Source organism: Diaporthe amygdali, assembly GCF_026229845.1.
Source record: "Diaporthe amygdali strain CAA958 chromosome Unknown NODE_3_length_2959817_cov_65_330692, whole genome shotgun sequence".
NCBI classification, from domain to species: domain Eukaryota; kingdom Fungi; phylum Ascomycota; class Sordariomycetes; order Diaporthales; family Diaporthaceae; genus Diaporthe; species Diaporthe amygdali.
In genome coordinates this window covers 2,739,203-2,959,817 of record NW_026517023.1, presented here as the reverse complement: position 1 = coordinate 2,959,817, position 220,615 = coordinate 2,739,203, and the positions used below count along the sequence as shown (strand labels likewise).

The window sequence follows — 220,615 nt, the reverse complement described above, 5'->3', positions numbered from 1 at the left end:
AAGCTTTAAAAGTAATATTTATATAAAAATCCTTTATAATTATTATATTTTTAAATTTAAAATTTTTAATTTATAGCTTTATTTTTTTATTAAATATATTTTTAAATATTTTTTTTTGTTTTTTAATTATTAAAAATAAAGTTATTTTTATATTTATATATTTAGCTTTAATAAATTTAATAAAAAAGTTTAATTTTAATAATTAAATATTATTAATTAAATATATTATATTATAATTATTAAAAACTATTAAGTTTATAAGTATATAGTACTTTAAATATAATATTAAAAATACTTTTAAATTTTTATTTTTTTAAATATATATTTAATTATAAAATATTTTTAAAAGTATTAAATTAATAATTAATAAATTTATATATAAAAAGTTATAAAAAAAAAAAGTATTAAGTATTTATAGCTTAAGCTATTTTATAAAAAATACTTTAATATATTTACTAAATACTATATTAAATTAACTATATATTATATTAAACTTATATATTTATTATTAATATATTATACTTAATTATTATACTTATAATTATTATTTAAATATATATTTTAAATTATTATTATAAATTATTAATTATAAAAAAGCTAGTATTTTAAAAAAAATTATTTTAAATAAAATATATTATAAAAAAAATATTATAAAATTAAATTTTAAAAATAAATTTTAAAGTTTTTATATAAAGTAAAAAAGTATATTAAGCTTTTTATATATTAAAAAACTTTATTATTAAAATAATATAAAAAATAAAAAATAAAGAATAAAAAATATAAAAAAAATAAAAATAAAAAAGTATAAGGATTTTATAAACCTTTAAATAGCTAATATTTAACTTAATTAAAATATATTTATTAAAATATTTACTTTTTAATAAATTTTAAATATTATATATTAAAATTTTTTTATAATAATTAGCTAGCTTATACTTTAATAAATAATAATTAAACTAATTTAATTTAATTTAATATTAACTACTTTTTATTTTTTAATTTAATAATAAGTTAAGTATTATAATTTATACTTAACCTTTATATAATTATATATTTTATATATTTACTTAGTAATTAAAATATTAGCTAATTTAACTTTTTTTTAATATAATAATATTTTAAAAAGTTATACTATTTTAATACTTAATTATATAATATTTTTTATATTTTTAAATAAAAATATTATTATAATTTATAAATTTATTATACTTATTCTTTTAATTTTTATATTTATAATATTATAATTTATAATTTTTATTATTTAAATATAATAAAAATATTTAAAAATTCTATAACTATAAAAATTTAATTATATATTAAAAAGCTTATAAATACTTTTTTATACTTTTTAAATATTAAATTTAATAATTTAAAAACCTTATTTTATATAATTTCTTAAATTTTAGCTTTAAATTATATTAAAATAAAATAATATTTAATTATATAAAAAAAGTTTTTAATAATAATTATACTTTTAATATTTAAAATTTTAAAAGCTTATTTATTAAAAAAAAGCTTATATTAAACTTAATATTAATTTTTAAATTATATTATATAGCTTTTTACTTTTATAAAATATATTTAATAATTTTTAATTATAATATTTTATAATATATAATAATTTAATATTATATTAATTTAAATATTATAAAGTATTTATTATATTAAAAAAACCTATTTTTAAATATTAAATTTAAAAAGTTATATAAAGTTAAATTTAAAAATTAATTTATTTATACTTTTTTAAATTTATAACTAAATTTTATTAACTATTTTATTTATTTTATTATTATTTATTTTTTTAATAACTATACTTTTTAAATAAAAATTATAATACTTTATAACTTTATTAATAATAAATTTTTTAAATTTAATAGGTTTTTTTAATATATATATTAATAAAAGTATTAAAATAAATTTAAAAGTATTATTTTCTAGCTTATTAATAATTTAGCTTATTTATTATATATTAAGCTTTATTTAATATTTAATATTTTATTTTCTAAAATACTTAATATACTATTTTTTAAAAAAAAGCACTATATTTTATAAACTTAATTATAGCTTATTATTAAATATATTTAAGTTTATATACTTTTAATACCCTTTTAATTTATAATATAATTTTAAAAATATATACTAACTAAATTATAAATATAAATTATTTATAAACTATTTTAAAAAGCTATTAAAAAATATATTAATTTCTACTATTAATATAATTAAATTAAACTTATAATAAAAAAAAAAAGTTTATTAAAAATAGTATAATATATTAAATAATATATATAAAAAAAGTAATTAAAAGCTTATTAAATAAATTTTTTACTTTATAAATTTTTAATACTTTTAATTAAAAAAAAAATAAGTTAGTAAACTAAGCTTATAACTATAAAATATTATAAATTATATAGTAAGTAATAAAGTATTAATAAAAGTATTATTATTTTAGCTAAGTTTATTTTAGCAGAAGGTAAGCCTTTAGAGTATAATTTATAGGTACTTTAATAGGTGCGCACTTTTCTGTAATAACTTCCAGCAGCTCGTATGTACACTAAATTTGCAACATTAAGAAATTTTATCATGATAACAAATACGCTTTCAGGCTTGACAAGCACTGTACAAGTTTGTAGTCGGTGGGGAGAACTAGAAACTGGCAAGTTAATTTTCAGACTTAACGATACTGCTATACACATGCCATTATCTCGACATACCGTGCAAGATCGAGCAGCACAGGATTTATCTTCACTTGTATGGCGAAGCTAGCTATAGCGAAAGAGAGAGGGGGTGCCAGATAAAAGCTAAAGAGAAGACAACACAAATAAGAAAGATTCTGCTTATGATATCAACCGCTTTGTTCACTCGTTATTATCGACCTTCAACACAGTATCCTCGACTTGAGGAGCGTCTATCTGTTCATGATCAGCCATTTCTTAACTAGTTCATGCATGCATCACGGTCTGCTTTGAAAGAGACCCAGGCTCGATTTGTAAATTGTGATACCAATTCAGAGGGCACCTCTTACGAGCGGTGTACCAGATGAAAACAGGTATCGGATCGAAAGACACCTTGCCACGCAAGGTAATATTGATTTATCCCTCGTCCAGAGATGAGCATGTCAACTTCTTGGTATCGGCCTCATCACTGAGCCTTTGCATGGCAAGGTCACTGAGTGGCGCACTTCCTAGTGCACTCTCGGCTGCCTATTCTCTCTTGCATGCCCTAGCATAGCTGGACGCGCAAACATGAGCCCTTCTCGGCTTCATTCCGACTAGGCAATCGTCACCAGCCCACCTACTCCTCTCTTGGTCGTCAGCTAAACCGCGGCCTGACATCTCGCATACCAAACCAAGCCCAGGACCCGGTTGCATACTTTTTTTTTTCCCAAAAAAAGAAAAGAAGACCCATAGTGTCTTGGTGGTCAGCACACGCGTCTCAGTCACCTTAGTCGGCAAAGCGTCGTCGTCAGCTTGATCGACATTGCCCCGTTGCCTACATGACGCTGTCGTAGGACTAGCACAATGCTGATCCAGGTGGCTTTCAAGGTCTTCGCTAGGGGCAAACCCACAACCGTCTATGATTCTCAATTTGTAACAGGTGCCCTGAGCTTCGAGCTTCAGCTATCGGGATGGTGTCGAGCTATCTAGGTGCATGGCTGTTTAACTAGGCCGGTCATCGCCCGACGACGGGATGTGATCAACAGATGCCCGTCCACGCGAAGACGGGCAACCCGACCTGGGTCTAGACCCCACCACTGAATCATCTTGGGTTGTAGCCATCTCATTGTGACCTTGCTGGGGGGCCCCTCTTCGAGATTAAGGCTGGGCAATATGGGTGCTGACAAAAACGGTACGTTGGCAGCCATGTCAGGATGCCAAAATAAGACTATATTGCTCATGAGGCACACAAATGCAGCGTCATGTGCCAGATAGAAGTGATTGCAATTTCGTGACTTTCCATCCTGTACGACGGCGATATTTAGTCCGAGGGATCAAAAGCCTCTTCTCGAGCCGTTACGCGTCGTAATGTTTCGAAGGTTTTAGACATGACAATAGGAAAGTATAATGTGGTCGCCAAGTGTGTCCATAATTACCTGTAAACCTTGAGAGGGCAGTGCAGAATTAACCGGACTTCTGTGCGCGGCACGTGCCGAGTTATGCATACGAAACTAAACACTCATTCCGCGCCGTCTAGTTTCACTCAGTGCTGCATATCCGTACAAGAGAACCGCATGATTGCCAACCCGCCAGAGTATATGCTGGGCAGCAATGTTTGCCACGCCTTACACTCGACAGTACGTGGTCATGATATGCCTATAATCTTGCCGTAGGACAACTTGGAACCAAACGCCCCATCATCACACTAGTTTGTTTCCATCCCGACAGTCACGGTCCGTGTCCGAGAAACCCGTTTCATCCCGCCTGGACTGGACATCAAACAGGAAGGAGTACGTACACAGGGAGAAAGAGAGAGGAGTACGCAAACAGGCAAACCACTCCCGAGTCAGCAATAGATCAGTCGGGCGTCGTCTCCCACATGCCGCGTCGCGCGTGGCGGCACGGTAGCGTCAGCAAGAGAAAGCAAGTATTCCCCTTCCCATGTGGCACCACATGCACATACTCTGCCGACTATTTGACGGCGAGAATTTCCCGCCAGCCTTCCCTGCTTGGCGGGCTACGACGACAGCGACGCCGGCGGGTGACGTTCCCACTTCTCATGGCCGCCCAGCCTGCCAGCCAACCCCGGGCCCACATGTTCGAGGGACACGCTGTCGCCATGGCGATTCCCTTTTCGAGCCGGCTCATTTCTTATCCCCCCATTCCTGGCCTTTCATGGCATGACATTATCGATGGGTACCTGGGCGTCCGCGGCCCTGACTGTGTGTGTGCAACGCGACAAGGGCATCTTTTTGGGAAAGGTTCATACGCACTCTTTTTCAATTATGGAAGAACCATGAGAAATTGGCAGGTCCGCGCAGTCTGCTCACCTTCAAGGATCAGCCCTGGTCGCCCCAGGACTTTGAGTTATCCCGTAGTGGAGACTTTTGCTTACATGGGACGGGTTGAGGGCGCAGAGACGCGCGTCAACCACGCTGCTCTGAGATGAGGGACCCGGTAACGTGGGCAGCCTTTTCCGTCACTCTGGGCAGACGATCAAGTTTTCTCGTTCAGCAGGGAGCGAAAACGAAAATCTTTGCGGTATTTTGAGACTGGGTGGGCCACAATGTCTAATACACACGTGGCTTACTGATATCTATTGGTTCTGGCGTATAGTCAGTCATGGTCTGAGATTCTGTGTAATACTGTGACCATGAATTCGATATTGTGACCTTCTAATTATGAGATTGAATCCTTCGACAGGGCTGGAGGCCGTGTACTTGCGCAACGAGTATGCCAGTAGCTCCAATGTAGTCATGAGACTATTGCCGTGTTCCAACAAAGTATCAAAAAATATATGACGGAAAGGCAGAGGACAGAGAGGCTACCGGCCGCTGACTCGGATCCGAAGGCTGGTGGTCCGGACTTCGGCATCCACCTTGGTTGGTTTATCTAAGCGTAGATCCAGGCATCCTGGTCTCGATCGGTAGCCGGCAACTACTCCATGAATATGGAACAAGTAGAAAAGGGGGACAGGCTGCTAGGAGGACCGGACGTTTGCGCGGCTGTCACACGGGAAATTAGGGTAGACGAAAGCCATGTATTGAGGTCAGGGACGTCGTCACTTCGTGATCATGGTGAGGACCCTGCACCCCGGAGGATGACACCCTCGCCGACCGGCAGCTAGCAATGTGGACCCATGAGACGGGACGGTCTATTGCGCAAGGCGTTCGCATTGGGATAGTACACAGTACTACTATCTGGAATCTGGTGACATCGAAGCCTCGAGACCTGTACGAGCGCGCGTATACCTAAGCAGATGTCCCGATGTCTTGTGGGAGCCGTCAACGTGACAGCCGCGCTTCCACCTCGACGGGACTCTTCAGATATAGTGCCGAGTTGCTTTGTGCAATCTATATTCGTGGACAGTCGACGACCAGATAGCCGATCCTTACTCAGCATCTGTGGATGGTGACCAGTGGTGGAATGTGGGATTGCACTTCGGAAATCCTAACAGGTTAGAACGGACCCCAAAGGATTGCGCACTCCTGGATCACTTGTTCCTCTCAGGTGGCACCAGCCCAGTGGTCGAGGTTCGCATCGTCTGTCGATGTGATTGAAAGATGACCAGATCTACTGGCGCGGCAAGCCGCATCTGCATCCTGATGCTTGAATATCAATCTAACATCCTAGAAGGTCCGGCTTCGAATATCGATAGAACAGAATCTTGGGAACCGAAAAACCCCCCTGCACAACTTGGCAAGACTTTGGCCCGGCTTACCCAGAGGACTGGTTGAGAAGCGCACGGGCCTGACGGGCCAGTGATCTGCTGTGTGGGGTGGCGACCCGCGACCTGGGCTGGAGTTTAAGGACCACACCAAGCCAAGCAGGCCGCGCAAGCTCTCCCTGACGCTACAGTGCGAGGTCGATCACCACGCACAGAGTGGTTTCCCTCTTCTGGCAATGCCTGGGGGCGCTGAGGCTGAAGCTTGGAGCAGCATGGGACCTGTGGTGAGGCTTCGTCAAAACCTTGATGGCAATCTGCGTAGGGCGCAGCACATCAGAGTTTCGACAATGCCGCGATTTGGAATCGAGAAACCCTGTTGCCAAGGCCCAAGAGACTCTTGCCCCCTACTCCGTACTGTTCATTCACAGGGCTGGTTTGGCATCGAGGTAGATTATTAGGCTCCGCCGCTTGTTTTGTGTGTCTACGGTGGATTGAAGTAATGTTTCTTGCTGGACAGAGGGTCACGACATGCCGCGTGGGCATCGTTGTAAGTAGTCTGGCGCGTCGTGTTGGACAAGCCGGCGGGCGGTCTTACGCCGGACAAATGAGCCGCGAATCGAAATGCTCCAGTGTGCATGGCAGCATTAGCAATCGCGGGTTAGTGCCAGGCGGGAGTGGACGTCGTCATCTATCCTGCCTGGGGTAAACTGTGTCGCCTCACACGTGGAGGCTGCGAGGAGGGACACGCCGACTGACGACGACCCAAAAACCCGGCCAAGTCAACAATGACAGCACACCGCTGGGTGTGTTCGGCGGCGGCGGTGCTGTCCGAGTCGGTCAACATCCATTTTTCTGGGCCGAGCAGGTCGGGCCACGTCAAGGTGGGAAGGGGTGCACGGGAGTGGGCGAGTATCTGGCGGAAGCGAAACGATGAGTACGTGGATTGTTGCAGTTTCGCGAAGTTGACAAATTGTTGATCTGCGAGATCGACTCTGGCAGTCTGAAAGAGACGCGAGACTGGAGCACGGAAATGGGGAACGAGGAGGTGGTGGACGATCATCCCATCTTTCTCGCGACCATGAGGAGTGACAGGGCGTGTCCTGACTATGGGATTAAGCATCTTTTTTGCAAATCTGAATCTGAAGCATCGAGCCGTCCGGGTCAGGGTGTGCCGAATGCAGTGGTCGTCATCGCACAGTCCGCAGTGGTTTGAAGTGCGACACTGTGGAGAAGGGGGGCCGAGTGAGATGAGGTAAGGGAGGGGGGTAGGCAGAAACAAGGCTGATGAGGCGAGGAGACAGGAACACCTGGGTCGGCGCTGATTACATAACACATGTTTCTCAACACCAGAAACGTTTCAAGAGTCAGAGGTTGTCGATCCGCATTACTGCCCCGGTGCTGTCTGGACCGGTTCACGCGCGTGTCCCGTCAGTCTGTGCTGTGTAGAGTTCATCCAGGCCAGGCTGTCGAGCGCATCCATCTCCATCTCCATTCAGGTATCCTCATGAAGACGAGGCCTCATCAGCCAGGGCCAGGTTCTGACTCGGGCCGGCAGGCGATGCTCAAGACTAGATGGATTGGACACACTCTAATCTTCTGGCTGACAGGTAGGCTCAGGAGTCAGCCTGGCTGCTGCAACAGTAGGGTCCAACGGCGGCAGTGATGGAGTGGAAGAATTCTGTCGTGTTGCACAGTCAAGCCACGCGGAGGGGGGAGGCCTGGGGCAACCTGGGGCTAGGACTGCACTGCGCGGCGATGCCAAGACCTGAGCCTCGTCATCCTCTGCAAAGGGCAGAAACACATTACTGTACTGTTACCTACCGCATCGGAGATTAACGTGATGTGCACGAGAAGGAGAGGGGGCCTGGGACCACGGCCATTCCATTCAGCAACAGCCGATAATCTCGTCTGTCTTTCTATTTCCATTTCCTCGCCATCAAAATAAAGCACAATTCTATCTGTTCAAGACAACCTTATCCTCCTTGGTAGATAGCAGGCAAGAAAAGAGGGACAGACATCAGCAGAGTTCACCGCGTACAGCGCCGTCGTTAATTATAGATGGCGTGTGTGCCAGAGTTATTCTGAGTTCCGAGGAGCGTGCAGCGTGGAGCGTGCAGCGCCAGAAGCAAGAGGCGAGCAGCAGAGAAGGGCAGGGAAAACCAGATACGGTGGTACAAAGGTGCCTGGGTACATCAGGACGTGTACCGACCCGCTGCGGACGGGCCATACACTTTCGAAATGATGGGGCGTGATTGGGTGGCCGTGGCTTGTTGAACGCGCGTCCAGCTGTCGACGAGCCCGGGGTTCCTCTTCTTTTTTTCGTCAGTGAGGGCAGGTGGGGCCAAACCGAGGGTAGCAGGAGCGAGTGAGAGTGTGAGAGAGTGTGAGAAACAGAGGGAAAGAGGCGCCCAGGCCCCACACCGTCCGTCCCCATTCCCCATCGGTCATCGGCTCAGTGCGCCTACCCGTCCGTCCGCCTACCATACTGCCTTAGTACCTAGGCTGGGCAGGTACTTTGCTCGTACTGTACTGTGCCGTGCTGTGCTGTGGGCGGGCTTTCCACGTGCATGTGAGGAAGGAACTGTTACGACGTGCGCCTGTCCCTGCGCCGGCGTGTCCTGGCCTGTGCCTTCTAAGGTTGGGTTGGCTTATTGTTCTGGACTGTCTGTGTTCTTTCGCTTGCTCACGAGTCTGTCTGTCTATCTGTCCCTCTATCTGTCATGCAGTGAGGCAGTACCTGCATGGCTCTATTCGATTGAAGGGCCAGCTTGTCGTTTTGGACTGTTGGACTAGCAGACTAGGTTGGCTTGGTTGTAAAGGTACGTACTTGGTAGTAGCCAGCCAGTCTGCTGCCCCGTGTGTGTAAATCAGTCGTCGCAGGCAGGACAGGGCAGGGCAGGGCAGGGCAGTACATGCGCAGGGCAGTACATGTGCAGGGCTATGGATGGCAGGGTACAGTATGGCAGGGTTCCCAAGGTTGGGCATGGCAGCATGGGCAGCCCGCCAGCATCAAATGAGGTGGACGTCCACGCAACACGCAATTGCACACTAATCCCTTGCCCCCAGTCGCCAGTCGCCAGTCGCCAGTCGCCAGTCACCCAGTCGCAGTCGCCCAGTCCACTCTCGGCTCTTACCCTGACCTCCCCACTGCCGCACCGTACGTACCACGCACTCTCTCTGACCGGACCACTCCCTCTTGCGACTCCCCTGTACGCAAGCGTCCCACGTATCCATCCGCTGTTCCCATCTCCCTGTCACTGTCTCCTCCCCTCAAGCCTCAAGGGTCCGCTTGTTTGGCCTTGCTGCTCCCGATTACGACTCTTTTTGCTGCCGTCTCTCTCCAGCCCGATCGTGTTCTTGTCCCTCCTGCACCATTATTCCCTTCTTTTCCTCTTCATACCCACTCCACCTTGCCGCCGCCCATTAACACTCGCCGTCCTCTTTATTACTTCCTATCCCGCCCTCCGCTTCAATCCTTGCCTCCGCGTCTATTCCTCCCTCCCTCTCGCCGCCGCATCATTCAACCTATACACTCTTTTGTCCAGGCAGCGCGGATGGTGTTCTTGTTCATCACCAAGGGATCAAGGAACGTGGTATAGATCGAGCCGAGGTCACCCATTATTGCATCACGCCTACCACTGCGACTGCGACGGCCGTGACCGCGATTAACTTTACCCTCCGACTAAACACTACCAGCACAACCACCAGATTGAAGGGGGCCCTTTGCCAGGTGGCGATCTAGGTTGCAACGCCTATTCCGCAAGCGCTTACGACGACGAGTCGCGCCACGCATATATCCTCCCCCGTGGACCTTCACACAACACCCGCATTCTGGATCGAGAGAACATCACTCTAGAACCGACTCGACTCGAAAGATGGACCCGAACCGAGGCAATGTGCCTGATGGCCAATATGATGAGGCCTGGGCACACGATCTTCGGATCCAGTTTGAGCAACTCTTAAGGGACAGGCGATTAAACGAGCTCAGCAGCCGATCTCGCCAGGGCACACCACAGCCTCGAGAGTCGGCCTCGTCTGCGAACCTGCGAGCCTCCGCCGCCCCAGCCTCACCCGGACGCCCATCAACATCGCACACTGCTACTCCCCCCGCGTATGCCTCACTGCGTAACATCCCAAAGGTACCCACAGCGCCGGCAGCAAATGACAGGGAATCTCAGAAGTTTAGAAACCTTCTGGTCACTCTCTCACAGACGCCAACGAAATTTGAGAACCCCGGGCTCCTCGACGAGGCACTCCAGGTCATCCCGTTGGATCGCGTCTATGGAGAAGCCGAGGAGGAGGCACAGGTCTTGCAGGCACAGGCTGAGAGTATGGGTGATGGCCGGAAACCCGATTGGGGCTACCAAGATTGTGTAGTCCGAGCACTGCTCAGGTATGTCTCTGCACGACCCCTCTGACCACCTTGACGCGAACTATCAAGTTTCTGACTCGAGTCATCAGATGGTTCAAACGATCCTTTTTCACCTGGGTGAACAATCCGGCATGCCCAGCGTGCCTGTCACCAACAGTAGCCCAAGGCAAGACCGCACCGACACCTGAAGAGAATGCTTGTGGTGCCCTCATTGTCGAATTGTACCGATGCTCGAACTCTGCCTGCGGGGCTTACGAACGCTTTCCCCGATACAGCGACGTCTGGCGACTACTTCAAACACGAAGGGGCCGATGCGGAGAGTGGGCAAACTGCTTCAGCATGCTCTGCCGTGCCGTAGGTAGCCGCGTCCGCTGGGTATGGAATGCCGAAGACCACGTGTGGACAGAAGTCTACTCGGAGCATCAGAAAAGATGGGTGCATGTCGATGCCTGCGAGGAGGCATGGGATAACCCGCGACTCTACTCGGAAGGATGGGGCAAGAAGATGTCATACTGCATTGCATTCTCTATCGACGGCGCCACTGATGTCACCCGGCGATATGTACGGAAGAGCGAATATTCCCTCGAGCGGACCCGATGTCCTGAAGAAGTCCTGCTATACATCTTGCAAGAGATCAAGAACATCCGAAGATCGAACATGGGCAAGGATGAGCGATTCCGTCTTGAAAAGGAGGACGCGCGAGAGGACCGCGAATTGCGCAGCTATGTCATCTCTTCCATCACCCAGGCCGTCACCCAACTCGTGCCTGGCTCCACACCAGTTGGTCCCAGTGCTCCACCACAACCCGCCCGACGAGCACCCTCATCATCCGACGACACGAAGACACCCGCCGAAATGCCCGGGCGACGGAGTGGAAACGCCGAATGGGTCGCTGCACGCGGCGAAAATGGAAGGAGATCACAGTTCCAGCCTCCCCAAGACCCCTCGCGCCGACCTCCTTTCCCTTGAACGATCTGAAACACGAGCTTCGAAAGACCCGGTTCAACGACACTCCACTGGCGAGGCATCAGCCACATCTCGCCCAAACGCCACAACATGGCAGTACAGCCGTCATCTAGTACGGCGAGCCTCTCATCATTCACATGGGGGGACAGTGCTTGGCTTTGGGATGACTGCCCCGTCGACCCATCAACGGATGGAAAATCGCCCACCGACAGACAATAATTCCCTATATCTCTAATATCTACTCTTCTATTCCTGTGGCCCGGAATTCGAGCATGGCAGACATACCATTGCTTGGCGCCGACGGAAATCGATTCTCGGGGGCATCTCGCCTCAACATCTTTTCAACTCTCATCTGTATCTACTTTCCTACCGACGACTTATCTGCATTTTTCATTTGTAACAATTCATCCGCGTTGGCACCGTTTGTCAGCGCCGGCGCAACGGGGCTATAGCCATGCTTTTGGTGTTTCCGTGGGTTTGAGACGCTGGAAGCAACCGACTTCGCGTCAAGGCGTTTGGGGAAGGCAAGATTTCATTGCACTTGCATACAAATCAAACAAACACCGGGGTTTGAGATTTCGATATACAAGGGGTGGCAATTCTGGAGGTGGGCAACTCATGTACAAAGTGCACCACGAGGCACATGACGATTTCTGTTGTCTTCTAAGACGGCGCGGGACTGGCCTCGTTGGAATTGGGCAGGACGAGGTCTTCAGGGTTTACACTTTCTCTAGGGGCCTGGTAGAGAGAAGGAAGGCTCGAAAAAGTCTGATACCAAATACCACATGTTTAGCCGTCCTCACTGGAGGGGCTCAAAACCACATTGAGAGACAAACCGTGACATCGACCTACCGTGAGAATATGCTGACGTATCACAACACGACTTCAAGTCCCACAAGGATCATGGAGTGCTACGGAAGCTGTAGAGAAGCCGCGGTTTGCTATTCGGAAGCGATTGGTCGTCTTGATGTCAGCTCTAGCTCTTGTGGAATGAGACGTGTCGGATGTCACTTTCGTAAGGTCCCCGAATCGGCCATCCTTCTGGCTAAGAGCGATGGCTGGACAATGTTGTCCACACCCAGCGAGGGAAACAAGTGTGGAAGAGCCGTTGAGGCCATCACCATTCAATGACACGCCTCGGAAATAGGCCTGGAATCGTCGGATTACCAAACGGAAATATTCAAGGGTGTGTATATCTGTGTCCACTTTCCACCTCCCACTCCGGGGAGATCACTTGGCCGGCCGACGGGCCGAAAATGTCCCAAGGCACTAACAGTTTCCCGGCAGATTGAACGTGAATGCGTGTTAGTGACCCTCCAAGGGCTGGGGTGGCCTCCCTCATTTCTCATTTCGCTATCAACCAACTTTAGCCCTGGTTGTGCGTATGCCTGTGCAAAAGCCCAGCCCCAGCCAGGCAGCAGGCAGCCAGAGAGCCTCATCACATCATCTCGTCGGCCTGCGGGCAGGGGGCGGCTGTGTGTGTGCAGAAGTGCCCCCCGCCCCCACAACCCGAATTCAACCACATCCGGGAGGATGCGCGAGCCATCGCCAGTTGTCGTCAGCTGTGCGATGTCCGCCGGTAAGAGATCGGGCCAGTAGTAAACCTTGGCTGTGCCCTCACACTCTCTCTCCTCTCCCTGGGCTGAGATGGACGTACCCTTACCACACCAACGGACTCGGCTCTACGGCGAATCACCCACCTCGTGAGCGTGAGCAGCAATAGGACTAAGTGGCATCTCGGAGGGCCGAGGGCACAGGGCGTGCCGTGGGTCGCCCTCATCTCCGAGGTGAGACATGGGCACAGAATTTTTCGATGGGTGAACAGGCTATTCTCCTGCACGCCCGGCTGCTTTGGTTGGCTCGCCGCAGATAAGAATCGGGACCCCCCCCCCTAACCATGTCCCTCTGCCCTGCAAGGCGCGAGCGCGCGCCCCTGTGGGGAGGGCCTTGAAGTATGGCGGGCATGGGCAGTGACAGGTCGAAATTTAAAGGCTTCACACTGCCGGCAGGAATGGTGAGTGGCAGTGTATTGGGTGGAATGCCGAAGTTGGCCATGGGCATCACCACGGTTCTGGGCCTGGCCACGATGAAGAGAGGAAACCTGGTCAAGAGAGGCAGCCGCGGACTGCTCCGGGCCGAGACAGCACAGAATCCTTACGCCTGGGCTGATAGTCGATTCCGCCCGTCAGCATCTCATGGCGGACAGGAGTGCCATCGAGCAGGCCTTTTCTGCTCTGCCACCGGAACATGTTGTGGCTGAAGAGACTGGCAGGGCGCCTCGTCGTACCACAGCCGTCAGTTCGTCAACACTTCACGGTGAACGAAACGAGTGTCCGACCTGGTTTCCTCGAGTTGTCAGATCTGCCCGAGCTTGACTGACTGTGGCCGCCGATTGGATTCGACTCTACCGCTTTTTGGACCCAAATCTTCGTCAAGTGTAAAGCGATGGCTTAGTGTGAGAGTTTTGTGTATATGTGAGGTCCGCTTGAGAGAAAACATGGCTGCTTACGTCTTCATATTTCTTCACCACTTTGTTGGGCGACCAAGAGGGTCAATTATCATACCAGCGTATGGCGAAGGCCTGCTCTACGGGTGTTGAATCTCTTCGTTTTTCTCTTTCAATCATCACCGCAGCCGTCACTTAAGCCTTTGCTATTGGACTCGATTCTCAAATCATTAATTGTCGCGTGACTACGTTCTATAGCTGATGCTTCACGATGGCGGAGAAGCAGGATCTTGTCGTCAACTTGAGGCCTGGGGCACAAATAGCCATCAAGACCCCTATTTTTGGAACCATTATAATTGAAGCTGTTTGACTACAATTTCACTAATTCTTTTGGATTTTGAGCTAGTTTTCCATCACTCGTCTACAGCGCGTGTGTCTTAGACTTCGCCATATCACACGCGTGCGCTGAATCGACAGCATTCCTCTCCGCCCCAAGAACAACACCAATTACTCGATACTGGCTTATAAGGAGGACGCATGCTCTGTATCTCGTGAATAATGCTCGCGTCAACTCTCACTCGCGTTTCCGCTGTCACTGGCAAGCCACCCAAGTGGGTCTCTCTGCAGCCATGGCGTCCATTCATTCAATAGTCATTCTTGTGTCTTTCTATGTTGCCCAGGTGTGGGCGCAGTTCAACATCAACGCAAAAGTTAATAATGTCGTCTACTGGGTAAGTCTATCCCTGCAGAGAGCAGTGAGAGCGCTTGGGCTGATCCGATATCCAGGGCCAAGGACCCGACCAGCAACGGTTGCTGTACTACTGCCAGCAGCCCGACATCGACGCGATTGCCCTCTCCTTCGTCAACCTCTTCCCAGCCCAAGCAAATGGCTTCCCAGGAACAAACTTCGGAAATCAATGCAGCGGCGCCGTGTATGCTGGCCCAGGATACAACGGTGTGGTGGATCCTACCAAGGACGCACTGCAATCCGACTGCCCGCTCATCGCGTCTGACATAGCGGCGTGCCAGAGGACGTACGGCAAGAAGATCCTCCTAGCTCTTGGAGGAGACTCGGGCGAATACCAACTTGACGGCGCAACGGACGGTGTGAAGTTTGCGAATGAGCTCTGGGGTCTATTTGGGCCGAGGAACAAGATCTGGGTCAAGGCGGGTTTGCCCAGGCCGTTCGACGTCGCTGGTGACGCTACGGGCTCGGCGGTCGATGGCTTCACGATGGACATCGAGAACGTTCCCGATGGTAAGCAGCAAGCACCCAGCATTAATTTAATGGGTCAAGATGCAGCAAACTGACAAAAACGTCCGTATAGACGGATCAGCTGGATATATAGCCTTCGCCAACCAACTCCGCACACTATATCCCGCATCCCCCCAGACGGGCCTCCTCCTCACCGCCGCACCCCAATGCACCGTACCAGACGCCAGCTTGGGCCAGGTGATAGCCTCCGTCGCCTTCGACGCGCTCTTCATCCAGTTCTACAACACGGCAGCCTGCTCCGCGAGGGCGTGGGTCAACGCCAACCCGAACTTCGTGTCGGGCACGCATACGTTCCCATCTGGCGGCTTCACCTACGACACCTGGTCGACCGCCATCGCCGGCGGCGCGAGCGCGGCCGCGAAGCTGTACATCGGCCTCCCCGGCAGCACGGACGCCGTCGACGACCCGACCTTCTACCTCAATCAGAACGAGACCGCGAACATCGTAGACGCGTACTTCTGCAACCGCAACTTTGGCGGCGTGGCAATCTATGATGCCACGTACGCGGACGAGAACTTGTACCTGGGCCAGACGTTCACGCAGTGGACCAAGGGCGTGCTGAACAATGCGCTTGCGGACCCATCGGTGAGGAGATGTTCTGGGACACCGGCAGGGGAATCGACCCCTGGAATGGTGTAATTCTCTTGAGGTTTCTTTTATACGGTTTTAGGCCCAGCACTTTGCATATTCATGGACTGATGTGCTGGGGCACATTGCGCATAAGTGCCGGCCCAGATATTGTCGGGCCATATCTGGTCACCTGCTCTAGACTATAGAGTAGAAAATGTTTCGGCCCTTGATGACATAAATGCAATATAATAGGCCATCCATGGCGAATTATGGCCACCACATCCTTTGAGAGTTCTTGAGCCGGCTGACCATGCGACGTGTTAACCTTCGTCCGGGCAAATACTCCCCGTAGCTGCTATTCATGCCTCCGGCCCATCCGCCAACGCGGTCGTATATCAATCTTGCGGGGTGTGAGAACTGAAGACTGGAATGCATGTCCCTTTCCTCTGGGGCTTACAGAGCCGCCATATAATTGATCATGTAGTCAAGACCTTATGAAGCGCGTTTTGCACAGTCGACCATTTGCCCGGGTGGCTCATACACGCAACTAACCCAGGAGTTTCTAACTGCGCATAATTCATGGAGATATTTAAGGTCACTAGAATTGCAGTATTAATGAATTTTGCTTGAAGCTTCCTCAATCTATTATCCTGTGCAAATTCGCGATACTGCCCTCTATCTCCCGGTTCGTCCTGTCTCCCAAGTGAAGGCTCTCTGGGCTCCCAAGCTGTCTTGACCAATCCCGTCAGACAACCAAGCGAGAACGGTGAGTTTTGTGAGCTTCATCTATTCCGACCCGGAGATCCTGAAGTCGCAAGCGATCAGAGACTCGTTCCCAACCTCAGCTGCGGACATGACACGAGTGTCTTTCCGTCTTAAGTCACGATACCACGTTAGACCATCACATGCGACCATATCTACAAGAAAATATGGGATCCCGTCCGCTCTCCCTTAATCAAGCTTGTAAGAGCTGGAGTAGTAGTTGGGTCGGTGACGACCAGCGAATGCCCGGTGCTGCATGTTCCTTTTTGTGTCTTTTTTTCCCACTTTTGTGTATGTCGTGGTCGACCCACAGGTGGAGACCTGGCGAATCGTGAATGACGACGGCATAGGGATGTCCCAGGTGTTTTTGATTCGGGCTCTTTCTTTGAGTCACGTGCGAGAATAAAGTGAGAATCGAGAGAAGAAAATACTCTGATCAAAAGTCATCAATAGACGGCATCTGTTGCTGAAGTATGGACAGACAGTAGTCATAGCTGATGCGGGTAGCCTTGCCGGCTGGTATTTCCCCAAGTTGAATTCATTAGCTATCCAAACTTGGCGATGTAATTCTCTTGTTATAAAGTGGTGCTGGAGTCTTCAGGTCATAGAGTGCCTGGTCAATGATCATGTTTAGGTAGCAGGAATGTTTAGTTCTTGGGCCGGACTTAGCCTATTCTGTTGCGAGTTGAGAGTTGTAATACTACTCTTGCATATCGCATATTTAGACCTTGGAAACTCTCGTGTTCGATTGAAATTGTTCTTGTATTGTACATACCCGACCATTTGTCGCTGATGTTCAGTGGCTTGGGTAACAGCCGATTTGAGGCTGCGCTGGAGGATAGGAGATTCCAAAGAAGTAGACGACTTGCACGCCTTTAATTGTAGTAAGACTATTATGAATGGCACAATACAAAATGAATTCCGGATTAGTGGCTTACAGATCGTTTATCTTATATATGGTTAAGGTGTCTATTGAGACGATGTACATGATATTGGTTGGGTTCATCTCATTACGATTAGAATTCAGATGACAAAGCTATTGCATTAATCGACAACAGCACAGCTTCTTTGAAAATTTGGAATGATTCGTGGACATCGTCTTGATCTGAATCCAAACCCTTGAATATCCACAGTCGCGTGAGAGATCGTGCTCAAGAGCAGGAAACACTGCACCCAGACAGCCACGGGCAGATGCCAAGATGTAACGAAAAGAAACATATCAGAGGATGTCATAACTCCTAATACATTACTCTTTGAACCATAATAGCAATGAGTTAAGCTCAGATGCAGCAGCGTGTTAAACCTATGTATTATGCGGTATGCGGTGGAGCACACAATTACCCAGAATGTCTAGTTTCTTATAGGAGACGCTTCATATAGATACCTTCAGTCTTTTGAAAGTGACCGTCGAAATCTTCATAGTGTGCAATTCAAGATATTCAGTCTCTACTTCACCGGCGAAGAGTTTGAAGACTGGGGAAGCATCGGCGTCTGCTAAACATCTCCTGCAAGCAAGGCGGGGTTTCTTTCTTTCGGTACACATTCGAACGCCTAAGGGAGAGCGAGTCTACATGTTGGACAAACCAAGAGTGCATAATTAATGCCCAGCAGCGGAAGAGCTGATGGGACTGGACTATGGGTGACTGATATTAGGTTGATACTACGGGGCCCGTTGCCTTTTATCGGTACCAAGGCAGTCTCTAAGTGAAAAGCAGTAACTTATATGTGGGAATCAGTTCTAGTTCAATAATTTGAACGATTGTTAGTGTCAAGAATGACTTAAGGACCTCAGGCTATCTGTGTCGCAACGTAGCTACTTAGGTACTTACCTATCCACAACATGTAAATGAGTACGGACTCCTTTAGCCAGCAGCAAGACATCCACCAACCTCGCACAGAGGACTAGCAAAGCTGCTAGAACATTGTAACCTTGGGATACGATCGTTTCCCACAGGTTTGGTGGTCTACGCATACTGTCACTACTGCGTATTTCAACGTAGACTCGATCTGTTTTTGGGATTAGGGGGCAGAGTTCCAGCCCTTCGAATCCGTTCTCGCTCATGGATGATCCAGAATGGAAAGGAGGAGGAGCCATCGCCAAAGGAGCACACTGGGACAAACAGTGCGAATTTATGTATAGGTAATAAAACCTTTATACAGGGATGTTACCAAAAGCCTGGCATGTGATGGTGAAATAGGAAGAGGAATCAACGTCGACTTTGAATCGAGTCCCACAAGGCCAGCAAACATAGATATCTGTCATATGTCCTAACAGACAGGTAAAGCAACTGTCCTTCCTTTTCATATTTCTGTATCATCGTTTTTCAAATCAAAATCATTTCTTCAACTAGGGTAACAAATATTGTGGAAGGATACATGCGTATTCCATGTGAAGATACGTATGCCGGGTTGGCCTCGAGCTCATTTCTTCTGTTCACCTCGAGATGCTGAGATCGTAATCCTAAGATTCTGCACCTGAGAAACATTTTGAGATCTAAGGTATGGGAAGGGCCACCTGCCGAGGCAAATGTTGAGCGAGAGAAGACAAGTGGCGTCTCTTCGTCGGGCATACACCATAGGAAAGCTTGGGCACCTATACTTCAACAATAGGGAGCTCACCGTAGCCAGAAGCTGTGAGAACTGTGCCAACCTATCTGCCTCACCGACACAGAGTGCAACGCATCGCACCGGCGGAATGGTGCCTCGGTGCCCCGAGGTCGCACTACGCCGCCCCAGGTGGATCGTCTGCGCGGAGGAGGACCTTCATCCATCCGACGTTTCTCCGCCATCGACGTCAACGGGCCGGGGCCGACGGGCAGTCAAGGGCACTAGATGACGCAAAATAAACGGGGCTCGTGATGGAGTGGCCGACCGACCAGCCAGACCTAAGCCATAAACAGTACCGTAGATGCTACAGTACAGCAAAACATCGCCCCAGGGCTCGTGTTCCCTCCCACGGTGCCTCCCTCAGCGGTCGCTCCCCCAACGAGAGATCATCGAGACCAACCCACAGGGCCAAGGGGGCCGGGACAGGCTCCTCAAATTACGGAAAGGAGATCACTCCCCCATAGCGCCTGGGGCAAATGCACAGTAGATTGACCCTTCTCTTGCAGACATGCATTGGGCAAAGCAAATCTGCGGCGGCGGCCTCTCAGCAGTCAGCGATCAACCCACTCTCTACTCAGCCCCGGACGGGCCGGGGGGGTTTTGCTCTGCAAAATTGCTAGTTCGGAAATTCGATTCCCTCCAAAGTGCTTGCAGCCGGCTAGCCAGCCAGCCCCAGCCCCAGCCCATGGGCGTTGGGCGGCCGCGCAGCTCGCCAGGGGGGGGGGGGAGGCGTTGTGGCCGGGTAGTCGGCTCGTGTGGCTTGAACCAGCTCGGCCTGGGCTGGGGCTGACTGGAGCCGTTTCCTGCGGGTGAGATGGCCCGCTATTGATGCAATAACGTTCCTGGGTAAAGGCGGGATTTTTGATGAATTTCCACAGGCTTCATCTGGTACCTATTGGGGTTGCGACGTCAAAATCAATCAAATCAATGAAGCAGGCCTCGCTAATTGCGTTTGGGGATTTGGAGCAACATATTGTCTCGAAGGGGGCCAAGAAAAGCAACAGGATCGCCCCCATCAGTCGAGGAGAAATACGTCACGGAGACTTTCAGGCCGCTGAACAAGCATTAGGTTCCTTTGTGAGTGAATTTGGTCTGATTGGATTGGATTGAATTCAATTCAATCGAATGAAAGACAGCATAAACCAAATTGTTGGTGGCTCTGCTGCTGTCTCCTGACACTGCTGACCTGAACTGGTGCGCTGACAACAGTGGACCAGAGCCCACCAGACCTGACGGAATTAAAGGGCTGAGTCGTACTCGCCTCCCTGCTCCAGCGCTCCTGTCCCATCGTCCCACGCCAGACTCTTCTCTCTCTCCCACTTGCACGCCTCTGGATAAAGAGCATGCAGCATATAGCATTGATTGAATAGGACGATTCCAGCATGAAGTATTCTAGTTCCGACCCAGAAAACCCCCCTACCCGTCCAGAACAGAAATGCATGCTTCTAGTGCGTCGTTCCCGCATTGACATTAAGAGCAACGGCGCCCATTCCAGTTAGGGAGGCCCAAGGCCCAAGGCTCCTGCCCCCCGGTCTGGTCTAAATCCGTCCACTGCCTTATTGGTTCTATGGGCTGGGATCCGGGAAGAACCGACCGACTAAGTGGGGGCATTGACCAATGAAACGGTCGGGATGGGGAGGGTCACTTCCTGAACGGGCAGGAGGACGGATCGGGGGTGGGAAGGGACCCAAGGGGCCCAAGGGGTAAGTAACACGCTGGTGCGAACCGCTGCGACTCTCAATTTCCAGCCTGCCCGGGGCCTGTCAGGCGAAGGCTTCAAACTTCAACTTCACGAGACCCAAATCTCCGCCCTTTCTCCTGCCCCCACCCAATTCTGAGATCTGGCGAGCTCAATCGGGAGATCACACCAGGGGTCCAGAGATGCCCCCCAGGCGGACCACGAGGGTGGCTGGGACTGCTCGATTTACACCGTGATATTCACTGGGCACAGGAGAGGACACACAAGTTCACAGAGCAGATCGGAGCAGGCAGTTTGATAGACAAGAGTCTTTTTTTCTTTTTCGATTCTGTTCATCTAATGAAGAGAATAGAATACAGCTAAGCTATAGCAGCCATCCCTCACTTCTCCCTAATAAAGATTACCGCTATAGCACACTGGCCACGGTGGATATGATGATGGATGCGGATGGTGATATGTATCGGTGTTTTTTTTGTCGCGGTGCTGGTTTGGGTGCGTCGTCGAATGAGCGCCAAAAGTATTCCAATATCCTCCCACTCCATCGCGCGGGTTCCTGCGATGCCAATGTCCCTTTCACAAACCCTCTTCCCGCCGTTTGTACACATAGGAAATAAATGAAACCCTTTTTTTTTCTTCGTCCAAGGAGCAGCCGCAGCCATCTGTCCCTGTTTGTCCATCCCTTGCCTGTCCCCTAGGCAACCCAAGGTGCTCACTATTGTTGAGCGCCCACTTCACCCCGATCCTTCCGAGGCTAGGCTGAAACTGAAGCTGCCGGACCGACCAGGTACGGTTGATCGTCCCACTATTCCAGACTTCGCTTGCCCGTTGACGCGCTTGGTGTTTCCACCAAGTGTCAATCTGCTTGCTCTCAAACAGGTACGCCGGTGATACTCGGTTCTGGGCTCGGAGAGGGAACTTTTTGAGAATTGAATCTATTTCCAGCCTCGAAATGACCTGCTCGTCGTCTCGTCTTCCAGGAAAACAATTCTTCCAACTCGTCCTTTGGTCAGAAGCAGAGCCAGCCAGCCCTATCTTTGGTAGGTGGGTAATATTAGGTGCACAACTTCGCGAGTATGTGCTCGGGTGCAGGGTGAGACAATTGATCTTTTTTGAAACCGGTTTGGGGGATATTGGGTATAACAGCCCTCCTGACAAGAACCCCGATGCGAGGCGGGCTGGGAGTGATGAGAAAAATAGAAGGTGTGGACATGCCGAATCGAAGTAAAAGTCTTTTGAGACGAGAAGGTAAACATGTGCGTGTGAATATCAAACTCGCTAAATGCCAATGACGCTGGTATCCAAATCCAGATGCAGTCTTATTTTAGTTCCGTCTCCATGAATAATCAATACACTTTGTATGCCCAACAACGAAGATATGAATTACCCTTGTCCAGTGGTCCAGGTGAACGAGGACAAGGTACGATGGAAAGATTTCGCAAGCCCGTGAGGGCCGCATCGCGGCTCGTCTTCTAGTGAGCCGCGGCATTTGGCTGTCCATCGAAGTATGTCACGTTGTATTGTGATGATGCTTGTGGAGGTCGTGGGAACCCGTTCACTTGGCTGCTTGGTGGGGTGGGAGTGACTGGACATCGAGGTGGGAGCTGGTTGTAGCCCTCAACCTGGCCGTTAACACCAAATGAGGCCCCATCAGGGGTGATAGGTGGCGTCATGTAGCCATCAGCAACACCCGGTGCGGAGCCGTGGCCCTTGAGGGGAGTGCTGTAGATGTCGGCGGTCTGGGACGCTGTGCCGCACTCTGCGGGAGGTGTCGCGGGACCATTGACCTGTGGTCGTTGGATTGCAGCTTGTTGCGCCAGGAAATCGGCGAGCTTGGTGGAAACGCGAGAGTAGTGGTTGGACGAGTACTTGCGGGAGAGCGTGACTGAAGGCTGGTGAAGATGTTGAGACAGCGTCAGGAGCGTGTCGCGGCAGTCACGGTCCCACTCGCCGTCGTTGACCTCGGGTCTGTTGAGGATCGCTCGTGCCAATGCGTGAGATGCACGTGCCATGATCGATGGCTTTGTGGAAACGAAATCACGGTGGTAGAGGGCAATCTCGCACAGGTAGGCGGTCATGTCCCTGACCTCACGGTCGTCTTGCTCGTCAGCCCAGATGATGGACTGGAAGAAGTCGACAGTTGGGTGGCCGATGTTCCACTCCAGCGTGTTGAGGACGTGCATCTCCATCTGGGTGAACATGCCGGCGTCGTACAGACCACAGCACATGTTGTTGAGCTCGTTGATCTGGGGGACCCGGTCCTTCTTGTCACCGTACTTGGCGGCAATCAGGAGTGCTGCACAGCCGACAAGCTGGTAGTGCTGCTTGTAGACTACCCGCTTGGAGCAGTACCTGTCAAGCAGGTTGATGGTCAGGAACAGGGTTTCCCGGAGAAGTGAAAAAGCGGCATGTGCCTCGATCAAGAAGTCGATCAGGTAAGGCCTCATGAACCACTGGATCTCACGCTGCATGTCGATGAGGTTGGCATCGGGCAATGTCTCGTCCTGTTACAAAGTCAGTGTGTGTCCACTCGTAAAAGACTCGGAGTGTTCGATGATTGAAAAGGGATAGGACCTACCTCCATGTGCCTCGCATGTTGCATGATGTCCTCGAGATATTCATCGCTGGCTAGCCTCGAGAGCTCATGAGCAATTGTGATCTGCCTGTCAACCTTGGCGTCCCATCTCCTGGCGTGGACCAGGCTCGCGGCTCGCTCGGCGGAAAACGGATGTACCCTTGGGTAGTCGGACTCGAACACCTCCTCAACTGGTTGAGAGTGGGGAGCCATTTTACTGGACTGTATTTGAAAATTGGACCGGAACGGATGATCGTTGATGATGGCTTCGGCAGTTCGAAATGTACACACAAGTTCCCCAGGAAGCTTGTTTAGTTGGTTGTTGTCGACAGGGTGCTCAAGACTCGAAATTGGAAACAAATCGGTTCGGCGGCTGTCGAGATGGTGAAGGAATGAATGCGGTGTCAGAAAAGACTATTAAATGATCTGGTCGAGAGTCGACTATTATTAGTATTATTAATGAGTGTGTTGTTGATTGTTGTAATGAATGAATGGCAGCTTGGTTGGATAATGAGTGACTGTGGCTGATGCCGAAAAGGAGGAAGTTGAAGAGTCGAGAGCCACGTTGAATTGTGGTTGAAATGGAGATGGGATGGAAGAGTGGCCGGGAGCACAGGCCGTTTTAAAAGTGGGTTTGGCGACTGTGCTGCAGCAAATGCAATGCACGGCTCTATAGCACCGACAAGGATTCTGATCAGCCTCGAGTTCGATTCTCATCTTTCAGGGGTGAATCAAGACAAGATCTCAACGAAGAAATTCAAGACAGCCCACAATGTGGTTTCCACCATTCTCCGTCAGGAAAGGAAGGGAAGGGAGTCTCTTTTTTCTCATTCTTTCGGGCTTTCTCTTCTGATTCGCTCGATCTCACACACATCAGACCAGGCACCGTGCAGCAATCTGACGTGCGGAGAATTTCACACAAACGTATTGTGCGCCCGTCGAGTTGCCTCGAATGGGTTATTCTGGCAGACGAAGAATGGCTTCGATGCTTATTCTCAACCACCGGGCAAACCTGAATGGGAGACTCGAGAAACAGGTCTGGGAAGACAGCTGCACCAGCAGATTCTCTCACAGATGCCCGTTTCTCGAGTCTTCATCCAAATCTCACAGCCACGCGACCCCAGCGCGTTGGCGCGATTCAAGACAAGAAACAGGGACAAAAGGGGAAAGAGATCGTTGCTCAGAGGAGGGTATAGACAGGAGAATCCCTTACCACTACGGTCGATTGCCTGGCAAGACAGACAAAATGACACAATTCCTGAGGTCGGGTAGGAGCGACGAATTAACGTTTCCCACGAGACGCGATTACCTCAGTTGAGGATGGAAAGCTTGTCAAGGTTGGCTGTGATGGGTTGGCCTGTAGGCATGTACCTGTAAAGGGAGCGAGCCACGGTTAGGATCATTAAACACCCTGGGGAAATACCACGGGGCCGACACCCGTGACGCAACAACTCTGGGATTCACGTAAAGTGAGACCGTGCCAGAGCTTGATGCAGGTACGAGGCCAATCCAGCCATTCCCCAAAAACGGGGAAGGACAAGAATGGAAAGGCACGTCGGCTGGCCCGGGGGAAGTCATTCAGACATACCTCTCGCTCTCAACACCTTGCAAAGCTACGAAGCTCCACCGTTGACGGGATCATGTAGTGCAACAATGATGCCGTATACTCAAATGATGTTGCTGTCCTTCTCTTTTTGATAACCGAGTAAGCTGTGTGAACAGTTGCTCGGCTCCGGTACTCTGCTGGTAGGACGGCGGAGAGTCTGCTACCAGTTCGGTGGACAACTCGATTCCGTAGACCGTTGACCTCTCAAGGACTGAGGGGTCGATCGATTGGTAGGGAGTCGGGCGGAATGGTTGGACGAAGGGATCGGGGCGGGGGAGATTGAGATTCCCTCGAAGTCGAGCCGAAGAATTCCAGTCGGATCGAGTACAATGCAGAATGGGGATTGAGTCTAGATGGCACTTGGGGAAAGGTATGACAAGAGGGGGATACTAAATCCTCTCTCGTGCTCCTGGAACCCAAGATATATATCTCGACTCGTTCTGCAAGGCTCTCTGGGGTTGAGCTTGCTTGTCCTGGCGGTCCGGTCCTTGGTGGTGGAACTCGGGGCTAAGGACTAGAGCGGCAGCTGGGTGCGGATGTCGATGCAGCCCAGTGGATAGTATTCTCCTTCCCTCCGTTTCTGAGCGTTGTCAAGAAAGGGAGATGGCGGTTTGGAAGGACTGGTTCGGGAGAGAGGAAGGATGAATGAATGGCGGATGGCGAGTGGAGGGAGAGGAGGAGGAGAGGAGAGGAGAGGCAGATATTTGCATGCAAGGAGAGAGCAAGGTGTAGGTGTAGGAGGTGGGACGCCGACAAGGAGAGGGATTGGACAGGAGGTCCCCATCAGCATTTTCCTCGCAGCAAGGACCCAGCCCAGGGGGGTGATCGTTGCTGCAAGACGGACACAGTGCTGCACCCAAGCTAGCAGGCGTGCCAGGCAGGGGTGGGATCCAGGGACCAGGATCGCTCTCACCTCCAAAGTGCTCTTGCGCTGCAGGCAGAGGTGGTGGTACCTACAACCCAGCTCGGCAGGTAGCGCTGTACTGTACCTGGGGACGGGTACCGATGGCTGCAGCTCCCAAGAAGCACACCCACACCCACACACGCGCACACACACACCGCGCGAGACAGAGTGGTCTGTTCGACGTACCTGCCCACGACACACGACACGCAGGTTTCTCAATTGATAGCAGCTACATACTCGCCTAGAATACCTCTCCCAAGTACCTGTCTTTCTCCAGGTACGCCGACCCCAGACTACGTGACTACGCGAGTGAGCATGTGCGTGCGTGCGTGCGCTTCCTGTCCTCTCCTTTCCCTTCCTTCTTTGCGCTATACTGCTGCTACTGCTGCTACTGCTACTACTGCAACTGTCGTGCAAGAACAGGGCACTGGGGCCAAGAGAAAGAAACAGCCAAGCAGGGCACAGGCGACCCATGCCAATTGCCAATTCAACTGTGAACCACACCCCGGCCCACTCCCAATCACCCACCCCCAAGCACAGCAAGCAAGAGACGGGGACGGGGCTGGACGGATGGAGCGGGTGCAGCACTGCGAGACGGTATCATAATTCAGTGTACCTACAGTACATCCATCCATACATACATACACCTAGTCTGCGTACGTACCCAGGACCTAGGAACCACAGAGCACAGTGGCTTTTTTGCCTCGAAAAGCAAGCAAGCAAGCAAGCCGTGTGCGTGTGTGCATATGTGTGTGCACCGGCCCCCAAACTGTGGCATCTTTGACTTTGACACCCACCCATCAGGTGCTCAAAGTTGGCCGTGTCCTTGTCAGAGAGCTGCTCAAACAGGCTGTGTGTGTCTGCTTCATTGTTGCTGTCCTGGTTGCTGTCATTGTCAGGAGACTCTGGGCGAGGAACGGGCAAGCTGAGCGAGAGGGACAGGAGACTCAGAACTGACCGCAATGTGTACCTTGCGGTCAGTAGATGGATGCGTGATCACTGCTGGGGACGGGGTTGGGGAGGATGGGCGGTATGCGTGCAGATGCAGCTTGTCTGAGCTCCATTTTCAGAATCCATCCGGACCGCCGAATTTGCTTGCTGCGGGTCGCCACTGTGTGGCATCTCTGGATTCCCATCCGTTGTTGGTGCTCCTGCGCAGTGTACTGTATACTCTACTAAGCACACAGATTCTCTCGAGACTACTCAGACTATTGTATGTATTTGTTGCGCCCATATGTTGTGCTTCCCCACGCAAGCTACATCCTGAGATAAGCCTATCCAGGCCGTGACTGAGACCTGTCCATCTGCGGAAAGCGCATCGCCGTCCACGAAAGCTGAAGCACCGTCCGTGGCCAAACACAAACAGGGATCGCATAGCTAAGCTTAAACACGCGCCATGCCACAGGGCCTTCCATCGTCCGGCCCGCCAAGAGGCGTGTGAGGAGGGTCAAGTCTACGCCCAGCGACAGGCCACGACTGGACGAGCGAGAGCGCTGGGATTAGCGGCACAGATAGCCTCTTCCCCCCCTACTGCTATGTACTACACACCACCCCAGGTACAGCACTGTATGCTCGCAACAACAAAGTTGGGCCTACCTTGAAACGCCATATCCTTCGTCTGGGAATCCCCAGCCTCGGCCCAATGTCGCCACTGGAAGCTATAATCACCGCAGGGACCGTCCAACGTTGCTGCAGTGTGCGTTCCAAGTGAGCAGGCGAGAGCACGATAGCACCAGTGTGCCCTGGTCGCCGTCCAATTGCACGTGTGTCCGAGCCTTGCCTTGCCTTTCACACATCGAACCTCTAACCTTGGGTTGACACGAGGCACGATGCACGAGGCACGAGGCACCCAGGCACTCGCGTCAAGTGGTGTCGTGTCTGCATCTCGTTGCGTGTCGCGGTCGGTGTCAAAGAGCTTCCCCGCAGCTTCCTACTTGGGACTCTAGAGGGATTGTGTAGGATTGTGGGCCATTTGGCCAGGTCGCAACAAAGTCACAGTAGCCACTCAGTGGCTGATAGAGCCTCGTGTACCTCCGGGCTGGGGTTTCGCCCTCCAACCGCCTGTTACTGTGCCAGTTATACCTGCCTGTATTAAGGAGCTCGGTAGCAGCCTGAGGCGGTGGGTGAAGATCCTCCCACAACCTCCTGACTGGTGTATCTCCGGGCTGGCTTCCGATATGTTTCGAACATGCTACCTGTGCCATGACCCAAGGACCTGTATGGGTTGTTCATAGAGTCCGATGTTTTTCGGTCTGAGCCGTCATCAAGAATGTGTTTGTCCAGTGCATTGCATCAATGGAGGTATCTCGACCGCTTGCTGATAAGCAGGCCTTTGTCACCGAGCTCCACGGCACGATGTCGGTTCCGCCCAAGCACGGCTTGATGCGCTCCACGGGGACGCTTGCAGACAGCAAAGGCAATGCCGTGGCTTGTGATACGGAAATATACCTGAGCTGTGCGCGTCCCGGTGGAGACCGCACATGCTCGATGATGAGTGATTGACGAGCTGTACAGCCGGGAAGGTTGCTCCTCAGGGGAACCCACGCCCCCAGCTTGGACAACGAATTTCCAAGATCGGTCTTAAATCACATCAACTAATCCCCAGTGCCCAGGAATACGTACTGTGTAATAATAGAGTCATCACAAGCTTGGACATTAGTTTGACGGACGTTTTTTAACCCCTTCTCTTTTCCAACGGTCGATCTCTGGGTCCAGCATCTTCCTAGCTACGGCTTGCATCAATCTCCTTGAGATTCGGAACCGACTACTGAAGGATGGAGATTCTATAGATTGCCCATCAATCGATAATGCGATTCGTATTTTGATATTCAATAATGTCATGCCAGGGAGTACGGCCATGGGCTAGCTGTTTGCCTCCTGTTGCACCTCAGCTAGATGCTATTACTGTATGGAGATGGTCGTAGTGCTGCTTCTCCCAACCTCGGTACAGCCACACTTGGGCGAGCCTGGCATCCTTCCACCCCAACAGCTCAGGAGGAGGTTGGCGATCGACTCAAGATTCACCCATCGACCCAGCAAAGCAGCAGACAGACCAGCTGACAAGCAAGCTCGGGAGCCATGCCGGAATCGTGGATCCACAGACGATTGTCGACAGGCCACCACCAGAAGCCCATGGGGTACCACACGCCCGGACGCCCCACGCGTAAAGTAGGGTGGGCTCCCAGGCTTCTCACGAGAATCAAGGTTCTCCATCCTCAGATCCTCAACAGTCCACTTGCCCCGTTCTGGCTCAATTGGTTACCGAACAGGCTGGACAAGATCGTACGTACGTACCCTGCCTCAGCTTGTCCAAGAAAAAAAGCTGGCAGTACTACGCAGCAGAGGGCCGGTCAAGATGCAACTGGCTCGGTGGCAGCGCCAATGCGAAGGGGGCGGGAGGCTTGGGTGGGAGGGGCCACATCCCGAGCCAGCCTTAGGACCCAGCCAGCCCAATCACGGGCCTTAGACGCGAGCCTGCACGACACCAGGTTCGACGGACCGTAAGATCTAATGCGTGTCATGGTAAATATTATAGACTGAACAGCAGACATGCGACTGATGTTCAAAACATGGCTGTTTGCGGCAACCACACACGGTTGATGGCCGGCCAGCTGGCCCAGGTGGTCCCGGTCTGACCAGCCCCGTGCCCCCGCGAAGGTCGCTGTCGTGGGCCCCCCTTTCATGGCATTGAGATTCACCTTTCGCGCATTGAAGAGGCCGTCTTGACAGACCCGCAAGCGACCAAAGAAAACACGCGGCCAAGCACCACATGCGACGCGACTCACTATCGCCAAACCCTGGGGGAAGGGGGGGGAGCACTTGCCGGAGATGATTTGACGCTGGTGGCGCGGGCTTGCTCACCAAGCCACACCGTCCAGCCGCCGTCTGTCTAGGTGCTTTGTCTCTCCGCCGCTGGCCCCTGCTAATGACCGTTACCGAAATACACTGCGAGATTGCGTGCAATGCTTGGTATCAGTCCGGCCTGGGGTTTGCTTCCCGGCCCAAGGCCCGTCTTGGGACAGAGGACGGACGGCTTTTTCATGCGGTGCGACCCAGCAAGTTGGGACCGTCGACGTCTGAATGGCTGGCCAGGTAATCGCTCTCATGTTGTGAGACTGTTTTGACATGTTGCTAGACTAGCTGCTAGCTGCCAGATCTGTCTGCCAATCTGCCCAAGCATTCTGGGTCTGAGCAATCAAGCCGAGGCGGGCGCAACGCTCGTCACCCCATACTGGTAGTTACAAGGACATTGGCGTGAGACGCCCACCCCCACAATCTGCCGCCCTTCTCATCTTGCAATACGGCTTCGCAGGTTTCAAATCGATTGACAGAGGAGAAGTAAGCTCAAAATCGTACAGTCAGGAGTCAGGCTGATGGCATGCAGTGCACTGACAATGCATTCGTGCCAGTGCAGTGCAGGTCTTACGCAGCAGAGATGCTGATCTGCGGCACACAATATCCGAGCTTCAGGGGCTTTCCTCTCACAGCTCCAGGGTCTTCCTGTACCTGTGCCCCAAGAGAGCGCTTTCGTCTGAGGTCGGTACCGTATGATGGCCGACGTCCTTCGAACTGACCCCCGGATTCCGTGACCACATGTCTAGATTCAGTAAGTTTTTAGAGTTTTGGATTGCCCCATATCCGCCGCAGGGCCAGCATCCTCAGTCGACTTTCATAACCTAAGTCTGATCCTTCGTTGTTGAACCGTTTCAACTCCCCTTCTGGAGGCGGACAGCCGGCTCCCATAGCAAACCTCGGCAGTCAACGAGGGCCTCGTTCTACCAGCCGGTTTTATCCAACTGCATTGGTTCTGAAGGCCAAGGTGCCAATAACGAGTCCGAACAGACGCTAGTTTGACCCTGTCTCGAACCCCCGCGCGGCTCAATGAGGAATTCGATATCAGCTAGGCATGCGATATGGTAGCAGCAGGCCTCAACACTCCGAGGCCATTTTCAGACTGTTCCTTGATTGCCACGCGCTTTAGGCATACGATCAGACCTACTGAACCAAACATTCAGGCCCTTTCCGTTAGCTTGAACCATTACTTGCGGATCATTATACCAAACAACAGGACCATTGGCTCCGAATCTGCCTTGCTGCACAGTCACAGTCACGGTCTGGCGTTGATCTCGAATCCGCTGCTCCAATGAGAGGGACAAGAGTCAGACCCTGAAACTTTTGCTAGCCATCCTAGTTTATTGTATCCTTTGCCAACTCATCGCCTCAGCCTTGGACCTCAGGCGTGCCCCAGATTTTGCTGGCGGCAGATAGAATGATCGCCCATCCACATGGGAGAAACATTTCATGATTCCTGGCAGAGCGATGACACGACAGGTGGCACTATCAGTCGGTCCATTGCGCGATATCTGCTTTTCCTGGTGCAGGCCCGCCCGCTGCAGCGCAGGAAATAATTCATATCAGTGAGACAGCCGACCGTGAGCCGACTCAAGCCACAGGCGCGCTGGCAGCAGAGCTGTTCGTCATAGTCCCCAATAGGCCTTGCGCCTTCTAGAAAGATCGCTAGTCTGGACCTCGCGGAAGCGTGCCGTCGGGAGGTAAACTAGCGGTCACGAAAAGCAACACTATTCTTGGTCTCAGACTTCCTCCACAGCCACGGACACCGAGCCCGCAGGAAGCTATCCGCCCTTGCGTGGGCTTGGCCTGCCAGCCTGCCCTGCCTGCCTCCATACTATGGGCCCTAGGCGTCGTGACTGTCGTGCGAAGCTTTCTGCGTAACGGCATTGCGCAGCAGCAGGATTTCGACTGGCAGTCAGGCGGTGGCCGGAGCTTCGCTACTGCACGTGAAGAGCTGCCAGCGCACCTTTGATGCCTCTGCACCCCAGTTTCCTGCAGGAAAGGAGTTCCCACGGGCAGGCCAAGGATGATGCGCATACGTCGACGACATCCAATCCATCCGTCCAGTGTGGGGTAGCCATCTGTCGGTAAGAAGAGACACCATCCCTGTTTGGCCCTAACCCAGCGCGCTAGCCTCACACCCCCTCCCCCCGACCAGCCGACGAGTTGCATGTTCGACGAACCACTTTCGAAGCTTCGTCCCCTTTCTATTCCAGGAAGTTTGTTTACATGGGGCTTTTGGAATATCGTGAGGTTGGGAAACCAAGTCTTCCCCTCACTTCACGCGTGGTCGGTTGACGCGTTGCTCACCACGTTGTTTCCAAAACTTCACGATAGCCGCTGCTCAACGCAAAACCCCGGGAAAAGTCTGTCGGCGGTGAGACCCTCACCCCCGCCTACCCGCCCGAAGCGTTGGACGGAAGGTCGCCGCTTCACCACTGACAGTGAAATATCTGAATTTTTCTGCAGACAACAGGAAGACCAGCATATGCTGCCTTGTGGGAGATTGAGAAGTGTTATGGAGAAGCCAGCCGAGGTTTTATCGGTGCAGACCTCGAGAGGACTTTAGTAATAGTCGGCACTGTACCAAATGCCATGGGCACTAGACTACGTAGGCACGGTGGATGCACCCACCCGGCCTGCCTACGTCATTCATCCTTTATCCGATATTGCTGAGAGGCACGATATGGCCAAAGAATACCTATGTTTTGGGTGCCTTAAACCAGAGAATTGGGAGCTTATATCTTGTTGTAAGCAATTGTCGAGAAACCACACCAATGGCATTTTTCTCGCCGTAACGGAGATCTTGAACGGATCGTCCGACGGCTGGCCTGGGCAGGCATTGAAAGAGACTGCCCCCAGAAAAGGCAAGCGCAGGTGCTCATCCGAAAATTTTCTAGCACCTGGAGCCAACGTGGGTCTCGCTCGTTGACGGAGCAATAATGGAGACCAGCAAAAGTCGGGGAACACTGTCATCCAGCAGCATCAATCGCAACCGCAATCAACGACAACAAAGATAGCATCCATCAACGAAATCAATTGAAAGTCCTTGGGGGACACAATTGAACTAGGCAGGGGATCGGATAAGGCTCGATAAGACACAATTTCCCCATGTTGCTCGACATGGGAAAGTGACCTTGGTACCTCGCCTCGTGTTACGACCGTGGGACCCGCTTTATTCTGCAGGTGCCTCCCCCTCGGAGGCAGGTTCCTTCGAGAACCCTGGGGTTCAGGGTTTGCGATTTATATTGCAAGATTGGAAGTGCGAGGCACGGACACTTGCCGGTAACCGCGCACACAGTAGACGCCGTCGACGGGGCTCTCTTACGTCCTCGCGGGTTATTTTTGTCGCCAGCTACGTGACGTGTCTTGGCCGGCGAAAGAGCCTGAATGGCTCAATTCTGCCTCTCTTTGACTCTTTTTCATCACACTGTACCATGCATAGCCTCTGGTCCTCGGAGCTTTTCGCAACGCACATGCGTGATGATCCACGCGATCCTGACCCTCCTGACCTGGTTACGAGTCGAGCACAGCTGCGGAAGAACCAGCGCCCTGGCAGTCCGGAGCTCCACGGCTAATGAGAGAGCTCCCTTTCCACCGGCACGGCAGGGCATCGCGGCGGTCCCTTGGGTTGTTGGGCCTGGACGAGACGCGGCTCAAGATTTGCCCTCAAGCTTAATTGGCGCCTCTAATAAGCACAGACTGTCTCGCCATGCCCCAATTGACCAATTGAACCGTCCCGGGGCAGCTTCCAACTGGCGAGGCCGGCTCTGCAACTTGGGTTTGATTCAGCGACCGGAAAAAGTGACTTTTGTGGAGCCTCGTCACCGCCCACAGACGGGCGCGTGGTACTGACTGAGAACAGATCCTGAACTCTGTCGCTGCGAGCCTGACACTGGACAGCCTTGCCTCGATCAGTGGAGCCGGACGCGTACAGTGCTTGTGAAGCCCGCATGCTGGATCGTAGAATCCCCCTGCCCGCTGCAGCTGCTCCAAGCTGGGGCACACTGTGGCCTGTGAACCTTGGAAACGATGGGGTTGCCTTTTCGAAGATTTCTCGAAACAAGCGAGCCAAGCCCAGTGCTATTGCGGCGATTGCAACTGGCTGCTGGCCAAGTAGGGGGACCCATTCCGATGGAGTCAGGAATGCGGCACAGAAAACTCAATCAGTCCACTCGCTAGCAATCATTGTCGGTGTATCAACGAGCGGTCTCATACCGCCTCTCGCTGCTATTATTACTGTGCACTGCCGCAACAAGTCTGCTGTCAATCCCAGGCCATGTTGAAGCAATCGAACATGTCACGGAAGAAACATTCGGGCTTTTGTCGTGGAAAGGAGACCACCAAGACAAGGTCCGTCACTTTGCCATGATTCGGCTTCGGCAACGACGAGCTGTCCTTCCTCCGTTTATCAGCCTCGCGCACTGCTTGGCGAATCCGAGCACCACACCATCTCCTTTTCGAACGACGGTGCCATGTCGGTGCCATGTTTTCCAAGAAGTCTTTGCGAAACAGGGCCTTGTCCATGCCTTGGCACTGTCCGCCCTCCCCGCGCCCACGTTGCCGAAATCACTCCTCCGGCCCGCAGGAGAGAATTTCTTTGGGCTCCGGCTTGCGAGTCCGGCGTCTTCTTGTTCAGGCCGTACATGTCATCATGACTAAAGTGCAGGCCCGGTGATCCCGCCCTCCTTTGAGCTTCCGCGCCTACGCACACTGCTGTTTCAGTATAGAGTGACTGACATCGGACAGCCTTGCTGCGTGCTGCGTGCCGCGAAGACGCACACGCACGGCGTTGCACTGCAGATACAAAGCCCAACGTCGGGCGCCTGTACCGATACTCTGGCACGGACTCAGCAGATTTCACTCTTGCCACCAGGGTTGCCTGGTTGGATTAGTTCAGTTGATTTTTAACCCGGCCGGACCCAACTTTAAATACTTGCTTTCATCCTCAGACTCGCTGTCTCCTTCCGGGAGAAAGCCGTCGCAAGGGCCTCGGCCTCTCGGTCGGCCTCTCGGTATCAATCGGAGCCCCCCGATGCTATTTGTCGTGGTGGTTTCTGCCCTCTGTCTACCGGATGAATTGCGATGGCATCTGGATTTGTAAAGAATATGGCCATGCAGGCTCTACACACGAGCTTACCAGACTTACAATGATGAGCCTTCACCACGACGATCAATCCTTCACCCAGGCGGCGCAGTTTCACCCTGTCTTGACAGGCATTTTGCTACAGCATCAGCACTGTTTCTGCATTCGGAAGGCGTCTCGTCAAATGCACGCTTGGAGGTGCCACTGCCTCCAAATTGCCAAGATCCGAAAACGAGCTCGGCGATCAGATGGGATTGGGTTCTTGAGTCGGGGGTTTTAAGACCTCGACCGGGGTGGCGCGCCAGACGCGTCTTGGAGACGCGTTCTTCCGCAGGCGACCCTATCACCTTAAGCCTGGCTTTTAGTGCATGCGTGCGCGGGAGCTGACCGGAAGCAGGGATACTAGCCAAGCTGCAGCTCCAAGCTGTGACTGCAGAAGGCTGCCGATGGGCTGATTCCTGACTGAGCGACACCCACTGCTACACAAAGTCCGGGCCGAAATGGACGGTGGACAAGCCCTTCACTGAAAGGAACCAACGAGAGCATGGCAATTTTTTTTTTCGACGCCCGTCGACGAAGCTCACGTCACGCGCAAGACGCGAGCTCACGCCCCGCCCGTGTCTACCTCGAACCGGATCTGCGGTAACCTAACCCCAAATCCTCGGACGGCATTGCCACTCGGGCTCAGTCCAGCATTTGATGAGCATCAGACGCCGTCTCAGGACCCTGTGCGATCTTGAGCCGAGCCACTTCCCGCCTGGCCCCCGTCATACCCGAGGACTCGACACCATGTCCTGAGGCTCGAGGAGCGTTTGCTTTGCTTTGCCTACCGGCCGTGCTCTGACGTCAAATTTCTCATATGCGCGCCAGAGCCGTATGTGAATTGCTTGCTGCTATTCGTCAACGGCCTCTCCTTGGGACGCGGTAGTGCCGACCAATGATATCTGACGATCACTTGTCCTTTTTTTTTTCTTGGTCGCAAACTCTGAGCTCACTTCGAAGTCGATAGCCTTGGGTTAGATGATGCCCAAGCATGTCATCTCTTGGGTTTCTGTCTGCAATTGTACTGGTCTTCTCTCTCAAGTGAGGGGATTAGACCCCTGGCTTAGTGTCGGCATCAAAAAAGGAACACGAGATCAGTCAAGTTCTGTCTTCACTGGACAGATCGTCGTACAGTGTCCGCCACGACCACCAGAATAGGCCCGACGTGGTGAGATGGTTCCCCGCGGCGCGATGATTAAGAGACGCTGGCCATCGAAACAGGTTCCCAAGCCTGGGGACACACAATGAAGTATGTCAAAGGGTGCGATAAGCGGGATACACGACCTGCAGAGCCATCCTCTATTCCTGGGCTCCTGATGCAAGGGATTATTTGACCGGATCACCAATTAACTAGCTATCCACACAAGCTTGGCCCTATTTATGGTGTATAATTACGTTACCGAAAATTCAGGCGCAGGATTCCTTACGTACGAGATGCTATGCAGTCATTCTGCGTGATGATGTCGTTCTGTCAAGGCACAGCAAATACCGGGCAAGTTTGCAGCCTTGCAAACCCCTGCCTTTGCATTGTTGGCACACGGCCAGTGCAGCCAGCAACCGAGTCTGGGCTAGACGGGTTCCCGAACGGGAAATCCGTCAGACGAGCGGCCGAGCACTGGGGCGCAAACATGTTGGCGATCCTGTTCCTGGCGTCGCGGACAAATCGTAACCGCGGACTAGAGCTGCATGTGAGAAATTGGAATCACATCGTCCGCGCAGTTGGGAGTAGCTCGAAAGGCAAAACATCAGATGCGCGACGTATTCCACCAGTCCAAGACGGTGTCATAACCAATCATCCCGCCGTGCCCGCTGTGAACCCCTCATCGAGAGTCGCAGCTTGCCTGGTAGCCCGACAAGGGTAGTAAGGCTCAAATTCACAATCGAGGCGTTCCTCTCTGCTGGTCGGGTGCTACCATTTACCGTCCAGTTGGTCGCCTTTCGAAACAAACTCAGGAACAGCCACAGGAAAATTTTGCTTTCCCAGGTAGCCAGGGCGGGCACAACATCACACCAATTCTTCCGCGCCGAGCGTCGCAGTGAGAGGGGAGCGGGCAGCAACGTCTGTTCGCCGGCTGTTGAATCCGGCCAGGTCATTGGAGAATGGCCGTAGCGTCTAGCTATTCGCGCTCGCCACTGTCACAAGCTGTTTTGTTCGCGTATTTTTATTTTCATTTAATTGTTACGCGTGTCTAGCCTCTCAGCTGGAAGAATAGCAATTGGCAGATAGCGTGTGAAGACACTATCGAAACAAAACATGCCTTTGGAACCACTTGAACACAACCTGACAACGCACCTGTCCAGCATGTTCAGCTCCAGGCGGGCTGCCGCTAATTCGAATCGAGCTTTACACGCTTTCTGCAAAACCACTTTACGCGTTGAGCCACGTCCTCCAAGCAGGCTAATTAACCCCCACGAGCTACGGCAATCTCCCGTCAGCTGGGATGCTCGATCTCTAAGGCGGCGCTGTATGCATCCGCCTCGACCAACCAGGCCTTCTCACTCGCTCCCGCCACGCTCCCGCTGCCCGCGACTCCAGAAGAGCTCATTTCCCGGCCGCGCAGGACCAACCGGCTGAGAGGGCCTCGAAGACGGATGGCATTTTGGCGGATCGGCTAGCAGCAACCATTATCTCGGCGGCGCACGCCCGGTCCCTGACGCAAGTGCGCTGGGCGGGCTCTCGTCCCTGGCCCGGGCATGAACCTTCATCTCGTAGGCGCGATGTCGAAATAGATCTCTCGCCTGCGATAGGAGCGTGCGTGAGCTGTGAGGAAGCTTGGATCCCGGGATGGCCCCTCCCGCTCCTACGGGACCGTCTCTTTACGTGCAGGACGGGTCAAAATTCGCATCATGCGGCGCCAAACCCATCTATCAGTCTCTGCCCCCAGGCCCAATGCTCCTCGCCGCGATGCAACGTCCCGCGCTTGGGACAACCCTGTGGCATCTTCCCGTTGGAGACAGTTGGCGGCCCCTTGATGGTAGCTTCGTCGCCGGGTTCAATGCTAGGCTCATTGGCAAAGGGTTCGTCTTGCATATGCCGGGTTGATCGTCGTCGAGCTGATCCAGATGATCGACTTTGCAGAGCGCCAGTGGGAGGGCTGTTCCTGGCCATCTGTGAAGCCTGAATGCTGCTTGTTCGGATCCATGGATCTTGGTAGTATGCCACCGCCGCCGTGGCGTTGGGCTGAGCCCTTTTTGTGCTTAATGATGTTGTCCTATACGTGGAATCTTTGTCTGCTTCTCGATGGACAATCCTTCTTCAGCGCTATGCCTGGGAGATCATAGTGTTCTGACCCGGTCCTAGCCCAGTGGTTTCTCTCATGTTCAGATGAGTGAGCTCATCAGCCAGGGTGCCGCTCAGCTCGATGACCCTGACGTACGTAACTGGTGTTGAGATAGAGATCTCTGGCATCGTTCGCGCAATTAGACGGTAGCGTCCCAGTATCCGTTCATGCGAAGGGCACGTTGTCTTAGAGGAGGGCTCTCTACCACTGCCGTGAGACATGCCTCGGTCATCACCGCCGGTTTGGCACATGTCGCCCAGCGTCTGTTCGTCCACACCTGCTTCATGTCGATGAGTTTGTCTTGGAGCGAGGCTGCAGTTCGCATTTGAAGAGGCAATGCCGTGCTGGTCAAGTATCAATCGCATAATATATATCTAGGGCAGCCCTTGAAAGAGTGTGACAAGGCTATTCACACAATATGGCATCAAAGATCAGTTCCGACAGACCAAATGCAGCCTGGCGAGTGCCAGCGCTGGGACAGTTCTTACCTGTCATCTTTTGAAGGCGGGGCTTCCGAGGGTGTGTTTTCCCAGCGGAATGGGTGTCCAGATCAATTTGCTCTGGATGTCTCACACACACCAGGCCGAACCACGCGGCGTTGGCGGATAAGACGAGAAGACACCCACACAGACGGGGTGACGATGCCGTCCACACATGCCCGAGACATATCATTTAAGATGTGTCGGATGCGAGGGGCATTTGACTGAGACAGCCCTCACGCGAACCAGAATTCTGAGGGTCTTAAAGAGGGTGTGCCGGCTGGCTGGATCCTGCAAGGTTCCCGCAGACCACTAACTTTTGCGTGCCAACACCCGAGCCGTCTCGTCGGCCACCTGCGCATCCTTTTAGACATCGCCAAGGCACGTATGGAATGGGTGGTGAGTCTTTGCATGGCTATCAAGCACAGCTGGGGGCTTTCGTTGGACTGGTAGTGGACGTGAGTCAGACAAACAGACAGACCGATGACCCCTTGAAGCTCTTGGGTTGGCCAGCTCACGTATGCCTTGAACAAGATAGAGCAGTGAGGCTGAGGCGCTCAAATATAAGTCTTCAGGCCATTCGTTCAAGCTACAAAGCATTCCCTTGTTGAGCTCCTCTGACATATGCAGCCAGGGGGAGCAACGCACGACGAACATGGAAACGACATATGAGCTGTGGCTCGAATCGATGATACCAAGTCAAAGCAGGTCGAAGTCTGAGTTCTTGACCAACAAGTGTTGGGAGACACTTGCTCTCAAAGGCGATGGATTTGATTCTTGTTTGGACATAGGGAAGCTTACGAGGATACCATTCGGCATCTGTGCTCAGCCCGGAGCTGGATGCTCCCTTGAAAATGGCATGCAAGGACGGCTCTCTTGTTCATTCGACATACTCTATTAGCTTCCGCCTCCTTCTATCATGATGGTTCTCTATCTTGCAAGTCTCTATAATCGTTCCATCAGGGCGGAATAAAGTGACTCTTGAAGTGCCTCGCGCTCCGTCGGAATCAACTTCTTCCTCAATCAATTTCCGCCCTCCAATCCGCATCTGATGCTCAAAAACGATCTTGCTTGGGTTCTTGGCCTGGAGCCTCTTGAACAGCGTCTCCCTAGGCTCGCCCAACTGAGGTTTCATGAACGGGTCATACCTCAGCCCACCTGGGATCCGCTGCATGCCCAGGATGTCGCCTCTCTCATCACCCATACAGGCCCTGTCCATCCCCGGCGCAAAGGACATGTAGTATGCCAGGAAAGGAAACAGACCAGACAACCTCTCGCCGCTGTACCCGGACGGCGGTTTGAGCTTCCAGTCGAGCTTGACGACACATGTTGGAAAGAGATCTTGATTGTGAGGGTCGTCTTTGTCGAGCTGGACTCCTGCCAGGAGTTCAAAGATCTTCAGCTTCGACGTCCGCCCGTTGGCACCGTGAATGGTTGCCACAGTGGCCGCGTTCATGTCGGCAGTCCTGAATCCTAGGGACACGAGGTCCTCATGGTACAGAATGGGAGTCTCGCAGCCACTGTCGAGCAACATCTCGAAGAAGTGCGTCTGTCCAGCAGTAGCCTCAGCACGCACTCGCGCCGTACTTGCGTTCTTGGAGAAGAGCTCTGGCCCAAGTTCGGCCTTGCTAAGAATAGCTCCTTTGGCTGCCTTTTCGTTGCGCGATGAAGGCAATGACCTTGAATCATATGCATCACCAACTTGGTCCCTGGCTTTCTTCAACAGCTCGATATCGCTCTCACCATCATCAACCAGCACCCACTTTCTTTTCATCGCGCTCGGCTTTTTGGTATTGCCCTGCCCTGCATTCGAAAAATGTGCTCGAATTTCGTCCATCCGACAAGTCAGGGCGCTGTCCTTCCGAAAACACATGGGCACACGGAAATGACACTGGTCATCTCGGAATTGTACATCGGGGTCATTGTGTCTCGTGACATCAAGAAAAAGTGCCTTCTTCGCGTTCAGATTGTCCCTTCCGCTGGCCAGCGGCGGCTCCCACCAGAGGAAACCGGGGCCATGCTGCTCGAAATACCGGTCCAGGCGATCCTTCCGGTCAACCGTGAACTCGGCCCATGTCCGACAGGCTGTGTCGACTATGTGACCCGCGAAGATCAGTGTATAGGTGGAGGAACACTCGATGGTTCCCTCCTGATATCCCCGGATTGCAGCCGAGATGTTGGCTCTCATAGGTTCGCATTCGGGTTCTGTACTCTGAGCGAGTGTCTCGTGAAGAACGGCAAGGCGGGATTGCACACGCTCTTTTTTGAAAGCCTGGGTCTCGTTTCGGGGGACATCGTCTTCCGGGTCAGCCCTGGCACAACTGTCCTCGTACTCCCTCCTTGCATCCATGCGTCGCTCATCGAGTACTTCTAACTGGAAGTCTTTCGATGTTTGCTTCCGGTGGTGTTGATAAATGTGTTCCCACTGCAGCATGTTCCTGCGCGCGACTTCCTTCATACTTGGGTTGCCGGCATCGATAGACGAGGATCCTATCACCAATGAAGGCTGCCACCCGACGTCCTTTTTGACGTCTGAAGTAGGTCCGGCGTGGCCACGAGACGATATTGTGGTAAAATCCTCAACATCTGACGGTGCGTCTTCTTGCTCAGAGGCCTCTACTACTGGTTCCTTCCCCCTTACTTTCGACTTGACAGAGGACTGACCTTGCCGCCCCAGGGACTCTGCTATGGTAGGATACTTGCCGGGTTGGTACGCCTTGACAGACTCCGTGGCTGGACGGCCATCTTCGTCTGGCCTGTCATGGGGTGGCCGGACAATTTGAAGCCGAGATCGGAGCTGTTGCACGCGTTCTTCCAGTCTTTTTTGATGTTTCCCATGAGGATCTCTGCGATCCATGTTCGCCAAAATTGATCAAGACCGATTCACCACAATGTCTCCTTCATACGGGGGACATGACAGACGGGGACATGCTAATACCCCATATCTGATGGCCTGCTTTCCATGGAGTTCTGTACTGCATTCGATCACAGCCGCGCCATCGAGGTGTATTTCGGAACAAAGACTCGACGCTTCCAGCACATGCCATATTAGCAGCACCTTTCAATCGCAACAGTGTTACAGCTCGGGACCACCATGTTGGTTTTGTTCGAGGCCATCCGAAAGCGTCGATTGCAGCCTTCTCGCTTTTTTCTGCCAAGGTTCTTTATTGTTGTGCTCCTTTTGGCCGAGAATGGGAATACCACCTCGGTATCTGCAGCGCGGCTGGAATGAAGCCCAAGTCGACGTTCCGCCGCCACTTCCTGGACGTCCTCTAAGAGACCGGATTCAATGTCCATCTGCCTAGGCAGAGAATACAACATGATCATTGTTCTCGCAATGCATGCAAGCGTTCAAAGTGCGCAACCAGATAATATGTCTATTGGAAGGGTTGTCCCAACTCGTGAGAGATTGTTTCCTACCTTTCTCCTGCTTTTCTTTCTTTTTGCCCGCGCAAGTGGGCAGGCCACAGTTTCCCGCCTGGCTGCCTCATCCTTTTGAGACCACGACGGCGCACCCCAGATCGTGCATGACTCTTGGATGATTAGCGCCTCTGCCTGAAACTATCAGTCGTGTATTGAGTAGCCAGATCTCTGGCCGTCGCCCAAGATGTCGTCGATGGTACTCGTTCCACTTGACGATGCATTCGTGGCGCGTCTTCGGCACCGCATCCAAAATGAATCTCACCTCTTGTCTGACACGGCATTGAATTACTGGCGAGACCTCCTGCAACACTTCAATGGCAGATCAGACTATGAAATCAGGGCATACATCGCGGAGAACTTCAGGCAAAACCGCTGGAGAGGCGACGAGCAATGGTTCCTCGACCAGTACATTCAAGGGCTGTTTAGAGGGTATGACCGAGCTGCATTTGATGCGTCGAACATACCTGCGCTTGACATCCAAGCTCGAGATGCCTACAACCCCAGCAATACGGTTCGTGAATAATTACTTGTCTCATATTCTGTGGACAAGGGCCCTGCAGGGTGGAAATTGCTGCCTTGTTGGTCATGGTGTGCTCTTTCACAATCTTAAAATGTGTACTGACAATGCACTTTCCTCACAGTTTGGGCGCGGCCCCTTGTTCCCTTCACAGCCTACTGCCAACGCGGGCCAGGCAGAGCTCAACCACCAACAATTCATAGCATTGCCTCCTGAGCAGCGGCAGCATTATCAACTCACCAGCGTCTTCGGCGGTAATCGATACCAACGTGTACCAAATACAAACACGATACCTACGGGAGGCCCCTCAGGACAACAGATTGGTACCGCACAGCAAACTCAGCCTACTTTACCCCCGCCACGATACGACGACACCATTGCTGCCGACGCGCTCATCGATGACGGACCCGGTGACCAGGGCATACCAGTCGACTCATCGTCAGGACCAGGCCAAAACCCACAGGCGAGTACACCAGCAAACCAATCTCAGCGGAATCCCACCACGCCATTCTCAACAGTGCCAACTAGTGGAACCCAGCCAGGAGGCCTGGGAGGCGGCGGAATCGTGGACTACCCGGCACTGCCAACGTCGAGCCCCCAAATTCCATCAACAGGCAGCGGAGATGGCACCGTCAGGTACCCCGACTTGCCATCATTGAGCCCTCAAATCCCAACAGCGGGCGGAACGCCGCCAGCAACAGGCTCTGGAATCCCAGCAACGGGCTCGACGCCACTAGGAACTGTTCCTGGAACTACATTAGCAGGCCCGACACCGCCAACAACAGGCAGCGGAGATGGCACCGTCAGATACCCCGACTTGCCATCATTGAGCACTCAAATCCCAGCAGCGGGCGGAACGTCACCAGGAACTGTTCCTGGAACTACATTAGCAGGCCCGACGCCGCCAACAACGGGCCAGAGAATTCCAACAACAAGCCCAGCGTTACCAGGAACTGTTCCTGGAACTACAACGGCAGGCCAAACACCACCAAGAACAGGCCCCAGAATTCCGACGGGCCTGACGCCACCCATGACAGTTCCTGGAACTACGGCAGCAGGCCCAACGCCGCCAGCAACAGGCCTTGGAATTTCAGGATTGGGCTCGATCCTGCCAGGTACAGGCCCTGGACTCCCAACAGCGGGTTCGACGCCGCCGGGGACAGGCCCCGTATTCCCACCAGTTGGCCCCGTGGTTCCACCAGACGGTCCCGTACTCCCACCAGGACCGGACGCCGACAACCATCATGATTTCCGTAACCAGAGGCAACCGTCCATCGCCGTGCGCCTCAGGCATGCGATCAACTACCTCAACGATGCGGACATCGACCGGGACATGCATTTTGAGCGGCGCATCAATGAGCTGGAGCTGTATTTCAATTACCTACTGAACGACTATCAACCTGCCATAAGCCCAGAGACGCGGGAACTGGTCCATCAGGGGCTCGAGAAATTACAGGCGCACCAGCTCTATAATAAGACCAAATACGGGCCGCAAACCCCCAACACGGTTATCACCGCGGACATGATCCCTGGGCGCCAGCCCAGGCTCAAGTACGACGGCAAGCTGCCCCTAATCCTTGGTCGGGACCGCAACGACAATCAGAACCTGCTGCCGCATGACTTCCCCACCCACCCGCGGGCGGAGACGATCGTCAATGACACATGGCTCACGGATGTCGAGCAGCGAGCCGGGCTTGACGGGCCAAGGCGGGATGACGGAGTGACGGCACTTGCGCAGGACGAAGACGCGTGGTGGCAGCTTGGTCCAAACCAGGTTCCTGGCCCGGGCAACACGTCGTACACGCAGAACCAGACATTTGAGGACTGTATCGCCAGTGATGGCATCGGCTTCGACGGGTGGGTGGACACCCAGCTCCAAGCTGATGGGGTCTCTCTCACCAGGTCGCTCTGGAACGGCGAGGTGCTTGGGAACGACAGGGAGTCCTACGCAAAGGAGAGGGCGGTCCGCCGCGCCGGTCTCCAGGCTGCGCTGCGGCAGTTCAGCAACGTCGAGAACCGGGTTGCCAATACCCCGTGGCGCCGTGTACGCCTGCCCCTCTCGGCGGCGGAGATCGACATCATGCGCAAGAACACCGGCGCCGGGCCGACACGCAAGTACGAACTTCCAAAGGTAGCCGACCACCAGCTCCAGAGGACGGACGGCAAGGACGACCCTCAGGGGTTCACAGTGAACATGGCGCAGTTCTGGAGGAAACAGAATAGGCATATGGCGCAAGCGCGCGACAATATCCTCAGCCGCATGGGCTACGGTCTTCCCGGAGCGGGTGACGGTACTATAGAGGTGCCGGATGTGATGCCGCCCAGGTCGATTTGGGGCGCATATGTCGAAAATGGGCTTGGCCATCAGGACCAGTACCATCGGGAGATGCTGAGTCAAATGAGAACTACGAAGAAGCTGTTTGACCGGGAATTGAGAATTGCTCCCCGGAACCTCCTCAGGCACATGAAGATCCTGTACGAACAGGGCTTCAGGGACGAGGATGACGTCTTCACCGATGTCGTTACGGGTGCGCGAAGGACGCCCCAGGCTAATGCACAGAGAGACGTAGGCCTAGAGGACGGTAGGTCTGTGCCGAGGGACCTTGACAAGATGGAAATCTACTGGATCCGGTTTCTACTCACCCAATCCATCACGCCGCAGATGACAGAACAGCTGCAGCCTCGCGCATCACTGTTTATATTGTTCGCCGACAAGCTGGCAAGCATCTTCAACGACGTCTCGGACCCGCTGTTCCCATGCAACGGGACCAAGGTCAGCGTCGAGGACCTCCTGGAACACATCCACAAGAAGAGAGACGGCCCGGTCGACAGGATCAAGTTCTATGTCCACGACGTGCAAATGTGGTTGGAGCGACTGCACAGCCAGGGCCGCTGCCGTTACCAGGAGGACTGGCGGTGTTATGGCTGGGTAATGCGTCCCGTTCCCACCTGCCATCCAGAGCAGCTCATCAGATGGACGGTGCCTAACAATGTCCAACTTCTTCGCCCCGACTTGGTGGATGAAGACATGTCCATTGCACCTCGGTTCCGCCACCTGCGGAATTGGCATTCGCTTGTCGGAAGGGGCCTGCAAGATAGTCCGCTGCACCCGGAAGTCGAAAACTACTTCCTCTGCCTCGCCTATCGCTGGGGCTCCTACATGCTGAAGCTGACAGGCGAAGGCGGCCTGGAGCAGCAGTGGAAGGCACGGCCGGCCAGGGCGAGTTGGGATATGAGGCAAGCCATTGGTAGCTTGAAGACAGAATTCGAAAGGGTTAGCCGGTGGGGTCTGTATTGGGACGGCATCGGTGGGGAGGATGTCTTTAGCAGTCCCTTCCTGACGATCGTCAGCCAAACCGCACCGGGCCGGACGGAACGAGACCCACGGACTCAGGACGAGGCACTTCAGATCATCCGCGACCAAATCATCAAGGAGGCCGTGCAGAACGACAGCATGCTCTGGCCCGGGCGCAATGCGAACGACTTCACAGACAACGCCGACGAGAAGGTGCGGCCGCCCATCTGGAGCTGGGCCAGGACGGCGGTCCGCGGCAATGTCAAGAGGTTCTTCAGCATCAACCGGTGGCCGCTGCAGTTACAGACGTCGGCGAGGCAGAGAATATTGACGGACGACGCGGACATCAACGTGGACTTCATCTGGAAGCCCGAGCTTGAGGACCCGACGCCGGCCAAGTACTACCGGCCCAAGGCCAGGCCGTACGTCGACGAAAAGGTCCGCTTCAAGCCAGGCCACAGGAACTTCCTGATCGGTGACACGCCTCATCAGAAGCAGGTAGTGATAGACCGGATGTTTGCACAAATGGGTAGAGGTAAGATATCCCCCCAACCCCCTACTTCGTCCTCGACCCCTAGTCCCCTAATGAATTTGTGGATGAGGAGCAAGCTTTTGAATGTGATGTGCTGACCTTGAAATCTCGTTGTAGCCATGGGCCTTGTCAGAGATCCAGATGCAGCGCAAGGGGCAGCAGCACAAGGGGGAGCAGCACAGGGGTCACTATGGCAGCCACCTGGCTTCGTTGAGAGGTGGTCAAATTATCTGCTAAGCCGTTTTGATGAGGAAGACCCCAGGCGCTTCCAGGCGCCAGGATCGAAGCTGCGCAAGTTCAACCGACGGGACATCCCCAAGAGTTACGACCCTCGTAAGAGAAAGGCGGAACAGGATGCTCGGGACCAGGCTGCCAATCAGGTGCGAAGAGGCGAAGGGGCAGCAGACGTGGGCGCGGCGCGGCAGAGACAAGATGGAGGGGGGGCGCCTGCAGCACCGGCCGACGGTGATCGTCCAACATGGTTGGATTATGCAGCGATGGCAACCGCCATTTGATAGGTCTGGTCATTGGTAGACCTGGTTGTTGATAGACAAGTCGTGCGGCGCATAAGAGGAGCTCTGATCCGGAGGGCTGTCTGTTTCCGTCGGAATGAGCTGGTTTTCGGTTGTCTGTAGCAATGTTCTGCCTCTTAATGTTGATATTGCATCAATTTAATGTTGTTGTTGCCAAAGCTGGTGGCTTGAGAACATGGATCCCGAGAGCGTGTGACCTCCGGGTGTTGATGTCTCGATTTCAATGAAGGGGCCAGGTTATTATCTGATAAGTAAGAGGCCAGCATTGGTCCTTGACAAATGAGTACTGAGTCCAGCTGCACTGTGGATGTTGACATTGATGATGGTCTGGGAGGAGACGAGTCGAGGTTGGGGCAGCGCGGCGCGGCGTACACTCAGTAAGAGAAGCGTAGTACTCTGCTGACGTTGCCCAGGCCAGTTGGCACGAGTCAGTGTTAGTATTGAACCTTCCAACGGCAGGGCAGTTTGGGACCCTGCAACGAACGCTTCTCCCCTGCCGAAGCAGCCAAACTGTTACTTGAGTGCATTTCTAACCGGCAGTCGCCCGGCAAAGCTCAGAGGTCTCTCCATCTCCATCTCCATCTCCATCTCATCTCCATCTCCACCTCATATTCGTCTCCAACATCGCTGCCTCAATCAAGAACCATTCCGTGCCATACAGCCAGTCCCAATAATGACGCTGATGCTGTCTCTTTCTTTGCCCCCATGGAGGTGCCTTACTTACCCCGCAGACACCCCATGTCCGCCCCCAAACCCAATCATGCCCTGCCCGAGGCAACACATTTTCCTTGCGATTCAATCAATTCAAGATCGTTGTATTGTTTTTATGTTCATGGAATGATTATGGTCCACGCAGGCATGGGTAGACTAAATGGGTTTGTATCAATAAATACGTATTCTCCTGATAAGCCACCGTACCACCCATCGCCCGACTTCCGGGGACAATCCAAGATAAACATAGGCTCGCCCCATCCTTCTTCAATTAATCATGCGGGAGGGATGTGCGATCTGCCGGCGCGATAAGAAGCCTTGTATGCTCCGATCCCTTCCTCCGACTAACCCCCATGGTGATGTTGTGTGACGCGCCAATAAATAAATACATTCCCCGAAACCTACCGTCTTACACTCCCCATGACTGCTCCCCTCCCCTCTCTTTCAATCAACACCTCCATGGTCCCGACAGCACTCCGCCATGTCTGACATCGAGAAGTCTCCCGAAAAGGACATCGCCACGTCCGGCAACGACGAGAAGGCCGGCGCCATCCTCAAGCACGCCGACCGCAACGATGCCGACGAGGCTCTCAAGGTCCTGCAGGGCGAGAATGGCGAGGTCATCGAGCTCACCCCCGAGGACGAGCGCAGGCTGCTGAGGAAGATCGACTGGAACCTCATGCCCCTGCTGTGCTTGGTCTACGGCCTCAATTATCTCGACAAGACCACCGTGTCGTACGCCTCCATCATGGGCCTGAAACAGGACATCGGCCTGTCCGGTCACCAGTACAGCTGGATTGGTTCCATGTTTTATTTCGGCTATCTGTTCTGGGAATATCCTACCAACCGCCTGTTGCAGCGGCTTCCCCTCGGAAAATGGAGCGGCTTCAACGTGATCATGTGGGGCTTGGTTCTCTGCTGCATGGCTGCCACTAAGAACTTCGCGGGTGCCATGACTGTGCGATTCTTCCTCGGTGTTTTTGAAGCCGCCGTCACCCGTATGTATCGCATTTCTCCTAAAATGACTCTTTATTGTTCAGTTCCAGGAACTTCCACGACTTTGTCATCTTGGGCTTTGTTGCAGTTTACTAACAACAAGTAGCTGGCTTTGCACTCTTCACGTCGCAGTGGTATACTACTAAAGAGCAAGGGGCTAGGACCGGTATTTGGTTCTCTTTCAACGGCTGGGGCCAGATCCTCGGCGGATTCGTCGCCTACGGAATTGCAGTTGGAACAGCCAAGCACCCCGTTGCCATTGACTCGTGGCAGCTTCTATTCCTAGTCATCGGGCTGTTCACTGCTTTCATCGGCGTCATTTTCCTGTTTGTAATGCCTGACAATCAGATGAATGCCCGCTTCCTCACAGAGAAGGAGAAGGTCCTTGCTATTGAACGCATCAGGGTAAATCAGCAAGGCGTAGGCAACAAGCACTTTAAGCTCTATCAGTTCAAGGAAGCCTTGACTGATCCAATGGTCTGGGCTTTTGTGTTTTACAGTTTGGTTGCTGATATCCCTAATGGCGGGATAAGTAACTTTTTCAGCCAGCTCATTGTGTCATTCGGCTTCACGAACGAGCAGTCACTACTGCTGGGAACTCCTGGTGGAGCGGTTGAGGTAGGTCTTTTGTCCATGTTTCCTAGCGTCTCAGCCCAGCCAAGAAGCCAAGCTTTTCGAAGCCCACACAAGCTTTTCCAATTCTCCGGGTGGCTTGCTGATATCTCTTGGCAGGTCATTGCCCTCGTCGTCTGCGGTATACTAGGCGACCGCCTCGGCAACCGACTCCTGGTATGCACTTCGGGTATGGTCCTCGCCATCCTAGGCATGCTGCTCATCACCTGTCTCGACAACAATCACAGCATCGGCCGACTCATCGGGTACTACCTCACACAGGCCAGCCCCACGCCCTTTGTCGCCATACTGTCACTCATCTCAACCAACATCGCCGGCTGGACAAAGAAGACCACAGTGGCTGCCATGTTCCTGATCGGATACTGCGTTGGTAACATCATCGGGCCGCAGGTGTTCCAAGAGAAGGACGCTCCGCAGTACAGGCCCGCGGAGATCACCATCGTGGTGTGCTACGTGGTGAGTCTGTTGGATGTCGGCTTCATCTACTGGTGGTGCCGGTACCAGAACAAGAAGAAGGCAGAGGTCAGGGCGCAGCACGGTTACGTCAAGATCGAGGGACAGGAGTTCTACGACCTGACGGATAGGGAGAACCCTGAGTTCATTTACTCTCTGTAAGACCAATACAAGTCACCACAAGGGCACAAGCATACCAAAATTGTCAATGTCTAGTCATTGATTGGTTCTATTACCTGGTTTATTTGACCTGAAATTGAAGGTACCACATTTGACATGCGCCTATCTCAGCCCCGTTCACAGTTGCGGGTGATACAAGATTTTCGTCGTAATTACCACCCTTTAAAAGTCTCAATCATTGCCATTTCTTAGATATTTGTCAGATGGACGGTAAGAATGCTTTGATACTACGCGTACAGATGATCAGTGACCCTAGAATGTCGAGTGCTCTCGAAATTTAAACTCTTTAGGGGTTATGTATAAACGCTCATGGGACACATGGACTTGCTGGGTTTGTCAGTGGATCCTTTTAATTTTTATTTTAGCCCTCCTCTTTATTTTTATTTTATTCAACATTCTGGATAATGACTGAAAGCACGTACATTGCCTAGTGTGACGGCGCTGCGGGCAGGCTCAGTGACTGCAGGTGGGCCATAGCGCACAGACCACCAGCAGCCCCAAGGCTCTCTGATTTTAAGGCCTGACTGCAATCGGAGGCAACCTTGACTCCTGTGACGGCACAGCTATATATAAGATTGAATTGTATTCCAGAAGGTGTTCTGGAACTCTGACCTTTTGTATAAGGAAACAGCCCTAGCCATAGTGCAGCGGTCAAGGCTCTGTCTCTATCCGGAACGACATTACAATGTATAGGAGTTAGTACATAACGACAGCTGTCTAACAACAGCAAGCCCCCTCGGCGATAATCATTTCTCTGTCTAGGTCCAATTGGTCTCTTCTATTTCTCCAATCAATATGTACCTCCAGATATCTATCCGTGTTTAGGGGTGATCCAGCCCTGCAAGTCTTGGTCGCTGGCCTCCTTGACAGAAGTGTTGGTTGGCACATTCACATCCAGGTCGATGAAGAATGGTCGCCGGAACTTAGCTACATAATCCAGTGTACCATTGCCCCCCGTGTCACCAACTTCATACCCAGCAAACGTCAGTACCCAGCTATCGCCGGCACCGATTTTTGCAACAGTTGGTACGCCCGGGGCACGAACTTGATTTCCAACGTAGTGCCACCCGTCATGCTGCGCGTCTGCCTGCAAGAGGTAGTAGACTTCTTTCTGCTTCTCGGATCCCCAGAGTTCATCTGGATTTTCCTTCATGACTTTGCGATATTGCCCGTCATTCTCAGGCAGGAACGTATCAGAGTAGGCCACAGCTAACTTGTACGTTGGGCGATTATAAGCCCCGACCGAATAAGCCATTAGGAACTTTCCATTGATAGCCCTAATATTTCCCGTCTCAATAAGTTTGAAATTATTATCGCTGTGGTTGTGGTAGTTTTCCGAGTTCAATCCTTCGTCAGGAGCGAGTAGGACTGTGGCATTCTGGTTGGGAGTGGCTGGCGTCGTGGGGTCTTTCATAGGCCAAGCGACCACGCCATCACGCTTCAACGGTTTCTTGTGCAGATTCTGCTGATAAACTAGGAACAATTTCCCTTCTGGTGTTCGAAAGTATTTCCCGTCGTAGTTGGCATCGACATTATCAGAGAATGATCCAACAAGAACTTTGTCCCCGGTCCATGCATGCGGTGGTGTGTCAACTGTCGAGCCCGCTGGGGTTGCGTGGACGATGACGCTCCAGCCCTTGAGACCATGACATTCCGTGGAATTTTCCTGAACGTGAAGCGTCACTGCTGCGTCCCACGACTTTTTGTTGTCCGAAACAGTCTGGAAAGGATGAATGCCCGCGACGCCGCAGACTTGAACCTTGGCTTTGTCCAACTCTTGCTGCAGCTCTGTTGTAACGTTCCACTGGATGTTCTGGATGTTTTTGAGTGTAGCACATTTGGGGGTCAATTCTCCATCGCATTCCAGATATTTGTGGGTGGTGCCTGAGATATAGACACGGGTCTCGTTCTTATATGGGACATGATAGGGATCTGAGAAGTATCCTGTATGCTCCTGTTCGTTGACATTGGTCAATGGTTGGATTGTGATATTGGCCTGAGCACGTATATTAAGTGCAAAGGCCAGGAGAATTGTGAATTGAAATAGTATCATTTTGAGATAATTGCGAGATTCTAACTGGTGACAAGTAGGGTGTAAATTTCAGGCAGTCTGTTGTAGAGAGTAGCGTCAAAACTGAAGTTGACTCTCAATTGTTCAAAGAGACTGACCTTGAGTTCAAGCTGCTTAAATATCAAAATGATAGCTGCTGTATTGACATTGGTCAACCGTAGCATTGTCCTGTTCTAGAATTGATCAACGCACGCGTCAAAGATCAACACACTCGCCAGAGGCAAAGTATGGCGGTGTATAGAAAACCGCATCGTGCACTATTCTGTGTAACAGCACTTGCCCGAGATGATGGTCTTCATTGGTTGTGTCTCATTAGGAACCAAAGCTGAAATCCTCGGACTCGACCCACAGCTGTCCACGGGATCTCCAAGGCGAATTGCGGCCATTCATCTTGGTAGTCAGCACGCCAAGCCATGCCACAAGCCGCTCTGACATAATATTCCTACGGAGTTCATGATTAAAGACGCTGTACAAGCATTGCACTAGCGCAATGTCGAGTATTGCCACGCTACTTGTAGCTTGCTAATGATCAGATATTAATAGACATAGATAATGAAATCAGGGATGTACAAAAATTGCCCTCCTACTCATTTTGATGAATTTCCAGTCGAATAAGCAACCAATCACCAGCTCACTGCCACAGTTGAGAAGTTAAGTTGAGATCATTCCATGACCGAAAGTCTGATCGGTGTAACAGAGGTCTGAGAAGTTCTGTCGAGGCGCACCATAATGCATCTATTGGCTAGTCCGAAGTAGGCGCAGCACCGAGGTTCCAAGAGGTAACCTAGGGACATCTAGATACATCGAGCTGATTTAAATTTTATCTATCATCTACCTATCATCACGTCTTTAAAGTGCTGGTCTCTTGTTGTACCTATGAAATGTACAGTGCTGGTGTGATCAAGGTATATCGGCACCAGACGCGCGTCAAGGATTGTATCTTCCGTGTCGTAAACGGCCCGAGGTCATCTCTCCTGTGCGATGTGACAGATTTAGAATCTGTTCTGAAATTTGCTTTGAATAGGCACTTTTTTCTAGCTGTTGAAAATTACTAGATGAGTGTCTATTTTTGAATATTGGGATTAACACTATGGATATGCTCTAAAAAAGAATTCTTAGCCGCGCACAAATCGGAGCGACTTCTAAGTCCCTGTACGGATGTGTCCCACTGGTGCAACCTCCAGAGCAGCACGATCCACATCCTCGAACTGCTGCACAACCCTTCGCATCCGTCTTGTCCCTCCCAAGGACAGCGAGGTCGTGGCTGAGCCCATCCGGTAGAAACTCGTGAAAATGCCAAGCAAATATTTCAGCTTCGAAGAGCTGATCGATCTCTTCCAGGTCTCGGCCCTGTTCCTCTATCAGCTCATGCTACACTCAAAGCAGTTCCTTCACGAGCTTAAGCATCCAGGTTCAACGGTGACTGGCACGTGAAAGAATTGACTTGGGGATTTTCAAATGCGTCGATCATGCCTAGTCCAAAGGTTAGCGTGACAATGACAAAAAAGCCTACAAACTCGGCTACGACGTACCTTCAATCGCAGCGTAGAGGCCGAGCCCAGCTGTGGCCCAGGCCCCGATGGCATATAGCACGTGCAAGATATTTAGATACCATCTACCCCGGAAGAATCCTCTCACCCAGCGCCTGATGCCATAGTCTTTGCGCACCACGACCCCAGTCGCCGGATCGAAGCCCTCTCCATCGGTCATGGCATTCAAGTGGATGTCGTACGCTAGAGCAATCATGGGAGGAAAGCAGTAAGTGAACTCGAGGAGGGTAGCCGACGCGATGACGGAGACGAAACCGAAGTAGTCCGGGATGGCGGCCGCGATGATGTAGGCGATGGACCACCAGATAGGCACGATGATGGCGTAGACGATTTTCCCCGACTTGGTGGTTAGGGGTGGTGCCGAGAAGAGATCCATCAGGACGTTATTGTAAAGAACCTTGATGCCGATGTTTCCGTATAGCGCAGCGGCGATGAGGCCACTGACAAAGGCGATCATGTTGCCCGCGGTCTGCAGGCCGTAGATGGATACGCCTTGGTAGGAGATCTGGTAAGAGTACTGTCCTTGCCAGTAGTAGACGTAGCAGCCGTAGATCACTAGTAGTAACGGATGTTAGTCTCGTATGTTAGTTCAGAAGAAGTGGGCTTGTCTCTTGGCGAGAACTTGGCGAACTTGGCAAAAAATAAGGTTCTCACTATAAACACTGTAAATAAAGAATTGCGCCCCCCACATGGCTTTTAAAAAGTCATAGGGCCTGCGCATCTCGGCCATGAACTCGACAAACAGCTGAGCTCCACCATAGGCCAAGACACCCGACATGAGACCATTCAGAGATCCTACCAGGCTGCCAGCATCTGGCAAGTAGCTGTAGTGCTTGACCGGCGGGTAGTTCCCATTACCATCCGGTGTAATCGAGTCCGGATCAACAAGCGCACCAGCCGAGCCCAGCACGGAGATGGCAAAGTTAGGCGGGCTATGCGCCATGGTGCCCATCGTGATGAAGATGACAAGCAGATTCAGCCAAATCGCCAGGTTGGCGATCAGCCCGAACCGCCGTAGGGTGCGGACCTGACCGAGGGCAAAGCCCGCCGCGATGAAGATGATGGGACATGCGGCGTAGCAGATACGAAACTTGGACACCTGCGACAGCGCCTGGCCATTCTGGATCGTCACCTGGCCGAGGATGAGCAGCAGAGCCAGCGCCTGCAGAACGTTGAGGATGTGTCGCGACCAGGGGCCAAAGAGACGAAACCCGAGGTCGCCGTAGTTGCGCACCGGGAACTGGTGCGAGTCCAGGCCCAGGAACGTGTACCAGATCAGGTACCCGCTATACCCGGCCATGAACCCGAAGACGCTGTACAGGATAATGCCTGGCATCCAGCCCAGCGTCCCCATTGCGAACCCGACGCCATAGGGCCCCAGGATGTCCGTCGTGATGAGGTAGAAGCACGCGCCCGCCGACGCCGTCCGGAACGCCCGCGACGCGTTGGACCACTCCTCGTCGGTGATCTCGGCGCGGTTGGCGCGGTTGGCAAAGTTGACGTTGTTGCCCGTGATGTCGCCCACGGCAACATCGCTGGGGTCGATTTGCGCCTCGGGCTTCTTACGCAAGATGACCTCGCGCCATATCGATGTCTTCGGCTTGGGCATGGCGCGCTCCTCCTCGCGGGTTTGCAGCGCGTAGTAGTGGTATTCCTCGAAAGTGACGTCCGGGTCGTGCAGCTTGCGCGCTTGCGGTCTGATGTAGCCAGGACCAGGACCGATGGGGCTCGCTAGCCCACTTGTTTTGTTTGGCGAGTCGAGCGGCGGCGGCCGCTTCTCTTCGTCCGAGGCCATGTTGCTGATGTGAACAGTTAGAACGGCAGCTGCCCAGGTGGTGGACCGCAATGTTTCCGCTTCGTGGAGATCGTGAGCGGGAGAACCGGGGGCAAAGAGCCGGGGGAAAAGGACCGGGGGAAAAAGAACAGTACGTGAGTGACAGTGATCCAAGTATCAGACCGTACCCTAGGGTATTAATGGAGAATGCTCTCAACTGCAGAGCCCGGATAGGTCGGCACACGTCAAGTGAACGTAACATCGTGTTTGCGGGTAGTGCTGACGGGAGAAAGCCATCCTGAATCTACTGAAGTGATGAGGTCCGCTAATAAGTCATCAACTGCAGCCCTGCTGGAAGAGTTGTCAACGCTGTTCTGGCCTTGCGTGTGTGTGCTCAAGTGCGGAGAACAATGACAGCTGGACTGTCATCGGCTCAATAGATGCCCGCGAAGGTACCGTATTACACCCGACGCCTATGTGTATCGAGCTGCTCCAGGCATTTGCATGATTTCAACATTCACGGATCTAGGTATATCAGCAAGCATCAAACCCCCATTTGAAGTAAATTTGCATGGCATTCTGTTTGCAGTTGAACACTTATTCAACCACAATACCAACTACTTTCCAAATTAGGATCCGACGATCCACCGACGAAGATTGCCCTCTTTGGCCACGCACAAATCGGCCTTTGGCGAAGAACCTCTCCGGAGGTATACAGCGTTCCGTTGCCTCGTTTCCACATTGTGGCCACGACGCTGTCGACCGCGACATCCTGCTCCACCCAATTCATCAGAGCAACAAATGCGTCGTACCGAGAATTGTTCTCAAAGCCAGGCACCGACCAACCGTTGCCAAAGCTGAAGTCCTGGACATATCCTGCCTGTCCTCCCCCGGCAAACATCCAGGGCGCGTCGACGGTAGTTTTACTTGGCGTAAAGGCCAGAGGTGATGGCGTGTCCCACTGCGCCACTGTCAATCTCGGCATCTCGACGGTCGGGAGAGGAGGGTTACTCACACAATGCTGCATCCCAGGGACGGCGAAGAAGCGAAAGAAATCCGTAACGTTCACCCCAGACATGGCGCTCTGAGTGCGGTTGTAATACAGCTCCGAGGACTTGAAGGGGATGACACCATCCGCCATCCCGTGATACAGGAAGATCTTGGGATACAAACCCTTGCTGTTGGTTCTCAGCTCAAACCTATCTGCAGTCGCAACGTTGTTCTCTCGTGCCCGTGAGTCCAGTACAGTCGACGAGTTGTAGCTTGTGGTCTGCCAGTCCTGCCCATAATTCAAAAAGTACCGCTCGTAGTCCCCATCGAAGCCGGTCGTGCTCGACCCCGTGAGAAAAGTCGACCACTGGTCTTCGGAGCTGACCTCGAAGCCGTTGTGGACAAAGTCAGCTCCCCCGTCGATGTAGTAGTCGCCGTAGACGAGCTGCGCGATTTCGACTTGCCCACTGCTGAGACACGGGCTCGGGTTGCTCGATGACCCGCACTCAATGTCGTCCCAGTTGATGTGGCAAGTCTCAGGTGAGCTGACGATGCCATCATCGACGCCGTCTTGAGCATCGCACTGGGCTTGCACGAAAGCCGCCAGGGTGCCAAAGTCGGAATCGTTCAGCCTGGTCGCGTTGCTCGCCCGGTTCCAGACGCCGATCTGCGTCACCCAAGGCATGTAGTTCTTGGTGTTCCACGCAGGGGCGCCTATCATGAGACCATCGAAACTGTCAGGGTACTCCTGGATCTCCTTGAGCCCCTGCCTCCCACCCGTGGAGCAGCCGCTGTAGTAAGACCCAGTAACATTCGAGCCATAGAACGCCTCGGTGAGGATCTTGCCGTACGTCACGGCGCCGTGCATTGATACCGAGCCCCACTCCGCCCGCAGCCCCGGGTCAGCAGCCCATGACTGGTTCGCAGCCGCGGAGAGGTGGCCCGTGTCGGTCGTGACCGTTGCCATGCCGTACCATGGCCCCGGGCTCATGTCATGCCAATTGATGCCACCTGCGAAAGAATAGCCGCCCACCACCAGGAATTTCCCGCCCCATTGGTTCGGCAGGAACAGGCCAAGGTTGTAGGACGAGTTGCCCGCGACCACGTTGGCGATGACGGCGCAGAGTGCGGGGAAGTTCCAGGCAAAGGCCGGGTTGTAGCCTGGGTCGTCTGCGGCTGACTGCCCGTAGAGGTTTGTTGCCAAAGACAAGGGAAACAGCGTGGTGTTTGAAATCGATACGCCTGCTGGGAGTGAGCCGAAGCCTTCAGGGGAACAGGACCCCGCGCTGGTCTGCGAGGCTAGGTTCCATGACGCCCACAGGACTGACTGTAAACGCATGATTTGGCCGTAGTTCCATGATGGAAAGGAAAAGACGGTGGTTTTCCGACGTCAGCGATGGTAATCGCTTAAAGAATACAGGCTCTTGGACCCCGCGGCTCTTGAATTCCGCCGTCCCCCTTCCATTACCGGATTGGGAAGTAAATTTTTCTTGGCGGATAATTAGGCTCAACTCTATCCCTTCTTTCTCCCCTCCCCTCCCCTCCCTTTCGCGTCCGAGCACGATTGGACTATTCCGAGTAGATAGGGGGGCGTGAGACGGAGATAATTCGCGGGTGCGTAATACCCGCGAACTGTTTTCGTTGAAGGCCCCCCCGGGGGGGGGAGGGGCTAAGGTCCTTTTTTGAAACGATTAATTCCATTATATTCAATAATCATAGCAATATACGCATATTCATTATAGAATTAGCTAGGACTTACGCAAGCATTGCGTGTAAATCGTAAGCCAAATATATGCACGTGGGAACAGTACACAGCCTCTGGTGGGTAAGGTATAAGTCCAAATTCACTGAGAACGACCACAATCTCCCTCATGGACGCGTGAGGACTTTGATGGGACGCAAGTGAGGGGAAGTTGCTAGACATATCACAAGTCTAGATTCTGAACATACTCTCGCGTCATTAACCTGTCATCAATACGACAAGCTGTGAGCCATTGTGCCTTGAAGCGTTGTCTAGTTCTCGCCTCTTACTGATTTCGGTAGCACTGCCTACCAGTGCCATTGCATGAAGTTATCAAACAGAACACACCCCTCACCTCTGTGAAATCGGAAGAATAAGGCAGAGCAGATATAGTGTTACGAATGCAGACAAAGGAGACCAATAGCCTATCTATGAAACAATTTATCGATAGTCCTCCTCGAGACACCACTTGGTGAGTGAAACCCTTGTACAAGAAACCTTGGAGCACATTATACTCCTTGTTACTCATCCCGCTGATCGGATCAGATCGGCATGCCCAACTCCCTTTGCCTTTGACGTATCGCCTTCCTGAGCCCATCCAGCTGACCTGATAAAGGAACCCTTCCCAACCCCGCAGGCAACTCCAGATAAGAGACTTCATCCTCAATATAGCAGTATATATGTTCCTCAAAGCATCTTTCCAGCCAAATAGGGTATAAAGCCTCGGATTTCAAAATCGTATCGGGCAGGGATCGTTGACCTCGCAGGGTTTCTGCCACTGCCAGGTCCATTCCATCCTCAAGCCGTGCCGTTACAACTTGGAGTATCTCATAGGGTAGCGTTGGGTTGGTTCCAAGTAACCTCACTGCCTCTTCTCTGATGTACCAATCTTCGTCTTCCATCCATGGTACCACGGCTGTGAGAAACGTTTTGGACAAGCCCGGTTGCTTCCGTAATATTTCCATGACGTCCGATCTGACATTCGAATCTGGATTCGTGCGGCAAGCCAACAAAGCTTCCTGGATCCCTCTAGTCAATTCCGTTTGGGAGCGCAGTGCGTTAATTGCCGCCATTCTGACATTAACATCTCTATCCTCAAGCTGTGCTGTCACGACCAAAAGAATATCCTCAGATAATCTCTTTTGACTCGCGAGCGCCTTGGCTGCGTATAGCCTAACAATAGCCCTATCATTTTGACGAAGCTCTGCTGCTATGCGACTAAGGGTATCTTGATCCAAGCTTGGTCGTCCCTCGAGTATTTCCAAAGCGGAACATCTAACCTGCCAACTGTCATTCTCAAGCCGTGTCACCAGCGTAGCTTGCGGGATGTTTTCCGATGATTCCGCTTGATCTGGGAGGAGTTGAAGCGCGAGTCCTCTGATATACGGGTCTTGATCCTTGAGCCGTGCTGCTACAGCCTTAAGGACATCTTCAGGGAAAACCTGCCGACTTCCAAGTGTCTGAAGCGCCTCCAGTGCTGCGCATACGATTTTGTTGTCTTTCTCCTCAAGCTGTGCTGCTATAGCCCGTATAGTATCATTAGGAAGCGGCTGTTGACTCCCAAACTTTCTTAAAGCATCCATCGCCACTTCTCGAATAGCGCCGTCTTGATCATTGAGTTGCGCCTCAACAGCCTTTCGCACGTCGTCGGGAACGGCCCGTTGACGCCAAAGCTCTCCAAGCATCTTCAGCGCCGCTTCTCTAATAGTTCCGTCTTCATCCTCGAGTTGTGCTGCCACAGCCTTGAGGACACCCTCAGGTAATGTACGTTTAGAGCTGAGCGCCTCTAACGCCATCTGTCTGGTAGCTCTGTCTTCCCCAAGCCATGATACCATGACTTGAAAGACATCATCAGAGAATTCTGTCTCAGAAAGCTGTTTATTTCCACATTTGAGCGCTCGTATCGCCTTCTGTCGAATGTTACTGTCCTGAGTTTTGAGCCGTAGCGTTACGGCTTGAAGGATGTTGTCAGGAAGTTGGTCTCTGTGACTGGGAAGTCTGTATTCAGCCATATCATCATCTTGTTCGTGAAGCCGAGCCATCATATCATCGAGTATGGCTCTTGGAAGCTTTGGCTGGTCTTGAAGAACTTCAAAAATCACCAGTCGAATGAATTCATCCTGATCCCTGAGCTGTGCCGCTATTGCCTCAATAACACATTCAGGCAATTTTGACTGGTGGAGGAGCACTTTGAATGCTCCAAACCTGGTAGATGGATCACGATCTTCAAGCCATAAGGCTATAGTCCGAATGATGTCTTTAGGCAGCGTCGACTGGCCCTGGAGCGCTTCCGCTGCTCTTTGTTTGATGTCCGCATCTTGGCTCTCGGCCCGTGCCATCACGTCTCTGAGCACGTCTTCAGGCCAATTGTTTTGAGACCGAAGTGTCCACGCCGCGTACTGTTTCGTCCCCCGATCCTTATCATCCATCCACGGTATCACAGCGTTGAGTGTCGGGCTTGGTAGACGTTCGCGTGAGCCCGAAAGCATTTTCAGAGCAGCATGTCGCAACTGTTGCGAAACGATCCCCTCCAGCCAGCTAGTGACCAACTCTATCGTTTCCAGTGGCAGACTTTGTCGTTTGCTGAGTGAGTCCAGAATTGTCATCTTTACCTCCTCAGAAGCTCGTTCTAAGACAAGGTTCAAGGCTTGTGCTGGAAGTTCCGTTTCGCTGATTAAGCGTGATGTGCTTCGGAAGTTGCATTCGAACTCCACCCATTGTGATAACTGTTCTGCCAGTTCTGTTCGGAGGTCAACCGACTGCACCACTTCGGCCACACAGTGCATGACTAGCCGCTGGTGTGTGGGTCCTAGAAGGTCGACCGGCTCGCTCTCGATTGCCTCAAAGAAGCTAGTGATTTGTGGTATCCCTTCAGCGTCAAGTAGTCCAGCAACGAAGCGCCACATGATGTTGTATCGTGGAGTATACTTGTGTTTCTGAAGGAACTCACGAGGTCTCTGAGGTAAGAAGGGACTTCGACTTTCGATCTTCCCATCGTCTAGTTCTGTATATCGGAGTTCCTGGTCATCTTTCCACGCCTTCACGAAGTGCTTCGCCGAAAAGTACTCTTGGAAAGTCAGGTGTATGAAATGGAAGCTCTGGCGAGAGGAGTTCATTGATGGGTCTGATGTCCGTAGAAAGGAGAGACGCGCAAATGTCTCATCAAGCGACAAGCTCGTCTTATCCTTTTTCACTTGCCGATACAATGCGTTTCGGTGGTACGGTTGGAACTCGATCACGTTGCTGCACAAACCGCTAAAGGCCAAGTATCCAAGATCGTTGTATTCATTCGAGTCGAAAGGATTTGTTTCAGCTGGACATGAATTTCCAATGGTCGGAAACCCATCTTTCTCGAGTCGCTCGTTGTCCTTCTTCCATAACTCCCTTGTCATAGCTTCATAGACGGCAGTCATTGTTTCTGGGATAGCCGTCGAGCTGTTGTTCCATATCGAGCTTGCCTGCCATGTAAAGCAAAGTGCATCCAGCTGAATGGGAATCTGAACAAGGTTTTGCATGATCCGATTCTTTTGCAGGTATGCCTGAATGGCATCCGAGTCCTTGTCATTTGTCATCACCGCTTTGATATACCTCTGGACTTGATCTGGACTGAATCCGATCGTATCCAAGTCGAGATCAAGCGGCTGGAAGCCACGAGGGAACGCAGCATGAGGCCGAGTCGTGATTATAACATTGGGTCTGTTCAACAGTCCTTTTAGAAGTTCGTGCCCTAGATGAGGCGGTCTTTGTCCAGGCTCCATGATGATATGGGTGACTTCATCCAGACCGTCCAACAGAAAAACAGTATCCTGCGCTTTCGTGCCCTCTATGTGGTTCCACATCTGATGACCGAGAGACTTCCCGTTCTCATGTTGCCGGAAAAAGATGTGTTCGAGCATCCCACCAAGGTTGTATCCATTATTGGACAAATATTTCAAGTCCCGCAATCGTACCCACACCACACGCTTGAACAAATCTTGCCACATACCTTTATGAACGAAGTCATGAGCAATCTTTTTGCACAGAGTGGTCTTCCCGACCCCAGCGTGACCTCGTATCAGTATTCTTCTTGGCTTATTCGTGTCCCTATTAGGCATTTTGCGTGGCTGAAAGAGATTCGGTAGCTCTACCCGGAGGCTCTCATGCGGAGTTTCCAGCTTCAGTCGTTCGCTTAAGGAGAATGGTGACAACTGAAGCACTGCCTCTTTGGGAATATCCGCCTGCTTCGTTTCCACGAGCGCTAGGTTGATATAGCACTGGTCCATCTCCAGAGGATCTCCAGAAAGCCGTTCAATCATGAGCCTCTGCTTATCGTAATGTTTGTTACGTATCCAGGCGTCTGCTTGCGCTAGAGGTGTTCCGGTCTGAATCTCGGTGAGGAGTCTCTGGATAGTGTGCACAACTTTCTCATAGTTTGGATCACTCGGTCCCGAAAACTTGTTCATTAGGACGTGGGGCAGGTCGAGTGAGTATCGGTCTGTTGTTGGGACACAGTCCAGTGTCGCAGAATCCATTTCGACGAGCTGCCAAATATGAGTTAGTGAATCAAATGTCCGCGGAATCCAGATTATAGGCCTCCTACCAGTTTCTTCGACAGGGGCAATAACCACGAAACGAATGGAACTTTTCTGCGGAAGAATGTGTACCGTGTCTCATAAAAAGTGTGAACTATGAAAGCCTCCGATTTCTGGTCATTGCGAAGCTTGGTGAACTCGCTCACTAGATGGACAAGATCAAATGTCGGCGAATTCACCCAGCCAAGCAACTTGGTCACTTGTTGGCCCTGGATCGATGCCCAGGCTTTCAGACCCGGCTGCGCCCACCTGGAGATGTCTTTGAAAAAAGTGCCTCGGAACGGTGTCGCTAGAAAGATGATCCCGCGAGTGGCTTCCCGAATAGCAGCATGTGCGCCTTTCGCCTCGACAAGGGCCTTCATCAAGATGACACCTCCGAGGCATGAGGCAATGAAGAGAATCTGTCGGTCTCTCTTTGTATCCGATCCAAGAATTCCTTGGAGAAGGGATACAGCAAGTTCCTCAATCTCAAATGGAACCGAGTCCTCCGTTTCGAATAAATCGGCGGGCCAGTCGCATGTGTAGATGCGAGTGCCCGGAACCTGTGCGGGAAGCATGTCTTGGTCGGCCAGCCAGTTGGTCTTCTGCCCGTCTTCTTTCTTATACTCCCAGGTCTCGGGTGACCTCGTGTCGAGGCCATGAATGGCAATGATGTCAATACCAGTATCAGTCTTGGAGGCATTCTCAGCGGATGGGTTAAGGTGGAGCAACCGGACGCCGCGGTGTCGTTTGACGGCTCCCGCTCGGTATATTGGAGTCGCCATCGTCGTCGGGGAGGCGGGCACGGGCCTCAATAGTAAAATGAGAATAATGGCTGCCGTGCCGGCCAGGAAAGAGATCAGGCCAGCAGACGCCATTGCTTCTGGAGGTCTGGTCGACAAGGAGTGCAAGTGCTATGCGGCAGGACTTCTAGGCAAGGAATCTTTTGGCTAACACCGAAGAAAGCGTGTGCTCGCCGACTACAAATGGTTTCGCACTGACCAGGAGGATTTTCCCAAGAAGGGCCTCCGGCGGTTAACATTCAGTTGCCAGCCGGAGGGCTTTTTGGCGTAGCGGACTGAAGAACAAGCGTAGCGAGGAACAACCCAAAAAAAGCTTGTAAGATAACACTCTAAGCTGGGAATATTTTTTAACTACAGTAAATTTCAAGAATACTAAATTACTAAAGGGAAACTTTTTAAACCCTACCTTATTATATATCATTATTGATAAGGACTGACTAATCCCTGCACGAGAAATATATTGGGCGATTTATAGTAGTAAAGAACGCTCCGCTCAGAGTGTAGCCGTCCTGTTTTCAGCGGCAAAGGAAGTACACGGATGCAAGATTGTGAAACATCTCCTCCAAGGGCATGTTTTCTCAGCTGGCGACAGGGATCCAGGCGCTGGTCCCATGCAGAGATGGAGTCATGTGTTGTAATATGGCTGATGCGTCAACCCGATGTGATACCAATCACGCCAATCTCGGCGACTGTCAGTGAGGAAATGTGTGCCAGTAAGTACCTAACCCAGGCCGAGGCGCAGCTTCACCCGTCCTGAATTGGTTTTAATTTCTGCTGTCTCACCAGGCAGCGGCCAATTACTGATGAACAGGTGGCAGATCAAAACCATCATCCGACCTGCAGCGGCCAGTACTTCTGCAACAGAGAGAAGATGGCGAGGCTACACAAGCTCAACTAGGAGGTCTCAGTGTTCTGAGACTCCCATATAAGGTTGACGATGAATGCTGTCAAGCGACGGTGATGAACACAGGTGAGCTAGCCAGCCAGGCAAAGTTTTTTCTAGGCAAGATTACCAACAGCTCTTAAACGGCCATCCTCTATCCGGTAATAAGGTGTGTCTCTTCGGCAATCTTGAAGTCGCTCTCATGCAGTGCGAGGGCCGCGTACGACAAGGGAAGGCCAAGAGCGAGTTCCAGCCTGGCAATCGCATCTGCAAAGCCCCTCATTCCTCGACACAGTCGAACGTCGTGGCCCCCGACCTGCAAGCCAGATCACCTGTTGAAGCACCTTCCCTGTTCGCCAAAGTCATGCGGCACTGGGTTCACAATAGTTACTCCACCATTGAGTAAAATTCCGCCCGAGCTCACGCCTCGCTATCCGGCAGGGTCCAAGATAGGGGCTTCCGAATGCAGGCTGTTGGGAAATAGCGGCCAGTCGCTGGGTGTCACCAAGAGTCCAGCAGTTGCGAATCCAGGATCACTGAGTCTCTTGCCACTTTCTGACGCCTGCGCTGGCCATGCATTCCAGTCAGTGTCGTACTGTCAGATAGAACAAATAGATCCGTGGTATAAGAAAATGGCTCATAATGTTGAGATGAATCAGAGCCAGCTGCTGTCCGTTCACCCATGGCTCAGCCAATTCGACTCTCCGCATCGAGATGGCATCGCAACTGAACAGCGTAAGTTCGCTATCCTTTATCCGCCCCCATTATGTCAACATATAGTTACAGACAGTCTGAACAGCGCCCACCATTCACGCAACAGCTATTGGGAAACGCCACTAGTCAAGGAAATCAAGTGTTACGAGGTCGAGAGAACAGTCTCACGTCACTCTTGCCTGCATCAAGAAGGACCAAGGACGATGATTTAACAGCGCATACTCCTTCCATCTTTGATCATGCCGGGATCGAAGTTGATGTGCACCAGCTGTCCGGCATTCTCGACTGGGTAGACGAAGAGATCGGCCTCAGCCGCTTAAATGACATCCATGATTGGTTATGGATTGTCGGTCGGCCCATGCCGCCGCGTCCGCTCCACCAGCAGCGCCTCCTGAATCGCGAGATCGTGATAACCGAGAAGCTGGATCTGCACCTCGTATGGACCACCCAGCGCATTTTCGTCAAGCCTTTACCACGGTTTCTCCTTGAGCCTCGCTTTTGGGAAAAATTTCTCTGTTGCTATAGAGTGTCTGTCTCTTGCACATACGCGTGTAGCTGTAAGGACCTGCGGGAACGTGCTCTTAGCCTCCTTTTCTCATACGCTGCCCTCATCGTATATGAAAGCGACTTCCATATTGCCAAGGAAACACATCTTATTCCAGAAGAGGTACTTTGGACGACCTGGAGGACGGCTGTCCGGGAGCTGTTGGATCTATCACCCATCTACGCCTTGATCAACCCACGTTTCCATTACGGGGAGCTCCGCCTCAGCCGACTCGACAAGATTTACTTCTTTTGGAAGACACCACTCCGAGGCTATTTGCCATACTGGAGCCAGTACCGCTTATTCTTTCAGGACAACTTTGGCTGGCTGGCTAGCTCAACCGTTTACATCGCCGTCGTCCTAACGGCCATGCAGGTCGGCCTTGCGACAGAGGCCCTTCAAAGCAACGCAGCTTTCCAGTCAGCATCGTACGGCTTTACCATCTTTTCTATCTTAGGGCCTTTAGGCGCTGCAGGCCTGGTCATAGTCATATTTTGCTACTCGTTCATCGGCAATTGGGTTGCTACACGACAGTACAGCAAGCAAAGGTTGCAACGAATTGAGGGCCGTTGAAGCTGTTCCTCGGCTTGTCTAGCACCCACTGTTTTCTTTCTTCGCGAATGGTACTCTACTTTGGCCGATACGTTCTGAATCGGTGTTTCTTCTTATCCCACTAATTCAGCTATTGGCTAGTTAGATCTATTTTCACAGATGTAGTTTTATCGGTATTGTTTGACATCTAACGCTGGGTCTTTGAGCGTTTACCACTGTGAGGGACCGCGTATAGCTCTGTACGAGCATGTGAACGGCGTGAAAATCGATACCACCTAATTCCCCTCCCCCCCCTTCTTGGATCTCCTGGAAAAGAGATCTGTCATATTCTGTGCCTTGGCGGATACGCTGAAAGCGGACGGCTCTACTGTCATCAAGCCTACCAGCGAAGTGACTTCTCACCACAAAAGTCGCCGAAACAAAACTGGCACATTTCAATCGATATCTCTTTTCTAATATGGTACATTGCCGTTACTTCTCGAATTACGTTTTTGTATGATCGATTTCAACATACGTTCTCAGTACACCGTCGCCCCAGATGGGCTACGGCTGGTCAGATACTGTTTCAAACTTCCGTCAGATGACTCTGGGCCTGATATTGAGTGTGATCCTAGAGTGATGTTTCCATTTATCGATTTCGAGCATGCTAGCCAATTTGTGAAATCGGGCTCGAGTGTTCTGATAGCAATTATAAGCTTGACTATGAAAAAGCGGATAAGATCTGCATTTTCCTCTATCTATGGCTGTATATACTTGTTTTTGAAGCGGTAGTGGATATCATTTAAAATCATTATAACTCAGGTAGCTAGGCTTAGTTGCTCGTCTCTTGAGCTCTACTTAGTGCAAAGAATATGGTACCCACAACTAAGTAGACATGGGCCGGTGTGATCTAACTTTGCGAAAGCCTTCAGGTCGAGACCAAGGGATGATAAAAAGAGCCCAAGGGCAAACTCTTCGGGCGAACCGTCCGAGGCTTATTAGATCGATTGCGAAAGAAGTTGTCGAAAGAAGCTATTATTGAAAAAAGATTGAAAGGACTGGACTGGCACGAGACTGTCGCGGAGTCAGAAAGCCTCTCGTGCTAAAGGCCAGTAGAAGGAGGAGGTCGTAGTACTGAGAGTACCTAAGACTCGAATCGCAAATGCAACCTGAATTGATCTATCTACTCATTGTCTTGGTAGTACTCGAGGCCATGCATGGCCTATAGCGAACGTGAGAGTGTGCGCCGGCAGCAGCAAAATCGGTGGAGAACGTAGGTATATTGCACACGTTGGTATCATTAATGGCTGGCCACCTTGTATTGAACGAAGGGACGGTCTAACTCCAGGTCCTTATTTCCTGCACCTCCGTGCACCAGATATTTAAAGAGAGTAAGAAAGAAAGGCTCGCGGCGAGCATCCTCCTCGTCAACGCTGGCGCGCTTAGTTGGCGTTCTGCTTGTTAGCATTTTGGCCCTTCTGTTGTCCGTTCTGGGCATTTCCATTGGCGTTGGCGTTGGCATTGGCATTGGCATTGGCATTTTCTCCATTAGCATTGCCTCCGTTGCCACCATTTCCAGCGAGAGCTGCGTCAACGTCAATACCGGCTGCCGTCAGAGTGTCCAAGTCCTGTTGATTTCCAGAGTCCGAGATGGCCTGGACTGCCTTTTCAAAGTCGGCACCAGAGTCAGCGGCGCCAGCTGAAAGAAAGAAATTTGTCAGCTTTGATCGTCCAAACTCAAAAATCTTGAATTGATAGGGACTCTTTGAATTCCTCACGTACCATCTCCGTTCTCGGTCAGAAGGATGGCGGCCTCTGCCTTGGCAGCGGCTGCCACGCCGCCTGAGCCATCGTTGGCAGCTGCATTGACATCGTCATTTGCTGCTGCGGCATCTTGGTTGTTGTTGTTTTGGCCCTTATTGTTCTGGCCCTTGTTGTTTTGAGGCAGGGCGACGGCGAAGCCGGCCAAGAGAGTGACGATGGCGAGTGAGAACTTCATTTTGAATAAATATGTACTGGACTAAAGAGAGTCTCCGGGACTGTTGTTTGTGAAGTGAATGAATTGAGCACAGCTAGACCAGAATTAGTTCAGAGTTCGAAATATTCATCGATGCAGAAAGACGGCTCACCTCTTAAAGAATGCAATGGATATGTTAGTTTAGAATAGGGCTGATGGATCCAGAGTTTGGTAGATGTGTCTCCATCGGGATATTTTAAATACCAGGAGGATGAACACATCGTGGCTTGGCCGAGTTTCGCGGCACTTGTCTGATCGACGAATACTCAGGCTGCCAAGGAGTTGTGAACCAGAATCTGAAAGCGACAAGAAGTAGATCACGCGGTGCTTGACTATGCTTGACAATGCTTCGAGAAGTGGCCTCCATCACTGCAATCTTGGCAAAATTGCGGCAGAAACACGGAGAGAAACAAACTTAGCCCCGAGTAGACTTTGTGGTCCACAGATTTACTTTACAATGGCTGATAAACGCCCAGCTGGCCGTCTTGTTGTGTCCACAACAACAGGCAGCAAGCGAGTTGTTACGTGTGCAACTCCTGTTGCAGTCTTCTACCCACGACTGCAGAATGTCGAGATTCTCAGCTTGGATGAGTTCCGGACGATCAGCCCTGCCAGAGCCTGCCAACCGATTTTCGGCCGGTCAGAGATCGGGCAGCGCTCCAGGTTTCATGTTTGATCTGCGGCGTCAGGAGAGCGGGTTGGCACCTCCCGAGCTTTGCCGGCGGCGGCTGGCCCACTGTTGTGGCCCTGGAAGCCTAAGACCCTTCCCGTGCCGAGAGACCCACTCACTGACCTCGTCGTCAGCACGTTACAAATACCAGCGGGGGCCAAGAGGGAATCGCCGACTTTTCTACACTCGTGCTGAGGAAACTCCAGCGATGAGTTGGCAATGCTGAGCATCGTTCTGTTTCAGTCGTCATTTCCTGGATTCCAGCATCAAATTCCCTACCATGCTAAAGAGATCATCAAGAAAAATGGCCTGATCCAAGAGTCAGGAGTCATGGCCTTTTCAACACCTGGTGCAGGACCGCGCTGACCAAAGCTGAACTTACTGCTGACCGGTGAGGCGAGTGGGTGATGCCCCGGAGATCCTACCAGAGTAGGTACTGTATTGAGTCAAACATCCCCGAAACTCTCGGTCTGTTCGTCTACCACGTCCGTGGTAGCGAATACGTCATGTGCATACATACATATATACGATTATACGAGGTTGTCTTCAAACTTCACTCACAAGCACCCGACTTCGAGAAAGTAGGCCACAACGTGTTCTTAAGCTTTCAGTAGACCCTTCTAGCCACGCAGAAACTGTGAAACGATAATCACAGCTGCAGTCGAGGTAACGCACAAAACACAGTTCTCGAAGACCAGGCCGTAATCAAATCTTGTGCTTGAGGACCCTGGAAAACCCTCAAATCTGGCATGGCTTTAAAGGCTCACATATTCAGGAGTTGGTTGTATTGTAATCTTGTACTGGCGCCAGGACCTCCTAGCTTTGCACCTTCAGTGGTGAACATAACTGCTGTATCCCTAACAAAGCCACCACAAACCCCGGGACGAGGTCAGAATATAGGCGCCAAGCTGGTCTCGCATGTCGCTCTGCTCACTCTCGAGAGGCCATCGCATACTTGAGCTTCAGGTCAGGTCAAAGTAGCATTTTGCATGCCCAATCGCCGCCGTTGAAGCCCGAGTAAGTCTAAGAAGTAACGAGTGAGGTGGTAGAGAACTCCAAAATGAGGAGACGACAATAGGGTTTTCGCCAATATTAACACACGGATGCCGCCCACCGTTGGGCGTGTCAGTCGCATGCATCATCGCAACCTTGGGTATCTTCAAGATCGGCTTGCGTTCCTGCCTCATCCTGCATCGATCGCAGCAGTCAGTGCGTTCAGGATGGCTTGGTGATTGGGCCATGGTGGAGTGGTCGTACATATTATTGCGACAGGAACTTGCCATGCCGGGCGTTGGCGATGATGCATTCCGATTGGGTACGCGTGTAATATTAAAGATACAAATTGTGGTGTCCCATTTGGTCTTAAGACGACATGAAAAATCTGTCTGCCCCCAAATCCCGAGAACTCGCGGGACAGACGATGGGATGAAGAGCCAAGTCCCACTGGTTCGAAGACTAATTGATTCCCGGGAGTTCTTGTTTAATTAAACCGTATCTGACACTCAGCCGAGCGTTTCTTTGAGTGTCGTACGTGGGCTTCCTATGTGAACCCACAGTTTCCGAGGCAATGGGTCCTGGATCGCGGGCGTGCAATGTATCTCGCTGGTTAAGAAAGTTCTAACATGCCAGTCACATGTGCCAACCTAGATTTCCGTGGTTCCCCACGATGGGCAGGCATGTTAACTTTCGCTCGGCAAGACTGGCAAACATAAAACTATAAGGTTTTGGCTTTCGGAAACTTCGCATGGAACCTTGCCGTTTTGCATGCACGCACATATGGCATGCATCCGTCCCTGGCCCTGCACGTACGCTGTGGTTCGTCTGCTCAACGCTCATCATTTGAACCTAAACCCTTTTCTTCGCGCTCGGATCCGGTTGCGCCCCAACGGAGATCAGCACAAGAAACTTTGTCGGACTCGGGACCTACGGAGAGGCAGCGAGGCTAACAATGTGACAGATACGACAGTATCATTGTACCACATTACGTCAGTGATATCGCCCTGGGGTCGTGTATGCACCATCCCTGACAAGCTCAATTACAGTTCAGCTGCTTTATTAGAGTGGTGGTCAATGTGGTGGTCAGCACCATTGACAAGACAAGTGAGTGCATCCTCAAGTTTGGGCCGCGCTGCGACCGTCCAGGAGAAGCTTTGCAGCTAGGCGCCGGATCACGTCCGGACGAAAGGGGGAACAGGGACGTCGTGATCGCTTCACCTATCACGTCGTTGTGTGACCTGCACGAAGGGTGTGTGACCTGCACGAGGAGAAAGAGCCTCATCTAATCATCAATTCGTCAAGGGTATGTAGCTAGGTATTATCGTTAGGTAGCATTAACAACATTACAAGTCGGATCTCCTTACTGACGCGTCTTTCGGCCTGGTAACCGGCGACGGCGTGCTCGAGACCGTTACGTCCATTTTCACCTCGATACCTGATACACTCGCTCCTGACTTCGGCTTGCTGACGGAGCGCAAGTGCTGCGGGAAAATCGAAGATTGCCCCTTGTTGTCGGCCATTATGTGTGTGGTGACACCCGTATCATGATCCATCCCCAATATCTCCATAGCCTTGTCGTTCTCTTTGCCGCGATTGCTGAACTCTCTCCTCGCCTCGGTATTATCCGTGCTTTGAGACGAAGGTGGGGGTTTCGATCGGGAATTTAAACTTTGCATCGGAATGTCTTGATTCTCCTCTCGAGGGGCGCCAGTGTATACTGCGCCGAATGTGCTTCCGCCGTCTGTTGAAGACCCTGTGTCGTCCAGTCTGCTTCTGTCCACTTGGAATGAGGGGCTTGGTGGTGCCGGCATAGCCATCTCAATGTCGTTGTCACCAAGTCTTCTGTAGTTCGTCGAGCCAAGTTCCTTCGTGCTTACGAACAAGCTAGGGTCTTTGCTCTCACGAGTACTTCTGGAGTTTGCGGTGCTGCTCATGGCCTTTACTTTGACGGAATTGACCCCGTAATTGTTGTTGTCTCCGTATCCAGTCTGCCTTGTTCTTCGTGACCGTATCGCGTAGCTTGCCATCCATTGCGGCTTTATCTTGGACATCAATGGTCGAAGAGTCGGAAGACATGCGCAGATGATGCCGGAGGCCAGCTCAGTGACGGACCAGCCGGATGTCGGGACATTGTCCCACGTGAAATCGGGGCCTTGTTTGAGATAATTAAGGCGAATGAGCGAGATGGCACAGGTGCTGTAGACAAGAGTCAGTATACCGGGCCAATACGATATCTGTTATAGAGGCGTGGAAGTGTTTGGACGTACAAGAAGCCCAAGCAAAAGATGCCGAGGAGAATGTACTTCTGCTGACGGCGAAGCTTCAGTTTTGCCAGTACAGGCAGTGGCATACCAAGGATAGCAAGATCTGTTACGATGTTTCCGGCCGCATTGATGTACCAGAATGGTAAGTTGGACAAGCATTTTCCGTCCAATTCTGTCTGCCAAAACTTTTGAACCGGAGTGCAGGTGAAGATGACGACGAGTAGCTGAGAGAAAGCCCACATCATGATGACTACTCCGAGCATCCAGATCACTCTCTTCATCTTGTATACTCCGAGCACACGATAGTATTGGATCAGGAAAGTAAGCTTGATCATCATCAAGGTAGCATTATATAGGACAATCGAGACCCAGAATGACTGCCATCTTGTCAGCCTCCATTACAACATACAGACACATCAAAGTCTGTTTTCGAACTCACCCGAAGATACAAAGGGATTACTGAAGGATCGAGTGTCGCTGTATGCCTTCCAAGGCCATAAGGAATGGCTAGAGCGAGTCAGTTTCATTGTCTCCTTGAGTTTCGTCAATCTGATCGACTCACTTGAGAGCACGGCGCCCCCGGTGGCTATAGCAAAGCCCTGAAAGCAAGTCAGTCATTGACTCCAAGCGAAAGAGGTCGACACTGAATCTGTCGACATACCAGTGTCAAAAGAACGAAATAATCATCGAGCCCCAGCTGCTTGAGCAGCACTATCCTCGTGTAGAAGCGGAGCCCAACGATGATGGTCGCCAAGGAGAGGACCAGGATGATAATAAGGAGAGCGAGCCATGCGATGTTCTGGGCTGCCAGCCCTGGGTCCACAGACGTCGACGTCGAATCCATCGCGGTTTGGTGAGGCCTGCCTAACCCAGGGAATCAGATTCCACCGGAGACGAGAAGGCAATCGTGGGCCAAGTGGCAGATATATGGTTGTCCGTCCAGCCGGGTCTGCGAACGACCCCTGTACCGCGAGGCCCAAGACCTAAGTGGAGTCGAAGGGGCAGTTTCACTTATACATGAACATGTGAGTGGGCAATATTCTCAAACTACCATGAAGCCCTCGAGGTAGTGGGTGGATCTGTGAGATACTGTCTCGAGGCCGAGATCCAGGGGAAACATGAGCCAGGGTCGACTAAAACCGAGTGAGACATCAGATGGGGGAAATATGAAGATCCACTGGGACACAGTAGCCGAAGGCGGACTGGCTCCGAACTGGATATATGCGGACAAAGGAAAGGGGAGGGACTAATACTTGTTCGATGCTGGTGGATGGACGAGCTTGTGGAATTAAGCTTGGCCCCGGTGTACCGTCAATATCTACCGCGCCGGCCGCCATCAATCATGTTCTCGGTAGAGTACCTACCCGCCAGCACGAAGGAAATAGGGGCCAGGGGAGTGGATGGTGGCAGTGATGGTGGGTGGTGCCGCACGGAGTATCCCTTTCACGAGTCGTACCGTGAACTATTGTGGGCTTGAGCACCCAGTATCTGGTATAACGAAGGTAACCCGAAAGATGAGATGGCAGGGCTGCGTTCTCCAAGCCAAGCCATCCCAGCAGCTGGCGAAAGCGTATGGGAGACGCGGCCTCTCGACATGCTTTCGAGGAGGGGCGACAAGGTTCAAGGGCTGCACGTGCCGGCGATTTTGGATGGAAAGGAAGTTGTTGGCGCAAGGTCATCAGGGGTGAGAGTTCTCGTTGTGTGCATGAGACGCCAAAGATAGCCGGGCTCGGCAGGCCCACCTGGCCTTGTTACCTTCGCACGATGGTATTTTCTTGTATAGGGCCAAGTGCCTAGTTGGTATTGGAAAGCCTCCCTGGCGCTGGCAGACTTGCGGATGAAGGCTTGGCGATGACCGCCGGACCGCCGGCAAGGATGGCTATGATCATCATAATGAGCCCACCGAAGCCCACCGTAGAAGCGGCTACGCTCCGATAAGCGTGCGGATCCACGATATTTATGGAGTACAGATCCAAGGGTCGGGAGCCAGGGTATGAGTGCCGTATCTGAAACGCTATGCTACGGCGCGCGCCGCCACATTTCCTGCTTTTAGGCGACAGCACGATTCATTTACAGACAGTTGCCACGATTGAAGCTGAGGGCCGTATCCGCTTCCACGTCATGAGTGTATCTGAGGATGGAGAGGTGTGGAACGTCTGGGTGGAAGATGATCAAGACCTAACCAAGGCTTGAGCAAAGTTAGAATTTCAAGTGCAGGCGCGCTTAATGCCTTGCAGCTGAAAAAGATCGCCATCATTGGCTCGAAGTCGTGTGCTTGGGCCTCTGTCTGAACATCCGGCGCTCCATTTCACGGCCCCATCGGCAAGTTTACCAAGAACTTAATCTTGAAGATCCATTCTTTGGGCCCCTCTTCTCTACTACTCCTTGTTGATTACTGTGGTGGGTTACTAGAGCAACATTGCATTCCAACGACCTTGCAGGCGATCTAAAATGCCACACATCCGTGCAGTTGGCTTCAACGGATCGGGAATTTACTCTCCCGGCCCATACCATCGGAATTGCCTGGCTCTCCCGGCCGAGCACTTAAGATAAATGTATGTCTGCTGTGGCATGCTTTACACACTTGACTGCCACTCAACATCCTACCATGTGACGAGAATTACGAATTCAGTTCTTATCACGTCCCTTCCCACCCAAAGAAGAAAATGCGAGAGGGAAATTATGGCCACGCAATACCGCATCCTTTCTGTCGCAGGAGTGTGTAGGCAAGGTCTCCCTTGAACTGGCCCATCTCGGATTGTTTTCAGCAGTGCCCGGGTGGACCCTGAAGTTATATGCGCGGACGCTCGGGCTTAATATTAGCCGCCATTTCAACCACCAGGACTCTGGTGACGACTCGCCTGTTACCTAGCACCGTCTGATGATCCGTTTGACATTGCCACGCCGACATGGTGGATCGTCGTAGCAGAGACATCTGCTGCAAGAATTCCCAGACTGGCGACCTTTGGAGAGCTGTCATTGAACGCGTCCGAGAAAGGAGGACTCCGGATAAGTGGGGGTGGCTTGTTCCGGAGGCATTGAAGGAGCAAGTTGGTGATTGTCTCCTCTAGGAGGGGCTCACAATCCCTGCCACGTCTGTTCTTAGATGCTGAAATCCGCTTCTTCTCCTTGAAGCTGGTCTATGACAGGCTGTATTCAAGTATCGTTGAGACTATGGCGCAAAACGCAGGGTCGTCTTGAGGGCTGTGAAGCTTACCCGATCCCGGTTGGGTTAGTACACCGTTTAGAAGCCCCCAATCATGCGGTTTTCAAGGCTGACCTCTGAATCCGTTCATCACATGTTGATCGTCAAGGCTTTCCCTGCCACACGATGAGTAGACTGGAAGGGACTTGTAGCAGCAACGCCGCTAAAAGCTCCCTTCTAGACCATCCTAAGCCTCGACTATTGCGCTACTTGCAAGACTATATTTCACTCGAACAATGTGATACACGGTCACAGGTGTTCTAGCTGACGGACTAGCTCAGACTCGCAGATGGCCCCTCCCCCGTGTCTCGCAAGCAAGGTCAAGCTTGGATGATGGCTCGAGATGCAATCCGCATAATTGAGCCGCTCTTTCTGGTCGTCCAAGTGCACTTTCACACCATGTCTGGACTACTGAGAAATTGCTCAGATTGTGTTACCAAAACATAAAGCCAAACACATTCTCCTTCGACTTGTTTAGCGGCAACCAGCCACCGAAGTCTTGTACCATGCTAGGCTGAGCCCTACGCCAACGCCAAAGGTTGCCTGAACAGCTTGTGAGTGAATGCAGGTATCTTCAACACGATCTGTTAAATGTCGTGACATGTATCCTTGGGGGAAGTTGTACGGCCTCACCACGATTGGTCATTTCTTGCACCAATTCAAGTGTCCTTTCATACAGGCGCTGTTGTAGCTGTCCATCAAATGTTTTCGGATCAAAAACAACCAATGATGCGCCAGTACTGGACATCCAATGCTCCACCAAGCATCACCTTTTCCACGGATTTTATATTGAGTAGATTATACAAAAGCGTCCATTGACTTGATAGGCCATGAGAAACACATCTTCGATTCACAAAAGGTCATTCTCACCGAGACCAGTATCGAGGCATCTGAGCCAGAATCTACACATGCCGGAGATTTATCAAGCCGTTCAAGTTTCTGCGCCATGATTTGGAAGAGATCCATAATATGGATTGAGAATTTTGGGCGCAAAGCATGCCTGACCAAAGAATATGTCGTAGCGGGCCGTGCGGTAGCATTGCTGTCTTAAAATGTCAGGTGTGCAGCTATTGCGAGAAATTCAACACTGTTCCACTGGACTTACATGGTATAGCCAACAAAAAGGCCAGATTCACGTGTGAGCTCTGTGATGCGATGTGATACGACATTGTATGCAGTCCAGCCAAGTTAGTAGACTAAATTATTTTGATCGTCAAGACCCGAACCAGACTTCTGTCAAGATCTTTGAACAAGATCGGAAACAACTCAGCCACCGAGAATAGGATGGCGCCATGTAGAGCCTCCTGAAGCATTCGTGTAGCAGACACAAGTGGGACATCGGAACACCCGGTGGGAGGGGATGGGCCAGCTGGGGTGAACCTGGACGGGGGAGGTGGCTCAATGACCCTTGTCCTGCTCGTAGGGCAGGCGTCTCTGCTGCTCGGCAGTTGGCCTCGTCGATCGCCCAGTTGCTATCTAATTACCCCAGATTGCCATCGTGCCATCCCATCATGTTGGAGAGGCATAATACAAATGCTGCAGATCATGGGAATGAGCCGCATAAGTCTAAACTCAAGTACCATGAAGCCCATGTCCCGGCCCAATTACAGACGGCAGATGGTGGGACACGCATTGGTATCCAAATCGGCTTAGACGATTGCTCATCAAGAGCTAGCCAACGAACCTGTGGTGTATACCAGGCTCCCATGATTCCCCCGTAGCCAGCAACACAGAAAGATCTCGGGGAAGAACACCCAAGGAACCCGGGTGCTGCCGCGCGGTCGCTTGCTGATAGTACGATCGTACGTGTACGTATATCAGACGATTGGCCCATTCAAATGTCGCACAACGCTTGTTGGTGTCAGGCCGGTCCAGCTGATACGGCGAGTGCGTGCATGCATGATTCTTGGGGGTGCAGTGCTTGGTCACTCACACCTGACAGCACCGAAGGTCAAAGCTCCTCAAGAAAATCTGTCACGCCTTTGTGTATGCACCTCCGCGAGGGTCGGCCAAGCATCATAAGCTCCGGGACGAAGCCCGCCGCGATCCGGCCGAGAGGACCAGACGTCCGATGCTGTGGATCCGCTTTGCCTTCCGTCTTTCCGCGAATCTGCCGAGATTCTTGCCCCGATAAGGTTTCCGTCTCGCAGAGCTGCTGCTCTGGCGGGCTATGTTGCGGCAGGCCAGGTTGATAGTTCGACAATCATTTCGATCCCGGGGAAAATACTAACAAGATGTTTCATGGTTTTTGCCGAAGTGAGGCACTCGTTGTGGTGGGTGGCAAGCTTTCTGTAGTTTCACTAAGAGTTTTTGGTGCTACGCCAGGACGTCTCGAGAAGTTGCGCTGGGTGTAGAATGACACGTGGTCATGGTCTTTGAGGTGCTCGTTGACTGAATATCAAATTTGGTCCTCGAGTTCAGTCTGGCATGGTACATCGTGGTATACCTAGATATGAATTTGAGTGATCGTTCCGGATTCAGGAATGGAACTCATCTACCATGGCGTACTAATCATGTGGATTTCAACATCCTCTAGCAGATTGTTAAGGTTCCAACTACGAGATGTGGATGCCAACCTATCGCGACAATGCCTCAGCGGCACAGTGTGTACCGAGTAAATCTTCTCGGCATGCATGTGATTGTCAGACTATTTGTGCTTTAACACTCACCATGCCGAGACTCGGACCGTCCTCCCGATTCCTTTTTGGCTATCTTGAAACCCTACCACGATGATTCATTGAGCCTGGAGAATAAGAAACTATGAGACCAGAATTTATGGAACAACTAGAGTTCATGTCTGGGGCCGAGAGGAAAGGCTGGGATGGACTTCACAGCGGCAAGCTAGAACACTGTATGTCTGGGACAATGTCATGGAAGCACAGCAAAAGGCAGCAAAAATGCGATTATCATCATTTGCTTTTACCTATTCAAGTATTCTTGGATTGTGAAACATTGATTGGTGTGATACAATTTCGCCCTGTGTGTGTGGGCATAGACAGGAGCATCTGCAGCTAACTTTGAAAGTTTCAACGTTCCGATATACTTTCATAACTACATAGACAGATATTCTGCCATAACCTGGGAAAAGATTAATTGTATGTGAAAACACGGTATCGATTTCGTTGTGTAGTTGTTCTTGTACCTGAAACCAAGTCTTGACCTAGATAATCTTCCAAAAGTTATATAACTTTCGCGCTTCTTGCAGGCTGGGAGAGTCTACATCGCTATCTTACCTCGTCCATATAACCAAGAGGCCGACACAACGACCCACAATTTGAACATAATGTTCCAATTCCTTGATTCATAGTGTAGTTGAACAAAGAAATACTGAGTCAATGTCTTCACGCGAGTCAATACTAGTGACTTAAAATATGATTGACTATTGTGTCCCAAGCAGGTTTCTTGCAACTATATATGATTTGCAAGACACTCTGGTCAATATGGAAAGTAAAAAAAAAAAACCACCAATCATCTCATGAATACGTATACAAACACACTATGTAGCGATAAGCCCGCAATAACTACAATACCTCCATCTGCTGAATCTTGAATCACTTCAGAAGCTCCATCGCGGCAATCGTCCAAGATCAGCCCACCCTATACAATTGTTGCTCGTACGCCAAGACTCTCACGCTTGGGCATCGGTACCAGAGTTTCCCAATCATAGCGAACGTCCTATGAGAAGGTTGGTGTCAGAAAAGGATCACAGTGGAACCCCACGCAGTACACAGGATAAGTCGATTCGCAAGCTTTGAGAATGGATATTTTGAAACAAGAGAATAGCTTATCAAACTTTGAGGGTGCCTACCTCTTCTGATGTCTCGTATAAACGCATATGAGGGAATACACGCAATGTTAGAGCCGCAGTGGCTAGATAAAGCTCACAGAGGCCCAGACTTCGTTTGTCAATTACCTGGCTAGCGCAAGGACAAGAGCAGTGAGAAAATTGTGTAATGCTTACTTCATACCTAGGCAGGCCCTGCTGCCCTTCGAAAACGAGAGAAACCCGCGGTCGAGCTCCTTCCTGTTCTGAGGATCAAACCAGCGCTCAGGCTGGAATTTAGTCGACTCCGGAAACAACGTCTCGTCGTGATGAGAGACAAAAGCGGACATTCCAATAGCATATCCCCGTGGTATCACGTATCGGATGGATTTATCCTGCCGCCCGCCTCGGTAGACAAGGTCCTCCTCGGTCGGTACCCGGGCAGTCCTCCCTGCTACCCCATAAGAGAGTCGCAGGCCTTCCTGGATCACGCCGGAAAGGTATGGCAACTTCTCCAGCGTGGCCCAATGTGGTAGACGTTGCGAGTCGGGGACTGCTTCTTTTAGCTCATGGGTCAGGTTCTCAAAAATTTCGGGGTTTGTTAGGATGTGGTATGTCATCACACTCAGGCACCTTGGGACTTGTCAGTAAATTCCCTTAATCTGTGTTAAAGAAACTTGAGTAGTAAATTGGGTGGACAAAGATTAATTTCATTTCCAAATACTTGGCTGAGAAATTGCCAAGGAGGGAAAAGACCAGTACTGACCAAGCTGTCGTCTCAGTACCTGCTCCCAGAATACTCAACGTCTCTGCAGAAATTCGTTCGGGAGCCTTTTCCTCTTCACTGAGGCTAGAGCCAATCAATGCGCCGACGAGAACTGGGCGTGGGTAGACAATGCCGGCGTTCAGGTTGTTAATGGTCTTTGTGACTAGTTTGGGTATGTCGACCTGCATAGTCTGAACGAATAGCGCTATATCAGGAGGGAGATAGTCTATGAACCTGTGAATGATCGTTAGCAAAGAATTCAAGTTTCGCCATCATCTCCAGACCAGCCTACCATACACCGAGCTTCGTCAGGTTCTTCAAGGACGGGAAGAAGCGGAACAGGAACCAGTATTTGAGCGTCGAGAGATTTGGCTGCCGGAAGTTTGCAGACCAACCGGGCTTTTCTAGGAGGTTGAAGCTCTCGCCGAAGCTCTCGCCGAAGCAATAACCTGAAATAACATCGGTGGATAGATTGCTGTAGGCGATTGTCAAGTCAAAAGGCGCCCCCTGGCCTCCTTCGGCCAGGATCTTATCACACAGCCGCTGGGCGTGCGCAGCAATCTCGTGTTCAAGGTTCATGGTAACAGAACGTGAAAAGAATTTTGCAACAGGTGCTCGCCTTGTGCGATGAAGGTCGTGGTCTGTTGTGGCAAATTCAGTCTTGTTACCCCTGCTCCGCAAAGGGGAGTCAGTAGATGTGAAACGTAGTGAGGTAGTCAAGAGGAACTCATGTCTACTGACACCGGGATAGCATTGACTTGATGTAGAGTTTTATTGCGCTTGCGTCCGCCAACAGCATATATCTCGTCCGCAAAGTAAGGATCACTGCAATGGACCTCATCGGGGTTGATTCGAATCAGGGGACCTGTAACGATCGTTAGCTGTTGAAATTGGTGCGATGGTGCTTCTTTTCCACACCATATTTCTCATGCATTTCACGAATCTTGGTGGTATATCGCCCTAGACAAATTACATCGTAGTAAAACTCAGGCAAGTAGCTCGCTGCCGCCATCTTGGGTCCCGGAATTGGGCTCAGCGGGTGCAATGGGGAGACGTTGTAGAGCATTACAAGAAGTCGATACCCCAGCCATGTAGCTACCATTGTAGCTATCATCCCAGATGGTTCAATACCAGAGAGAGAGACAAAATGTTCCATGGTTGCCAGATCTGACGATGCGGTGGTTGATACTGATACAAGTGTAGTTGTTGTCTAAGGCTAAAAGAATCACGGACATTGCAGAAGAGTCCAAGCGCACAGGAATGGGAGCTTCTGCGGGGGAGATGTTGTGTATCCACGCCATATATTTTTTTTTATATCGCTATGCCCAACTCCGTTGGGTAGTCCTCCATGGCTGTTGGCACCTGATATGCTGTGATAGTCGTGTAACCACACGAAGTTGCTCATCACATGTGTTGTCTGGTGCCAAGAAAGCGTATGCTGACATGCGTCGAACAATAGACTGAGTGTCGAACGAGCGACTGGTTCTGCGAGTTTCATTGTACGGAATCCGGGTAGGTTGGTGCTGATCCAGTTTGTTCTTTGTGTACAATTAGATTAGGCCAAGTAGTAAGCAGTACTAATTCGGTATACCCAGTTCTTTTTTGACTGGTAGACTAGCACGACGGAGAGACAAGGGTCAAACCCTGAGTCAGCCAACCCCTGGCCAGCGTGTGGCCATAGCTCCAAGCATGCATTTGTGCTCGTCATGATGACCACCATCAAAAGCGAAGTGTTGCTTTGGCTCGATCGGAGCCACAACCCTTTTCTTCAGCCGGTGACAGAATAAAGAAGCTTCTCCGTCCGAAACCAAGCGTCCGTTACTGCATATAAGCAGTTCTCACGTCAGCATGGGCTCCGGCGCATCCAAATCTGCTGCGCAGAGCAGCATTCGCAAATTCCCAAACAGAGCTCCGGGATCAGCGTTACCACCTTCGTCGGGTCCTTCCGCCCCTAGGGCGGCTGCAGCATCGAGACCGTTGCCAAGTCGAAAGGGGCAGACCCCTCAGGCCTCGTTTGCGAAGGATGAAGGTCAGTCGCGTTGCGTTGCTATTCGGAATAAGCCCCGGCTCCCAGCCAAACAAGCTCGTCTGCTAACAGCGCGCGGCGTGAACAGCCATCCTTCAAGACGGCACCGACCCGCACATGACGTCCCGGGAGCACATGCTGCAGCCGGGTCTCGCCGAGCGGCTGCGGCAGATAGGCGTCGTGCAGCCGAACCCGACGTACTCGCCGTCGTCTACGGCGTCCCCCTCGTCGCAGCCCCAGGAGGCGGGCCGCAGCGGGCCGGTCTTCCCGTCGCCGTCCAGCAACGCCGTCCTGTCGGCGCTCGAGGCCCGCGAGAGGCTGGCGCGCGAGGCCGAGGAGGAGTTTGAGAGCCTCGGCCTGTCCAGCGGGCAGGGCAGGAGGTTCCTGACCTCGGGCATGATCCGCGACGTGCTCGTCATGCGGGAGAGGGGCGCGGGGGAGGAGGACATCGAGCATCGCTTCAACTTGAGGAGGGGTGTGGTGAGGAAACTGGGGCCGAGGGGCTTGTTCCAACCAGTCGGAGGCCCTGCGCCTTGAAGCAGCAGACAAAGCATGGTGCCGTCATTAGACGCAGCATGACCGATAGCTGAAGCGCATCTGATCTTCGGCGGATGGCTTGTCCTATTGCGATCGTTCAGCATGACTAAAGCAGGTCGCTAGGTCAAAAAGGCCAGAGAGGCGTATCGGAGATCGCCACTTCACTGACAAATTACCCGCGACAGCCAACATAGCAAGGCTAATGGACGAATGTTGAGAGGGGATTGTCATGCTGAGCACTTTCGAGGAGTTCAGGGAGAGGGCTAAGAAAAACAGTCACAGTGTCAAAGATTAGTACAGAGGGGGGCCGGTGGTGGATTCTACCATCCTGCAGAAGTTATCAGGTCTATTGCTCAGTCGTCCCTTTCTTGTATGGAATGGGAAGCCGACATTGATACCAAGCGTTTTTATCTAGACCTTGCGCAGGCTGAGTCGCAACAACGCAAAAAGCGCAGCATTTACTGGGCGCATTGTTACATGGGCAGCTATTCATCTGTTGTCACTGAATTCCTCACCCTCTATTAGACATTTGACAAATGTGGCAAAGCCCGATTAAGACCCAGCAGTAGTCAATGGTGCGAAACTGATGCTCGGTATACTAGTGCTTGGGAGCTCGATTGCCTCGTAGAAATAACTTAAGAATCTTGTATGTACCAAGAGGTATTCGCACGACGCTGAGCAAGTTCGATGAATAAATCGCTCAAAAAGCATGTCCCACTCCCACCTTGACATGACAGTCACCGTTGGTGCCTGACAGGTCCTTCGGAACCTCCAATATCCCAACTCCAACAGCTGCTGCTAAGCAAAATGCAACGATCCAATAGTGTTCTGGCGCCGACTCGTCTGGCGCAAAATCCCAATTCGCTAGCATTATGTCTTGGAAACATTTTCCAAGAGGGCCTTTTACCAGGCAGAATGACCTCCGTCCATTCGAAGGTCGGAACCAGTCATGAAGCTAGAGGCGTCGCTGAGGAGGAAGACGGCCGCACCGCGGTACTCCTCTGGGTAGCTCAGCCTTCCCAGCATGTTCTGCTTCGGCCAATTCTCCTTCCTGTCGGGGAACTGCTCGAAAAGTGGCGCTGTCATTGCTGTCACGATGTAGCCCGGTGAGATGGTGTTCACCCGGATGCCGTGAGGGCCCCACTCCATGGCCAGATTCCGGGCAAGCTGGATCACGCCGGCTTTGGAGGCGTTGTATGCTCTGTCTGGTGTCAGAATTGGAACTCACAATGACCAGCCAAGGATAGGGGTAAGACTCACGGACAGATCAGCCCCTTGTTCGCTACCGTGCCGCTCATGCTGGCAATGAACACCATCGAACCCGGCCGATCCAGCCTCCGCATCTGCCTGGCCACGGCCTGCGCCGTCATGAAGACACCAGTGACGTTGACGCCAAACATCTTGTCGGCGTCCTCCATGGTATACTCGAGCGCGGGGGTCTCCTGCTGGATGCCGGCGCAGGCGAGCAGCCCATCGATACGGCCGTTCTCGTCGGCAATTTTCTCGATCGTCGCGTTCAAGCTGATGTTGTCGCGCACGTCGATCCGGTTATACGAGATGCTGGTGCCGAGCTCCTTGGCGCGCTCCTGCACCCGCTGGAAGCCCGGGTCCGGCTTCTCTAGCCGGTCGAGGGTGTAGACCTTTGCGCCTGCCTCGAGGAGGGCCTCGCTCTGTACCAGGCCCAGCCCTCGGCCGGCCCCGGTTACGATGATGACTTTGTCTTTGAGACTGAACTCAGGGAGGCGGCCCGTGTTTTCAAATGTGAGATTGCCCCGGCTTGCTGTGGCGTGAAATTGTCTGGGCCGGGAAGGGCTTTGTGAGTTTCCCTTGGCAGTAATGAAGCTGCTGGGACTGTTCACCACAGCTCGACTCGCCAAGCACAGCCTGGGCAGGAACCTTGGGGTGGCGACCCGGGGCGCCAGTCTACTGATTGCTCTGGACATGTTTCTGTATTTTGTGTGAGCGAGGTAGTCAACGTCGAGATTAGAGCTCTATTCCCTGAAGAGCTGCGTTCAGTCTCACTTGGTCGGGTATGATCAGACTGTGATCCGAACAAAGGAGCGATACGCGGCACCGTGTCAGATGTGAAGCAACTTGCTAACGAGCAGACAGGAAGGAAGGCAACGGCGAAGGAGGAGGATGAGGGTGCACACACTTGATCGTGACGTGGGATAGCTGTCAACAATCGTCACGAGTAGGTCAGGCTCTCGGGGCGCGTTGACCCTTTGTAGTCCGAACGGGATTCCCTTTGCGAGCAGGACCCCCGTGTGTCGGGTAGCTAGGTAGGCGTGCGCATGGCATGGCTGGGTTAGTAGACAGACTATCACACTATCTACGGCCGGAGGTCTTTGCCCGGTCTAGGAGCCGGGCCAAGGAGACAGTAGCTCCTCTCGTCGACTCCCTCTTCCCCCTTCGGTTCCTGCCGTGGCTCTTGTTAGTTCGCCCCTCTGCCCCTCAGGCCCCTCTTGCTGCTGCCCATTTTCGACCAGTTTCGGCCTGCCGTTGTGGGCATTGGCGGGGCAGGATACATCAGTCGTCCTCGCCCTCCAAGGCGACATCGAGTCCAGACAGCCTGTGGTTCTTGGCGGTTCTTCTCCCGCTGCAATAGCCATTGGGCTCTTCCAGCATTGAGTTTGGCTGCAATGCAACATCGGACAGTTGTCCTGTGAAGAAGGAGGACAGCTGACCTGTCACTTTCTACTCGGGGCCAGGATAGTAAGCGATCTCAGGCGTGTAGATGCTTCTCTCGTCCAAGTGTCGAAGTTTACCCGCGACTCGCCCGCCCCGTCTGGCGTGCCTTTCGGTGGTGGGGTGGGTTGTCGTCGACCTCAAATGTGGGGTATGACAGAGGATCTGGAGGCGGGTCTGGGGTAGGGGCCCAGATCGCCCCTCCGGATTGCTGTTTGTGGTAATCCGGGAGCGCATTCCGTAGAACTGTCTCTCCTGCTCCTGTTACTCCTCCTCCTCCTCTGCCTTGTATCCGACCCTTTCTCTTGCTGAAGATTCCAGACATGCTGGGCCCGGCCATTCTGTAGCCAACATGCCCAGTTTTCCACGCAAGCGAATGTGCAACAGCAATCTTCTCCATTTGCAGCCAGCCCTATGCATTGAATCACATACAGAGGCACACTGTCTATGCCACTAGGCGACCGTTAGTAAATCCTACGCCGGGATCTCTGCCGAGCGAGCATCGGCCCAGCTATAGCTGCATGCATGTACAGTATGTATGTACGTATGTGGCTTCTGCAATCCACTGCACATGCGTCTACAGTAGATGGCACGCATGCTGCACGCTGCGGGGCCAGCGTCACGCCAGATGAAAGCAGCAATGACAAGCGAGCCCAGTCATTGTCTGTGTACCCAGTCGCCCACTCTCAAGCTCTGGGTATGGTGATGAAGAGGCCCATCTTTTCAACGGTTGATCATGTGCCCTGCAAGTTCTGGCCGGGATCCACGATCGCATTATACATACATTTGTGGACTGTCAATATGCGTCAAAGCCTCATCACGGACTGGGTCAGCCCGTCCGTCCCGTTTTGATCTTCATGACATCCAAAAACAGGTGGGCCTCTCTCACATGTGGCTCACATCACTTGCACTTGAGTCGTCTGCGAAGCAGTGTCTATCAAACGCTTGGTTGGTCCTCCACCCTCCCTGGTGTATCAGTCAGGAACCACGGTGCAAGCTCAGCACGAGTAGACGCCACAACAATGTCTATCACTTTGTCCGGTTCGACACACGAATGTTACTGAAATCTGCTGGCGAAAGCACTGGCTCCCCCCGTCCAAAGGCGTAGACACCAAACATGACACCGGTGAAAGCGCCACCAACTGTTGGCATGACTGTCAAATCCTCTGCATCGCAGTATGACTGGACTTGAACCCCGTTTCTCCCGTGCTGGAGAGTCAATGTGTATGTGCTGCCTTCACAGTCAAGGGTGAGCTTGACAGGATCCGTCAGGTTACCCGCTGTGGCCAGTGTGCTCACAATACTTGACGGTGCCGGCTGTGCCAGAAATATGTTAGCATAGCTGGTCAACAGTTTCGGCCAAAGGAGCCTTACGTAATATTTACGACCTGGTCGTCCCTTTGGGCTTCGGGTTATCACGCATGCTTTCCTGAATCTCCTCTCAAGCGTGACCCCAATCGCGGCATAAGAAAACTGGTTCCACCACAACACAAGTCCAGCTTCACAGTCCGCTTGCAGGGGGTTGAACTCCATGGTGACTCCAAAAGTCTGATAGAAAGACGTCTGCTTCCTGAGGAGCATGGCAGGAGCCTCCGGGCTTGACAGGTCATAACAATTCCCCCATAGCAGGAGGTGACCGGGCCGCTCGGTAAGCGAGTATGACTGCTTCAACGGTGTATCTGCCGATGGAGTGAGTGTCAATGGGAGCCATTGACACAGGAATGTCTCAATGCGAGGGGCTATCACTCACTCTTCTGGTACCAGCCGAGCTCAAGATCGGGTTTCTCGAGATTCGCTCGCCAGTCCAATGTCTCGTCACACGGACTAATTCGTTCGAATTGTGAAGTTCGCCCTTGTGTCAGCAGGGCGATGTTCTTGCCTTCGTTGAAGACTGGCCAATCGTCGACCCAGTCTACTTTCACCAGGAATGTCTCTCGGCCTTAGTCACCACCAAACCAGTCAGCTCTTTTGCACCTCACGATTTCGACGCCTTCAGTGCAGGTGGAGTGGGATTCTGAAGACTGACCCAGTTGCGGCTCCAGCCACTTCTTGGTCTGCTCATCCAGCTTTGGTCTCACCCCAAGCAGAACGGCCCACCAGTCACCCTGCCCATCCTCGAAAACATCCGCGTGGCCAGTCCTCTGGACTTCTTCGTCGGGGCCGTTGTACCACAGCGGCCTCTCCTGACTCTCCCAGGGGCCAAGCACGCCCTCACGGCTGCGAAACACCCATTCCTGATGGCCAGCCTCAGTGCCTCCCTCGGCGGTAAATAGATAATACCACCCATTGCGCTTGATGACGTGTGACCCCTCAGCGATCCCATGGGGTGACTTGCGGATCACAGCCGGTGGTGTGAGGGTCCGGCCTGTGGGGAGATCGATCTCGCTGATGTGAATGGCGAAGTCTTTCAGATTGGAATCTGGCGCACGATCCGAGAGTCTTGTGGTCGTGGATAGGTACACCTTGCCATCGTCGTCCCAAAAAAGCTGCGCACATGTTAGTGCCGAATCAGTCGCTAATCATGGAGTAAAATGGGATTTTGCGGGCTCAGTCCCCAGGCGAGACACCTACATCTTGATCAAAACCAGGGTTGTCAAAGTAGACCGGATCGGACCAGGCATCATCATCCCATATGTTGTCTGTGAATACATAAAATCCGCGAGGAAAGATACGTTCCTATAGTAGCAAAGAGTTTAGTTGAGCTACCATGGGCCAACAGCCAACGCCAAGGCCCATCGCGGATCGCAGCATCACATACATCAGTAGCCGGCCTGTACCTCTGAAAAAGGCAGTTGGCAAGATACCACCGCCTCTCATCAGCCCGGTAGCGCAGCGTGCTGGCCCAGCTGCCCGCGCCCGGCTCGACGGTGCGCAGCTCGATCTGGCTCCTCCTGTTCAGCGCATGCCCGATGAGCTTCCAGTTGAGGAGGTCTGTCGACGTGTAGATGGGGCACCCGGGGAAAAATTCGAACGTCGACGTGCTCAGAAAATACGTCGTTGGCGTGTCGTCGGTGGCCGGGACGACGCAGATGGTCGGGTCTGGGTTGAAGCCGCAGAGGACTGGGTTGTGGAAGGTGAGCGGGCCCGAGGGCGCTGCGCTGCGGGCTGGGTTGGACATGATGCTACAATTCCGCGCGGATAAATTTCTCAAGCCAATACTTGTCAGGTTTAAGTTCTGGTTTTCAACTTGCGATGCGCTGATTTTCCCCAGTGGTTGTTGGCCTTCTGCATGCTATTTCGAGCGGTAGTGGCTGGTATCTCGGGCCGCGTTTGGCCGCCGGAATCAGGAGAGCTTGCAGGTCTCTCCACTACAACGACAAGTTACGAAGGAGGGGACGAGTAAACAGGCTGCGCATCAACAGATGCGTGAGATTTGACATTCATGGATTTTATTTGGGGGGGGGGGGCCACATGCACAATTTATCAGACAACGCAGGCAGCAGCCATTTCGTGACTTCCTGTCTGCCTATTCAATGAGCCAGCCCTCGGTTGGCACCGCACCCTCCCGGACGCCCTCCTCTGGGGATATTGAAGATCTCCGAAATCGCCTCATCACAAGTTCTTCACGGGAAATTTTCCCCAGGCGCTTGCACTGAAATCGCCTCTAGTATCATGTCCTTAGAGGCTGCGTTATTAACCGTTCTTTTCCGCGGCGTAGTATCCTCTGCTGCGTTGGTGGCTCTACTTTTCGGTGTACTTGGTATCATATCGAAGCCAGGAGGCCATTTGAGCTCTGCCCAACTTCCCACAGGGCAACGCCGGCTCCTCCGAAGGCATATTCAAGGTCGTCGTCAACAACATCCTTTATCGTGTCAAAGACGTGAGAGATTCCCTCGGTCGTAGGCAGAAACACTCTCCAATACCCGGTTCCGGGCCGTTTCTCATAGTCGAAGAAGTATTCGCCGTCTGCTTCCGACTTAAGTACTTGCGCTTTCTTCTCCTTGATCATTTCCAAGATCTCGGTCATGATGACAGGTTCCCCAGCACCTTTTAGAACAGGTATGACTGCCCCAGAATCCGTATCTTCAGACGGCCGTTTGACGAAGTCACCCGTCTTCTTATCAACAAACAGCACAGGGTATTTGTAGCCGTACAGAGGCATGCCCATGAGGAACTTCCGGGAAGCCCACCGGGACTGTGCCGGTGACTGCGATGGGTCCATGGCGCCGGCTTGAGACGCCTCAATAAATGCCTTGAGGTTGTCCTTGACCCAGTCCGCACTCGTGTTCGGGCCGGGCTCACGAGCTTGCCCTTGCGCAATGGCCCGACTGATCGAGCTGCCGTCTGGGAAGCCGGCTTTATTTTGGAGCTCTTGACCGCCGGGGCCACTCATGTCGTATGTCATGATGCTGAAGTAATCAACATAGTGAGAGAGTCCCGCAAGAGGTTGGAGGATCACTGAGATGTACGTGGTTAGACATCGAAACAATAGCTATACCGAAACTTCCCGCAAACATTAATGCACGTCAAGGAGCTCGAGGCTCGCTGAAGCTCCTCCCGTGGCATTCTCGCGCTTCAACTTCGAATTTGCCGGGAAGAAATAGAGCAGAATTGTGCGGCTGTAGAAGGACGGAAAGATAGAAAGGAAAAGGCTTTGCCTTGCTTACTCGAGTTGTGAGCGTCAGTCATGCCATCGCCAGGCGCTCGAACAGGTGGCATCACAAGTATCAACAACTTGTCTTTGTTGTGCAATAACTCGGACAATTTCGTCAGAGGTGGTCCAAGAGCGTAGGATGCACCAGACTCGAACACCACACCGTCGAAAGACTTCTCGACCACAACATCCATAATGGCTTCTGAGAGCAGCTGCCACCTCGTCTCGTTGAAGATCAGGTTCTGGAAGTTGTCCTGGTCCCAACCGTCCAAGATGAAGCGAGGCACGATTTGGAGCGGCTTCGCCGCGTCCGAGGACGGCTTGGGCTTCTGAAGCCTCTGGTACCAATCTTCATCCTCCTTAGCCGGCGGGCCGCCCCTGACGGAATACACCTCATTGACCTTGGCCTCATCGGCGTGGACAGTGTACCAGACGGGGCTGACGAGGTCGAACTTCTGTCGGTAGTCTTCCACCAGCTGCTTGCCGCGCGAGTTCCACGGCGTCACATAGCCCAATACGGGAAGATCTGAGTGGCGTTTTGGGCCAATCGATTCGATCGGTTCCGGTGCTGTCGGCTTCTGTGTGATCGGGATCCCGTTGATTGGGGTTCCTGTGCTCGATACCTGCACGATCGGCTTCTGTGTCGGTTCAACCTGTTGGCATCGAGCTGCAAGTGCGAAGAATGCAATGATGATCAAGCAGCTGAGCGGCCCAAGCACCCTTCTGCCGCCCGCGATAGACATTGTTGGCCGTGCCAGATTGACTTCTGGGGGGTGGACGTTGATCCTGGTGAAGCTTAATCACGGAGGGTAAATGACCCCGTGAAAGATTCTTTGTTCAGTGGCCCTCTCCGAGAGTGACCAGGGTAGAACGGCAGAGTCCCGGCCCTCGCTGCCTTGGAGTGATGCAGAGGTTTAAAAGTTGCGATGAACTCCGGGTCTCCATTCACCGTGAGGGTTCTTGTCTCATGATTGCCCAACCTTGTCTGCTTGATGAGAAAGGAATCTATTTGTTATAGGAAACAGAAGCGGACAGAAAGGTACAGGTGCATGTTCCGCTTGCAGCGAAGACACAGGGCGGTTCCGAGAGCAGGTGGGGTCCCTGTGAAAGTAAAAGCTAAGGGGGCAGTGGACCTATCACTTGCACATCGCAAGCCCTCTGTGGCTTTGCCGTCAAATTGACACAAGTACGGCGCAATGGAAGCAAAACTGTTGAATCTTGACGAGTATCAAATACAACTTGGGAATCTTCTATGCTATGCTCAAATTGACCCACTTCATAGGCCATATTCACCACTCCTTACAACTTGCAGACTTGCCCTCAGCAGCCAACTCGACGACCTGGTAGTTGCTGTTGTATATACCCGAAGGACACTCAGTCGAGACACACATTCCACCCGTGGCAGTCATCACCACCGCTCCACTGGGGTCGTGTACCTCGATAATCTGGGCACCGGCCTTCAGCCCGTCGTCGGACGAGCCATAGTTGAGGCCAGCCTTTAAAGGCACGTTCTGCGCCTTGTCCCCGGCCACAGTCAGTGTGTAACCAGATTCGGCCTTGGGATCTAGAACAACTGCCCAGTGCAAAGCATTTGTGCCCTGGTCGAACCCTTCAGGCTTGGTGTCGTTGTCGCAGTCTACAGAGTCGACGAGGATAGTCTTGTACCAAGCTGCGCCGATTGCCACCGTGCCGTCCGGTGTGCTCATGTCGCTCGCAGTCGCACCACTTTTGAAAGCTTCATTGAAAGACTTCACAAGAGGTCTCCATCCGTCATGTGACCACTGGTCCATGTTGGCGTACAAAGAAGACGCACCATCTGAGGTGGCTTCCGGCCAGAAGTTCCCAATATAGTGTGCCTCAGGACCGTCATTGAATGTAATGAATTGGACAAAGTCGGGGCGGGGGTTCATCCCAAGTATTCTGTCCATCCGGGCTGGCAGGTTGAGATCCCCGAGACGATAGGCATTGGTTCCATACTTGAGGATGTTAGTCTGCGTTTGTTTACAAGATGGTAAGGGTGACTATGTGAGTGATTGGAAAACTGACCGCGTTTTTATACTGGAGTGGACTGAGACCTGTTGATGTGCTTAGTACGGTGCTCCAAGGAATGATATCACACTTCAGCGGGCTCACCGATCATGTATCCCTTTCCCCGACCGCTCGCAGCAGCGACAACTTTCTCATCCTGTGAGACATCGCCGGGTTTGGAGGAGTCCGAATCGCCGATATGAGGCCACGCAGACTCCCAACTAGAGACTCCGTCGAGAACAGGACCCCAATTTCCCCTTTCATATAGATCAGTCAAGGAAGTCTCACAGATTGAATTGATCTTACCACCATTCGTCTGAAGCTTCATAGTATCCTTCGGTATCGTCGAAGTCTGGGATGAAATATACAGAGCTTTTCAAGCCTTCTTTCCATGCTAATGATTAAGGGTAAATGTGAGCGACTAAATCACTGAGTGAAGAAACTTCATCACTTACATCCCCAAGTATCGCTGTTGAACCCGCCCGATGCAAACGCTAGGTAAAGAGAGTCAATATAAGTGTACGCGTCGAAATGGACATGGAAACCTTTTCTTGGCTGCCTTACTACTGATTGTTCGCGCTCCTTTGACAGAATGATAAGCAGAACTATCCATATATTTGTCCAAAATCCATTGATAGTCAAGTGGCTGAGACAGGAAATAGTTAGCCAAGTCAATTTATTTATTCTGCATGCTTTCAGATCACCTACCCCATTACAACCATCTTGATCCATTGCAAAACAGGCATAAGGCTGGAGATGAAGTTAGCTCAGAAGTATTCATGATATAATGAGCAGTAGTCCGTGAGACGCACCGAATCGCAGGAGGCGTTGCGCGAGTAACACCCATTCCCAATAGCATACATATCCATTGTGACATACAAACTAAATCCTGTGCTCTCGGCTGCTTCGAATAGAGAGGATAAGCTTCGTTCCACATATTCTTGAGTCGGATCTCCTATGTTAAGTGCGAATGCAGTGAAGCTTAAGTGAGAATCGTCAGCAAATGACTGTTTGAGGAGGTCGCTGGCCAGGAATTACTCACCCCATGCTGTGTGCATCCTGAACGTCCTTCAAAGCGTGTTCAGAAGAGATTGTACCAAGCTGATTGTTGTAAGTAACCAAAACCTCACAGTAAATACAAACACTTCGGCTTTACTTGCCATGTAATGAGCGAATACTTCAGATGCTACAATCCTCTGGCCTAGGGCAATCATCAAAATTAAACTGAAGAGATTTCGTGCCATTCTCAATAAAAGCAATTTTTAAGACAAAGTAAAAAAGAAAACTGCGTCTAGTCTATGTGAGTGAGGCATACTCGAAAGCTCAAAAAGAAGGCTAAGGATAAACAACAATTGTAGTGTGCTCAACATATATAGGATTCAAGTCTTTGTTTCATGTTTGCAATTTCGTCCTCATCGACAGGATAGATATACTACCAAGAGATGAACGGCCGGGCGGTCTGGAAACGGTCGCGATCATAATTGCGATCAATTGGCTGAAAGCTCATGGGTAGAAGGTCATCGCTCCTAAGGCCACTAAAGTGGCCCGTGGTCTGCCAGGTCCAGCTTTAGCGAAGGAGTAAGCAATCTGACATGCGATACCTCACCATTTCAAACAAGAATGCCAGTGCTTATAAAATTGTGACCCACCGTAAGGCCAAGATGCAACAAATTTCGATCCATCTGGGTCGTTTACCCGGTTGGAGGTCATGGACAGTTGAAGTTATTCGTGATTCGCGACAATATGAAATATCATCCTTTTCTGGGAGGATGAAAAGTATGTACAATCAAATCACGCTTCCGCAAATACCACCTTCTCTTGAAAAAAAGGGAGAAGGGGGAAAAAAGAAAAGTGTGCAAGGTGCTCATGTGCTTGCTTCCAATGGGCCGAATCGAATGGACTCAGGTGTCGGCAATCGACTTCACATGCAGCAATATAGAGCTGCGCCAGCCGAATTGGTTGTAGTGAAGCAATGGGTAATTATCTAGGCCATCTGATCTCTATTGGAGACACCAATTAATCTGTTTCATTACAACTTATACTCCCGCAGCAAAGGTGTCAACACGAACGCTAGTAATGACGCGCTCAAAGACACGATGTGGCTATACCAAAGACCATCCACATAGGACTCCGTGATTGCGTTTGCAATATCACCCCTTGCCTTATAGATATATTCAACGCTGGCTAGTGCCTTTTCAATAATCTGGGATGAAGTTAGACCTGTTTTGCGCCACAATTGTTCAGGAGACAACATACCTCACTCCGCAACTCCTGGCCGAGGTGCATGTCCATCAATCGGGCCTCGAGAGTGCTTCTCAAGCCAGCCTGGAAAGTCGCACTGACAGCGGCAAGGCCGACAACCGTACCGAACCCTGAGGCCAGGTACAGAGCCGAGATAGCGGGAGCAACTTGTGACTTATCCACAGAGGCTTGGACAGCGATGAAGACTGCAGAAAGCGCAATGCCAGTCCCGAAGCCGCTGATAGGGTCGAGGTCAGCAATTTTCACATTTCATTAGATTCTTTGCAATAACACAACCTACCCAGGGAAAATATATAGACTCTCTAACCAGTTGGTCCTACCATGCCAACGTAATATCAGTAGCGTGTAGGCGCTAGCAGACATCAACGTAGCAAGATATATGAGCCATTTATATTTGCCAGTGCTAAGGAGAGCATGTGTCAGAATGCAGAACGTCAAATCTAGAGACGATTGTTCACTTACTTTCGGATGAAGTATCCAGATAATATCCCTCCGATGGCATTGCCGATCACCGCTGGCATAAGGTGAGCACCGGCTGCTGTGTTAGACATCTTCTGTGTGACTTGAAAGTAAAGAGGGACCGAAAACATCATCTGGAGATGATTAGCTGAGTGAGATAGCGAATTCAAGCACCAAACGACTCACTCCTAATTGGGCCGCACATTGAAGAGCCAGCACCAGGAATGATACAACAGTGTGTCGGCTATAGAATAATTTGAGGGGCAAGAGTGGGTTGGTCGCCCACCACTTTTCAACGACGACGAACACAATAAGGCACAGGAATCCAGAGCCAAAGAGGATTTGTATCCGAGCGTCTGTCCAGGCAATTTTGTTCCCTCCGATTTCCAAGGGCAATAGGATGAGTATCAGGAAAGCTGCGAGGAGAGTGGAGCCCATGAAATCCACTTGACGAAGCTTGCCGAACTTGGACTGGGAGGCTGTCGCGTCTTTCGACATTATGGAATTCGTTCTCGTCGTCGGTAAAGAGATCCAGCAAAGCAATATAGAGATCGCGAATATAGGAGCTTGTCCAATGAAAGACCTAGTGAAAAGTCAGTTATACCAGTCAGGTTTGGAGACTTCAATGTGACTTACAGTCTCCAGCCGATTACATCAGCGAGCCAGCCCCCAAGCGGACCACCTATGCATCGTCCGCTCACAGCGGCGATATTGACATACGACCTCCAGCTTGCGACCTCTCGCACAGGAAGGATGTCCGTAATAACCAAGGACACAAGCACGTTTGACCCTGCGCTGACGGCCCCAGAAAGGACCCTGCCGACAATGGCGGTGGCCATAGACTGCGCAGTCCCGACAATGAGGCAGCCTAAACCGAAGATCGCGTAACAGAGGATGATGATTGACTTTCTTCCAAAGATCTCACTAAGCTGGCCGAATGTTGTCTGCGTCGCTGTTGAAGCAAGTATAAACCCGGTGAACAACCAGCTTGAGGACTCTAGTGCCATAAATTCGGATGCAATCACAGCGTGCGTTGCCATAACAATTGACCCGTCTGCGTTGGCGATAAAGACAGCTGTGTCGAGAATGTCAGGGCTGGAATTTTGAGTGCACAATCATCAGGGCGAGACTGACCTAGTAGCATGGGGAGCACGATCCACAAGATTGCTTTGGTGCTTAAGGGCGAATGTGTTTCGTAGCCCTCAGCTCCAGAGGACGTGACAGGTGACTCGATAGACGCCTCTTCATCCTCGCCCCGGGACAGTAACGAACTACTCTCGGAGCTGCCATACTCACTGCCTGAAGTCGTTGTGTCGGTTCCGTAGACAGCATCAAGACCGGGATGTTTCAATAACGCAGACCGCTCTGTAGATGGACTGGAGGCGGAAGGGGTTGTCCGATCCCAAGAATCTGGGCTCGACATGCTCAAAACCTTCTCCGGATGGGAGAGAGTGAGCGACGCGAAGTGAAGGTCTAACAAACACAAATGTGAAGAGCACAGAAATCCCAACAGGGGTTTGTTTGACCTGGTCGTCGCAATGGCTGAACCTTATTTCTTCGCGGATCTGGACCCGACTCCAGGGTCCCGGGTGTCTCGGCAGGTCCCAGATGTATACTTACACGCACGCGATATCCCAGTGACTCACATTATCACACACCCATTTTTGCAGCTCAGACAGTGGGTAAATGGGCATGCCCATCGTAGGAACAGGTGGGGATCCCGTTGAGGCGTTCGAAGATCGATTGCGCCATTCGGGATCAAAATCACACTTGCCGAAGCGACAGAGCTTGAGAAACCGCGCAGCACAGAGATTTGCCGCTGTCTTGGCCCTGAATTGAAACTCGCGTGCACTTTGCAACCTATGGATAACGTCTTGACAAGGTTGGGATGGCGAATTACAAGCCAAACGCAAAATTTAAGCCTATTTCAAACTAGCAGTCCGATTGTGGGACTCCCCACCCGGGACATATGCAAGACCTGGAATTCTTTTCGCTGCAGATTCGCTCCAGACTTACCTCTATCTCTATCTCCTGGCCTATGAAAGAAGTCGCCGACTTCCGAGCCAGGTCGAGTGGCTCCTTGGATCGGAGATGTCCATCATCAGGCACCTTCTGACTAGTTCACGATGGACAATTTTCCGAACTACTATTCATCATGAAGTCCGGCTCTGTCCCATTGATCCTGACGTCCAGCGTTATCCTCAGGCAAGACTCAAAGGCTGCTAGCTCTCACAGCATTGTCTGCGATCCCGTTCACTACCAGTCAAAGCGCTCATAATTCCAGGAAAGTTGTTGATCTTCGACCAACAATCAATCGATCCACTCGTGCCACGGGATGCGCTGGCGATATACGTATCCGTCCGTATCGAGTTGGTTTACTTCAGCGGAGACGATATACCCAAGCTGATAGGGAGCGAAATCGACCCCTGCTGCGAGATATAGAACTCGTTGAACCTCAGGGTAGTGCATCGTAAAGTGTCTGAACATTTCCCTGGAGATGTAGGGCCTGCTGAGGCCTCATAAATGTCTTTCACTTGCAAGATTTGAGGACAAATGAGAGCGGATTCGGGCGAGCCAAAGCTCTGGGAATCAGAACACCGGAGTTGACAAATGCATGAATTCTTTTTTCCGTCTGCAATAGGTTGTGCGTTTGGGTAGGCTCGGTCTGTTAAATGTCAGAACTGCATGCAACGGGTGCAATCAAAGTACCTAGATTAACAATGCACAGTCAAATAGTAAAACTCAAGTTCATTGGTGCACCAGACCTTGTAAAGTAAGGTTGCACTCAACTGATGACACGAACTTCCTGGTACATACCATTGAGGTTCAAACGGTCTGGCTGCAACCTGATGTCCCCTTCAAATGCAGCGATGGCCCAGTATTCAACAATGGCGTGCTCATGGCATGCGTTGGCAGCGTCTGTTAGGCTGTTCTTGCTCAAGGAGACAGGTTTGTCGTCAGAGATAGCCCTGAGCGGAGCACCGACAAGGCATAGGATGGTCGGAGGGAGGTCTATATGACTGGTGGCGATCTCGCTGATCTCGCTTTCCAGCACACCCGAGCCGCGAACTATAGGCGGTATGTTAATGTCTCCCCCAAAACTGTTTTCCTTGCCCTTGGTCACCAGTACGTCGACGATATGCTGGTCTTCGGAAGACACAGGTACGTCGTGGTCACGTTGGTACGACATTTTCCTAAGGATATGATGTGAAGTATAGAACGGCACGAATTCACAGCGAAAGAAACCCAATCAAATTGTGTCCAGTTTGTAGCAGAATCCAGAACAGCCCAGCGAGGGTTTGTCTATACAATTTTGACGCCTGTAAACCCAACCTCTAAGACTGAAGACTATTAAAGATGATAAATATAATACCACCGACGTACTAATACATTGAAATGTAGTATATGCGTATATGTGGCTAAGGCCACAAAGCTTCCGGGAAATTCTCCCCTCCAACCACCCCATATACCACACTCAAGTTGTCATGCAGTTTCTCTGGAGCATCTAAATACTTGCCCTCCTTCTTCGCCCATGTGTGACGCTTGAGAGCAATGCTCCACGAGAAACTCGAGTGCGCAACGCCGGCAAAATCTGACGCCCTAAGGAGGATCAGATAGTCGACAAGCGCTTGTTGGTCCCACCTGTACGACTCCAGAGTACCCAAGTCCGCGCTGCCTTGCAGGACGTCAAACTTGCCCACAGCTGTGAGATTGTTCCGGGCAGCATCTTCGACGAATCGTTGTGTTCCTTCAACATCTCCCGAGGCTACGTAGATTCCTTTCGGACTGGACCTCCTGGACTGTAAAGCTTGTGCCAGGTAATCCTCAGCCTGTTTCTCGTAGCTAGCATGCGTCCATCCATATTGGGAGTTCCATGTGACCTGGGCGTCATGCTCCACGCGAAGGTGTGCCCCAAAGTATGCGTCGGGCAAGACATCGTTTTCGAGGTCGATGTCGGCGAATGATAGTCTCCTCGCCAAAGCCCTTAGGACTTTACTAGCCATCACCCTGATGTCCTTTCGCAATTGCAACATCCGCCCAAATGACAGCGCAAAGGCCTCTCCATCCGAGTAGATTGGGTAAGACATGTAACAGCGCTCAAGGTCAATAACCATTGGGCCCGCCTTTCCAGTTACGGGGCCAGCTTGCTGTTGTTCCAGCCAATCGTAGAACTTGTCGCGCCACATCTCTGTTCGGATCAGCCCATCGCCTGTAAGAGACTCCGGCTGAAAGCGTAGTCGATTTACATCGCCGGTGAAATTGTGCTGGTTAATTGCTTCATCAAGGGTCGGATAAATAGTCATCTCCGGGCAAGACTGCTGAATCGATTTGTAAAAGTGTTGCGTATCAAACATGTAGCTGAAGTCGGTGGCATTCTGTGTCTTATAGTTCGCAATATCGTCGTCCCGTATCAAGATCTGAGGGAGCACCAAGGCAGCTCCGGCCTGCATTGCAAAGCGCAGGCAGAGCAGGACCGAGTTCCGGATATTCCCAATGCCCCCAAACGACTCATTGCACGTGAATAGTAAGCTCTCATTCCACTGAGTCTGTCTGCAGACGGATTTGATAGCCTCTTCGTTCACAGGCGGGATAGCGAAGAGGTCGTCGTGCTCAACCTTGTCGGGGGCTGGCCCGGGCCCGCCGCTCCCGCGCAGAGGCGGCAGTGTCTGGAGGACGGCATGTCCGGCTTTGTTCCACGTCAATCCTGTGAGGGTCTCGAACTCGTAGAGAAAACTTGTGCAGAGTGCGATCACAACGAGAGCAATCACATACTTCTTCGCGTTGGCTCCCCGTTGCAATATCATGATGCAAATGAAGACGCTGCTGCAAACCGGAATCGCTTAATCGGACGCTGAAGACACGTCCAGGTTGTCCAAATCGCCAATTTTGGGGGCGTAAGAATTAAGGTTCGGGCGGCGTGTCAGCTAAAGCCCTTGCAGGATGATCTCAATCCCGGTCAGGGGTTGCACAGTACATCAACGGTCAAAATTGTTTACGCTGGTCATCGAGGTGTTTCAAGATTGTTGCCAGCACGAGCCCATGCTCTTAGGCTGTTTGCGGTATGGGCCAGAAGACTAGCATATTGGGCTCTCGAGTCGCCACTTCTGCAAACATGCGATTTTGATCTTGATTCAGACCCAACCCGTCTCTGTACAAGGCTGATTCAGAGTCGAAGAAAATGTTGATTCCAGTCGCTCCCTCATTTCGTCTCTATTTTTGACAGCTCCACTTGGTAGGTATACTCGGCACGGATTCCGTTGACTTCGTCTCTTGAAGTATCCGAATCCCGATCTTGCAGTCGCGCCCAGTCACCTGTATGGACACTCGCAAAACTCATTCCCTGATCCGTCGGGTTCAAGAACCTCTTGCTAGACCCTTTAGGCCGGACAGGTATGCTCCCAAAGGTGACCAACGATTTTCGGTGAGGCTTGAGCGGCTCTGGTTGTTTGTGAGCAAGGGTTGTCCGTCTGTAAATGAACTTGTTGATCGAGGGGATCGAGGAGGCGATCAAGCCGATGGCGCTTTCAATGTTTGATAGCAGGACAATGAAGCCCGTCCAGTCTGGTACAAGATTAGAATCCCTTATATCAGTTACGCCTGTCTCATGCGGCTCACGACTTACAATTTAAGTTGTCAAGCGGTGTCCAGTAATGTTCGATGAACGGCGCCCTTGCCATTGTCGTCACTGAGGCGCTGTGGATTCACAACTTGTCAGCAAGCTGCGCACGTCTCGAGTACTCAGAGTCCAAACCATCCGTAACTTACAAAGATCCGAATGATAAGAGACCCACCACCGAGAGCTTTTGAAGGAGCTTCATGGGTGTTCCGAAGACCATGATTCCGGGCAAGACAGCCAGAGACAGGTCGGTAACAATGGTTGAGGCTGTCGAGGTATAAGAGAGCGCAACCATAGAGCTCATGCCTGCACACTGTCCTTGCCCAGTCCAATTTGCCGACACTGGCCTGCAAAGCAAAAGGATACCCACGATGGTGACGATGAATGTGGAGATCGTTAAGCCCAGAAGAACGTAGATGGCGATCTTGTATGTTCTGTTCGTGGCCGCCACACGGAATAACGTGACACAAATGGAACTCTTGATCGTTGCAAGACCAACGACATATATCATCATCCACAGCATGAGATATTTCTTGCCCTCCACAGACAGCCACAAATTGATCTCCGCGTCTCTTGTTCCAAGTCCAACGGTGGTGCCATGACATGCGAGCGAAACATCGACAGCATATATGACCTAGTCAAGCAAAGTAATCGGTTAGTCACTTTGCATTTATAACAACGCGCGTATTGGATGTCAGTCTTACTAGACCAGCCAGGATTAAACCGTCATCCAAGCCGAAGACATTATCAAATAATCTGATGTATGTCCTGAGTCCCACGGAAATCATAGACATGCCAAGGCAAACAATAGAGACAATGAATATGGCCAGGCTCAGACCGCTTAGCGATACTGTCCTTGCATCCTCGTCGAGCATTATAGTTGACGCAATAGTGAGTGCGCTCAAGGGCGAGGCTGAGAGGAGGTGAGAGTAGACAATGCAAGAAGATGATCTTAGGCGACCGGATGTGGCCGGGGGAAGAAATCTAGACGAGCCGTAAAACCGAAACGTATCTGCAGGCTTGCGAGAGTATATCGGTATACTTTTCTGTCGGCGCCGAGACGTCACTAATGGATCCCATGTGCCCCTGAATTGAGCCGGCCAGTCCCGTGGCAGGGAAGTAGATATTCTGTCAGACGAGGATCTTTGAAAAGCCTCCGACCTTACCACCTTAGTGGGCTTTTCCGCTCGAGGCGAGACATCCGTTGGACCCAAAGGATCTCGTTGAAGACAGTCCCCCGAACAGACAGGGCGATCGCTTTCCTGGGCAGGAAATGCAGGGTCCCACGAGAGCCATGAAACGCGAGAATGTTGGGTGTCTGGCAGCTATCCAATTGCCATGGTGGGTATTAGTTGAAGGAGAGATTCGTCGATAATCGAGATTTAGTACCGCTGAGATGGGTCGACAGGAGTCCTTCCCTGTTTGCCATGCACCACAGTGGTCCAAGTTTGTAGACTTCAATCTCACAGACTGCCAGGATTAGTTTACTTTTGACATGTCATCTGGGAACTGGGTTCGGCACCAAGGAAGGGCGAGAGGCGATGAGTTTCTCGCGTGCCCAGATTCCTAGTGGCTCGTTTCATACGAGACTAATCGTAATCGCCCACAAATGGTGCAGGTATTAGGTAACGGGTGATCCAGTTTTTGCTCAAGCTTCTGTGGAGCACATTCATGCGAATCCTGCCCTCGCGTCGTAAGCGAAATGTTCTTTTCACCACGCGGACATTCGGTATGAGGGCAACGAGGCAAGATGACCAAATCGCACCTGAATTGATGGCCCAGGCCAAGTGCACGATCTCGGCCTGCAGGAAGTCGATGTATCTGCCCACACTCCACATTTCGGAGACAGAGGCAAGCTTGTTCTACCAAAAGTCCCAGAATTTACAACAAACTTGAGCTGCTGGATCTCACAGAACCAAAAGGGGGCGGCTTGTCTCACAACCGTAGTTCCGGTTCAACCCTGTATGTGGGCCAACCGGTCTTGGTGTTTCCTGGCGTGATATTGATAGCGTGTTGTGAAAATGAGAATGACAAACTAAATCGTCAAATTTTCTTCTATTCAGCCAGGGCATTGCCGGGATAGTTCCTCAGCGATAGAAGGCTGTCTCTTCAATGCCCCAATTCTTTTCATGCAGCACCCAGGTTGATATTGCTAAATTGGGCCGTCGACTTATAGCTAGATCATGCAAGGACTAAGTATGTTACCTAGGTATCAATGTTGAAACACATCTCTCGCATAACTTGTCCTCTCAAGCAGACCGATCGTGGTGTATTCACTAGGAGCCTCGATGCTTTTCGCTGACAATTGATGTTGTTAATCCCTGCCACGGTACAGGATACAGGAGTAAATCTTCTTCCCCACCACCTGACCAATGCCATCCCGCTGCGTGTGAAATCCACATCCACTCGCGAACCCATGCTTTCCCCAGTGCAACCATACAGGTCTGATCCATACGGCCCGCAAATGTCGACACCGCGGAATCACCGCTTTGCGGAGCCCGCGTGTGGCAAGTCTGGGGCCTGAGAATTTTCCGGCACCATGCATTACTTCCAGCATTCCTGTTCTTCTGAAGGAATCAGTCTACTCTATTCCGAAATCTGACAGACCAGGGTTAGACTACCAGACTGACGAATATGGCAACCCCGAGAATCCACGAAGGCAAGCTTGCCATCGTCACTGGCGCCGCACGAAGTACGTGACAGCTCGATTATCCGAAACCAAGCACGCTCTACGCAGGGGACTGACGAAAAGGGGTTGCAGGTATCGGCGCCGCCATTGCCACGAACCTGGCTGCGAAGGGCGCTCACGTCCTGATCGGATACCTGACTGAGGCTTCTGATAAGCCAGCGGCAGAGCTTGCGCAGGAGCTGACCTCGAAGCATAATGTCATCGCCGTGCCTTGCCGCGCCGACATCAGCACCCCCGAGGGTGTGAAGACTCTCATCGAGACGTGCAAGGAGAAGTTCCCGGCCAATTCCAAGACTGGGAAGCTACAGATTGATATCATCATTAACTCTGCGGCTGTCATGCCCACCGGACCCGTCGAGGCTGTGACTCCAGAGGAGTTCCATAAGACGTACGCGACTAATGTCCTGGCTCCTATCCTCCTAGTTGGCCAAGCGAAACCTTACCTCCCGACTGACCGCTCCGGTACGTATGATGATGTCCCGCCCTCATGTCCCGGTACCCTATATTCAGGAGATTTCCTGAGGGCCGTCGTTGTGGGCCTCCTGACACGTGGCTGATAATACGACAGGTCGTATTGTCAACATCTCCAGCATCGGGCAGAAGTGCGGCCTGCCTTACCTCACCCTCTACAGCGGCACCAAGGGCGCCCTCGAGGCCATGACCAGGACGTGGGCCCGCGAGCTTGCAGAGCAGTGCACCGTCAACACGATCAACCCGGGCTCGGTGCTCACCGACATGTTCCGCAACTGCAGCGAGGACGTCCTGGCCGCCCAGGCGCTCTGGAGCCCTGTCATCCCGCTGTCTGGTGCGCGCGAGTGGGACACGGACGAGGTCAAGGCCATCGCCAAGAGGTGGGGAGGCCGGCCTGCGTACGTCGAGGAGATCGCCGGTGTTGTCGCCATTGTGTGCAACCCTGAGTCTGGCTGGATGACGGGCAGCGTTGTCTCGGCCAACGGTGGACAGTGCTTCAGCACTTAGAAGGCGTTACCGACCTCGTGTTCACAAGTTGAACACGCATTTCCCAAACACTGAATACTATCACAATACATAGCATAAGCGTAGCCCAATGTTTCTATACATCATTGCAAGCCATTCACAACGTAGTCTCACGCGAGAACAAAGATGGAACCTTTTTACATATGATCTATGACGCAATATAAGCCCACATGGCCACTATGTGGACTTGAAAGAAGGACTCCATCCCTTTTGATGTGGTGTTTTGCAACTAAGGAATTCAATGAACGTTCACTCGATGCTCTGAATTACCAAATAAATCAGGGTGACACTTTATTGAACCAAGCTTCATTTAGCCATTGTAGCACGATTAGCTGCGAGCCGGCCTCTAAATTTGATTCCTCAGGTCTGAATGCTCAAGATTTCTGCTTTTGGGACACAGTGGTGGGCCAGTCATTGTAGCCCCCGTTAGCATCTTGAAAGGGACCATAGTAAATGTGGCCGCCACGATCATTGACAGCAAATGGCAAGTTGTTCTTGATTCGGGTGACCAAGTCCTAAGTGAAGCCACGTCAGCAGTAGAAATTAGCGTAAAAGACCTCGCTCATGGCTCTCACCGGATTATAAATGAAGGGGCGGCCAAATTGAACAAAATCAATTCTCCCTTCCCTGATCAAGTCACTCGCCTCGTTGACAGTGTATTCCGTCGTAACCATGAGAGATGTGCGACCGGAGGCTTGCTTGACCGGCGGACCGAACTGGTGCAAAGGCTCCCACCCATCTGGCAAAGAATTGCCAGATGGGCGAGGGTCCCTTTGACGCTCCACTTCCTTTTCGCTGCCACGGCGTGAGAGAGTGATGAAGGCGATATCTCGACGCAACAGCTCCTGTACAAGGTAATCGTACGTCTCAGAGAGCTCCCCGTAAGATGCAGTCGCGTTGTTCATATCATCGCCTGGACAGATCTTGACGCCGATTCGCCGCGGCGTCCCCCAGATCTCGACGACAGTGGCCAAGACTTCGAGTAGGAAGCGGCAGCGGTTTTCGATCGGGTGAAACGAATAGGCATCCTTGCGGGCGTTGCATTGGCTGCGGCAAGAACAAGATTAGTCTGTTGCCCGGGATGGCCAGCTCGAATTTCGGGACTCACGAGGTTAGAAATTGGCTCATGAGATAGCCCCTGATCGATTGAATTCGTAAGCGCTCGTTAATATAGGAGACCATGAGTGGATCGCGGAGTGAAAATTGCACTCACCCACTAGCCAACAGCTCAACACCATCGAATCCAGACAGTTTGGCAAGCCTGGCAGAGTTTCGATATTGCTCGACGATCTCTTTGGGTTTCTCAAACTCACTCACATCTCCACTGCTATTCAGCGCCCCTAGATGCCACGGCTGGTAGAAAATCTTGCCTCCTTCATGGTGAACCGCATCGGTCACCCTTTTCCAGGCTTCCGCATGCTCTTCTCGAAATAGTACTGGAGCATTCAACCAGGTAGAAGTGTTTGCAGAACAAATGTGCCCTCGGCTATAATCAAGCCGACGCCGTCTCTGGCTCTTGTTGCATGGTGCTCCACCACAGCAGGCCCAGGCTTGTTGTCATCGATGCAGCGATTGCGCGTCAAGAAGCTCATGACGATACTGTTGCGCAATGGCAGATCATCACCGAGGGTGGCCCCTTGAAGCAGAGTATCAGCCATGGCTAGAGTATGTTTAACGTCAAGTATGAAGTTTTCATTTTGGTACACTGGGGCTGTTCCTCCACATACAAGCCGTCTGAAGGAGGTGAAAGCGGGAATCTTAAGTACCCAAGGTCCGGACTTCCTAACATCCTGCATGCACCGCCTGAACATACGGTTTCATTGGAACCTGATTGATTTCTTGGATTATACTCTACATCCGAACTGTCTCCGCATGTTTAGTCGATGTGCGGTCTCAGGGAAGCGAGTTTGCATATCACAACATATTGCTGATGTTGTCGCCCGTCACACAGCACATCTTTGTCCCGATTTCCGAATAGATGCTCTGCAACCACCTTCTTGATCTTTCAAGGAAAGAAAGTTCTAAGCGCTTGGCAGATGACTGCGTCAAGAGCCGGGCTTGAATGCGTCGCTGGATTAGTCGATGTCGGACAAATGTTAGGCCCTCCCACCGAACTCCTTACAAATCACTTGTCCACGCATCGCACTGTAATGATGACACCTGCAACAGCGCGTCAGCCAATGTGACGGGGAGCCGCGAGAATCTGGGCCAATCGTGGTTTCATCACCAAATATTCTGCCAAATGTTCCCAACATGTAGACCCTTCGATCTGAGCGTGAAGGTGGCAACCCGGGGCCTTGTAGCGTGATGTGATCAGAAATAAAGCAAGCTACACTGTCAAGGCATCATGGGCCACATCATCTATTCGTGGTGTTGGCCTGTGTTAAGGATAGCTGGAACAGCAGAGGTTATACAAATTGATCCCTCCGAGCAACTCATCACGCAGTAGTTAACTGATCAGTAGACGGTAGCGCAGCCGAAGACCATCCCGGTAGGCTGTTTGTTGAACTACTGCCCATGGAGGAGTAGACATAATGCCGGAATAACGCTGCGTCAGTAACCTTGTCTCTCCTCTATTAGATCTTGCCCACCGTGACTTCCACAAACAAGATAGCTGCCTATCATCACGCCCTTCAAGGCCCCTAGGACATGAGCATCACTTTCTATATATCTCCTGAAAGCTAAGCTAGTCCTTCTAGCTAGTACGACTGCCTAGGGTGATCACCGGCCTCAGAGTCACGCCTGGGTTCTCCCAACGCGGTCACATTGTCAGAACATCAGATTAAAAAAGAACAAATGAGTACATGCCTCCGGCAGGAAGAACCTGCGGTCTTCGCATTACGAGTGCGACGCTGTGATATGTTTAGTCGGGAAGGAGAGTCTATTTACAGCGGTGGTGATACTGACCCTTGCCGCTTGGCCACAAAGGCAGCCGAAGGAATAACACTATGCTCCACTTATTAACTCTGTGAAGCAGACGTGCCACCCCCATTCCATAATTACAATGGTATTCTGTCTAATTAGCTCTAGGCCTGGCACCGTCAGAGCAGACGTCCTGTCGTTGATGCATAGACTAAACATCTTTCCCGCGCCACAGTCCAAGCATCCCCCCGCTGTTACCAGGCAGGACATTGATTGGGCTCAAATATCAACCCTCCTTGACATCCTGCGCAACCTCCCAGCAGTGGCCAGCAGGGTCCCGGAACGTGACGACCCGCATGCCCCAAGGCCTCGTCACGGGCCCCATAAGCCCCTCGACCACCACGCCCTCACCCCCTTCCCCCCCAAGCCCCCTCAGCCTGCGGTACACCACCTCCACGTCATCCACAAATACGCTGAGCAAGAACCGCCGGTCCGCGTCTCCCCGCTCGCCAACGTCCACGCCGGGGCCGAGCAGGCCCTCGCGGCGCGCGTCCGCCGACTCGCACAGGTTGACGATGAGCGCGCCGCCGTTGAAGCGCAGCGCCGCGGACGTGGCGTCCTCGAAAAGGCACGGCGCGCCAAAGACGCGCTCGTAGAAGCGCTTCGTGCGCGCGAGGTCCTCCACCAGGAGGGTTATGGCCGAGACCCGGTTGAGGTCCTGCGTGGCGGCTGCTGGTGTTTCTGAGGGTTGTGGTGGTGCCGCTCCTTCTGTTGACGCGTATGTGGCCATCTTGCCTGCTTGTCGTACTAAAAGCGGCGGTGATGGTGATGATGATGATGGCGCCAGGGCGAGTGCCCGCGGCCGGAATTGCGGAGACGCTGGGCTGTGCTCGACCGTCGTGTCCAGCCCCGTGGCAGTCCCCGTTCCGCTTCCTACACTCGCCGTCGCATACGTCCAGTTCTCGGAGTCGCTACTTCCCGGTCTGGAGCCAATTCCGGGCGGCGGCGGCAGCAGCGCAGCAGCAGTGAAGTCTCCGACGGGCGCGGTGACGAATTGGTCGAAACTCGAGTCGTAGCTGTCCAAGGCAGGGCGCACAGGCGTGCCGCGGGTGCGACGCACTGGTAAGCCCGCGGGCGCTGCGAAGAAGAGGTCGACGGGCGAGTAACCCTGCGCCGAAGGCCTGGCCGGATAGAATGCGTTGGATCTCCTGCCGCTGCTGCTGCCGCCACTAGAAGGGGGACTCCAGGGCGAGATGAGCGAGCCAAGGGATGCCTTCCGCCCACCAGCTGTTCTAGCAGGATCGATAGCAGCAGCAGCACCGGCCGCACGGGAATGCGTGCCGTAGGTGGGAGTGGGCGCGCTGCTGACCCTTCTCTGGACGTAGGGCTGGATGCACTGCTGCGTTGCGAGGTAGAGCTGGTGGTCGATGATGCGGTCGAAGTCGAAGGGCATGTAAGTGGACTTCACACGCACCACAGGGGTTGAACTCGCGCTTGCAGCGAGTCCAACTTGTGATCCAAAATGCCCGCCTTGATTCCCTCAGCGAACAAGGGAGGAATGGCGACAGAGGAGGTGTGAGTGAAATAGGAATTGCGAATGCGAATGTGAATGTGAATAATAGGGTTGTGATCATTGCCTGCGAATCTAGGTTTGGAAATTAATGCACGAGTGAGACACGACCAGGTTGCATCCTGGGAAGCTTCGCGATGGCGGCACGCGTTGAGGGGTGTCGCTGCTCTCTTGCCCCGCGATGGCCTTTAATTACTTGGCTCCCTCTCTACTTTTGGACTCGGAGTTGGCGCGCACTAGACCGTGTCCGGCGCGATTGGCATCGCCAGCTTCAGGCGGCACGCGATAGCTCGTCTCTAGGCAAAATGAGAGATGGCAGTAAGTTGTGCGTTGGGTTGTGTGTGACAAAGAGTGAATGAGGTGATTCCCGTCTTCTTTCATTCACGAAGCGTGCGTGCTTGCTCGAGGGCGGCAGTGCTGACCTCGGTTGTGAATTAAGACGCGTCGCAGGAACGTGTGTGACGTTGAAGGCCAATATCTGCATGAACTTATATGGTTGCTTGATTCGGCTGGTGCTCTTCTACTTATAGATGCATCCTCCTCCAAACACGGTAACGCTTCTAGTGTATCTATACAAATAATCTCTCCCAACCTCCGCGCAGACTGCGCAGTCAAACGCCAATAGAATGCCCTTTGGTATGCCCCAAAACCCGTCGTGATGCCTGTGAGCAAGGTGATGAATATGTAAACCTCTAAATCATGCTTTCCAAAATCATATGCTGCGTTTCTTGCGCGTGTATATATCGGGACTCGCGTCCTGCTGCTGTTCTGCCGCTCTTGAATCCGACTGCGCAAAAGGACTAGCCCATCCAGCCGGAGTCTTCGTCAAGTATGTGCACTGCATCGTTCTTCCCGCGCTGCTGGGTTTCCTCAAAGTTAGGGTCCAGCCACCCATTCGCAAGTGGGTATGATTCGGTGTCGTTAGAATGTGCAGTCCGGCGACCCGTCGTCTCAGCATCGCTGCCCTCGAAGCTCACCCTTCCTTCGACGAGTCAATCCCACAGGCCATCTCCGCCGTCTGTCGTGTCTTGCTCATCATCTGCAAGAGCCGCAGCGGACGGCGAGCCTTCTGCTACGACGTCGGAGGCATCAGCCTGTTCGACCGTTATCTCGATATCAACAGGGCGGTCCTCTTTGCGCGGCGTGTCCTCATCGTCTGGAAGCCATGCCTGTGTGTACGGGTCAGGGTCCGATGTGCTATCTTCCGCTGTTGAGTCGACATCCCCGTCGCTGGTGTGAAGGTCTGAGGTATAAAGGTCGCCGGTTGTGGGCGACGCGATATCTAGTCGAGGCGAGGGCCACGACGTTAAGTGAGGCGAAGATCGGGAGAATGTGATTGGAGACCTGAGAAGACGCGTAGGGGCCTGAGGAGGTGTGGCCAATAGGTCTAGTGCTGGAACAGACGTCTTCGGTGGTTCTAAGGGCTTCGAGAAATCGAACTCGCTTCCCTCGTTTTCTGTGCCACTGACATAGGCAGGAATCGGGCTGGTCATGGGCCCCAGGTTGGACAGAGAGACTCCAAGCCCTTTCAGCGACTTCTTGAATCTAGGCTTGTTGGCGCTTTCCCTCCGTCCAGACGAGGACAGTCCAGTACCGCTCCGCCTCCTGCTGAGTTCTAGGCGCTCCTCGGCGTCTGTGTCGTCATCCGTGATTGCATTTTCCATCTCAGCGAGGTGCCTTCGGTGCCTCACGAGCATGGAAGGAATGCTGCTCCCCGAGCCTCGGCGCTGGTGTCGGAGCCTGCCTTTTTCTGACATAGGAGAAGACTGTGAATTAGGGCCAGCAGTGACCGGCCCGGTCGAGACAGCGGTGTGCAGACCGTGAGCAAAAGACGTCTTAAGACCCAGTCTTTCCACCCCAGTCACAAGTCTGCGCAAGTTCACCTGGCTCTGGCTGAAGATACACCGTGCCCTAAGGACCTGTATGGATCGATCAATGGCCAATTCTACCGTACAGCGATCCCTTATCCGGCTGAGTTTCGGCCATGTGGCCCGCTCGCCCGCCAGAGTGGCTCGCTCCATGAAGTCGACCGACGGATTCTTCAGGATGCGTGGGAGATCTTGCACACTGAACTCAGGCAAGATCGTGATGTCGCCGGAGTATTTCTGGCTCAGGACGCTCCTGAGTTTGGTGACGGCTGTGGGGAAGATTCCCAACTCGGCCAGGAATTGAAGCCTGTGCAGGACCTCGTCTTTGGCTAATGTCGTGAGCGTGGTCGTCAGATTGGAGTTGTGGGACGTGCCAAACAGCTCGGGTCGGGAGTCGTCGTGTTCTGAATAAAGCCTGTCGTCTTTGGCCAGGAAGGGGACGACATGGGGGTTGACCTGCGACACGATAAAGTGGTTGACATTGAACATCTCCGCCAGTCTCGTCATCGGCAAGTCATTATCCACAGAGCCATCAACCCATCGCTGAGGGCTCGGGTTCCACGGCATATGCTCGCCAGTCTGCGGATCTTTGACAAGGAGCGTAGCACCGCTGAAGATGAAGGGCACCGAGCAAGAAGCGGCCACCGCTGACCAGATCATAACGTTGGGCGCAGTGATGTAATTCAAGAGTCGCGGGAGTTCGTAGATTGACTCGGTGGAAACCGAGATGTTGCAAATCTTTCTGGTCCGGTTGTAGGCTTCCTGGAACGTCATGTCGCCCAGCAGCCCTCTCATCACCCGCTTCAAATGCTTGATGTCCGACCATGAGCCCTCGGTGAGCAGCCTTTTGACGTGATCAAGAACAGTCTCCTCCCTGCCCTCTTCTTCAAACACAGCGAGGTCGCCGTAGGGGAACTGCCTGATGACTTCGGGCACCTCATCCGCCGTCCTGGTGCAGAAGACGGCGCAAACAATGGAGCCAGCGGAGGCTCCAGATATGATGCGGGGAAGGAGATCCGCCTCGAATATGGCCTTCAGAACGCCGGCGTGCATCATTCCAAAGGTGCCGCCCCCACTCAGGAGCAGGGCCGACCTGCCATAGCTTTGTCGAGTCTGGACCAGAGCTTCGAGGATATCATTGTGGTCCAAGTCGTCGGGTAATGCGCCGGGATATCCACTCTTCTCTACGAGATCCTCGATGGTTTTTACTGCAGATTGTACGTATTGCTCAATCAGGTCCTTTGTTCCCAAGTATGTATGCTTGTATAGGTCGATGTTGCCGAGGCCACCGAGCTCACGCGACAGAGCAGTCCTCACGAGATGGAGCATCCGCCGGATATCACAGGCGGTGCGAGCGTCGTCGAGTTCGCGGATTCTTTCGCGGACGACGTCGGGCCGGTAGATGCCGTCGACGCCATTCTCCTCGGATTTCCAGACGTGATTCCCTTCGAGTAGATCGAGTTCCTGGGCTGCCGAGGTCCATTGTGACGCTGAAGTCGCCTGTGTTGGTTGCATATGGGTTAGGGTCGCCAAGCTTCGTGGACGACATGGGGGGTCGGAGAGGACTCACATTCTTCATGCGCAAGGCCAGGATGTGTTTGCGGTCCTCGACTTTGCGGGCCTCGTCCGTCTCGAGGCTGGTCTTCGCATCCTGGGAAGGACAGAGATAGCCGTTGGCTCCTCTTATGAGCTTCGAGAGACGGTGGGTGGGCAATGCGCCGGGGGAGCAGGTCTGCTTCGGGGCGGGCTGCTGCTGTCCATCGCGTTGAGTGCTGGCAAATGATGGTAGAATGTGGAGGTATTGGTTCATCGCAACAGGTAGGATGAATGGGAGGGTTGTTTGTGTCGGCACATTTGGAAGTGGTTCAAGGGTGGTCGGTGAGGTCCTTTCAGGTCGTCATCAGGACAAGTGTATCCGCGAGGGTACCGTCTTTGTTGCTCCGCGGGTTGGTGCAGGTGTCAAGTAGGGAATTGCGGGTGTTCTGATGTGGTTGTCTATGTTCAGGAACAGAAGGACGGTCTGAATGGTGTGGTGTAGGTTGCCATGCAGGTAACTCCGTCGAGGTGCTCGGTTCAAGGATAAGTCGCAAAGAGAAGGACAAGGGAGAGACGGAGGGTGGGAGACGAGGCTAGGTACTTTAGGTTGTTGGAGGTTGGAAGTTGGACGTCTTTTTGGCACGGGCGACGGTCCAGGTCCAGCTACGCTACGGGGAACAAGACAATGCAGATCAAAAAAAGAGAGACCAGATCGGAATAGGATCGGTGGCCGGGAAAAGCGGTGGAGAGTCAGGTCAAGGATCAATCCATTGCACAAGGACTAGAGAAGGTAGTTATTATTAAGAAAGACCACGAGAAGGTCAAGAGAGTCTGGTCTAGTCAGTCTACAGTGTAAGACCCAAGAACGACGGCGGGAAGAGGCAGGCAATGCAAGAAGGCATGCTAGTATGCACATGGCTGCGTCGCCGGCGCGGGAATGACATCTTTGGAGACGCAAGTTCGGGGGACCTGGGTGCTCTGGAGGGCCCACTTGGGCGAGCTGGGGACTCACTGGGCCCACCGTTGCAGCTCGAAATGACAAGGCCAGACCGATGATTGGGCGCATTATGCCATTGATGCGCGGAAGCAGAAGGTCACCTGCGACCCCGGATCTGGGATACATACTGATCTACGCCTGCACACGACCACACGACTTAGTCTACCTGCGTCCCGTCACAGACTCACAGCAGCGTATTGCTGTTCCCGTCTAGTCTACCCCGTACTTTGGCAGGCGATCCACACCACCTTCTCCAGACTTTTGTCTGCCTGCCAATAGCCTGCCTGGGGAAATTAAGCGGTGCTACTTCACACTTCCGGCTACAACAGCACGCCAGCACGCCAGCACGCCTGATGGACGGGTCAGCTGGGAGCTGGACCTTGAGCTGGAGGAAGATCTTGCCCGATGTCGCCGCCTGCACCCGCAGCATGTTGTGTACTAGACTACGTATTAAATAGCCCAAGCCCAGTAGTGAACCCCGGGCTTCGGATGTACCTCCCGAAGGAGAGAGAGACACGCAGAGGCAAGATGGGATGTCGAGGATATCGGTGCTTCAGCTTGCATCAGCTGTGCCTTGTGACCGTCCACCTGCCCCCTTTTCCCGCCCCTCGGCACACCGCCAGCCAGCGTGCAACGGCAGCGGCAACCAGGAACGGCAACCAACTTCGAGCATATATGCGCCTATATTATCTAGTAGCAGAGCTGGCGACGACTGGGAGACACAGCCAGCCAACCAACAGCCACACTTGTCGGTCTGATGTGAGACAGACGACCAAGACCTGGACTTGAAGGAAGCTGATTCAGTCTCACCCAGGCTTCTTCACATGCAGCACACCTATACCAACAGAGACCAAGCCCTGGAGGATGGGGAGGGCGAGATAGAGCGCAATAGAGGGTGGTTGGACAACAAGCCAACCCACAAGGTTCATACATGATCATCCAGCACCACTGCCACCCCCGGGTCTCCGTCATCACCACACTCACCAGACTAGCCTCCCGAGTCAGTCATTCATACATGCACACTTACACACATTCAGTGCACAAGTCAACCGCCAGGGCCGGCTTCGGTTTCACGCTTGGGGGAGGCCCTCGGAGATGCAGGTTTGGTGAAAACCCCCCCTTCCGCGTGCCCCCAAAAAGAGAGAATGGGCAGATTTAGCCGCGGTGGCCGACGGGGCGGGCGATGGGATGGAGGTTTCTAGTCCATGAGCTAGAAGGGAAAAGGAACACGAGAGAGCGCACGGCCTCGGGTGCTTCTGATAAGCAAGAAAATGTTCTGAGCGACGGGTCTTATTGTGTGTGCACTTTGACCTAACTGTGTTTGAATGAAACATGCGGCCGCCAAGAGGCACAAGGCTGCATCTTTGCGCCTTGCTGCAAGTTTTCTCTTGCGGTGCGTGTAATTGTTCAACTGGGTGAGACACACACACCTGCGATGCATCCCACCACAACGCACAACCATTGTCTTCGCGTGAACCCAATCGCGGGACCGAGTGACCTCGAGAATAACGAGGCCCCCGGACACAACACGAGTCACAGGCCCCGCCGTCAGAGTGCCACGGCGACCCCACGGGGTAATGGGGGGCAACCTTCTGACTGGGTGGGTGGGTGGTGGGGAATAAGCACAGTAAGGTAAGCTGTCAAGCATGTGAAGATTGACATGGGCTGTCAAGTACGCAATGCTGTTTAAGACAAGCCTGGTTTTCGCCTGCGTTTTTATCAGTCTTGGCATTTTTGTTTTTCTCTGCTCGTGAAAGCACTTGATCATATGCTTCAGACTAATTGGAGGGCTCTTATCGCCCTCCTAAGCCGGGCTTACATGTGCAAGAAGGCTTCGACACAGCATCCACGACATGCTTGGTGGGCTTGGAAGTTCGGCATGACTACTGGAATTGGGACATCGAGTATCACATTATTCAGGAGCTTGTTGCGCCCTCATATAGAGACGCCGTAGTCAGCCCCGGCCCGCAAAGACAGGGAATAACATGCTCGGGTAATATTACAGCTGATTCTAAGGTATCGTAACTCTAATGCATCATTATCAATAGCCATTACCATTTCCATGACTTTAGCCTGGATAGCAACAAAAGAGAAGGATGTAAGGGAACAGTCACAGGCCGTCTTCAGCCTGCACCAGCAGCTCCCCCGAGAACGCCCTCACGGCGTCAGCAAGCCGCTGCATGGTCCCCTCCTCGACGTAGAAGTGCCCGGCCGTCGAGACCTCATGAGCCCTGAACCGTGACCCGGGCGCGGACTGCAGCTTCGACGCCCAGTCCCGAAACCTCTTGACAGCCACAAACACATCCGAGTCGCCGTAGATGGCGAGCGTGGGGTTGTCGACCAGCTTCTGCCTCTCCTGCTTCGACTCCGCCGGCGCCGCCGGCGTGCCCTGCTCCTCCTTGTCCTTACTCTTCGGCCGGGGGTGCTTCCCGAAGATGCCTGACACAGGGCTGCCCAGGCTCAATGTCATCAGGTTTGTGGCCCACCCTACCGGCGGGGAGACCAGTAAGTAAGCAACTAGCGGCGATGGCAGCCCGGCCACTGGTGGCAAGTGGTCCAGCTCTTTCCCCTTGTCTGCGTCCTCGCCGGTTGCATCGGCTGCCGCGTCCTTCTCCTTCGTTTGGTGCCCTTTCTTGCGGTGGCCATGGAGTTGATGCATCTTCGTCTTCTTCAGCAGCTCCGCCACGCCGGCCCGGACTTTCTCCTCCGCATCGATGGCAAAGCTCCTCCTTCCTCCGTGATCCTGGCTTCGCCTCTTGTCCTCGTCACCCCCTATCCGCAGGCCAGGAGTTGTCCTCCGGGGCGACATTGGGCTGGCTGGCTCCACAAGGGCCGCACGCGCACTAGCCAGAATGACGTTCTGCTGTTCGGCCAGATGCTGAGCCCGTAATCGAATGTCTGCTGCTGCCGAGGCAGTCTTGGGAGCCGTGAAGATCTCCAAAACAGATTCCAATGGTGGCAGGAGCTTCGTTATCATGGCCCCGTATGAGTAACCGCACTGGAGAAGAACAAAAGGTTTGGCAATAGGTTCTGGATCTGAGGCGTCCTGAATGCTGATTTGGGTGGTGACAGGAGAAGACGGCAGGCTAGTTATGCTCTTGGTAGCCTGTCCTTGTCGGAAAGGGTCAAGATATTGCACATAGTAGTAGACAAATCCCACAAAAGACATATAATCACTCCTCTCGGCCTTTGAGGTCCAACTGGTCCTACCACCCGAGTTGCCCGCACCGCGGAAGTTGAAAGTGCCCACGAGGAACCCCTGCCTCAGCAAAGTGGCAGCCACGGTCTCAACCACCGGGTCATCGTAGCAGCCCCCGAGCGGCGCGTAGGGATGAGCGATGATGGCGGCGTGCTTGCGCCATGGAGGGGCTCTAGGGTTCGCAGTCAGGGACTGAGGGTGGTAGATGCGGCATTCAAGGGTGGCGTCGTCGTGCACGCTGGGGATAGTGATGGAGAGTGCCGGATCAGGAAGCATGCTGTGGGTAGCCAATGCCGCTGCTAACTTCGTCGTCGGGTGGCGTAATGTATCCGGCGAGATACTCCAAGAGGTCGAGCGGAGCTCTCGGTCACATCTGCCCGAGCTCGATGTCGTCGTCGGTCGAGTTTGGGTCTCGCTTATTTCTCCGAAGACCGCTAAAGACCCGACAACAGTTGTAAATGAACGCGACAGTGACTGGCAGTCCAAAGAGAATCAATACCGTGATGATGAGGACGGTCTCAACTCCCTCGAAATCACCGTGGGTGCCAAACTAGGACACGAAGCCGGACCACGACATTGCTCACGAGGGTCGTCGGCTAGAAGGCTTTATGCGGTCTGCAGATGGCCCGGTGGCGGACAAGCAAGTCTGGGGGTATTCAAAGGTGATATAATATACGAATTGTTGTGAAGGTTACAGGTTAAGAATGTAGAGCTTTAGCTAGGGATTGTCTTCCTGGTGACAATTATTTGGAGTTGACGTCAGCTTGGGACGGGCAAGGGTTGCTCAGGGATTCCGCGTCAAAATAGTACACAGCAAAAATGGCGGGGTCGGATACGGCAGGTCCTTTCCAGTCCGCTGGGCAACGGGAGCCTCAGTCACTCTGTGAAGAAACAATGTACCGCTTTCCAAGATTCCTTGACTGGTATCCACAGGACCCATAGTCGACAACATCCTCACATCTCTTGGCCTCAGAGCCGCCTGGGCCAGCTGGGCCAGCTGGGCCAACAATTCAACAACCAAGAATAGGATCCAAAGCCCTGTTGGCGACTGGACCTGACGACCTGTACAAAAACAATCAATCTCAGCGCTGCTTAGAAACAAGCAGCACACAGGTCAACCAGGGACACTCCATCAACAGCCACCAACATGCACTCATGTCTTCGCCGGCTGCCACCACGTTCAGCTCGAATGTGCTCGAGACAGACAGTCGCCAACAGCCACGGGAATGTCATCTACTATGTACGCACTCCTCCGCGGCTAGTAACCCGGAGGATCGGCCTAGCTACAGCGCAATCGGCCTGCCGTTCGGCATAAAGGCGAGTGGAGTTGGGCAATCCATGCCCGGTGCAGATTTTTGTCACGAGGGCGCATACGCCCCCGGGGCCCGCGCGGTCTGATGACTCCTTTGCATGTACTGGGCGTTCCATGAACGGCATATTGCCTTTCCTTTTTTTTGTGTCAGCATTATTGGTCTGCCCTACTTCAAGATTCTTCGTCTTGACTTCGGGTTTTTGTCTACTTCCCCTCAGCCTGTCATTTCTTTGCCTGCTTTGCATTTGGTCATTCTCGGCTCAAATCTCCAGCTACACCAGAATGGCGTCAAACAATACGAGTGAGGACGCTCCTCGAGCTGAGGACGACAATGTGTCAGCCGCAGAGCCGAACCAGAGCGTCTGGCGCTCTATATGGGAGAACAACAAGGGTGCTCTTCTCATCCTCTCATCTGTTGTCTGTGGCGCGTCAATGGACGCCATTGCCCGCTTCTTGCAGCAAGGCGGTGCTGGCTTTCACACGCTTCAGGTTTGTCCGGCACCGGATTCCAAGAATTTCAGTGAATATTAACACGTCTATCAGGTAATCACAGCTCGTATGGGCATAACGTTCATTCTGAGCACCCTGTACATGTGGTGGACTTCGGTGCCATATTTCCCGCTGGGACATCCCGAAGTCAGGGGTTGGCTGGTGTTGAGGGCCCTGTTTGGATTCGTGGGCCTTTTCACCTTATACTGTGAGATTGAGTCCCCAATAGACACGAAAGTGATTGCACCTCTCATCTGGACGGACACTGACACCCTCACAGACTCGGTCCACTACCTGCCCCTCGCCGAGGCTACCGTGTTCCGCTTCCTCATCCCAATCGTCACGGCCTGGGCATGCTGGGTTGTGCTGGGCCAGCCCTTCACCCGCAAGGAGCTGATCGCGGGCCTGGTGGCCCTGGTGGGCGTAGTCTTCATCGCGCACCCAGAGTCGATCTTCGGCAAGGTTGACGACCACATCCACGCTGATGCCGCCTCCGGCGACCTGGACGAGGTCACACCCGCCCAGCGCATGCTCGCTATCCTGCTGTCCGTCTCTGGTGTTGTCGGCGCGTCGGGCGCTTATACCACTATCCGCATCATGGGCAATAGGGCCCACGCTCTCATAAGCGTCAACTACTTCGCGCTCATCTCCACTGTCGGTTCGGCGGTCGCACTGCTGGCCGCGCCGGGGGTGGGCTTCACTATGCCCAGGTCCGCACGCGAGTGGGCCCTACTGGTCCTCCTCGGCGTTCTGGGCTTCGTTCTGCAATTCCTGCTCACGTCCGGCCTGCAGTTGGACAAGAGCCCCAAGGCCACGTCCATGCTGTACACTCAGGTGATCTTCGCCCTGATCTTCGACTGGGCTATCTGGGGTGTCCTGCCCGGCGGATGGAGTCTCTTTGGTGGCGCCATCATCATTGCGAGTACCCTTTGGTCGGCTCTGCACAAGCCGCAGCCCCCAAAGACCAAGGTGGAGGCGAAGAAGGTTGTTGATGAGGAGACGGCGCTGCTGGGGCCCCAGACAGAAGGTGTAGAGGAGATTAGGAGAGTCCCCAGCCCTGGACGCTCTTAAATACTCAAGCACTAGGATCCTCCCGTAAAACACCCATTTTTGCATACTCGGAGTCGCAATTTTTAATTTCCATCGGGATTTGGAGCATTGGGTTTCAGCGATTGCAACTAGCATTGAATATGTACAGTGAACGCGGGGATATATCAGTGCCCCGACTCAATATAGTGCATACATTTGGCAAATATTTAAAAGAAAGTGATCCCGTATAGAACGAAAGGTCAACACAAGAGAGGCTCACGCCTGATTCTCAAGGTGAGACCATATATGACCCTCTACATTAGGCCGGACCTGACAAGACGACCGAGTCGATCGTGCAAGTCACCGTCGTGCCCGAGACGGAGGCCTTCGCGCCGGTGATCGTGTACTTCGTGGCTGAGTTGTAGTTGCTCGGGCTAGAAGTGCACCACGAGGAGCTCGAGCTGCCCGTGGCGACGATCTTCACGTTCTTGAAGGTGAGTGGCCCGAAGTTCCAAGCAACATCATATCTGCAAGCCCGCACGCGCATCAGTCTCATTCACACTTTATTACCCCGGACTCATCACGCCGAGAGAAGTCTTGCGCGGCGCCTAGTCAGACTATCAACGGACAAGGACTCACAGCTCAATGGCAAAAATAGCCTGGTTGAAGCTCTTGGAGCTCAGCGCGAATGTGTCCGTCTTGGTTGTGCCGGTGCTCCCGTGGACGGTGGTTGACTGCCAGTTGGTACTGTCGATTCTGACATTTTTGAACGTGTTCGTCTCGCCCGCGTAGGTGTTGAAGCCAGAGCCCCAGGCCAGGGACGGGTTGCTGCAGCACCAGCCCGAGCCGAAATACCAAGTACCTGAACGGCCATCGAGGACATTCTGGTACACTCCAGAGTTGTCGGTGGGCTGCAGACCAGGCCAGAGGTAGTAGGTGGCCGCGGCGGGGAGGGTGGGCACGACCATAGACCCGGAGAATTCAGTGAACTGGGCGCCACTGGCCGGGTAGTATGTCAGGAAGTACCATGTCACGGCGGAGGCCGGACTGGCGAGTAAGGAGAGGAGGGTGAGCGTAGCGAGGGTCTTGATCGAGGACAACATCTTGTTGATATGCAAGAGCAGATGATCAATAGGGGTAAGAATAATATAGAACCCAAGCCCAAGGGAAAATGGCTTGACCACTGATGTCAAAAATACCAAAGAAAAAAACATGAGACGACGGGAGGCTTGATATAACTTTATATCAATTTGAGTACCTGGTGGATTCCGTTGTTATTCGAGCGGCAACGTCCCCTGGCCCATCATCTATCCTCGACAAACGACGGGATTCTCGGAGCCGGCTGTGAGGAGCAAGGTCCACAAGACCCATGCCGGTAGATGGTGGTCTATGGTGGTATTGAGACGGGACCTCGACTGTTTTCGGAAGGTTCCCTTGGATAATGCAACGAGGTCGAATTGATTGGGGTGCTTGCTAGAGTGAGTTGGCTTGATGGGGGCAGACTGATGATAGGCAATCTGGTGTGGATAATTTAGAGTCCGATATGGGTGTGCTGATCGTTGCTAGCTCAGGGCAGTCTATATTTGCAAGACTTATGCGCAAGGAATATCAGTGGCCCGCCATGACCCGCCTACCCGTCACCGTGGTATTGCGTAGATATGCCAAAGGTCTCGGCGAAGCTTGATTAATCCCTATGCCTTTGAAGCAATTGGGGCGATACTGTTCTTGTCGAAAGCATTGGGGAAATGGGTCTTGAGCTCAAGATTCAAATTGTATATCGAGAGTCGAGACCTGTACCTTAAGAACCATGAGCACCCCTGAATGCCCCTGCTCTGGAGACGTTATCTGATACAGCCTACAAATTCCTTAATTTGCTAGAATATCATCGTAAATCACCACCATCTCGAAGCGTTCCCGATGTTATGAGCGTTGTGGACGTTCTGCCTGGATTCCCGTCGACACTGGGTTGAGTATGGCATGACTCCGCGATGGAACGACGATCTTCTTCGGCCGACTACACACTACACCTACCACCACTCAAGCGGTGCCACTCACCTCAAAATGGTCGACGCAAGAGCTTGTCGTCTCTGACGGGGACCTTGGATTGCTCGCTGTTTTTTCAAAGACGAGATATCTCTTGAGGCAGATCGAAGCGGACTGATGTGGCAAGAACTGCACATATCGACTCTCGAAGCTTACCAAGTCTTGCTGAGGAGTTACAAAGGTCTCGAATACAAAGGCGGCATAGCTTTGAAGGAGCGTATGGAGGCGAACGTGCATGCATATAGACTAACAAACCAGCTGTTCAATGACCGACCATCAATGCCGGGGACAAGATGTTAAGGCCAAGGATGAGATGGTGACAGGCATGATGGCTGATGCAAGATTTGGGCAGAATTGGAATCGAGCAAGCCTCGCCCGCCCGTGAGTCGGTGGCCTCTGGATGAGGTCAAGGTGAAAGAGTAACCAGGAGATGCGAGATACTCATTTCGAGATGGAAAGTACAAGGTGAGATTGTAGAGTTGCCTAAGGCCTAAACCGGTCCAAGCTTCGAGGCTGTAGGGGAGTGCACATGGGCGGACCCTCCAGGGTTACCGCACCCATGACAGGGGTCTAGTGCAGAGGGTATTGCATAAGCAGAACTTTTTCAACGCCTCTTTTCTCACCCTCGACCACTGTTGATGATTGAAGCTCACTCCCTTCCTACCTCATAGAACGTCACTTCACTTCCTAAGATGGCTTCGATAAAAGATCACTTCCTTGACCTGGAACGGCACCGTCGCCAGCTTGAAGAAAATGTCGAGAAGCTTCGCAAGGCGATCACTCACTGGCGCATGTGCGACGCCGACTACGAGGAACTCAAGGAAGAGGTCGAAGCCATATCAGGGCCCGTACACCGCGCAGATGTGGATAGGATATGTGATGGATTTGAAGGTCAAGTCATCACCGCCAAGGAGGTCAAGGAGATCTTTGGCGAGGCAACAGTGAAGCCCAAAGCGCAAATTGTCAACATCCTTTCACGGCGGATTGACTATGTCTCCAAAAATGTAGAGACCTTGGAGAAGCAGCTTCAGGCCGCGGAGGAGAAGTATGAAAAGGCCAATATTGTCGCCAACCCGGACGTCATGGATGAAGATTCAGGCCTGCCCATCACGGATATCATCGAGGAGCTTGACGATGATAACAACGTCACCTCGTCGCGACTGCAAAGACCGGGCGACTCAACCTCAGCTATCCGTGAGGCGTTGGAGAAGGCTGGCGTCAAGGATCTGCCTGAGACGAACGAGCAGCTGCAGGCTGATGTCGTGGAACTCTCAGGCGATGAAGATAACTCGACCAAGGACGAGTACAATGGGCGCGTTGAAGCACGGAGTCCGGGCGAAGCAGAATCTAGTACAGCATCAAGTGCCATGGAAGTCGACTCGGTAGAGCCTCCTGTGAAAAAAGGCGTTTCCTTTGCGGAAGACACAAAACCGGGCCACGAGCTCAAAGGCGGGGACCCTAGATTTCGGACGCGGGAGCTTATGGATCAAATCATGAAAGAAGCCAAGGATCAGGAGGCACCGCTCTCGAACCCAGTAATACCGGACGATGAGCCAGACGAGGACGCTGATCTCCGGCGGGAGATGCTCCGGTACGGCATGACTGACATTGCGCCCATTGTTGCCGAGCTTGAAATCGACGAGGGCACGGGATCCGAGTTCGAAGAGGAGGAGTTCAGTTCTGATGAGGACGACGGCTTCGAAGATGGCGAGGACGAGGATGAGGACGAGCATGGGCGGACCAAGTCCCGCGTGGTCGACGACAAGTATAGGAAGCGCATGCAGGAACTTGAGGCGCGATTAGGCATAAAGTCGAGCCGCCAAATCGAGGAGGAAGCAGCGACCAAGGCCGCTAGCAGCATCCCAGAGGAGGGCATCGCACGTATCGCTATCCAATCACCAGCTTCAAGCCAGCCAGCAGTTACAAGCCAACCTGCCAAGTCGGCCATGAAGGGCGGCGATGAGGCTGCGCAAGAGGCGAAGCCCGCGAAGAAGGGAGTTAAATTCGCAAGCGCGCTGGACATCGCCCCGGAAACAAAAGCCGAACCAGTTTCGACCTCCGATGAACCCGACGAGCCATTCGTCGATCCCATGAAAAGCACCATCGTGGAACGGAGTCCAGCCGCCCAGCCAGCCGCACCAACAGCGAGCGCACCCAAGAAGACTTCACGATTTAAGAAGGCACGGGCAACCGACTCAAGCCCGAGCTCAGCCGAGACACAGCTCCCTGTTCGCACCAAGGGACCGGCCGAGGCTCCGGCACGCTTCCTCGACCAGGACGTGCGGACCGCCCCGGCAGGACCGGATGGCAAGACGCTCGCCGGGACGGTCGTCGAGCGGGATATGCCCTCGGGCGCCGTGGAGCCGGACGAATTCGACGCGACTTTGCTACACCAGGAGGCTGCCGTGGAGTACCACCGGATGCGCAACCGGATGATACAGAAGCAGGGCGGCTTCGTGACTCAGAAGGAGGAGGCCATCGAGTACCCCGAGGACGAGGAGGAAACGGGCGGGAAACGTGTGAGCCGGTTCAAGGCTGCTAGATTGGGGAAGCAGTAAGACCATACACAGGCAGGTAGGGGTTGTAATGACAACTAGCATGCTGATTGTGACTTTCTGCGACCCTATCATGACCCAGACTCTACCCCTGCTCTTGACCATCACCGTGTCAAGAGAATATGACGACGCCACAAGTTCAAAACAAGCATCGCTACTGCGGCTCTTGGTAGCCTGCAATTAAAATCTCACGGAATCCAGGTCGTCTCACGACAGCCAGTTGAGCTTGCAGCTTCCCATCTGCTTGCTCGGTATGGGTAACATTCCAATATTGAATCCCGAGGGGCTTATCTGACCCCTGACCCGTGAAGCCTTCGCCGGCTTTGCCTTGTGGTCTAGGCGTTTCGTTTCACCACCTTACATGCTGAAGACGGAGGGATGGTATATATATATATACCCATGGCTGCAAGCACCGCAAGCATTGGTGATCAGGCCTAGTCACTTTATTGTTGTTTAAGTATGTCCAGTCGTGCCTCGTAAAAAGTGGTATCATACAACTCCAATTTCCCATGCGCTACTCTCTACACATCCACAGCACGCCCTAGTTGATCTTGGCATTGCTGAAGTCCATCTCCGGGTGCTGCGCCTGAAACTTCTTGAGGATGTCGGCCTTCTTCTGCTCGTCGCTCGTGGGCAGGCCAGCCTCCTTCTGGCGCTGGTCGTACATCATCTTCTCGACCATGGTGCGCGTCTCGCCGTCCAGGTCCGACAGCTTGGAGGACTCGGGCGTGATCTTGGTGACGTCGATCTTGGGGGCGCCCGTGACGACGTGCGGCCACCACTCCATCTTGTTTACCTTGTCCAAGTGGATCTCGACCGTCTTGGTGCCGTCCGACGCCGTTGTGAGCGTCCAGGTGCTTTCGTCGACGTGAATTGACTGGTGCAGATCGCCCTGTGCCACAAAAGCTTTCGTGTCAGTGTTACTGTTGTGAAACTGCTTCCTCATGTGCTTGTTTGTATTTGGGTCTGGGGCAGTTGTGTGGAGCATACACTTATGATGGGTTCCTGTCCCTTGACGCCGGCTTTGAGGCTCTGCTTCTTGATCTCCACGACCAGATCCTTGCTCTTATAGTTGCCCGGAATTCCGCCGAAGGTGATATCTACGTCGCCAATGGTCTGCTGCCACTTGTAGGGGAGGGCATCTTGCTCGGCTTGCTCCTTGGCGCGGGTGGCTGCTTCTTCGGCGGCGGTGGGTTCTACGGAGCTGTCAGTTTAGCTGTGGTGAGGGGGCTCAGAAGTAATCTAGGCAGAGGCTATAAACCCTCATATCGTCTAGAGCGCGCACCTTTGTCTGTCATCTTGTGGAATGTACAGTCAGATATTTGGAGTTGAAACTTTCCAGAAACGTGGAAGCCGGTCGAAGCTGGAGAAGGCTGGTAGTGGTGGGAACACCCGCCCTGGATCTGGAATGGCGGGGCAACTTTTCGGGGGAGCTCCAGCGCTGCATGCAACCAACGCCTGCAGGCACCCACCTGGGCACATCCGAACATTTAGAAGCTTACCCCTGCTCAGTACCAAGGTAGCTAAAGTAGCTAAAGTGCGGGTTGGATCTACACGTCCTTGGATCATGTCTGATGCGCCCTTTCGTCACCTCATCGCTTTTCACACCTGCCAAACACACCACCCTACGACAACTCCTCCGCCCGACTCCCATTATTTCCAAGGCCAGCCTCCTCTCCAACTCGATGAATCGCTCTTGTCGACGTCCCTGATCATCTTTGACGCCTGCCATGTCGCGCAAACCAGGGGCACCCGTCCCACGCGCCGGGCCCGTGGCAGCCCCAACCCAAGCCATCGCCCTGACCAACACCGACGGCGAGGAGCAGTGCCCCATCTGTAAGACCCTCCGATACATGAACAAGTCGATGCGCTTCCTTATCAACCAGGAGTGCTACCACCCGCTCTGCAACAACTGCGTCGACCGGCTGTTCGAGAACGGGCCCAACCAGTGCCCCTACGTAGGGTGCCACAGGACGCTACGCAAGAAGGGCTTCCGCGAGCCCGTCTTCTCCGACCTTTCCGTCGAGCGCGAGGTCGACATCCGGCGGCGCGTGGCGGCCGTCTTCAACCGCTCCGAGGACGAGTTCGAGGACCTGTCATCGTACAACGAGTACCTGGAGATGGTGGAGGGTCTGACCATGGACCTCGTGTACGGCGGCCCCGCCGAGCAGGCGTCCGCCAACGAGAAGCTAATGCAGTGGGAGGACGAGCACAAGGCTGAGATCGAGCGCAACAAGCGCATGGGCGAGCGGCAGAAGGAGTCGACCCGCAGGCAGATCGCCGCCGAGAAGGAGGCCGCCCGGCAGCGCCGCGCCGAGGCCGCCCAGGCAGAGGAGGCCGAGCGCCTGGCCAAGATCAAGCAGCGCGAGGAGGACCTCGACACCCTGGCGCGCGCCCCGCAGGGCCAGGCCACCAAGGTCATGCTCAAGCGGCGCGGCCAGCACCGCAAGGAGGAGCTTGCGGCCTCCGAGGCCGCCGCCCTGCGCCGCGCCGCGGCGGCGGCTGCCGGTGGCCTGTCCATCCGGGGTCTGAAGAAGAAGGGCGACGCGGCGAGGGACGCGGACACGGGCCCTTACGACCCCTTTGGCAAGCTGGATCTGAGCAGCACTCGGTACACGCTCCAAAAGGACTACAAGAACCCCTTCCTCGACAACGCGAAACATGACCAGAAGATCACGGCGGGCGGGTACAGCCTGCCAGAGTACTACGCGCGGGCCATGTTCGAGGCCTTTGCCGGCCTGTCGGTGTTTATCAACGACGAGAAGGAGACGGGCAAACTGGGCATGGACTTTGGGGATGTCGCCACAGGAGGCGCCGGCTTGGCCGCCCAAGCAGACGCGGTCGGCGACGAGGCCGCGAGGACGGCCGTCAAAAAGGAAAAATCCGAGATCAAGCTGGAAATGGACCGTGAGGTCAAGCAGGAAGCCAAAGGGGAGGATGTGGTCAAGGTCGAGCCCCCAATCAAGATGGAGGTGGACGACTATTAGAGCTTCTTACGTCCTGTGGGAGCTTGCTGGGACCATGTGGTCTGCTTGGAGAGTTGATTCGATCATGATGGACGGGGAATTCAAACTGTTTGCATAGCGACGGCGTTTCTTAAGGCTTGGGATGTTCGTGGTCAGGGCCAGGTGCGAGGGGTTTTGAAGCACATCATGTGGCTGTTGAAAGTTGGCGGAAAAGTCCAAGAAATGGGCCATAGAGCGAGAGCACCAGTATCCGAGACAGAGTCCTACGGACGTTATGTCCATTAAGCTTTATTGCGTGCAATCTTGAACGTACCCGTGCCGGTTGTGAGAACGCACCAGTCCCAAGTTCAATATTTACAGTAGCAGGCCCTTTGATCTAACCAGCCCCTGACACGCGCCTTGTAGCTTCACCCACCACCGATCGACTTTCCCAAGCCTATGAAGACCCTTCCTTTCGTCCATTATTAAGCCGCCCTTAACGCCACGCTCTGCAAACACAGAACCGCAAGACAGACTGAAAACGCGATGGGCGAAGTGCTTTCTGTTCAGGTTTCTTTGCATTGCTTCTTATGTCAAGAGTTAAATGCATTGTAACTATTAATCACTGCTGGGCCCAGGGACTCTGTTGCGCTGGCCTAGGGAACACAGGGAGCGTCTGGAGGGTATCTAGACCGCCGCCCATTGGCTGTTGATTATGCTGCCAGCCCATGCCCGTGTTGTGATTAACAAATTGCGACTGTCGGAACGGATTCGTCGTCCCTGTCGGCTGTGGTGCTAGACCAGCACTTGTTGCTGGTCTTTGTGGTTGCTGAGCACCGCCAAAGTTCTTCGCAAATGGATTGGTCCCGGTGGCCATGGGTTGCAACGGTGCCGCTGGTGGAGGAGATTGGAACGGGGAGGGGTTGCCAGTTGCCGAGGACGATCGAGCGAATGGATTTGTGGATGTGTGTTGCGGTTGAAGTGTAGGCGGACTTGTGGGTGCAGACTGCGCACTCATGCCGGTTGGCTGGCCTGACAGCATGGACTGGCGGAAGGGATTAGTAGTTTGTTGCGGTGCCAGAAGATTAGGCATGGACGCGCCCGTCTGGAACGAAGACATCGCCGATTCCTGCGGTATAGCAGCCAGCGAGCTCTGGTAACCAGGCTGGGGAGTGAAGCCTCCGAACCCAGCACCAGTGAATGAGGGCTGCAATGGCTGCGGAGGCGCTTGTTGCTGTGCTTGAAAAGCCCCCATGTGTTGCTGGAAGGGATTTGTAGCCTGGAAACCTGTTTGCTGTGGGACGAATCCATTTTGATATCCCGTAGGTTGTGGCTGGAAGCCGTTCTCTGGTCCCCAAGGCGACGCTCCCATCTGACCTGGCTGAGCGGTGGGCTGCGCACCCAGTGGCGTCTGATTCTGTTCTATCGAATCGAAGAAGTCGATCAGGTCTGTGTTCGGGTTCTTAGCCGGCGCTGGCTTGTTTTCGGTGCTTGACGATCCGTTGACTTCGGGGAATGGTGAGTTGGAGGCTGCTTTGGGAGCGGACTCGCTCTTCTTGGTGGTAAAGAATGGTTTGGACGCCCCTGAGCCTCCTTTGCCCTTCTTAGCCTCCAACTCAGCCAAGTACTGCCTTCGATGGATCTCGAAATCGGAGTCGTTGAGGTAATCCTCCAGTTGCCGTCCGAGGTTAACGGGTGCGTGCTTCAGCTTAGGGACCTCGACCCTCGTATGGTGCTCGTATTGGCGGGCTACGCCGAGGTACTGAACGACCACATCCGTCTGTTTGGTGAAGTTGCGATAGATATCCATAGCTCTTTCCGCGTCTACCTTGGACATCTCAAAGAAGTGACCTAGACACCAAATTTAGTCCGTGGTTCAGCCTAGACGTATCGCAGATCTTACCTAGGATGTTGATCAGTGCCTGATTCAGCACCTGGAATAAGGCCAGTAAATCGAGTACCAACAGCCTGAAGACCGTGATTGTTATTTCGTTCTCCGGTTCGTTGTCCATGACCTAGCTTCCTGTCAGCCGCGAGTCTCGAGATGTTGCTCGGAACCACGAACATCGCATTTCAGAAGAGCCGTCAGTTGGTTCTGAATGGCCTCCGTCTCTCTTAAAAGGCCCTTGTCCACGGACAGCGTATCCATGCGGCTCTCCCTGCCCCTCACCCAGTCGATCTTTGTGTCACGATACGCTCGCGCTCGTTCTGATAGGTAGTTGGCATAATGCCGTATATTCCGCCCCTGTGTTTGGGCTGTTGTCCGTGGGTCAGTAACTTCTTGTAAAGGATTCTGGGCACGGCTATGCGTTCCAGTCTTTGCGCGGCGGGCGTGGACTGACCATCGGAGAACATGCTCACTGCCAGCATATTCCGGTGTTTCGCTAGATAAGCCAGCGTTACATCCGGCGAGCCCTCCCTAATCATTAGGTGCACAGTGATCAAGCTCTTGAAGACAACGGTCCATGTTGAATCTCTCAGCCGGTGCTGCAGCGCGCGGAAGACCTCGCCCACTCCAGCCTCTCCGGAGTGCGTCGCTATAAGGATGTGCTCGATGTATTTCGTCTTCGGGGGCGCAGCCTAAAATCGTATGGAATGTTAGCAACGTCGCCCACGCCTACAGCGCTTATCAAGGACAGCGCGGATCAGTCCTGTCGTATCGTGTCGATGCACCGATGGGTGGTGACGGACCTTGATCTTGGTGGCGCCCTTGACGGACTTTTCGAAGGAGCTTGCCATCTTGATGCTCTCTGGGTCGGCGAAAAACGTAGGGCGCAGTCAGGGCACGTATCGCGCTAATCGGGAGGACGTGGTGCAGCAGCAAGTCGTCAAGAAAGGCACGGAGATTAATCGGCTGCGAGATTGACGGGCGGTGGAGCAGGCTGGGCTGAGATGGGCTGCAGCCGAGGGAAGGGAGTTGCGGCGTTCTCAGTGATGCGACAGCGGCTGGGGGCTGCGAAAATGACAATGGCAATGACGATGGGTCGGCCGGTCGGTATTCACGGAAGGCCAAGCACCACAAAAGGGGCGGAGTGAGAGGTGATCTTCGAGGCAGTTCAGAGAGCGGCCATGGCATGAACGGGGGTGCGGTGCACGATCAAAGCAAGGTACCCCAAGCTGCGGGTGTAAGCGAATTTGAGTATAATCTAAGGGGATAATTATGTACGAGTCGCCTGATGAACAACAAAGGCAAGCAAGCAACCTGCGAGAGTCGGGAGCACGGTCCGAGATGTTTGGTCGACTACCCCGGAGGTGCGACAGTCGGTGGTACTGTGAGAGTGGTTGTGCAGGATAAGATGAGGTTGACGAGTTCCCACGTCAGGTAGCGTCGGTCGACCTTGGGTGCTTGGCTGTCCCTCCCAATGAATGCCCAAGGTTACGACTTCCCACCTGTTGCGGTGGACGGGCAATGGGGAACGTGGGACGTTGGAACGGAGTACGGACATACTTGGGTACCCAAGTACCTGAGCCCGGGCTAACGGCAGCACCGACGTTTCCCAAGCATGCTAATGCTAGGTGGCCCCTTGAGCGTCGCCTTGCCGTTTCTGGTTGGGTTAGGAGAGCTGGACGGGCCCCAGAGGCCCTGACGCCCAGGACATCAGAGCAGTAGGGCAGCGGGACAATCACTGACGGAGCGTCAGGAACAGGTGGGTCATTCCAGGCATGGACGATCAAAGACCGAGTGCATGGTACAGCGTACGCTGCACACAGAAAATTCAATTGATGCTGTCGTCACGTAACCTCAGGCAGATTTAAGGGTCCAGTGTGCGATTCATTACGGTGTCGCAATGTCAGCATCAACGTCAATGTCAACCTCTGCTATTTCACCGTTTCCACCCATGTGCTTCCAGCCTACCAGTGCCACCTAGGGCTGCTTAGTGCCATGCCCAAACATCAGACGAGAAGCTCATCCATCCCCTTCCGTTTCGTGAAACATGGCCATGACAAGCAGGGACTGCCCCTAACCATTTGGTGACTTGTCTGTCCGGGGAATCAAGGCATTATCAAAGCACGACAGAAGACATTTTTTTGACTTTGAGGGGTTTGTATTAAAACTATTCTATCCGGCTTGCCTGACAGTAGATGATGTGGCACACGGCAGCAAAATAATCGCGAAGATAAAACGGATATCAGGTGAGGTTCGCTCAGATGCAGGGGATAAACTCAACAAGGAACCTGGCAAAAGTGTTTCCTTTGTCCACTAGGGGAAGGGGAAAATTGGGTTGAGTCTCAGAACTACCGAGCACCACCAACGATAACGAGCACCAAGTCGGAGAGTACAAGACCCGCCGCCTTGTGTCAGTGCTGAATCTGCAGACGCGCTCTCAAGTACCGCGACACTGGCCACGGGTGAAAAACCTGGGGTTAGGTTTTGATCATGACTGGAACCAAGGACTGGCGCACCACAGCCGGGCGACGACCTGGTGTAAAAATCGGAGCCGCCAACTGACAACAACGGGCAGCCCAGATAGATGCTGCTATTAAATCCTTCCAATTCTCAAACTTTGGTCAGAGATGCCGTGTGGCGTCCGAATAAACAAGGTCAACGTGTGTCGAACGCTTATTTCATGAACCCAGTCCTCTCGTCACAACCAGGCCGCTTGAGCCCACGAGGGGAGAGCCTTGGCTGCGACGGAGAGGCGAATTCGATCATTTGGAACACGCTGGCTTTCATCATCTGCGTCGTCCATCAGTAATCATGTTCAAGCATGTCCAACTTTTGGATCTGCGGTGTTGCAACTCACATTGTTATGAATTGGAAGGATCAACTTCTTGCAGAAGAAGAGAGAAAATTCAGAAAGCTGTGCTCGACGCGAGCTGCAAGATATGGCCAGTCCAGCAAGCTACGGGCCCCACCTACTCATTCGTCAGCCAATGATATCGGCGCTTCAGTGGGTCTAGCATCACCCATCCTGCAGGTACAAGTGCGATGTACCTCTAGCTCTGCCATACAGGTAGTCATCCGGGTGCCTCTCTCATGACCTTTCGATATATCGAGGTGCTTTCCCACAGCACACTGATGCACACCGTTCACTCGAGACTGCCATGCGGTTGCCTTCGGCAGGGGGACTTGTGAGCCTGAGGCTACCCTACAAAATACAATGCAGCCCCACTTCACTCCAAGCCAGGCTCAAATCTGGTGATCCTGTCGCTGGTCTCATTGCTCGAAATTGGGCTCGACAACGGACAAACCTCACCTGGTGCAGCCGTCGCAACCTGCACGACGGGGCAAGAGACCTAGCCCCGCCGACTCAAGTCATACCAACTGATGTGGGAGGTCTTCCGGAGCAGTTTCAGCAATTCAAGAATTACTGTAAGTAATATAACCTTTGCCAGTCGGAATGGAGTTGGCTTGCTCATGATGTTGCACAGTCAACGCCCCAGCCCAGTCTGCCGCTGGGGATTTCCAGTTGAAACAGACCGTGACTGTCCATGGCTTCATATCGAAGCGCAGAGACATATCATCCAAGTTGAGCTTCGTCGACCTCATCGTGGACCGCGGGCCATCGTTCCAATTCAAGTCCTCGTGGGAAGAGAAGGACTCGCCGGAGCATCAGTTGCACAAAGCTCTCAAGCAAGTCTCAGCATGGAGTCCGGTCAGCCTCACTGGTACTATAGAGGAGATCAAGAGTTCCGAAAAGAGTTTCAGCCCCGAATTTCCAAAAAGTTTTGGCCACTACGACTTGACCCTACAACATGTCCACGTACTCAGCCCCTTTCCCCGGGACATCATCATATCAGAAGGCGCTCAATTCCCACCGCACGCTCGACACCTGCAACTAAGATTCGACGAACCCCTCCAAAACAGGCTATTGTTCCGCGAGTCCTTGACTAAAATTGCCCAGGATGTCCTCAACCAACGGTACTTCCATCATGTGGAGACACCGATTCTCTTCAAGTCTACCCCGGAGGGTGCGAGAGAATTCTTGGTCCCAACTAGACGGCCCGGTTATGCCTATGCGCTACCTCAAAGCCCACAACAGTACAAGCAGATTCTCATGGCGGCGGGTGTCAGGGGCTACTATCAATTTGCAAGGTGCTTCCGAGACGAGGATCTTCGTGCTGACAGACAGCCTGAGTTCACACAGGTGAGAAACTCATCTCGCCTTTTGACCAAATTTTCTCTTGGTCTCCCTTTACTGCTACCAACATATGCTGACATGGGTGAGATGAAACAGCTCGATTTGGAGATGTCATTCGCGAAAGGCGAGGACGTAATGAGATTCATAGAAAGTCTTGTCCAAGAAGTATACGCTTCTATCTCCAGAGTTTGGCAAGCGCGCCAGGTCAACGGAGCCATATATCCGACTTTAAAGTCGGATGCTATGGCGGATACCAATGAGTACCCTCCTATAGAAGCAGAATTTCCACGTATCACTTATCAGGAGGCCATGGCTCTCCACGGGTCGGACAAACCGGATCTAAGAATACCTAATAAGGTTCGTTCTTCCTTTGTATAGTGCCCAACGGGAAAGACTGACAATAACGCAAGATACAACGGATCGACCACATTTTACCACGGAGCTTCATCTCGATGATATCAGATCTAGAAGACCCCATCGTCGAGGCTTGTGTGTTCCGGTTCGACGCCCCCTCCAAGGACTTCATCAAATCTATTTGGGACACTCTCCCCAAACCCCTGAGCAAAAACTCAGACGGTCAACCTGTTCCCCTCATCATTGACTCTAGCAAGCCTCTTTCTGGCCTCTCGCCTTTAGGTCACGAGGCAGCCTCGGCCGTCCTAGACGCCAGCAACTCAGACCTCCCCAACATCTCCGGCCTCGAGCAAGGAGACGTGCTCGTCATCCAAGCCCGGCCCAACAAACCCTTCGAAGGCGGCTCCACTGCACTTGGCGACCTTCGAAGGCACATCTACGCTGAGGCAGTCGCGCAAAACCTCCTCCCGCCCGACCAGTCCTTCAAGTTCCTTTGGGTGACAGGATTCCCGCTCTTCACGCCCAATACCGACTCGTCCGATCCAGCAGAGGGTCAGCACGGCGCTAGTGGCTTCTCCTCCACTCACCACCCATTCACGGCGCCCCTTACGCCCGAGGACTTCGACCTCCTGGCTACAGACCCCCTGAAGGTGAAGGCGGACCATTACGACCTCGTCGTAAACGGGGTAGAGCTTGGAGGCGGCTCACGCCGTATCCACATAGCCGCGCTCCAGGAATACGTCTTCCGCGATGTCCTCAAGATGAGCGACGAGGGCGTCAGCCACTTCAGCCACCTGCTGGAGGCGTTGAGGGCGGGTTGCCCACCGCATGCCGGATTTGCATTCGGATGGGACAGACTTGTGGCTACGCTGAGCTTTACAGGGAGCGTGAGGGATGTGATTGCCTTCCCCAAGAGCAAGAAAGGAGATGAGCCTGTTGCGAGGGCGCCTGGGAAGGTCACGGAGGAAGAGTGGAAGACTTACCATCTCAAATTTGACCAGAAAGACTGAATAGACAGGGAGGGAGGGTATCAGTGGCTTTGACGCAGGGACGTATCATGACGTCTCCGCTTGTTCTGAACTACCAAATGTCTGTAGAATGTACGATACACCATATATCATGTATTAATCAAGAGGATAAACATAAGCGCTTGTTCATCAGGGGAAGTGTAAGTGAGCGCCAAACCCAATCCCTCATTCTGGAGCACAGTCAGACTGCCCGCTCGTTATTGTCACCGTGCTTTGCTTGGGGCAGCTAGATATCTGCTGAGGTTGTTAAATCCAGGAAGCCTTATGGGGCTCAAACCATGCTCAGAGGGCATGGGTGCATCCATTTTCCTCTATTCTAGTGAGGTCCATTGAGCATGTCAGCTAATGGCATCGAATCTTTCTCCGTAAAACTGTCGATCACCGTTTCCAGGCAATGCAGTTTGGCAGATTCTTGTGTTCCAGCCGGTCGGGTCGATGGTAAGCAAGTCGTGGGGAAGAAGATCTGCCGATCCGGACTAACACATGATTTGGTGAGATATCTAACGACAGCCCATCCATCCTACGGTGCCACTCACTCATCGCAACTTCCCCTCAGTAACGTCCGTCAGCCGCCCCAGCAACTCCCCAAGTTCCACACATTTATTTATTTGCGTAACCTTTCATCTGAAAACGAAGAAGACCATTGATCCCCCCACCCCCCAATCGCACTCCAAAGAAAAACACAACAGCCCATCCAAGCCCCCATCATGTCTCAGCCATCATCCGCGATCCGCATCACGGAGGCGGCAACCATTTTCCTCTCCACCATCACCGCAGCTGGCAACCTGTCGCTGTCCATCCTCGTGATTCCGCGCTTACTGGAATCACCTACGCCCCTGATGTTGCGCCAGTGGGTCAACAGCTACAGCCTGAATAAGGTGCTCTTCCCCTCGCTGGGCAGCCTCTCCGGCCTGGCCTATCTCTTCCTGTCCTACCACCACCACCTCTCCGCCGCCACGGCCAAATCCAGGGCTTACCTCGGCGCCGGCCTTTTCTGCTTCAGCGCCATCCCGTACACGTGGGCTTTCGTCCTTCCCACCAACCGGAAGATTTTGCGCAAGGCGGAGGAGATGAAGGGGCTGAAGGCCGTGGAGGGCGTGGAGGTTGAGGAGAAGGGCGTTGGTCCCCGGGGCGAGGAGAGTGCGAAATGGCTGATTGACCATTGGGGAATGGTGAACTTGGGCCGTGGGATCGTGTGGGCTGTTGCTGGAATGCTGGGACTGGCTGCCACGGTGTGAACGGCGGGGGCAGTGTTGCGAATGATGGGTTTGGGGGCCTTCTACTCATGAGAGTTCTCTATAGCTGAGGCGGATGGCGTTGTCATTTCATAATTGACTTCTCATGTGGAACAAGGCGGAAAGTTTTTCGAGCAGGACCGGCCTGTTAGCTGAACAACGCCTCGACGAGTATCTTCCTTCATCTCAAATCATACAAAGCCTTGCGAAGAAATTGCCTCACAACTAAACAAGACCATACCCATACGGCTTTGGAGCCTAGCAGCTCGGTGCGTCAATCTACCCAAATCAAATAGCCTCCATCCTCAAGCAGGATATCACAACTTTTCCGAATTCCGATCCAAGACACATGACACGAGCACATCTTTCTCACTTTTGATAACCTCAGTCAGCTTCACGTTCAGTGGCCGTTTCTCATATAGCAAGTACACCTTCTGCTGATTCCAGTCATGGCTATCCTCCATCAGTTCCATGTCGAAGCCGAGGATCAACCTCGCGAGGCAGACCCTCGTCTCCATAGACGCCAGGGAGCGCCCTAGACAAGACCTCTGGCCATAACTGAAAGGAGCTTGAATCAAGTCAGCATTAAGATCTGCATCCTTTGGGAAGCGGAGAAAGCTCATCACTTACTGAACACATCGTGGTTTTCACCCGCGTACCGGGCGGGGCACGACTCACCAAGCCACCTCTCAGGCACAAATTCCCATGGGTCCTTGAAGTTCTCCTCAAGGTGAAAGGCAGCCCAGCCAGGGACCTGCAGCACCGTGCCCTCAGGCACGAAGTGGCCATCAATGACGGCCCCACCTTCGGGAACCACACGGTTGATGCCAGCAGGCAGCGGCGGGTGGATGCGCAGGCTCTCATCGATGACAGCGCGCAGGTACGGCAGTTTCGACACAGCAGCGAAGGCCAATTCGGCCTCTTCACCAGCGAAGGCGCCGCGAATCTCACTTTGCAGCCTGGCCAGCGCGCCCGGGTTGCGGAGCAGGTGGTAGACGGCCACGGCGAGCAGGGTGGCGCTCGTCTCGCTGCCGGCCATGATCATGATCTGCGCGTCGGCGTACAGCTCCTCGCGCGAGATGCCGCCCTCCGCGCCGATCCGGTGCATCATGCCGCTGATCAGGTCCGGCCGCACGTCCTTGCGTGCCAGCCGTCGGTCGACCTTGTCGCGGGTCGACTGCGCGTGCGCGATCGCCTGTGCCATCACCCTCTCGGGCACGAGGGCCTGGATGAAGCTGCCGAGGTAGCCCATGGTGGTGATCATCTGCGCGTACATCATGTTGGTCAGGTTGGAGAAGATGAAGCTGATCCACGGGTGGAACTGGCCCTGGTCCACGCAACCGAAGGACTCGCCGAAGACCAGATCACCAATAATGTCCTGTTGTGTCATTGTCAGTACATGTCATCATATAATTTTGGTCCCAAGAAAAGAGGTTTCGACATCAAGAGTTTGGTCGGGCAGAGACTCTCCTTGTTGCTCTCATACTCCGTGTGAGAAGGTCAGGAAGGAGAGGTTATTGTAACATACAAAAGTATAGTAGTTGAACCAAGCCCACATGTCAATGACCTCTCCCTTTGAGGCCCTCTCGCGTAAGCGTTGGATAAGAAGAGTCGCGTATCCGACCACCATGGGCTCCTGAGCCTTGAGGCTCGCGTCCGAGAACCCCTGGGACAAGATCTTGCGGTGACGCGAATGCTCTTTATGGGACTCGAGCCAGATGAAGCTGGTAGCCCCAAACATCGTCTTCTCGTTACTACCAAGCGAAGACTGCGGGGGCATAAGCTTTCTGCCATTGCGGTTGCCATAGATCTCTTTCACTGCCGTGGCCGTAGTGTATGTGAGCTCTCCGGGGGCAAGCCGGACCACAGGGCCGTATTGCTGGTGGAACTCAAGCATTTTAAAATGAATAGTGCCCCGGACCTGAGATACCATTTTGGGTATGTTGGAGCCACGCCATAGCAGAGGGCCTGGGAATTTTGCTAGTGGGTGGAAGTATACGTTGTAAATAAATTGGCCTAAGGGTAGAGTGATAGCCTGCAAGTGTTGCCAACAGAGTCAGTATTTTTCTGCTCTGAAGGAGTCAAGGCGAGGGTAGGCCTACAAGAAAGGCTCCGGCAAGGAGGACGTGAGATATATCGAGGTATCCCGAGTATACGTCTAGTATTGGCGCCATCTTGTATGACGAGCCTGGTTTATGGGAGGGTGAAGCTGTGAGAGTTGCTGAAGATAGTATATGCTTAAATGGGTTGTTCGAGTGCAAGAAACTTTGGAGTGACGACCAAGATCGTTTGCATGATGAGAGCCACACTCAGGTAGGAAGAAGGTCATTTATAGCAAACGGCCGCCACAGCGAAGGGTCGTTCGTTGTGGGGCAAGCTAGGAGACTCACATCCTTCGACTTTGGCAAAAGTAATTCTCGTAGAAAATGTGGTGATGAAGTGGTATGTTCCGGGAGCAGAGTCCATTTCTTTTGTAAAATCAGGGACTAATAGAAGTAAGCGCCCTGGTAGTCGACACGGATGTCCATGCCAGTTTCCAGACCGGTGTCAGATATGCTCGACTTCGGTGAGACGCAGCCCACGATGCATCACTCGGCCGCACTTGCATGCCTACTGAGGCAAGACATAGTAAAAGCCTATGAGGCATCCTTCCACAGCCGATTCTGAGTCTCCGGTTGGTGAAGTCCATCTGCACAATGCTTGGGGGGAAAAGGTCAGTATCTGTTGAGCCAACAAGTGTGTCGGTCTAGGTCCCCGTCATGTCCGATGCGTGTCTAGATACACTCCGTAGTATTTGGGAATTTGTGGGCAAATCGAAGGGGTGCCTTCAATATAACCATGACATGGATCTGTCTCTATATGATGATTCACTTTTTCAACACTGTTGTTCTTGGAGCACTTCGGGCTGTGGCTGGACATGACTGTCACCCTCCACTCCTGTCGAGCTTTGGAGTTACGAGGAAAGCAAATCTCACTTCAGACTTAGAAGTCAACAGCCGCACCAAGCACATGCTTTCTCACACATAATGAGAGCCATGACACGTCGGTGAACATTCTCCTGAAGGGACATGAGACCGTGAGAGCTGCTTTCGACCTGGTTACCCCCACGTTTCAAAAGTACATGAACGGACTCGGCGAGCAGAGAGGAGCCGTGCCGTATTCACGAACGTGAAAGGTATGGCCGGAGTACTTATGGCCCCACAAGCGGTGAGTGACAAACCTTGAGAAGGATTGTAATAGTCAGCCAGACTGGAAGCAACCGCCCCTTTCCCCGAGTCCGAAGATGACGATCCCCAACACGTGGTGGTTGGCGACTTGCTGCCCAGATCCGGCAAAACGGGTCGAGACCAAGCCACTGCTCAGCAATTCCGCGTGTCTCGCATATTTGTATCACACGTGATGAGGCGGGCTGGGAAGATCGTGTTCCACTGCCTCTACCCGTTTCACGACACATATGGTGGCTTTGGGAGTCGAGGTCCAATCTGACCCTAGGGGCCACTATTGTGGTAATACCTCCGAAACAAATACACAGTCACATCTTGCTTCTTGACAACTTCTCGTGCGGTTCTAAGGAAAATAGGATCAAGTGCTGAGCGTGATAATTATATGGAATCTGTGCCGGTGACGCCCGATTCGTGGCAAGAGATGGAGTCGAGATCGATGTGACCCGGTTTACCGGGTCGCAGGAACCATGCTTAAGGCCTTGTCTATAGGCGCAAAAGGAAAGCGGAAATTTGGTCTCTTCCAATAGGAAGCGCAAGTTAAGGCTGAGCGGCTGACTTCCGCCGTAGCCCGGCCTTGATGACGATGGGATTTTACACAATGAGAAGTGGGTATATAAGACATGCATGCGCGTTTTTGATGTGAGATTCGTCATTTATCAGATCTTACTGCTCCCAATGCTCCCGGGGTGTTGTCCCCCGATACGGCAGCGTCCCAACGCTTGCGCGAGATCGGAATGAGAAGGAAAAAGCAACATCGATCAAGACCTGCGGCCCAGATGCGACCTCGATCTGCGAGATATCCTGACCGATCATCCTGACCGATCTAATTTAGGTTCGAGATCTCGCAGATGGGCTGGCAAAGTGTTTCGACCAGTGGAACCTGTATTTCCCCAGCAGGTCTCGAGGGCACTCTACGTGTGGCTACCCGAGACTTTTTCGCCATGCGGTTGGGGTGGCACAAAGACGCGCCCATCGTTGCAGCCTCAATCTTTATTTTGCTGCCCGAAACTCGTCGGGATGACATCTGTGCTATTAGACCGGTCCGAGTGCCCCCAACTGCCTTCCTGCCCAATTCTAATACCGGTAGGTGACTGTCTTCGTCCTCACCCACTCGTCCAAGCCAATAGAATTGAACCTCCCGTACCCAGAGCTTTTCGCACCTCCATGTGGCAGAGCGGATTCGTCGTGGATGCTCATTGAGTTGATATGGCAAGCGCCGGTCTCGATACCCTTGGCAAACCTCAATCCCCTCCTCAAATCCTCGGTGAAGACGGCCGACGTCAAGCCATACTCGGTGTCATTGGCGAGTCGGAGTGCCTCCTCCTCACTGTCCACCTCGAACAGCGCCACAGTGGGGCCGAAGGACTCGGTCTTGTAGAGATCCATGTCCTCCTTGATGCCCTTGACGACAATTGGGCGCAGCCGGGTCGGGGTTGACTCCTGGGCCTCGAAGTCGCCGTTCAACAGCGTCGCGCCCTTGTCCTTAGCGTCCTTCAGCAGCTTCTTGGTCTTCTCGACGGCCGGCTGGTGGATGAGCACGGGCGCGTCGCCGGCGGAGGGGAAGAACTTGTCTATGCTAGCGAGGAACTTCTTCTCGAACTCGTCCTTCACGGCCTTGTGCACAATCACCCGCTCAGTAGACATGCAAACCTGGCCCGAGTTCAGGAACGCGCCCAGCGCGCACTGGTCTGCGGCCAGGTCTAGGTTCGCGTCGTCCCACACGATGGCGGGCGCCTTGCCGCCCAGCTCGAGCAGCACAGGCTTGAGCTGCTCGCCGGCCAGCTTGCCGATGATGCGGCCCACCATCGTGGAGCCGGTGAAGTTGATCTTCTTGATATGCTCGTTGGCAATGAGGCTACTGGTGATGGCAGCCGCGTTGGCGGGCTCGTGAACAATCATGTTGAGCACTCCAGCCGGCAGGCCAGCCTCCGCGAAGACGGAGCAAATGCCCCAGTGGGTTTTCGGACTCAGCTCGCTGGCCTTGAAAACAGCCGTGTTACCGGCCGCAATCGGGAAGATGACGGAGCGTGATCCGAGAATGTACGGGGCGTTCCTACGAGTCTAATCAGTCCCTAACTCCCCGGACATAAAATTTTCCTCCGTGACACGGGAGTTTGATTTGCTCACCAAGGCGCGATTGCCATCACCACACCATAAGGCTCTTTCAGCACAAGAGCGCCCGTGTTGGGGTCCTGGGGAGTAGGGATAGTGCCCTCTATGGTGACGAGCCTCCCGGCCACGTCCAAGATGAGGTCCTTGGCGACACCAAGGTTGAAGTCGGCCCACGCCCTTGGCACGCCGACCTCCTCCACCATGGTGGTGGCCAGCTCGTCCCGCCGCTTCTCCAGGACCTCGGCGGCCTTGAGGAAAACCTCACGCCGCTTGGTGGGCACCATTGCCTTCCATGCTGGCAGTGCCTTTGCCGCTGCGTCCACGGCTGCTTTGGCGTCGGCCTCGGTCGCGCTGCTGCACTTGTGGACGGCCTTGCCTGTTGCCGGGTTGACCACGTCGAAGGTCTTTGACGCGACGACGTCCTGGCCGTTGATGTGAAAGGGGACCGTAGCCCCCTTGGTGTGAATGGGTATGCCGTTTGTTGCCATTTTGACGTAACAGTGTTGGTTGAAGTGTGGGGAGCGGTCTGGTATCTGCTTTCCGCAGTGGTGTAGTTCAAAGATCTGCGCTCGACCTGGAGGCAACAAGATCGTCGTCTACTTCGATGGTGTAGATCGTAATGTCGGTCGGGGAGCTCTTGCGGTCATAAAAAGCTCAAGATAACCAAACGAAGGGCATTGCAAACCCCTATCATCTGCACTAGGGGTCCCCAGAGCATAAATATTCTTGCGCGACCAACGTCTCATAGCCTGTCCAACTAAGACCTGGAGCTATCATCCTAGTCGCCGGCCCCATCGCCAACCTGGTCAAATGGATTGCGCCAACGTCGGACGGATAAATCGAGGCTATCCAGGATCCTCCTACCAAGACCCCCAAGAAGAAGGAGCATCGTTGCCCCGCGTTTCGGTAAGTGGGCATGGGTTTTAACGGCTCTGCACATCCCCCCTCCCCGGATCTCCATGGAGCGGGAGCCAACCCGGCCATACCAATTGCCCCGGCTGAGGTTTTCGGTCCCTTGCATCGGGAGAGAACCCGCGACGGGAGCATGTTGATTCTTCTTCAAACTGTGCTACCTGCCTCGAGTGCACACTACCGTGCACAAGCCAGCGGACGTAACGGGCAACTCCCCTTCCTATGGCCCCGTCGCCTTGCCCACCTGTACTCCTTGTGGGTGGTCCAAGCAGACACACGAACGAAATCACTGGCCTTTCCCATCTTTGGCACTGCTGTCATCATCGAAACTGTGTTTTCGTCCATCTATGTATGTATAATAAGTTTCGAGTTCCCCGGATTCCTGTCTGTGCCATGGAGATCCACCCCATTTTTTCTCCGGGGTCGGCAAGCTGGGTCCATCCCGAGGCGTCCACACCGAGAGAAGCCCGCTTTCCACTACATATCTGGAAGGAAGTGTTGATTCGCGGTCATCAATCTCAATCAATTGCCTTGATGATGTCCAACTGGCCTAGCCGTGACCTTACTGTGTCTCAGAATGTTCCTGGCCGCTTTTGCGCGTCTTTCTCCTGATTTTGCTTTTCTCGGCAAAAAGTATCCACTCAGACTGTTGCCGAGACATTACCGAGCAGCTGCGTCTTGCGTCACCGCAAGAAGCCATTGACGAGTGAAGACCACAAATTACAAAACGATCAGACACATTTTCCATCAAGAAGAACACCGAAATCCTCGTGGTGATCATCGGAGTCGAAGTCTCCCGGCCCGTAAAGCATGTAGCAGAGAAAGCATGGGTAGGCTGGAGCAAGACGGGCTTGCAAGTCGGCCAGTGAAGGTTCTCAGATAGCCATGAATTTATTGGCAACTGGAGAATTGATATCCACCACAAAATTCCTGGGACAACTACGTAAAGACTGTTAGTATGCAGACTAACAAACTACCGGGATCGAATAAGTACACTGTAAGACACACAGTTACAGAGTAAAAAGGTGAATTCTCAGAGGGGAAAAAGGCTTGACCACACGTCATCGAGAGTATGAGGCTACTGAATATCTCGAGGAGATTCGAAGTTATGAATGAAGACAAGATGCTTATTCTTGCAACGTTGGAACTTGACTACTTATATACACCATCTCCCATTGGCTCTCAATTTGGGCCTAGAGTTCGAAATCATGCTGCTTCCAGAGGGACTGTGGACTGTATGAGTGATTCAATCTCACAATATCCTCCTTTCAGAGATTCCAAACAATACAAAACTATCCGATTTAGCGCTGCCTTACGGCACAATCCATACATGTCAATGTACCCATTTTTGCGCCACAAGTACAGAGCAACTCATATGAGGAGTTGCATAAGAACGTAACATCTCAGGTAGCACCGAGGATTCCAATTGAGCGACAGATAGCAGACAATGCTATCCGGAGACTTCTTCGCCGTCAGCGACTCGCATCATTTCACCCTTTCTCAAGACTCAAATTCTTGCTGACACACGGCTTGGGAATGGCATCAAGCTTCTGCAAGAGAAAATGAAATCACTCTGTGCTCGATTAACCCGCCTTTGATTTCCAAATTTCATTTTACAGAAGAGTGCGGAAATTCGTACGGCCATATTAGAGTTTTATACGGCTAAATGTATTTATAGGTCCTTTACTAACCCCTATATTAACGCGTTTATTCTGCTTACTTAAATTAGGTAGCGGCTATTAACAGCGCTATAATTACTACTATTACCGCTATTATTACTATTACCACTATTACTATTAAAAATTAATAAAAATTAATAAAAAAATATTAGTTTTTATTAAATTTAAATTAATAACCTTTTACTATTATTATTAGCTTTTATAATAATATATTTAGTAAGTGCTTTAAATTACTAAGCTAAAAAACTAGTTGCTATAGGAAATCTAATATTAAAGGGTATTATATTATATATATATAATAATTATTATTAGCTAATTAAGTTAATTAAGCTAATTAAGCTAATTAAACTAACTAAGCTAACTAAGCCTTAAATTGTTTAAATCTAAGGTTTTTTTTGTTTAATTAAAATATTAGTAATAGCTAGTAGCTAACTAGTAAGCTATTTCGCTTGCTATAGCTGCCCTTACTGCTATAGCTGCCCTTACTATTACAGCTGCCTTTACTGCTATAACTGCCCTTTACTGTAAATAAAGTATATTACTTAAGTTAAGCATAATTAAAAATAGCTGGTTAATTATTTAGTTAATATTTATATATTATTTTTTAGTAAGTAGTGCTTATACTATAGATATAGCTGTAAACTGCTTATGCGGCTGCTCTTGCTTTTGCTAAGTAGATTTTATTAAGGCTAGCTACTATGTAATTCCGCTAAGCTTAGCCTAAACTATATCCCTATTATTCTTTTTATTATAATAAATAAAGCTATTGTTAAATTCCTACTATAAAATATACCGCTATATTAACTATATTATTAACTTTAATTTATTTAAAGCTTTTTTACTTAAGCTGTATATATTGCTTAGTATCTTATAGGCTATTACAGCTTACTTAAAAACTATTACCTTATTTACTAAAAAGGTCCCCATATTATATAGCTGCCTTTTAGCCTTTACAATAGTTAGCTTGCTAATAGCTAGTAATAAGTTATATTTTATAAAATCCCTCTTAAGCTAATAATACAGCTTAATATCCTTAGAAATAAGGGTATTCTGCTATCTTTTAATAAGGTTCTTAAGCAGCTAATAATAATAATGCGTATTATATTATACCCATTATATACACTTTATTAGCTTATACTTTTTATATAATTTATAGCCTTTATAAATTATAACTGCTTATTAATAATTATAATAAAAAAAACTAAGTACTTGCTGTAAGCATTGCTGCTATAAATTATTAAGCTATTAGTAATTATTAAATTGTATTAAATAAGTATTAAAGGCTTAGCTTTTTATACTTTTAATAAGTTAAGTAGTATTTTTAAAAGTAATATTAATATAATTAGCTAGCTAATTAATACTATTTTAATTATACTTAAGTATTAGTTTAATATAGTAATATTATACTTTTATAAAGGACGTTGTTTAAAGCCTATAGTTCTTATTGTAATAAGTTTTATATACAGCCTATTTAGCTATAATATTCTTATTTTTATTTATATAGTAATTTTTAAAATATATAATAATAGCTATTTAATTTACAAAATTAGTTTATAGCTACTACTATACTTCCTTATAAATCTTATAAAAATTACTATACTTTATAAACTTAAATAAGTTAAAAAGCTTTTAGTAGGTATAAAGAATTTTTTAAAAAATTACTGCTAGTATTATTAATTTACCTTTTATAAGCGTATTTAAGTTGTATAAATTACTATTATACTTTTTTTCTTTCTTTATATTAGCTATATTATTAAAACCCTCTTTTTTATCTATTTCTATACCTTTACTTACTGCTAATTATAATACTTTTCGCTACTTCCTTTTAATATTAAAAACTATATTTATATTAATATAAAATATATATAGTTAATACTTTATTAGTAATTACCTTATTTTCTTATCCTTTTAATTAAATTACTTTTTAAAAGTATTAATATAAATATTATTATAATTAATAATAACTATAAGTAAGTTAAAAAGATTATATTTAGTTAAAAAAAGCTTTTATTGCTTTATAAGCTATTAAAATATTTTTTTTCCCTTGTAGTTAATTAAGCTTTAAAAAAAGAGTATAATTTTATTTTTTAAAGTTATTTTAATAGCTTAAAAAAAGAGCATTTTTTATTTATTTATATTATATATATAGTTAATAGCTATATAACTTTTATACCTTTATAACTAGCAAATCTGCTATAGCAATACCTAAAAGATGCTTATAATAGTGCCTTTAGAATTTATATACTATTAAAACTAATAGCCCTTTTGCTTAAATTCCTTAAGGGTAATTATTACTAGCTTTAAATATTACATCTTTTCTTTCCTTTATTTAGTAAACTAAAACTTTATAATAATAATGCTAAACTTTTCCCTAGAAAATTTAGTTAATAGCTGATATAATAGATAACTAGGTGTAATAAATGAGTCTATTGTAATTTATTGATTTATAAAATTAACTATTATAAGTGTAAATTAAGTATACCCTTATTGCGTTTTTAGGTATAGTTTAAGGCTATAACTAGTATAGATTAGTTTATTGATTTATAATACCTATTTCTAACTAGTTTTTTAAGATTTAAAAGTTAAAGCTAACTATTAATACTTGTATTTTATTATTAAAGTAGTAATTTTAATAGCTATACTATTACGCTTTATACCGCCTCTACTATAGTATAACCTTTTATAACTAAACCCACTATCCCTTACAATTATTTTCTAATTAGTATGCTTTATAATCTAATCTAAGCTTTCTTTAAAGTCTTTCTATTACAAGTAACTTATAATAAAGAGTTAATAATTGTTAAATAAATTTAAAAGAGTAAAAAGAAGGTTATTGTACTTAATAGTTAATATATTTTAGTATAAATACTTGTTTTAAGTGTTAATCTATAGGTAACTATAGTTAGGAAAGAAAGTTATTATAATAAGTAAACTTAAGATTAAGTAGGCTAAATTAGGTAATTTAAATATAATAAATTAATTATATAAGTTAGATTTTTTATATTTATAGTAGTTATAGTAATATAGGTATTTTAAAATAGTATTAATTAATATACTTTAATGCTTGTTACTTAAGTTGGCGATAGTGTACTATAGTAAAGTGTAAGGTTAGCGGGTGGCTTATACGCGCTGATTAATAGCGCTAGTAAGGCGCTTCCGGAGCTAAAAATTTTTTGGGCCAATCAGAAGCCGTTACAGCAGCCGCCAAGAAATAGCTACATCTAGCCATACGAAACTCCAATATAGCCGTACAAATTTCCGCACTCTTACAGAAACCTCCCCATTTGTGCCATTTGGCCTGCAATAGATGTCATTTAATTTTCCGGCCAAGACCGGGAAATGTCCGGCTCAGCACCGGTGCACTCATGGAAATCGCTTTGAATGCCTACTTGACACTTGTCGACAAGACTGTCTCTCACAACCCCCTTGAACGGTGAGAACTATTGAATATAACCCACAGGCTGAATGGTCGGTAGCTGTCTACGCGTCTATTATTTATCTAGAGTCACTTCACACCCAGACTGCTTGCGTTAATCATGCGAGGAGCGAGCTCTGATCGAATCATGGCTCAGCTTATGTCACGAATCATTGTCGAAGCCAAAGAAAGCGTTGCGAGTTCCCCGTTGTCAGCTTACGTCGAATCTTCTCGAAAATACGCCAATCAGACCGTATGTCCATTGCGGCTTTGTAGCTGGATGAATTTCGACCTCTTTACTGTGGAGGCTCGTAGTTCACTTACCTGCGTATAACTAGCTGCACAATTTATCTCATGGCACTCATGCAGGTGTCGACAAGGTAACACAGACGGACAGCACTTTTTTGATTGTGTACTTTTGTGACATCAGTTTCCTGACTCGGAGCTGCCTCTTGCGTAACGTGTAGAAGGACTACCATCTTCTGAGCTTGGTCCACAATATTGGCTCAGGTATTCACTGTCGGAGTAAAGAACAATCCAAATGACCTGCTTGGCGAATTGAGCAGTTTTGAAGACAAGGACTACGTTTCCTAGCCTTTTTCATTGCCTAGTGACCTACCTATGAAATTTGCTGTGCAGGTCCAATCCCGGATCTCAATGTTCAGTGTGATTACTGCCTTGGTAGTGCCCAGCCCGACATAATTCTGAGAGCAGAGCTAACTAATTGTACAATGACTTCTGCTCGACTCGCACTCGGATTGCACGGCATCTAGTGTTACAAGATAGGATTTGATTGAATCAAGCTCAGCCTTGCATGACGAGTTGTCAGTCACCCTTGTGACTATTTCACGAAAGATGCTCAGTGAGCATTGTGGGTTCCATCACGAGAACGACCTCAAATGGTCATCATCCGCGAGTAGTGTGAAATCAACACCCCTCAACAGATACTCGAAATTTGCGGTCCTGAGGGCTTCAACGATGACAGTATTGGTATCCTGTGCGTGTGACTCGGTCTGTCCGCTGCCAGGACTTACATGCTCAAATGCCGGGTCAAGGTTTCCTCAGCATCAATTTACTAGTGAGGCAATCCTCTTAGTTCTAAGCCTTAATATTCTTGATATTATATCTTTGCGTTCTTGATCCAGTGCAACTACTTTCTTGGCGCAATCGCAGTACGCTATTTGTCAAGAGTTGGGTTTGTTTGTTCATCAATATTGTCATATCCAATTCGGCGAAGCCTTTTGGGGGAGGGGGGGGCGGGTTCTTGCGAGGGTGGCGGAGAGGCGGCCAGGGTTGATGTCTTGGCTGGTGTCTCATCTCCCACTCACGGCCTCGGGAGCCTCGAGACGATTTTCAGACATGACCCAACAGGGACTGCAGTACGGACGATTCGTCCGATCTCTGACCTCTCGCATTGCCCGAAATCCAAAAGTGAAGCTTATAGAAATCCTGGTGCGGCTGAACCGGCCGTCGTGACTGCACCATCCGGATCGATGTGTGCCGCGGCTCTGGCTCATGGCCACCCCCCATGCTACCGGAGTCTTGTCAGGCGACGTCGCAGCATAGTTTCATGTCGATCTCGCGACAACCCCGTACATTGCCCAAGTTGGCAAGCCGCTGGGGCCCTGCAGCTAACAAGCCAGTCACCCAGTCCATCGTCAGCGCATTGCGTTGCAGCACAGCCCGGCGTCACCACCAAACTCTGCGCATTCGTCCCATCCCATCCCTTCCCTTCCCTGACAGGGCAGCGGAGGGAAAGCGCGATGTGTTGGCACATGGGCAGAGGTTGGGTGGGCTGCTCGTAGACATGCTCAATAAAACGTCAACTCTTGGCATTTAATCTCCCTTCCCTATCTCCCTTGCCTTTTCGTAATGCTTGCTCGAGTAAAAGTGACCGACGTTCGTTTGGTTTCTTCAGTCGATCACTCTCGGTTTAATTTCATCTCTCCCTGACTTACATACGCATTTGTGGTTGAGCCACGAAGCCCACTGATTACGACGACTTCATACCGAAGTTTGATCGCATAATAAAACCACTCCCGCAAACACACGTACACACACAACAGACACGTACATACATACACACATACAGGATGGACGCTTACCTGGTAGAGCGGCAAGCCACGACCACGACCGAACAGGCTGGTCAGCCGACGAGAACACCAGATGGCTTCGTCGTTGAGAATGGACGTCTAGTCCCATACTGGTACACAAGAGTAAGCTCCACCCTCGCACCTTATGCCATTGAGAGAACAGCTCGAGCTAATTGTCTGCGACAGGAGGGCCTCATCGTCAAGTGGTCTGTCTTCTTGGGTCTCATGTTCCTCATCACCTTGTACATCACAGTCGGCTACATCCACGCGAAGAGGAGGATACGCAAGGGCCTCGTGCCGCTCGCATACCACAGAGTAAGCTCCGCTAACCCATGCCCGCTTCAATTTGTCCTTCTCCATCGCCATTGTATTAGAGGTGCGATCGTGTACTGACCCTCTTCCTCCCCACAGTGGCTCGTCTCCCGCGCCGAGTTGGCCCGTGTCGATCCTCGCTACGCCTACCCGCAGAGCACCTACACCAACTACCGCCCGGGCTACTACCAGCAGTACCCACCTGGATACAACATGCAGAGCATGCCGCCTCCGCCTCCGATGTACGATCCCAGTGCGCCACGGCCACCCATGTACGACGGCCCGCAAGGTGCAACCAAGATGGCTCCTTCCCAGGACTACGAGGCGCCGCCGCCAGGCCCCCCACCGGCGCATGTTCAGAGGAACGACACCGGGTCGTCAAACCCCTTCAGGGGTTAGTGGTTGATGAGGCAGATGGACGGAAAGAGATGTAGGACTGGAGTTCTCGAAGTACGAGAGGGCTGAACGGATGATTAAAGCGCTGGATGCCGAATTGATTGGGCGTGTCAGAGTGCCGGGGTCAACTCGTTACTGGAAGCACCGCGACGGCTGCACTGTCCATAGCTCACTTAGACATCTTCCCTGGAGGAACCATCATAGCGTCTCTGTAATTCTGAAATTCCCAATGAATGATATATTAATTATCAAAAAACCAAGGCTGCTACTAGCCCCAAGAACTCCGTGCTAGATTTGTTCGTTTACGGGTATCACACAAGACATACCAATCACCGCGTTTCGCACCCACCGTCTATCTTAGTCAATCTCCATCGCGTCGGCGTCATCGTCTGCGCCTGCGCCTGCCGAAGCCATGCCGGCCACATCATCGACCATGGGCTGCCGTTGCTCGCGGGCCGCAGCCACCGGGGCGACCCGGACAGGCGTGGCGAAGGTGGCCCTGGACTCGCGCCGCAGCAAAGGGTTGTTCGCGGCGGCCCTGGCGTCCCGCTCGTCCTGCTGCCTGCGCCGGTGCCGCTCGCGCGCCTCGATGATGGCCTTGCGCACGCTGTCCTGCTCCTCGGGCACGCTGACGCTGCGGACGCCGTCGTCGTACAGCACCAGCTGCATGCCGGCCAGCTCGCCGTCCTTGTTGGGCAGGACGGGCCGCGGCACGGACGGGATGCCCGGGATGATGCGGTTTGCCTTGAGGTGCTTCTCGACGTCGGGCAGGAAGACGAGCCTGGCCTCGTCCGGGTCGCTGTCGGCGTCCGAGGAGAGCTCGTCGTCGAGGTTGTAGATGTATACCTTGTGCTTGGTGTCGTCGAGGAGCATCATCTCGTCGCCGCCGGCGGCAGTGGCACCAGCAGGGACGGCGGCTGCCGATGATGAGGAGGCGCCGGCATTGTCGAGAAACTGCGGTGCAGGAGGCTGTTCGACTGGGACGTAGAGCTTGGAGCCGTTTTGTTCTGCGATGGGATAGTCAGTTATTTGGCTGCATTCAATTTGCTGGACATGGCCAAGGAGAAAGAAAGGAAGAGACAAAAGCTGTAGAATTATCATACCTAGATTCAACAAGCTGAGTCTTTTGGATAACCTCTCGTTGTTGGCATCCTGCGAGTCTGCTTTCCTTTTTCGGCGGATGCTCTGCTGCTGCTGGTGATGCTGGCTGTACTGATAGTTGGGGCCGACGCTGGGGCTTGGCTCGGCGTTAACAGTATGGAACCCCTCCATGGGTATCGGCATGTGCATGGGCATGCCCGGCACGGCGCTGGCCTGTGACGGGCCGTCGTGGAAGCTCGAGACCATCATTTTCTCCTCCCTCTCTCTCCTGCACCGACCTCTCCCCCAATCAGATGACTCGGCTGCCGACGGTCGATAAAAGATACAACAGTGACAAAAGCCGATGCAGCCCGAGACTGAGTCACAGCTCTCCGAGAATCGCAACAAGGACGACCGCTCTGTTTGAAGTTGGTTGCTGGATTGTCGATGCAATTGTCGCGATTGCGCAGCGGCAGCAGCAGCGGCAGCGGCAGTGGCAGGCTCAGCTGGGGAGGCTTGAGGAGTGTTACTGGGGTGCAAAGGTTGCAGGGCTGGTCGGCTGGCCCAGGGAGGAGCGCGCCCCTTCTTGTACCAGCTTTGACTCATTCCAGAAAGCTCTACGACGCTTCTAGAGAAGTCGCCCCCTCCTGGCCCAGCTCCAGCACCAGAACCAGAACCCCGCGATCGCCATTGCCAGCCGCAGGGTCTCTCTCCAACTTGCCCCCCAAGAAAGCTCCCGCTGCAGCCAGCCCCACCACTGCTGCATTCCTGAGGTCGTCGACGAGAACGATCAGATCTTTGTCCTCGACAACACAGATCCGGCTATTTTCTCAACAGAAACCCACACCAACCAGCACACCCCTGCTCATCATGTACGAGGGCAAGTGGACCGCCCTCACGGTCCGCAAGACCTTCCTCGAGTACTTCGCAGAGAGAGGGCACACGATAGGTACGAAACAGTCACGCCAACCCGCGCACGAGATTCAATCTTGGGCATTATGGATATGGACTCGTCAATTGACCACCAACTGACCATGACATTATGCTGCAGTGCCCTCCTCTTCCGTGGTCCCTCACAATGACCCCACGCTCCTGTTCACCAATGCCGGCATGAACCAGTTCAAGCCAATCTTCCTCGGCACAGTGAACAAGACCGACATAATGGCGTCCTGGAAGCGCGCGGCCGACTCCCAGAAGTGTATCCGTGCCGGTGGCAAGCACAACGATCTCGACGATGTTGGCAAGGACAGCTACCATCATACCTTTTTCGAGATGCTGGGCAACTGGTCTTTCGGCGACTATTTCAAGACAGAAGCAGTCCAGATGTCCTGGGAGCTGCTGACCAAGGTGTATGGTCTGGATCCCGAGAGGTTGTATGTTACCTACTTCGAAGGCAACCCGGAAATGGGCCTCGAACCCGATTTGGAAGCCAAGGAGCTTTGGAAATCCGTCGGCGTGCCTGACGACCATATCCTGCCGGGAAACATGAAGGACAACTTCTGGGAGATGGGCGACCAAGGTCCTTGTGGACCTTGCTCCGAGATTCACTATGACAAGGTGGGAGGCCGTAATGCTGCCCACCTTGTCAACCAGGACGATCCAATGGTGGTCGAGATCTGGAACAATGTGTTCATGCAGTACGACCGGCAAAAGGATAAGACCCTGAAGTCGCTTCCTGCGAAACACATCGATACCGGCATGGGATACGAACGTCTCGTCTCTGCACTTCAAGATAAGATCTCCAACTACGCCACCGATGTCTTCACGCCCCTTTTTGCTCGGATACAAGAGATCACGGGAGCAAGGCCATACGAAGACAAGTACGGCAAGGACGACGCTGACGGTATCGATACTGCGTATCGTGTGGTTGCCGACCATATCAGGCTGCTTACCTTCTCCATCGCCGATGGCGCAGTCCCGAACAACGAAGGAAGAGGGTACGTTGTACGAAGAGTACTCCGGAGAGGCTCACGATACGCTCGCAAGTACTTCAATGTCGAGATTGGATCTTTCTTCTCCAAGATCCTGCCTGCTCTCGTCGCTCAGATGGGTGAACAATTCCCCGAGATTGTCAAGAAGCAGAAGGATATTGCTGAGATCCTCGATGAAGAAGAGGAGGCTTTTGCCAAGACCCTGGACCGTGGCGAGAAACAGTTCGAGAAATTCGTTGCGGACGTGAATAAGAAGGGCGAGAAGAAACTCTCCGGTCTCCAGGTCTGGAGATTGTACGACACCTACGGTTTCCCGGAGGATCTGACGAAGTTGATGACTGAGGAGCGTGGCCTGGAGCCAACTGATGAGGCTGACCTTGCGAAAGCAAGGGAAGAGGCACGCGAGGCCAGTAAGAAGGTCAAGGACAAGGCACAGGCGTTCCCTAAGCTCAATGTGCACCAGATCGCCGAGCTCGAGAACCAGCACAACCTGCCCAGGCCAGATTCCGAGCCCAAGTACGGCAAGGGCGATATCACTGCAAACGTGCAATTAATATTCACCGGCGAGAAATTCGTCAAGTCCTCCAAGGACATCCCAGCGGACACTCCGCTCGGTCTCATCCTCGACAAGACAAATTTCTACGCCGAGTCCGGTGGTCAGGTCGCCGATACCGGTCGGATTCTCGTGGATGATGATGTCGCCGAGTTCAAGGTCCAAGACGTGCAGGAGTATGGAGGATATATCGTTCACATCGGGTATTTCGACCATGGATCTCTGTCCGCCGGCGACAAGGTGATTTGCGAGTACGACGAGCTTCGTCGTCAGCCTATCCGCAACAACCATACCGGCACGCACATTCTCAACCACTCACTCAGGGAAGTCCTAGGTGACGATGTCAACCAGAAAGGCTCGCTTGTGGATGACGACAAATTGAGGTTTGACTTCAGCCACAAGCAGGGTGTGACGAACGCAGAACTCAAGAAAATCGAGGACGGGTCCAATGCGTACATCCGTCAGAACTGCAAGATATACTACAAAGACGTTGACCTCGAGGCTGCGAAGCAGATTGAGGGTGTTCGCGCCGTGTTTGGAGAGACTTATCCCAACCCGGTCCGGGTGGTGAGCGTGGGTATCGACGTAGACATGCTTCTGGAGAGCCCAAAGAACCCCGAATGGAGGAAAGTCAGCGTCGAGTTCTGTGGCGGAACTCACGTGGACCAGACGGGAATCATCAAAGACCTAGTCATTGTCGAGGAAAGTGGCATTGCGAAGGGAATCCGAAGAATCGTTGCCTACACTGGCGACGCGGCACACGATGTGCAGCGAATCGCTCGCGAGTTTGCGGGTAGGCTCGAACAACTGGACAAGTTGCCTTTCGGACCGGAGAAGGAGGACCAAGTGAAGAAGACGGGCGTAGACCTTAACCAGCTCACCGTCTCGGTGCTGGACAAGGAGGACCTCAAGGCGACGTACGCCAAGATCCAGAAGGGAGTTGCCGAGGAGCAGAAGAAACGCCAAAAGGCCGAGAGCAAGACCGCGCTGGACACGGTGACGGGACACTTCGCGAAGCCTGAGAACAAGGAGGCGACGTGGTTCGTCGGACAGCTGCCGATCAGCGCCAACATGAAGGCTGTCAGTGATGTGATGACGCACTTCAAGAGCAAGGACAAGACCAAGAGTGTGTATGTTTTTGGAGGATCCAAGGAGGCAGGAGTGGTACATGGTGTCTATGTCGGAACGGTACGTTGAATAAATCTCCCCACTTTTGAGACGATGACCCATTCTAACTTTATCTGCTATCTAGGACCTCGCCTCCAAGGGTATCACCGCTGAGAAATGGTCGACCACGGTCACCGAGATCATCGGCGGCAAGGCAGGAGGCAAGGAGCCCACCCGGCAAGGCGCTGGCACGCAGCCTGAGAAGATCGAGGATGCGGTCAAGAAGGCTGAGGAGTGGTTGGTTGCGGAGATAGACAAGCTGAAGATCTGAGGAGGGGGAGTATAGAGACGAGTGGGGTGCTCAACAATGCTGACACCATCCACGTTATCGCTCGATTCCACCGGCAAAGATGTATTTCTCGTGGTGGGATCTATGCAATGTATCACTATATACAGTGCTTCAAAGATGCTATGAGGGGCCAAAATTGGTCAATTGCGGAGGCGACTAAGCCTGTTTGAAGATGTCCAGCTAAATGTGTCCGTCGATGATGTTCCGACAGAGTCCACTCCTACATACGAGGCAGTCCTACCCAGAACATCCGGCCTGCCTTGCCGCAGAGTCTTTGGAGCTAAGTAGACACGGAACTATCTCCCCCACGGGCCATAATTGCACACGTACAAACTTCGGCACCTTCAGGGCTAATAAGATACCCCGTCACCGCGGGTTGACCTTACATCCTCCGATAATTCCAGGTCATCATGACGCTGGCGTTGCGGTACCAACTCAGCAAGGGGTTCTCGCCGTTGCGGGTCTCGCAGTCCTCGACGAAGGCCCAGCTCTTCATGAACTCCTCGTGCGAGCGCACCCGGCTCAGCTTGCCGGTGATGCTGCGGTAGATGGCCTCGGTGGTGAGGAAGTCGGTGGGGAACATGATGTCGAAGTAGCCTTGGTGGACCTAATTATGTTTTGTCCTGGGTTAGTCACATTCGCTCGAAGGACGAGTCAGGTATGAGCTTCGGGTTCGAGGACTTACCAAGGGTGTCGAGACTGGCACCGGCCGTCTCTGGTACCTTGTCTGCACAATCGGCGCGTTCAACCCGCGGATGGCGTCGGGTAGGGAGTGGAAATCACTCGTCACGAGCTGGTGATTGGGGAAGTATCGCTCCAGCACCTCAAAGAAGTCCATCAGCCTCGTGGGAATGTACTCGGGCTCGCTCAGGCCGCTCCCGTCCCGGCGGCTGCTCCTGGCCATCCACCCTTCCCTCACTCGCCTCCTCGCGGTCGTCCACCATGGCTCGCTCTTGGGCACCCCGAGCCCGGACTTGGAGTAGTACGGCAGAGGGTACACGCCCTCGGTGGCGATGTGCCGCAGCCTCAGGAAGCGCTGTATGTCCGGGTCGGTGACGGGGCTGAAGAACTCGTGGAAGTCGCCGTCCTCGTCCACCATCACGGTGCCCTGCAGGAGCTCCTCGGTGCGCAGGTCGTAGCGGAGGACGTCGTGCGCGAAGTTGTCGAAGACCTCAAAGGCCAGAAAGAAGCAGGGGCTGGGCACGGGGTCCTTCCAGTCGAAGATGGACTTGTTGATGATCTCGACCTTGTCGCGGTGGCCCTTGGACTCGGCGGTGGCCATCAGGCTGCCCTGCTGCACGCTGGCGAGGTTGGAGCTGATCTCGATAACCTTGTAGCGCGTGCGTTCGTACACCTCGGGCTCGACGTCGCGGATGTAGTCGAGGATGTTGAGCATCAGCGTGCCGCGGCCGGCGCCCATCTCGTAGATGATCAGGTCGTGGTAGGGGAACGATGTCTGCCGGTAGTTCTCGCACAGGTAGCGCGCGACGGCCTCCCCGTAGTAGGGGCGGAACAGCTCCGTTGGTGTGTACCACAGCTGGCGCGTGTCGGACTGCTCCTTGCTGTCGAGCGCGTCCTCGAACTCGCTGTAGCGCCGGCTCAGAAGGGAGTGGAACTCAAGCTCGTCGCGGATGGACCCGAAGTCGAAGGGCTCGCCGGGCGTGAAAATAACGACCTGTTTGGAAAAGTAGCCGTAGTGGGGGTTATAGAGACTGTCTGTTTACACATGAGCGCCATAGTCAGTCGTAAGTCGCACACCCAGTCATGCATCCCCGTGGAAAGGACAGGACCCAACTGACCCTCGATGAAGTCCCGCATGAGCATCTTGACCCTTCTCGGCCGCTCCCTATAGCTCCTCAGCTCCTTGGCTGTGACGGTCGGGAACCGCTTGAGGTCCTCGGACCGGTCGGCGGACGAGACATTGCTGCGCTGCTGCCATTGGCGCTCCTTCTCTGACGTGGAGAGCGCGCCCCTCCTCCTTTGCTCGGACGAGAGGGCTCTGAGCTGCCTCAGCTGGCGGCCCTGGTGGATGGCGCTGGCGAGGTTGGTGAGGTTTCGACGTGACTGACAGGCTGGGTGACCATGCCGGAAGAGCTGTCTGAAGAGCTGTGTCACTATGGGCGAGTCCATAGCTGGAGGTGACCTAGCTCCGAGCGCGAAAAGGCGGTCGTGTGCTCGTGTGCTCGTGAGAACGTGGGGAGCTTGAAAGTGAGCAGTAGCCGCCAGCCTGCGGGAGAAGATTCAACGGTGGTGGTGGAAGCAGGTGTGATTGGCCGCAGCTCTCCGCGATGGGACCCTGGCATCCATCCAGCTCGGGGCATGGGCGGGCATGGGTAGGCAGATATGGGGCATCCAAGTCCAATACAATCCTCATAATGCATGACATCAATGCCGCAATCGGCTTGCGGTGACATGAAATTCTGAGAATAACAAAAGAAGCATTATCTGTGTTGACTATAGTCTCAATTTGTTGGTCTCTAAAGAAAAATTGCCGAAAATGCCCAGACTTCTGGTATATAACACACAAGCGTTTTGTTGAAACTTATAGCCCCCGGCCTACTGTACTTACATAGCGAGGCTCTCAAACTTATCGTCATCATGCCTCTCAACATAAGAGACCACGCCCGCCTGTACGGCTCCGCAGCCCTTGCGGTCGCCTTCTTCACAGGTATCCTCGTCACTCTCGGCTTCAAAGACGTCTATCCAGATCTTGAAAGGAGGTACAAAGCCTCCAAGAAGAAGAAGTCATATCCACGCCCCCGGCGCAACTCAAATGCATCCATCCTCACCTACGACCCGCGACGCAGCAGCATCTTCTACGGCGACCCTGTTCAGCTAGAAGACCACGAGTCCGACAATGGCTATAATTTCACAGACTCGATGGGTGCCGGCCTGCCCATCATCTCAGACGGCATCGAGTCCACCATCGGCCACACGCCGCTCATCCGCCTCAAGGCCCTATCGGCCCTGCTGGGCAGAACGATCCTCGCCAAGGCCGAGTTCCTGAACGGCTGCGGCAACTCGCCCAAGGACCGCGTCGCCCTCTCCATGATCCTGACGGCCGAGCAGGCCGGGCTCCTGGTCCCGCACAGGGGCGACACCATCTACGAGGGCACGGTCGGGTCGACGGGCATCTCGCTCGCGACGCTGGCGCGCGCGAGGGGCTACCGGTGCCACATCTGCATGCCCGACGACCAGTCGCACGAGAAGAGCGACCTGCTGCGCCAGCTGGGCGCCGCCGTCGAGCGCGTCGCGGTCGCGCCCATCACGAGCCCCGGCCACTTTGTCAACCTGGCGCGGCGGCGCGCCGCCGAGCACGAGGGCGCCCACCGCGACGGCAGCGTCGGCTTCTTCGCCGACCAGTTCGAGTCCGAGGCCAACTGGACGGCGCACCTGCGCAGCACGGGGCCCGAGATCTTTGCGCAGACGGGCGGCGTGCTCAATGCGTTCGTCGCGGGCGCCGGCACCGGCGGCACCATCAGCGGCGTCGCGCGGTACCTCAAGGAGGAGGCCAAGATGGGCGACGAGGTGCGGGTGGTGCTGGCCGACCCGCAGGGCAGCGGGCTGTACAACAAGGTCAAGTTCGGCGTCATGTACTCGCCCACCGAGCGCGAGGGGACCCGGCGGCGGCAGCAGGTCGACTCGATCGTCGAGGGCGTCGGGGTCAACCGCATAACTGAGAACTTCGAGGCCGGGAGGGAGCTGATCGACGACGCGGTCAAGGTCACGGACGAGCAGGCCTGCAGGATGGCGCGGTGGTTGGTCGAGAACGAAGGCATCTTCGCTGGTAGCAGCAGCGCCGTCAACCTTGTCGGGGCGGTGGTGACGGCCTTGAGCCTGCCTGAGGGGAGCACGGTCGTCACTATACTGTGTGATTCGGGACAGAGGCACCTGAGCAAGTTTTACAAGAAGATCGCTGAGATGGGACTGGAGGAAGAGCATGGGTCTCTGGATTTGCTTGCACTACTGGGACTTGAAAGCCGCGACAGGTAATGGCGGAAGACCCTTCCTGAGTCCTGCCTCAGCTAGCCTCTATCATCAAAGCGTCAAACATCAGAACCTCTCCAGAGAAAAAGAGAAAAATGAGTAGATCCTCATCTATGAAGAATGCGCGACGTCTTGCCCACGGGTCGACACTCCAACAACAATTTTGTGCAGTAGAAGACGACAGAATTAAGTCTCTTCTTGAAAAGAAAATAAACCCCCTGATGAACAGTATCGGGGCGGCAAATCACATAACTCCCTGTTGGATATCAGCTTATCCTGCTCCGGGGCTCCCTCCTATTACGCCGCAAACACCTTTCATGAATGACGTCGAGAGCAAATGCTGAAAAAAGCAGCTCAGAGAGGCTAGCAGCTGAAGATGTCCATGAAGACTAGGCCGAGGCAGAATGTCTCAAGGCAATGAATGCATGGATCATCAATCACGCCGTCTGCCGTTTCGTGCTTAGGAGAACTGTGTGGGAGAATTAGTATGCCTATCGACACGAGCGGCCGAGCGGGTCGTTGGGAATCACTTACCTTCCAGCGGTTTCCACACACGAGACACTCACAGAAAGTGGTCATAGGCTCATCGGCGCTGCGGGTCTGTGCCTGAGAGTAGCTGACCTTCTTCTGGCCACACTTGCCACAGGTGAGGGCGTCGCTGATGGATTTCTCGGGCTGGGCAACCTGGGCCTTGTTCATGTTCTCCTTCTCAAGCTTGTTGTCGCGCTCTTTGTGCTCCTGGGACTTGAGCTCATCCTGACTCATCTTGACAAATTCGGCAGGGGTAATCTCCCCGGACATGACCCTACGACCCAACTCGCGATTGCTCTTGACCTTGAGGTTCGAGAACAGGGACCTGATCTTCACTTTGTACTCGCCACCCTCGCCCTTGAAGTGCTTGAAGGCGGCCGCCTCCACCTCGATAGCCTTGGCGACCACGACCTCGACGGAGTCGGTGGACCGGTAGGCAAGTCCGTTGTACAACACGCCGATGCAGTTGTTGCGGACGTCAGAGGAGGTGCGCTTCAGGTCGACCTTGTCCACCTTGAAGTGGCGTTTCTCGGTGTCGCCCTGGTAGGGCTGGTTGACGGAGGGCGTGGGAGGGGGACCGGGCGAGGCGGTATTGGACGGGGTGCTGGTGCGTGAAGAGGCGGCCATCTTCATCTTGAGACGCGCATCGCCCTTGGAGTTGTTCCTAGGACCCACATTCTTCTTCCACTTGTCCACGACCTTCAGGGCCACACGGGCGATCTCCTTGTTGGTGCTGCTGCGAAGCTTACCCGCGTGTCTGCCAGCGCCGGTTCTCTGTTAAGTGAAGCCAGGGGTCAGTCAAGGTTGACATGTTGCGACGTTTGCAGTGCATGACCAAGATGGAACAGCGGTTGGGTGTCAAGAGTTTCCTCTCGCAGGCTTTTGAGGTAGTTTGTGTTCAGACAAGAAAGTAGCACTAGAAGGGATTAGACATACACGAAGAGTATCCTCACTTGGGGCATCCGACGCCTCGAAGTCGTTGAGCATGGCGAGGATGGTAGAGTCAGGTTCGCCTTTGGTCACAGCTGTCGCAAAGGAGGCGAGCTTGTCGGCAAGCTCCCTCTCAGTGAGCTCCTTCTGAGCAAGCTCCTTGTCATCATGCTCCCTGTCGTCAAGCTCACTCATCTTGGATTTGGGGTTGATGTTGATTTCAAGTGAAGGACAAGAAGAGCGGGGTCTGGTTGGCCTCGGGCTTGGGACAAGTCAGTCGGGGCAAGGCCGAGATTGCGACGGCGTAGAGTTGGGCGATCTAGGCCGATGGTGCGTGAGGGGTAAGACCTGTAGAAGAGAGAGAGTGATCAGAGAGGGGTGGTCACCGGAAACCACGGACGCTCCTCTGGCGATGTGGGGAGAGAAGTGTTGGGTGGAAGTCAGGTAGGAGGATGGAGTGGCGTCAATGAGTGAAGACCGGTGGTTGCAAAAAGTGGTGGAGGTTAAAGACGCGGCTCTGCTTGCAGCCATACACACGGGGTGGTGCATGGCGCACGGGCCCGACAGGTGGGGAGCTCCAGCGTGCTGACCTGCACGTTTATCTGCGGTGGGGTCAGAGCAATTCACGTTTGATCCAACAAGCTTCCATGCATTCACCATGGAACATCAGGGTTATTTGTTTGCTTTGGCCAGGGCCCTCTTCAATCACTGGCTCGCCCATGACCAAATAAACAAAATCTCTGGCCATCCAGCTTGCTCGACTTGAAGTCATCTTGGTATTCTACAAGGATGTTAATTTTGTTGGCAAACCACAGCAACAGTGATAAAATCCTAGACCTGGAGCAAACATGGTGAATGGAGTAGACCCAGAGCTTGTCTTCAAGAGATGTCCTAGCCTGGCTTGATAGAGAAGACCTGGCGTGTTTGATTGCTGAAGGCTATGCACATTGGTAAGCAGTGGTACACGGCCCATTTCGAAACCAGAGGAAAGTGGCATTCACGAAGAATGCCATCTCTTTCACCATGCTATTTCAGCCTCAGCGCTTGGCTACGGATTTTGCCTTGATACAAGATATGGAGGCTCGAGGGGGTAAAAGGCTGCAAGGGTGCTTGGTCCTCGCACCTCTCGAATTTAGGCGTCTAGTCTATAAGTGGGAACATGATGCTGACGGGCTGCTATATCCATGATCAGCACCCGCAAGCAAGTATCTGGCTTTCTCCTCCTAGCTAGGTTCAAGGGCCTATTGTGGAACAAGACAGGTAGGCTACATAACTCAAAATTCTACATTGAAGAGCCACCTCCCCTGGCATCCCAGCTTCAGGCCTTGATGGTATGAAAGTGTGCATAGTGTGCCAGTTGGAATCGAAAAACGGTTGGGGAAATGTTCTCGAAGCTCCCCTTGCCAAGGCGTGGAGCCGAGCCGAGGCATCGAGACGTGGCATCTGGAGCTGCACTGCTGCGCTGCTGCAGTCCCTGCCGATCCCCCATAATTAGGCCCAACGTCAACTGGGAGCTCCCGATTGGCGGGACCCTGGAAAGGGGGCGTCACTCAGCCTTACGTATTTCGTGTCTGTCAGGCTGTTCGTATCCATCATCTCGTACTACACACTCTCTTCATCACGCAGAGGGGCGGCACCTGTTCGACGACCCGGAGGTATACCACGACCCCGAACACCCAACTCACACGTCCACTCGACAATGACTTGAGCAACCCCGTGTCTGCGTGCAATCCGAGCCCCCCGCGATGAGCCCGCTCTCCTTCCTCCGGAGTGTTTACACTCTCGACACACTCGACACTCGCTTCACCACACCGGCCGCGACCTCGTATAAGACAGTCATTGACTCCCGCGGTGACCATAATGTAAGGGATGCACAAAAAGAAAAGATCGCCAGCAGGGCCCCACCTTCAAAATGGAACACGCCGGAATTCTACCTTTACTTTGCCGTCGTCTTCACCTGCATCCCGCTGATGCTATGGGTCCCATATACTGTGTCAAGACGTGCGTCCTCTAGTATCCTGCAAACTAGAGTAGTTCTGCTGACAGATTGAAGCTTCCGATCCACGGTACGGGAAATATGAACATAGACTATCGGATGGCTGGGTTCCTGGACGCAAGATCGTGAGCAAACATACATTCGGGTACTACCTCAGACATCATGCTAAGAGGTATCCATAGGACAATACGGATTCCCAGTACCGTAGCTTTCGACAGAACGTCCCCTACTTGGCCCTCCTCCTTATTTTCCACCCATTGTGCAGAAGACTATGGAACAAGTTCAAGCCCCTCCCGCCCCATGGGAAAACACCCCCCGCCGACGAGGCCGAAGCCCGGCTCGAGCAGCGCGCCTCCTTCGACTACACATTCGCCATGATATTTCTCGCTGCGCTACACGGCTTCTCGATGTTCAAAGTGATCGCGATTCTCTGGATAAACTACAACATTGCAACATGCCTACCAAGGAAGGCCATCCCAGTGGCCACGTGGGTGTTCAACATTGCCACGCTGTTTGCGAACGAGCTCTGTCAGGGTTACCATTACAGAGACATAGCAGCGGTGATATCGGGAACTTCACCCATGCTACTCCGGACAGTCCCCGTGCAGAACGGGCTCGTGAATTGGGGAGTGTGGTTGGACAGCTGGGGCGGCATCATGGGGCGCTGGGAGGTTCTGTTTAACATTACCGTCTTGAGACTGATCAGCTTTAACTTGGATTACTATTGGAGTCTGAATCACCGAGGCGCAAGCTCTATCGAGGTAGGCGCATTCTACTGCCCTTCCCGTTACGTCTTTGAGACACGACACTGACAGATCTAAGAAGAAACAACTCGACCCAGCCGCTCTCTCAGAGCGGGACCGCGTGACTATACCCGCTCAAGCTCGAGATTATACTTTCCGCAATTACCTCGCCTACGCGCTCTACGCACCATTGTATCTCACCGGGCCGATCATCACCTTCAACGACTACATCTCCCAGCTTCGTTACCGGCCCCACAGCATCGAGACCAACCGCACGGTGAGGTACGCCGTGCGATTCCTGCTCTGCCTGCTCTGCATGGAACTCACACTGCATTTCGTCTATGTCGGCGCCATCGCCAGCTCCCTGCCGGTATGGGACTCATACACGCCCGCGCAGCTCTCACTGCTCAGCTTCCAGAACCTGATCATCATCTGGTTGAAGCTGCTTCTGCCCTGGCGGTTCTTCCGGCTGTGGAGCCTGGTGGACGGTATCGACCCGCCTGAGAATATGGTGCGCTGTGTCACCAACAACTTCTCCACCCTGTCCTTCTGGCGCGGGTGGCACCGCTCCTACAACAAGTGGCTCATCCGCTACATCTGGATCCCCCTGGGCGGCGCCTCGTTCGCCACGCTGTACTCGTCCCTGCGGTCCATCGCCGGCTACCTGATCATCTTCACGTTCGTCGCGCTCTGGCACGACATCAAGCTCCGCCTGCTCATCTGGGCTTGGCTCATCGTCCTATTCATCGTCCCCGAGGTTGTGGCCAGGATGGTCGTGACCAGGAAGATGCTCGGCGGCAACGAGACGCGGTACAGGATGGTGTGCTGCGTGGGCGCTGTGGCGAACACGTTGATGATGATGACCGCGAACTTGGTTGGGTTTGCGTTTGGGCTGGATGGGCTGCAGAGTATCTTGCGCGGCATATTCCACGATTTTTCTGGTGAGTCTTGATCTCCTCGATTCTACTCAAGTATTGCTGATCAAAACAATGGCTGACTTTGCCCTCAGGTGCACTATTTTTCATCACAGCATGTATGGCCATCTTCACGGGCATCCAGGTCATGTTTGAAATTAGGGAGAGCGAGGCGCGGAAGGGCATTGCGTTGAAGTGTTAGATTTAGGAGACTTATGTACTGGATAGTAACAACCACATCTTGGTGCATCAAAGCTGTCTGCCATGGTCGTCTTGGCCGTTGAGTGATGGCGGCCTGTTGTGGTAAGAGCGCTCTGGCCAGGATGTCGTCAGGGTCTGAGACAAGTTGGCTGGGCTGCTGCCCAGCTATGACTGCCCTGCCCATGGTTTTTGCTTTTTCAGGTACCACCTGCTGGTCTCAGCTTTCCATCCTGGCAGAGAGGGCTGGCTTAGTCCTAGCCCAGCTCCTCAGGAACTATCCTGTAGAGTTGCCCATCTTCGAAGTTGAAATACAGTCCCTCCGCCCTCACGGTTGGCTTTTGGTATGTACGAAAGGTCTGGGGATGACAGATTCCCGCTCATTAAGAGTGATTCTGCGGCGCGGAGTATTGCTGCAGCTGTAACACGGCATGAAGCCAGCTTCTTTGACAGTCCAAACGGCAACGGTAGGTAGAAAGCGTTTCTGGTTGAATCAATGCTGCATTAATGTATCATATCTTGCCCTTTGAACTATGCTAAAGCCCATACAACTATTAGGGGGTATATCCAACTCTTGATCTATCGCAAATATAATGCATGCCCATGCGCCATGAGAAATAACGACCAAACCATATCAGACGTCCGCCCCGTCTAATAATGATGCGGACTGATCGCCTTGGTCTCCTCCTGCCTGTAAGCACCGAGCTCGACATCGGTGGTGCTCCTCAGCGCGGTAGGCTGACCGGCGAATCGGCCGTCCAAGCGGGCCTTCTTCTCGGTGACCCAGAGGCGGAGCCACAGGGCGCCCATGACGAGCAGGAAGATGACGCAGGCCGCGACGGCGATGGCGATGATCCACGCGGCGGTGATGGCGGACCCCTGCTCCTGGATGTTAAGGAAGGTGTAGGTGTAGAAGCCCTTGGTCGCGTAGGTCACGTAGGCGAGGGCCAGGTACAGCGCCAGCACGATGACGAGCCACAGCATGTGGATCCAGGGCGGCAGCGGCGTGCGCGGCACCACGATCTCGAACAGCGCGAAGAAGCTGTTGAGCGCGTGCTGCGACGTGTTGCTCCAGCCCGAGAACTCGTCTGTGAACCACACCCCCGGGAAGATGACGCCCCAGTACACGGCCGTCACGATGAACGGGTACGTCGTGATGGTCGTGTAGTAGAAGGCGTGCAGGGCCTGCAGCGGCCGCGGGAACCGGTCGAGCAGCGGCGTGCCCGTCCGCGCGTACGTGAAGGTGTGGACGGCCGCCGTCAGGTTGTAGAAGGCCAGGCCCCAGTAGGTCAGGACGGTGAAGTAGGAGAAGCTGTCGCCGGCTTGCTTGCACCCGCCGTACGAGGGGTGCGTGCAGTACCAGCCTGACGCGAATAGTTCGACGAAGATGCCATAGAGGCCCTGCAGATGGGGGTCTGGTCAGCCGGTTGCTCCTTTTTCTCCTTTTCACATGTTCGTTATGCACGCGGGCACTGGAGTGCAGTTTCGCTGTGGGTCACTGGTCGGAGCGATCAATGATCGACCGACAGGTGCAGTGGGATGGATGGCATGCATCGCCGGGCCGCCAAAAGTCAAAAGGAAGGTAAGGTTTCGCTCCAGGACGTACAAATACGGCGCGGCACGCGCACAAGGCGTAGGGCGGGAGTAACCAGGACGTCTCGTACCGGTGGGATGGATCCCACAGGTCCTTGCCGAACTTGAGAGGATTCTGGAATCGAACCATCTCGGCGACAGGAAAACGAAGGACTTGTGAGGATGCGGACGTGGGCGTCGTGGACGATGCAAGTGATCTGTCCCGATCGATCCACCCGTTTGGTCCGCCAAGAGGAAGTTGTCAACGACTGTCGATCAAAAGCGAAAAATAAAAGCAGCAAAAGACTATTCGAGGTGGTGCAGAAACACGAAATGAGACTAGGTCGGAAAGGCAGCAAGACTAGAGAGGGAGTCCGGGCGCCTCTGGAAGCCGAGACACGGCAGACCGAGGCTTAAAACGCGGACCCTTTTCCAAATTGAACCAAAATGGACCGCAAAGATGTGACCTGAACACGAATTACTTCTTTCTTTCGACTAGCTTATCGCCGTCATGCGCTGACTAGTCAGATCATGTCCACCACCACTAGAGAATAGATGCATCTACACCAACAACCAGCCTGGGATACTTGCCCACCCGACACGCAAGCTTCAATGATCTGAAGTCGATGGCGGGGTAGCATTCAAAGGTCGCCCTCGCCCCTTTTCTGATGTACTGAGATATCTCGGTTGGATTTGTGGTTGGAATGCTTGAATCGTGGCCTTCAGGTGAACCGAAATGAGGCCTTCTCTTCGAGCAGACATGTCCGTTCGGAGCCGAGTCAGATCTAAGGCGAACTTCCAGCGACGATAGTTTCTCCCTTCCGGATTTTTGGGCTGCCAAGCTGTCAAAACATTGACCCGTCAGTTGGCATCACCGCATCCCGAGTGACTATCACGCACATGTTAGGGTTACTTTACGACGCCCGGACTCTGAGAGCTACCGAGCGCCCCCAAGATGATAACGCTGAGTGGCATCCGTTCCTACGTGTGTGCATCCCAGTCCAAGGAGGTCCCCAGCAGCGAGTCCCAGGTCGAGTTTCCTCGCCTGGACTGCAGGTTTCCGATAGGATTGAGTGATGAGCGAACCAGCATAGCAGCCCTTTGCTCGCCTAATGGCACAGATGAACACGGCACCTCGGTCCTCCGACCATGTCTGCGGCAGACGGGTTCAACCGAGCCTCGGGATTTTGCGCAAAGCTGTTGTCTCGTCGCCTTCAACAATCTACGGGGATGCAGTCGCCGGGCAGCATGGACACAAGGCCTCGTAAATGCGGCGGCAAGGTAGGCAGTGATCGTTTTGGTGTCCCCAGGGAGATTTTGCAAGAGGCTCGCCTCGCTGCGATCAGCGTCTTGTGGTATGTGGCTCAACAGATGCAGTGTTCAATCGGGTTCGTGGTTGTGGCTTGCCACGACAGGCGACGAGTTGGGTGTCTCGTGCAGTCCTGCAGACAGATATTTGATGACTGCATGGTTGGCCGCTTCTGCAATGTTCGGACGAGACCTGCATCAGCGCGGTGCCGTACAGCGAGCATTTCAACCGGCGCAGGCTGGGGTGCAGCAGCCGCTGACTGGCGGATTGAACAGCTCCTGGGGGACCCGGAAACAAAAATGCAAATCTCGGCGGGCCACCTCGGGCATCTCCAGCTAGGGGCTCTTGGAGGATTGCGGCTCCTAGCGTTGAGATTTTCTCCGGGTGATGAGCCTAGGGAAACCAGGGATCCCACACCCAGATAGATTCAAGTCCCTTGAATTGTACTCCCAGATGACATGCCTCCCTGGCAAAGAAATTGTCGATGCTCCTCTCCAGGGCAAAAGTTTGCGGCAACACCGAGTCTGGGCCAAGGAGAGGTTTTCTTGCTGTTGCCACAATATACAAGGCAAAGAAAAGGAGAGAGAAAGTCAAATCTGAGAAGTCTCTTTGAATAGCAACGGCCCCCATTCAGCGACAGGGGCATACGCAGCGCTGATCATCAGTTCCCACGGGCCAAACGCCTCGGGAGGCTGGACGGGCCACGGACATTTCTATGCAGGGCCACAGCACTGTGTGTACCTAGGTCGTGCTAGACTCGCAAGGTAGGATGTACCTAGGTAAGAGGGCCTCGAGGCTAGCGCCAGGATGTGCAGCGCGGTCCAGGGGCGCGGGTGCCAGTGCGATGTGGCAGTGGGATAGCGAGGGTGACCCCAGCTCGAGCCACGAACAGCTCAGGGGCTGGAATGGGTTCGGCGATAGTGTTGAACGATGACCATGAACCTGAGTATGAATCTGAGTGCAATACACATATATGTCTTTAATGAGTGGTTGCAGTAATTGCAGGGCAGTCGTGTCGCCCGGTATGAGACGGAGATATATGCTACAGTACCAAGATTTGGCGATCACTTGCGCATCCACATTGGCCGATGGGCGAACAGCAATACAGTATAGTATTAGTAGTACAGTAGCATCGATTGGGGGTTGAAGGAGAGACGAGGAGGGCAGGTGCCACTGTGTAGCCAGGGCCCAGGGACCCAAGACTTAAGGGACCCAGGGCTCAAGGGACGGAAGGGGCCACTTCAAGGGGTCGTGGCTTCCCCACTGGTTCCCTGCAATCAATCAATCATCCCATTGTGCATCATCATCGGCCCCTCTCAAGGACCCTCCAGACCCTCCAGAGGCTCCAGAGGCTCCAGAGGCTCCAGAGGCTCCAGAGGCCCCCCAGAGGCTCCAGAGGCTCCAGAGGCCCCCCAGAGGCTCCAGAGGCTCCAGAGGCCCCCCAGAGGCTCAGCCAGCGGAGATTCGGCGAGGCAATTCATGATCTACAGTACCAAAATAATATCTGGATACATACATACATACAATCAATCAATCAATCAATTAATCGCCCAGAGCAGTACCTTGTTCTGCACTACACTATGTGCAGTCTTCTCCGTTCTCCCTCCCCACCAAATCTCCTTTCGCATCCGAGGTCTAGTCCCAGTCGGCCGTACAGTACCTTGAGTAGGCATAGTCAAGGTGTCAAGGCCTACGTAGACTGCAATGGACTAAACCACACTGGTTCTTAGCTGTCATTCCTCGTAATACCAGCCCATCCTCCGACAAGGTTTGGCCCCAACGTCTTATCTTACTTTTTGTCCACGGCCGCTGCTGCGTCGGCGCCGATGGCACGCTGCCCAGCCTGACTTGCTCAAAGGGGACGGGGCTTTTCCAGTTCGGTCGGCCTGATGGCCCTTCTCAGAAATTGCTCCTGGGATCATGGGACGGCAAATACCACGCTGCCACGAGGAGCTTGGGCTTTTTTCTTTGCAATCCTTCGCCCGCCGTCTCGCCAGCCTGACGATCATCTGCTCTTGGACCTCGACCTCGAACCCAGACTTCGGATGACCTGGCGAACAGACTCCGCTTGTTTTGCTCGCTTACGGGGGTGGCCCCTTTTCCCTCCGCCTGCAGCCGCAACCTTCAACTCACCCTCACCCTCGCCCGCGCACCCACTCACACACCATCCACCCACACCCACTCCTTCACCTGACCCTCCGGCCCCCTCTCCCCACGGCACGGCACAGCACAGCACACCAAAGCGCAGCTTGCTGATCAGATCTCGGTGTGCACTGTGAAGAGAGAGAAAGAGAGAGACCTTGGGCACCCTCGACGACGTGAATAGCTCAGAGAGGGGCTAGCCAAGGCAAACACAAACACAAGGGCAATGCAAGGCCAGTCAGGTTGTGGCTACAATTAATTAAATCGTCAATGTGTGCGCTTCACCTGCGAGGCACTGGCTGATTGCTCTGCTCTCTGCCCTGCCCAGCCCTGCCCAGCTCTCCTCCCATTCACTTCTGCATCTGCATCTGCGCCCGCATCCGCATGTAGCATCTGGCATTTTGCTATTTGTCTTGTCTGCAGGGCCTCGAGCTTATTGTCTAAGCCACCAAGGAAACAAGTCCTCCTCCTTCTTCTCCTCCGCCGTTTCTGACCACCACAAACAAATCCACAACACACCCGCTCACATTCACATTCGTTCCCACTCTTTCGACATCCACTACCCACCAAGCAAGCGAGCAAGCAAGCAGCCTCGCAATACCGAGAACAGACCTAATTCAACCATCGCCCTTCAATTTGCAATAGTGCCATAGCTTGGGCTCTCTCCTCCGCCTAGAGCCCCCCCCTAGTTCTCCGGCGCTGCGGTGCTCCAGTGCTCCAGTCGGTCCCAGCTAATACAAACCTTAATCTCCTCAGCCTCTCGTTAGTCCCAGCTCGGTTGGACTATCACTTGGAATCCACCGTCCGTCATCAAACCGCATTCGCCAACGTCGCGCCGTTAATCCATCTTTTCCTTACTTCATTCAGCATTCGGGGATCAGCATCTCGCGGCTGGGCGTCTTGGTCACGCTCTTCTCTCCTCCTTCCATACGCCCCCGCTGGCCACTGGCCACTTCAAACAGACCACTTGCATCGTCTTTCCTTCACGCCCCCTCTCCAATCGAGCCATGACTGCGACGACCAAGGCTGTCTGCTGACCTACTCGTATCTTTTTCTGGAAGTCGACTGCGTTCACATGTGCCCTATTGGCACTGCAAGGGAGGCCAGGTCCGGACGATCAGCACTTGAGTCAGGACTCACATATTGAGCCTGCTGCCCCTCGATTTGTGCAACACTTGCCGCCCTGTCACCTGTCTTGTGTGAGCGACAGGTTCGTTTCTCGGGAGTCTGCAGTGCGGCTGGCTGCGTGGACTGGCGGTTGGCTGCTGTTGACTCTGTAACATTGCTCACTACTGGCTGCACCATTCTCTCCGACGACAATTACGCCTGTCGATCCCGTCGAATCCCCCACGTCCGTTTGCCGATGGTCACAGACACGCCGGTCTAGGCTGGCACCGAAGCGAGCCATCATTCCCTGCTGTGCACCATGACCACCACAAGCGTCTCGCGCCCTATGGGCCACAGCGATCCCTTCCCACCACATCTGGCTCCCGAGCCACATCCTGACCGGAGTGACACGAGGAGCCCATGCCGAACCACAATCAGCCACTTCGATGACTCCTCAGACGACGATGACGACTACCTGGAGGCCGAAGAGGAGCTGCGGAGCCCGGCGGCCTCTCGTCATCCCAACATTCCTCTGCACCCGATCGCATCTATGCAGGACGCCTTCGCCGAGTCACTCGACGAGGCTACCAATGGCAGCCTTGAGCCGAAGCCAAAGTTGAAAGATCTCGACGCAAAGACGCGGCGGGAGAAGCTGCTTGACGAGGACAAATCCGAAGGCCCGCCGAACCGGCTTTGGCGCTTCCGAACCGGTCAGAAATGCCATGAATTGAGGAAGTTGATGGCCCAGATATCATTTGGTGTCTACCTGCTCATAAACGGCATGGCCAACAGCAACGCTCAAGTCCTTTCTATCTTGCAGGGCCACATCGACGAGGTGGACGAATTCCTGGAGGCGACCATGGACGACGTGAGACTGGCTACCCAGGATCTGAACGAGCGGCTTGATTTCTTAAAACTACCAATGGAGAATATGGAGGTTTTTGAGCAAATGCTGGAAAATCGGAAATTTCGCCTACAGATCGTAGAGGGAAACGTCAAAATCGAGCACATCCTCTCCCGAACTTCGACCGCCCACACTCAAACCATCCGCGATATATCCGAGGGCCTTCGGGCGGCCAAGCAATTTTCGCAATATCTGGCCAATACCGAGAAGGGGCAATGGCGGCAGGACCGGCCTGACGTAGTAGATGTATTCGATGCGATGAAGGGCAACACTGAAGGCTGGTACAACGCCTTCTCAGCCCTAGAGTCACAAAGCACCCTTCTCAGCGGTCTCTGTGTCCGTCTCAGCACAATGATTGTGGAGATCGACAAGAGGGCCGGTGAAGTTAGTCGGCGGACTAGGGTGAGTTCCAACCGTCTCTCGGGGCTAGGGGATATGTCTTGTCCATACTGACCAGTGACCAGTTTACCCTAGAGCCATACTCGGATCCCGATGGGCGACCTATCCCTCGCTCCCCAGAAAGCCCTGCGCAAGCCACTCCGCCGCCCTCACCCCCAATTTCCAAGGTCGACGCTCCTCCACGAATTAAGACCCTATATTTTGGTGCACCAATGACCTCTTTGCTCGAGGACCCCGAGAGCCCCGTCTTATTTGAGCTCCCCGCGAGGCCGGCAAAAAGAATCACACAAGATTCCGACACGATGAGAGAGAGCCTGCCAGCATTTCAGTACACTCCCCCTGAGAGCTCAAAGACAATACCGGAATTAGTGGTTGAGCCAGCAATCCGGCACGAGGAGGAGGCGGGGAGTAGCGAGTCCAGTGACAACGAATCAGAAAGCTCGACCGACGACGGCAATGAGAACGACAATGGGTTGTTCATCCTGCAGCCCAGAACTTACACCCCAGTGCCCCCGGCACCCATACCTTCGCCACGAGTATCCGCAGCGCCACCAGTATCCTCAGCGCCACGAGTACCCGCAGCGCCACGGCCAACGCCAGAAGAGATCAGCATTCACATCGAGGCCGAGGAGGATGAGAGGCACTCGGAGGATTGGTTGCGCGAGTCTGCCGTCATCGTGCCACTGCCTCCCCCCCGTCAAAGGCCAGCACTACATCCAGATCCTCACCCAAGACCGTTGCAGATAAAGCAGAGGCAAGCGTCAGAACCACATGAGTTGGAAGCGCAGGTTTCACACCGGACGTCATTGAGAGACAGAGTGTCACTCAAGATCGAACTTCCAAAAGATATACACGTACCTGCAGCCAATGCGTTAGAGCTCCAATTGCCACGCTTTCCCACTCCAAAGGATTCGCCGAAAGGTTCGCCACGCAGTAATCGACCTCAGGATTCCGCGCGCGGTTCTCACATGGATGGACATTCCAACAACGACGCGACGAAACGCTATGTCAATGTAGATTACACACCACCGACGTTCCCGAACCTGATCCCGTCTCCTGCTTCCGAACACCAGTACTTCCGCCCTGTTCAGGCCAGCCCGCACTCGCCTTTGCAGCAACGCCCTCACACAGCTGGGACAGTTGGCAACAGGCCCGGCAACCATCAGCGCAACGCCCCGTCACAGATGGGGATGAGTATGCTCAGCAACGTAACAACGATGACACAGGATACCTCAGGTACCAACCGGACGGTAAAGAAGAAGCGCAGCGCTTTTGGGTGGCTGAAGAAAGCATTTTCGCTCGATGAAGAGGAACGGGCGGCGTTTGAGGAGAGAAGGCGTCAACAGCCTCTTAATTACTACTACGACGGACGAAGCCCGAAATTCCTGGACGGCAAGCGGTTGGACCGTCCACCATCCAGTAGGCCAGCCTCCAGTCGACCGACCACAGGGCGACCGCCGACCACACGACCGACCACGGGACGTACTTATACGTAATTCTAATTCGATAATCGCAACGCATGCGTGCGGCATAGACCTCGCAGATAGCGGCAACGGAAACACGAGGTCTCCCTTGCCGTACAGCATACCATGATTTTCTCTCGACATCTCGATCACTTGTCGATAGATATACGACCGTCTCGTCTTTCGAAGATACCCTACAAACAACAGTGCACAACCATCCATTCGCCATTTAACATTGGGCCATTTGTACTACATATCTCATCACTAGCAACAACACCTCAAGGAGGCCTTCAAAATACTCTACCGCATTTGCATTTTGTTTATTTATTTTTTGGCTACTCTACGATCAATGGACAGCATCAAGCGAAGCCATGTTTGTTCCGCCCTACGCTCTCAGAGCTTTGTAGGTTCTATTATTGTTTCTGTTTCTAGTTACACTCATACAAAAGCGACGGGCGCATGGTGCAACTTCTGGGAAGGTCTGTGACTATTCGATTGGCCTACAAGTCTATGGGGCTCGGAGAGATGTGGCTTTGAATAGGGCCCCGGATGGAATGATGGAAAGGCGTGGCGATGGACACCAATGTACGATATCTGGTTACCTAGGTAATGACCGAAAGCAGGAGAGAGCAGATGTGGAAAGCTCCAACCAGCGTGTCCTGTGCCAGCCACGTGCAATCTCTCATCCAACTTTGGACATCCATTCCCAAGAAAGTCTTTTTTTAGGGGCCAAAAAGGACACTGTTACTTACCAAGGCATTTGAGGCGTAGGCACTCGTTCGACTCCTACGGTCAGCTTCGTCTATCGGAAGTCGCAGGGAGTGGCCCGCCCCCTGCAGGCCTGAGCACGTCTGCGGCGCCCTGTGAAGCCTTATCACACACCCCCAAGGAGAGCACAAGCTGCAACCTGTCTGGGCAGACGAAGCAAGACCTGTCTCGCCCATACTGACCTGCTCCAACTTCTCTAGTTCCTACCATCCAGAAGGTCTCGCCGACTTGCTGGTTCATAAATCATGCCTCGACTAGTGGTCTCGCACACTCTGCGGTGACGTTGGCACCGCAGAAATAAATCATGTCTCCAGGCTAAGTAATGTTCAACTAGTAGCTTTCTACTCGGTCCATTTCCAAAAGATGAATGCCGAAGTCACGCGACCTGGCACGACGGTTGAGAGGTGTTGCTATATTTAGCCACACCGGGTTCCGAGCAGCTGGCCGGAACTCGGGGGCGGCCCACCGAGAAACGTTGAAGCAGCCATCAGATCGACGGCAGCTGCCGAGAGATCGGGGGCGGGCAGCTTGTCATGTTTGTTCTGGAACCACAACCAGCTTGCTTGCAGCGGAACACAGCCTTCTGCTAACAACACACCAATACGACGTATTTGCGCAGCATGCAGCAGGCCACGCAAACAGCATGCTGATCTCGAAAAGACGGCACTTGAAGTTGTGATAGGCAGAGGCGCCAAGCATAGCTTTAACCTTAAATCTAAAACCTCGCCCGGATTATGACATGCTTCCGGGGAAAAGGCTCGATCTGCCAAGTCGACGGGCTGCAGAGGCTGACGTCGTGCTAATGGGCCAGTAACAGCCATTCATTATGTCAAGCACAACAGATTATCGCCTGTCTAGTCAGGCTCTTTACCTAAGGCCAAGCACCGTTTCCACCATGGCATTGTGTGGCCATCGTGGCTCTGCAGCTTGGCAATCTACACCGATCGCCATTGAGTGGTGGGGAGTACCAGCTGGCCCAGCCCCCGGGCAACGGCTCGGCAGCTGTTCGACGGAATAATATGGCCTTACCTTGAAATGACGAGTGCCACACCGCACCGGCGTTCCAGCTTGACAAGGTTTCTTAAGGCTGCAGGGAGGCGGGTCATGGCGGGCCACGTGAGTGTGTTGATCTATCCATTCGACGTCCAGCGACGAGCGACCAGCGGGCCACAGAGGGCAACAGGACTGGGACCGAATCGCCTGGGCCGTCTGCTGAGCCATGCTGCCGAGCGAAGATTGAGTTCTCCCTGCCCAACTTGGCCTCGCAGCTGCTTCGGTGTGGCATTGGTCGTGGTTGGGGGCCAAGTCGACTCGTGTGCAGGTCGTCGTTGTCGAGGGAGTTGGGGCGGGATCTGCGGTGGCAGATTGTCGTTGCTATGAATATACATTGACTTGGCATACCAAGCTCAATCTCGATGGTTATGATGCGATGGGCCAGTATCATAAATAGAGGACCATCTCGACTGCTTCATGCGTCTGATATCCTCCCCATCACCATCGTCATCAACAGCAGCTCACTCTATCAGAATCGACATCATATCAGAAAGTCAAGTATAATTTACATAAAATAGTCTAATCACCAACCTCACCGAGACTACCGCTCCATACACTCAGACAAAATGCACTCCGCCGCTCTGCTCTCAGCTCTCCTCCTCGCCGCGGTCAAGGCAGACCTCCAGCTCGACCAGGACGATGTCTCGCAAAACTGCACGTCTATCTGCCGGCCCGTGCTGGAGCTGAGCCGGACGTGCGACGTCGACGACGACGCAGTCCCTGACGATCTCACCGAGGACCGCCTGACGCTGCAGTGCCTGTGCACCAACAACAGCTTCGACGTCCAGCGCTTCACGGGCCTCTGCGCGAGCTGCATGCAGCAGAACCCGGTGCCTGACGACGACGACGACAACGACAGCGACGACAGGCCCGATGACAACAACAGGGAGTAAGTGCCTGCCAGCAGAGTCAAACAAGCCTTCATAAATGCTAACACACATTACCCCCTAGCATCAACGAGATCCTGAGCCGCTGCGGCTTCCAGGGCACAACCTACTCGGCCTCCGACGCCGACGCGGCCAACGGCGTCGTGGTCGCGGCCACGCGCCCCACCAACGCCAACCAGCTGACCACGACCATCACGGGCGGCGGCGCGGCCGGCGGTGCCGCGCCCACCGGGACGGGCGTCACCAGCGCCGCCGCCGGCACCTTCACCACGACGGGCACCGTGACCAGCGGGTCGAGCACCATCCTCACCACGGGGACGACGACGGCCACGGGTGCCGCCAGCACCGGCACCGGCGTCACTGTTGCTGGCGCGCCCGGCCTGGAGCCGCTCGGTGGTGGCATGAAGGCGTTCTTGACTGTCGTGGGCGCTGCTGTCTTGGGCTTCTGGATGTGTTAGGTGTGTCGGCTGGGCAGTAGTGGGAGTGGAAACAGAGCGGCATGGGTTGAGATTGATGCCTGGGTATGGTTAGGGTAACGCTTGTTATGATGAAACTACAGAGTACGGTAACTCATATTGGTATTATTGGAGGAGAGTAAATGGATTTCCTGAAGCAAGAGATTCCCCTTGGAATATGATATTTTACATTCTATGATTTTTCTGGATGAGAGTTGTTAGCCTCTTGTAAGTATCCTTGTCGAACACCTTATACCAGCTGTTTGTGTAATTTATTTTGGGCTGCTCAAGTGCTGCACAGCAAATCGATGTGACATAAGTAAATTAATTGCAGCCAGCTTCGACAACCACTTACATAAAGCAATTATATGTTTTACACTACCCGAACCATTCAACATGGCTTGCAATTTAGGTAACCTTATTATATATGTATTATTTCTACTGTATGTATTTATTAAAGGAGCCTGAGGTGTGCGACTGCTTTGTGGCTGAGAACTGAACGAATTAACGACGTGCTGTTGGGCACCAACTCCTCCTTCTTCCCCAAGGTAAACAGTCCTCTTGATAGAGTGCTAGAATGTTTCAATAGTAGAGTATACTGCAAAGGATTTTACACTATACACTTCTTTAATGAGCGGATCAATTTAGCTTCATATGTGTTTATCCAGGTACCCGCGCTATAGTCTATGGCTAACTTATGTCCTTAGGCTTTGGTCTAAAAGTTGCTGTTTATTCATTTCTATGCAATTTTCGAGTATTCTAGACTCTGGTATTTGACAGAAAATCAAGAAATGGACTATTCGGAGTTTGCGGCCCTCATATATATATGTAATCTCCTCAAGCCTAAGTAGCATTATGGGCTACATTACTCTTCCTCAATAGTGTCTATGTCAATATTCCCACCTCATTGAAAACGACGTATTGAAAACTCTCTCCTCAAGATACAAGATTCAAAAGGATCTCAAACACACCATGACAGATCAACCTGCACAACGTCAGTATTTTGCCGTGAGCGATGCTGCTGAAAGTTCCGCAGCCCCAGCCCCGATGGAGGTTGTCTTCCAATTCGAGAAGCTGCAAATCAGCGACCAGGAAGCTCCTTCTTGGGATGTCATTACTTCGATTTCAAACCTAATTCCAGCAACCAACAAATATCAAAGCTTAGAGATCGACGACCAGAGCAACAACGGCATCAACGAGAAGAAGAAGAGGAAGAAGAAGTCTCCAAAGTCCCGAAACAACAAGAACACATCTAAGCGGGATCAAAAGAGGAACAAGGCTGGTGGAGCGAGTCAACATCGACAGAATACCGCATCCGTGAGCTGCCCCCAGGGGTCACTAGCCCCGTCACGCGACAGGCACAGGAGACGCAAGTCTAGGCATATAAACAAGAAAACACAGAAGATCTTTAAAGAACCGACCGGCTTGCCTTCGATGCAAAAGGATGTGGATGCACCTATGGTCTCGTCGGATCTGGATGTGGCTATGCAGGAATTGAGGATTGAGTGATGGGACATAACAGGATGTTTGAACCAAGAAGTACATGACGACGTTCATCATAACATTCGACACACTTTTGGCAGAGTGCCTGTTGCAGTCTAGTTGAAGTCGGGCTCATGTTTAAGCATTTCTCTGAGTGACTGTAATGCTGCCTGGAAATATGGTCTGAAGGGGAGAACCTATCAAAAGCTGACACATTGTGTCATGGAGGCTCCACGTACGCTCCACGCATTTTCAAGGTGCTAGGGCCGGTTACGATTTCTCTGGATAGCCTTCTAGAATACGAATCCGAACCAACGTATCCATTCCCCAAGAGCCAATAGATATTAATATTAGCGAGCCCGGACTGATTATTCCCAGATACTGCCAGTCTCGCTAAGCTGACGCGTGGTAGTGAGGGCTTCTAATTTTATAGAAGCTGTCCGCCTGGTCATTTGTAGGACTGTCGCACCCGGTGCCTGTGATGCAACCAATAACAGTTTCAACAAAACAAAAAGTGCGTTCCAATTAAAAGAACTCATCTGACTAGTAAATTCCAGATCAATTTTGCTCGAGTACAAGCCTACCCATTGTGCTCTTGCTTGGCCTGCTCGAAGACTATGGAGTTGTTGTGTCTGTCCTCCTCAAGCACTTCTAGCTCACGAATGCCCTCCAAAACCTTGTCATCGCCATGATTGCTCGCTTCAGCCAGAATCAAGTCCGTTGCCTTCTCTGCTAGGATGTATATGGCCAAGGTCGGGAAAGAACCTGGGACACGGGGGAAAGAAGAGGCATCGACGACTCTGAGACCGTCCACACCACGGACACGGAACTTGGAGTCCAGGCACGCCATGGCGTCGTCGTCTGCACCAATAGCAACGGTACAGCAGGCGTGGTGACCGAAGGCCTCACCCTTGATGCGTGTCTCGATCTGTTCCTCTGTAGTGGCATCCGGCCCGGGGATGGTCTCGGAAAAGCCCTCGACACCTTTATTGATCTTTCGGGCGAGCTCAACACCCTCGTACATGGCCTTCAGGTCTTCCGCGCCGCCTTCCTTGAAAAAGTGGAAATCGATATCAGGCACATCGCGAGGATCCTTGGACCTGAGTTTGACTGTTCCAGCTGTGTTCCGGGAGCCAATCTTCAGAACATCCCATGTCCAAGCTGGGCCGCTCCCTGTAGCTGTAGAGAAGCCAGGGAAATACCCAGTGAATGGGAACGCACCGCCGAAGATCAGGGTATCTGGACGGTGGGTCTCGGCAACGCTGCTCGAGTGGAACACGCCCGTGGCGACTCTGAGAAATCAGATGAACGTCGTCAGTATATGCAATGACATTGTATGACCACCAGTTTCTGATGCCATGAGAGCCCTGGAGGGGTTTTGTACTTACAAGTTGCTGGCATAAGGGCCTCCTGACTTGGACTCGATCCATTCCTTGAATAGGGGATCACCAGCCGTGAGACCTGTCCCTTTGGCAAGCGGCGAAAATGATGTTTTAGTCGTGCCAACGACACCGAATTCATAATTGTCCTGCAGATTGGTGCCAACGCCTGGCAGATCCACCAGAACCTCGATCCCAACTTTCTGGAGGTCATCTTTGGGACCAATGCCGCTTAGCTGAAGCAGCTGCGGGGAATTGAAAACACCACCTGCTATAATCACCTCTTTCGATGCATAGATGGCCTTTTTGACTCCAGCGATCTTTGGGTTGGACCTCGGATCAGCCTTGTAGAGGCTCCTTCCTTGGAGAAACTCCACACCAATGGCCTTGGGCTTTTGGCCGTGATTTGCTTTTTTGAAAATGACACGGGTGGCGAGGCTATGGGTGCTGATGGTCAGGGGATACCTTTTCCTACCATGGGCGTCTTTGGCATTCGAAGTTGCCACGAGATAGTCTCTTGCACTGGATCGGCGACCATTTTTCGTCATGGTCATGGCCGGCCGGTAGACGCCCTCCTTTTCCGAAGGGAAAAGAGGGTTGATGTCGTCGAGCAGGCCCTCGGATGATCCCTGAACATTGAGCGCACTGTCGATGACGGGCTTAGCGGCCGTGATAGTCGAAGAGTGGGCGAGATTGGTCTCGACGTATCCGTGAAACCCGTGGCCTGGGGTGCCCGGAGGCAAATAGCCGCAGCGTTCAAGTCGTTCGAACAAGGGACGAATATTGCCGTACTCCCAGGACTTGTCGCCGGTAAGTTTGGCGATATAGTCCCAGTCCGAAGCAGGCGGTAAGACACCGGCGAGCGCGTTGTGGGCTGCACAGCCGCCGAGTGTTCCGGCACGAGGATAGTAAATCCCGAGCTGCTTGGAACCAGCAGGAGGGTTAATGCCGACGAAGATGCTACCGTCAGGTGTCTCCCATGTCATCTTGGGATCCTTGGCAGCCTGCTCCGGGTCGTCATAATGCTTGACGAAATAGTCCCAGCGCTCAGCGGCATCTTCTTCGAAGGCGGGGAAGAATGTAGGGATCTTCGCGTGGAGGTTCTGACCCTGGTCGTCACCCGCTTCGAGTAGCAGGACTTTGTGTCCTTGACGGGCGAGGTTGGCGGCGACGGGTCCGCCTCCCGGACCCGAACCGACGACGATGTACTCGTACTCCTCGCAGAGAGACGCAGGGCTTTCTGGAACCTCAACACTCATTGTTCTATTTTGACGAGATACGGGGAAGATTTCGAATATGTCTGATATTTTCGAGGTTCTGAGTTCGTGATGATTAGGGAGTAGGAGTGCTGCCAGTTCAAGATCATGCTGTAGTGTCCTGAGATCAAGCCTCTGTTTATATAAACATCACCATTATGGCTATCAGGTCTAAAATGACCTCGTCATGCGGTCTATCCTCGCCTTCTGTCGGCGGCCGACGCCTGCAAATCTCATCTCAGAATGCATCTAGTTACATTTGATGTGTACTGTTGATGCCGGCCAACACTCCTTTCTCGGTTATGAAAGGTTCAAGAGCGGGCAAGTGATCGATTCGCCTCTTACACGGCCAAAGGCCACAGACGCGAAGGACCGAAGTAAGCTGTGGGTATCATACCACCCGACCTCGGCTGATCAGCAATGATTGCAATTGAGTATTGTCCATGATGGCGGCCTCAGCACAATGCCTTCTTCGGGTGATTTCGGTACATGAATCTCTCTCTAGATCAGTAGTACCCAGTAGTCCTGCCTTGTCGACTATCTTTGATGTTCATGCCATCCGCTCGAATGCACTCAAAAAATGGTGGTCAGAGCAATGATTAGAAGATGTTCGCTCGTACGTGATGACAGAACTCGAGCTCACAAGAAACATCCTGAATCCTTCTATCAGCGCTAAATGGTAAGTCAAAATCATGGATCACGAAGTAGAAGCAATCTCAAGCCGTTGGAAAAAATACGAGATGGCTTCAGAAAACTCCAGTCATATTTTACATACCCGACTGATGAAACAAGTAAATAGTAGAATACAGAGCCACCCAAAAAACCGCGATGATGAGACTGCTGACGGCCAACGACGACTCCACAGGGCTTGGAAATTAAGACGTCGAAAGATATGTAGGCGAAAAGTGTGCGAGAAAGTTGAGAGGCAACAATTATTTGCAAAACACATTATTGACCACCATAATTGACAGGTGCGCCAGTCCTAGATTTGACCGAACAAGGGGACTACCACACCGCACTGACCAGATAGTAAACCTGCAATACTGGATTTTCGTGGTAATTAATTATGTCAGCCTGCTAGTCTATGTGGCAGCGGTCACCAGTTGACGCCTCCTATGTGATGGTGGTTGGTCAGCGTCAGATCCATCCATTGTCTCTATAGAGCCGAGGCATTAATGGTGATGGAGTGGAGTTTAGGTCAGACAATGGCAAGGGTCGGCCGATGGGGAGAACTTCCGCTGCGAATTCATTCCAATTTGGTATCCTCCTAAGCCAAGCCGGGTCTGCAAGGCTGTAACAGGTAAGGCCAGCAGTGGAACAAGAACCAATTGTAGATCATGTGTTTTCTTTTGAAAGAATAGAGTGGCGAATCGCTCAGGAGGAGTATTTGCATTGCGATTCAATCTAGCTTTAATAGTTTATCGATGACGCATTCCCAGTTGCTTACGCACTATTGAACATCGAAATAGTGAGCTTCAGTCTGTGCCACGTTTACTGATTGAGCATTCGCTCGGATGATGGTAAATTTTGAAACATGGGGAGCATATATGCCCCGATGCCCAACTATTTCACTACTGTATTGATACATTCCGGTATGATTACATGTAGCCTACTACTCTAGAGTTATTAAGCCGTGCATAATGAATAGCTTACACTATAGAGAAAGTCTTGCTCACATTCTGTGCATTGACCTAGGTGCTAATTCGCCGTGATACTGAATATGAGAGCCGGTCTCAAGATGCAGAAGCTAAAACCAAGAGATATTGCAGAATATTCAATAATGATATGATCAAGTTCTATCAAATAGGCGCGGTCCGCTAAGTGTTTACAGGTACAACAAATACATGCTGCGATAGGATCAACTGTTGCTCGGAGCGCGAAAGACTTCCTGGGTGCATTGGTATAACAGTAATTCAGCGGAAACTCCATTGCTGATTTAATATTTCGAGCCTAAAGTCTGGAGGGACCGTGATGAGTATGCAAATAGGAGATTCATAATATTCCCACTAGTGCTATAATATAGTGTATTGCTATATCAGAGTTTGACAACCTTTAAAAGTCCCTCTTGTTATTCAAAGTCTAAGTTATGCTGCTCAACACGCGATTGGATGATGCGCTAGTTTGTGAGGGGACTTAGTGTGAAGTGGTCCAGACGAAAGCTCCCGAAACATGTGGGCGAGGAGGTCCAGGAAACGTCCTTTCCTTGGCAAATGCGAAGAGACGGTGCGTATCCATCTATGTGGGAGACATCAAGTCTAGGAATGTAATAGGACATTTAATTCTACAATGTGTGCGGTTTGCCCAGATCTTATAGTCTTCGCTATTCCATCTATTCCACAGGTATACCTGGTCGCATGCAAGCTACTTGGAACCACAGGAAAGGTTACATGCCACATGCATTAACGCAACAATTCTATTAGAGTGACTGTAGAGTTTCGATTCTAACCAGCCTACTTTCGAGTGTACATATTGTCATCGACCTCCTTTAGGTGGGGCGGACAATCGCGAATTCCCGATGGGGATGTCCGGCAACGGGCCCGCAGGGCTTCACCAATTGTTTCAAGTAACTAGTGCCATAAAGGCCGTTCATCCGACCTCTCATCATCAACTCTAACTCAAGAGCTTTTGACTGAGTGCTCATCAAGAGTGCGCAAAGTCTCAGTCACTATCCCTCAAGAACGTACAATGGCAGCAAATGAAACAACAGCAAACGGTGGGATACCGAATGGCAAGGCGTCAATCCACGAGAAGTATACCATCGGGAATGCGATACTCGAGCCAGCGGTACACCATGAATCGTTTGAGAAACTATGGGAAACTAAATGGAAAGCGCCTGTAGGCTGTCTTCCATCATCGTCACCCTCGACCTCAGCACTGACAAGAGCTTTCTAGTGCACAATGGGAGTCTATCCATTTATGTTTGGTACCGTAAAGGACTTTGAGCCAGTTGCGCAGGAGATCATCAAAGTGAGCCCTCCCGGGGTTCAATGCAAAACGTGGTTTTAACTTTTCCAAAATAGAAAGGGCTGAAAGAGCCGTACGACTGGGACGAGTATGCAGAGATGTTCTTCCCCAAGGCTCAGGAACTATCCGAGATCGCAGCGAGGGCAGAGAAGGCGGGTGAGAAGGAAATGGCTTCGGAATACTACCTCCGAAGCTCAGCATTGTATCGCATCGCCCGGTTCCCGGCTCCTCGGTCAGAAAAACAGCGTCTCGCCTGGACTCTCGGCAAAGAAGCCTTCTACAAAGGCGGAGCGTGAGCCAACTATGCAATTCTCCGCAAGCCATGCTCTCCACTAACCATCTGAACAGTCTGATGGAATATCCCATCCGCGAGGTAGAGATCCCTCACCTTCATCGAGATGATTCTGAAGGCCACACCATCCCTGTGAACTTCCTTCTGCCACCCGGGGCTTCACCTCAGCGCCCGGCCCCCGTAATGATGATATTTACAGGCCTCGACGGCTATCGCACCGAGCTAGCAGTCTGGCAGCGCGGCTGGCTCGAGAAGGGCGTGGCGACAATGGTCGTCGAAATCCCAGGGACGGGCGACTCTCCAGCGGCCAAGAAAGACCCTACAAGCCCTGATCGACAGTGGTCCAGCGTCCTGGACTGGATCGACGGACAGGTGGATCTGGACAGCAAGAGAGTCGTTGTCTGGGGTTTCTCCACGGGCGGGTACTACTCGCTGCGGGTGGCCCATACACACGCGGATCGGTTGTTGGGCAGCATCAGCTTGGGAGGCGGGGCGCACCACATGTTTGACCGCGAGTGGCTGACGCATGTCAACAAGTTGGAGTATCCCTTTGACTTGGCTGACACCCTGGCGTACAAGTTCGGCTATGGGGACTTGGAATCGTTTATTCAGGAGGCGCACAAGTTCTCCCTAGTCAATGATGGAACGCTGGACGGGCCCTGTTGCAGGAACATGTTGCTCGTCAATGGGCAGAACGACGAGATCTTTCCGATCGAGGACCTGCATGTGGCTTTGCGGCATGGGATGCCAAAGTCAGCGAGGGTGATCGAGGGGCGCAAGCATATGGGTGAGCCGGAGAGCTTTTTCGTGATCCTGCGATGGATCCATGACTTGCTGGGCCTAGACGGGGATATTGCGGCTCAGATGAAGTTGTTGCCGTCAAGAACCAAGTACTGAAATATGAGCAAAAGTCGAAGTCGAAATGGATACATATATATTGAAAATTAAGATGTATTTCTTTATCAAGCATTCAGGCAGCATATATAAGTACTTACAGTTTCTAATTGGAAAAACGCAAAGACTGAGCGAATCCACTGGCACTGCCTATCTTCGTTTGATTGACGATGTCCCTACTGATCATCACTTGATCAACTTTCAATCTAAATTGATTTTACCAATGATCCTGATGCCAATTATGAGGAATGTACTCTCTTGTTGGTACTCATGCCAGGCAAGCTCTCAGGTGTCTTGAACATGAAGCCAGAGCAGATGGAGAGGGAGAGGGGGAGGATAGTCAGTCTCGAACGTAGTTCTACGGATGATACCAACTGTGTGTACTACTGACTCAAAACAAAATCAGTCCACTCTGCAGTTAATTAACTCACGGGGTTAACAAAGCTTATTTGCGTACTATTTCTTACTGTGAAGTAGGTCTCAGGTGCTTTCGTTATGTCGCGGCACCTGTCAAAAACAATGTGCATGTGGTTTGCAGGGATTTAGCCCCGACCATGCGACCCCGGAATCGCCTGATTGTGAACCTCGGCATCAACTCGGCCAAGCCCGTTCGAACTGCAAGAACCACGCAACGTCCAGCCTCCGCCATCCTTCAAGAGGACATGAGGGCCAGCCCGCTACCGCTCCCAATGTCGCTGGCCTCACCATATTGCCCTCATTCATGACTCCCAAATGAGCAATCCGACCTTCGCCCAAGCGCAGCAGCGCCTCGCCGAGCGCCGCCGAACCCGCGAGGCCCAGGCCCAGGCACGACTCGCCGCTGAACAATCTGCCTCCCAGATCCGCTCACGAATCTCATCGCACCCTTCTCCCCTCTTCAGGAGCCTCGGCGGAACCGCTCTGTCGCTCTGGGATACCGTTTCGTCACCCGAGGGCACTCGACCGGCCTTCCGCGTGGGCCAGGTCGACGCAGAGCTGCTGGACGAGGAGCTCGTGCAGCTCCTGCGGGACCAGGTCGGAGATGCCCTGAAGTACATCGGCGGGCTGGGCAGTAATTTGAAGGAGGAGTGGTCCGCCGAGATATTGCTGGTGTTGAGAGCCGTGCTGTTCAAGTTGACGGTGTGGGATCACGATGCAACCTACGGCGCAGCCCTGCAAAATCTGAAATATACGGATGCACGGCACGATGGGCCAGTGCTGGTGCCGCCGACGAAAGTGCAAAAATGGCTCTACGGCCTGATCACCGTGGGAGGCAAGTACGGCTGGACGAGGCTTGAGAACTGGCTGCTGAACCAGGACAACGGGTTCGATGCGCCAAGCCCACGGGCTCAGAGGCTATCGCGGCTGACGTCCACAGCCGAGTCTGTCCATTCCGTGGCCGCTTTTGCCTCGTTTCTGGTGTTCCTGCTCCATGGCCGGTACAGAACATTGCTGGACAGGATATTACGGATGAGGCTGGCACCGCCCACCAGCCAGGTCAGCCGTGAGGTCTCCTTCGAGTACCTCAACCGGCAGCTCGTCTGGCACGCGTTCACAGAGTTTCTGTTGTTCGTCTTGCCACTGATTGGCATAAATAAATGGCGCAGATGGCTCAGCCGGACATGGAGAAAGACGAAGAACGCCATATCAAGCAGCGGCGATGGCGACAGCGAAGAGAAGAAGGGCGAGTACTCGTTCCTGCCCGAGCGGACATGCGCCATATGCTACCAGGACCAGAACTCAGCGTCCTCGGAGCAGGAGGTCTTGGCTGCTGCGGCGTCTAGTGGTGTGGTCGGCTCAGCGCAAACAGACATTACCAACCCTTATGAGACGATTCCTTGCGGCTGTGTCTACTGCTTTGTCTGTCTCGCCACAAGGATAGAAAGGGAAGAGGGCGAGGGCTGGACGTGTCTCCGATGTGGAGAGCAGGTCAAAGAGTGCAAGCCGTGGAGCGGAGATGTTCTGGAGCCTCCGAGCAAGTCACCGACGAACAAGGCGGTCATGTTTGCGGACGATGTCAAGGACACGCAGACAGAGACAGAGAGCTCTCAAGCGGAATATGTCGACGCGGTTGATGACCTGACTGAGTCTGCATCTACCGTCAAGGCCCAGAGCAGCGACGATGACAGCTCTGCGGACGGGGACTCGGAGGAATACGATGAGGAGGAGGGTGAACTTGGCGATGATATGGATGATTATTGAGCCTCACGAGGCCTCTATACATAGATGGGCGAAATATACCAGCCTCGGAGATACATGACATTAATGATACCACATCAAAGGCTCAAGAAAAGACGCTTTTGTCATGTAGACCTTCCTTTTGAGCGTCCTGTAGACATTGTTTGACTTCAATGACAGCATTTGCGGAAATCCTGATTGATCAAGTTCTCAATCTGAATACTGGCCGGCCACAACGACCTCAAGATGGTGAAGTCAAGCTCTCTAGCCAACAGGCTGGAACCCAACATCTGTGCCGCTATGTCTGCGGGTCGATAGCAAGCCCGATGGTTTCTGCCCTCACCGTGGGTCATGTTCGCGGCCCTGGGGTCGCGCAACCAGAACACATGATTTCACTGGCGATATGAAGCACTCACATGGGCTGTGACCTATGCAGCACCTCAGGCCGTGAGATTCTGCCCATCAAGTGTCTGAAGAAAAATGACATGTTCTGTTCGAGGAGCCAACATACAATTGTCTTACCATTCTGTTGATTCAACTTGGCTCTCTAGGCGCGGAAAGGTCCGTTTTGGGCAAGCCTCCGTCACATGCTAATCAGCGTTCTAAAAATGACGTCGGGCCTCTGGAAACGGTCACATTCGAAACAAAACACCAGATTGCGCTAACAGCGGTCGAGGCCGTTTGGTCGCTTATCTTATCATGGCTGCCCCTGGGCGATTCAAGTCGGGCCTGAACCCATTCCTCGATAGGATGGGAAGGGGCCCACCTGCGCGCCCCCAGTTGCCAGCACAGACGTAAACCAAATAATTCCCGACGACGGCAGAGACACATCAAAGATCCACACACCCCATGTCCACTTCTGCTGCTCTGCAGATCCTCACCGACACTGTGACTCCGCCCTCTTCCTCCATCGGGCCCCCAGTTTCACACGCGATCGCCTTGTCTTAAAAAACGAAGAAAAAAAAAAGTCTTCCCTCTGGCCCCTCACGCAAGAGAAGAACCCACGAAGATAATGCGACTCTCCAAGCTGTAGTCAAGCGTGCGAAGGTCGAGCCCGAACCACCCCACGATGTTCTCCTTCGAGCAGGGCAGCGAGACGCGATCACGCTACCCGACCGACGCCTCGCCCCTGCTGGGCCGCTTCCGCGCCGTCCCGCGCACGGGCGGCGGAAACACCAGCGCCAGCAACAGGCGCGGCAGCCTCGGCCTGCTGTCTCGCGCGTCGTGGCGCGGCAGCGTGCACGTCGGGTACGGCGCCACCGCGTTGCTGGCAACGGGCCTGGGCGACGACGACGATGATGATGACGAATCCGACGAATCTGACGACGACGACGACGACAACGAGGCGGGCTATGATGGCGCCGGGGCCGGGAGGAGGGGGAGGAAAAGGCTTGCGGCGTGGTTCCGGAAGAGGTGGAAGAGGATAGACGACCTGTGGATCAACCCCAAGCAGGGCGCCGTCAGGCGGGTCGCGAGCGTGTGGTACTCGCGGTGGTTCGTGCTGGTGGTGCTCCCCGCCGCCCTAGCCGTCGGGTGGTGCGCGATCCCCTTCCCGCAGTACCCGCTCAGGGACGGGCCAGATGACGGCGACGGCGGCGACGGCGGCAGCGGCAACTCGACCTCGATCAGTGATCCGGGGCGTCGCAAGTCGCGTGGCCACGGCAGGGCCCATGCCGAGGTCAACTTCTGGTTCTTCCTGTTTGTCTACTACGCCTTCTACAACCTGACGGCCTTGGTGTGGATCACAAAGGTGTTCAACCTGTACAGCCTGAACTGGTGGCCGTCGACGCTGGGCTTCCCGCTCACCATCTGCATGATCGCCGTGCTGGGCACGGTCGGCCCGGTCGTGCTGTACTACATACCCGAGGCCGAGTTCCTGACGGTGCACAACACGGTCTGGATCACGTGGACGTTCTGCATCATGGCCATGCCCGTGGTCATCGCAAGCTTCATCCTTCTCACCAAGGAGCGCCACATGGGGCTGCGCCACTCCATGTCGGAGACGCAGCGCATATTCACGTCCTCGTGGTGGGCGAGCGACGGCGGCTTCGAGTCGCCCGAGATCAGGGTCAACGGCCGCCGGCGACCGGATCCGAATTTGTGGAATGAGCCAGAGAACGCGCTGAACATCGGTGGCGCCCCCGTCGGCCAGCCTCCGCCCCGCCGCCGGATCCCCGTCCGCCTCAAGCCACGCTTCTTCCCCGCCTCCTTCGTGCGCTTTGTCTGGTTTTGTACAGCGTTGTTTATCGGACTGCTCGCGCTCGTGATAGGAGAGGCGTACGCAGAGGTCTACCTTAGGACACTGCCGCACAGCAGTTTGGACACGATAGTGTACGTGTACGGGTGGATATCGACGGTGTATCTTCTGGATGGGTTGACGGGGTGGATACTAGGAGGGAATCAGGGTGAGAGGGTGGGAAGTTATCCGTTGAGCTGGGTCTTCAAACTGTCAGTGGCTTAACGTCCCTTATCTCTTCTTCGCTCAGACGCGAGGAGGGCATGGCAAAGTCGACGAGGCTAATATTCGAGCACAGCTACTTCATGCTAACCTACCAAACCTACGTCCGTGCGCTGTACGCGCGACTGCGCTCCCCCAGCCAGTTCATCCTGCTGCAGATCCTCTCCTCCTCCGGCCTCATCATCGTCACGCCTATCCTCCTCTCCGCACCCGTCCACTGGCTCCTTACAGCCATCGGCGTGAACGGGCAGTCGTACGCCGCCTACCAGAAAGTCGGAGTCCGTAACGTGTTCATCCGATTTGTCGCAGAGAACGCGTCCATGCTCTGCTTCCTGGGCAGCGTCGCGACGCTGCACTTCGGCGCAAACAAGGCCGTCTACCCCTACTTCAGCTTCGACGAGGATGACTCGTCCGTCAGCGGGGACCCGTACGACTACACCTTCGAGCTGACCTTCTACGCCTCGGCCGTGACGTGGGCCTGCGAGCTTGTCGCGAGCTGTATCGTGGCGGGGCTGATCAAGTGGATCTACGGCGTGAATGTGGTCACGGAGGGGAGTCTCGACCTGGCCGTCTGGCCCGAGCTTTTGCCGACGAGCGTGGTCGTCGTCTTGCATGTGCTGCAGAACATGCTGTTCTCGATTGTGAGGTTACAGTTCCGCTGAGGCAGGTTGTTTACACGGGCGGGGGCCTGGTCAACTCGGGCCAGACCTGCGCAACAAAAGCACTCTAGCCTTCTTTCGATTAAGAGTGCTTCGGCAGGCAGCATTCAACGAGGAGAAAGTGCTGGCAGGCATGGTTATCGTCCGCCAAGGTCGGGATGGCCGTGGCACAACAGTGGTGATGTTGTGTCTTGCGAGGACAGCAGCTCGCCTGGCTGCACAGCATACCGAGTTGGCCACCGACGTTGCGGAAGCGGGAGTTTGGTGTTTCCTTCTCAGCCGTCTTCCTTCATTTCTCTTTCGCCCTGGTTTGTGCTGTCATACATGACACAGCAGAACGGGGCTCGCAGGCAAGCAGGCAGGTTCGCATAATGATACCCCAAATACCAGATTACCCCGGAATAGCTCTGTTTTCCCCATGGTAGACGCTTAGTACTTACTTGGGATTGTTTCTTTTTCGAGAATAGAAGTCTAGATCTATGCATGTATCACACTGCATCTGCTTCTCCACATCCGGGGAAGCATGTCCCGTCTCTCCTGCAGGCAGCCGCGAGCGCCGTTTCGGCGGGCGAGTATGCATGAGACCCAGCACACGAAGTTTGTGTGACGGTGTAGAACCTTATAAAAAAGATGCAGTAGAGAAATGTGGCTTGATGCCGAATTGAGAGCAGGGTTCCGAGGTTCCCGTGCATGCATATCTCCTCCGGTGTGTCCCTTTCTGCTGACCGGGCCAACGGTCGGACTCCCTGAGATAGGCAACCCGGGCCATAGCTGTGGCTTTTGGCTACTGTGCCAAAGAAACCGGGACTTCCTCCCCGCCGAGGTGTTATGAGAGAGGGCGAGACCATAACTCTGGTTGCACGCCGATGTGTCATCGCACATCACAAATGACAGAGATTTGCTGAACTATGGTAGATCCGGCTGGCCTGCAGCTGCTGTCTGACACGAAGCAGTCTCCCGTCCGGGTAAGTCAGGCCGGAGAGCTTGACGAATTATATCAGCATGTTCACCTCGTTGGCAGCGCGACTTGTCGGCAAGCGTACCCATATACGTATGTATATACAGACACATGTCGAGGTGACAAGAGCAGTCACTACGTCGTGGTGTACCCAGCATCTTTGGGGTCCTGATTGGGCAAACATCGCAGCGTGGTGAAGTGGTGCGATTGGGCTACTCTCCCGTGGGATGTGTCCATCGCGACGGAGAATTGAGATTTGCGTAATTTATTCCGCATCCGCAACCTGGTATTCGCACACTTACCTTGTGCAACTTTCATTTGTCCTCCCTTTGTTCCAGTACTCGTCATACGTAGCAGCGCAGCGTAAGTATTTCCGACTGATGAACACTTGGCTCGGCCCGTCGTCCAACGCAGAATAGTTTCGGTCCGCCCAACCACAAAGTATTTTCTCCGCCGCAGCGAGGTTAAGCGAATTATTCGGCAGGACAAGCGTAGGATGCCGTAAACTGCGGTGAGTTTCGGCTTGAACACGGCGCAAACTCCACTTCATCCAACCGTGCCGGCGCAACATCGGGAGATCCACAAGTGAAACGCACAGACGGGACCGGCGCCGATTTTCAGACGGGATGGCGGCTGGGGAAACCCGGGCCAAGGATTTGGACTGCGTCTGACGGTACCTAGGTACGGTCTGTAGTTTGAGATTCTCCATCGCTGGGAAACAATGGTCGGGGACTGCACGTGGTAGGCCGCGTTGAATGCTCTCTGTCTGGGATGGCTCTTTCCAAATTGATCGTTTCACGCCCTCGTGGTGGTCATTGTTGATCAAAACCGACATGGCTGCTTTTGCTAACTCATGCGGGTGTAGTGTAGTTGGCCAAGGCCTTCTGCTCCCGTCAGACTGGCGGTGAGACACATTTAAAAGCTTTAAAGCCTGGGACGAATGGAGGAATAGGTCGAGTCATAGTGAAGAGGGGGGGCCGAAGATAGCATTGATCACAGCCAGTCTGGCGCTCCGGCTGCCGTAAAGACTGTCCCTGTTGACAACTAGCCATGGGTGAAGGGAGCACTAATGCAGAAAGACCACGAAACCGTCATTGACGCTAAAATGCTTGACTGACATATTGCAACTCGCAAGGCACGAAAGGTTAAAGAAAGAAGGCAGACGGTGTCGATCACTTCCCCGGCCTTTCCACCCCTGCGACTTAGTCAAATCGACAGCCGAAGCGGTGATGAGCCGGCTCAAGGAGCAGCAGGATGAGCTCATCTTGGCCTGAGAACAGAGTATTACAGTAGGGTAGCCCTGCACTGCAGAGTTGTTGAGAGGGGACTGAGAAGCAACTGGGTGGCCTGGCACGGTAAGTGGCCGTCAACTTTGGGGAGCATGGTATCCGGGGAAGGGGGACCCTTGATGTCGAAAGTGGATGCGCACATTCTGCACAAAACCACCGTGGCGTCGCCCAGAGTAATAATGTGCATAGTAAGCCGATGAACTGTCAATGGAAGCCTCCGAGGGCCCAGAACTCTGATCTGAGACGTTGAATCCCAAGCAGTAGGAATCTCGCGGCGCGTTGAACGCTGCCAGACGCGACCAATGACATGGGCGAGTGCCTGCCTGGTGAGATACATGCAAATACATTGTACCTCGAGACGGGTTGGCAGCCGTGGGCCTCGGCTGACGGAACCCGAAGGGTGTACGGAGAGATGCAAGGCAGAGCAGGGAAGCACGCCACAGACGATGCAGATAAGGCAATGAGTGAATGGGAATGAAGGGGATGCTGTGCCCAAGGTGACTGGCAGCTCCGGAAGATGATGATGGATGGCAGGCATCGGCGAGAGACACGTCAGATTGTGGAATGAACAGGCGCAGGCATCCGGCGTTGACCGGATCGCGAGCTGGAGAAAGTGACTGGCTGATCTGTTAATTAAGGGCTGTGATGGAGGGCATCCTCAAGCAGGCCCCAAGGCTTCAAGGCCGCCTGCAGCAGAGGCTGGACCGTAAGAAGTGGGATGGGCTTCATGTGGGTGTAGCGCAGGCTGCTTGGTGTCTCGTATCCACGCACATAGCACGCAGGCGAGTCGGGGAAGCGTGGGGATGGTGTCGAGGAGCTGTGGGATCTGGGTCTGGGTCTGGGTCTAGGTCTGGGTCTGAGTTAGAGCCCACCTGCCCTGCCAGCTTGTGTGTGTGGTGGCAATAGCGGTGGTGGTGGTGGTGGTGTGCGTGGGTGAATGGATGTGGTGGACAGCCACAATGTGACACGCGAGCTGGTTCGTCTCCCAGACGTCGTGGATGTCGTGGATGTCGTGGATGTTTCTCACGACGGCAGGTCGGACCCTCATCGACAGGAACAACAGCTTGATGAGGCATGGATGAGCGTTTCAACGGGCGGGCAATTCAGGGGCAGCGGTTCCACTCCAGAGCTTAAGGCCGGGAAACCAGGAAAGTCGCGCAGGGAAACAATGGATCGTGACGGGGCAGTCAGGGTCTTTTGCTTGCTTCTTGGACGGCTGTATGGTCGGATGGGTGGATTGGCGGCAGATGGGCAGATGGGGAATGAGGTGTTGTCGGAAGTGCAGCTTGCCGAGACCCTGCCAACCTACGTCGAGTCACATCGTGCTTGTGATGACCCGAACGACAAACAAGTTGATACAGTACTTTGGGCCTGGTGAGGAGTAAAACGGGAGAGGCATGAAGCTCCTCACGGCAGGGCGGTAGAGTAGCTGAGCAGGGACGCGTCCATGGCACTCGATGCTTGCCTGCGACCGCGTCTCAAAGGAGGGGTGGTGGTCTGCCAAAGATGCACCCGTTTACGTAGCCAGGCAGCACGGCCTCATCATCATCAGCAGCTTATCGGGGAGCTGCGCTGGGTTGCTGCGTAGGTGGCATGGCATGGGTGGGAGAGCTGAACGGCGGGAGGTGCAAGGTGGGGTCGAGGAGAATTTTGGCGGGGTAAGTACAGTATACGGCAGGAGCAAGCTCTCTCACACATCCCACATCCCACCTGCCACCTGCCACCTGCTCCAACACAGGCCTGCCATTTGCTGTGAACAACCACAAAACAACCTGGGAAGGAAGCAAGGTACGGTCTCACCTGGGCACTATATTGGGCCAGTCGAAGTCGAGAACTCTAGGGTGTGGACAGTTTCTGGCTTTGACTTGACTTCTGGTCTCGTCTCAGCCAGGAACAGAGACGGAGACACAAACACAAACACAAGCACAAGCACAAGCACAGGCACAGGCACAAGCACACACACACACACAAATATGAACCAGGAACAGGATGCCAGTTCTCACGACATTGCATTGCCTGACTGGGCCTGACAGCGAGTCTGACAGTCATTTACTCTGGGTGTCTAAGACCATTATGCTCCACCCACACTGATTTGGGTAGCCTTGCCTTCTCGTCCTGCTCATCCCGGTTAGGCCCGTCTGAGTTTTCTCTCTTTTCCCGTTTTTTCGCCCTGCCGACAGCTTCCTTATTGTCCTTAGCAAATCACTATAGGCCGAGCTTTCTGGACGCCTCATCCTTCCCTCCAGCCTGTGATCCCTCATCTCCTCCCCTGCCCGTGGCCAACTCGGGACGAACAACCTCCGGAAGTACAGCACAGCAAGAGACTCCTTGGTCTTGACCCCTCCAACCTCTTGGGAATAGCAGCTAGGTAGGTGCCATCTCCTTAGACTGCATGCATATTTACCTTTACCTTAGCCTTGGTAGAGTGTCTGTGTCTGCCTGTCTGTCCGTCCGTCTATCTGCCTGTCGTCTGGCTGCCAGCCTGTGTCACGATACACGGACTGGCCAGCCCGCTGCTTGTTCTGCTTGTTCTGCTTGTTGTACTTGAGGCTACTTGCGGCGCACCCTGTTACCCTCGTCTGTCTTACTGTTACCACCCGCCGTACAGATTACTTGTTCCAAGCAACCTTGTGCGCCATTACTCACGTACACCCAGCTCTTTGCGACACACACCCCTCCTCATCAGCTCTAGCCTTGGACACTGCGCCAACAATTTTCTTCCTAGATAACGACCGTCCTCTCTCACCACCTCTCCTCGCCTGTTCCCCCTTCTTTTCTTCTTTTCTCCTCTCCATCATGCCACCAGCCTCTGAACCCCAAGGCAACCTGGCCACCAACCCAGACGCCTCTGCATCCTCATCGTCCTCCTCTGCCGCCGCCCATCATGCCTCGGGACGACAGCCCGCCGCCGCCTCCTCCACCTCCGCCGAACTCGCCAGTGCAAAGATAAGCCTCGAGAAGTCCCTGCGCCGCTTCCCCGACTTCCCCATCCCCGGTATCAACTTCTTGGATATCATGCCATGGTTCCTCGACCCGGCCATACACGCAACTCTCCTTCGCTCGCTCGAGCTGCAGCTCCTTCACTTTGGCGACTCCGGTAACGCCATCACACCCGATGTCATCGTCGGCCTGGACGCCCGCGGCTTCCTCTTCGGCCCCGGCCTGGCCCTCAGGCTGAATGCCAGCTTCGTGCCTGTTCGCAAGAAGGGCAAGCTGCCTGGCCCCTGCGTCACCGCTGAGTACACCAAGGAGTACGGCACCGACTACTTTCAGATGCAGGAGGGCGCCATCAGGCCAGGACAGAAGGTCCTCGTCGTGGATGACATCATTGCTACTGGTATGATATTACTCGACTTTCCCATTCTAAAAGAAAATGCATCCCGAGAATACTATTCTCGGTGCAGGAGAGCGGCGGATGTGAAGCGTGATATCTAACAGTTGTCTTCCTTACAGGTGGCTCCGCCGCGGCCGCAGGCGACCTGATCAAGCAGCTCGGAGGCACATTGGTTGGATTCCTTTTCATTATTGAGATCCCATTCCTCAAGGGACGCGACAAGCTGGACAATGTTCCCGTCGTCACTCTACTCGATGTGAACGAATAAGCCAGTCAAACCAGATGACTCGGAAGCCCGACGCAACCAAAGCAGACGGACAGTTGTCTAGCTCGGGCTTGGTCGCACCCCATCTCCGGTCACAGCGGCCCAAACGGTCCGATGCCCCGATACACCTCAGCACCTGGTTCGACTTCCGATACCTCGCAGACCGGCAGAAATCATTTACACAACTACGTTATGACTGGAAAGGCTCTTCTTGTTACATTCAAGGCTGGTCGCATTTTATCCCGCTTTTGGGTTTCCCCACGTTGCTCGATCTTTATTCAGGGTCAAGTCTTGGGTCCGACGACCGAGGAGGAGCTTGGCGGGATGCCAAGCTCGACCGGTTCGCAGTATGCATATGTGGTACGATGTGGTACGAGCCAACTGGAGAAATTTAGACCATTGATTGAACGTTTGGGCGGGCATTTGGCTGGATAGATTTCGGCGTTGAGGGTTTCAAAAGTAACCAGCTTTTGATGGGCTCCGCCAATACGTTTGCTTTCACATTGGCAATGGCCATTCTACGGCTGAAATGAAGGCATTGCATGAATGAGATTGCACCTCGGTCTCCCGTAGACCGCCCTGCTATTCCCAATAGAACCTTGTAGAGCACTGCCACATGTTGCACTGGCAAGTGAATGTTGTGAGGTGCCCAAGACAAGACTCTCATCAGGCTAATCCCCATGACAGCCCTCCCGCGCACATGCATTCATTTACCGCATGTGCCCACAATAGTGCTATGCAGCATGCACTGCGAGAACCCGAGTCGTTCGATAGTTTCTAGAAGATACCGGGTGTCCGATGTGCTGAGGCATTTCCACCGTGAATTGTGGCCGGTTTGGCCGGTTAAGAGCGGGCCACGCCATATACGCTCCTCTCCTATAGCAGAAACAAGGAAACGTCCCGTGTAATACGAGCAGGCCATGACAACAGGCTCTTCCCCCTGGCGCAGCTGATCTACCTTACCGTGATTGAGCGGCGAGTAAAAGGCATAGAGTATGTTCGAAAGGCAGGTAGGTACCCAGGTGCCATGTAGACAAGAAGAAGGTTCAGAAGGGTCTTGACAGAGGTATCATGATGCTCTGATGCTAGTGTACGCTTGTGGCAATGGTATAGGTCTATGTGATATGCCAGAAAAACCAAGAAAAGACAACAAGCAACGTGAAAGAAATAAAAGGAGAAGATCATCCTCCCCCGCTTCGGCATAAATATGTCCAGTGCCTCATGCCAACATCACGCTATTTTCCGCGCCGTGCCGTCCCGTTCCGATCCCACCATCAATCCTTCAAGATGGGAAGCGGCGGGTAGGTACATCATACAAAAGCTTTACATCTGCTAGACATGGGCAAGCGCCTACCCCAGGCGCTTGATCTCCCCGTCGTCAATGATAACATTAGATATCCTCCGCCCATCGCTCTCAACGCCGTACCTCCTGCTCATGCCTGCCCGAACGATGTCGCCCGCGGCCAGCCGGCGGTAGGCCTCGTCCCCGCCGCCGATCATCACCATGGGGATGGGATGCCGGCGCAGGACACCGCTGGGCGTGCGCTGCTCCTCGGCCAGCAGCGGTCGCGTCATGCCCATGCCGCCGCCCTCCTCCTGCCCCTCGTCGTCCGACACGATGACCACGAGCTGCAGCGACGTGGCCGAGGGCTTGTACGCAGGGATGTTGGCCAGCTTCTCGCTGAACGTGCACCCGCCCCGCCGGATGATGATGAGCTGGTGGTCCCGCGGCGCCTCCTCCGGCATGACTGCCTCGCACGAGAGCCCGGCTGCGTAGCTTGTGGTCCATGGCAGCACCGCCGGTTGGACGGGCCCGAAAGCTGGGATGTGGGCGCCTGCTGGGATGTCGGTTGGGGGCAGGGGGGCAGCGCCAACACCGATTGGTGTGATGGCTGTGGCGTTCAAGATGATGTTGAGCGGGTGTCCGTGTGTGTCGAGGACTTGGACTCCATTCGAAGACGGGGCCTGGCCTGTCGTCGACGATGATGACGACGAGTCGCGCATTTGGTGCCAGAGGTTGCGGAGAAGGCTGTTGATATTCGTTGCCAGGGTCTCAGGAGCTTGGGGGATCTCGTCTGTGCCGTGGTGGTCGGCGTCGAAAGGGTTGTACTCCTCCAAGATACCATCATCGGGCGGGGCACATTGCTCTTCCGGCGTAGCGTAATCCTCTGCATATGTAGTGGTGGCGTTTCCGGCGATATCTTCCTCAGTTGAGCCTTCCGCTGCAGACACATCATTTATGCGGTCATTATTCTCGCTGATGTCCACATGGTATAGTTGATGTATTTTGACCGTCGTTAGGTCTCTGACGAGCTTGAATTTTGTATCCGATATGTCCGCAAGTAAGGCCCGATTGAAGACAATATTCTCATCCCGTCCAAGACCGAACCCATTTACCTTGGTCACCCTGAGCTCTTGTGCGCCTTCAGGGCCTATTTCCAGGCGCATCGTAAGCTTCAAGCCCGCCAGTCTGTTGACTCTGATGTGATATGTGTCAATTCGATCCAAGTTTTGCGCGCCTATGATTGAATCGAAGACACCGTTCTGGCCGACCATGCCAAACTCGAGATGATATTCAGGCGGCTCGGAGACTTTGGCACAAGTGCCGTTCCCTGATAGCATGGTCGGTGGCAATGTCCAAGGAAAGTATGTGTGATTGTTCTTGATTCTGTACGTCCCAGGCTTGTCTCCGGCTTCTATGCCGGCGTGCATGTTGGGCATCATATGCAAATCAAGCATGCGGGAGGCGTGAAACAAGTCTGTTCGCGCAGTAATGCCAGACCCAGTGAGGGACAAGGTCTCTGGAGGCATGGGACACACGTTCCTGAATTCCTCATTGTAGTAAAACAGCGCGATTTCCTTCGTTGCGGCTGGAGGAACAGGTCTCGTCCTCGTGAGATGCTTGGACTTTTTCGGTATGATCAGAGGATGGCCCTCAGTGGTGAAGACATAAGCGGCATCTAATGAGTTGAGGGGATGGCTATCGTCGTAGAGCAAGTACAAATACTTAGTCGTCTCGCCAAGGAAGAAGCTCTCCATGCGATCAGTCAACTCTCCTGTGATGACGTTCTGGATGCCCGCAAAACCGCATTCGGTTCGACAGCGCCGGTTGATATCACGCATGACCATTTCACCAACGTACAGGTACCAGGTGTCCTTGGTAGCGCGGTAAAGGTGGTAGGTCGATTCGATGAACTCTGGTCGCAGTGGCCACCATCCCAGGCCTCCTTCGACATGCTTTTCCTTGAAGGACCATCGTTCGGGGAGTGCGGCATACTTGGTCCACAATGCAGCATGAAGCAAATTTGTTTCGATAGCTTCATCCAGCTCTCCAGCCAAGATCAGAAGGCCGGGGTAGTATGCGCCGAGACTGTCTATCCATTGGGACGCTTGCGAACCAGTGAGAAGATTGACATTGACGTAGTGGGGATGGCCAGTCTCGTCATATTGATGGTGCTTGATTGCAGCATGTGCATGATGCCAGGCGTCCAAAAATGCTGCGGGCGAGTTCTGTTCTTCGGTCAATGGAGTCCACAGCTCATTAGGATCAAGCCAGGTGCTGTCCGAAGTGCGCCGTTCTGGAGTGGTCATGTTGGGTATTTCGTGGCCTGAAAGTAAAATATGCGATTTGAGGGCATACTCAAAAAAGCTGTCGGCACCGGCGCCGATGACAGCATGACCTCCGATCCAGTTGCCATGTTCGGCATCGACACCTGCGCCTATGAGACCAATGTCACTCCTTCGATTCCAGACAGCCCAAAAAGCGCGTTTGGCGACCTGCTCAAAGCGCGTATCGCCAGTAAGCCTGCTCAAGACGGTGAACTCCAGCACCAGGCTTCCAGCTCCCGCGCTGCACGTCTCTGTGATATCCGCAGAGCCTGGAGCGTTGGAGCTTGAAGTACCTGAGAAGTCGTGGAAAAGAGGCGAATTTGGAAAGAATGGAATGCCATGGCGTAGGTTGACACGTGGGTACGGCATCCCTGTGTTGGTGTAAAATGCCGGCAATAGACGCTGGGCGAGGTCTAGGGCAAGGCGCAGAAGCTGCCCATCATATTTGAATCCGTTGGGCCAGGATATTGGAGGCAGCTCCAACGGGTCCTCAGGGTCCGTTTCGACCGAGGGTCTTGGTTTGTACCCGTTGATAGGCAGCTCCCCGATGGCGAACAAGTGCGCGCTGAGCAGACCTCCCACTCCGCGAATGACCGTTTCAAAGACCTGGATTTTACTGTCCAGATCAAAGCCCCTGGCCCGGGTGCCTTGGCCTGAAGATCCCGACCTCCCGTCTCCGTATAGTTCTACCAAGTCCGCAACGCCGCTCTGGAAGTCGCGCAATGCCTTGGCCCCAGTGCCCTTGTCATCAGGCGGCGCAGAAGCTAGTATCGCAAGAGTCGAGAGAGTATCGACGAGCGTGACGGAATAGTTCCCAAGGACGTCGTTTAAACCGATGTTGTTGGGGTTCAGGCTGTCTCTGGTCAGAGGGGCGCATGTGACAGGTCGGAGCTGTTGGACGGGTTGTCAGCGCAGAGCTCAAGACGAGACCGGACCGTGCGGCGGGGTGCGGCATACCTCATCGTCAGGGAAAGCCAACTTCATGTAGTTGTCGTATCCATGGTAGAACATCTCGACAGTGTCGTTGCGCAGACTCGCGATGCGGTCGGGCCGCATCGCCCATGTTTGGTCAAGCCATGCAAGGAGCAACAGGGCGATGCAGACGACTGGCGTCGACAACGACATTGACACCGAGACCGACGGGGGAGAAGCCATGCCCAGCAGACGTCACCTGCAGCAGACACACGAATCGCTTGAAGCCTTCATAGGGCCTCGGTTCCCAGGGAACGTCCCCGAGTGGGATAAGATGTGATCGATTTGTATGTGCCGAGTTCCTTGGTCGCGCTGTCGTCTTGTTTCGCCTCGTCTATTTTCGAGGGCTGCGCGTACCGGCGCCAGATCAAGAATGAATGTGGTGTCCCCGTACACTGAGTAGCAAATTAATAGGCTATACGTTATTGTAGATGCTTGTGTGAGCTGGATGAAGAATTCCAGGCATGAGATCGACTTCCGAATTGAGCAGTCTAGACTATGCTGTCATCTTGCCGGGATTGAGGCGGGAAGGGGAGGGATCCCTCTTCCATTCTTGACTTAGGTAATCAGCCTTGTTTCAATTGGTCCACTCCGCAAGCCCATCTCTCTGGACCGTTAGTCTACAGTATCGCCGACCGTTGACCCGACCATTGAAACGGCTATCGACAGAAAGCAAGATCCCAGTTTCATTCTATGCATTCATATAATTATGCAGGCCTTCCGTGTACTGTACATAACTGCACGCGTCTTTGGACCTGCTTGTCACCAAGAAGAGATGTCTGCCATCAAGGGCTATCTCCGACTACACCCCGTCTTGGCTCTTGGGGTCCCGGGACAAACATGCTCGTATGCAGTAGGCCGAGTCAAGACATTGAGGCGTAATGTCGTATTCTCAGCGAGATGCTGAGCTGGTCTCGATACCTCACCTCACCGCCTTCATCTTCTTTTTCGGACACAATCTCATATTGGCCATCGAGGCGACCTCCTCTGGCCCAGTTTCCTGCATGAGAGCACGAGAGCATCATGGCATTGGCTCAACTCCTTGCCGCAATGCACAGACACGACTACAGCCTGCAGAAAGAGACGACAAACTAAGGCAGTAAGCTCCCCATACGTCTGTACTCCCGAGTACGTTACTTCCTATACTACCAGCCAGGGCTGAGTTACTCCTGTCGCCATGTCACTTCACCGACCCCTTGAACAACTCCCCTGCCTGGATGCGGACTTGTGGGAACTCGTCTCGATACATGCGTCTTCTTCGTTACCATGTTCCCGGGCCATCACCCAGCGGGGTCCACGCATGAACGCTCAAAGGATGTTGTCGCATGCCATGACTGAGCAGCTGGCTCGTAACCAATGGCTCGCTTGTCACAGACGTGGCTTGCTTTAAAGCGACTTCATCCTGCGGCACATTGCAGCACGCGTGGCACAAAGTTGGAGCGACAAGCCGTCCCTCCGTGACTCGGCTATACGGCCATCGGCTCCTTGAATCTCGTGTTCAAAATTAAGAACTTCAGTCTTCTCTATCCGTTGCGCGAATGGGTTGTCCCGGTATAAGACCTTCACATGCCGGTGCTGCTAACGTAGTCATGCAGCGCGACTCCCTTCACCTGGCGGTGTTGGGAAGTTTACTCCTGGAGAAGAAAGAAAACAAAAGAACAAGAAGAAAAGACGTGAGAAAAAACCACGTACAGCCTGCGTTCGGGAAGGAGTAGCCCCGCATGCTCATCCCGTCCAGATCCTCCGTGGCTGAGGATGTCGCCAGCCGATCTGCGCTCCGGACGGTTGAACTCCTGCCCCATGCACGATGTATTCTTTCTCAGCTCAGACCCCTCCATCGCCACCCCAAAACAAGCTGTCGATGTCAAGTTGACCGGCTTCGAATGGGCTACGGGGTGCATCTCTTCCAATTCCAGCCTTCTGGCCCTATTTCGAGCTGTCGACTGACTTATTACCTCAAATCATACGATTACAACCTTGCGTGGCCGTCCAGCTTACAAATGACATCTTTGAGGGTATTTTGGCCCCCAACTCTTGGGTCACAACGCACAAGATCTACATCCGACCAAAATAAGCAACCGAAAACCATCGGTCTGGAACATATCACATGCACAACTCGACTTATATTTCGGCGACCTACGTTTCGGCAATCATTGAGCTTGTGTCTCGTCGTTGACTCTTCCGAAAGGAAAAAGCCGCCGCTTGCACGTCTCAATGACGCGGGACTGTATATATGGTGTCAATGTTACCCGCAGGCGTGTCGAGCGGCGACACACTTCCAAGTCGCGAAAGGACAAATCATCACGACTATGCTTTACGCGACTTTCGAATCCCCTTGATGACGAGGCTGGCAGACGGTCCGCAAGTACTTCTGTGCGCACATGTGCGGGCGCAATACTGCAGGCCATTGAGACTACTGCAAGCTGCCCCGTTTAAATCACCACCCACTACGTCTTGCTGCTTCTGGACATGCGTCCGAGGCTCAGGCTGCAGAGCTTCATTTGACCAGTCAACACTCGCATTGCTCTGATTAGATGCATGGTCTTGCAGCACAGCGCCTCGCTTCCAGACGGTCGGAACCAGAGCTGACCATACAGATGCAGCTGCAGGCGCTGGAGCCACCAAGAAAAAGTTAACTTGCTGCACCAGGTGCCAGCGCAGGAAAACAACCAGCATCATCGAGGAATTTCTGCGGATGGTCCTTGACCGACACTCGCTCATCTGGCCTGTGGAGGAGGACTAGCGAGCGTACCGCCGCAGAATCCTCTATTAAAAGGCACTCCTTGATGCGCTTTCAACATCCGTCCCCACCCCTGCTTACTAGGCGTACCGACGTTGTACTCTACACTAGTACGCTACAACTTGGTCACTTGAGCTGGGATTTGCGATCGGGCGGAGTATCATCGTGCCGGTCGGCACCCCAACCGTCGAAGCACGGATGTACAATGGCGCTTATTAGCAGCCGTTATCGATCCTTGGCGTACGGTTGGCGATTTGTCCTGAACCGGGAACAGCTCGTTGCCGCGATGAGGGGGGTCTGTTCTGGCCGCTTGGTTGCTAAGGCAGGTCAAGTATTTCTGGTCTGCAAGGTTGCAAGGTTCCGGCTCCTTCACGGTCCACTCGGTGAGGTACAGAAGCCGGGTTCTTTTGACACACCATGGTATGGTACCAGCCAGCCCAGTTCCCCCCCGGCATATGCCCAAAGGCATACCGCTTTTGCTGCTTGCTCGTCCATGAGAGGATCACGGCACTTCTGTAGGCATGAATCTCATCTTACTTGACGCCATTGCGCAGTGAATGAGCTGCATCCACGTCCAAATAGAGTGCTTAGTCGAGTCGATCGAGCGAGGACCCTGTTGCTGCTGTCAGCCGCCTAGTGCGAAAGAGTCACTCACTGCCTTCGCCCTCCCACAATTCGTTCTCCATTCTCCGTTCCCCCTGCTCCACCCTCTCCAATCCCCCAGCCGCAGTGCGTTTTTTGTTTCAGCCCTAAATCGTCCTAAAAGAACGGACCCCCACACGATCAGACGTCAAGGGGCCGCGTGCCGTCATTCCGTGGTACTTGGCGCGTTGCGCGAACCTCGGGACTTACACGCCTCGTCCTACTGCAAAGTACCTTTCTTCCCTCCAAAGTCTACCGTTCTTATTTCAATGGGTATCCCGGTCTATTTTCGTTACTGATGAGTATCACTACAATCAAAGCCGGCCCCTAACAGCTAAGTTAGGATGATCCACGGCACTACCAGCCTAGTACCGCAAATCGAGGTGATCTCGCCTGCCTGTTCTTGCCTTTGACTTTCTGGGCCCTGTAAAGTACCCCGTCTACAGTGTCATCGGTCTCGCTCTGCATGAGCTGGGCATTGGATGGTGACGGTAAGCCCGCAAGGCAACAGTTCCCAAATCTGCCAGTCGCGGTACCGCGGAATTTACTAGTCTTGTGACAGGCAGAAAACAGACAGAAAGTGGCAGCTTGCCTAGCTGCCTGCAGCATTTTCGGACAATGCCGAAAAATCAGTGGCTGTGAAGTGATTTGTAGTAGGCAGAAGACTTGCAATTATTAGCCAATAATATTTGAATTTCAGGAATTGTCCCTAGGATATGACAGACTAAATCTATCTATTGTACGTCAGAAAGGTAATAGTGTTCAGGATCAGGCAGGACCTGGTGCAAGTAATCTCTTCACAGTGAGTGAGCAGAGTCGTAAAAGCCAAATAAAAAAACAAATGATTGGGAATCTCTAACATGAAGCATAGCCGCCGTTCCAGAAAACAAACACAAAGAAAAACTCAAAACAAAAACACAGCGATTCGCCGTCCTGCCAGTAGCGCACTTTTAGTTCGAAAAGGAGAGAAATTCTTTTTCCGCGCACTCAGAAGAAGAAGATGTAGAAAAGGGGAAAGTGAAGATCTATGGCCTCGCTGCCTAGAATGACCCAGATTTACCCCAAGACCAAATGTAACAATGATGAAGCGAACAAGTATGTAGGTACTAAGGTATCAGACAATTGCCCAAGGATGCCACCCAAATCAAAAACAACAAAGCAGGAAAAAGGAACGTGAAGGCAGGGAAAATGGGACAGCCCAATTCCCGTAAGAGGAGGGGATCTAGCTCCCTCTGCCTAGATGGAGCCACCAAGGCTAGATCGGCACAGCCCTCCGCGGGGAGGACGAAGAAATCGGAGGATGACAACTTGTAGATAGGGCTGCATTAGCCCCGAACCTTCCTATTCTCGTATCCGCACGCCCAGCAGACCAATGGGTCGAAATGCGGCGGCGCGAACAGAAGAACAGAAACAGAAAGTGTCATAGAAGAGGGTGGAAAAGGGAATTTCCCTGTTGTTGATGTCGCCGGCTGCAGCCGATTTATGTACACACAGAGAGAGAGAGAGAGGACGCGCCGCCCAGGGTAGCAGCGCTTGATTACACACCGGCGTACTGGTGGTGACTGCTGTGCTGCGATGGGCCTGACTGCTTGAGCAACTCGCCGCACGCCTGCCTGGCCATGGCGGTGCTGCGCTGGGTGTTGATGTCGGGCGACACGGACGCCGAGGCGATCATGCCGTTGATAGCAGGCAGCGAGGACGAGGACGGGCGGCTGCGGGGGAGCTGGTCCTCCGGGTACGGGTCCTCGGACATCTTGATGTCGTCGTCATGGCGCTGGTTGTTGTGCTGCTCCAGCGCGGCCAGCCCCGGCTCCGGGCTGGCCTCGAAGGACGCCCGTTCCAGGCACTCGTCGATCAGCTGCTCGTGCTGCTCGTCCGTAAGCGGCTGGGGCTGCGCGTTCAGCTGCTCGACCAGCATGTCGTACGAAGAGGAATTCGCCGACATCTCCCGCCTGTGCCCGATACCATACGGGTGCTGCTGCTGCGCGTAGTGCTGGCTGGGGTAGTGGCTGAACCCGGTCGCCAGGTCGAACATGGCCGGAAGCCGTTGCTGCTGGGGCGCAGGGTGCTGGATAGAGGAGGCCTTTGCGTGCGCGGGTCCGAGCCCGGCGGCTGCGCGGGCGCTGTGGCGCGCGGGGACCTGGACGCGCCTCCTGCGCGCCTTGGACGGCTCGCGCTGCTTCTGCTCCAGGCCCTCCTTGACGAGCTCGGCCTCGACGTGGATGCTCTTCCATTCGTATGCAGGTTCGCGGCCCTCGCTCTGGAGCTCCTCCATGAACATCCTGAAGATCTCGTTGTAGCGGTTCTCTTCCCAACGCACGTAAGCACGAAGCAGTGCGGCTTTCTGTTGAAGGACGGGGAGAGTCAGCTTCGTTTTGGTGCAGTCAAAAGAGTGTCAGGGGCTGGTGAAAGATAGATGTGTGTACTTACGTCGCGCTGTGGCCAGGAGCCGTGTCTCAAGACGCCCCTGTGGATTTTCATCTGCAGGTTCGCCTTGACCTGCGTCTTCTTGTCCTCGCTGAGGGCGTCGGCTTCTTCAGGGCCCAGGAAGTCCTTGATGATGTTGTCCCACATGCCGTGGCCCCTCTTGCCGTACCAGTTCTGCCTAATGTTCCACAGCCGTCTAAGGTCAGCCGGCGTCTTGTGGTCCAGATCAACCTCATCTTCTGGCAGCCGAGTTGTGTCGCCACTCCTGCCGGCTTCGTCGACTCTGAAAGGCTGAGACACCATTGGCGGGCTGGACGACTGCTCCTTCTTCACACGGGCCTTCCTGGCGCTGGGCTTCCGACTAGAGTGCCTCTTAAGCTGGAGCGGTGGGGGGCGTCCATAGTTTGATGGCGAGAGCCTCGATATTGGGACCACGTCGCGGCGGTATGGCCCTGGCTGAGTGTGTTGTAGCAGGTTGGGAGCCAGTGGCCTGTGTGTGTAGGATCCGCTGCCGATGTCTGGCAGGCTTGAACCACGGAGTAGTCCGTAGGAGTTTTCATTAATTGCATTCTGTAGGTAATATGATGGCAGCCCATCTGGATCTGGCCCCACAGACACGCTAGATGCGCTGTAGTGACCAAAGTATGGGTTTGGCTGCGGTGGTGGGATGGAGTCTTCATGGCCTGGGGAATTGTGGATGTTGTAAGGTCCAAGAATGTCGTGGTGGGGTGCCTGCGACACTGTTGCTGGCACGGCCATAGGAGAAGACGCCTGGCTCGTGCTGGTCAAGAAGTCTGGGTAGGGGTACATCGTGGATGTATTGGGTGGAGTTGGCTGCTGTGGGCACGGAGACTCCTGAGGCTGATGATACGGTGACTGGACCTTAGACCGCTGGTGTAATGGTGGTGAAGCAGCACTGGAAACTGGGGTCAAGAGGTTGTCGTCGTCGACAACAGTGGGCTGGTCAAAGGCCGAGACCTGTTGGTCTTCGTTAGTCAAGAAGGTCTGGGTGGTGTGATATATAGAGGTGGTGGATGGGATTTTTGCGCCTGCTTCCTTCACGCGCATATATATGCAGGCGGGAGGCGGGAGCGATAGTCATAGAGGCAGGGAGACTCACAGAAGTATATATCTCGTCTGGATCCGGGTAGGCGGAAACAGTATCTGGGTGTCCAGTGGCGCAAGAGCCGTCATTTGTGTCCATCTGACTGTGCGCGCTATGGGCGAGATACTGAGGACTCGAGGCCATGTCGATGAGAGCTCGCATCCGGGTGGAGGTGCAGTCAATCCTTTTGTCTTCTTCAAAGAAATCTGGCTTGGGGAGGATGTCTGCCAGCTGAGTGATGGAGTGGCGGTTCGTGCGAGGGCTGATCTAATCTTCACCTTTGATTCGATGTCTCGAGCAGAAGGGCAGCAGTATGGGGCGGTTGGTTGTTGGATAACCGGATTATCGACAAAGAATGATAATGGTCTTGCCTTTGGAGGTCTTTGGGGATGTCAGGGGAGCAGACTTCATTTTAAAGAGAGCCTCGCCATCGGCAGAGCTCGAGGGGTCCCGCCTTTGAGCTTGAGCTGGGTGGGTAGAAGAATACAAGGTACATAGTGAGTGGAGCATCGTCCACGGCTGGTTGTAGAGGTGCTCAGTGGCACAGGCACGAGCGACATGGATAGAGATGGTAGGTGGAGAGAGAAGCTTCGCAAAGGAAGACTTTGTCCAGCCAGCAGGGGTGGGAGACAGCGTTGAAGTTACAACAGGGGTTACTCTACCTGGGTACATACCGACCACCCGCTGTGGCAGTTCAACCCGAAAAGTCTCAGACCAGGGCTCGGGAGTCTGTGAGGTGTACGGTACGTACTCCGTACTCCGTAGATAGGGCCGCAATGGGCGAGATGGCCCTTGTCCATCGGCGAGACGGCCACCATGGCACATGTAGTTTGACAGGTACCATCGGTAGAGCTCATGATTCGTATGTTAGCCGCTGGATGGTTCCGTGTCATTGTCAAGGGGGCTTGCCAGACTGGGATGGCACTACCTTATTCGGGTATGATACAGGGCTATTGTGACTGTTGGCCTCATCGACACAAGTGTAGTTAAGGGGCGGGGAGCGAGAAGGCAGACTGGCGACGGGAAGAAGTGTGAGGGGCATAGGGCTCAATGTCTGCAGCTGGACAGCGCCTAATGGATGGGGCAGTATGGGTGGGGAGCAGGGCAGGGCAGGGAAGCCGGGGAGAGTCCAGGAAGGAGGGCCTGGCGTGGAGTGCTGCGTAGAGCAGGGAATCCCGGAATAGAGTTGTCCTCAGAGCAAGGGGCAGCGACAGCAATGCCTCTGGCCTTGGCTGGGCCACATGTACATTTGTATAGAAGGAGACCCTCGGGGCTGTCTGGGTGCAAATCTGGCATAGCCCCTGTTTGCTCCCACCCTGGCAGCTGGCTTCTGACATCAGGCCATGACCGGGTTGTTGCTGCCCTTGCGATGTGTACTATGTGTATGATATACTGGGGCTCCCGTCGAGTGCTGGGGTCTTTTGGGGCAGCGGTGCGGACGGGAGCCGGAAATAGGTGGGAATCTTTGCGCCGTCGATAAGCCATGAACCACGGGCCACAGTGTATTTTTCTCGCAGTGGGTTCCGTTCCTTGAGGGGGAGGACCTGCGTGTTCTCGACGAGAGGAGAGGGTCTCGTGTTGCTCCACTCAGGGTTGCATAGAGATACACAACAAGAAGGCAGGTGAACGGAGAAAACGGGATAAAGCCGACAGTGGGGTGGAAGTTCTCTGTCAGCTGTTCGTGGCTTCACAGCAAGTAGCACATCTTGTGTCTGCTTTCTGCGGTCCGGTCTGCGTAATATGTCCCATGGGCTGACCGCGTGAGCCACCCTCCAACAGACTGGTTGTGTCTGTCTAGAGGTCGGATTTTGAGCCTGACAATTGCTTGTTGCCCATGTTGTGGCCACCACACTTGAGGTGTCAAATGCGCGAATGAGGGAAGCGAGCGAGTGCGGCGGGAGTCGAGGTGGATACGGCTCATGACATGGGCCGCGGTCGTCCATATTCGGCTGTCAGCCCCACAGAGAACAGGATCGTGAGAACAGGCAGGGTAGGGCAGATCCCAGGGTAGATTTGGCAACCCTTCTTGCGTACCCTCTCTCCAGCCCTCATGCCCCCAGACCGAGGTCGAATTCTTCGCATGGACTTCGGTGAAAATACTACCGGGAACCCAAGAGCAAAATATTACCGATACACAATTCTAAGCCAGGGGAAGAAGCCGCGGTGTCAGTGCGATGTCAGGCACGCAGCATGATATGCGCACTCTATGACCGAAAGATGAGGGATGTCATTGCGAAAGCCTGGGATATGACGGGGTTGGGAGATGTCCAAGTTCTAGCTAGGGTCTTGAGTGGTCGAAGGATCAACCTGGATGGTGACGATGACTTCAGCCTGAAGCAACGACAGACGGACGCGGGCTCAATTCTGTAGACGCGGGCTGACAAGGTACCGCTGAAATGACGAGGAAATGAGCAGCGGGAAGGCGGCACAGAGTGTCTGGAGACCCTGGGCATGCTATGTCTGGCTGTGAGAAAGTGACTGATCTTGCCTTGCTTGCTCTTGACAAGCGGGAAACAACCACACACACACAAATACGTGCACATGGACAGACACACAGAATCACTCCAGACATTCTGATGGTCGCCCGATATCAGCCAGCGACAAAGAGGGCTGACTGCAATTGGCTGGATGGCCAGACGAGACGAGACAAGACAAGACCGGGACCATGGTCAGAGGAGACAAGAGGGCCACGAGATGAAGGCTACGGGAAGAGGGTGAGTGGTAACAGGCAGGAGACGACAGGAGAATAGATGTAGACTACGTACCGTACCGTACCGTACCGTACAGTAAGCACGGGAGATACATCGCGGGGAGAAGAGAGGCAGGACGGGAAGGGTGAAGATCGGGGAAGACGGCTAGGGGCACTAGGAAGTGGGTGAGCAAGAGACATTGCGGGACGAGGAGATTGGTCTTGTTCATCGGCAACTCTGAGCGAAACAAGGGTCCGAAAAGTGGAAGACCCTGTGAGGAACGGATCGTCGCCAACGGAAAAGCGCGGATTGCTGTCTGGCGTAGGCAGGTGTTGGGCGTTGCAGTCGAAGTGGAACGCCGTTGCAGGTCGGGCAGGGGGTGTGATTTGACGGTTGACGATTTCGGTGTTTGACCATTCCCGCCGTCGCGTCTCTACTAAGTACATACCCCCCACCCCCAAACCACCCCTCTCTTCCGTCCCATCACACACACAGATGCCTGACGAACCGATGTGACGAGCAGCGAGTTTTGATGAACGCATAAAGGGGGATGCAGCCGGCTTCAGGTGCGACCTGGAACGGAAGGGCGATGAGGTCTGGCGTTGGATTTAGAGTTGTGTTGCTTGACCTCGAAACCGACTAAACCTCGGGAGAGATAGCGGACAGACGAGACTAATCAGCGCAATCGGCACTAATCAGCAATGACACACTCTCTCCCTCCCTCCCTCACTCGGTGGGCGCCGAACGGGAACAGCCCAAGCACGGACACAGTCACAGACACATGCGCACTAGCTGGCGGAAATTAGGCGCGCACACGGCTGGCTCTCGTCCCAATTACGAGTATCTGAAGTGCTCGAGAGACTCCGAATCCTCCCAATGGAACCCACGATGAAGTCTTTCATTTGACTCTGGAATACCGGGAACCTATCATCTCGGGAGGCTTTCCCGGTGGACTCGGGTCTGGGTATCCATATTACAAACAGAGCAAGCCCACCGTGCATCCCAGACACGTCATGTGGAAATGCCCCAGCAGGAGCTGAACTCGGACCCCCTGAGCAAACGCGTCGACGCGGTCTTGCAATTGCGCTCAGCATGAACGTATCAAAGCCTACTATTTGGCAAGATACGAGCGCCGCCGCCGCCTGCTGCTGTTCTCCCGTGGCCGTCTCCCCGCACCGCCTAAGCCGACGCGTTGACGACCGTAAAGCACATGATGTGCGTGCCCATGGACGAGGCCGAGGACAACCATGGCACGTTCGAGCCCCATAGGCCTTAGGCCCGCGCCCAGGTAGCTGATGAAATACGGGTGACCCTGGCTCGCGGCAGACGGGGCTGACTGGCGCAATCTTGGTTCCGTGGTGGACACTGTCGATCATCTGAGGTTCACAAGATGGGTTGTGCTTGCTTGGTGATTTAGAGCTAGGCATAAATCTGGTCAGTGCCCAGGGGACAGCCACAGCCCATCGACTTACTGCAAAGGAGAGCATCTACACAGATGAACCCTGGAGACGGGATGATTTTGGTCGCGCTAGAACATAGCGCAACAGAAGACGACCGGCAAATTGTGGACAGCAGGCAAGGCTCCGGATCCTGCGCTAAATTCATCGCAGACCAAGCCCGGCCTTTGCATGGAGTCAAATCCTCAACGGCTCGGCCAGGCACAGGTCCCAGTAGGATCAACAGAGTCAAAGACAACGACTTGTTTGATCGATGGCTACCAAGGCCGGTAGGAGGGGGGCACAACGGGCGAGTAGAGGAGGTCGAGAGACGAAACAAGCCTGCCAACAGACAGAGCTTGGTCACGGACATGGAGCCATTCAGATTCACGCACATATGCACACACACACACACACACATACACACTCAACACGCACACGCACACAGACACACACAGACAGACATACACATGCGCATACATACTCGCACACTGGGGTACCTCTATTCTCCTAAAGGCAGAGGGGTGTAACCAAGTTGTGTACCACGGTCGAGTATCTCCGGACGGTGGACGGTGACTGACGCAATCCGGCTAGAGAAGCGGAGAAGGGGAGGGAAGGCAGGGAGGGATGGAGTGTATATGATACAGCGCAGAGCACAGAGCACCAGGCACCAAGCACCAGGCACCAAGCACCCAGCACCCAGCTCACCGTACTGCACCCTACCACAGCATCTGGGTACCATAACACGGCGCAGCAAGACGAAAAGACAGAGCGTTGTAACGCCAAGCGAGGTTATGAGACCGGGCAGCGCTCTGGGAAGATGAGGCCAGCCCCCCGTACGAATTGTACGAATGAGCGGTAGCATCCATATGCGGCCAAGTGGGGTGACATGGGGGCTGAATGCGACTCCTGGGCCAGTCAACATGCGATCCAGTCTGTCGGGACGCCAAGACCACGCTATGTCACCTCATCCCAGGATGCTCCCTGCGAGTCGTGCGAAAGGGCGCCTGCAGATGCGGTGTCCCAGAATCCCAGAGTCCCAGAGTCCCAGACCCCAGACACTCACCCACACACCCAAGCCCAAGCACCCACGCACACCAGCACACAGGTTGAGCGCTTATTCCGGACGGACGACAGAGTCGATTGGCAGTCCAGGGCGACAAGCGACGCCTCAACCAACAACCTCATTTCCATCACTCGAAGTAAGCGTACGAGCTCTGACCGTCTCGCGCAGGATCGCGTCAAATTGTCCGTCTGTTCTGAATGTTGGCAGTGAGCATTGTTACGCGGTAGCCGCCAGAAACGCCCCACGTAGGGACGAGAATGCAACAGTGACACGATCAATCGTCGACGACCCAGAGGCTTGGAGACGAGGGGACACAGCAGGCCATGACGAGTACCGTTACAACAAAACCAAAAGGACCGTCGAGCGGTCTGTCTGTCTGTCTATCCGCCAGTCTGGGTTCTGCTCTGCCTGTCCATCTGTCTCTCAGAGTCTGCAACCGAAACCCACAGTACTTCCGGCTCTGCAGGTGCCAGGACCCGGGTCCGCACTAACCCCAAAAAAAACACGACAGCGAAATGTCCACATCGCGCGGTGTGGGCCGGGGCCTGGTGCAAATAGATGAGGCTCTGCTTTGCGCTGTTGTGCTCTGCTGTGCTGTGTGTCGAGAGGGGGAAATTACGCTTTGCGATGCCGGCGCTCCAGAACTCAGATGTCACGCAGACAGGCAAGTCCCCAGTCGGTCAGTCAGTCGATCGGTGAATCAATCAGTCAAGTCAGTAATGCTGGCTGGCGGATAAGTGGGCAGTCTCCAGGCACAAGGCAGAAGGCAGCCAGGCACAAGACACAGACGGTTGTGGGGGAGAAGGGGAGGGGAAGAGGAGGAGCATCGCCACACTCTCTGTCGCTCCATCTCCCTCTGCCTTGTCTCTCTCTCTCTGTCTCTCTCTTTTCCCCCCTCACTCGGCATGACGTGGACAGAACGATCAACGCAGAGCCTCATTGCACCATGACTCTGCCGCCCAGCTCCCATCTCCCAGCTCCCCACCGGTCGTGCTGCCTTGCCTGAGTCGGGTCGAGTCTGGTCGAGTCCAATTCCGGATGGGCCCAGCCGGTCTGGTCGGGTCGAATCGAGCGGATGAGTGGCTCCCTGCCCTTCGAGAAAATGGGCGAGCGGACTTTTGATGGATCGACGATCTGCGGTGGCAGGGCCCCCCTTGCACAAAAGTACCCTGCGTGCCGGGTGCGGCCAATTGACGAACGGTGGGTCGAAAGGAACTACCTGGGTATACCACAAGTAAAGAGGCCGGGGCCCCACCCCCCCTCTGGTCACGGGTCAACTGGTGCACTGCGTGTGCAACTGCGTACTGCAAGCACGGCAGAATCAGAATCAGAAGCAGCAGCCGGGACGAGCAACCGTCCCCTGCCTGTTCCTTTGCCGTCCCTGCCCACTTCCCCCGGGGGGACCCTCCAGCCATTTCATGTCGACATCGCCTGCCTATCTGGACCTACCTTGGCTAAGAAACCGAGGTACCCTCGATGGGCAAGGGGTTCTTACCCGCACCGCACCGCACCGCACCGCACCTGCTTCGTGTCTGGACAGCTGGCTGTCTCTTGACGTCCACAGCAACGTCCACAGTATTGACAGAGAACGGTGACGGTGACGGTGGCGGTGACGGTGACGGTGAAGGTGAAGGTGATAGCCCCTGCCCATCTCACCCTCATCCTCATCCCATTCGATCTCATCCCGCCTCCGACTCGTCTATATCCACTTGCCCGCCAAAAACAGTCACTCGATTGCAGAGCATTAGCAATCGGCTGCTAGAGGGGCGAGCCACTTACCAGATCCGACGATGGATATCCACTCTTGGAAAAAGTGGTCCCGAACCCCGTCACCCGTCACCCGTCATCCGCCAGCAGCCGCAACTCCCGCTGTCAGAGTAGCCTCAGGGTCGTCCATGCTTGATCGTGAACAGTGGCCGCCCTTCCGTCACCTCCCTGGCCTGTTCGGTCTGCCTCACCATGCCTGTTCCTAGACCTGCCTGGACCGTGGCTGGAGCTGGCTAGACATTCTGAAAATGAATGGGACCAGCACACGACAGCTCATCCGGCTCAGAGTATGCCCCATCGTGACTTCGCCGCGGTCGGCACAATGCGGCCCGCGATGGCGCAGGAGTCAAGACTGGAGCCAGGTAAGAGCACACACACGTACACGCACACAAGCACAGCCAGGGACACCTTTTGGGCCGCAGAAATATCTCCATGGTTGCCATGACTCGGGGCTGCTTCTGCGAAGCGCCTATTCCGCCCTGCTGGGACAATCGGGTGGCTGTCATGTCTCTTGCCAGCTCATTTCCAACGCACCGCGTCTGTTCTCGCAGTAGAACCGCGTCTAAGCACCAGATATGTCTCTCGGGACTGCCAACACGTCCACCCTTTACCGGCCCAACGACCAGCCTACATGATCGTAAACCATTCTCAAACCTTGACAAGCCCTATGCGCTGCACTGCACTGCAGTATAATGCAGCCCACCTGCAACTGCGATAGCTGCAGCTGATCGCAACGCAACCGTGCCACTCAGCGCTTCCGCCCTGACGGGAACCAACCGCCAACTGCTCGCTGGCGCCCACGCTACTCGCGGTTGCTGGCTAGAGTCACTAATTGTCTGAAGCAGCACTAGTTCCTCAGTCTGTGCCCGGAACGGTCTTCTGGACCGAAGTCATATCTGACATCGTCGGCTAATCGGAAGCTAAACAATATCGCCAGTGGCTTAACACTAGCCATCGATCCCCTTGCTTCATTCTAGAGCAACAGTCCTTGTCTAATGCTCCAATTGTGTCTTTTCTGGTTGGCCAGACTCATCCCAACCACGCATCGAAACATGGAGATGAATACATGCGCTACACATGTGAGAGCGATCACTGCTCCATCACAATATTGACGACGGCGGTAAAAGTATGCCCATTCCAGAAGAAGGAAAGCTCCTCGCCAGTGTATTCAACCATACAACGCACAATCCGAAGCAGAAAATGCTACGTCTCGTCTTCCTGGCAAATTCTCGTTGGCCTCAGTGCAGTAGAACCATGGGCATTGAAGCGAGTGCGAAGCCAATCTCTCACCACGGCCACCGACCATCGCGCAAAGAGTCGGTTGACAGGGACAATCATTATGCTTGTTCGCACGCCGACCCATCTGAGCGAGCGCCCTCGCTGTTCCGCAATGGCTCAGACCCCACTTCCTTGCTGTCTAATCTCGGGAGCATCACCATCAGATCATTTCTCAAAACTTGAAGATCCCTGACCCATGTATGCCCTAACTGGAGTGGACTGAACAGGCTGGAAGATAGACCAGATCTCCACGATGCAACGGGGCAACACCTCCCCATCATCATGACAAATGTTTCCGTGATCTAAGATCAGTCTCCGGGCATTGCTTCTATCCACGGGTAGTACGACTTGGCCGCAGGCTGGCTGTGTCAACTGACTTGACCAGCAGCGGTGAATTGGACACAATTGAACTTCCCTGACAGGCTTGAGGAGAGTAGTTGTGGCCTTGGAAGACGGCCTCTCCAGAGTGCTGCCCAATGCCGCCTGAGTAATAGCGAGCCGTGACAAGACAGGTCACTGGGTGACCTTTCGGTGCTCAGCTCACTTGCAACGAGTTTAGACCACAAAGAGAACCAAAATAGATATCCGCTGAGATGTCAACAGTCCCGTCAGCTGCCGATCGTGGCGATGAGCCCCGAGGTTGCCAGGAAACCAGGTTCCCCCACAGCTGAGAGAAAAATGTTGCTGGACGACCGACTCAGTCACTAGACGCCTGTACTCCTCAGCCGGCCAAGTGACAGGACTGATCATCGATGATCTACCTGTCTTTATTGTGCGCCTTAATGGCTCACTCTTGGGAGTCTGGGGTAAGTGTGGTCGCGCACACCCAAAAATAATGGGACTGTTGGGTCGACAGTGTCCACCTGAAATCGCTGTCTCTCGACGTCTTGGCCCATGGGTCGCGTGAGATCGTACCTGTTCGTCCCATCTTGACAGCAGAAAGCCATTCTTTGTGGAAATCTTGGCCATGGTCTTAGTTGGCGGTTCCTTCGCAGCCACTGCCGTTGAACAGAAGTCTAGTCTGATCACAGTCTGTAGCGAGCATCACGGGCATGCAGCCAACACTGTGAAACAGACGCTCTATCCGCGCCCAACTGGCATTTTTGCCAGCACCTACCGCGTCTTCTGCAGTCATGCGGCGTGATCATCACACCCTCGAGGCCAGAGAGGCGCGGGATTGGGCGAAGTCTAATCTCTTTGCCATCCAGTCATTGAGGTCTGTTGCCCAGCCACTCGACATGTATCGGGTACAACTGGTACACTGAAACACCAGCTCATATGCAATTCCTTGTGGATAGTTCTTCCAGCAACCGGAGAGGAGTCCTGCCGAGAGCGTCAGCGAAATCACCACGTCCTTGATCTGGTCGAGAATCTTCCTTGCTACTGGTCGCCTTGAGACTTACACACGGCTCGGCTATGCGAATCTACCCTTTCCCTGCGAAGACGGCCTGGGGTGGACCCAATGTAATCACGGACAAAATGTGGACGACACCCTTCTGGCCCTTCATGGTGTCGCTTCTCCCAGTCCGGCAAGTCTTTGCTTGCTGTGCCTCAGGAATTTGGCCGGTCCCACGCCAGTCTCCGCTTTCTGGCTATGAGGATCGCCTGAAGCGCTGTGCCTTACAAGCACAGGGCTCCCGCCAACAGACACACTCCCTTTTACCAACAATAGCAAATTTCGATTGTGGCGTATCGACTGTTGGTAACTGCCCAAAATGGTGCTCTTGCCATGGCTATGCCCCTGAAACTGTTCAGAACAGCCCCTGGAGATGTCATCTGCCGAGCTCACAGGGCTTTGGTTGAGCAGGGAGAAGCCAACAGACACATTGATTATCAACGAATCCAGATCAAAGAGGCACAGTCGATAATGAACACCTTGCCAGCGCTTATTTCACTCCGCTTTCATGCAGAAAGAGCCGCGTTTTGTGCGCTGGCCCAATCCTCAGGGCGACCGCCATGCAGGCCTGGCCTGGCCTGGCCCGGCCGCACGTGGGCTGTATGTGTCTGAGCATCCGGGTCGCGGCCCGCAGAGGCTCACTTTACCGCAAGGTGTAGTTCTGAGCTTTGAATTACGCCTTGGGCCGGGGTTCGTGAATGGCTCAATTCCGTAACGGCTCTCGGGAATACCCAACACCCACACACTAGCATCGCAGTCAGATCATCAGCGAAAACAAACCCGCAGCAACGTTACGTGTTCTGCATGGGAAGACCATTGTGCAGAATTTAGGCTGTCCCGTTCGTCTTATCATTGCTCTCTTATTATGCAGGCATGCACCTGTCAGGCTGACATGCGCACTGTCATCCTCAGCCCTAAGGATTGAGTGCTGACAAGAAGACTTCCGTGCTTCACTCAGCGTGAAAAGTGTCAGAACCCAGAATGAGCTTCACTCTTCACGGCGAGCACTATGTCTGTTTGCGAGGGAGACACTTTGCAATGTGTAACACGAAGTACTCTGCGTTGGGCTTTACTGCAAGCAAGCAAACCGCCCGGCCAGCAAGCCAGCAAGCAGAGAATGAATTAGTGAGATGCCAAAGGACTCCACGATCACTAGTCTGACTGGTATTAGAGAAGACGCACCTGAATTCAATCTGACATATCACGAGCTATGGACTGCACCCCCACAAGACCCGCGGAGTCTGTAATACCAAGCAAATGGGCTTACGGTGGCTACCCGTAGGACCAGACAACTTTGTCGATCAAAGTCTGGCTGTCGGTCATGTTGGCGTATTTACGCCCTACGGGGCGGGACTTACCAGCAGCAGTGGTGGGTGCGCGGGCAGGAAAAAAGACAAAAGGACCAACCTGCATATGCAGCCCACTGTCTATCTCCCCGCCTGTGGAGTCCGGCATCATCGCAACGGCTGATCGCTGAAAAGTGATCATCTACGGGTTCTAAGGTGCGTGAGGACTGGAGTATTCAGCTAGACAGTGTCACAAGCCAGGGCAAATGTCCAGGACCACAGAAATTACTTTGAGGGAGGGGAATTTGGAGTAATCGAGCTGCGTAAGTTGACGGCTGCTACGAGACTCAAGTTCCGAAATGGGGATGCTAATACACGCAGAACCTCATTGAATGCGTCACTCGATGGGTCATTACACTGAGTCGCGAGTATTGGCCGTGGCCACGTACTCCTTCCAGAAGGAATGCCTATCAGATCAACAAGAGGAATTGGGAGCGGGAGACCCACTGCAGCTGCGTCTCTAGACCCATCGGGAGGGGATGGTGGTTCTCGTCTTCGTCGTGAGCTTCACACCGCTGTGGATCTCTCATTATAAGGTCACCGAGTGGCTTGCAGGAGTGCTTTAGACCTCTCTGTGTTCATAAGCTCATCCTCCAGCGACTCCGCTGGTAGCCCAAGGCCTTCGGAGAAATCAATTTGCGACATACACACCGGGCGTGGTATGGAACTCACCGTCTTCCCTCGGGGTCGGAGGAAAACAATACCGATACAAGGCGCCAGGCTGAGGCTGATGGCTTGTTCTGGCGTGGGTGTTCTGTGCTCATAATCCTTCCAAAAGGGGACGATGACTAAACTCTTCAACCTCCTACCTGGGTGTCTTAGTTCAAGGGAATCAAACGAGGGCAACACATCGCGACCTTGACTGCATTTGTCAGGAGAATGCGCGCGACACATCACTTCTCCAGCACGTGTCCGGCCTCAACGGCATGCAGCTCATGCAGCTCGAACCCCAGCCCGCGGGGGATTCCTTCTTCATCCCATCCTTCTTCAGCCCTTCTCCCCTTCCAAAAAATACTGGCACACTACTGCGGAGCTGCACTGGGACACACGGCCGGGCCGGGAGGATAGCCACCTTGGCCGCTTTGCTCACAGCCAGTCAACCGCCTGGGCCGGATGGCCCGGACGTCAGAACGGACCAGGAACGCGGTTGAGATGGAAATGCCACCTTCTGGAAGGAGAACACAAGGCTGAGAATCGCGCCCTACGAGGCGCACCTCCGCAGATGCCGGGGCAAGGGGCGTGACTGAGAGTGTGAGGGCGAGCAAGGGGCGTGTTTGTGGGTGTGTGTGTGCCTGCTCAGGTCGAAGCCCTCGATTCTTGCTGCAAGACTGCGTATTGGGTGCTCATCCCCAATAGTTCAATATCGCTAACGAGACTCGCAGGTGTAGTCAACACACACACGCGAACGTGTCCGTCGCCCGCCCGTTCTTGTGGGACCGGATTGGCCCGTCCCTTTGGCTCCCCAATCCCGATTAAAGGACTAGACGTGCCGCAAGGCAAGGCGGCCGGGGGCCGGATCCTGCCTTGGCTAGCGGCGGACATAACGCAACGGCTTTTGCTATTTTACGAGGGGGCTCGACGGCAGGATTCGAAACCCAGACCAAGGCGTGGGGACCAAGGGAGAACAATGGCGGGCGTCCTCTGGGGGGGGGGGGGGTCTGCCTCTGGGACTTCGGACGAGGAGGGCTGGTATTGGGTTGTAGCGAACAGGCCGGTTGAGTGATACCCTTCTTGTTCCTGGCGTATAGCCAATATCCAACGTTTTAATTTCCGCAGAAAGCATTACACAATTTGGCTGCTGTAGTGTGGACGTGCTTGCGTCCGGGGACTCGTCGCGTGGGTTGCTAATCGGCCGAGTTCACCATGTGGGCCGGCTTTTAGCGCCCACCCCGTGCCTGGGGAAGGGCTGGTGGAACGCCGGGTATGCCCATTTTTTCTACGTCTGGTACAACGTCAATCGAAGGGGGATTTTGCCCGGGAATAGAGAACAGTCGTAGAGCACTTTCAAGGCAACTTTCCTCCCGCCTTGTGGGGCCCCCGGGCTAGGCAAGACACGGGGCTCGGCGCGCCTGGTGACAAGCCAGGGCAGGCTGTCTGGCTCGGCCTCCTCTCGAGCACAGCCAAACCCACCAAGGAGACCTGAGGCTGGGTGGCCCGCCCATCCTTTTGCCTCCTCCCCCTTTCACCGCAACAAACCGGTTACAAATGACGATCGGGCAGGGAAAGGTGAATGGTGCTGCGAGATTCGCGGGTGTGGCTGGAAGGCGGCCGCCGCTGTGCTCAGCTAGCTGCGCCGCGGTGATACATGTGCAAATTTGGCCCGATGGATGGGGAATGGGGGAGGAGATGCATCCGCGCCGCAGACGGTAACACCCCCCCCCCCCAATTCCACGTTTCTAATCCCTACATCGCATGTACCTTTGGTTCCATTATCCGGATCCTGCGACTGCTTAGGGCCCTATAGCCGCCGTGTCTGCGCCAAAGTCTGCGCCTGCGCCGCAGCCCGGCCACGCGATTGAGGGACACGCAGACGGGGAGACAGGCAGGCCGGTTTCACGTTACCACATGGCTAGGTGGTGCTGGTGGGCCGCTGCTGCTGCAGCGTGGTACTCTGCGGTAACAAAGACAGATCCTCCCTCGATAGCACGTTTCTCTCGCTATTCTGGGAGTGGGCGGGCCAGGACCGTCCCATGTATGACATCAACGCGTGGGAGACTGGGCCAGCGGTGATGACATGACGATTTTTTTATTTGCAAAGTAAACATCGACAAGCTAGCTAGCTCAACCACTGAATTGCAGCAGCCTAGCTCTTGCTAAAAACAAAGGTACCAAAAGGGGGTATTTTCTCCACATGTACATTATACACACAAACGCAAGAAATCCTCTGAGCAATCTTTCCAGACCCCTTCCGCCTCCTGTCATGTGCCATCGTTCCACAAGGACAGGGAGGTATGGTCAACTGGTGGGCAAGCAATGAGGTTCCGATTGTAGACAGCAAGAACGTAACGAATAAGCAACGCAGGGAAGACAAGTGAGAGCCGAAACAATGCCGCCCGCCCCCTGATGGTATGCACTTTCGTCCCAATCTCGTCCCGCATTGTCGAGTGCATCTAGTTACAGGTAAATGTATCAGAGGGGGTTTGCATACCGTAAGAAGCCTGTTGCCCTTTTCTATTCTGCCGCCTTTCCGGTCTCCTGTAAAAGTCCTGTTCGTTACCATGATGGCTATGATCTTGTCACAAAAATAGTCGATAGTGCTGTTCAGACCAGTCTTCCACGACGT

At 52.9% G+C, this 220,615-nt stretch overlaps 58 protein-coding genes across 58 annotated transcripts; 27 read left to right on the top strand and 31 right to left on the bottom strand.

The window, feature by feature from the left end:
* Window positions 1-3,521: 3,521 nt before the first annotated feature.
* J7T55_003299 (uncharacterized protein) lies at window positions 3,522-5,106 on the top strand (the record flags this gene model as incomplete). The annotated part of the gene is made up of 6 exons (XM_053138461.1): window positions 3,522-3,631; window positions 3,776-3,849; window positions 4,224-4,294; window positions 4,367-4,451; window positions 4,508-4,881; window positions 4,969-5,106. The coding sequence occupies 6 exons, from the start codon at window positions 3,522-3,524 to the stop codon at window positions 5,104-5,106; spliced, it is 852 nt and encodes a 283-aa protein (XP_052999164.1).
* A 5,093-nt stretch (window positions 5,107-10,199) lies between these two features.
* J7T55_003298 (PNG1) lies at window positions 10,200-11,665 on the top strand (the record flags this gene model as incomplete). The annotated part of the gene is made up of 2 exons (XM_053138460.1): window positions 10,200-10,717; window positions 10,786-11,665. The coding sequence occupies 2 exons, from the start codon at window positions 10,200-10,202 to the stop codon at window positions 11,663-11,665; spliced, it is 1,398 nt and encodes a 465-aa protein (XP_052999163.1).
* Window positions 11,666-14,737: 3,072 nt separating this feature from the next.
* Window positions 14,738-16,023, top strand: J7T55_003297 (chitin recognition protein; the record flags this gene model as incomplete). Its single annotated transcript, XM_053138459.1, has 3 exons — window positions 14,738-14,839; window positions 14,895-15,366; window positions 15,437-16,023. 3 exons carry the CDS (start codon window positions 14,738-14,740, stop codon window positions 16,021-16,023), a joined length of 1,161 nt encoding a protein of 386 aa, XP_052999162.1.
* A 6,468-nt stretch (window positions 16,024-22,491) lies between these two features.
* Window positions 22,492-23,807, bottom strand: J7T55_003296 (G1/S-specific cyclin Cln1; the record flags this gene model as incomplete). The annotated part of the gene is made up of 2 exons (XM_053138458.1): window positions 22,492-23,523; window positions 23,598-23,807. The coding sequence occupies 2 exons, from the start codon at window positions 23,805-23,807 to the stop codon at window positions 22,492-22,494; spliced, it is 1,242 nt and encodes a 413-aa protein (XP_052999161.1).
* Window positions 23,808-39,724: 15,917 nt separating this feature from the next.
* J7T55_003295 (uncharacterized protein) lies at window positions 39,725-41,701 on the bottom strand (the record flags this gene model as incomplete). The annotated part of the gene is made up of 1 exon (XM_053138457.1): window positions 39,725-41,701. One exon carries the CDS (start codon window positions 41,699-41,701, stop codon window positions 39,725-39,727), a length of 1,977 nt encoding a protein of 658 aa, XP_052999160.1.
* Window positions 41,702-42,451: 750 nt separating this feature from the next.
* J7T55_003294 (uncharacterized protein) lies at window positions 42,452-47,126 on the top strand (the record flags this gene model as incomplete). Its single annotated transcript, XM_053138456.1, has 5 exons — window positions 42,452-42,778; window positions 42,909-43,420; window positions 43,462-43,952; window positions 44,008-46,614; window positions 46,729-47,126. The coding sequence occupies 5 exons, from the start codon at window positions 42,452-42,454 to the stop codon at window positions 47,124-47,126; spliced, it is 4,335 nt and encodes a 1,444-aa protein (XP_052999159.1).
* Window positions 47,127-48,336: 1,210 nt separating this feature from the next.
* J7T55_003293 (mfs allantoate) lies at window positions 48,337-50,099 on the top strand (the record flags this gene model as incomplete). The annotated part of the gene is made up of 3 exons (XM_053138455.1): window positions 48,337-48,853; window positions 48,958-49,469; window positions 49,584-50,099. 3 exons carry the CDS (start codon window positions 48,337-48,339, stop codon window positions 50,097-50,099), a joined length of 1,545 nt encoding a protein of 514 aa, XP_052999158.1.
* Window positions 50,100-50,928: 829 nt separating this feature from the next.
* J7T55_003292 (uncharacterized protein) lies at window positions 50,929-52,170 on the bottom strand (the record flags this gene model as incomplete). The annotated part of the gene is made up of 1 exon (XM_053138453.1): window positions 50,929-52,170. The coding sequence occupies one exon, from the start codon at window positions 52,168-52,170 to the stop codon at window positions 50,929-50,931; it is 1,242 nt and encodes a 413-aa protein (XP_052999157.1).
* Window positions 52,171-53,330: 1,160 nt separating this feature from the next.
* J7T55_003291 (transmembrane transporter) lies at window positions 53,331-57,841 on the bottom strand (the record flags this gene model as incomplete). Its single annotated transcript, XM_053138452.1, has 5 exons — window positions 53,331-53,546; window positions 53,633-53,661; window positions 53,721-54,293; window positions 54,393-55,592; window positions 56,191-57,841. The coding sequence occupies 5 exons, from the start codon at window positions 57,839-57,841 to the stop codon at window positions 53,331-53,333; spliced, it is 3,669 nt and encodes a 1,222-aa protein (XP_052999156.1).
* A 944-nt stretch (window positions 57,842-58,785) lies between these two features.
* On the bottom strand, window positions 58,786-63,671 carry J7T55_003290 (uncharacterized protein; the record flags this gene model as incomplete). Its single annotated transcript, XM_053138451.1, has 2 exons — window positions 58,786-62,763; window positions 62,823-63,671. 2 exons carry the CDS (start codon window positions 63,669-63,671, stop codon window positions 58,786-58,788), a joined length of 4,827 nt encoding a protein of 1,608 aa, XP_052999155.1.
* A 1,010-nt stretch (window positions 63,672-64,681) lies between these two features.
* Window positions 64,682-66,310, top strand: J7T55_003289 (uncharacterized protein; the record flags this gene model as incomplete). Its single annotated transcript, XM_053138450.1, has 4 exons — window positions 64,682-64,840; window positions 65,139-65,214; window positions 65,409-65,629; window positions 65,756-66,310. The coding sequence occupies 4 exons, from the start codon at window positions 64,682-64,684 to the stop codon at window positions 66,308-66,310; spliced, it is 1,011 nt and encodes a 336-aa protein (XP_052999154.1).
* Window positions 66,311-67,710: 1,400 nt separating this feature from the next.
* Window positions 67,711-68,267, bottom strand: J7T55_003288 (uncharacterized protein; the record flags this gene model as incomplete). The annotated part of the gene is made up of 2 exons (XM_053138449.1): window positions 67,711-67,967; window positions 68,051-68,267. 2 exons carry the CDS (start codon window positions 68,265-68,267, stop codon window positions 67,711-67,713), a joined length of 474 nt encoding a protein of 157 aa, XP_052999153.1.
* A 3,027-nt stretch (window positions 68,268-71,294) lies between these two features.
* On the bottom strand, window positions 71,295-73,059 carry J7T55_003287 (uncharacterized protein; the record flags this gene model as incomplete). The annotated part of the gene is made up of 5 exons (XM_053138448.1): window positions 71,295-72,147; window positions 72,219-72,592; window positions 72,655-72,722; window positions 72,778-72,814; window positions 72,877-73,059. The coding sequence occupies 5 exons, from the start codon at window positions 73,057-73,059 to the stop codon at window positions 71,295-71,297; spliced, it is 1,515 nt and encodes a 504-aa protein (XP_052999152.1).
* Window positions 73,060-73,734: 675 nt separating this feature from the next.
* Window positions 73,735-74,408, top strand: J7T55_003286 (uncharacterized protein; the record flags this gene model as incomplete). Its single annotated transcript, XM_053138447.1, has 3 exons — window positions 73,735-73,889; window positions 74,059-74,206; window positions 74,292-74,408. The coding sequence occupies 3 exons, from the start codon at window positions 73,735-73,737 to the stop codon at window positions 74,406-74,408; spliced, it is 420 nt and encodes a 139-aa protein (XP_052999151.1).
* A 4,599-nt stretch (window positions 74,409-79,007) lies between these two features.
* Window positions 79,008-81,105, bottom strand: J7T55_003285 (trichodiene oxygenase; the record flags this gene model as incomplete). Its single annotated transcript, XM_053138446.1, has 6 exons — window positions 79,008-79,095; window positions 79,382-79,816; window positions 79,950-80,183; window positions 80,242-80,619; window positions 80,691-80,814; window positions 80,868-81,105. The coding sequence occupies 6 exons, from the start codon at window positions 81,103-81,105 to the stop codon at window positions 79,008-79,010; spliced, it is 1,497 nt and encodes a 498-aa protein (XP_052999150.1).
* Window positions 81,106-81,797: 692 nt separating this feature from the next.
* On the top strand, window positions 81,798-82,512 carry J7T55_003284 (uncharacterized protein; the record flags this gene model as incomplete). Its single annotated transcript, XM_053138445.1, has 2 exons — window positions 81,798-81,978; window positions 82,064-82,512. 2 exons carry the CDS (start codon window positions 81,798-81,800, stop codon window positions 82,510-82,512), a joined length of 630 nt encoding a protein of 209 aa, XP_052999149.1.
* Window positions 82,513-83,415: 903 nt separating this feature from the next.
* J7T55_003283 (sorbitol-6-phosphate 2-dehydrogenase) lies at window positions 83,416-84,455 on the bottom strand (the record flags this gene model as incomplete). Its single annotated transcript, XM_053138444.1, has 2 exons — window positions 83,416-83,713; window positions 83,773-84,455. The coding sequence occupies 2 exons, from the start codon at window positions 84,453-84,455 to the stop codon at window positions 83,416-83,418; spliced, it is 981 nt and encodes a 326-aa protein (XP_052999148.1).
* Window positions 84,456-86,229: 1,774 nt separating this feature from the next.
* Window positions 86,230-88,318, bottom strand: J7T55_003282 (Non-reducing end alpha-L-arabinofuranosidase BoGH43B; the record flags this gene model as incomplete). Its single annotated transcript, XM_053138442.1, has 6 exons — window positions 86,230-86,517; window positions 86,575-86,879; window positions 86,951-87,139; window positions 87,227-87,686; window positions 87,772-87,876; window positions 87,959-88,318. The coding sequence occupies 6 exons, from the start codon at window positions 88,316-88,318 to the stop codon at window positions 86,230-86,232; spliced, it is 1,707 nt and encodes a 568-aa protein (XP_052999147.1).
* Window positions 88,319-88,903: 585 nt separating this feature from the next.
* J7T55_003281 (uncharacterized protein) lies at window positions 88,904-90,537 on the bottom strand (the record flags this gene model as incomplete). The annotated part of the gene is made up of 2 exons (XM_053138441.1): window positions 88,904-89,598; window positions 89,808-90,537. The coding sequence occupies 2 exons, from the start codon at window positions 90,535-90,537 to the stop codon at window positions 88,904-88,906; spliced, it is 1,425 nt and encodes a 474-aa protein (XP_052999146.1).
* A 546-nt stretch (window positions 90,538-91,083) lies between these two features.
* J7T55_003280 (glucan endo-1 3-alpha-glucosidase agn1) lies at window positions 91,084-92,150 on the bottom strand (the record flags this gene model as incomplete). Its single annotated transcript, XM_053138440.1, has 3 exons — window positions 91,084-91,770; window positions 91,841-91,869; window positions 91,928-92,150. The coding sequence occupies 3 exons, from the start codon at window positions 92,148-92,150 to the stop codon at window positions 91,084-91,086; spliced, it is 939 nt and encodes a 312-aa protein (XP_052999145.1).
* Window positions 92,151-93,806: 1,656 nt separating this feature from the next.
* J7T55_003279 (Vacuolar membrane hypothetical protein uptake transporter fnx2) lies at window positions 93,807-97,733 on the bottom strand (the record flags this gene model as incomplete). Its single annotated transcript, XM_053138439.1, has 11 exons — window positions 93,807-93,822; window positions 93,892-94,025; window positions 94,079-94,301; window positions 94,547-94,677; window positions 94,730-95,126; window positions 95,180-95,618; window positions 95,678-95,919; window positions 96,164-96,373; window positions 96,522-96,659; window positions 97,095-97,125; window positions 97,361-97,733. 11 exons carry the CDS (start codon window positions 97,731-97,733, stop codon window positions 93,807-93,809), a joined length of 2,334 nt encoding a protein of 777 aa, XP_052999144.1.
* Window positions 97,734-97,962: 229 nt separating this feature from the next.
* J7T55_003278 (lternative oxidase) lies at window positions 97,963-99,348 on the bottom strand (the record flags this gene model as incomplete). The annotated part of the gene is made up of 1 exon (XM_053138438.1): window positions 97,963-99,348. One exon carries the CDS (start codon window positions 99,346-99,348, stop codon window positions 97,963-97,965), a length of 1,386 nt encoding a protein of 461 aa, XP_052999143.1.
* A 395-nt stretch (window positions 99,349-99,743) lies between these two features.
* Window positions 99,744-101,035, bottom strand: J7T55_003277 (uncharacterized protein; the record flags this gene model as incomplete). The annotated part of the gene is made up of 4 exons (XM_053138437.1): window positions 99,744-100,105; window positions 100,167-100,237; window positions 100,310-100,794; window positions 100,865-101,035. The coding sequence occupies 4 exons, from the start codon at window positions 101,033-101,035 to the stop codon at window positions 99,744-99,746; spliced, it is 1,089 nt and encodes a 362-aa protein (XP_052999142.1).
* A 1,759-nt stretch (window positions 101,036-102,794) lies between these two features.
* On the top strand, window positions 102,795-103,827 carry J7T55_003276 (short-chain dehydrogenase; the record flags this gene model as incomplete). Its single annotated transcript, XM_053138436.1, has 3 exons — window positions 102,795-102,852; window positions 102,922-103,311; window positions 103,418-103,827. The coding sequence occupies 3 exons, from the start codon at window positions 102,795-102,797 to the stop codon at window positions 103,825-103,827; spliced, it is 858 nt and encodes a 285-aa protein (XP_052999141.1).
* Window positions 103,828-104,219: 392 nt separating this feature from the next.
* J7T55_003275 (FMN-linked oxidoreductase) lies at window positions 104,220-105,503 on the bottom strand (the record flags this gene model as incomplete). Its single annotated transcript, XM_053138435.1, has 5 exons — window positions 104,220-104,360; window positions 104,454-104,892; window positions 104,954-104,983; window positions 105,059-105,218; window positions 105,296-105,503. The coding sequence occupies 5 exons, from the start codon at window positions 105,501-105,503 to the stop codon at window positions 104,220-104,222; spliced, it is 978 nt and encodes a 325-aa protein (XP_052999140.1).
* A 1,490-nt stretch (window positions 105,504-106,993) lies between these two features.
* On the bottom strand, window positions 106,994-108,160 carry J7T55_003274 (uncharacterized protein; the record flags this gene model as incomplete). Its single annotated transcript, XM_053138434.1, has 1 exon — window positions 106,994-108,160. The coding sequence occupies one exon, from the start codon at window positions 108,158-108,160 to the stop codon at window positions 106,994-106,996; it is 1,167 nt and encodes a 388-aa protein (XP_052999139.1).
* A 1,109-nt stretch (window positions 108,161-109,269) lies between these two features.
* On the bottom strand, window positions 109,270-111,955 carry J7T55_003273 (patatin-like phospholipase; the record flags this gene model as incomplete). The annotated part of the gene is made up of 2 exons (XM_053138433.1): window positions 109,270-111,645; window positions 111,716-111,955. 2 exons carry the CDS (start codon window positions 111,953-111,955, stop codon window positions 109,270-109,272), a joined length of 2,616 nt encoding a protein of 871 aa, XP_052999138.1.
* Window positions 111,956-114,788: 2,833 nt separating this feature from the next.
* Window positions 114,789-116,153, bottom strand: J7T55_003272 (uncharacterized protein; the record flags this gene model as incomplete). Its single annotated transcript, XM_053138431.1, has 1 exon — window positions 114,789-116,153. One exon carries the CDS (start codon window positions 116,151-116,153, stop codon window positions 114,789-114,791), a length of 1,365 nt encoding a protein of 454 aa, XP_052999137.1.
* A 1,318-nt stretch (window positions 116,154-117,471) lies between these two features.
* On the top strand, window positions 117,472-118,749 carry J7T55_003271 (uncharacterized protein; the record flags this gene model as incomplete). The annotated part of the gene is made up of 3 exons (XM_053138430.1): window positions 117,472-117,678; window positions 117,733-117,886; window positions 117,959-118,749. The coding sequence occupies 3 exons, from the start codon at window positions 117,472-117,474 to the stop codon at window positions 118,747-118,749; spliced, it is 1,152 nt and encodes a 383-aa protein (XP_052999136.1).
* Window positions 118,750-119,026: 277 nt separating this feature from the next.
* Window positions 119,027-119,810, bottom strand: J7T55_003270 (uncharacterized protein; the record flags this gene model as incomplete). Its single annotated transcript, XM_053138429.1, has 2 exons — window positions 119,027-119,234; window positions 119,347-119,810. 2 exons carry the CDS (start codon window positions 119,808-119,810, stop codon window positions 119,027-119,029), a joined length of 672 nt encoding a protein of 223 aa, XP_052999135.1.
* A 1,632-nt stretch (window positions 119,811-121,442) lies between these two features.
* J7T55_003269 (udp-galactose transporter like protein) lies at window positions 121,443-123,308 on the top strand (the record flags this gene model as incomplete). The annotated part of the gene is made up of 1 exon (XM_053138428.1): window positions 121,443-123,308. One exon carries the CDS (start codon window positions 121,443-121,445, stop codon window positions 123,306-123,308), a length of 1,866 nt encoding a protein of 621 aa, XP_052999134.1.
* Window positions 123,309-123,846: 538 nt separating this feature from the next.
* Window positions 123,847-124,603, bottom strand: J7T55_003268 (CS domain-containing protein; the record flags this gene model as incomplete). The annotated part of the gene is made up of 3 exons (XM_053138427.1): window positions 123,847-124,197; window positions 124,296-124,501; window positions 124,591-124,603. The coding sequence occupies 3 exons, from the start codon at window positions 124,601-124,603 to the stop codon at window positions 123,847-123,849; spliced, it is 570 nt and encodes a 189-aa protein (XP_052999133.1).
* A 432-nt stretch (window positions 124,604-125,035) lies between these two features.
* J7T55_003267 (cdk-activating kinase assembly factor mat1) lies at window positions 125,036-126,292 on the top strand (the record flags this gene model as incomplete). Its single annotated transcript, XM_053138426.1, has 1 exon — window positions 125,036-126,292. One exon carries the CDS (start codon window positions 125,036-125,038, stop codon window positions 126,290-126,292), a length of 1,257 nt encoding a protein of 418 aa, XP_052999132.1.
* A 580-nt stretch (window positions 126,293-126,872) lies between these two features.
* Window positions 126,873-128,989, bottom strand: J7T55_003266 (ENTH domain-containing protein; the record flags this gene model as incomplete). The annotated part of the gene is made up of 5 exons (XM_053138425.1): window positions 126,873-128,101; window positions 128,154-128,265; window positions 128,316-128,506; window positions 128,593-128,830; window positions 128,942-128,989. 5 exons carry the CDS (start codon window positions 128,987-128,989, stop codon window positions 126,873-126,875), a joined length of 1,818 nt encoding a protein of 605 aa, XP_052999131.1.
* Window positions 128,990-131,296: 2,307 nt separating this feature from the next.
* J7T55_003265 (aspartyl-tRNA synthetase) lies at window positions 131,297-133,697 on the top strand (the record flags this gene model as incomplete). Its single annotated transcript, XM_053138424.1, has 4 exons — window positions 131,297-131,564; window positions 131,624-132,339; window positions 132,430-132,690; window positions 132,744-133,697. The coding sequence occupies 4 exons, from the start codon at window positions 131,297-131,299 to the stop codon at window positions 133,695-133,697; spliced, it is 2,199 nt and encodes a 732-aa protein (XP_052999130.1).
* Window positions 133,698-134,422: 725 nt separating this feature from the next.
* On the top strand, window positions 134,423-134,953 carry J7T55_003264 (uncharacterized protein; the record flags this gene model as incomplete). Its single annotated transcript, XM_053138423.1, has 1 exon — window positions 134,423-134,953. One exon carries the CDS (start codon window positions 134,423-134,425, stop codon window positions 134,951-134,953), a length of 531 nt encoding a protein of 176 aa, XP_052999129.1.
* A 314-nt stretch (window positions 134,954-135,267) lies between these two features.
* J7T55_003263 (isotrichodermin c-15 hydroxylase) lies at window positions 135,268-136,883 on the bottom strand (the record flags this gene model as incomplete). The annotated part of the gene is made up of 3 exons (XM_053138422.1): window positions 135,268-135,518; window positions 135,581-136,328; window positions 136,479-136,883. The coding sequence occupies 3 exons, from the start codon at window positions 136,881-136,883 to the stop codon at window positions 135,268-135,270; spliced, it is 1,404 nt and encodes a 467-aa protein (XP_052999128.1).
* A 2,365-nt stretch (window positions 136,884-139,248) lies between these two features.
* Window positions 139,249-140,774, bottom strand: J7T55_003262 (ldehyde dehydrogenase; the record flags this gene model as incomplete). Its single annotated transcript, XM_053138419.1, has 2 exons — window positions 139,249-140,227; window positions 140,302-140,774. The coding sequence occupies 2 exons, from the start codon at window positions 140,772-140,774 to the stop codon at window positions 139,249-139,251; spliced, it is 1,452 nt and encodes a 483-aa protein (XP_052999127.1).
* Window positions 140,775-141,202: 428 nt separating this feature from the next.
* On the top strand, window positions 141,203-142,067 carry J7T55_003261 (uncharacterized protein; the record flags this gene model as incomplete). Its single annotated transcript, XM_053138418.1, has 2 exons — window positions 141,203-141,695; window positions 141,934-142,067. The coding sequence occupies 2 exons, from the start codon at window positions 141,203-141,205 to the stop codon at window positions 142,065-142,067; spliced, it is 627 nt and encodes a 208-aa protein (XP_052999126.1).
* A 339-nt stretch (window positions 142,068-142,406) lies between these two features.
* J7T55_003260 (uncharacterized protein) lies at window positions 142,407-142,764 on the top strand (the record flags this gene model as incomplete). The annotated part of the gene is made up of 2 exons (XM_053138417.1): window positions 142,407-142,433; window positions 142,564-142,764. 2 exons carry the CDS (start codon window positions 142,407-142,409, stop codon window positions 142,762-142,764), a joined length of 228 nt encoding a protein of 75 aa, XP_052999125.1.
* Window positions 142,765-146,413: 3,649 nt separating this feature from the next.
* Window positions 146,414-149,096, top strand: J7T55_003259 (ubiquitin-protein ligase sel1; the record flags this gene model as incomplete). The annotated part of the gene is made up of 9 exons (XM_053138416.1): window positions 146,414-146,545; window positions 146,760-146,802; window positions 147,122-147,289; window positions 147,530-147,744; window positions 147,842-147,962; window positions 148,270-148,306; window positions 148,385-148,508; window positions 148,572-148,700; window positions 148,797-149,096. 9 exons carry the CDS (start codon window positions 146,414-146,416, stop codon window positions 149,094-149,096), a joined length of 1,269 nt encoding a protein of 422 aa, XP_052999124.1.
* Window positions 149,097-149,450: 354 nt separating this feature from the next.
* J7T55_003258 (uncharacterized protein) lies at window positions 149,451-150,443 on the bottom strand (the record flags this gene model as incomplete). Its single annotated transcript, XM_053138415.1, has 2 exons — window positions 149,451-150,100; window positions 150,197-150,443. 2 exons carry the CDS (start codon window positions 150,441-150,443, stop codon window positions 149,451-149,453), a joined length of 897 nt encoding a protein of 298 aa, XP_052999123.1.
* A 600-nt stretch (window positions 150,444-151,043) lies between these two features.
* J7T55_003257 (lanyl-trna synthetase) lies at window positions 151,044-154,095 on the top strand (the record flags this gene model as incomplete). The annotated part of the gene is made up of 3 exons (XM_053138414.1): window positions 151,044-151,122; window positions 151,225-153,845; window positions 153,910-154,095. 3 exons carry the CDS (start codon window positions 151,044-151,046, stop codon window positions 154,093-154,095), a joined length of 2,886 nt encoding a protein of 961 aa, XP_052999122.1.
* Window positions 154,096-154,495: 400 nt separating this feature from the next.
* On the bottom strand, window positions 154,496-156,243 carry J7T55_003256 (uncharacterized protein; the record flags this gene model as incomplete). Its single annotated transcript, XM_053138413.1, has 3 exons — window positions 154,496-154,720; window positions 154,799-155,829; window positions 155,913-156,243. The coding sequence occupies 3 exons, from the start codon at window positions 156,241-156,243 to the stop codon at window positions 154,496-154,498; spliced, it is 1,587 nt and encodes a 528-aa protein (XP_052999121.1).
* A 468-nt stretch (window positions 156,244-156,711) lies between these two features.
* Window positions 156,712-158,106, top strand: J7T55_003255 (cysteine synthase 2; the record flags this gene model as incomplete). Its single annotated transcript, XM_053138412.1, has 1 exon — window positions 156,712-158,106. One exon carries the CDS (start codon window positions 156,712-156,714, stop codon window positions 158,104-158,106), a length of 1,395 nt encoding a protein of 464 aa, XP_052999120.1.
* A 431-nt stretch (window positions 158,107-158,537) lies between these two features.
* Window positions 158,538-159,756, bottom strand: J7T55_003254 (transcription elongation factor s-ii; the record flags this gene model as incomplete). Its single annotated transcript, XM_053138411.1, has 3 exons — window positions 158,538-158,569; window positions 158,667-159,405; window positions 159,568-159,756. 3 exons carry the CDS (start codon window positions 159,754-159,756, stop codon window positions 158,538-158,540), a joined length of 960 nt encoding a protein of 319 aa, XP_052999119.1.
* Window positions 159,757-161,306: 1,550 nt separating this feature from the next.
* J7T55_003253 (glycerol uptake protein 1) lies at window positions 161,307-163,416 on the top strand (the record flags this gene model as incomplete). Its single annotated transcript, XM_053138410.1, has 4 exons — window positions 161,307-161,591; window positions 161,740-162,318; window positions 162,380-163,241; window positions 163,310-163,416. 4 exons carry the CDS (start codon window positions 161,307-161,309, stop codon window positions 163,414-163,416), a joined length of 1,833 nt encoding a protein of 610 aa, XP_052999118.1.
* A 647-nt stretch (window positions 163,417-164,063) lies between these two features.
* On the bottom strand, window positions 164,064-165,135 carry J7T55_003252 (uncharacterized protein; the record flags this gene model as incomplete). The annotated part of the gene is made up of 2 exons (XM_053138408.1): window positions 164,064-164,813; window positions 165,019-165,135. 2 exons carry the CDS (start codon window positions 165,133-165,135, stop codon window positions 164,064-164,066), a joined length of 867 nt encoding a protein of 288 aa, XP_052999117.1.
* A 4,753-nt stretch (window positions 165,136-169,888) lies between these two features.
* Window positions 169,889-172,438, top strand: J7T55_003251 (uncharacterized protein; the record flags this gene model as incomplete). Its single annotated transcript, XM_053138407.1, has 3 exons — window positions 169,889-170,848; window positions 170,911-172,264; window positions 172,380-172,438. 3 exons carry the CDS (start codon window positions 169,889-169,891, stop codon window positions 172,436-172,438), a joined length of 2,373 nt encoding a protein of 790 aa, XP_052999116.1.
* Window positions 172,439-174,695: 2,257 nt separating this feature from the next.
* On the top strand, window positions 174,696-175,474 carry J7T55_003250 (cap22 protein; the record flags this gene model as incomplete). Its single annotated transcript, XM_053138406.1, has 2 exons — window positions 174,696-175,018; window positions 175,081-175,474. The coding sequence occupies 2 exons, from the start codon at window positions 174,696-174,698 to the stop codon at window positions 175,472-175,474; spliced, it is 717 nt and encodes a 238-aa protein (XP_052999115.1).
* Window positions 175,475-176,443: 969 nt separating this feature from the next.
* Window positions 176,444-176,980, top strand: J7T55_003249 (uncharacterized protein; the record flags this gene model as incomplete). The annotated part of the gene is made up of 1 exon (XM_053138405.1): window positions 176,444-176,980. One exon carries the CDS (start codon window positions 176,444-176,446, stop codon window positions 176,978-176,980), a length of 537 nt encoding a protein of 178 aa, XP_052999114.1.
* Window positions 176,981-177,533: 553 nt separating this feature from the next.
* On the bottom strand, window positions 177,534-179,591 carry J7T55_003248 (Choline dehydrogenase; the record flags this gene model as incomplete). Its single annotated transcript, XM_053138404.1, has 2 exons — window positions 177,534-178,245; window positions 178,342-179,591. 2 exons carry the CDS (start codon window positions 179,589-179,591, stop codon window positions 177,534-177,536), a joined length of 1,962 nt encoding a protein of 653 aa, XP_052999113.1.
* Window positions 179,592-182,273: 2,682 nt separating this feature from the next.
* Window positions 182,274-183,741, top strand: J7T55_003247 (conidial pigment biosynthesis protein Ayg1; the record flags this gene model as incomplete). Its single annotated transcript, XM_053138403.1, has 4 exons — window positions 182,274-182,423; window positions 182,481-182,555; window positions 182,609-182,844; window positions 182,901-183,741. The coding sequence occupies 4 exons, from the start codon at window positions 182,274-182,276 to the stop codon at window positions 183,739-183,741; spliced, it is 1,302 nt and encodes a 433-aa protein (XP_052999112.1).
* A 729-nt stretch (window positions 183,742-184,470) lies between these two features.
* J7T55_003246 (peroxisomal biosis factor 2) lies at window positions 184,471-185,919 on the top strand (the record flags this gene model as incomplete). Its single annotated transcript, XM_053138402.1, has 1 exon — window positions 184,471-185,919. One exon carries the CDS (start codon window positions 184,471-184,473, stop codon window positions 185,917-185,919), a length of 1,449 nt encoding a protein of 482 aa, XP_052999111.1.
* A 1,045-nt stretch (window positions 185,920-186,964) lies between these two features.
* J7T55_003245 (uncharacterized protein) lies at window positions 186,965-189,015 on the top strand (the record flags this gene model as incomplete). Its single annotated transcript, XM_053138401.1, has 2 exons — window positions 186,965-188,226; window positions 188,382-189,015. The coding sequence occupies 2 exons, from the start codon at window positions 186,965-186,967 to the stop codon at window positions 189,013-189,015; spliced, it is 1,896 nt and encodes a 631-aa protein (XP_052999110.1).
* A 5,040-nt stretch (window positions 189,016-194,055) lies between these two features.
* On the top strand, window positions 194,056-194,861 carry J7T55_003244 (denine phosphoribosyltransferase; the record flags this gene model as incomplete). Its single annotated transcript, XM_053138400.1, has 2 exons — window positions 194,056-194,596; window positions 194,713-194,861. 2 exons carry the CDS (start codon window positions 194,056-194,058, stop codon window positions 194,859-194,861), a joined length of 690 nt encoding a protein of 229 aa, XP_052999109.1.
* A 1,347-nt stretch (window positions 194,862-196,208) lies between these two features.
* Window positions 196,209-199,592, bottom strand: J7T55_003243 (uncharacterized protein; the record flags this gene model as incomplete). The annotated part of the gene is made up of 2 exons (XM_053138399.1): window positions 196,209-199,358; window positions 199,425-199,592. The coding sequence occupies 2 exons, from the start codon at window positions 199,590-199,592 to the stop codon at window positions 196,209-196,211; spliced, it is 3,318 nt and encodes a 1,105-aa protein (XP_052999108.1).
* Window positions 199,593-204,358: 4,766 nt separating this feature from the next.
* On the bottom strand, window positions 204,359-206,515 carry J7T55_003242 (uncharacterized protein; the record flags this gene model as incomplete). The annotated part of the gene is made up of 3 exons (XM_053138397.1): window positions 204,359-205,165; window positions 205,252-206,226; window positions 206,369-206,515. The coding sequence occupies 3 exons, from the start codon at window positions 206,513-206,515 to the stop codon at window positions 204,359-204,361; spliced, it is 1,929 nt and encodes a 642-aa protein (XP_052999107.1).
* Window positions 206,516-220,615: the final 14,100 nt, after the last annotated feature.